We start from the raw sequence: 288,358 nt of genomic DNA on the forward strand, positions 1-288,358 counted from the left end.
AAAAAGGGGTCAGTATGGGAGCTGCCTGCGCCCCAAGTGTGGCCAACATTTATGTTGGCTCTTTTGAGGAAACCCATATCTACAATGAGATGGCACCGTTTTATGAAAATGTTTATTGTTGGTCACGGTTCATAGATGATATTTTTTTCATATGGAAAGGTGAAGAGGACGCCTTAACAGAATTTAGTCAGTGGATCAACGTGTGTGATCCCAACCTCAAGTTCACCATCCACACCAGTAGAAATAAAGTTGAATTTTTAGACATTTGGATTGGCCATAATAACTCTAAACTCGAGATGTCACTGTTCACAAAACCGACAGCTAGGAATACCCTATTACATTATGACAGCTTTCATCCTACCAGTCAGAAACAAGGGATACCCTTTAGTCAATTCCTACGGGTTCGTAGAAATTGCTCCAATATGGGAGATTATGAATACCATGCTAATATCTTACAGCAGAAATTTCTGCTACGAGGATATCCCAAAAAACTGATTAGAGACTCATACAAAAGAGCCAAATACTACAATAGAGTAAGCATGTTTGAGAAACAAAACAAAAAATCGACTTCTTCCATAGCGTGTGTTATCCAACCCTCCAACCTTAATGACAAAATCAGGAAAATAATTTTTGCCAATTGGCACATTCTAAATAGTGACTCTAGTCAAGCACCATTAGAGCGCCCTCTCCTATCCTTTAGGAGAAATCAAAATATTGCGAACAAACTAGTCAGAGCTATTTTACCTAAGAACGAGCCTTTCTGTCAAAAGTCGATATATGGTAATCGACCCATTACAGGCAACCATAAATGTGGCAACTGTAAAGCCTGTCCGAGAGCTATTGTTGGCAACATATTTTCCTGGAATCGTACTGACTTCCAATTATCAGATATGACTAATTGCAAAACAGTCAATTGTATCTATGTAATTAGATGTCCTTGTCCCCTCCTCTATGTAGGAGAAACTGGAAGAGAAGTCAAAATTCGAATTTTGGAGCATATTTCCAACATTCGAAACAGCAAAGAAAGAGCCCCATTGGTCACTCATTGGACACAGCATGGACACAAAATCGAGGACCTCTCTTGGACTGTCTTAGAAAAGATTAAGAATCCTGGACATAAAGAAGATCATAAAATTCGGAAAAAGAGGGAAGTCTTCTGGATTTTTACACTAAATAGCTGTGAAAAGGGATTGAATGAATACACTCCATGGGAAAATGCAATTATATAAGTTCATTCTTTATCATAATTTCCATCTCTATCCCCATTCTGACCAGGGTACTAAACCAGCATAATCAGTTTCATGCTAATAGAGGAAGATTTTGCCTGAAGGTGAGACTTAGTTTTCAATATTATCTTCATTATATATCAGAGTATTCCCAATAGATCGAGCAGAGTTAATAATGTCTATTGTGTCTTGAATTACTCCCTAAGAGCCAGTCTCCATACTTAGTCTATGATAGGATTCTATTTAACATCCATATCTCGGATTAATGAATGGAGTACATATAAGCAGGTTCCTTAAAAATGACCTGCTTAGATATTAAATTTTGGACAAGAGGTATCGAACGATGCATATTTACCATTCGGTTTGTACCGTTCAAATACTCTTACAACATCCCCAATATGGCCGCCATATTAGTCTGCTTATTTATTCACCTTCTCGCGGCCTAGTCAGCAGAGATTACATCTCTGCACGGCCACTTTAAAACGTCTATGATCGGCGGCAGCTGACTTTGTCAGCAGACGCGGGAAGAACAAACATCGCGACCGGTATTTCTTTATCCGAGTCCGTACCTTTTTCTTTATTGTATTTGCGCTTCATCTATTTCATTCTTGCTATCAAGCACAGTATGAACTATAACCAGTAAATGGCTCTATAATACGGTTCTCCCTTTTTCTTTCTTTCTTTTTGCCTATTGTTACTCGCAACAGCTTAAATCATTGCATCCAAGTCCCCATTTTCCGAATTCGTTTGATGTATTGGCAAGATTCTGAGGATACGTATCTACATACAAGGGCTCATTTGGAGCCGAATTTAACAACAGACATCAGCCAATACTCAGGTGAATTGTAGATTATATAAATTATGACAATAATATATATTGACTATATTGTCGATTTATCATTATTATCTATTTATTTATCCATTTACCCATTATGTGGCTCCAGGTATTTATTTAGTCCTTCTTTTTGTGTTATAATAGGCAGCATCATGCCCTACAGTGAAGCAGCTACGGTCAGAAGAATTAATATCCCATAAAAACGTTAGATAAGATTCTTCAAGTAAGGTCTGCTTGTATTAAAATTTATCACTTTGATTACCCTGCATGTACCAAGCTGCATGTTCTCACCAAAAGGGAACTAAGACACAAGGGTAGATGAACATAAGATATTCACCAATGAAGATATACTAATCATCGGTATTTTTCAGGGGCATTTGGTATACATTACAGTAATTAACACCACATGAACTAGTTGTATATGCGTATACTTTATGCTTTATACTTTATTTATATTTTTATATCTTTCTATTAACTGCACTATATAAAATTCACTTTATTCTTTTGGGCACATACTTCTGACAAGACAATATGCCATCTTTGGTTGCTACATACATGTCACGCCTAGTGAGGTGACTACTAAATAACTAGCACGAGAATTTATATAAAATGTTTATATAAATTAATTCTTTTACTAGACTTCTTGACTACATCATCAAAAAGAACACTACAAACCTATAATTAATCTGACCAGAAGATTTGGCTGCGAAGATTCGAGTATCATATATTAGTGCCACTGGGAATGGCCCTGAGGAAGGTTGTTTACTATACCTTATAATACCGAAACGCGCGTAGGCCTTCGGTCCCTACGGTACCATTTGGATAGAATTATGTTCATATTGTTTTCCTAGTTATGTATTAGATTATCAATACTAATATACTTGAATAATTTATATTTGTATATTTTTATCATTCTAAATTATCCCAACCTTATTATTTGGATTAGTTTCTTAATGTGGAGTTTCACTTGTAAATAAGACTCGTCTGTTTATGTACATAATCCAGTGTATACGTGGCATGTTTGTTTTAGGTGCTTTGTATGTATGTTTTTCTTATTTCTCTGATTTAATGTTTATATTTTTTATGATTGTATCATTATGGAATAATAAAATATTTACATTTGTAAAATAAGTGTGTATCAATTATGCAATAAGATTATTTTATTTTGTAACTGAGTACCTAATTGGAGCAACCTGATAATATAAACTCTGAACTGGTCAGTTATATATAGTCAGCATCATTCTAGACCATAGTATTGGTATGTGAAGATGATTGTATCTTCATAGATATTCTAGTAGCTTTCGCAGTAGTTTTTCTCTACTGTGGGAGTAAGGGACCTGTAATGAGTTAAAAACACATATTGATAATGATGCAAAATGCACATATGGACTAGTTCAGGAATTTAACTCAGTCCATTCCTAATCTAGCCAATGGACTGAGGCAATCAGGGCACATTATGCCGATAGAGCCTCACATTAGCCTCATGACACAATCCGCAGGTCTACATGGAGTGGGCACAGTGCCACAGTTGCATAGCCACAATGACTCTTCCACAGCCTGGAGTATGTCTCTGCAGGCTGAGCATACAGAACCTACATGCCACTGACATTTACTTCACTTCCATGCATGATAGTACATCATTCAGCCACCATCAATGTGGCTTGTGGCTTGTTTGGCAACCTGAAGGGTACAGTGAGTCATGACATGCCTTCCAGACAACAGTTTAGCAACATCAGATATTGGGTGAAAGATCTGTGGCACAATACACACTGATTATAAGATCCTCATATGACTCAGACAAGATGCATACACAGTGCATGCTGTCATGCACAGACATGTTGTCTGACATTCACAACCATCATAAACAAAGAAATATCACTGTATGGCAGTAAAGTCTCCTTGCCTAGTTATATGCACCCAACACAAGGAGGATCTAGGGCCTCAGAAAACATCATGCAACACAATGTTAATGTCCACACCATCTAGTACTGCTCTCTAATACCTTTATGTTGTACATCCCATTGATTCCACACAAACTGCAACAGCAGGCCCACAAGAAGTTTAACTGGCACACACGGGCACATTGTAGCCTGTGAGGAGGGAAAGAATGGTGTTGAACAGAGTCAATTGTGTCTATAAGGTACTTGCCTGCTCCTCTGGTGAGCCATAGAGCTAACTATACAGGGGCAGGACCTCGTCCACAAGCCTCTCCAGCTCTTCTGGAGAGAAGGCAGGGGCCCTCTCACCTGATGACCATGGCATTATTGCTCCCAGAGGCGGTACACAGCAGCTGTAGTGGTAGAGGTGTTGCTGGCAGCAGTGTCAGCAGTCAAGTGATTAATTTTGCAAAACACAGTGTACACGTACACCACATATGTGGTCACCACCGCCAATGGCCACAGCCATTGGGGCAGTGACCACCACAGGCAACAACGTTAGCCTATGAATGTGTCCACTGTGGTTGGTACCGCCCACCGCATGGACTGCTTCCGCCGTTGGTCGTTGGTGGTTCTTAATGTCCAGTGGAGTAGGTCAGGCATCCACCATTTTGATGGTTGGAATTGCAGTAAATGGCCCTGTTAAATGCATCACAACAACAAAATCTGTGTGTGATCGTCACAAATATCCAAAATCAGTCTTGTTGTGTAGATCCTCACAACAAGACTGACCAGGGTAGTGTGTCACTGGTCACAGATGGTATATGACAGCGAAGCACTGTCCACCACACTGATGTTTTTTTTCGAGAATACTGTTAAATTTAGAGGGGCAATTGAGTAGCAGATGGTTGAGTGTTGCACAAATCGATGCTATTGACACATGTCTTGTCAACCATGGGAGTCACATTTGACCCTTGTGTAGTTGACAGTTGTGATGCATACTAATTGTAATGTATTTCAAGTCTGAAATGCTTTGTCACATGATTTTGTTGGGATTCATCATGCATGTTGGTGTAGACACAGTTACTAATTCTCCCACTCATGTATTTTCACACATAGGTACCAATGGAGAGGGAAGATGAGACAATCTCCAGTGTACCATCCATTGCCAGACCTTCAAACCATGGAAAAATGGCACATAATTCAACTATGCTGTCTGAATAGACAAATAGTGGATTTATGCCGTCAGTTAGAGCTAGATCTGATGCCTGAAAACATCAATCCAACATGCATTCCACCCATTGTGAGACTCATGGCAGTATTGCACTTCCTGGTCACAGGGTCCTTCCAACATACAGTGGCCATATCTGGTAGTAGGTCCCACACTATGTTGAGTCTTGTGTTGAGAGATTTCCTATCATCAATGTTGAAACACATTGACAGCTATATCATGTTCCCTCAACGCAAGTATTTGGCCAATGTGAAGGCTGACTTCTGTGGTTTTGCCCAGCTCTCACATTGATGGCACACATGTTGCCTTGGTGCCACCGCAGGCCACTGAACAAGTCTATCACAAAAGGGAAAACTTCCATTCAAATCAACATGCAAGTCGTTTATCTGATCTCTAGATCTCAAACATCTGTGCCCATTTCCGTGGATCAGCCCATGATTCCTTCATAATACAGAACAGCACCATACCCCAGCTGATGTCACAACGGCAATCAGAGAGGGCCTGGCTCATTGGTAAGTCACATCTGTCCTAATTGTGTGTGTGCAATGTCAGGTGCTACAATCATGAAGTGAGTGACTCATTACACTTATCTCCTATTCCAAAACCTGGAGTCTCTGCATATCTAAACCATCCTTGGATGACACCGCTGAGGAACCCAGCTACACCAGGGGAAGTTCACTTCTATGAGGCCCATGGAAGAACATGGTGGGCAATGAAGTTTGCTTTTGGGATTCTGAAGGCCAGATTTCACTGTCTGGACAGAACTGGTGGAGTCCTCCTCTGCTCACCTGGGAAAGTGTGTCAGATCACTGTGGAATGCTGCGTGCTCCACAACCTCGCCCTGCAGAGGAATATCCCTTACATCCAGAGGAGGGGAAACCTGCAGTGCAAGTGGGTGGAAATCATGAAATGCCAAATGAAGATGACAGTGGTGAAGAGGATGGTGCTGACTTGCAACAAGATCTCAATGACAGCTTCTTCTCATGAGTATAAGTATGTTATGCAATGTCATGAGTTTGGCTGTATAATGTACTGTAGTTGTGAGAATGTGTGGAGTTCATTATTTGAAATAGTTAGGGATCTGATACTCAGACAAAATTCAGCCAAACACTGATTGATGAGATAGCTTTTGACACATTCCCACCTTGATGATGTTGATTTGTTTGTGGCAGATTTATTGCAATGTTCTTTGTTTTCCAGATGCCTGCTATGTGACTTGTGTCATATGTATGGTTTCTGCTTGTGCTCGTTGTTTTGTTCTTTACCATGACACCTTCATGTGGGCCTTTCAGATGTGTGACATTGGCAGGTATGTGATGCTGTTCAGACATACAAAGTAGGCATGGATTGCTCCAGAGAATGTAGGTCACAGACTTTGTGTGTAGCAGACATGTACCAAGATAGCTTGCACAGTGATAGGATGGAAGTTCATAAGACTCCATTGGACTTGTTACTTGTCCTGTGTGGCCCTGATGCATCATGTGTGTCATTATGTGGTCAGAAAATATGTAGTTGTAGGCCACAATCATGCCAGTTACCCTTCACATTGGCTAAACACTCTTTCTGAATAACCTGTACGTAGCTGTTGATGTCTTTCATCATTGTAGGACAAAGTGCCTGTGCCAAATCACTGACATATGTTTATATCAGACCACCAGATGCATGAGCAGTGGGTTGTTATGGCCCTGTGATCAGAAACTGTTGTACTGCCATCTGTGGGAGTCTTGCATTATATGATGTTGGATCACTTTGGTAGGGTAGGTTATATAGCTCCAGCTGATGACATCAACCACTTCAATATTTAACTGTTCTTCAGGATAACCTCGGAGAAATCCTTTTCTTCCATGGTCTGAAGGTCTGTACCTCACTATATTCATGTACTCTGTGTGACACAAACCTTTATAATTTGCAATGTTTCAGACATCTTGAAAGCATGTGTGCTGAACAGTGGAATTCATTCTTTGACCAGATAATTATATGTTTGTGTTTGTGAGGAATGGTTGTAATCCTGAGATGGACACTGTGTACATGCAACATATCACATCCTTAACAAGTACCTTAGATCATCATCGTATGGTTCACATGGTCTGACATATCTACATGGCAAAATGTGAAATTAGAGACAGACGACAATGAGTTTGTGACAGGTGTATTTATTTCAGTGCACCAACATAAGTAGAATTGGGACAGAAATATGAATAAAACTGAGGTGAAGGGGTCAGTGATGGTGGATGAAATAAATGGAAAAGATGTCACACCGTTGGAAGTCCAAAGTCCAGAGCACTCCTCCCATTGGAAATAGGAGGTGGTCCAGGATCATTCCACAGAGTGAATGTGTGACACACAAAGGAGGACCCTAAGGAAGAGGATTATTGCTGGTAGTGGTGGATGTCTTGCCATCTGCACCTCCTGGATTCTTTGCTTAACATCCCGCTTTTAGGGGGATCAGCTGCTACAGAGGCAGGGGTGTCTGTGGCTGGTTGCTCCCTTGGCAGTGTCTCCCTTCCTGTGGCTGAAATCGATATACATGGCCCGATGTTATTGACCCAAAGGAAAGGGAAGATTGTTTTTTAAAAGACCTGCTCAGGGTTGTGTGAATGTCCCTCAGTACACCTGTTAGGGAGGCCGTGTTTGCATTGTGTGCCTCCATTAGCTGTAGCTGCTTGATTTACCAGAGTTCGGTCAACACCTTGCCCATCATGCCCTGAGACTCCTGATAGACCTCCAAGATGTGGCTGATGGTGTCTGGTGACAGCCGCCCCAGTGACTTCACTCCATTGGCCCACAGCATCCCCCCCACGTAACCTACCCCCATTAGCCTGTGCCCTTGGCATAAGGTACCCTCTCCAACTGGTTCCTGGACCCTCAGTGTCCAGAGTGTTGAGTTAAACCTCAGGCACCAAGACACTGGGCTCGTGTTTGGAGGTAGAGACACAAAGGCCTCCTGGGAGTTGCAGTCAGGTCAATCTCTCTACTACACACACTAGACATATATTTAGTATTACATATCTGTATGCAGACTGCATTTAGGTTTGGCCATACATTTACCTGTTAAGACATACCATGAGTCCTGGGATGATTTTTTGATATTGAAAGACTTGCAGGCACAATTTGGACACATGGCATGTGATGGGCATTGGTAGCTGTGATTTTGGGTCAAACAATATTGACTGACAGTGTTGACACTCAGATACTCTGGGTACTGAATGTTGGTGAGGTACATGAACAAGACAGTGGCAAAAGATGAGCTGTGAGCATGCAGGACATTTCATTTTTGTGACAGTGTTTGTGTTGTGACTTACCAGACTTCACTCCCCCTAGGTATTCTTGTCAAGCCCTCTGGATGTAGGATGGCCACGACCTTCTCCTCCCAGGGAAAGATTCTTAATGGGGCATTAGGAGAGCCACCAGTCTTATTGGTCTCCAGCTGCTGCTAGGAGACCAGGTGTTAGAAATGAGGTCTTGAGTTAGCAGTCAGGTTACCCCCTGTCCAAGCAAGGACCATCACTCTAGTCAGGGTAAGTCACACACAATCCAAATTATCCTGTGCCCACCCTCTGGTAGCTTGGCACTGAGCATTCAGGCTTAACTTAGAAGGCAATGTGTAAAATATTTGTGCAATAAGTCATTCAATATCACAATGAAAACATCACACACATACACCACACAGGTTTAGAAAAATATAGAATATTTATCTGAATAGAGTAATGTCAAAATGATCAAGATTTGATAAATACAAGTTGAAATATCATTTTTGTGATGAAAAGATGAGTTTTGAGTTCTTAAAAAAGTAACAGTGCTCTCTTGCAAGCACAAAGTACCTGGTTTGCGTCAATATTACACGCACAAAGACCACAGAGGAGGAGATGCATTGAAAAAGGTAGGTATGCGTCAGATTTCCGAGCGCACACAGACGATGTCTTGCTTCTTTTGCATGCGGCAAAGAGAATTACGGCGTGAAGGCTTGAATCCTCTTTGCGATGGGGGGTCTTTTGACACCCAGGGACGATACGTGAAAATCCAGGGGGCACAGGACAAAGTCACAGGTACTGCGTCCATCCAGTGAGTGTTGAGTTGGAGTTTCTGTTGCATGGCAGGCGCTGCATCGTGAAGAACCAGAACCTTATGGGCCTGGCGGCGCAGGGTACGCCTGAAATCTCCTTGGATTCACCTGCCTCAACTAACAGAGACACGGGACACTCTGTCAGGCGTAAAAGATCAGATTTTATTAGCTGCAGCTAGTACAGTTGTCCAAGAAGTACACAAGGTATGTTCTCAGGAGACTGCCCCTTTACTTTGTGGCGCACAATCTTATATACCGTATAAAAACCATTTATTAACTACATACACTCCCAGAACACATAGAAAGGAGCCAGTAAGAATAATGTAAAGATAGAACAGAGCCAATAGAAATGTCGGAAAACAAGACAGCACCAATAGAAGGAATTGGAAAACAAAGTATCAAGTGACTTAAGGTTGCCTCCCCTCCAGCTATGTTTGTCACCCCTCCCTTGAACTAATTCATTAACCGATCCACAACGAAGTTGCATGTGGTGCGATAAGTTTGTGTGCGTTTGGAGGACAGTTGTGAAATGAGAGAATACTAGCAAAGGACAGCGAAGGCCAGACGATAAGATAAGATCGGCGGAGAATAGTGTGAGCCTACAGATAGTTGAAACAAGGATTAGAAAACCAGACAGGGATTAGTGTACTCGGTCAGACCTTAATACCAGCCTTGTAAAGATAGAGGCAGAAGGCTGTTTTGAACACCATGTTGCAGAATAAGCAGAAAAGGCAGAATGGACTTCGTTCGCTGTGCTGCCTGAGTGAAGGCAACATAAAATGGCGGCGGGCCACAAAATGGCGGGTCGATACGATCGTATTAAAAATCGAATTTCCTCAGACCCTCCTTTTGCCAGAACTCAGGCAAGATACACAAACTCATGTTAATCTGAGTCGATGTTTATGGCCATGAGGTCATCAAGCTGTTGCTGTACCATCATTTTGATATTCTCTGCTCTTTGTGACTTGGGTTTGGGAATACATGCAGTAGCACATAGGTTGCAGATGGCAGGACCGCAGTGCATACAAAGACAACAAGAGAATATAAAAGCTAAAATTACTCCAAAGAATGTCAATACCTTCCAACCCCATTTGGACAGTAATCCCCAAAACCACTCTGAAAAGGACCAATCTCCTTCGTCCTGATGAATCGACTCGGAGATTATGTGTAACTTAGAGATAGCTTGGTATACTGTCGGAGCGTCATTAGGTATGAAAATACAGCAACTTGATCCGATCAATTTGCATACTCCACCACGGTCCGCAAGAACAAAGTCTAAGGCAACACGGTTCTGCAAGGTCATAAGACGATCAGCCTGTAGTTCAGCTGTAATGTTACTTAAAGCTCCTACAGTGATGTCTATGGTGGTTTCTACAACACGAACCAATTGCCTTATATTTCTGCTGTTGGCCATTGGACCCCAGAAGGGAAGAAATCCTTTGAGGAAATCTCCTCCCTCTTGTCCTGCTGTGTCTTTCGAATCCACAATCCCTCTGCCATATCTATTTTTATGATGGTTCGCAGGAGCGGTGTATGTAGGGGGAAGAAGAAAGGCTATATAACAAGTACCAGAGAAATCAGCTGGCAACCATGTATAAGCCCTATCGTGGCAAACGAAGTATGTACCTTGAGATGGTACTAACGGCAGTGAATTCAGGGCTGAATAAACATATGTATGGGAACATAAACTTTCTCTTTGTCCGGTGTTTGGAGTTCTACCATTTATTTGCAGACAGAAATTTCCTTGTTGGGGTATGACCCGTATCGGAGGAGATTTTCCTTGCTTAACCTTATCATTGAGGCTGGAAATGTAATTAGTTATGTTCCAATTGGTATATGCTTTTCTTTCATCTATGGAAGCTTCACTTTTTTCCATGATTTTAGCCATAGCTACCATTCCCTTTATCAATAAACTATGACTGAAATCTGAACCAACACTATGTGAACTGACAGGTTGTTTAATTTTACTTTGATATGCATTATTGAAAATGACAAAATAAGCCCAAGCGGAACCTTCATAGGAGAATGGAAGAACTAAATATGGCATTCCTTTTTCTACCGTATGTGGTATGAGTCCACACACCCAACAGTCAGTTGTATTGATCACTAACTGATGTTGATGTAACAACTGGACGAAGGAATTGTTAAAGTATTCAGTTCTTCTGATGAGTTCATGCTGGGGAAGAGTGTGAAATAGGTGCGGAGAGATAGTAGAAGAAGATGTAGAGGTAGGAGAAGAGACAACTTTTTGCTGCAGAGTAATAATGATCCAGTTTACAGATGCCAAAAGAATACACGACAATATAATGACGCATAGAGCAATACTACAACGACTACATATTTCTTTACAATTATTCTTTACATTTTTACTTTCTCTTTTATCTAATGTAGCCTCCATCTTTCTAAGTGGATGCTCACGGCAATCTTCCTCAATCACTGTAGTCACGATTATCTACCGTCCTATGACACTGTGAGGTCCTGCAGGCCTATTGCCACTTACTCAGGTCGTAACTAAGACTCCTACCGTGACCCTGCAACCGGGATAGAGTACTACATAGGAGAGAAATTTACAAGTTCTTTGGTCTTGGTCTCAAATTATAGCGTTCCTGTCCAGAGGCAGTCTGGTTTTGAAACAATGTTCCTGGATTTGTCGTGTTCAAGCGACGATGCGATGGTATTGCTTCTTGAAGGATGTCGTCGTCCTCTTTCTCAGAAAGTGTTCCAATTAGACGCGCATCACTGAATGGTACAAATTGCGGAACTTTCTCACTTTCAGAGTCACTGATGCCTCTACGGACCCACTGATCGAAAGGCAAGGGCAAAGGCACTTTCTTGCAGTGCACGGCATGCACCCAGTTTTTCTTTCCTTCGACTTTAACTGCTGTTCTTGTGGTCAAAAGAACCAGACGTGGCTCTCTCCATCTGGGCTCCAAATGTCTCTGTCGTTGGAAATTTTTCGTGCAGACCCAGTCACCTGGTCGGATGGAATGACCTGGGTCTGTGGAAGCCTCTGGTAGAGCACTCTGAACCTGTTGATGAAGAACACGCAATTTAGTTGTAAGGTCATGCAAGTAGTCAATCAACATCGGGTATGGCAAGTCTGAGTATTTCTTAGGGCGAGGAACTCCCCATACATTAGCTGGGCGACCAAATATCACTTCGTAAGGGCTAAGCCCCAAACGAGAGTGTACTGCTGTTCTGGTGGACAGAAGAGCCAATGGTAAAGCATCAGGCCAATTAAGTCCTGTGCTAGCTTGCACCTTAGCAATTTTAAGCTTCAAGGTTCCATTGTAGCATTCTACTAAACCAGCCGACTGTGGGTGATTCGCCGCGTGGAACTTCTGTTTTATGCCAAGACCTGCACAAACTTTTTGCATGACTTGACCCACAAATTCGCTCCCATTGTCACTCCAGACAATGCGCGGCAAACCAAACCTAGGGAAGAATTCTTTCAAAAGTATTTTGGCAGTTGATAAAGCAGTATTGTCCTTCAGAGGGTAGGCTTCTACCCATCTAGAAAAAGCACATACTACCACCAGAACATATTTGAGGTTGTTGCATCGTTCCATGTGAATATAATCGATCTGCAACACCTCAAATGGATATGTTGGAGGAGCAAAATGACCTGCTGGAGTTGGGGTTCCCTTTCCCGGATTGTACATCAAGCAAACAATACAATGTTTTACTACATTATTTGCACACTTTGGGATCCCCTCATTTTGCCACACTGGAGCCAGAAGTTTACATATTCCTTTTGCACTTAGGTGAGCTGGACCATGTGCCATAGTAACTACAGGTAGTACATAAGCATCTGGTAACAGCCAACGTTGATGTTCTGATAATTCAACCCAACATCCCATCTCATCTAACATTCCTGTACTTTCCTTCCACTTTCTCAACTCATTCTCCGTAGCCTCTCCTTGAATTGATTTCACACTCTCTACTGTATCTTCACACATTCCCTTTTCTCTTACGCAGTTTGCGGGACCTGCAACATACATTCGACTTGTGTTGTCTCTGGCTGTCTTTTTCGCTACCTCATCTGCAAATGCATTTCCTCGACCAACATCGTCCACAATCTTTTTGTGTGCACTACACTTCACGATCGCTATCTGAGTAGGCATTGTAAGTGACTCAAGAAGTTCAGTCACTAATTGACCATGTTGTATCTTAGTACCATGGGAAGTAAAGAATCCTCTTTCCTTCCATAAGCGCCCAAAGTTAAACGCTACACCAAAAGCGTATTGGCTATCAGTGTACACGTTTACTCTTTTTCCTTTGGATAACACACACGCTCTAGTTAAGGCTATCAATTCAGCTGCCTGAGCTGAATTATGTCTAATGCGTGCTGTCTCCACAATCGTATGCAAAGTAGTAATAGCGTAGGCTGAAACTGTATCTCCATTCGGGAGCTTGAAACAAGAACCATCTACCCATAGTGTTCCATCTGGATTCACTAATGGCGTGTCTTTTAGGTCAATTCTACCCTTAGTCTCTTCTTCAGTACGGAGAAAACAATCATGCTGTTCAGAGACATCTTTCTCTTCTGGAAGAGGCAACAAAGTAGCTGGATTCAGGGTATTACATCGTTTGATGTGTATGTGACTAGCCAAAAGCGTCAGCTCATATCCGGACAACCGAGCACTCGTAAGATGCTGCGTTTTTGTCCTATTTAGTAAAGTATCCACTGCATGTGGCACCATAACAATGAGAGTATTATCTAGCACTACTCCAGCAGACTGTCGAATAGAAATTGCTGAGAGCGGCACCGGACGGTAAGGAAAAGGCATCAAGATGACATTTTAGAGCTTGACTGTAAATAGAGGGACTTTCACAATAACCTTGAGGTGCGCGTTTAAACCGGAACTTCGGCCTCCGAGGGAAAAACCAAAAATATCTCTACTCTCTTCGGCGATGGGAATACTAAAGAAAGCATTCTTTAGATCAATAACTGAAAACCAAGTCGCTGTAGAAGGTATCATCGTCAACAGAGCAGTGATATCTGGGACTACAGGAAACTGCGGTACGACAATCTTGTTTACCTCCCGAAGATCAATTACAAAACGATAAACAGGAGGCTGAGAAGGATCAGTGCGTTTAAGAACCGGAAGAACAGGACTGTTACATGTATTTCCTCTCGTTTCCTCAACCACACCCTTCTGAATCAAATCATGGACAATTTCCAGAAGTGCTTTCTCACCTTCAGTAGAGATTCTGTATTGCGGAATACGTGTCATTTCAGCATTGGGCTTAAGAGTAACAACATAAGGTGGGATCTCAAGACAACCAACGTCATTCGGACCCGTAGCCCAAAGCGTTTCGGGAAGAGAAAGCAATTCAGGTGGGAATTGATCTTTTGATAAGTACATTGGACTAGTCATTTTCTGTCCTAGAGTGAGGTATACACCAGAAGGTGAACAATATATAGTAGCATGCATTCTTTTTAATAGATCTAAACCCAACAGATTTTCACCACAACCATTCGTCAGAAGAAGCGGAGCTTCTAAATCATAAGGGCCTATTGAAACAGGCAAAGGGCAAGAAACTGGATTGCGAACAGGGGCGCCAGAAAATCCTACAGATACATTCGTTAAGCCAGACAAAGGTGCGCCAGGGAGTTTAGAATGAATGATAGAGCTTCTCATGGCACCAGTATCTAAAAGAAATGGCTCTGAAACACCCATTGTAGTGACATTAACATAAGGTCCATTCTGATCCACTGGAATTGACGTAACCCCCTTACTTTGTCCATGGCTGTCCTATTCAAAATGAAGACTTTCATTCCCTCCTTCAATATACTGATCCTCACTGTAATACTGTGTAGACCTAACATTTTGCTGGTCAAAGTAATTTCCGGAATTTGGAGGAACAAAAGAACGCTGCTCTTGGGTTAACACACCTCGACCTCTACCTCTATTTGCTGACTGAGGACCACCACGACCTCGTGAAGCAGATGTTGCTCCATTACGCTGCAACAATGCCGGACAATTGTTCTTAAAATGACCTTCCTCCCTACAATAAGCACATTGATTGGGACCTAGCAAAGGTCTTGGAATGAATGGTTCAGGCTTTTGATACAACCTCTGAAACTGCGGAGGCTGTTGAAACTGAGGCTGAACATAACGAGGAGGATAAGCCTGTTGCAAGAGAACTTTAGTTTTTAATTCTTTCGTCTTTTTCTCTTGTTTTTCCCTTTCTTCTTTGTCTCTATTTTCATAATATTGTGCAGTAGCCAATATCTGGGCGGAAGAAGAAACTGCCCATGAACTCTCGGAGTCTTTTAGCTTGTGTGATAGTTCAGGAAGCAAGTTATATACGAACTTATCCACAAATAATCGCTGTCCCCCTTCTGTAGCCATATCTTGACCGCTGTGATCAATGAATGTCTCCTCGAATCGGGTAAAGAAATCGGAAACACTTTCATCTTTCTTTTGTTTACATGCTGCTAGCTTATCCCAATTAACTCTCAAAGCAGGCATCATTGTTTTCATTAATGTAATAATCCTACCAGGGAGTTCTGAGATCAAAGCGTCGGGCTTTGCACCACCTACTTGACCTCTATCTGCGGCAATAATAGCGTTCCAATCGCCGCCTAATTCTTGAGCGTGATCCTCTCTACGAATTTTAGCCCATATTGTCTGTGGAACTACATTTCCCATCAACATGTCAATATCTGCTAGATTCATAGTACATGCATCAACTGTTTGCGACAACTCTTTATAGTAACCAGCAGGATTTTTGCGTGAATCTGGTAGTGACTGTTTAAGTGCTAAAACTTCAGACCTTTTCCAGGGGACATGTATCCATATGCGCTGAAAATGCGCAGGAATAGCTGGATTAGCACCTGCTGCTGCAACTTCTTCCTTCCATATTGGAGAAACCTCTCTCATGGGATAGTTTTTCAGTGCTGTCCTAACTGAAGGATCAGAATCAGGAAAAGTCTGTGAGAACAATAGGGATCTGAAAGAAATAAGTGTTCTGACAGCGTTTTCAACCTTAGGACCCACAATAAGTCCTTTGTCAAAGTCAGCCTGAACATCTAACAGATCCTGTGGGACCGAACCCAAATTCATATCCTCCCATTCTTTAGCGAGAGTATCGCACATAACTTTAAAAACATATCTCTGCGTAGGTGCATTCCATTGCAGAAAGGTGGACATAATATCAGACGTACTATATTGGGGACCCTTCTTGATCCATCTACAAGCAAGTGAGTCCAATTTTTCTCGCTCTTCGGAGTCTGGGAATTGACTACGAGACTGTCTTCGAGAAAAAGCTGGAGACACATTTAAAGCTTCAAAGAAAGGTGATAAGAGACCAGGGACAGTATCTGCAAATCGCTTACGCATAGATGGAGAATTTGACATAAGGATAGGGGACAAGGTATTAGGTGAATTAACTAAAGGAGCATTAGGAATTGCCAAAGGAGCAGAAGGCAAAGGAGTTAAAGGCAAAGCTGGCATAGGCAATACTTGAGGAGGCAAATGTGGAAAAGCTGGAGCAGGCGGAAGCACAACTGGCGGCTGAACAGGCTGTAACATCGGGGGTGCATTAGCACCTTGTACATAGGGCGGAGGCAATTTCAATAAGTGGGACATTAAGGGATCTTCCTCAAAATCTTTTCTCTTATCAAGGGAAGAGATAGGCAACGTCGGATAGCATTTATCTATTGTCATTCGATGCTGTCTGTCTGAAATTTCCATTGCATTATCTATTTCATCATCTTTGAATTGCTGAGCAGCCTGTATAATCGTCATTCCCTGTGTTTTCCTATCTCGTTTCGCTTGTTTAATTTCTCTCTGTTTGGCTTCCTTACGCCAAAGGCGAAAAGAGTCAAACATTGCCGGCCGGGCTTTTCTTTTAAATAACGTTGCTTCTAAATTATCTAGCACATCAGTTTCGAAACTACCATTTTCTGGCCATTTTAAAACACCATCTTTCTTTGTATATCGGGTCCATGTTTTATTAAAGGCAATAGGACCAACACCATGTTTAGAATAGAGCTCATATGTGGGAGTTCCAACCGAAGGAATCGGACAGGAGTCCTCAAGCTGGGAGTCCCTATTACAACCAAAGCAACAAAGTTTTCCAAACTTAGTCAGACCAGACATCTCACGATTTTTACTGGCTGTTCACAAACATCAAGGGGGTAAAACTTTCAGTTTACACAGCACAAATGCACTTACCCCTCGGCTTTGGCCACTGCAATGGCCAAATCTAAGGACCTAAGGACAAAACAAAGACCAAAATTTGTGGGCGCGACCCACCAAATACTTAACTTAGGATGTCTTCTTACACCAACAGAGGCCCGTCTATCGTCTCGCTTTACCATACATCATCAAAGAAAGGGCCAAGGCAGGGCGGCAGTCAGGGCAGCAGTCGTCAGTAGCCGTCAGGAAGGAGTAACCGCGCTGAAAAAGACCTTCGGACCACTTCGACATACAGGGGTCGCTTGACGTGGCTCGCGATTCCTCCAGAATTTTCTTGCGGGGTTCCTCACGACCTTCAGGCAGAACCGGTACCGCTGAAGCCGCCCCACGTTGGGCGCCAGTTGAAGAACCAGAACCTTATGGGCCTGGCGGCGCAGGGTACGCCTGAAATCTCCTTGGATTCACCTGCCTCAACTAACAGAGACACGGGACACTCTGTCAGGCGTAAAAGATCAGATTTTATTAGCTGCAGCTAGTACAGTTGTCCAAGAAGTACACAAGGTATGTTCTCAGGAGACTGCCCCTTTACTTTGTGGCGCACAATCTTATATACCGTATAAAAACCATTTATTAACTACATACACTCCCAGAACACATAGAAAGGAGCCAGTAAGAATAATGTAAAGATAGAACAGAGCCAATAGAAATGTCGGAAAACAAGACAGCACCAATAGAAGGAATTGGAAAACAAAGTATCAAGTGACTTAAGGTTGCCTCCCCTCCAGCTGTGTTTGTCACCCCTCCCTTGAACTAATTCATTAACCGATCCACAACGAAGTTGCATGTGGTGCGATAAGTTTGTGTGCGTTTGGAGGACAGTTGTGAAATGAGAGAATACTAGCAAAGGACAGCGAAGGCCAGACGATAAGATAAGATCGGCGGAGAATAGTGTGAGCCTACAGATAGTTGAAACAAGGATTAGAAAACCAGACAGGGATTAGTGTACTCGGTCAGACCTTAATACCAGCCTTGTAAAGATAGAGGCAGAAGGCTGTTTTGAACACCATGTTGCAGAATAAGCAGAAAAGGCAGAATGGACTTCGTTCGCTGTGCTGCCTGAGTGAAGGCAACATAAAATGGCGGCGGGCCACAAAATGGCGGGTCGATACGATCGTATTAAAAATCGAATTTCCTCAATCGGTTCCTCTCATAGGAAGTCGGGCTGCGTCGTTCCAGCTCGGCAATGTGTCGATCCACTGGGCTGTGCGTCGAAGTTCCGGTTGCAACCCTGGCGCAGCATCAATCTTCACTGGGGGAGCTGGGCTGCGTTGTTCCGGTTCAGCGATACAGGGATTTTTTCCCCGCTAAGCAGGCAGTGCATCATTTCCAGCAGGCTGTGCATTGATTATTAGCCACACAAGGAGTTCTTTGCAGAGATGAAGTCTTTTTGGCTCTGAGACTTCAGGAAACAGGAGGCAATCTACATCTAAGCCCTTGGAGAGAGCACTTCTCAGCAGAGCCAGAGGCCAGCAAGGCAGCAGGGCAACAGCAAGGCAGCAGTCCTTTACAGCACAGGAGTCCATGTGTGTCGTTTGGGCAGCCAGGCAGCTTCTCTTGGCAGGTTGCAGGTTCTGGTTCATAGTTTCTTTCCAAGGAATTGTCTGAGTTGGTAGGGTCAGGGATCCAGTTGTGCCTTTGAAGTGGGGGAGACAAGATTCACTTTCAGTTCCATTATGTCTGCCAGGGTCCCAGTAGGGGGTTTGGCAGTCCATTGTGTGAGGACAGGCCACTGTCCTTTGACATGTAAGTGTCATGCCCTCCAACCTCCCAGCCCAGGAATACCTGTTCTGTATGCAGATATGTGCAGGTGTGACTGAGCATCCTGTGTTTGGGGTTTTCTGAGTGAAATGCACAAGGGAGCTGTCAACTAACTCAGCCAGACGTGGATTGCAATACACAGAAGGTTTTAAGTGCAGAGAAATGCTCACTTTCTAAAAGTAGCATTTCTAAAATAGTAATATAAAATCCAACTTCACCAGTCCACAGGATTTTGTATTACCATTCTGGCCATACTAACTATGACCTGTTTATCTCTTTCTAATCAGAATCTACCACTCAAACAGTTTATGAGGGTAGCCTTAGTGTTAGCCTCTGAAAGGAGCAGGCCTCACATCAGTGTAAAATGAATTTAGGAGTTTTACATTACAAGGACATATAGAACACATATGTTCATGTCCTACCGTTTACTTACGTAGCACCCTGCCCTATTGGTTACCCAGGGCCTACCTTAGGGGTGACTTATATGTAGAAAAGGGGTGGTTTAAGGTTTGGCAAGTACTTTTAAATGCCAAGTCGAATTGACAGTGAAACTGCACACACAGGCCCTGCAATGGCAGGCCTGAGACATGGTTAAGGGGCTACTTATGTGGGTGGCACACTATGTGCTCCAGGCCCACTAGTAGCATTTAATATACAGGCCCTGGGCACATGTAGTGCACTTTACTAGGGACTTTTAAGTAAATTCAAAAAGAAAATTGGGTATAAGCCTATGTAACCATGTATTAAGGGATAGAACATATGCACTTTAGCACCCGTTAGCAGTTGTAAAGTCCGCAGAGTCCTTAAACCAGCAAAAACAGTGTCAAAAAGTGGAGATAGGCAGGCAAAAAGTTGAGTGTGACCATCCTAAGGCTGTCAGATCTAACACCAGGGAACAGACCTTTGCCCTGAGGTGGTTCCACCTCTTCCTAATGTCCTCCTTTATGCGCAGGGTGGTGCCTACAGCTTTCACTCTGTCAACAATCCTTTGCCACTTTTCCTTTTTCCTACTAAGAGGAGAGTGCTGGACTTGGGCTCCAAACAATTGTGGCTCTGCTCTTATGATTTCATCCACCTTGACTCTCAACTCATCTTCTGAAAAATGAGGATTTTTGGGGCAGGACATGGTGGAAAATTAAAATGCATGATGGAGTTACCTACAAAAGAAAAGTGATGTGGGGAGTAGATGGAGAAACGTGTGTAAAGGGGTTTAAGGAATAGTGAACAAATAGGGCACCTTATCTCTCTCAGATAATCTCACCTCTTGGCTGCAATGGAGATGCAAAGGATCAAGGCCTCTGAAGGGGTGTGTTTTGCAGGTGTGTCCACTATGCCAGTGTGTGTCAGCTGTGTTGCTTTTTAATTCCTGGACGCGTACCAGAGTGTTCGACCGCCAGTGGTTAACCTCGACAAGGGGAAGACCACAGTGACTGTGTGTTTGTAATATGCTTGGTGGTTGGCTGTGACGCTGATGACGCTGGAGCTCGGACCACCTAGATACTGGACTTTTTTGCTTAGCGGGTGGATGTTCTGCCTGTTTGCATCGTAATACGGCGGTCTGGGGATTACTAGCGTAGAAGTCTTTTTTAGACTGCCGACATGGTGGTCTGATGGTCTGACCACCAAACTCTTAATGAGGCCCTTGGTCTCCCACATTCTGAACGTCTGCTGTCCTAAATATGCAGTCCTAGTATCCTAGTAGGAACTGCATGACACTGCCTTTGTCGTAAATTTTCATAATAGACAGATTAGACCCAGGGCATCTGACAACTTTTCCCAATGAACCAATCAATGCGGTTGACTTTAGTATTGGATTGTCACCATAATCAATACTGACCTACTGAAGTGTGCATGTACTGACAACCATCATGTATGCAGTTATAAAATTAGAAATATGTACACAAATACAATTGGCAAAACAGTAAACAAACCCTGTCAAAAGGACCTCACCAACGATTATGACAGAGAAATTATCTTACCCCCAATTTTTGTCAGGCAGGTCAACCTCATCAAAATCCTTGCTTACTGTGTTAAACTATGAGATTTCATGTAATACTCCAGGCTACAGCCCGTATCAACGTATAGTAACAATCCTGTGTTACGGTCCTAATGACTTTAAAAATGCATAATAAATTGATCAGACCTTTGGCATTGAACTCAAGTTTCCCACTTAACTAATCAGGTGTGTAGTCTTTATCATTGGCTTGTGGCCATAATCAGTTCAAGACTTCTTTGAGTGTAAGCTTTACCACAAGGCAATCATAGATATACAGAAATGAAAATACAGTTCTGTGCAAAATTACTCTTTACAAAAGAAAGTACTATCTCTCTTAAGAGGACTTAACACTGATTTTCACAAAGCATACCTTTCATCCACACAATTCATCAGAGGGAGGAAATCAACACAAATCCCCTGGGGGATTTGTCAAAGTATTCTGAACTGTAGGTAGAAGAATAATGGAAGGATTTTAGAAATCGGTGTTTCTTAATTTCTAAAAGGCTGCAATCCATAGACTCCATTAAAAGATCAGAAAAAGTATGACAGCCCTGTACATGATCAGGCCTAGAAATAATAAATAGCAATTTTTGACCAATAGCAGATGACTGGCCTCATTGAGATACATTACCATTAGCATCACAACAAAATTGCCCCTCTATGTGTTCCTGCTGCCCTTCAACACACTACTATTTACATTTTCATACCTAACCACAATCATTGACTGCCATTGATTAGCATTGAATATATATTTTTACTCGAACACCAAAGGTTAAAGTGCCATTATAGTTAGGTGAAACGTCAGATGAAATGTTACACTTTAACTCCACAAACAAACCACTGAAATTCCCCCATTATAGTTGACTGAAGTAATTTTAACTTGTGCCCCTGCCATGCACAGTGATGTCATCAATGATGTCAATTATGATGTCCCATTAATGTTATCAATGATGACATAGAATATGAAATGCATGATGTAAAATGTGAGGTAATAAGCAGTGCATGGCTAGGGCTTGAGTTATAACTACTTTAGTTAATTGGAACTGTAGAATTTCAGTTTGTCATGCAACATTTTAGATTACATTTTCAACAAAATCTAATGTTACTTTAAGCTGTGTTTTTTTCGTGGACTTTCTCTGTTTTTTAATGTAAAGTAATATATATTAACCATAACTAACTATAACATAATTTTAGCCTTTGTTTTTTTTAGTGCATATCTAGGATTTTTAAACGTAAAGCAATGTTTTATTACCATACCTAACTAGGTCTACCACTGTCAGTCACAGTCTTAGTCTGTGTGGTGCATGGTTGGTAGCAGTGCCTGGTCGAGGCCATGTCCTGTGTATGACTTCCAAGGGATGGTCAGCCCATGCCACCCACAGGCAGGTGAGACCCAATTGCTGTTTTTTTGTGTGCGATGCCACAGTACCCTGGTCCTGCTGTGAAATTATATGGGGGCTGCACTGAGCCAGGCCCTGGCCAGCTTCCATAGGCAGCCAACCACCAGTCGGGCACAGCCTTCAGCCATGCGCAGATTGGGGCCGGCAGCAAGACCTGACTTGTGGCAAGACCCTGCACTGAACTCCAACGGATAGCCACCCCCACCACCCACAGGCGTGCAAGACCCCATTGCTGTTTTTGTTTTTTGTATGGTACTATGGTACTAATAGGAAATGACATGGAGGCTGCACTGAATGTTCTGGTGCTAAAGTGGTAATGCAAAAACAGATGTACACCACATTACAGAAAGCACTCTTTATGAATCAAGATCTATTTATTTTTGTGACAGATTTGGTGTAATTCTATTCAGCAGCTTTTGTTGCATCCCTGTTCAATTTTACTATTGAAAGTTGCATGGGAAAATGCATTTTGCCTAGCCCCCACCCCCTTTTTCTTGGCTTCCGCTTAAAACCGCCACAGTTATTAGCAAACAAAAAATCAATTTCCTATGTAAATCTGTTCCTAACTATAACTACACAGTGCTATTGTTTGCTACTGTGATATATGTATATTGGATATATACACACAAACACACACACACACAAGAACATCTTAGGCTGAAATGTGTAGGTGATTTTGCCACAATAAGAGCCATGTTTACAATATATCTCTGTGAGTGTGCCCTTATTTCCCAGCCAGTATCGTTTGTGAATAGGTCTGCAAGCAGAACAGAGGCTCACAACGGGCAGCACCTTCCTTGGTCACAAAGCTTGACTTGTTAACGGTTGTTGTGGTTCCATATATCTATATATTTATATGTATATATATATATATATATGTATATATATATATATATACACAAACAAAACAAAATCCGAAGCTGAAACACAGCGGTCCTGGCCGGGTTCCGGAAATCCCACAAATGTGCAAAATTTTTCCTTTTGGTTCAAGGAAAGCCAGGACACCTCCAATATGCTGTAAGTTCATAAAAATTTATATGGAAGAAATGAATCTCCCCTCCAACGCGTTTTGGCCGTAGCCTTGATCACGGATGGAGTGGGTGTGCAATATGCATCTTTAAATAAAATTAAACAGAAATAACGGACATTCGTACAAATACCCACACTATTTATCTGACAATAGCAGCCATCTTTAAACATTGTAATCCTACTTGATCTAATGCCATAGTCTCTCAGATATATTCCACTCTCTAAATCAATATTACAATCATCTTCTAAACAAACATTCTTCATATATCTCAAAAACATAGCGGATTTCATATGATAATTAAATAATTAAATCCCACCTTAAACCATTACCTGTTGATCCGATTCATTATATTCAACATACTCGATCAAGCCCCAGTGGGCAAATTCTTAATTCTGAATATAATTTATCTAAATTCTAAGGGGAAACAGCCATACTAAGTGCATTTTGAATCAAAGACAGAATATGTTGAGAGGCCCACTCTTCCTGTTTTATACATATGGCACCCCTAAGCTAGGCCATAAAAAGCCAATAGAGTTGGGTCCACTGTATTTAAAAAGTAGGACATGTGTTTTTAAGTTCTCCTTGTAGTCAAAAACCCCTGAATTCATTTTTCACTATGGTAAGGTCTATATCTCCCATAGGATAACATTGGGTTAATTTATTACATTTAAGAAGTGCTAACTTGTGATTGGGAACAGCTGGAAATTTAATGTTTACTACCACCCAGTGAGACAAAAGGTACCAGGTGTTGGCAGGAGGGGACATCCTGCCTGGACTGCAAGGGGGCAGAGCTCTTTCCTGCCCCATTTACATTACTAAGAGTTACCTCCAGCACACATACACAACGGAACCTGGAGCTTTGATAGGGTAAAGGAAGGATTTGCAAGAATCTAAAGTGGGAGTAGACTAGAAGATTAATTCACTTCAAAACCTGATAGATATAAATATTGGACTCTCAGAGCCACAATTGAGTGCACTCCTAGACTTGCGGAAATCTCTACAGGACTGCTTTTTACTCCAGAAGACTGTCCTGCTGTTTGAGGCCTGCCTTGTTCTTCGGTGGGTTTCCCTTCTACTACCAGAGGACTGTCCTGCTGCTTGAGACCTGCCCTGCTGCTTGAGGCCTGTTTTGTTCTTCAGATGGCTGCTCGGTTACTTGAAGCCTCCTTTGCTACTCGAAGGAAAGAGGACCATCGCCTTGACTTCTAGAGTGACTCCAAAGGCTAGTTTGCTAGCCTCCAGTGTGAGCTTCAGGGACATAAGCTCCAGAGATCCTGAACCCTGCACCTGGCATCTGCTGGAGTGAGACCTTGCCCCTCATGTAGTGCTCCCGTAGATACTGAACCTTTGGACGTGATGTTAGAGATGCTGCTCCTGCCTAACCCTAAAAGTTGGGACTTTTACCAAAAGGTGCCAAAGGACAGAAGTTTGAAATCAGCCTTACTTTGTAGTAGCTTCCACTACATTCTTCTCCACAGCAGCAAATCTTATTCAGCTGGTCCTCCAAGCCAGGTATCCAGCCTTGTGGAGTCTTCTTTGGCTATGGCTTGCAGCTTTGTCCCACTGGAGGTTCTCGACTTTCAAAATGTAATCAAAGTCCAAATGTAAAATCTTCACAAGGATTGATGGCATCAGAATCCCCATTGACGATGACAATCTCCTTGGCCACACCTTCTCCGACTCTGAGCTTTTTCTCACTGTCATTAATGGCTTAACCAAGACCTCAACAAGCGCTGCCCAGTGGAGACAATTCCTGCTCAAACACAGCCTGCCTGTTGAGCTCCATCTTCTTCTGTACTTTTCTTCTAAATTTCTTCTAAACACAAAGGTAAGGCGAGACCGGGCCCAATCCACCTCATGCATCTGAACCCCCCTCCATTGGGGTCAGCCTTAACTTATGACTTTGCTCTGATTTTGTGTGACCAGATAACAGGGGTTGGTACTTTGATCTTTCGGACACTATATTGCACTAAAAGTTTAAAAGTGCTCCATTTCTAGGGATTGAATTCAATTTGGTATAATTTTATTTATTAAGTCATTCTATTACTCTAAATTAGTTTGAGCTTTTTCTTGTGCTGTGTTTTGACCTTATTTGTGTTTGTGTTCTGCATAAATACTTCACAATGTGCCCCTAAGTTAAGCCTGACTGCTCTGTGCCAAGCTACCAGAGGGTTTAGCACAGGTTAATTTAGTGACTTTTGTGGTTCACCCTGGCAAGCAGTGTGGTTGTTGTGTGAGTGGGGCTTCAACCCCTCTGAATCAATAACCCGATTTCTTACAGTTTCTTAAGCCAGTGACAATACAGTACACTCATCCTCAATGTCTTATGACACCTCCAAAACCCAGCTGAAATTCACCACCTGTATGTCTGAAGTCACCGGCTGCAGGAAGACCAACTTTCTGTGACTCAACTCAGACAAAATGGAGGTGGTGCTCTTCCGGAAAGGCACTTCATTCCTGAGTGCAACGTGGTGCCAATTTGAACTAGAACAAACAACCAACCCATCAAACAAAGCCCAGAATCTAGGGATAGTAAATGACAATCAAATTTTGTTGATCAGGCAGAACAACTCTGGTGCCCCTTCCTACTTCTGCATCCTCAAACTGTTAAGAAAAGTCTTCAGATGGCTCACTCTCAATACCCAAAGAACCGCCACATAAACACTGATCACCATCAAGCTGGACTAAGGAATGTACTCTACATCAACATCACCACACAGGTCACCAAACGACTTCAGGTCATTCAGAGTGCCACAACCAGACTCACATTCCCTTCCTCCACTCATATACCCACACATCTCAAAGGCCTTCACTGGGTTGCTGTTCACAACCACACACTCTTCAACCCCCTCACACATGCTTAGAAAGTCCTGCACAATCTAAGGTCTGCATATCTGAACAGCTGCATAAGCTTACACACACTGATAAGAAACTTCAACTCAGCTGGACTGTTGCTTCTCTATGTTCCCTGCATCTGTTGAGCGGGAGCTGGTGGATGCGCTTTCTTGTACCTGACTCCCAAAACCTGTATCAAACGCCCCTGAACATCAGAGCTGCCAGTTCAACCCTAGACTTTCATATACATTAAAAATCTGGCTCTTCAAATAGGCTCGTGTCAAGGATGCATCCTACTTGTTTTGCACCAGGATACTCTCCTGGGTCATAGTCACCATACCAGTAGATATATTATAACATAATATAACATCACATAATAATGGAGAACAATTGACAAAAGTTAATAGTTTATCTAGGTCAAAAAGTTGTCTTTCAGATGTATACATTTTTGTACATTAATAATCTTCAGTGGGGTAAAGCTGGAACTGATAAGAGAGAAGAGCTCCACAACCATTTTTAAAGCCAATTGTATCCTCAGCTCTGAGGTGTTGCCTTATTCAGGGTGGTTCTGGATGTTCAACAATCCTTACGCTTTCAGGAAAATTTAATTGAACACTAGTCCAGATGTTCAACCCTTGTTGGGGCCTGACAACAACTGAAATAGATTGGAGGCGCCATAAAAATATCCAGTTAAAACTGATACCTATGCCTCCTTTGTAAAAACACCAACTCCCTTTGTCCACAGGGCCTTTTTACTCCCCAGACACAGGGGAATAGTTCCACCATCTTAGGCCAAAGAACTCTCAAGATATGGCACACCTGCTGATTATCAATTCAGCTAGAAAAAAGTTCCCTATCTCTAAGATCTGCCATACTCTCAGTGTAATGAACAGAGAATCTAGATTTCATTAAAGACACGGAGGCTAACATTATGCATTAATCTTTTAATTGCCACTTCTGCAGCACCTTTAAAGAACCTTCAAATAAAACAATTCCAAAATAGAATCAGATCGCTGTAGTACATATATAGTTCCCTCCAAGAACTCTGATCCTCTTTTAAATGCAGAAACTTGAAAAGTTGAATCTTCCGATCCTTCTTATATGATTCCTTCATCAATAGACTCCTCTTCATCCTGCTCCATTACGCCTCTAAAATAATAAACAACATTATCAATACCCTACAATGTTTACATTTATTCAATTATTTATGTATTTTTTAATAGCACTGAACAACTATTCATTGCATACAAAATATATACTATCATAACATGCACTTAATGTACTATTATAATAACATTAATAAATAATAATAATACTACTAATAATAATAATAATAATACTAATAATAATAATAATAATAATAATAATAATACATTCCCCCTACTCTTTTTCTCGAATAAACAGGATTTTTTAAAGGGAAGCAGTGGGAGGGATAATGTTAGCCTCCATGTCTTTAATGAAATCTAGATTCTCTGTTCATTACACTTGGAGAATCGCTAGTTCATTACAAGACTGGAGTCTATCATTATACGTGTTGAAAGCTCTTCAACACCGTATTCGCCATGTGTTCTATTGGACTAAATTAATGTTTCACAAAAGTGCCTGAGTTTGACCAGTCAGCAGCTTTTAAAATCTCCTCCAATCTACCACCATAGAAATAAGCCTTACTGGCCATTACACCTCTTACAGAATGTGACCTAAAAAGTTGAATGTCAATACCTGATTGTTCCATAGCCCATTTAACCCATCCTGCTATAGTAGCAGTCGTCACAGCTTTATAAGGCTTTACATACGAGAACAATAACTGCTTTTCTCCATCTTTCCTATATCCCATCAGTCTGTTTTCATATTCATACAATCAATCACACTCAATTTCTTACATTCCTCAAATTTTGGGTAAAATATAGAATCAGACAATGTCTTAGTTCTCTTCCATACTTCAAAATAAACATCGTCTGGTGCAATGATTTTGTCACTTACCTCTAAAGCTTTCACATCACAAACTCTTCTACAAAAAATCAAACAAAGTAAAGTAGCCAGTTTTATTGAAGGCTTTTTCAAATCTAGATCCCTATTTCCAGGTCAAGACTGAAATAATGTTAAAAGTAAATTCACATCCCATAAAGATTCATACCTGGCTCTTAGAGGTCTCATTAATCTCTTTCTTTTAAGGACTCTATAAACAATAGACTTCTTCCTACATTCTTTCCATCCACCAGAACATCACCTGCAGAAATTGCAGATCTGTAGTTTGCTATTCTCTAACTTAACACTTTCTCAGTGTTTGACCAAGAAATTGACACATCAACTAACGGTGCCTCCACAGGATCCAAACACCACTCCATGCACCAACTAGACATTATTCTCCAAATTCCCCTATATCTTTTTGATGTTCCAGGCATCCATGACTCTTGGAATAATTCAGCAGCCCTGCTCAAAAGTTCCTTGAAACATTCAGATCTCCTGATATCTTCCAAATAAGAAGGTTCAGTACCCTGTCTAGGACTAATGGATTTTCCTCTCCTTTGCAACTTTCCAATAACCCTTCTTCTGCTGGAATCAAGTAAGGAATTTGGCATGCTAATTCCCTCACTGACAGAAACCATACTTGTGACACCCAAAACGGCATTACCAATACAATCTGACACTTCTTCGCTCTCACTTTCAACAAAACTCCCTGTATCATTGGAAAAGGCTGAAAGGCATAAGCTCTAATTTCCCTGCATTTCTGTTGAAAAGCATCTACTGCCCAGGCTCCTAGATCTGGAATCCAACTGACATGCTGCTCTATTTGAAAAATCAATCTGCTTGGAAATAGGTCCACTGTCAATGGACCCCAAAATATTGAAATACCAAGGATTCAGCTTCCAATCATTGAACTCATTTAAGTTCCTTAAATTCCAACCTCCTCTTGTATTCATTTGACCTGGAAAATACTCTGATCTTATCATATTTCTGTGCTCCATACAGAAATACCAAAATTACTTTGCTAAATCTGATAGGCCAGGGGATCTGCTCCCCCCCAGATGATTGATGTACGCTACTACTGAAACATTGTCCATTTTCATCAACACAGACTGTACTTCCAAAATCTTCCTGGAACTCTTCGAAGCATACAGACCTGCTGTCAGTTCCAAGCTATTTACATGATTCTCTTTCCCCTCTCCTGACCACATACCTCATATCCATCTTCCTCCAAACAAGCTTTGACAAACTTGCATCTGTTTCCAATCCAAAATCCGGTGCACAACCAAAAATCGCTCAACCATTCCATGCTTCCATGTTTTGCAACCACCAATCCAATACTTGTCCTGCTCCTTATTCAAAACCACCTTGTCTCCATACCACAAACCTTTCCTCAATGCCTCTCTCTTTATTCTTTGTAAGGCACAATAATGCAGAGTTGCTAGAAAATGTGTCTGAATCGACAAAGACAGCAACCCAATCATCCCTGCTAAATCCCTCAAAGAAATCAAAACCTTTTTCAACACCAGTAATATTTTCTTCTGAATCAATATTTTCCTTTCCTATAATTGAAGGACTACCTTCACAGTGTCTACTTTGAACCCTAAAAATTCCATCTTCTGTGCAGGAATCATAATTGATTTCTGTGAATTTATAATGAAACCCAGACTTTGCAATAATTCCTTCACCATTGTCAGCTCTCTCTTCAACTGTTCTATGTCTTGGGGCATACCTAAAATGTTGTCTAATTATACTAGTAACTTTACTCCACTTTCTCTCAAATTAGTCATCACGAGTTTCATCACCTCCGTGAAACACCCTGGGGACAAACCAAAAGGAAGACATAGGAACTGATGAATTGTTTTCCTTCAACAGAAATGCAGAAACCTCTGACTGTCATCCCCCATTGGAATAGTGAAGTATGCATCCTTCAAATCCAACTTCATTAGCCAATCATTCTTTAATAGCGTGTCTCTTAAGCAATGGATTTCTTTCATTTATTGCTTCTGTAACAAAACTTCTACCTCTCCATTTACTTTTGACATTTGATCTTTTGTCATACAGATCCCTCTCTGTTCTCTCTCCTGCCAAGGACATTCCACAATTTATTTTCATAATCCTGGACTGTTTCTAACACCCAAGGATCCTTTGCAATCTTTTCCCATGTTCTCACAATTCTTTTTAACCTTCCTCCAACTTTTTCTTGGAAAGCACCAATTGTAATCTCCGCACTCACCTTGGGTTCCTTGGAATTTTTCTCCTCACCTCAAACCTCTTGTTTGTCCAGTGCGACCACCTCTGCCTCTTGCTGGGTAGAAACCTGATGAGGACTGATAACCTCTACCTTATCCTTTATATTGACTGTCATATTTCCAACCCTCAGCCAGTAGTAAGTCACCCTCTACTGGCCCTTCCAAAAACACCTTTACTGAACACCTTCCTCCTGTTGACTTGAGCTTTGTCTAACACTGTAAAGGTAGTTACATATTTTCCTAAACTCTTAACTAAACCTTCACCAAACAATAAACCTTTGGCCTCCTCGCTAGGTTTTCTATCAGCCATATCACCTAGCTTAGGACTGATCTTCAATAAAACAGCTGCGTTCAGTCATTATTCCAGCATGTTCATCTATCGTTTCGTCATTTTTGCAAATCACTTTTTTCCAAGTGTTTTGTTTTCTTTAATCTTTTACCACCTTTCTTACTCATCTCATCATCCTCTGACAGAGAGAAATATTCCTCACAGGATTCCATCTCTTTTCTCTTTTTCTCTTTAAGAATACCATCTAAGGTATCTTTTAGCTCTCATCTCTTGCTCTTGATAATCTCCTCATTAGCTAGAGCACTTGTAATCTCTATACTACAATCCTGCTCTGGTTCTATATTAAACCTTCAAAATAACTTAAATACCTCTTTTACAAACTACCAAAAAACCCATACATAAATTATTCTCTAAATATATTTACCAAACTGTAAATCTTCCCAAAATGTTGTCTTTCATCCTCATAGCTCAGTTTCTCCCGGCAGTGTGTCTAATCAGAATCTATTTTTTGCAATGTCATTCATTCCCCGTTATTACCACACTCTTTGTATTAATGATAATGTATTTTTCCCAATTCAATATGGCCGCCGAGATCCCATAAGTTCTCGGCAGCAAAATACATAACTAAACATGTACTAATGAGCTCTTTGTTACTTGCTGATGATAAAACACGGAGTCGCGAGCAACGAGACACATGATAAAAGTCTGCCCATGCTTACCTTGCACCGCACGCCGGCACCACAAAGAGCTTGTCTGCCTAAGCCTGCCTGACCGTGAGTAACATTTTGCCTTGCGATGTACTCTCTGGCCTCAGCACAAGCTTTTGTTTCAGCTTTAACCACTAACTGGTGCGATTGATCCAAATCGCTCCCTTGAATGGCAAACAATAAATTAATTACTCTAACTGAAAAACACCATGACAGTTCTCGTCACGAGCGCTTGCCATTCCAGAAAATAACGGATAGCAGCTCTTTCATTTACTATTAAATATATACACCAAAAACATCTTAGCTGACTAGTCTTCTATAAATTAGAAGCTGAGTTAAAATAAACTAAAAACTATAGAATACATTTCAATATTATGGCCCTCATTACAGCCCTGGCAGTCGGTGTTAAAGTGGCGGTAATACGGCAAACAGGCCGGCGGTAAAAAAAATGGGATTACGACCGTGGTGGAAACCCCCAACATAATTAGCACTTTAACACTCCGACCGACACGGCGGTACAAACAAAGAGCGTGGCGGACACCGTTAATAGACAGGCGGAAGACAATGTACCGCCCACCCTATAACAAAACGGCTATCCGCCACCTTTTCCGGGGCGGAACCAACGTGAATAAAAACACGGCGGAAACAGTACAGAGAAGGGAAAACACTCACCGCTCCACATCCCACGAAGAACCAGGAAGCCATGGAGCCAGAACTGCAGATCCTGCCGGCGATGGTCTTCCTGCTCCTCTATCAGGAGCTCCAACGACGGCAGCGACGACCGTGGTGAGTACTGCACTTACAACACAGGGGAGGTGGGAGGGAAAAGAGAGTGACACACACAGGCAACACCAACACCCCCACCCTCATCCACAACACCATACACACAAATACATGCTGCAACATTACATATACACCCCCTAACCCCCCCGGAAGAACGCAAGGACAAAAGGAAATGATTTGAACAATTGTAATAAAAAAAATCCATCAGTCAAAACTCAAAATCAAGTATATACAATTATGTACACCAACTATACAAGTCCGGATAGTGCACCAATCATTGTCCGTGGACCACTGGGTCCAAAATGCATGGGCGAGGCCCACACTAGATACCTGACTCCAAACGGAGAGAACACTGGAGGGGCATCACATAGAAAATATACAGGCACCTCAGGGGGAGGGGGGCACCTCAGCCTTATGAACGCACAATGCCACTGCTCCACGAGGGGGCTGCATGCCCATTGATGTATCCTGGGGAGTGCAAAGCCACAGTCTCTTAAGTCTTTATAGTGGGTGGTTTGCCCTCTGCTGCATCCTGGGGAGTGCAAAGCCACAGTCTTTCAAGTCTTTACAGTGGGTGGTTTGCCCACTGCTGCATCCTGGAGAGTGCAAAGCCACAGTCTCTCAAGTCTTTATCCTGGGGAGTACAAAGCCACAGTCTCTCAAGTCTTTACAGTGGGTGGTTTGCCCACTGCTGCATCCTTGGGAGTGCAAAGCCACAGTCTCTCAAGTGGATAACAGTCTCCACTGGTTCTGGGGGGGGCTTTGTGCCCAGAGTGCTTCATCGTGCCAAGGACTGAGGTAGTGGATGTATCTCTCCACTGGTTCTGGAGGGGGCTTTGTGCCCAGAGTGCTTCATCCTGCCAAGGACTGAGGTAGTGGATGTATCTCTCCACTGGTTCTGGAGGGGGCTTGGTGCCCAGAGTGCTTCCTCCTGCCAAGGACTGAGGTAGTGGATGCCTTTCTCCACTGAAAGTGACGCTTCATGGAAGCTGCCCAGGCTCCTGGAACTCACCACCAGCCTCGGACGACTGACCACTGTGGATGGCAGCCATGTCTGCGGTGGTGCCACTGTCTCAGGATGTCGCGGGCCGCTGGCGGTGCTTGCGGTGGTGTCAGTCGCAGCGGTGCTTTCTGCGGGCTATGTGGTTGGCGGTGCTGTCGGTGGGCTCTGTGGCGGTGGTGCTGGCGGTGGGCTCTGTGGCGGCGGTGCTGGTGGTGTGGTCTGCGGCGGCAGTGCTGGTGGCGGGGTCTGTGGTGGCGGTGCTGGTGGCAGGGTCTGTGACAGCAGTGCTGGCAGCGGGGTCTGTGACAGCGGTACTGGCGGTGGGCTCTGTGACAGCGGTGCTGGCAGCGGGCTCTGTGGCGGTTCAGGTGGCGGTGCAGGTGGCGGTCTTCTCCGCCGTACAGGTTGGCGTCGACGTGGTAAGAAGGTGTGACACTGGTCTCTCAGTCGGTGCCACCATGCCCTCTCCTGACCTGCCCTTCAGTTTCTGGCCCTACCCCACCTTTGATGGTGGCACAGCTGTCTTGCCACTATCCCCTTTCGTTTTCCCTGACCCCTTGGTGGCAGGTGTTTTCTGCTTCTCCCTCCGGGATGTGGGCAACTAGTTTAGCTTGGCAGGTGGCGGAATGTCCTTGCCCTCGCTCCATGGCACACTGGCAGCCCTGATGGTTGGCGCACTCCAATAGCCCGCAGTTGCTGGCACCACTGTGCCTGGAGATATGGTGGCTGAGGTGCTAGGTTGGGACCTGGAAAGCCTGGCCCTAGGGTAAGGACAGGGGGGGGAGGTGTAGGGAAGAGGTCAATATTAGCCAGGAAAAGTTTTTTAGACACACTGGGACGGGTAGATGGAAGGGGTTTGGAAGTGGAGGAAGAGGTAGTGATTGTAGGAGATGTACGTCTGATGAATTTGGGTGAAGGTGCATGGGCCGGAGGCTGTTGTGAGGTGGATGGCTGTTGGGTGGGTATGTGCCTGCGTTTGTGTACTTTGGGAGGAGGGCTCACAGACATACTGGGAGAGGACACAGGGGATGTGTGAATGGTAGTGGGGGTGGTGTGTGCACGTGAGCAGTGTGTGGTGATGGGAGTGCTGGTGATGGAGGTAATGGCTGAGGATGTAGTGCATGCAGGTGTGAGTGGAGACGAGACTGGGAGGGACGAGGGAGACATGGAGGAGGGGGACACAGTGGAGGCAGTTTATATTGGTATGTCTGCATGGGTGTGATGCTTGTGTGAGTGCCTGTGGGATGTGTGGTGCTTATGTTTGCCAGAGCCACTTTTGTGTGTTGAGAAGTGTGCATGCTGGTCTGATGGTGTGCTTGGGATAGGCTGAGGTACCGGGGATTGGTTCTGGGTGGAGGAAGTTGGAGGGGGGAGGCTGGACACAGGGACAATGGCTGCCATCAGTGCTGAGGCCAGAGCCTGAAATGCTCTCTGTTGGGCTGCCTGGCCAGAATGAATGCCCTCCAGGAATGCATTTGTTTGTTGCAAATGCCTCTCAACACCCTGGATGACATTCACAATGGTAGACTGCCCAACAGTGAGGGATGTCAGGAGGTCAATAGCCTCCTCAAAGAGGGCAGCAGGGATGACTGGGGCAGGGCCTAAGGTGCCTGGGATGAAGGAGATGCCCACCCTCCTGAGTGAGCAGGCACGGGACACATGGTGAGGGGCTGCTGGGAGGGCGGTGCTGGTAGGGGGGTGGCGGCTATACCTGTTGATGCGGGGGGCACAGAGGTGCCCACCACCGCAAGGGAGCTCCCTTCAGAGGAGGAGTCACTGTCACTCCTGTCCCCACCGTGGAGCTCCCCTCACCCTCCGTCCCTCTGGTGGCTTCAGACTCCGTTGTTTCGCCCTCCAGGGCCAAGTGGGATGCAGCTTCTTCCTGCTCCGGTGCCAATGCTCCTACGCCTGATGATGCGATTGCACACAAGAACAGGGAGACCACAAAAAGGGGGTAGAGAGACAGAAGAAAGACATGTTCAGTGCATGCAACACCACTACCGTTGGCAGACACTACAGACACAGCAGCCCTCTGCACTATTCCATGCACTTATTGTTCCTAGATTATTCACATGCCCATGGGGTGCAAGGCCTAAGCCCAATTGCTGCATACATGGAAGTCACAGGAGCCTGACTAGGTGTAGATGTCACTAACCACTAGTGGGCTTGGGGTTCCACTGAACCTGCCTCACAAGGGACCTTGCCTACCAAGCTTGCTCTGGCCTAGAGAAACTCACTGCCCACCTCCCCCACCCAGATACCTCATAATGCACGCAGAGTCAGATGAATGTAACTGTACTCACCCCCTTGTGGCTGCTGTGATGCCCTCAAGCGCTCATCCAACTCCGGATATGCCACGGCCAGGATCCGTAAAACCGGGGGGGTCATGGTGCGATGGGCACCCCTTCCACGTTGGGAGGCCATCCCCATCTTTTATGCCAGTGGGTGCTCCGTCTGTGGTGGACCCCCAGGGTCTGGACGTCCTTGACGATGGCACGCCAAATATCCTTCTTCTGGTGGGCGCTGACCTAGAGGAATAGTACAGGGGAAAAGGAAAATCTTTACCCGCCGGGACCGTCATACTCATTGGCCCACGTTCCCACCCTTGCCCTGACGCACATACACTCACCATCCGCTCATGCAGGCCTCAGCCCCCCCCCCCATGTATCTTCCATCCACACCACTCCAAACAGGCATTGCCGATGCAGCATACTCACAGTGTACTCACCTGTTTGTCCGGAGGACCGTACAGTTGTGTGTACTGGGGAGGACCCCATCCACTAGTTTCTCCAACTCCTCTGAAGTGAATGCAGGGGCCCTTTCCCCAGAACCATGAGCCATTGTCGCTTCCAGGCTGAGGTCACAGCAGCACTTGCAGTGTAGGTCCTCTCCTGTTGAAGGTCAGGTATCAAGTGAGTGGACAGACAGAAAATGGCGGTCACGTCTGCGGCGGTGCGTACCCTCACCACCGGCGTACATCGTCATTGGCTTCTGGGACCCATAGGGTCCAATGTTAACCAATGCAGGATTGCTCCGCGGTCTTCGACCGTACAACGCCAGCACAGTTACCTCATATCCCCTTCTCCCACCTTACAGGTCAGGCAGCCCCATTTCAGGGGGCCACATGGCATTAATAATAACTGTGTCACACCTATCTAGGCCTTGCATACACACAGTAACAGGCACATTGCAGATTAATAAATGTGTGCAAATGACATTTTGTGATATCTCAGTTTTGGCTGACTCTCTGCTCGCTGTTCTCGTCCATACAGTAGGGTACGTCCGCTGGGGCTGTTGATGAGATGGCTGCATCCTCTGGTGGACCTCTCGACAATGGAAGAGAGACACGTAATAGTCACCTACAGACTTGATCGTGCAACAATCCATGAACTGTGTGCCCAGTTGGAGCCAGACCTGATGTCAGCTATCCGCCATCCCATAGGGATACCCCCTCTAATGCAGGTCCTGTCAGTACTCCATTTCCTGGCAAGTGGGTCTTTTTAAACAACAGTGGCCATTGCATCAGGGATGTCCCAGCCAATGTTCCCTCTAATTTTTTTCCACTGTGTGCGGCAGTGTGCGGACTCTGTGCACTGCAGCCAAGGATACGTGCGCCAAGAAATTGACCATTCACGCGCGCGCAGCGCATAACTAGCCAAGATCTTTGGCATTAGCCTCTCCATACCACTAAAGCAAAAAAGGGATATCATTGCTCCATGCAATAGGGCATCAAGGCAGTTTTGTGACCTGGTTGCACACCCCAAGGACATGACCTGTTAAGTGCCACCTACACCCCAGTTAGAGAAAACAGAGGAACATTGCCCGCGGCCTTTAAACGCTGTTTTCATTGACTTCAATCCAGATTCAAATATGAGCATTTTCTGCAATAGGAGAGCACGACTATCGCTCTAAAAGGCTTATTTGAGCTGAGAAAATGATAATGCATATAAACAACTATGAAGTATGACAATGATGGAAAAGATTATAACAGCACATTTCCTACTGTTCTGAAGCATTTTCTAGCTCATTAACCATTAATTTTCAACATAAATATCACTTGCTCGCTTGTATGCTAAAGTACGCCAAATGATGTTTAAAACACTCCCCGCGGCATTTAAACGCTGTTTTCATTCACTTCAATCCAGATTCAAATATGAGCATTATCTGCCTTAGGGGAGCACGTATATCGCTCTAAAAGGCTTATTTATTAACATGCGCGCTTGCCGAAGGGGCCTGCGCGATGGGGGGAAGGAAAGGTGCGCGCGTGCTTGCGCGCGCGCCTTACAGGGAACATTGGTCCCAGCCAATGTTCTCTAACGTGCTGTCCAGAGTGTTGTCTGCCCTGCTGAAACACATGCCCAGCTACATCGTTTTCCCTCAGGTGGAGGATTTGCCTACAGTGAAAGGTGGCTTCTATGCCCTGGGACATATCCCCAACATCTTAGGTGCCATTGATGGGACACATGTGGCCTTGGTACCCCCACAAAGGAGTGAACAGGTGTACAGAAACCGGAAGATCTACTATTCGATGAATGTGCAGATGGTGTGTTTGACCGACCACTACATCTCCCATGTGAATGCCAAATTTCCTGGCTCAGTGCATGACGCTCACATTCTGAGAAATAGCAGCATCCCTTATGTGATAGGGCAACTCCAGAGGCACTGTGTGTGGCTAATAGGTGAGGACAAGGACCCTATACAGTGTGAATTGTTGCCTGGGTCTGGGGTTGTCCCTACGGGTTAGTGTGTGTCTAACAGTTGTCCCTTGAAATTTGCAGGTGACTCTGGGTACCCCAACCTGTCATGGCTACTGACCCCAGTGAGGAATCCCAGGACAAGGGCAGAGGAACACTACAATGAGGCACCTGGGCGAACTAGGAGGGTGATCAAACGGACCTTCGGCCTCCTGAAGGCCAGGTTCCGGTGCCTCCATATGACAGGTGCTTCTCTCTACTACTCACCAAAGAAGGTGTGCCAGATCATCGTTGCCTGCTGAATGGTGCACAACCTGGCTTTTCAACGACAGGTGCCTTTTCTGCAGGAGGATGGTCCAGCTGGAGGTCTTGTGGCAGCCGTGGAGCATGTGGACAGTGAAGAAGAGGAGGCAGAAGAAGAGGATATCGTCAACAGAAACAACGTTATCTAGCAATACTTCCAGTGAGACACAGGTAAGAAGATGTCACTGCCTCCCACATCTCATACTATTGTTTGAGCTATCATAGGTCTGTCATTTTCACTCAGTGTATGGACCCTGACTTGTCACTTTGCCTTTCCATTTAACAGATGTGGGTCCCAATTCCTGGCCTCTGCTATATTTCCTCAAGCCCTACAGCTGTGCTTCATCGGTATGTGGACAATTAAATTGACATTGCTATATTCCATAGTTATTGCAATTACACATTTGTGAAAGCACAGACTGACTCCAGATTGTTTTGTGATTGATGTGTGTTTATATCTGTGCAAATAAGTGGAGGGGGTTGTAAAATGGGCAGGGGTGATGGTGGAGGAATGTCCATGGCAGAGTCCTGTCTATTTGTTTCACAGGTGCATTGTCCAAAGGGGCATAGGAAGTGGAGCAATGGCAGTTGAAGGATGAACAAGGTGACAAAGTGGGACAGAAGGGTGCCATTCAGGGGGGTCTCATTTCCTGGCGGGGGTCTTGGCGATGTTCTCTGTCTTGTTCCTGGATCTCAGGGACCGTTTGCGGGGTGGCTCTCCATCTGCAGGGGGTGGGGTGCTGGTGTCGTGGTCCTGTGGCGGTGCCTCCTGTCCACTGGCGCCGGCAGAGGTGGAGGGCTGTTCATCATCCAGGCTAGTGTCAGGGGCCCCTTGTTGTGCCACAGTGTCCCTCCTGGTGTTGACAAGGTCCTGCAGCACCCCTACAATGGTGACCAGGGTGGTGTTAATGGACTTCAGTTCCTCTGTGATCCCCAGATAGTGTTGCTCCTGCAGCCGCTGGGTCTCCTGAAAGTTGGCCAGTACCGTTGCCATCGTCTCCTGGGAATGATGGTACGCTCTCATGATGTTGGAGAGGGCCTCGTGGAGAGTGGGTTCCCTGGGCCTGTCCTCCCCCTGTCACACAGCAGTCCTCCCAGTTCCCCTATTTTCTTGTTCCCATGTCCCCTGAACAGTGTGCCCACTGCCACTGCCCCAGGTCCCTGATTTTCTTGGGGTGGCGGGTTTGCCTAGGTTCCCTGTAGTGGTGGACACACTGCTGATTGACGTGTCCTGGGGACAGAAGGATGGGCCCGCTGCGTGGGTGATGTGGTGTTGTTTCCTGAGGGGGGAGGCTCTGTGGTGGCTTGTGCGAGTGTCAGGGGAACCGAGTGTCCCGAGGTCCCAGATGGGCCGGGCTGGTCATCTTGATCCAGTTGTGCAGAGCTTCTGTCATCACTGTGGGCCTCTTCTGTGGGGGGACTGGATATGTCTGGAACCTCTTATCCGGTGATGTTGGGTAGGGGTCCTGCAAGGGTGTAAAGGCATGATTATTGCATCTGTATGTGCCATCGTGTGCAATGGGTGAGTGACCCTGTACTCCAGTGCTTGCATTCTTGTCTAGGTCCTTGTGTGATATTTGGTTTGGGGTCTGTGTGGGTATCTGTAGTGGACATGCTTTGGTGATGGGTGTCCATGCTTTGGTGTTGCATGCAGGGCTTGGTGTTGGGATGGGTGGGTTGTGATAGTGGGACATATGTGAGGTGTTGGAGTGATGGGGGTGAGGGTGAGGGTGGGGGTATGTGATGGCATGCAGGTAGGGTGGGGGATATAATAGTTAAGAGTTGACTTTCCAGAGTCCATTCCTCCTGCTACTCCTGTGAGGCCCTCAGGATGCAGTATTGCCAAGACTTGCTCCTCCCATGTTGTTAGTTGTGAGGGAGGAGGTGGGGGTCCACCGCCAGTCCTCTGTACTGCAATCTGGTGTCTGGAGACCACGGAACGCACCTTCCCCCGTTGGTCGTTCCACCTCTTCCTGATGTCATCCAGTTTTCTTGGATGCTGTACCACTGCGTTGACCCTGTCGACGATTCTGCGCCATAGCTCCATCTTCCTAGCAATGGAGGTGTGCTACACCTGTGATCGGAATAGCTGTGGCTCGACCCGGACAATTTCCTCCACCATGACCCTGAGCTCCTCCTCAGAGAACCTGGGGTGTCGTTGAGGTGTCATGATGTGGTGTGGGTGATGTGCGAGGTGGTGTGTGTTGTGATGTTTTTGGGGATGTGTTGTTTGAGGTGTGTGGATGTTGTGTGAGAGATGATGTTGTGTGTCTGTGGATGCTAGTGTTGTTTCTGGTGGTGTCTCTCTCTGGCCTTCTTTCGAAATTTTGGTAGTAAGGGTTTGTGGGTGATGTGGGTGTGTGTTTTATATTGGATTGGGTGTGTGGGAGTGGTGTGTGTACGTGTATCAGGTGTGTGTATTTCGAATTGTCCAATGTGGTTGTGTTTTGTAAATGTGTGTGTATTTTGAGCGCAGCGGAGTGTACTGCCAATGGTTTACCGCTGTTGAAAGTCCGCCATCTTGATTCGTGGGTCATGATAGTGTGGGCGTATTCCTGTTGGCGTGACGGTGGAGGTTTTGTTATCGCCAGTTTATCACTGACCTTTGGTGTGGCGGACTTGTGTGGGTGTCTGTATTATGGCGGATTCCGAACTGTGGGTCATAATAGCTGTAGCAGCATTCCGCCGCGCAGCGGTGTGTTGGCGGTCTTCTGCAAGGGGGTAAGCAGCATTTTCCACCAATGTTGTAATGAGGGCCTATATCTTTTAAATTCAACCAAAGTTATAGAAAAGAATATTGCAAGCAATACTAGTTTCAACAGGAGCAGCATTTAAAAGAGGACACGAGTTCTTAGAGGGGACTATTTATGTACTACGGAGTTCTAATTCTAGTTTGGAATTGTTTTATTTGAAGGTTCTTTAAAAGTGCTGCAGGAATGGCAATTAAAAGATTAATACATAATGGTAGCCTCTGGTCTTGTAATGAAATCTAGAAGAAATATGATGACAAACTTGAGAAATGGGTACAAATTAGTACTTAGCAGATAACCACAACAACTAGGAACATAATGCTAGGCCTGGACTCTGTTTCACAGTGGCCTTGGATATTATCTTTACCCCTTATGCTCTTAAAGTGCATTAATTATAATGCAACACATGCCAGTCAATTAGTGGACTAGTGTTCAAGTCTCTTCAGTTTCATTGTCCTGTTCTACACAGTTTCTAGCCCCAACTTAACATGTACTTGACTCCATGTCTTTGTTGAGCCTTAGCCCTAAAAGTATACCCCCTCATCTGAATAATGCCGACCTGAGAACATGTGCCTAGACATTGTTTCATAAGGAAGAGCCGTTGAAAGTGTCTCACCGGTCAGGGAATATAGACAAAATCTGCAGGTGCCTATGATCTATCAGAATAATCTTAGCCCATGAACATCTCCAAAGTTTGCAATCGAACATGATGTTTTTGTGAATTTATCATAGCCTCCAACTCGAGTGCTTACTATGTCTATGGGAGCCAGCCTTAAGTCGACATTCATGGAATAGAATGTGAATATGCCAGTGTGAAGGGAGTAAAAGTTGAGTCTAATGTACCCACCTTCACTGTTATGGAAAAATCACCTGCCAAACAAAGCATAAATTTGGGGTGTGACCAAACCATGCCCCCCTTCCTGTATACAGGTGCTTTTCCAGTGACGATCTGTAAAATATATTGACCCATGTTTATGTAAGGTTTGCATCACCTTAGCTCCATTTATTTTGGTGCTAAAGCAGCACAAACTTAACTCCATATTTACACTTTGATGCTAGACGCGTCTAGTTTCAAAGTTTTGGAGTTAGCACCACTTCTAGGAAGCACCAACTCACCTTGAGTCATTGAGATATAAGGTTGTGAGAAACTGGGGCTGATTGCAGAGGCCCCCTAACTTTTTGCCCCCATTTTCCACTTTATGCTGGTGTTTTCCTGACTCTGATGGTGCCCTGGGTACTGCTAACCAGTCCCAGGGCCTGTGCTCTGTGTAAAATGGATATGCAAATTAGGCTAATTATAATTGGCTAAGTTAACCTACCTATAAGTCCCTAGTATATGGTAGGGCATGTAGGTTTAGGGACCACAGCATAGGTGGTGCACACCTAGGTGCATTGCTGAGGTGCCCAGTGTCATTTTAAAAGCAAGCCTGCCTTGCTGGCTGCTTTTAAATTAAAGTTATATGCAAATTCGACTTTGGAATTAAAGGTACTTCCAAAGTCTTAAACTACCTTATTTTTACATATAAGTCACCCCTAAGGTGTGCCCTATGTGCCCCTAGGGCAGGGTGCCATGTAACTATAAGCAGGGATTTTATAAAAATAGATTTATAAGCCCTGGTGAGGTAAAAACAGCCAAATTCGTTTTTCCCTCATTGAAGTAAATGGCCTTCATAGGCTAGAATGGGCAGACTTTATTTAAAATTTTAAAGTCTCCTTAAGTGTTACATACCAAGAATTTGGTATCAAATTGATTGTTATAATAAATCCCACAACTTCCAGTTGTTGGATTTAATATAACTAGTGCAGGTAAAAAGTTTAGACTTTACCTAAAAAGTTGCCAATTTCAGCTCTGCATTGTTTTTGCTGCTGTGCTCTGATTGGCCAGCCTGCAGCAGCTTCTGCCAGGCTACTTTAATGAGGTGTGAAGTGGCCTGACTTCACACAAAGGAATGTGCTTGGGGGAGAGAATCTCCCCTCAGCAGATGGTGAGGCAGGAAGGGGGAGGGCTGCCAAACTGGTCTTCAAAGGCAGAGAAGGACATCTGGAGCACCCAGCAACACCCCCACATCCTGCAACCCCAGACAGCTAGGTGCCCCCTTGATTAGATTAGGAGAGGGCAGGAGAGGGGTGTGTTTATGATTTTTAGCCACACCAGTGGGTGGGCTCAGCCAGATCTCTCCTCCAAAAATCAGATTCATCCATTTTGGATTTTTAGAGACTATTGCCTTCTGGGATGGATTTTTGCCACACTTCCCAGGAAGTGGTCATCACAGGGGGACGACCCTGTCCCTGATTGGAGGACCAGGGCCCCCCTGCTTTTCACCCAGGAGCAAGGATAAAACTGGCAGACCTGCACCCACGCCTCAGATCCCCACCAAATTTCAAGAAGAAAGAACTACAAGGAGAAGAAGGACTGCCCTGCTGGACCCCTGGCCTGCACCTGGACCCTGCACTCAGAAAGACTGCACCAGCTGCACACTTGGGCTTCACCACAAGAAGGACTTTGCCTGGCTTCAACTGGTTCAAGGAGGGACTCCCTGTTTGCTACAGGTGAAAAATTGCTAACCAGAGTCCCCTGCACCAACTCCTGAAAGAAGCGACCAGCTGACCACTGCCCAGTGGCCAAAAAGGAGTTTGCGCCAGGTGCATTCTGGGAGTTGAAGTCCGCACCCCCAAGGACCATCACAGAACTTCTGGACCCTTGGGGTGAGCTGTGGACCCCAAAAGAACCTTAAAAGAACATCTGGGTGAAGCCCCAGAAGTTTGGAAAAGATTGGAGAATTTTTGAAAAAAAGCTCCATAAAGTGACCGACCCGACGCGGAAATTCTAGCCGGCTTGCCTCAACCGCGACCCGGCCTGACTTCGTGGTTCGTCCCGGTAAAGAAAAACATCCAAAAAAGAGACTAAGTCCGAACGTAAAAAGTTGACCGGGACCTCCCAGCCATCGTATCCGAGAAGGGCTCCATGGACGTCGGATCAAGATCCAGGTTTACCCCGGTCGAAGGATTTTCATCTCGAAAAAACGACTAAGTCCGAAGGTAAAAATCACCACCGAGGAAACCGACTTCGCGTATCCGGACAAGGGCTTCAGGAGGTCGGATTCAACTGGCAGGTTCGTCCCGGTGAAGAAAAACTTCAAAATAAAGACTAAGTCAGAAGGTAACTTTTTAACCGAGGCCTCCCGCGACTTGTAGCCGAGCAGGGCTCCATCGCGGTCGGCCTGAAAGTTTGACTTTGCCCCGGTCCTGGTGCAACCAGATGACCCGATTGGCGCTTTTTGTTTCTAAGCGCTAGAAAATAATAATACTTTAAAAATTCATATCTCCGGTTCCCCTGAACCGATTTTAATCGTTTTTGTGTCATTTTAAAGATAAAAATATAAGCTATTTTTATAAATTGGTTTTGGATTTTTAAACTGTTTCCTGTGTTTTATTTAATTACTGTTTTGTGATATTTGAATGCTTTACACTTTGTCTCCTAAGTTAAGCCTTGACGCTCGATGCCAAGCTACCAAGGGTAGAGCTGGGATTAATTTACTGAGACCTAACTGTACTTATGTGGAGGTTTGTGGCTTGTTGCTAGGTGTAGGTACCTACCTGCCCTACCAATAACCCATTTTCCAACAAAGGTAGACATTCCTTTCCTAAAAATTACGCTAGCTCCCCAGCACCATATTTAACTCCCGGCATAGAAACGTTGCACAGGTGGGAGGCGAACCTAAATAATGGCGCTAAGCTTTATTATTTAATGCCTGTTGATACCAGGCATTAAAGAGCAGGTAGCCCCATTTGCATTGGAAAACACCATGGAATGGGCACAAAGACGCCCACCCTAACCCCCTAGCAATACTACCACCCACACCACAGAGGCACTACTGGAGGAGGGAACCCATCCCAGGTAAGTTGCAGGTAAGCGTGGATATGTGTTTGTGTGCCTTTGGCGGCCCCTTACATGGGACCCCTCGCCTGGGGTGGTGGTAATGACGCCTGTCTATTCTTAGAAAGAAGTAATTGTTTGGCTGTTTGTGCATCAAAAAATGATGTTAGGCTGAGTAGCAGCAGACATTTTGCCGGTAACCAGCCTAACGTCATTTCTAACCCACTAGTGCCATTTCCCCTAATGCCATCCCCCTCCAGCTAGCATCTTTTGTTGTGATGCTTAGCCATTCCTTTGTGCCATTGTGAGTCATTTTATAAATATGCCGCATGCATGGCTTCAAGGAATGGCGTTAGCTGGCGTTAAATAAAATGACGCACAACTACCTTAGTGCAGTTGTGCGCCATTTTTCTTAAATATGGGTCATTGTGCTTTGGCTTGCAGAAATGTTGATGTGCACTACTTTGGATGTAGAAGAACTGTCACTGAGGGGACCATAGAGGTAGTAATCTTGATGGGCCACATGTGTGGACGGAATTCATAGGTCCTGAAAAAAATTGATTTTCCCAAAAGACAGTGTAGAGAATTATTTTATGCAAATTCTGCAAGTGCAATCCATTGTTATCAAGTATTCTGATCATCTATTAAAAATCAACACCAATATTGTCTATGGATTGATATAAATGGTCTCTCTATCGTTTTGCACTTGGTACCTGGTAGACCTAAAATATTTGGGACTGACTCTTCTCATCAGTTGTTTGCTAAAGTGCCCCATTAATTGCATGCCTATGTCAGTGATGATGGTATTCAGAAGGTCAAGTAACATATAGACCTTATGGCTCAAATTTAAGAATAGTGGCGCTGCAGCCAATTCAGCGCCATTTTTCTTGCATCCCTTAGCGCCCCCTACTGCCACCATGTGTGTGCCATTTTTATACATGGTGCACCTTGGTGCAGGGTGGGGACAATAGCATCAAAATTGTTAAGTGCAGAGTGCATGAGGGGCCCATTGAGAACAATGGTATGCCCCCTTTTAACGCCTGCTCTGTGCAGGCATTAAAAATAGCCGCTGAAAATGGCACAATGGAATCTCTTAGATTCCAGTGTGCTGTTTTTGCAGTCCCCCTAACGGGGGAATGCCCCCCTTCCATACATTTTGTCTGGGAGAGGCATAATGTGTCACAAAGGATTACAAAGGGGCACAACTTTATAAATATGGCGCTGTGAATTTGGCCTCTTTGAGCCACATTAGCGTCATAAAAAATGACGCTAGGCCCTCTTAAATCTGGGCCTATATGTGTACGAGGAAGACTTTTAAACTTTTAAAGCAATTTTTTTACAATAAAGTCTGCAGGCAATAGACCATTAAAGGATGTCCCACAGGTTCGCACCCTGTTCTGGTGTTTAGGCTGCAGTAATCAAAGGACGAAAGAAGTGTTTTTGTAAACAACGAAACTGGGCCAAGGGGAACAAAACAACACAAGCAGTTAAATTATGACCAAAGGCATATAAACACACAACCCAAAAGCAACATTAAAATGACAAAAGCTGAATTCAAAGCACTGGGAGAATTAAAGTTTTATAATGCAAATCCTTAGGGGGGCATGAATATAGATGGATGAATGGCAATGCCTCGCAGCATTCAAAGACTAAGGGGCATATTTATACTCCGTTTCCGCTGAATGTGCGTCAAAGATTTTGACGCACATTCGGTGCAAACCGTGCACCATATTTAAACTTTGACGCCCGAGCCCACGGACGTCAAAATCCCGCCGTGTGCGTCATTTTCTGGATGCGGGAAACCGCCTTGCATTAATGACATGCAAGGTAGGCATTCCCATCCAAAAAATGACTCAAACTCAGGAGTGCCTTATTTATGCTACAGCGCAAAAATCCTGGACGGCCGTGAGGCGCAGTCGGGAAATGACGCACAGCCCGATTTGCGTAAAAAAATAATGCCTGGGTCAGGACAGGTGTTAAAATGGGGCAAACACACCTGTATTTAATGAAAACACATAGAAGCAACAGCAGAGTTCCAAAAGGAAGACATGGAGGTGCTTCTCATCCAGCGTGCACACAGATACAGAGCACAGGACCAGCAACAGCAGCTTCCACAACACCAGCAGGGACCCCAAAGGCAACGCCGAAGGCAGGAGAAGATATTCCGCACCAGGACATCCCTTCATGGCCTCAGGGAACATTACATCATCAAGAGGTACAGGTTGAACTGGCAAGCCATTCAGCAGCTGCCAGTGAGCCACAGTTGGCACCCAGCTTGCAGACACCCCGCACCATCCCACCAGAAACCAAGCTGCTAGCTGTACTACACATGTTGGCAAGTGGCTCCTTTCAAACCACTGGCTCCCTGGTTGCTGGGATCTCACAGCCATCATTCTCCGCCTTCCTGACCAAGGTACTAGATGCCATCATCACACTCACACCCCGCCACATCTGCTTCCCCAACACACAGCAGAAGCAGCAGGAGACAAAACAGGGGTTTTACCTCATTAATGGGTTACCACACGTCCTTGGTGCCATTGACTGCACACATGTACGCCTTGTGCCACCTGTTGCAACTGAACATCTATACCGCAACAGGAAGCACACACACTTCATTAATGTGCAGGCCATTGTGGATCACCAGGGATTGATCACCAACATTGTGGCAAAGTATCCTGGGAGTGTACATGATTCATTCATCTTCCGTCACTGCACCATCAATCAACACTTCCAGGATGGACGATATGGAAATGGACTACTTGTTGGAAAGTACAGAAACCTCCTTATATACACACTGCACAGCAACCCTCTAGGACAAACAACACATACACCACGACATCGACATGTGGACAGGAACACACTGAGGTTGTGACACCGCTAGGCATCTGTGATATCCTCACCCATGGGAGACACACCTAGGGATTAAGTACCGTTCCAAATAAAAACTGATGCCACTCCACAGACACAAGGGGAAAATGTAAAACAACACAATGACAAACACCTGGGGCCAACTGGCATTACATCTGCGAAGTTAAAACTTCACTTACACATCAATAACACCCAATCAAACACCCTTCAAATCAATAGGTACTGTGTAAGGGGTGTGGAATGTTATTTGCTGCAGGTCAAACACCATGACACATATAGCATTATGATGACTACAATAAAGGTCACAGGCAATCATTGAGGCCGTTCCAATATCTCACATCACTCCTGCTCTCACATTGCCCACTACCAAGAGGCAAGTGGACTGTGCAAAGAACACATCTTGATGGGACAATATGGAAAGTGCACATTCCTACACATACGCAGTGTGACAAATTAACACACACACAACAGAAGTACTGCCATACGGACCTTCTGAAGCTCATAATGACAACCTCACAACCAAGCTAGCCAGCTGAACTAGACCATGTGCAGTAGTCTAGGTAGACGTTACAACCTGAGTCAACTTGCCAAGGCCAGATAAATAGCTCTGCAGGGAACTTGTCACACATGTGAAATTAGTGTACAGTCAAACGTCAGTGATCACAACCTGTGGAGAGGTTTGGCTAGTTGTCACCTTGCAAAATCTAAGGGTCTCATTGACGGTTGAATTAATCTATTGCATATGTCAAAATGTATAAGATGTCCAGGGTACATAGATGCAAAAGTGTTACCACCACTGTTGATTTGATTCTGTTTATGGAACTATCATCTCACCCCCAGTGAAGACACAGGGACACCTGTATCACAAGTCACAATGCAAGGGAGTACACACAGTACTGCAACTCTCAAAATATACTGCTGACATCCGGTCAGCAGCCAAACACTCATTCAGCTAAGGAAACAACCCAATGCTGATGGTACATCCTAAAAGCCTAGGAATTGACACAATAACACAAACTCAAATGAGTCACAGACAACACAAGAGAACTACTGCCATGCAAGGTGATATTAATGGGGCAAGCTACATCAACATGATCTTAATAATTTTATCTTTCAGCTGATCAGGGGTATGGGATCCAGCCATGGATTATGACCCCATTTGCCAACCCAAGCACTGCAGCAGAGCGTGCCTATATTGAGGCACATAGGAGGACACACACCATAGTCGAGAGGACCTTTGGCATCCTGAAGTCAAGATTCAGGTGCCTCGACATCACTGGAGGCAGCCTCCTATACTCACCAGAAATGGTCTGCAAGATCATTTTAACCTGTGCCATCCTGCACAACATTTGTGTACGAAGGAACATTCTCCTATTAGAACCAGAGCCACAAATGCCTGAAGAGGAGGAAGAGGAGGATGCTGGCCATCAACATGAGGGGGACCAACCTAACACAGATCAGGATTGCGTAGGCGCCACCATATTGTTAACAATTTCTTTTGACTCAACTCACCATCACGACTGTTTTAACATATGTAAATAAACACCTTTAATAATCACTATATCATGGTCTGGGTAATCATTTTCGCATAACATTATCTCTAACTATCAGAATAAGAGTGTAGCCTCACAAAGCATTGCTGATATACCGATCAGGACACAGAAATTTCCAAAGCAGTTGTGATGCGTATGAATCAACAGTCACATTCACACAAACTGTAAATGACATATATCCTGTAAATTTCACCTTTGAAGGGCAATAGCAGAGGAACACACCTATTTCACACATACATGTTGGCAACATGGTTCCTTGCTGCATATGGCACACAACTAAGACACTATCAGTCGATGATGGATCAAAAAGCATCATACATGAGGCAGTGGGTGTGCAATTGCATTAGTAACAGGAATGTATGACCAGACCCTAGACAGAAGTAACTGTTACATCACCTATCTTTGCAAGAACTATGTGTGACTAGAATTCCATAAAAGCAGAAAATAGATAGCACAAGTGCCACAGTTATGACAAGCATTGCACACATGACATTCCATGTACATGTCAGCCCATGTCCTACGTCCTGACACACCCATGTTCCCGGTCTCACCCCACCCGTCTCAAGAGGTCCCTGGAATGGTAATATGTGTACCCAGATAATCCCTTCTCTACACACACCCAGACTCACAATGTTAATCCAGTGTGCTCCACCCTTTAGTATGGTATGCCATAGTCATTGTACTTCTGTCTTCATGGATGTCAGGTTAAATAATGCACTGGCTTGAAGTCTCTAAGCCCTGTTATCACCTGGAGATTGCTTCCCATGTGAAAGGTACTGTTGGCCATTTGAACATGAATCTCACCTACAGGACTTGTGAGAGACTGATGCAGCACACACCTGTGAGTACCTCCATGCAGACCAGCCATTTGAACATGCACTGCCCTCGCAGATGCTTGGAACAGCATAGAAGCTGCCAGTTTATCGATTACACTGTTATGCATTGCCATTAAAATCAGCTGTGAAACACAGCCCTTGGGTTAATGTTTCACCTTCCAAAACACAGGACAAATACAGTTTTCCATTTCAACTGTCTTGTTCCTCCTCTGACCAGTCTAAGTCAGACCTCTGAGTATTTACCTTGTGAAATGTCTGGATCCTGATTGACCCTGCATCCTCTTAGCCTGACTGTCTCCTGTCTCTGCGTTACCCTAAAGGTTCCTTGTGGCTACATTTGTATCATAGTTACTTTCCCAACCCTCACATTCCTCCTGGGGTATTTTGTCAGGTGGGTCTACAATGCTTACTCAAATACATTTTATAGCATTATCTGTTTATTTATCGTACCATTGTTGGGAACTTGTCTCCAAATACCCAAATCATGGCCTATCCCTTGTCTGGGTCTCATGTATGCATGAGGGACAAATTGTGACAGTGTACCATGGCCGTATGCAGGGATTGGTATGGTGCCTCCAGCAGAACCAGCAACGTCAGATAATGTGCATGAAATGTCTACACATGTTAGGACCCTGACAGTCCACACGCTGATTCACATTGATCACAACATATTGATTGGCCATGCGTGGTGAATAGCTGCGAGAATAATCAGCACAGAGGCTATGATGTTCCCAGATGCAGTGGGAATTTTAGAGGCCAACCTGTGTACAAATGTTGTGATGACACCTGCCGGTACAAGAATCCTGAGATATTTTCTTACTCAGCACACCAAGATTGCCCTGTTGAAAGTCTCATAACACGACTGCAGTGACAGGGTAGGACCGTCTCCATGTGGGTGGTTCTCAAATCCTCATTGGCTTTACTTCCATTGATCTGTGAAGGATACTTAGTAGATAGAGGAATAGTCGCCACAGACTCATGACTAGACCTGGACGTAACTGTGACAAGATAGACCCCTAAAAATATACAGGCTAAACATTGGCCCACACACATGAACCAGACACCTCTGTGCATGTGATCACTAGAAATATGTGGCCACGTGCTGCTTGGTCTGCTGGTCCTCCACAGCCACAGGAGAGTTGTGGCTCAGTTATATGACCTCAACTGTGGCGTGACATTACAAATGTGGTTTATCTTTGGCTCTCCGTGTCACAAACACGGTACCCACTTAGTATGTACATGTACCTGACTCATGGTGGGTTCACCAACAAGTGCCTAGGAAGCACTATCCAACATTCCAGGACATGTGATGGCCAAGTTTTGGACCATTGACAAAAACAACCGTCTGCCTTGTATCCAGTGCATGCTTTGTCATTTGTGGTGTTTATGTTACCCAAAATCTAGAGAGTGTACGCAGCAGTCGTTGCTACATGTATGACTAACACATGTCCTCTCTCATTTCCACACTGACTTACATCTGAGGGTTGGACACATTGACTCCACATGCATACAAGCATATTTGCAATAATGCATCTTGTGATGGTCACACAGTGGGTCAACAACAATATTAGTAGCCAAAGCACACACGTTGACCCATAGGCATTGAGTTATTGTACTTATGTGCGTCACCTTGCTATCCTCTCCTGACGCCAAACATGCCCAATTTGTGTAATACATATATGTAGGCCACACGTTTGGCCATCTATTGCGTCAGTCAAGAGTGAAAATCCTGCACATGAAGTAGCGGATCATGGTCCGCAGTAGTATGATGTGTCACATGTGCCCATACACCGTCATGCACAAAGTGGGTGCACTCACCCTATCTCAGTATTGTCACAACTGTAATGTACCATTAAATTGGTAAAATGACCAAACCCAGTTAATGCCAGAAATTTTGCCGCACATGCATCAAAAAATTACGCACATGCATCTAAAAATGACTCTTATGCCCTGAAAAATGATGCATAATGCCCTGAAAGAACCATTGTCCCTGAGCTGTATTTTCCACACTGTACCTCCGAAAATTGGTTACATTGGAAACAATTTTGAACCATATGGATGCGGGGTTAAATCTGCTCCTGTGTGTCAATAAAAAATGACGAGCAGACTGTATGCATCATAATATTTTGACGCATGACAATAAAAATGCACTGCATTTTAGGCAGGAAGTGATGTAATAGGATATCCTGTTTACAGAATAGGTACAGTGGGTGTACTTTCACTTTCACTTTGCAGTCTGTGATATTTCCTGACTGTGTGGCTGTGTCTCGATTTGTCTCTGTGCATTTAGTGATTTTGTCTCCAGTGTGGTCTTTTAATTGTCTTTTAGTGTATACAAACTGTCTGTGGTATTCTGTCTGAGTGTTTTTGTGGTCATTTGTGTTGTCAACCTTTGTCTTTGTTTTGTTGGGAGTCTGTTGTGAGTAGTGGTAGTTTGGGTATAGTTGGGCTGTGTTAGTAGTTTTTTTGAATTTTTCCTGTCCTACTTTCCACCTATTCTCTTTTGTTCCCCTTTATCCCCTATTTCTATTTTTGTACCATTATGTTGGGTAGGCCTCATCTTGGCAGGATGGGAGAGGAGGAGCTGGGTGGGTTCATTTGGCTGGTGTGCCATTTCCTACCCCTGATGATTGAGGCAGGTGGGCGTGTGATCCAGGGGTATCACACTGAGGCACGGAGGCTCTAGTGGACAAAGGTGTTGCATCATCTGCAGATGATATATATCACACCACGAAACGACCACCAGCTGAAGCACCGCTGGGCTGACCTTGTCTCCAGGGAGCAAGATCTGCTGGACCACATGGGGATTGTGATTGGTGGCCCTGTTGGTGAGTACAAATCATGTTAATGTGCACGTTTAAATGCTCTGTAGTGACACTAGCTGATTTTTACAATATCTGCCGGCAATGTTGTTGGGGGTGTGGAATGCTAGTGAAACATACAGGGCCATATTTCTACTTTGTTAAGGACCACAATTGCAAGCTGTTTGGAAGCAAGAGCTCCGCAAACTTACTGAATACATTTGTATTTAGTAAGTTTGCGCTGCCTTTGTGTAAAAAAACAACACAAATCAGGTGCAAAATATGTATAGCTATAGGCCAAAGTTGCCTGTGAGGTATAGACTTTTCCGACACATTACCGTCATTTGTTGACACAACAGCTAGACTAACTTTATAAACACAACAGGAGCCTGAAAATTAGTACAGGCTTCACGTCAATTGATGATAGCAATGTGGCGCTAACATGTGTCTCATGTGTGTTCGGTGAGTGTGTCAGGAAACAGATCATGGAAATCCCAAAAATATTAGGAATTATTGCGCCCCTCCATTCATTTCGGATACATGTCTGATCTGGATTTGGACACATACGTAACAAGTTATAGCTGCGCTCAGCTAACATCTGAGACTGGTATTTGGAGTTTGTAGTGCCACATTTAAATTAGGGATGGCAGGCAAAACGTATGCACATGGGTTCATATCTCTATGGTTGGTGCAACTCATCATAGCTGTGCCACATCAAATGAAGAAACTGATACAAATTGAGGGCTAACAACTGTCCCTGGCCCTCTGTACATTGTACCTGTGTGTCATAAATTGGTCATAGTCACAATGGCTGGTTGACTGGTACTGCAGTCCTCACGGAAAGTGGCTTTGAATGTCTCTCATGGATACACATGATGAGACGAATACACTCCATGGTTTTGTCTGCTCACTAATGAAGGAGCATATTTGCCACCACATGATAGTTAGGGCCACTGCATGTGTGTATCTCTCACTGAAGTCCCTGGGTCTGTACATGTTTGCTGTGGTATGTAGGATGCAGTATCATCATGTTTGAGAGGCTTTACTTTCTGATTTAATCTTACACATAGTATTTGTCTTTTGAATTGTTGTACAGTGCACAGACATTGAGCACATTTCTCCCTTCCATGCCTTACAGGTGGCCCGGCACCCTACACTGTTTGCGAGATGGCTTGATTTGAGGACCCAGACATCGCCAGTAAGTGTTGATATTTCTGTTATGTGTTGTGTTTGCTGGTGATGTGTGATGGACTCCTGTGTGTTGGACACAGCAAGATGTGATGAATGAGTGGAATATCACATTATCACCATCTTTGAGTTGGCCAATCCTTATCGTATTGTCATATTTTGGTATTCTAGGTCAGTCCTGTAGGCACGGCAATGTGAATAGGGATGAATCATGTGGATAAAACTTGATTCAGAAAAAGTAGCAGTGGACCATATTAGTGAATTAGTCAGCCAGTGAGACCCGAATTCTCCCAGAATAGGGATGCCAACGTCTTACCAACAGACTTCTGCTTCCCTATTCACTAATGAACATGTTGAACAGTATGTGAAACTTCCTAGCAGCATGTAGCTCCACATGTAGTGCTACGAGTATATAGCACTTGAGTACAATGGCCTAGGTGTGCATGCAACTCATGGCCAGAGGTGTTCTTGCATCTCTCTGTTTGTTTTAAGTCATGGCTTACTGGTAGTAAATGATGTGGACAAATGTCTGCATTTCCAAACATGAGTGTTGATGGGATTGTCCAAGAGTTAGCTGTCTCCTATTTGGAGATCCTCCTTACCTGAGGTGTGTGTGCTGGGCCAAACACATGTCCAGCTTTCCTAAGCTTCCTGTGTGTCCGTGTTGTTAGAAATTATTAGTTGATTGTCCACCCCCCTCAGACACAGGCGTAGGGTTGTGAATAGTGTACCTAGGATTGATGATACAAGTTTGGTACACAGACATGTAAATCAGTAAAGCACTTGTCTGAACCTAGGATACCTACTCATGATTAACACATGCTTTCTATACTGGCAAGTCCATTTACAACTCGCAGATCTTGTGGCCCTAGATTGCCATCCAGTACAATGACATTTGTTGCCCTGGCAGTGGTGGAGGATGTGCAGCATGATTTTTAGCTGACAACTGGCAGAACTATGATGCCAAAAGCATGCCAGTTGTTACCCATCTTGTAGGGTTTAGATGTGCTATATGTGATAGGACCTTTGTAGGCTGGCTTGCCATGTACTTCCTCAGGGACAATCAATGATCTGTATGGTGATATGTGCTGTTACAAGTACATTAGATGTATTGTCTGATTTACTTCTTGTGCCATTTCACACAATGCAGTACCTAATGTTTGATTTTCTTTTTGTCTTAACAGCTGCAAATATGACTCCCATCCAGGTCAGGGAGTTTCAACGGCGGGCAATGCAATACCGCCACATACTTGATGTTGAATCTGGGTACCGCAACATGGCCCAAAGATATGGCCATGAACGAGCCTCTGGAGCTTAGAGGGCATTTGCACAAGGGGGCCCTTCTGTGTCTACCACAGCCACCACCAGCAGCACCACCACTACCACCCAGGTGGCACCAACAGTAGCTGGGACCTTTGCGGGACCATCAACTGTAACTGCTCCAGGACCAAGCACAGCACCACCTGCAGGGCAGCCTACAGCCATTGCTACAACACGGGCCCATACTTACTTGGCTGGCACCCGGACCACCCCTGCTGCAGCCATTGACCCTGCTGCTTTTGCTCAGATGCAAAGGAAATTGGACCGTGTCCTAAGAAAGATGACTAGACTGCAGCAGGAGGTGGCACAGGTCAACCGGCTGGGGCGTTCCATCAAGAAGTCCCTGAGGAGGGCCGAACTGTAGACATCTAGACGGACATGATTCCCTCCCCTCCCTCCTCTTTCCTGGTTCTTACACTTTGTGGGTTTAGGGGGCTTAGTGTTAGGTTAGTATAGGCAGTTAGTGTAGTTAGTGGTAGTGGGTCGGGTGGGGGTTTCTGTATATTTTTACTGTTTATTTGTTATGTGTGTGGGTGGGTGGGTGATGGGTAATGTTGGGGTTCTTGTGTTTTTCAAAAAAAAAAAAATACAAAAAAATACAAAATAAACAAAATACAAAAAAAATATATAATTGTTTAGTATAAGATAGTATGTGTTTAGGTTAGTATCCGTTGTCCTCCATGTGTCCCATCTCATAAGGGGGGTGGGGGTTGATGTTTAGATCGTTTCATTAAATGTGATAAGTAAGTTTAGCTTAGGTAAGTTAGGGACAGTTTTGGGTAATGAGTAGTTAGAGTAGATTAGGTTGGGTAAGGTCTTTACCCGAGTTTCCACTTCTGTTTTTACTGTTTAATAAATATCTAGGTAACCCTTTACAGTATGTGTTAAATGCTTGTAGATCAGGGCCTTGGCATGAGTGAACAGTGTCTCTTTTGCTGCGTATGTACCAAACAAATCCCAACTGAGCTATAACATTGTCAGCTACCCCAAAGCTACTTAGCTAAGATTCGGCCATTCATTGCAACCACCAATCACGGTTACTATGGATCCCAAAGTGTGGTTATTTCATGATGTATGTTTTCAATGTCACATTCTGTGCTTCCAGATTTGGTATAGGGGACACTGTGTTAAGTCTGACTGCAGTCTGATGTCCAAGGAAATCCTTATAAGGTGAGTAGTAGTAAGGTCTCTTGTAGTATAGTGTACATAACTCACATAGATTATTTGTTACACTGTTCTGCATGGTTACTTATTTGGATGTAAAATCATACACCTCCATTCATGCAGTTTGGTGTGTGTTAGCTTAAATTTGTGGGAAATGTCACATACGTTAGTTTTGAATTGAAGCAACAACTTGAAGGCACTATTTTCTGTCTTTGACATCCCTTGAGGAAGCGTTATTCTGTCCAACACAGCATTATGGTGTATAGTTTGTATTTTCCTCAGGAATAACCCTCAGGAAGGGTAGAGTATGGTACAATCCAGGCCACTGTGCATAGTTATCAGCCCACATTTTTTCAGGACAGTAGTATTGACAATCTATAATAATTGACAGGAGGCAAACTTCACTGATCTACTGCACGGTTGATGTGTCACATTACACAGAGACAAAGTGGTTGTGTAAGTGCTATTTATTGAAAAGTTCTGTAGTGCTATATGTACATTGTCCATGACTGTGAGTCCATTATAGTGACATCTTCCATTGTGATCCTACACAAGTGCAAAAGGACATGTCATTGGACATGCTGGGATGACGTGTCAGAAAGTGCAGAGGGACAGGATTTGCCAATGGGTTAGTGAGAGACAATCACAGGGCAAGCTGACAAGATAAACAGTGGGGTGCAGAACAGTGCTTGAGTACAGTTGTTGCAAGACTGGCATGTTACAAAGCGCAGGACCTTGGTAATAGGTGGCCATGTGGCAGGGACTAGTGCTACTGGGTACTCTTATGTGTGAAGGTGATCTGTTCCTGGTCTTAATCTTCTGATGTGTGTGTTGCCTCCTCTGCCCTTGGTGGTGGTGGTTGTGAAGGGGCAACAAACACCTCAGTGTGTGGAGACGTGGAGTCAAACATCCCAGTAGCTGCTAACTGTGGGGGTCTTAAGGGCCGTACTGCAGCAAGGGGGATCTGCTGGTTCTTAAGAATAGCAGCCACATCACTGTGGTAGGCAGCCAGGTCAGCCCTGAGGGGTTCAATGTTGCATTCGTGCACGCGTTGACAGGATTGCTGTTGTAGGTGTTGGGTCAACTGTATTACGGCTGTGCTGATTTCCTTCAGCCTTTTTTCTACTTCCTGCAAGATAGTTGTTCGCCCTTGCATAGCTGCTGCCTGTTCTTCAGTTGACATCATGCACAAACGCACCCCATCTAGGCTGGCTGCCATAGTTTGCATCCCCACCCGCACCTCCTTGGCCAGCTCCCGCTGTACTCCGACTACAGTTCTCTCAAAGCTGGTGCCAGTGTCGTCAGAGTCCTCAGCTGTATTGGAGCTGGCAGGTCGTACAATAGGGGTTGTCGGTGGGACCTCTGTGATGGCTGCTAGTTCTGTGCTCCTCCTTGTGACTGAAGGTGGGGTCTGGAGGGTTTCACTGACCTCTTGGAGGGTCTGCAGGCTGATGTTTGTCAGCTCGTCATCCATGTCATCAGGGTACTCCTGGACAGGCATATCCGCAGGAGATCCATCGTCCTCTGCAATGAAATACGGTACAATTAGTGTGTCTGTGTTGTGGCATTTGTAATGTGACATGCCTGCCTTGTCATTATTTTCACATTGTGATCTTGGTTCCTGTTCATTGTTCATGTCTTTCAGATTGGCGCTCTCCCAGGTCTATGCCCCACCTGCATGTCACATGTATTGTGGTCAGTTTGTGGACTTGTCAGCATCATCTCCTCTAGGTGCTGGTTCTGGCCAAATAGTGAATTGCCACCTTCTTGTCGTACTCAACCTTCCGTCTACTTCCATTCTCATGGTGAGGCCTTTCACTGGCTGTGGGTGCTCGGATGGCACTAGCACCACACTTAACAATCTGGACCTGCCACAGTCTCTGATCTTTCACATCCACCTATATGTAGTTGAAATGTAGCATATACCATGTATAGCATTGTTATGGCACAATATGGATGTCAGCATTGGTAATGTGTACTGCTGATGTTGGGGAATGTGTGATACATTGGATTGCCCTGATTGTCGTAACAGTGTCCTATTTCCTCCTCTGACTGTGCAGGTGTATTTCTGTGACCAGTTACATGTGTCCTCCCCCTCAATGCTGTTGTCAGAGCAGTATGACATTTGGGATGTTGCATTGTGACCCAGGCACAGGGTGGACCCTGACATATGCAGCATGGGTATGACATTAGTGCTGTGTACCTCCTAATGTTGATGACATTGGCTGATGTTTGCGGCAACTATGGACATTCACATTTGACAGGACTGGAACATTTGTCTTGTTTCAGGGGACTGTTAATGTTGTCATCCTGAACCCTCTAATTTGGGTGTTTTAGATCCATGGGGACGTTACTGCCATTAGCTACTTGACCAGCACACACAGCAGAGGTGGTAGTGTCAATGTTACATTCCACTTGTAGGTATGGCCAGAGATTGTTAATTGGGCCCTAGTTAATGTGGGAGTATAGTGGCTGACGTGTGACGGGATGCCAGTTTGATGTTGTGCCCTTCCCTCCTGGCCTGGCTTTACCTTTGCAACATCCTTGGCATGGCAGCATGCCCCCATGGAAAGGTTGTTGGTGTTGTGTAGTGGTGTGCCCCAGGATTCCTCTGAACGGGCCATGCCCCCGTGCCGTGCCCCTTTACCCATGCCACTCCCTGAATATCATGACTTGCATGCATTGTGTAGTAGGTATTTAGGTATATAGGTGGCAGTTAATATTTGTACATTTTAATTCCCCATGCGACTTACCCTGCATGTGCGTTGTCTCCTGGTGGTCTGCGCGGTCCTGTCCTTGAATCCCTGTGACGATCTCCTCTGGGATGATGGCTGCGACCATCTCCTCCATGTGGTCCAGGGCCTCCTGGTGTGCTGGACTCCCACCTTCAGTCTGCAGTGCTGCCTTCCTGTTCCTGGCCATCTTTTCCTTGTTCCTGCCCTTGCAGTCATGCCAGCGTTTCTTGCACTCGATGACTGTTCTGCGTACTTCTACCACACTGTTAATCTTGTCAACAATTTGTTGCCATATCGCCTCTCTCCTACTGATTGGCAACTTTGAGGTGACAAACAGTTGGTGCTGGTGTTCCGTCACCTCTTTTACGAGAATTTCCTGCTCCTCTGCACTGAAGCGACACTTTCTTTTCTTCTTCTCCCTGTCCTGGGTCTTGTGTGGGTCCTCCTGGCTGGTTCCTGGTCTGTTGTCATCTTCCTGGGGTCTGTGCAAGCATCTGCAATCCATTTTGGCTCTCTTCTGCACAAATTGCTGTTTTTGATGTGAATTTTGACGCAATTGCGTCAAAAAACACCACATATCCAGTTTGCGGTGTCGTAAATCGTCTCACAGTCATTTCTGCCGCATTAACGTAGTTTTCCTTTACGACGTGACGCTGTGGTGTGCGTCAGAGAAAATGACTCAAACCTGTGGTTTGCGTCGCCTTGCGTACATAGCACTTACTTAAACCATTCAATAGATCAGAAAGAAGTAAATATGATTTTATGATCGAGGACTCGCCGAGGGATTCATTAGGATGGAAAACCGGAGCCACGTGACAGGACCTTCAAGCAGCAGAGTTTCTTAGCAGTTAAGGCAGCAAACTTGGCCAGCTGAATATTTAGGGGAGTTTTGTCAGGCTTTAGAGAGGCAATGATGACCCGCTGCCAGTTTTTTCCATTTCCGCTTCTGGCGAGATTTATGTTCCTCAACAGAATCGGGCAGCTGCAGGCGATATGTCGAAGGATACCTCATACAGACCGCAACCTTTGCATGCTACTGATTCCCAGGGCCTGTGCCATTTAGCAAGGCCATTCCACGAGCCTAAGTGCCATAAATGTTACCTTCTAATGTTTTGAATAGGTGCAAGGCAAGTAAGATAAGGGACACCCTAGTTAGAATTTATGACACCCCATGCATACTTAGGTTTGGAAACTTGTCCATATCGGTCTGATAGGAACAACGGCACACAAACTTGTTGATGCATTGCTTGAAGGCAGGTTGGCTTAGGTTGGAGCCCCAGAGCTCTCTCACATTCAAAGAGCTAAGAAAATCCTCAAGATATAACTAGTGAGGTTGTCTTGGGCCGCTAGTGTGAACCTCATCCCACAGTAGGGCCTCTGAGCGTCCTCTTATAGTAAATTTAAGTTTATGACACATGTTTAAAAAAGCTCCAGCTTTGGTTACCCACTGATTGTAAAGTTCCAAGTGGATCTGAGCAGAAGAAGAGGATCTCGGCAGGCAAAAGACAAATTTACATATCTTGTGATGAGTTTGTTAAAAAAAATTCAGTCCCTTCGCAGTAGGATTTTGCTGCCATCTGACAGAGAGGAGATGATTTTAGCCTTAATAATATTTAGGAGGTGGAGAATATAAAATATATTTTCAGTAATTCCTTTGAATGTAGTTGTTTACAAGGTATACAGAAAAACACTTTAATGAACTATAAATATACATTTTTTAAACATATTTACCATTTCCTTATACTTCACTTAAAACTGACACAAGAAGCAGTAGAGTTTTTAAAAAATGAATGTCGAACAACAACTTATTAGGAGGGTCTCACTGTCAATAGGGGCACCTGTTCCACTCTAAACTTTCAAATTTCCTAGTGCATATTGCAGCAACATGGCATTCAGGAGTACCTTACTTTTCCATGAATGTAGAATGTTAGAATTCTAGGTCTTGAAGAGAACGCTGATGAAGCTACAGAAGAATTCCGGGGAATCAACTGAGAGGCTCTTGCTACTGTTGGAAGTCCATGTTTTACTAAGCATATCAGTATAATTTCCTATGTGGATGAGAAACATATTTGTGAATTTATAGAAAGATATTTGAGAATCCCATGTTTCCTGGTAGGCAAACAGTCACTTCATCAACAATGTTAACTCTTTTTTGCATCACCTCTTTATTAGCAACTGAATCCAATGCACATTCTTTACACAGATACATTGCTTGGTATTTCCATACGATACAGATGGTAGCACTACATATCAGCCTGTCAAACATGTAATCTTTAATTTTTCCATTGCCTATTCCATCCAAAACTTTTATAAGCATTACCGGAATTTTCGTTAAGAAGTCCAAGGGTAAAAAAAGAATACAGATTTATTATCGTCAACTAGTGACTTCATATTCTTATCAATACTCTCCATCTACACTATCCCAGCTAATCTTGTCTTGAGCAATGTGACCAACATGTTCATATCTTCTAATTTGTTTGTTTGCTCCCTTCTTCACCTATCTCATGAAAAATGGTCCCTCACATTATAAAGGCTCATCTCTTATTACCATCCCAGCATTTCTAGAAATGCATTACAGATATGATTAAATGTAGGTTTTGGCCATTAATTCTGTACATATGGTCCAGCATCTCTTCCTCATGCATTGTGTAGATGATTCAAAACACTGGTGCCTTAGAAAGCAGATTTGTGCATTTGCTAGTGGTGCTGTAATCACTTTTGACTGTGATAGTTCAGTACCAGCTCTGCATTCATACCTTATGATAAGGCTAGATGAACTGAAAGACAAATGGGGATCTTGAGTGTATTTTGGACTTGACAACATATATAATTCCAGTAGGTTTGTATGGTTGGACAGGGCCAAAGAATGTCTATAGTATTGCATCTTAGTTGTTTACATTTCCAATAATCTGTGTCTGGGAAAAGCTGTAGTTTTAGTGACTAGTGCCATTTGGCAAAGACCCTGAAATAAATTAACCTTAGTGTGGCTTCTCTCATGTATTTATCACTTTTAATGAGTAGAACAGCCTAGTCATCATTGGAGTTTTCCCATTCAAGTAGTCTTTGCCAAAGGATTTTGGCATTTGTCACCAATGCTTGGAACAAATGTTCAATTAGTACGACATATTTGATAGATATCACACCGCCGTTAGATCCCTGTATATTAAGGCTTTATTTCATGTGGCAATCCCATTAGCTATGTTAGTTCTCATCCCAATTATTGTTGTAGGCAATCTTTTAGTTGGTGGTCTTTCCATACACTACATTATTCAAGCCTGAATACCACTTGAGGCTTCGGTGATGTTTTAACTGTTTCTCCTCTAAATTAGTGGACTCCATGCATACGTCTTTCCAGTTTCCATCAAGGATCATTGATCCTCCTACGTAGATGGTTCAGAATATAGACATGATCTAACCCCTGGCCGTTTGGGTATGTGGTTCCAGTTCAGAAATATGGCTCTTCTGTAGGCAGGTGCCATCTTGCCTTTCATGTTACCCCCATTTTTACTTGTGTGTATTTTTGTTTTTGCCTGTGTCACTGGGATCCTGATAGCCAGGACCCCAGTGCTCATAATTTGTGGCCTATATGTGTTCCCTGTGTGATGCCTAACTGTATCACTGAGGCTCTGCTAACCAGAACCTCAGTGTTTATGTTCTCTCTGCTTTTTAAATTGTCACTGCAGGTTAGTGACCATTTACACCAATTCTGATTCTCATACAGGACTGCCACTGCAGCCTGAGTGAATTAACATCCATGTTATTTCACAGCCATTTCACACTGCACTTAAGTAATTTATAAGTCACTTATATGTCTAACCCTCACCTAGTGAAGGTTAGGTGCAAAGTTACTAAGTGTGAGGGCACCCTGGCAATAGCCAAGGTTCCCCCACGTTGTTCAGGGCAATTTCCCCGGACTTTGTGAGTGCAGGGACACCATTACACGTGTGAACTACATATAGGCTAATACCTATGTGTAGCTTCACAATGGTAACTCCGAACATGGCCATGTAACATGTCTAAGATCATGGAATAGTCCCCCCAAGCCAAATATGGTATTGGGGTGCCAATCCCATGCATCCCCGGGGCTCCAGCATGGATCCCGGGTACTGCCAAACTAACTCTCTGGGGTTTTCTCTGCAGCTACCGCTGCTGACAACCCTCAGACAGGTTTCTGCCCTCCTGGGGTCTGGGCAGCGCAGTCCCAGGAAGGCAGAACAAAGGATTTCCTCTGAGAGGGGGTGTTACACCCTCTCCCTTTGGTTATAGGTGTTAAGGGCTGGGAATGAGTAGCCTCCCCCAGCCTCTGGAAATGATTTGAAAGGCAAAAATGGTGCCCTCCTTGCATAAGCCAGTCTACACCGGTTCAGGGAGCCCCCAGACCCTGCTCTGGCACCAAACTGGACAAAGGAAAGGGGAGTGACCACTCCCCTGTCCGTCACCACCCCAGGGGTGGTGCCCAGAGCTCCTCCATTGTGTCCCAGACCCCTGACATCGTGAATGCAGAGGTGTGAGGGCACAATGGAGGCCTCTGAGTGGTCAGTGCCAGCAGGTGACGTCAGAGACCCCTCCTGATAGGCTCTTACCTGGTTAGGTAGCCAATCCTCCTCCGAGGGCTATTTAGGGTCTCTCCTGTGGGTTTCTCATCAGATAACGAATGCAAGAGCTCACCAGGGGTCCTCTGCACTTCTCTCTTTGACTTCTGCCAAGGATCGACTGCTGACTGCTCCAGGACGCCTGCAAAACCGCAAGAAAGTAGCAAGCAGACTACCAGCAACATTGTAGCGCCTAGTCCTGCCAGCTTTCTTGACTGTTTCCTGGTGGTGCATGCTCTGAGGGCTGTTTGCCTTCACCCTGCACTGGAAGCCAAGAAGAAATCTCCCGTGGGTCGACGGAATCTTCCCCCTGCCAATGCAGGCACCAAACTTCTGCATCACCGGTCCTCTGGGTCCCCTCTCATCTTGATGAGCGTGGTCCCTGGAACACAGGAGCTGGATCCAAGTGACCCCGATAGTCCAGTGGTCCTTCTATCCAAATTTGGTGGAGGTAAGTCCTTGCCTCCCCACGCCAGACAGTAATCCTGTGTACTGCGTGATCTGCAGCTGCTACGGCTTCTGTGCACTCTTGCAAGGATTCCTTTGTGAACCGCCTAGCCAAGGTCCCCAGCACTCCGGCCTGCCTTGCTCAACTTGCTGAGTTGACCACCGACTTCGTGGGACCCTCTTTTGTTGTGCTGAGACGACCGCTGTGATCAGATATCTTAAACACCTGTTCAAGTGCTTCTGCGGGTGCTGCCTGCTTCTGCATGGACTGTCTCTATTGCTGAGCGCCCCCTCTGAATCCTCCTCCAAGGGGCGACCTCCTGGTCCTTCTTTGGCCCTGGCAGCATCCATTATCTTCAACTGTGACTCTTGCAGCTAGCAAGGCTTGTTTGCGGTCTTTCTGCATGGAAAAAACTCTGCATCCATCAGCACGCCGTGGGACATCTTCGGACCAAAGGAGAAGTTCCTGGCACCTTCCGTTGTTGCAGAATCTTCGGCTTCTTCCACCCAGAGGCAGCTCTTTTGCACCTTCATCCGGGGTTTAGTGGGCTCCTGCCCCCCCGGACACTTGCTTGACCTTTGGACTTGGTCCCCTTCCTTTACAGGTCCTCAGGTCCAGGAATCCGTCTTCAGTGCTTTGCAGTCAGTTGTTGCCTTTGCAGAATCCCCTATCACGACTTTACTGTCTTTCTGGGGTAGTAGGGTAACTTTACTCCTACTTTTCAGGGTCTTGGGTTGGGTTATCTTGGACACCCTTAGTGTTTTCTTACACTCCCAGCGATCCTCCATACACTACACTAGGCCTGGGGTCCATTCGTGGTTCGCATTCCACTTTTGGAGTATGTGGTTTGTGTTACCCCTAGGCCTATTGTATCCCATTGTGTACTATAGTGGTTGCACTATTTTTCTAACTGTGTACTTACCTGATTTTGGTTTGTGTGTATATTTTGTGTATTTTACTTAACTCTTTAGGGAGTATATCCTCTGAAACACTTTTGGCATATTGTCACTAAAATAAAGTACCTTTATTTTTAGTACCTCTGAGTATTGTGTTTCTTATGATATAGGGGGTCATTACGACCCTGGCGGTCAGTGTTAAAGCGGTGGTAAGACCGCAAACAGGCCGCCGCGGTCATCCGCCACTTCACCATTCCGACCGCCATGGCGGTGAAGACCGCTGGGCTGGAGATTGCGGTCTCCAGCGAGGCGGTCGTCACTAGACCGCCAACGGTATCAGGACTCTGCATACCGCCATGGATTTCGGGTGGTTGGGAACCGCCATGAGATCCATGGCGGTAGGCACTATCAGTGCCAGGGAATTCCTTCCCCCGCTACCCCCCACGAATCCTCCCCCCACACCCCCCACCCCCCTCCACCCCCCTGCCACCCCCCAAAGGTGGCACAACCCCCCTCCCGACCCGACCCCGAACATGCACATATACACACCCCTACACGCACACACCCCCAACATGCACATATACACACCCCTACACGCACACATACACCCCGACAACACATACCCGCACACATACAGACATGCACACCGTCCGACCCGCACACATTTCCCATACACACAGCACCCCCCGCACGCATACACTCTCTCACTCACCCCCTCTACACTCTCACACGCACACCCCCATGCACGCACCAACACACAACACCCCCCCACCCCCTTCCCTAACGGACGATCAACTTACCTTGTCCGCTGATCCTCCGGGAGGGGACGGGATCCATGGGGGCAGCTCCGCCACCAGAAGACCGTCACCAGAACATCGCCACACCGAATCATGGGACGTGATTCAGTGGGCGGTGTTCTGTTGACGTGGCGGTGGAGGTTGAGTAACCTCCACTTTCCCGCCATCCACCAGTATGGCTGCTGGCGGCTTTCCGTACGAAAAAGGACGGCGGCCTGCCAGCGGTCATAATGCGTGGCGCGGAAGACCGCCACCACTGGCGGTCTTCGCAATCAAGAAAAGGATGGCAGGTAGAGATAAATTACATCTTAAGTTATAAGAACAGACCTACATTCTGTTTCAGCTGAGTTTATTTCTTCCTCAAATTTATTTCATACGTTTTTTCAACTAGCCAAAAGAATTTATGGTGGTATCAAACAAATGTGCATTACAAAAATAGCCTAAATATTCACAATATGTTGCTTCACAAAACACCCACAATAGACCGTATCACAAATTTAACAATAAAAACCACCTTACGGTGAAGCCCTATCTATTAAAGTAGTGGTCACTGTTATCACTTCACATGTGGTCCACTTTTATGTGCTAAGGACTGAGCTTTTACATGCCAACAATTACCAACGTATTGTGCATTTCTTTCACACAAACGTGATAAACGTGCAAATCAAGTCTTTACGAAATAGTCCATTATTTGTCAAGCCCAATACACTTGCAATACGAGGAAGTCAACGCGTTTCGGCCTAATAATTTAAGGCCTCATCAGGACTGGAGAAGGGCAATGGAAGTTCTAGAAAAACAATCAAAAAGACAGAAGATACTTACAAAAATCCATACAAACATGTACTTAATAAATAAATAAACAAGGTGTATAATACATGCCTACAGAATATATGTTGTCAAATCAAGCTTATATATAAATGTTAAAAAGCAATGTTAGCTTAATTTAATAATGTCTCCCGCTATACAGACAATCTGGCTATGGTAAGGTAATAAACTCCTATAAGAGTACTCTCAATTCCCATTCACAATATATGTTCAATCTACAATATAGATGCAACATGTCCTTACCTTAGTCGAAAACCCCGTGGGACAAAGATCTTATATCTCTTCTATTAGCTTTAAACGGTGGACCCAGCTGTTTGCACGCGTCCATCCGAAGTCCCAACAGTGCTGTTATTCTCGGTTCTCTACCAAGGCAATAAAAGCTAAAATCAGACCCGTTTTACTATCAAAATCTCCACTCGAAATTACTCCCACTGCGGTCTTCAGCACGGCGGTACCTCGGCGGTCTTGCGAAAAGACCGCCGAGGTCATAATGACCCCCCTAGTGCTATATGATTGATATAAGTGGTATAGTAGGAGCTTTGCATGTCTCCTAGTTCGGGCTAAACTGCTCTGCTATAGCCTAAGCTGCTAGAACACTACTAATCTACTAATAAGGGATAACTGGACCTGGCACAAGGTGTAAGTACCATCAGGTACCCACTAAGAGCCAGGCCAGCCTCCTACATCTTCTAATTGGATCAATGGTATTCTTTGACATAGTTTTCTGTGTATACAATACATCTAGATTTTGAATATCTCCAAATTTGTGTCTTTCCCATACCAGCCACGAAGGGGGGCAAGGATCTCAATGTGCATCAGGAAGTATGACGTTTGTGACAGTGGTGTGCTAAGTTGTAGCCTCACATATCAGGAGGGAGGGGTGCAATCCCCCCTTCTGATTTTGTATGTGCATGTAATTTGCCTGGTCTCCATTGTGCTCTGCCACCATTCCAGGTGTGTGATTTAATGCCCCTCTCAATTTTTGTTAATGCACACCTATGACTAAGAAGCAGAAGACATAGGCCCTCATTACAACCCTGGCATTGGGTGATACAGTGGCGGTAATACCGCCAACAGGCTGGCGGTAAATACCGCCAAATAACGACCATGGCGGAAAGAGCTCAGACAGACAGGCACTTTAACACACCGAATGCCAGGGGGGAATCAACAGTCACCACGGCGGTAGCTGCCTACAGCCAGACGGAAGTCAATTTTCCGCCCACTGTATTAAGACATGCCAATCCGTCACCTTTTCCGGGGCGGTACCAACGACATCAAAAGCTGGTGGAAACACTGCATAGAAGGGAAATGACTCACCTCTGAAGACTCAGGGAAGAACCACGCCGCAATGGAGCCTGAACTGCAAATATTCCCAGTGCTGTTCTACTTCCTGCTCCACCACGAAAACCAACGACGGCGAAGACGACCACGGTGAGTACAGACGCCTAGCATGCCAGGGGGGAATCAACAGGCACCACGGCAGTAGCTGCCTACAGCCAGGCGGAAGTCAATGTTCCGCCCACTGTATTAGGACATGCCAATCCGTCACCTTTTCCGGGGCAGTACCAACGACATCAAAAGCCTGGTGGAAACACTGCATAGAAGGGAAACGACTCACCTCTGGAGACTCAGGGAAGACCCACGCCGCAATGGAGCCTGAACTGCAAATATTCCTAATGCTGTTCTACTTCCTGCTCCACCATGAAACACCAACGACGGCGAAGACGACCACAGTGAATACAGACACCTAGCACAAAGGGGAGGGGGGAGGAAAAACAAAGTAACACACATGCAACACCCCCACCCCCAACACCATACACACAAGCAGATTCAGTAACACAACATATACACCCCGTACCACTCTGGAAAAATGCAAGGACAACACCAATAGATAAAAGTGAGTGTAGTAAGATAAATAGAGTAGTAATTCGTGTGTTAGACCTGACAGCCTTAGGGTTTTCACCCCTAACTTTTTGCCTGCCTCCCTCCCTCCACTTTTTTAATACTGTGGAGACAGGGGTTAAAATGGGGCAAACACACCTGCATTTAATGAAAACACATAGAAGCAACAGCAGAGCTCCAAAAGGAAGACATGGAGGTGCTTCTCATCCAGCGTGCACACAGATACAGAGCACAGGACCAGCAACAGCAGCTTCCACAACACCAGCAGGGACCCCAAAGGCAACGCAGAAGGCAGGAGAAGATATTCCGCACCAGGACATCCCTTCATGGCCTGAGGGAACATGACATCATCCAGAGGTACAGGTTGAACTGGCAAGCCATTCAGCAGCTGCCAGTGAGCCACAGTTGGCACCCAGCTTGCAGACACCCCGCACCATCCCACCAGAAACCAAGCTGCTAGCTGTACTACACATGTTGACAAGTGGCTCCTTTCAAACCACTGGCGCCCTGGTTTTTGGGATCTCACAGCCATCATTCTCCGCCTTCCTGCCCAAGGTACTAGATGCCATCATCACACTCACACCCCGCCACATCTGCTTCCCCAACACACAGCAGAAGCAGCAGGAGACAAAACAGGGGTTTTACCTCATTAATGGGTTACCACACGTCCTTGGTGCCATTGACTGCACACATGTACGCCTTATGCCACCTGTTGCAACTGAACATCTATACCGCAACAGGAAGCACACACACTTCATTAATGTGCAGGCCATTGTGGATCACCAGGGATTGATCACCAACATTGTGGCAAAGTATCCTGGGAGTGTACATGATTCATTCATCTTCCGTCACTGCACCATCAATCAACACTTCCAGGATGGACGATATGGAAATGGACTACTTGTTGGAAAGTACAGAAACCTCCTTATATACACACTGCACAGCAACCCTCTAGGACAAGCAACACATACACCACGACATCGACATGTGGACAGGAACACACTAAGGTTGTGACACCGCTAGACATGTGTGATATCCTCACCCATGGGAGACACACCTAGGGATTAAGTACCGTTCCAAATAAAAACTGATGCCACTCCACAGACACAAGGGGAAAATGTAACACAACACAATGACAAACACCTGGCGCCAACTGGCATTACATCTGCGAAGTTAAAACTTCAATAACACATCAATAACACCCAATCAAACACCCTTCAAATCAATAGGTACTGTGTAAGGGGTGTGGAATGTTATTTGCTGCAGGTCAAACACCATGACACTTATAGCATTATGATGACTACAATAAAGGTCACAGGCAATCATTGAGGCCGTTCCAATATCTCACATCATTCCTGCTCTCACATTGCCCACTACCAAGAGGCAAGTGGACTGTGCAAAGAACACATCTTGATGGTACAATATGGAAAGTGCACATTCCTACACATACGCATTGTGACAAATTAACACACATACAACAGAAGTACTGCCATACGGACCTTCTGAAACTCATAATGACAACCTCACAACCAAGCTAGCCAGCTGAACTAGACCATGTGCAGTAGTCTAGGTAGACGTTACAACCTGAGTCAACTTGCCAAGGCCAGAGAAATAGGTCTGCAGTGAACTTGTCACACATGTGAAATTAGTGTACAGTCAAACGTCAGTGATCACAACGTGTGGAGAGGTTTGGCTAGTTGTCACCTTGCAAAATCTAAGGGTCTCATTGACGGTTGAATTAATCTATTGCATATGTCAAAATGTATAAGATGTCCAGGGTACATAGATGCAAAAGTGTTACCACCACTGTTGATTTGATTCTGTTTATGGAACTATCATCTCACCCCCAGTGAAGACACAGGGACACCTGTATCACAAGTCACAATGCAAGGGAGTACACACAGTACTGCAACTCTCAAAATATACTGCTGACATCCGGTCAGCAGCCAAACACTCATTCAGCTAAGGAAACAACCCAATGCTGATGGTACATCCTAGAAGCCTAGGAATTGACACAATAACACAAACTCAAATGAGTCACAGACAGCACAAGAGAACTACTGCCATGCAAGGTGATATTAATGGGGCAAGCTACATCAACATGATCTCAATCATTTTATCTTTCAGCTGATCAGGGGTATGGGATCCAGCCATGGATTATAACCCCATTTGCCAACCCAAGCACTGCAGCAGAGCGTGCCTATAATGAGGCACATAGGAGGACACACACCATAGTCGAGAGGACCTTTGGCATCCTGAAGTCAAGATTCAGGTGCCTCGACATCACTGGAGGCAGCCTCCTATACTCACCAGAAATGGTCTGCAAGATCATTTTAACCTGTGCCATCCTGCACAACATTTGTGTACGAAGGAACATTCTCCTATTAGAACTAGAGCCAGACATGCCTGAAGAGGAGGATGCTGGCCATCAACATGAGGGGGACCAACCTAACACAGATCAGGATTGCGTAGGCGCCACCATATTGTTAACAATTTCTTTTGACTCAACTCATCATCACGACTGTTTTAACATATGTAAATAAACACCTTTAATAATCACTATATCATGGTTTGGGTAATCATTTTCGCATAACATTATCTCTAACTATCAGAATAAGAGTGTAGCCTCACAAAGCATTGCTGATATACCGATCAGGACACAGAAATTTCCAAAGCAGTTGTGATGCGTATGAATCAACAGTCACATTCACACAAACTGTAAATGACATATATCCTGTAAATTTCACCTTTGAAGGGCAATAGCAGAAGAACACACCTATTTCACACATACATGTTGGCAACATGGTTCCTTGCTGCATATGGCACACAACTAAGACACTATCAGTCGATGATGGAACAAAAAGCATCATACATGAGGCAGTGGATGTGCAATTGCATTAGTAACAGGAATGTATGACCAGACCCTAGAGAGAAGTAACTGTTACATCACCTATCTTTGCAAGAACTATGTGTGACTAGAATTCCATAAAAGCAGAAAATAGATAGCACAAGTGTCACAGTTATGACAAGCATTGCACACATGACATTCCATGTACATGTCAGCCCATGTCCTAAGTCCTGACACACCCATGTTCCCGGTCTCACCCCACCCGTCTCAAGAGGTCCCTGGAATGGTAATATGTGTACCCAGATAATCCCTCCTCTACACACACCCAGACTCACAATGTTAATCCAGTGTGCTTCACCCTTTAGTATGGTATGCCATAGTCATTGTACTTCTGTCTTCATGGATCTCAGGTTAAATAATGCACTGGCGTGAAGTCTCTAAGCCCTGTTATCACCTGTAGATTGCTTCCCATGTGAAAGGTACTGTTGGCCATTTGAACATGAATCTCACCTACAGAACTTGTGAGAGACTGATGCAGCACACACCTGTGAGTACCTCCATGCAGACCAGCCATTTGAACATGCTCTGCCCTTGCAGATGCTTGGAACAGCATAGAAGCTGCCAGTTTATCGATTACACTGTTATGCATTGCCATTAAAATCAGCTGTGAAACACAGCCCTTGGGTTAATGTTTCACCTTCCAAAACACAGGACAAATACAGTTTTCTATTTCAACTGTCTTGTTCCTCCTCTGACCAGTCTAAGTCAGACCTCTGAGTATTTACTTTGTGAAATGTCTGGATCCTGATTGACCCTGCATCCTCTTAGCCTGACTGTCTCCTGTCTCTGCGTTACCCTAAAGGTTCCTTGTGGCTACATTTGTATCATTTCCCAACCCTCACATTCCTCCTGGGGTATTTTGTCAGGTGGGTCTACAATGCTTACTCAAATACATTTTATAGCATTATCTGTTTATTTATCGTACCATTGTTGGGAACTTGTCTCCAAATACCCAAATCATGGCCTATCCCTTGTCTGGGTCTCATGTATGCATGAGGGACAAATTGTGACAGTGTACCATGGCCGTATGCAGGGATTGGGTATGGTGCCTCCAGCAGAACCAGCAACGTCAGATAATGTGCATGAAATGTCTACACATGTTAGGACCCTGACAGTCCACACGCTGATTCACATTGATCACAACATATTGATTGGCCATGCGTGGTGAATAGCTGCGAGAATAATCAGCACAGAGGCTATGATGTTCCCAGATGCAGTGGGAATTTTAGAGGCCAACCTGTGTACAAATGTTGTGATGACACCTGCCGGTACAAGAATCCTGAGATATTTTCTTACTCAGCACACCAAGATTGCCCTGTTGAAAGTCTCATAACACGACTGCAGTGACAGGGTAGGACCGTCTCCATGTGGGTGGTTCTCAAATCCTCATTGGCTTTACTTCCATTGATCTGTGAAGGATACTTAGTAGATAGAGGAATAGTCGCCACAGACTCATGACTAGACCTGGACGTAACTGTGACAAGATAGACCCCTAAAAATATACAGGCTAAACATTGGCCCACACACATGAACCAGACACCTCTGTGCATGTGATCACTAGAAATATGTGGCCACGTGCTGCTTGGTCTGCTGGTCCTCCACAGCCACAGGAGAGTTGTGGCTCAGTTATATGACCTCAACTGTGGCGTGACATTACAAATGTGGTTTATCTTTGGCTCTCCGTGTCACAAACACGGTACCCACTTAGTATGTACATGTACCTGACTCATGGTGGGTTCACCAACAAGTGCCTAGGAAGCACTATCCAACATTCCAGGACATGTGATGGCCAAGTTTTGGACCATTGACAAAAACAACCGTCTGCTATGTATCCAGTGCATGCTTTGTCATTTGTGGTGTTTATGTTACCCAAAATCTAGAAAGTGTACGCAGCAGTTGTTGCTACATGTATGACTAACACATGTCCTCTCTCATTTCCACACTGACTTACATCTGAGGGTTGGACACATTGACTCCACATGCATACAAGCATATTTGCAATAATGCATCTTGTGATGGTCACACAGTGGGTCAACAACAATATTAGTAGCCAAAGCACACACGTTGACCCATAGGCATTGAGTTATTGTACTTATGTGCGTCACCTTGCTATCCTCTCCTGACGCCAAACATGCCCAATTTGTGTAATACATATATGTAGGCCACACGTTTGGCCATCTATTGCGTCAGTCAAGAGTGAAAATCCTGTACATTAAGTAGCGGATCATGGTCCGCAGTAGTATGATGTGTCACATGTGCCCATACACCGTCATGCACAAAGTGGGTGCAATCACCCTATCTCAGTATTGTCACAACTGTAATGTACCATTAAAATGGTAAAATGACCAAACCCAGTTAATGCCAGAAATTTTGCCGCACACGCATCAAAAAATTACGCACATGCATCTATAAATGACTCTTATGCCCTGAAAAATGATGCATAATGCCCTGAAAGAACCATTGTCCCTGAGCTGTATTTTCCACACTGTACCTCCGAAAATTGGTTACGTTGGAAACAATTTTGAACCATATGGATGCGGGGTTAAATCTACTCCTGTGTCTCAATAAAAAATGACGAGCAGACTGTATGCATCATAATATTTTGACGCATGACAATAAAAATGCACTGCATTTTAGGCAGGAAGTGATGTAATAGGATATCCTGTTTACAGAATAGGTACAGTGGGTGTACTTTCACTTTCACTTTGCAGTCTGTGATATTTCCTGACTGTGTGGCTGTGTCTCGATTTGTCTCTGTGCATTTAGTGACTTTGTCTCCAGTGTGGTCTTTTAATTGTCTTTTTGTGTATACAAACTGTCTGTGGTATTCTGTCTGAGTGTTTTTGTGGTCATTTGTGTTGTCAACATTTGTCTTTGTTTTGTTGGGAGTCTGTTGTGGGTAGTGGTAGTTTGGGTATAGTTGGGCTGTGTTAGTAGTTTTTTTAAATTTTTCCTGTCCTATTTTCCACCTATTCTCTTTTGTTCCCCTTTATCCCCTATTTCTATTTTTGTACCATTATGTTGGGTAGGCCTCATCTTGGCAGGATGGGAGAGGAGGAGCTGGGTGGGTTCATTTGGCTGGTGTGCCATTTCCTACCCCTGATGATTGAGGCAGGTGGGCGTGTGATCCAGGGGTATCACACTGAGGCACGGAGGCTCTAGTGGACAAAGGTGTTGCATCATCTGCAAATGATATACATCACACCACGAAACGACCACCAGCTGAAGCACCGCTGGGCTGACCTTGTCTCCAGGGAGCAAGATCTGCTGGACCACCTGGGGATTGTGATTGGTGGCCCTGTTGGTGAGTACAAATCATGTTAATGTGCACGTTTAAATGCTCTGTAGTGACACTAGCTGATTTTTACAATATCTGCCGGCAATGTTGTTGAGCGTGTGGAATGCTAGTGAAACATACAGGGCCATATTTCTACTTTGTTAAGGACCACAATTGCAAGCTGTTTGGAAGCAAGAGCTCTGCAAAATTACTGAATACATTTGTATTTAGTAAGTTTGCGCTGCCTTTGTGTCAAACAACAACACAAATCAGGTGCAAAATATGTATAGCTATAGGCCAAAGTTGCCTGTGAGGTATAGACTTTTCCGACACATTACCGTCATTTGTTGACACAACAGCTAGACTAACTTTATAAACACAGCTTTACTGGTGGGGTGAAAGATTTTTGGGGCTACACAGGCGCTCAAGATCATGAGTAGCAAAAAATCGGGTCAAGTAAACCAACAACCCAAGGAAACAACAGCTAGACTAACTTTATAAACACAACAGGAGCCTGAAAATTAGTGCAGGCTTCACGTCAATTGATGATAGCAATGTGGCGCTAACATGTGTCTCATGTGTGTTCGGTGAGTGTGTCAGGAAACCGATCATGGAAATCCCAAAAATATTAGGAATTATTGCGCCCCTCCATTCATTTCGGATACATGTCTGATCTGGATTTGGACACATACGTAACAAGTTATAGCTGCGCTCAGCTAACATCTGAGACTGGTATTTGGAGTTTGTAGTGCCACATTTAAATTAGGGATGGCAGGCAAAACGTATGCACATGGGTTCATATCTCTATGGTTGGTGCAACTCATCATAGCTCTGCCACATCAAATGAAGAAACTGATACAAATTGAGGGCTAACAACTGTCCCTGGCCCTCTGTACATTGTACCTGTGTGTCATAAATTGGTCATAGTCACAATGGCTGGTTGACTGGTAATGCAGTCCTCACGGAAAGTGGCTTTGAATGTCTCTCATGGATACACATGATGAGACGAATACACTCCATGGTTTTGTCTGCTCACTAATGAAGGAGCATATTTGCCACCACATGATAGTTAGGGCCACTGCATGTGTGTATCTCTCACTGAAGTCCCTGGGTCTGTACATGTTTGCTGTGGTATGTAGGATGCAGTATCATCATGTTTGAGAGGCTTTACTTTCTGATTTAATCTTACACATAGTATTTGTCTTTTGAATTGTTGTACAGTGCACAGACATTGAGCACATTTCTCCCTTCCATGCCTTACAGGTGGCCCGGCACCCTACACTGTTTGCGAGATGGCTTGATTTGAGGACCCAGACATCGCCAGTAAGTGTTGATATTTCTGTTATGTGTTGTGTTTGCTGGTGATGTGTGATGGACTCCTGTGTGTTGGACACATAGCAAGGTGTGATGAATGAGTGGAATATCACATTATCACCATATTTGAGTTGGCCAATCCTTATCGTATTGTCATATTTTGGTATTCTAGGTCAGTCCTGTAGGCACGGCAATGTGAATAGGGATGAATCATGTGGATAAAACTTGATTCAGAAAAAGTAGCAGTGGACCATATTAGTGAATTAGTCAGCCAGTGAGACCTGAATTCTCCCAGAATAGGGATGCCAACGTCTTACCAACAGACTTCTGCTTCCCTATTCACTAATGAACATGTTGAACTGTATGTGAAACTTCCTAGCAGCATGTAGCTCCACATGTAGTGCTACGAGTATATAGCACTTGAGTACAATGGCCTAGGTGTGCATGCAACTCATGGCCAGAGGTGTTCTTGCATCTCTCTGTTTGTTGTAAGTCATGGCTTACTGGTAGTAAATGATGTGGACAAATGTCTGCATTTCCAAACAGGAGTGTTGATGGGATTGTCCAAGAGTTAGCTGTCTCCTATTTGGAGATCCTCCTTACCTGAGGTGTGTGTGCTGGGCCAAACACATGTCCAGCTTTCCTAAGCTTCCTGGGTGTCTGTGTTGTTAGAAATTATTAGTTGATCGTCCACCCCCCTCAGACACAGGCGTAGGGTTGTGAATAGTGTACCTAGGATTGATGATACAAGTTTGGTACACAGACATGTAAATCAGTAAAGCACTTGTCTGAACCTAGTATACCTACTCATGATTAACACATGCTTTCTATACTGGCAAGTCCATTTACAACTCGCAGATCTTGTGGCCCTAGATTGCCATCCAGTACAATTACATTTGTTGCCCTGGCAGTGGTGGAGGATGTGCAGCATGATTTATAGCTGACAACTGGCAGAACTATGATGCCAAAAGCATGCCAGTTGTTACCCATCTTGTACGGTTTGGATGTGCTATATGTCTAGGACCTTTGTAGGCTGGCTTGCCATGTACTTCCTCAGGGACAATCAATGATCTGTATGGTGATATGTGCTGTTACAAGTACATTAGATGTATTGTCTGATTTACTTCTTGTGCCATTTCACACAATGCAGTACCTAATGTTAGATTTTCTTTTTGTCTTAACAGCTGCAAATATGACTCCCATCCAGGTCAGGGAGTTTCAACGGCGGGCAATGCAATACCGCCACATACTTGATGTCGAATCTGGGTACCGCAACATGGCCCAAAGATATGGCCATGAACGAGCCTCTGGAGCTTGGAGGGCATTTGCACAAGGGGGCCCTTCTGTGTCTACCACAGCCACCACCAGCAGCACCACCACTACAACCCAGGTGGCACCAACAGTAGCTGGGACCTTTGCGGGACCATCAACTGCAACTGCTCCAGGACCAAGCACAGCACCACCTGCAGGGCAGCCTACAGCCATTGCTACAACACGGGCCCATACTTACTTGGCTGGCACCCGGACCACCCCTGCTGCAGCCATTGACCCTGCTGCTTTTGCTCAGATGCAAAGGAAATTGGACCGTGTCCTAAGAAAGATGACTAGACTGCAGCAGGAGGTGGCACAGGTCAACCGGCTGGGGCGTTCCATCAAGAAGTCCCTGAGGAGGGCCAAACTGTAGACATCTAGACGGACATGATTCCCTCCCCTCCCTCCTCTTTCCTGTTTCTTACACTTTGTGGGTTTAGGGGGCTTAGTGTTAGGTTAGTATAGGCTGTTAGTTTAGTTAGTGGTAGTGGGTCGGGTGGGGGTTTCTGAATATTTCTACTGTTTATTTTTTATGTGTGTGGGTGGGTGGGTGATGGGTAATATTGGGGTTCTTGTGTTTAAAAAAATAAAAAATAAAAAAATACAAAATAAACAAAATACTAAAAAAAGATATGTTTGTTTAGTATAAGATAGTATGTGTTTAGGTTAGTATCCGTTGTCCTCCATGTGTCCCATCTCATAAGGGGGGTGGGGGTTGATGTTTAGATCGTTTCATTAAATGTGATAAGTAAGTTTAGCTTAGGTTAGTTAGGGACAGTTTTGGGTAATGAGTAGTTAGAGTAGGTTAGGTTGGGTAAGGTCTTTACCCGAGTTTCCACTTCTGTTTTTACTGTTTAATAAATATCTAGGTAACCCTTTACAGTATGTGTAAAATGCTTGTAGATCAGGGCCTTGGCATGAGTGAACAGTGTCTCTTTTGCTGCGTATGTACCAAACAAATCCCAACTGAGCTATAACATTGGCAGCTACCCCAAAGCTACTTAGCTAAGATTCGGCCATTCATTGCAACCACCAATCACGGTTACTATGGATCCCAAAGTGTGGTTATTTCATGATGTATGTTTTCAATGTCACATACTGTGCTTCCAGATTTGGTACAGGGGACACTGTGTTAAGTCTGACTGCAGTCTGATGTCCAAGGAAATCCTTATAAGGTGAGTAGTAGTAAGCTCTCTTGTAGTATAGTGTACATAACTCACATAGATTATTTGTTACACTGTTCTGCATGGTTACTTATTTGGATGTAAAATCATACACCTCCATTCATGCAGTTTGGTGTGTGTTAGCTTAAGTTTGTGGGAAATGTCACATACGTTAGTTTTGAATTGAAGCAACAACTTGAAGGCACTATTTTCTGTCTTTGACATCCCTTGAGGAAGCGTTATTCTGTCCAACACAGCATTATGGTGTATAGTTTGTATTTTCCTCAGGAATAACCCTCAGGAAGGGCAGAGTATGGTACAATCCAGGCCACTGTGCATAGTTATCAGCCCACATTTTTTCAGGACAGTAGTATTGACAATCTATAATAATTGACAGGAGGCAAACTTCACTGATCTACTGCACGGTTGATGTGTCACATTACACAGAGACAAAGTGGTTGTGTAAGTGCTATTTATTGAAACGTTCTGTAGTGCTATATGTACATTGTCCATGACTGTGAGTCCATTATAGTGACATCTTCCATTGTGATCCTACACAAGTGCAAAAGGACATGTCATTGGACATGCTGGGATGACGTGTCAGAAAGTGCAGAGGGACAGGATTTGCCAATGGGTTAGTGAGAGACAATCACAGGGCAAGCTGACAAGATAAACAGTGGGGTGCAGAACAGTGCTTGAGTACGGTTGTTGCAAGATTGGCATGTTACAAAGCGCAGGACCTTGGTAATAGGTGGCCATGTGGCAGGGACTAGTGCTACCGGGTACTCTTACGTGTGAAGGTGATCTGTTCCTGGTCTTAATCTTCTGATGTGTGTGTTGCCTCCTCTGCCCTTGGTGGTGGTGGTTGTGAAGGGGCAACACACACCTCAGTGTGTGGAGACGTGGAGTCAAACATCCCAGTAGCTGCTAACTGTGGGGGTCTTAAGGGCCGTACTGCAGCAAGGAGGATCTGCTGGCTCTTAAGAATAGCAGCCACATCACTGTGGTAGGCCGCCAGGTCGGCCCTGAGGGGTTCAATTGTGCATTCGTGCACGCGTTGACAGGATTGCTGTTGTAGGTGTTGGGTCAACTGTATTACGGCTGTGCTGATTTCCTTCAGCCTTTTTTCTACTTCCTGCAAGATAGTTGTTCGCCCTTGCATAGCTGCTGCCTGTTCTTCAGTTGACATCATGCACAAACGCACCCGCTCTAGGCTGGCTGCCATAGTTTGCATCCCCACCCGCACCTCCTTGGCCAGCTCCCGCTGTACTCCGACTACAGTTCTCTCAAAGCTGGTGCCAGTGTCGTCATAGTCTCAGCTGTATTGGAGCTGGCAGGTCGTACAATATGGGTTGTCGGTGGGTCCTCTGTGATGGCTGCTAGTTCTGTGCTCCTCCTTGTGACTGAAGGTGGGGTCTGGAGGGTTTCACGGACCTCTTGGAGGGTCTGCTGGCTGATGTTTGTGAGCTCGTCATCCATGTCATCAGGGTACTCCTGGACAGGCATATCCGCAGGAGATCCATCGTCCTCTGCAATGAAATACGGTACAATTAGTGTGTCTGTGTTGTGGCATTTGTAATGTGACATGCCTGCCTTGTCATTATTTTCACATTGTGATCTTGGTTCCTGTTAATTGTTCATGTCTTTCAGATTGGCACTCTCCCAGGTCTAACCCCACCTGCATGTCACATGTATTGTGGTCAGTTTGTGGACTTGTCAGCATCATCTCCTCTAGGTGCTGGTTCTGGCCAAATAGTGAATTGCCACCTTCTTGTCCTACTCAACCCTCCGTCTACTTCCATTCTCATGGTGAGGCCTTTCACTGGCTGTGGGTGCTCGGATGGCACTAGCACCACACTTAACAATCTGGACCTGCCACAGTCTCTGATCTTTCACATCCACCTATATGTAGTTGAAATGTAGCATATACCATGTATAGCATTGTTATGGCACAATATGGATGTCAGCATTGGTAATGTGTACTGCTGATGTTGGGGAATGTGTGGTACATTGGATTGCCCTGATTGTCGTAACAGTGTCCTATTTCCTCCTCTGACTGTGCAGGTGTATTTCTGTGACCAGTTACATGTGTCCTCCCCCTCAATGCTGTTGTCAGAGCAGTATGACATTTGGGATGTTGCATTGTGACCCAGGCACAGGGTGGACCCTGACATATGCAGCATGGGTATGACATTAGTGCTGTGTACCTCCTAATGTTGATGACATTGGCTGATGTTTGCGGCAACTATGGACATTCACATTTGACAGGACTGGAACATTTGTCTTGTTTCAGGGGACTGTTAATGTTGTCATCCTGAACCCTCTAATTTGGGTGTTTTAGATCCATGGGGACGTTACTGCCATTAGCTACTTGACCAGCACACACAGCAGAGGTGGTAGTGTCAATGTTACATTCCACTTGTAGGTATGGCCAGAGATTGTTAATTGGGCCCTAGTTAATGTGGGAGTATAGTGGCTGACGTGTGACGGGATGCCAGTTTGATGTTGTACCCTTCCCTCCTGGCCTGGCTTTACCTTTGCAACATCCTTGGCATGGCAGCATGCCCCCATGGAAAGGTTGTTGGTGTTGTGTAGTGGTGTGCCCCAGGTTTCCTCTGAACGGGCCATGCCCCCGTGCCGTGCCCCTTTACCCATGCCACTCCCTGAATATCATGACTTACATGCATTGTGTAGTAGGTATTTAGGTATATAGGTGGCAGTTAATATTTGTACAATTTAATTCCCCATGCGACTTACCCTGCATGTGCGTTGTCTCCTGGTGGTCTGCGCGGTCCTGTCCTTGAATCCCTGTGACGATCTCCTCAGGGATGATGGCTGCGACCATCTCCTCCATGTGGTCCAGGGCCTCCTGGTGTGCTGGACACCCACCTTCAGTCTGCAGTGCTGCCTTCCTGTTCCTTGCCATCTTTTCCTTGTTCCTGCGCTTGCAGTCATGCCAGCGTTTCTTGCACTCGATGACTGTTCTGCGTACTTCTACCACACTGTTAATCTTGTCAACAATTTGTTGCCATATCGCCTCTCTCCTACTGATTGGCAACTTTGAGGTGACAAACAGTTGGTGCTGGTGTTCCGTCACCTCTTTTACCAGAATTTCCTGCTCCTCTGCACTGAAGCGACACTTTCTTTTCTTCTTCTCCCTGTCCTGGGTCTTGTGTGGGTCCTCCTGGCTGGTTCCTGGTCTGTTGTCATCTTCCTGGGGTCTGTGCAAGCATCTGCAATCCATTTTGGCTCTCCACTGCACAAATTGCTGTTTTTGATGTGAATTTTGACGCAATTGCGTAAAAAAACACCACATATCCAGTTTGCGGTGTCGTAAATCGTCTCACAGTCATTTCTGCCGCATTAACGTAGTTTTCCTTTACGACGTGACCCTGTGGTGTGCGTCAGAGAAAATGACTCAAACCTGTGGTTTGCGTCGCCTTGCGTACATAGCACTTACTTAAACCATTCAATAGATCAGAAAGAAGTAAATATGATTTTATGATCGAGGACTCGCCGAGGGATTCATTAGGATGGAAAACCGGAGCCACGTGACAGGACCTTCAAGCAGCAGAGTTTCTTAGCAGTTAAGGCAGCAAACTTGGCGAGCTGAATATTTAGGGCAGTTTTGTCAGGCTTTAGAGAGGCAATGATGACCCGCTGCCAGTTTTTTCCATTTCCGCTTCTGGCGAGATTTATGTTCCTCAACAGAATCGGGCAGCTGCAGGCGATATGTCGAAGGATACCTCATACAGACCACAACCTTTGCATGCTACTGATTCCCAGGGCCTGTGCCATTTAGCAAGGCCATTCCACGAGCCTAAGTGCCATAAATGTTACCTTCTAATGTTTTGAATAGGTGCAAGGCAAGTAAGATAAGGGACACCCTAGTTAGAATTTATGACACCCCATGCATACTTAGGTTTAGAAACTTGTCCATATCGGTCTCATAGGAACAACGGCACACAAACTTGTTGATGCATTGCTTGAAGGCAGGTTGGCTTAGGTTGGAGCCCCAGAGCTCTCTCACATTCAAAGAGCTAAGAAAATCCTCAAGATATAACTAGTGAGGTTGTCTTGGCCCGCTAGTGTGAACCTCATCCCACAGTAGGGCCTCTGAGCGTCCTCTTATAGTAAATTTAAGTTTATGACACATGTTTAAAAAAGCTCCAGCTTTGGTTACCCACTGATTGTAAAGTTCCAAGTGGATCTGAGCAGAAGAAGAGGATCTCGGCAGGCAAAAGACAAATTTACATATCTTGTGATGAGTTTGTTAAAAAAAATTCAGTCCCTTCGCAGTAGGATTTTGCTGCCATCTGACAGAGAGGAGATGATTTTAGCCTTAATAATATTTAGGAGGTGGAGAATATAAAATATATTTTCAGTAATTCCTTTGAATGTAGTTGTTTACAAGGTATACATAAAAAAACTTTAATGAACTATAAATATACATTTTTTAAACATATTTACCATTTCCTTATACTTCACCTAAAACTGACACAAGAAGCTGTAGAGTTTTTAAAAAATGAATGTCCAACAACAAATTATTAGGAGGGTCTCACTGTCAATAGGGGCACCTGTTCCACTCTAAACTTTCAAATTTCCTAGTGCATATTGCAGCAACATGGCATTCAGGAGTGCCTTACTTTTCCATGAATGTAGAATGTTAGAATTCTAGGTCTTGAAGAGAACGCTGATGAAGCTACAGAAGAATTCTGGGGAATCAACTGAGAGGCTCTTGCTACTGTTGGAAGTCCATGTTTTACTAAGCATATCAGTATAATTTCCTATGTGGATGAGAAACATATTTGTGAATTTATAGAAAGATATTTGAGAATCCCATGTTTCCTGGTAGGCAAACAGTCACTTCATCAACAATGTTAACTCTTTTTTGCATCACCTCTTTATTGGCAACTGAATCCAATGCACATTCTTTACACAGATACATTGCTTGGTATTTCCATACGATACAGATGGTAGCACTACATATCAGCCTGTCATGTAATCTTGAATTTTTCCATTGCCTATTCCATCCAAAACTTTAATAAGCATTACAGGAATTTTCGTTAAGAAGTCCAAGGGTAAAAAAAGAATACAGATTTATTATCGTCAACTAGTGACTTCATATTCTTATCAATACTCTCCATCTACACTATCCCAGCTAATCTTGTCTTGAGCAATGTGACCAACATGTTCATATCTTCTAATTTGTTTGTTTGCTCCCTTCTTCACCTATCTCATGAAAAATGGTCCCTCACATTATAAAGGCTCATCTCTTATTACCATCCCAGCATTTCTAGAAATGCATTACAGATATGATTAAATGTAGTTTTTGGCCATTAATTCTGTACATATGGTCCAGCATCTCTTCCTCATGCATTGTGTAGATGATTCAAAACACTGGTGCCTTGGAAAGCAGATTTGTGCATTTGCTAGTGGTGCTGCAATAACTTTTGACTGTGATAGTTCAGTACCAGCTCTGCATTCATACCTTATGATAAAGCTAGATGAACTGAAAGACAAATGGGGATCTTGAGTGTATTTTGGACTTGACAACATATATAATTCCAGTAGGTTTGTATGGTTGGACAGGGCCAAAGAATGTCTATAGTATTGCATCTTAGTTGTTTACATTTCCAATAATCTGTGTCTGGGAAAAGCTGTAGTTTTAGTGACTAGTGCCATTTGGCAAAGACCCTGAAATAAATTAACCTTAGTGTGGCTTCTCTCATGTATTTATCACTTTTAATGAGTAGAACAACCTAGTCATCATTGGAGTTTTCCCATTCAAGTAGTCTTTGCCAAAGGATTTTGGCATTTGTCACCAATGCTTGGAACAAATGTTCAATTAGTACGACATATTTGATAGATATCACACCGCCGTTAGATCCCTGTATATTAAGGCTTTATTTCATGTGGCAATCCCATTAGCTATGTTAGTTCTCATCCCAATTATTGTTGTAGGCAATCTTTTAGTTGGTGGTCTTTCCATACACTACATTATTCAAGCCTGAATTCCACTTGAGGCTTCTGTGATGTTTTAACTGTTTCTCCTCTAAATTAGTGGACTCCATGTATACGTCTTTCCAGTTTCCATCAAGGATCATTGATCCTCCTACGTAGATGGTTCAGAATATAGACATGATCTAACCCCTGGCAGTTTGGGTATGTGGTTCCAGTTGAGAAATATGGCTCTTCTGTAGGCAGGTACCATCTTGCCTTTCATGTTACCCCCATTTTTACTTGTGTGTATTTTTGTTTTTGCCTGTGTCACTGGGATCCTGATAGCCAGGACCCCAGTGCTCATAATTTGTGGCCTATATGTGTTCCCTGTGTGATGCCTAACTGTATCACTGAGGCTCTGCTAACCAGAACCTCAGTGTTTATGCTCTCTCTGCTTTTTAAATTGTCACTGCAGGTTAGTGACCATTTACACCAATTCTGATTCTCACACAGGACTGCCACTGCAGCCTGAGTGAATTAACATCCACGTTATTTCACAGCCATTTCACACTGCACTTAAGTAATTTATAAGTCACTTATATGTCTAACCCTCACCTAGTGAAGGTTAGGTGCAAAGTTACTAAGTGTGAGGGCACCCTGGCAATAGCCAAGGTTCCCCCACATTGTTCAGGGCAATTTCCCCGGACTTTGTGAGTGCAGGGACACCATTGCACGTGTGAACTACATATAGGCTAATACCTATGTGTAGCTTCACAATGGTAACTCCGAACATGGCCATGTAACATGTCTAAGATCATGGAATAGTCCCCCCAAGCCAAATATGGTATTGGGGTGCCAATCCCATGCATCCCCGGGGCTCCAGCATGGACCCCGGGTACTGCCAAACTAGCTCTCTGGGGTTTTCTCTGCAGCTACCGCTGCTGACAACCCTCAGACAGGTTTCTGCCCTCCTGGGGTCTGGGCAGCCCAGTCCCAGGAAGGCAGAACAAAGGATTTCCTCTGAGAGGGGGTGTTACACCCTCTCCCTTTGGTTATAGGTGTTAAGGGCTGGGAATGAGCAGCCTCCCCCAGCCTCTGGAAATGATTTGAAGGGCAAAAATGGTGCCCTCCTTGCATAAGCCAGTCTACACCGGTTCAGGGAGCCCCCAGACCCTGCTCTGGCACCAAACTGGACAAAGGAAAGGGGAGTGACCACTCCCCTGTCCATCACCACCCCAGGGGTGGTGCCCAGAGCTCCTCCATTGTGTCCCAGACCCCTGACATCTTGAATGCAGAGGTGTGTGGGCACAATGGAGGCCTCTGAGTGGTCAGTGCCAGCAGGTGACGTCAGAGACCCCTCCTGATAGGCTCTTACCTGGTTAGGTAGCCAATCCTCCTCCGAGGGCTATTTAGGGTATCTCCTGTGGGTTTCTCATCAGATAACGAATGCAAGAGCTCACCAGAGGTCCTCTGCACTTCTCTCTTTGACTTCTGCCAAGGATCGACTGCTGACTGCTCCAGGACGCCTGCAAAACCGCAACAAAGTAGCAAGCAGACTACCAGCAACATTGTAGCGCCTAGTCCTGCCAGCTTTCTTGACTGTTTCCTGGTGGTGCATGCCCTGAGGGCTGTTTGCCTTCACCCTGCACTGGAAGCCAAGAAGAAATCTCCTGTGGGTCGACGGAATCTTCCCCCTGCCAAATCAGGCACCAAACTTCTGCATCACCGGTCCTCTGGGTCCCCTCTCATCTTGATGAGCGTGGTCCCTGGAACACAGGAGCTGGATCCAAGTGACCCCGATAGTCCAGTGGTCCTTCTATCCAAATTTGGTGGAGGTAAGTCCTTGCCTCCCCACGTCAGAAAGTAATCCTGTGTACTGCGTGATCTGCAGCTGCTACGGCTTCTGTGCACTCTTACAAGGATTCCTTTGTGAACCGCCTAGCCAAGGTCCCCAGCACTCCGGCCTGCCTTGCTCAACTTGCTGAGTTGACCACCGACTTCGTGGGACCCTCTTTTGTTGTGCTGAGACGACCGCTGTGATCAGATATCTTGAGCACCTGTTCAAGTGCTTCTGCGGGTGCTGCCTGCTTCTGCATGGACTGTCTCTATTGCTGAGCGCCCCCTCTGAATCCTCCTCTAAGGGGCGACCTCCTGGTCCTTCTTTGGCCCTGGCAGCATCCATTATCTTCAACTGTGACTCTTGCAGCTAGCAAGGCTTGTTTGCGGTCTTTCTGCATGGAAATCACTCTGCATCCATCAGCACGCCGTGGGACATCTTCGGACCAAAGGAGAAGTTCCTGGCACCTTCCGTTGTTGCAGAATCTTCGGCTTCTTCCACCCAGAGGCAGCCCTTTTGCACCTTCATCCGGGGTTTAGTGGGCTCCTGCCCCCCCTGGACACTTGCGTGACCTTTGGACTTGGTCCCCTTCCTTTACAGGTCCTCAGGTCCAAGAATCCGTCTTCAGTGCTTTGCAGTCAGTTGTTGCCTTTGCAGAATCCCCTATCACGACTTTACTGTCTTTCTGGGGTACTAGGGTAACTTTTCTCCTACTTTTCAGGGTCTTGGGTTGGGTTATCTTGGACACCCTTAGTGTTTTCTTACACTCCCAGCGATTCTCCACACACTACACTAGGCCTGGGGTCCATTCGTGGTTCGCATTCCACTTTTGGAGTATGTGGTTTGTGTTACCCCTAGGCCTATTGTATCCCATTGTGTACTATAGTGGTTGCATTATTTTTCTAACTGTGTACTTACCTGATTTTGGTTTGTGTGTATATTTTGTGTATTTTACTTAACTCTTAAGGGAGTATATCCTCTGAAATACTTTTGGCATATTATCACTAAAATAAAGTACCTTTATTTTTAGTAACTCTGAGTATTGTGTTTCTTATGATATAGGGGGTCATTACGACCCTGGCGGTCAGTGTTAAAGCGGTGGTAAGACCGCAAACAGGCCGCCGCGGTCATCCGTCACTTCACCATTCCGACCGCCATGGCGGTGAAGACCGCTGGGCTGGAGATTGCGGTCTCCAGCGAGGCGGTCGTCACTAGACCGCCAACGGTATCAGGACTCTGCATACCGCCATGGATTTCGGGTGGTTGGGAACCGCCATGAGATCCATGGCGGTAGGCACTATCAGTGCCAGGGAATTCCTTCCCCCGCTACCCCCCACGAATCCTCCCCCCACACCCCCCACCCCCCTGCCACCCCCCAAAGGTGGCACAACCCCCCTCCCCACCCGACCCCGAACATGCACATATACACACCCCTACACGCACACCCCCCCAACATGCACATATACACACCCCTACACGCACACATACACCCCGACAACACATACACGCACACATACAGACATGCACACCGTCCGACCCACACACATTTCCCATACACACAGCACACCCGCACGCATACACTCACTCACTCACCCCCTCTACACTCTCACACGCACACCCCCATGCACGCACCAACACACAACACCCCCCAACCCCCTTCCCTAACGGACGATCAACTTACCTTGTCCGTTGATCCTCCAGGAGGGGACGCGATCCATGGGGGCAGCTCCGCCACCAGAAGACCGTCACCAGAACACCGCCACACCGAATCAGGGGACGTGATTCAGTGGGCGGTGTTCTGTTGACGTGGCGGTGGAGGTTGAGTAACCTCCACTTTCCCGCCATCCACCAGTATGGCTGCTGGCGGCTTTCCGTACGAAAAAGGGCGGCGGCCTGCCAGTGGTCATAATACGTGGCGTGGAAGACCGCCACCACTGGCGGTCTTCAGCACGGCGGTACCTCGGCGGTCTTGCGAAAAGACCGCCGAGGTCATAATGACCCCCCTAGTGCTATATGATTGATATAAGTGGTATAGTAGGAGCTTTGCATGTCTCCTAGTTCGGGCTAAACTGCTCTGCTATAGCTACCTCTATCAGCCTAAGCTGCTAGAACACTACTAATCTACTAATAAGGGATAACTGGACCTGGCACAAGGTGTAAGTACCATCAGGTACCCACTAAGAGCCAGGCCAGCCTCCTACATCTTCTAATTGGATCAATGGTATTCTTTGACATAGTTTTGTGTGTATACAATACATCTAGATTTTGAATATCTCCAAATTTGTGTCTTTCCCATACCAGCCACGAAGGGGGGCAAGGATCTCAATGTGCATCAGGAAGTATGACGTTTGTGACAGTGGTGTGCTAAGTTGTAGCCTCACATATCAGGAGGGAGGGGTGCAATCCCCCCTTCTGATTTTGTATGTGCATGTAATTTGCCTGGTCTCAATTGTGCTCTGCCACCATTCCAGGTGTGTGATTTAATGCCCCTATCAATTTTTGTTAATGCACACCTATGACTAAGAAGCAGAAGACATAGGCCCTCATTACAACCCTGGCATTGGGTGATACAGTGGCGGTAATACCGCCAACAGGCTGGCGGTAAATACCGCCAAATAACGACCATGGCGGAAAGAGCTCAGACAGACAGGCACTTTAACACACCGAATGCCAGGGGGGAATCAACAGTCACCACGGCGGTAGCTGCCTACAGCCAGACGGAAGTCAATGTTCCGCCCACTGTATTAAGACATGCCAATCCGTCACCTTTTCCGGGGCGGTACTAACGACATCAAAAGCTGGTGGAAACACTGCATAGAAGGGAAATGACTCACCTCTGGAGACTCAGGGAAGAACCACGCCGCAATGGAGCCTGAACTGCAAATATTCCCAGTGCTGTTCTACTTTCTGCTCCACCACGAAAACCAACGACGGCGAAGACGACCACGGTGAGTACAGACGCCTAGCATGCCAGGGGGGAATCAACAGGCACCACGGCAGTAGCTGCCTACAGCCAGGCGGAAGTCAATGTTCCGCCCACTGTATTAGGACATGCCAATCAGTCACCTTTTCCGGGGCAGTACCAACGACATCAAAAGCCTGGTGGAAACACTGCATAGAAGGGAAACGACTCACCTCTGGAGACTCAGGGAAGACCCACGCCGCAATGGAGCCTGAACTGCAAATATTCCTAATGCTGTTCTACTTCCTGCTCCACCATGAAACACCAACGACGGCGAAGACGACCACAGTGAATACAGACGCCTAGCACAAAGGGGAGGGGGGAGGAAAAATAAAGTAACACACATGCAACACCCCCACCCCCAACACCATACACACAAGCAGATGCAGTAACACAACATATACACCCCGTACCACTCTGGAAAAATGCAAGGACAACACCAATAGATAAAAGTGAGTGTAGTAAGATAAATAGAGTAGTAATACGTGTGTTAGACCTGACAGCCTTAGGGTGGTCCCCCCTAACTTTTTGCCTGCCTCCCTCCCTCCACTTTTTTAATACTGTGGAGACAGGCGTTAAAATGGGGCAAACACACCTGCATTTAATGAAAACAAATAGAAGCAACAGCAGAGCTCCAAAAGGAAGACATGGAGGTGCTTCTCATCCAGCGTGCACACAGATACAGAGCACAGGACCAGCAACAGCAGCTTCCACAACACCAGCAGGGACCCCAAAGGCAACGCAGAAGGCAGGAGAAGATATTCCGCACCAGGACATCCCTTCATGGCCTGAGGGAACATGACATCATCCAGAGGTACAGGTTGAACTGGCAAGCCATTCAGCAGCTGCCAGTGAGCCACAGTTGGCACCCAGCTTGCAGACACCCCGCACCATCCCACCAGAAACCAAGCTGCTAGCTGTACTACACATGTTGGCAAGTGGCTCCTTTCAAACCACTGGCGCCCTGGTTGCTGGGATCTCACAGCCATCATTCTCCGCCTTCCTGCCCAAGGTACTAGATGCCATCATCACACTCACACCCCGCCACATCTGCTTCCCCAACACACAGCAGAAGCAGCAGGAGACAAAACAGGGGTTTTACCTCATTAATGGGTTACTACACGTCCTTGGTGCCACTGACTGCACACATGTACGCCTTGTACCACCTGTTGCAACTCAACATCTATACCGCAACAGGAAGCACACACACTTCATTAATGTGCAGGCCATTGTGGATCACCAGGGATTGATCACCAACATTGTGGCAAAGTATCCTGGGAGTGTACATGATTCATTCATCTTCCGTCACTGCACCATCAATCAACACTTCCAGGATGGACGATATGGAAATGGACTACTTGTTGGAAAGAACAGAAACCTCCTTATATACACACTGCGCAGCAACCCTCTAGGACAAACAACACATACACCACGACATCGACATGTGGACAGGAACATACTGAGGTTGTGACACCGCTAGACATGTGTGATATCCTCACCCATGGGAGACACACCTAGGGATTAAGTACCGTTCCAAATAAAAACTGATGCCACTCCACAGACACAAGGGGAAAATGTTAAACAACACAATGACAACCACCTGGCGCCAACTGGCATTACATCTGCGAAGTTAAAACTTCAATAACACATCAATAACACCCAATCAAACACCCTTCAAATCAATAGGTACTGTGTAAGGGGTGTGGAATGTTATTTGCTGCAGGTCAAACACCATGACACATATAGCATTATGATGACTACAATAAAGGTCACAGGCAATCATTGAGGCCGTTCCAATATCTCACATCACTCCTGCTCTCACATTGCCCACTACCAAGAGGCAAGTGGACTGTGCAAAGAACACATCTTGATGGGACAATATGGAAAGTGCACATTCCTACACATACGCATTGTGACAAATTAACACACACACAACAGAAGTACTGCCATACGGACCTTCTGAAACTCATAATGACAACCTCACAACCAAGCTAGCCAGCTGAACTAGACCATGTGCAGTAGTCTAGGTAGACGTTACAACCTGAGTCAACTTGCCAAGGCCAGAGAAATAGGTCTGCAGTGAACTTGTCACACATGTGAAATTAGTGTACAGTCAAACGTCAGTGATCACAATGTGTGGAGAGGTTTGGCTAGTTGTCACCTTGCAAAATCTAAGGGTCTCATTGACGGTTGAATTAATCAATTGCATATGTCAAAATGTATAAGATGTCCAGGGTACATAGATGCAAAAGTGTTACCACCACTGTTGATTTGATTCTGTTTATGGAACTATCATCTCACCCCCAGTGAAGACACAGGGACACCTGTATCACAAGTCACAATGCAAGGGAGTACACACAGTACTGCAACTCTCAAAATATACTGCTGACATCCGGTCAGCAGCCAAACACTCATTCAGCTAAGGAAACAACCCAATGCTGATGGTACATCCTAGAAGCCTAGGAATTGACACAATAACACAAACTCAAATGAGTCACAGACAACACAAGAGAACTACTGCCATGCAAGGTGATATTAATGGGGCAAGCTACATCAACATGATCTCAATCATTTTATCTTTCAGCTGATCAGGGGTATGGGATCCAGCCATGGATTATGACCCCATTTGCCAACCCAAGCACTGCAGCAGAGCGTGCCTATAATGAGGCACATAGGAGGACACACACCATAGTCGAGAGGACCTTTGGCATCCTGAAGTCAAGATTCAGGTGCCTCGACATCACTGGAGGCAGCCTCCTATACTCACCAGAAATGGTCTGCAAGATCATTTTAACCTGTGCCATCCTGCACAACATTTGTGTACGAAGGAACATTCTCCTATTAGAACCAGAGCCACAAATGCCTGAAGAGGAGGAAGAGGAGGATGCTGGCCATCAACATGAGGGGGACCAACCTAACACAGATCAGGATTGCGTAGGCGCCACCATATTGTTAACAATTTCTTTTGACTCAACTCACCATCACGACTGTTTTAACATATGTAAATAAACACCTTTAATAATCACTATATCATGGTCTGGGTAATCATTTTCGCATAACATTATCTCTAACTATCAGAATAAGAGTGTAGCCTCACAAAGCATTGCTGATATACCGATCAGGACACAGAAATTTCCAAAGCAGTTGTGATGCGTATGAATCAACAGTCACATTCACACAAACTGTAAATGACATATATCCTGTAAATTTCACCTTTGAAGGGCAATAGCAGAGGAACACACCTATTTCACACATACATGTTGGCAACATGTTTCCTTGCTGCATATGGCACACAACTAAGACACTATCAGTCGATGATGGAACAAAAAGCATCATACATGAGGCAGTGGGTGTGCAATTGCATTAGTAACAGGAATGTATGACCAGACCCTAGACAGAAGTAACTGTTACATCACCTATCTTTGCAAGAACTATGTGTGACTAGAATTCCATAAAAGCAGAAAATAGATAGCACAAGTGCCACAGTTATGACAAGCATTGCACACATGACATTCCATGTACATGTCAGCCCATGTCCTAAGTCCTGACACACCCATGTTCCCGGTCTCACCCCACCCGTCTCAAGAGGTCCCTGGAATGGTAATATGTGTACCCAGATAATCCCTCCTCTACACACTCCCAGACTCACAATGTTAATCCAGTGTGCTTCACCCTTTAGTATGGTATGCCATAGTCATTGTACTTCTGTCTTCATGGATGTCAGGTTAAATAATGCATTGGCTTGAAGTCTCTAAGCCCTGTTATCCCCTGTAGATTGCTTCCCATGTGAAAGGTACTGTTGGCCATTTGAACATGAATCTCACCTACAGGACTTGTGAGAGACTGATGCAGCACACACCTGTGAGTACCTCCATGCAGACCAGCCATTTGAACATGCACTGCCCTTGCAGATGCTTGGAACAGCATAGAAGCTGCTAGTTTATCGATTACACTGTTATGCATTGCCATTAAAATCAGCTGTGAAACACAGCCCTTGGGTTAATGTTTCACCTTCCAAAACACAGGACAAATACAGTTTTCCATTTCAACTGTCTTGTTCCTCCTCTGACCAGTCTAAGTCAGACCTCTGAGTATTTACCTTGTGAAATGTCTGGATCCTGATTGACCCTGCATCCTCTTAGCCTGACTGTCTCCTGTCTCTGAGTTACCCTAAAGGTTCCTTGTGGCTACATTTGTATCATAGTTACTTTCCCAACCCTCACATTCCTCCTGGGGTATTTTGTCAGGTGGGTCTACAATGCTTACTCAAATACATTTTATAGCATTATCTGTTTATTTATCGTACCATTGTTGGGAACTTGTCTCCAAATACCCAAATCATGGCCTATCCCTTGTCTGGGTCTCATGTATGCATGAGGGAGAAATTGTGACAGTGTACCATGGCCGTATGCAGGGATTGGGTATGGTGCCTCCAGCAGAACCAGCAACGTCAGATAATGTGCATGAAATGTCTACACATGTTAGGACCCTGACAGTCCACACGCTGATTCACATTGATCACAACATATTGATTGGCCATGCATGGTGAATAGCTGCGAGAATAATCAGCACAGAGGCTATGATTTTCCCAGATGCAGTGGGAATTTTAGAGGCCAACCTGTGTACAAATGTTGTGATGACACCTGCCGGTACAAGAATCCTGAGCTATTTTCTTACTCAGCACACCAAGATTGCCCTGTTGAAAGTCTCATAACACGACTGCAGTGACAGGGTAGGACCGTCTCCTTGTGGGTGGTTCTCAAATCCTCATTGGCTTTACTTCCATTGATCTCTGAAGGATACTTAGTAGATAGAGGAATAGTCGCCACAGACTCATGACTAGACCTGGACGTAACTGTGACAAGATAGACCCCTAAAAATATACAGGCTAAACATTGGCCCACACACATGAACCAGACACCTCTGTGCATGTGATCACTAGAAATATGTGGCCACGTGCTGCTTGGTCTGCTGGTCCTCCACAGCCACAGGAGAGTTGTGGCTCAGTTATATGACCTCAACTGTGGCGTGACATTACAAATGTGGTTTATCTTTGGCTCTCCGTGTCACAAACACGGTACCCACTTAGTATGTACATGTACCTGACTCATGGTGGGTTCACCAACAAGTGCCTAGGAAGCACTATCCAACATTCCAGGACATGTGATGGCCAAGTTTTGGACCATTGACAAAAACAACCGTCTGCTACGTATCCAGTGCATGCTTTGTCATTTGTGGTGTTTATGTTACCCAAAATCTAGAAAGTGTACGCAGCAGTTGTTGCTACATGTATGACTAACACATGTCCTCTCTCATTTCCACACTGACTTACATCTGAGGGTTGGACACATTGACTCCACATGCATACAAGCATATTTGCAATAATGCATCTTGTGATGGTCACACAGTGGGTCAACAACAATATTAGTAGCCAAAGCACACACGTTGACCCATAGGCATTGAGTTATTGTACTTATGTGCGTCACCTTGCTATCCTCTCCTGACTCCAAACATGCCCAATTTGTGTAATACATATATGTAGGCCACACGTTTGGCCATCTATTGCATCAGTCAAGAGTGAAAATCCTGTACATGAAGTAGCGAATCATGGTCCGCAGTAGTATGATGTGTCACATGTGCCCATACACCGTCATGCACAAAGTGGGAGCAATCACCCTATCTCAGTATTGTCACAACTGTAATGTAACATTAAAATGGTAAAATGACCAAACCCAGTTAATGCCAGAAATTTTGCCGCACATGCATCAAAAAATTACGCACATGCATCTAAAAATGACTCTTATGCCCTGAAAAATGATGCATAATGCCCTGAAAGAACCATTGTCCCTGAGCTGTATTTTCCACACTGTACCTCCGAAAATTGGTTACGTTGGAAACAATTTTGAACCATATGGATGCGGGGTTAAATCTACTCCTGTGTGTCAATAAAAAATGACGAGCAGACTGTATGCATCATAATATTTTGACGCATGACAATAAAAATGCACTGCATTTTAGGCAGGAAGTGATGTAATAGGATATCCTGTTTACAGAATAGGTACAGTGGGTGTACTTTCACTTTCACTTTGCAGTCTGTGATATTTCCTGACTGTGTGGCTGTGTCTCGATTTGTCTCTGTGCATTTAGTGATTTTGTCTCCAGTGTGGTCTTTTAATTGTCTTTTTGTGTATACAAACTGTCTGTGGTATTCTGTCTGAGTGTTTTTGTGGTCATTTGTGTTGTCAACATTTGTCTTTGTTTTGTTGGGAGTCTGTTGTGGGTAGTGGTAGTTTGGGTATAGTTGGGCTGTGTTACTAGTTTTTTTTTATTTTTCCTGTCCTACTTTCCACCTATTTTCTTTTGTTCCCCTTTGTCCCCTATTTCTATTTTTGTACCATTATGTTGGGTAGGCCTCATCTTGGCAGGATGGGAGAGGAGGAGCTGGGTGGGTTCATTTGGCTGGTGTGCCCTTTCCTACCCCTGATGATTGAGGCAGGTGGGCGTGTGATCCAGGGGTATCACACTGAGGCTCTAGTGGACAAAGGTGTTGCATCATCTGCAGATGATATACATCACACCACAAAACGACCACCAGCTGAAGCACCGCTGGGCTGACCTTGTCTCCAGGGAGCAAGATCTGCTGGACCACCTGGGGATTGTGATTGGTGGCCCTGTTGGTGAGTACAAATCATGTTAATGTGCACGTTTAAATGCTCTGTAGTGACACTAGCTGATTTTTACAATATCTGCCGGCAATGTTGTTGAGCGTGTGGAATGCTAGTGAAACATACAGGGCCATATTTCTACTTTGTTAAGGACCACAATTGCAAGCTGTTTGGAAGCAAGAGCTCCGCAAACTTACTGAATACATTTGTATTTAGTAAGTTTGCGCTGCCTTTGTGTCAAACAACAACACAAATCAGGTGCAAAATATGTATAGCTATAGGCCAAAGTTGCCTGTGAGCTATAGACTTTTCCGACACATTACCGTCATTTGTTGACACAACAGCTAGACTAACTTTATAAACACAACCGGAGCCTGAAAATGAGTGCAGGCTTCACGTCAATTGATGATAGCAATGTGGCGCTAACATGTGTCTCATGTGTGTTCGGTGAGTGTGTCAGGAAACCGATCATGGAAATCCCAAAAATATTAGGAATTATTGCGCCCCTCCATTCATTTCGGATACATGTCTGATCTGGATTTGGACACATACGTAACAAGTTATAGCTGCGCTCAGCTAACATCTGAGACTGGTATTTGGAGTTTGTAGTGCCACATTTAAATTAGGGATGGCAGGCAAAACGTATGCACATGGGTTCATATCTCTATGGTTGGTGCAACTCATCATAGCTGTGCCACATCAAATGAAGAAACTGATACAAATTGAGGGCTAACAACTGTCCCTGGCCCTCTGTACATTGTACCTGTGTGTCATAAATTGGTCATAGTCACAATGGCTGGTTGACTGGTAATGCAGTCCTCACGGAAAGTGGCTTTGAATGTCTCTCATGGATACACATGATGAGACGAATACACTCCATGGTTTTGTCTGCTCACTAATGAAGGAGCATATTTGCCACCACATGATAGTTAGGGCCACTGCATGTGTGTATCTCTCACTGAAGTCCCTGGGTCTGTACATGTTTGCTGTGGTATGTAGGATGCAGTATCATCATGTTTGAGAGGCTTTACTTTCTGATTTAAACTTACACATAGTATTTGTCTTTTGAATTGTTGTACAGTGCACAGACATTGAGCACATTTCTCCCTTCCATGCCTTACAGGTGGCTCAGCACCCTACACTGTTTGCGAGATGGCTCGATTTGAGGACCCAGACATCGCCAGTAAGTGTTGATATTTCTGTTATGTGTTGTGTTTGCTGGTGATGTGTGATGGACTCCTGTGTGTTGGACACATAGGAAGGTGTGATGAATGAGTGGAATATCACATTATCACCATCTTTGAGTTGGCCAATCCTTATCGTATTGTCATATTTTGGTATTCTAGGTCAGTCCTGTAGGCACGGCAATGTGAATAGGGATGAATCATGTGGATAAAACTTGATTCAGAAAAAGTAGCAGTGGACCATATTAGTGAATTAGTCAGCCAGTGAGACCCGAATTCTCCCAGAATAGGGATGCCAACGTCTTACCAACAGACTTCTGCTTCCCTATTCACTAATGAACATGTTGAACTGTATGTGAAACTTCCTAGCAGCATGTAGCTCCACATGTAGTGCTACGAGTATATAGCACTTGAGTACAATGGCCTAGGTGTGCATGCAACTCATGGCCAGAGGTGTTCCTGCATCTCTATGTTTGTTGTAAGTCATGGCTTACTGGTAGTAAATGATGTGGACAAATGTCTGCATTTCCAAACATGAGTGTTGATGGGATTGTCCAAGAGTTAGCTGTCTCCTATTTGGAGATCCTCCTTACCTGAGGTGTGTGTGCTGGGCCAAACACATGTCCAGCTTTCCTAAGCTTCCTGGGTGTCTGTGTTGTTAGAAATTATTAGTTGATTGTCCACCCCCCTCAGACACAGGCGTAGGGTTGTGAATAGTGTACCTAGGATTGATGATGCAAGTTTGGTACACAGACATGTAAATCAATAAAGCACTTGTCTGAACCTAGTATACCTACTCATGATTAACACATGCTTTCTATACTGGCAAGTCCATTTACAACTCGCAGATCTTGTGGCCCTAGATTGCCATCCAGTACAATGACATTTGTTGCCCTGGCAGTGGTGGAGGATGTGCAGCATGATTTTTAGCTGACAACTGGCAGAACTATGATGCCAAAAGCATGCCAGTTGTTACCCATCTTGTAGGGTTTGGATGTGCTATATGTGATAGGACCTTTGTAGGCTGGCTTGCCATGTACTTCCTCAGGGACAATCAATGATCTGTATGGTGATATGTGCTGTTACAAGTACATTAGATGGATTGTCTGATTTACTTCTTGTGCCATTTCACACAATGCAGTACCTAATGTTTGATTTTCTTTTTGTCTGAACAGCTGCAAATATGACTCCCATCCAGGTCAGGAAGTTTCAACGGCGGGCAATGCAATACCGCCACATACTTGATGTCGAATCTGGGTACCGCAACATGGCCCAAAGATATGGCCATTCACGAGCCTCTGGAGCTTGGAGGGCATTTGCACAAGGGGGCCCTTCTGTGTCTACCACAGCCACCACCAGCAGCACCACCACTACCACCCAGGTGGCACCAATAGCAGCTGGGACCTTTGCGGGACCATCAACTGCAACTGCTCCAGGACCAAGCACAGCACCACCTGCAGGGCAGCCTACAGCCATTGCTACAACACGGGCCCATACTTACTTGGCTGGCACCCGGACCACCCCTGCTGCAGCCATTGACCCTGCTGCTTTTGCTCAGATGCAAAGGAAATTGGACCGTGTCCTAAGAAAGATGACTAGACTGCAGCAGGAGGTGGCACAGGTCAACTGGCTGGGGCGTTCCATCAAGAAGTCCCTGAGGAGGGCCAAACTGTAGACATCTAGACGGACATGATTCCCTCCCCTCCCTCCTCTTTCCTGGTTCTTACACTTTGTGGGTTTAGGGGGCTTAGTGTTAGGTTAGTAGAGGCTGTTAGTTTAGTTAGTGGTAGTGGGTCGGGTGGGGGTTTCTGAATATTTCTACTGTTTATTTTTTATGTGTGTGGATGGGTGGGTGATGGGTAATGTTGGGGTTCTTGTGTTTAAAAAAAAAAAAAAAAAAAAAAAAATAAACAAAATACAAAAAAAATATATATTTGTTTAGTATAAGATAGTATGTGTTTAGGTTAGTATCCGTTGTCCTCCATGTGTCCCATCTCATAAGGGGGGTGGAGGTTGATGTTTAGATCGTTTCATTAAATGTGATAAGTAAGTTTAGCTTAGGTTAGTTAGGGACAGTTTTGGGTAATGAGTAGTTAGAGTAGGTTAGGTTGGGTAAGGTCTTTACCCGAGTTTCCACTTCTGTTTTTACTGTTTAATAAATATCTAGGTAACCCTTTACAGTATGTGTCAAATGCTTGTAGATCAGGGCCTTGGCATGAGTGAACAGTGTCTCTTTTGCTGCGTATGTACCAAACAAATCCCAACTGAGCTATAACATTGGCAGCTACCCCAAAGCTACTTAGCTAAGATTCGGCCATTCATTGCAACCACCAATCATGGTTACTATGGATCCCAAAGTGTGGTTATTTCATGATGTATGTTTTCAATGTCACATACTGTGCTTCCAGATTTGGTATAGGGGACACTGTGTTAAGTCTGACTGCAGTCTGATGTCCAAGGAAATCCTTATAAGGTGAGTAGTAGTAAGCTCTCTTGTAGTATAGTGTACATAACTCACATAGATTATTTGTTACACTGTTCTGCATGGTTACTTATTTGGATGTAAAATCATACACCTCCATTCATGCAGTTTGGTGTGTGTTAGCTTAAATTTGTGGGAAATGTCACATACGTTAGTTTTGAATTGAAGCAACAACTTGAAGGCACTATTTTCTGTCTTTGACATCCCTTGAGGAAGCGTTATTCTGTCCAACACAGCATTATGGTGTTTAGTTTGTATTTTCCTCAGGAATAACCCTCAGGAAGGGCAGAGTATGGTACAATCCAGGCCACTGTGCATAGTTATCATCCCACATTTTTTCATGACAGTAGTATTGACAATCTATAATAATTGACAGGAGGCAAACTTCACTGATCTACTGCACGGTTGATGTGTCACATTACACAGAGACAAAGTGGTTGTGTAAGTGCTATTTATTGAAAAGTGCTGTAGTGCTATATGTACATTGTCCATGACTGTGAGTCCATTATAGTGACATCTTCCATTGTGATCCTACACAAGTGCAAAAGGACATGTCATTGGACATGCTGGGATGACGTGTCAGAAAGTGCAGAGGGACAGGATTTGCCAATGGGTTAGTGAGAGACAATCACAGGGCAAGCTGACAAGATAAACAGTGGGGTGCAGAACAGTGCTTGAATACGGTTGTTGCAAGACTGGCATGTTACAAAGCGCAGGACCTTGGTAATAGGTGGCCATGTGGCAGGGACTAGTGCTACCGGGTACTCTTACGTGTGAAGGTGATCTGTTCCTGGTCTTAATCTTCTGATGTGTGTGTTGCCTCCTCTGCCCTTGGTGGTGGTGGTTGTGAAGGGGCAACACACACCTCAGTGTGTGGAGACGTGGAGTCAAACATCCCAGTAGCTGCTAACTGTGGGGGTCTTAAGGGCCGTACTGCAGCCAGCAAGGGGGATCTGCTGGTTCTTAAGAATAGCAGCCACATCACTGTAGTAGGCAGCCAGGTCGGCCCTGAGGGGTTCAATGTTGCATTCGTGCACGCGTTGACAGGATTGCTGTTGTAGGTGTTGGGTCAACTGTATTACGGCTGTGCTGATTTCCTTCAGCCTTTTTTCTACTTCCTGCAAGATAGTTGTTCGCCCTTGCATAGCTGCTGCCTGTTCTTCAGTTGACATCATGCACAAACGCACCCCCTCTAGGCTGGCTGCCATAGTTTGCATCCCCACCCGCACCTCCTTGGCCAGCTCCCGCTGTACTCCGACTACAGTTCTCTCAAAGCTGGTGCCAGTGTCGTCAAAGTCCTCAGCTGTATTGGAGCTGGCAGGTCGTACAATAGAGGTTGTCGGTGGGTCCTCTGTGATGGCTGCTAGTTCTGTGCTCCTCCTTGTGACTGAAGGTGGGGTCTGGAGGGTTTCACGGACCTCTTGGAGGGTCTGCTGGCTGATGTTTGTCAGCTCGTCATCCATGTCATCAGGGTACTCCTGGACAGGCATATCCGCAGGAGATCCATCGTCCTCTGCAATGAAATACGGTACAATTAGGGCCTGATTCAGACCCTGGCGGCCGGTGACCGCCAGGGTCACCGGCCACGGGAGCACCGCCGACAGACCGGCGGTGCTCCAAAGGGCAATCTGACCGCGGCGGTTCTGCCGCGGCCAGAAAGGGTAAACCGGCGGTCTCCCGCCGGTTTACCGCCGGTTTACCGCCGGTTTACCGCCGGTTTACCGCTGCCCTTGGAATCCCCCATGGCGGCGCAGCTTGCTGCGCCGCCATGGGGGATTCTGACACCCCCTACCGCCATCCTGTTCCTGGCGGTTCGCCCACCAGGAACAGGATGGCGGTAGGGGGTGCCGCAGGGCCCCTGGGGGCCCCTGCCGTGCCCATGCCAATGGCATGGGCACGGCAGGGGCCCCCGTAAGAGGGCCCCACTGTGTATTTCAGTGTCTGCCTAGCAGACACTGAAATACGCGACGGGTGCAAACTGCACCCGTCGCACATGCCCACTCCGTCGGCTCCATTCGGAGCCGGCTTCCTCGTGGTGAGGGGTTTCCCGCTGGGGTGGCGGGTGGCCTTCTGGCGGTCGCCCGCCAGCCCAGCGGGAAAGCCAGAATGGCCTCCGCGGTCTTTCAACCGCGGAGCGGCCATATGGCGGTTCCCTCCAGGCGGACCCCCTTAGTGTGTCTGTGTTGTGGCATTTGTAATGTGACATGCCTGCCTTGTCATTATTTTCACATTGTGATCTTGGTTCCTGTTAATTGTTCATGTCTTTCAGATTGGCACTCTCCCAGGTCTATGCCCCACCTGCATGTCACATGTATTGTGGTCAGTTTGTGGACTTGTCAGCATCATCTCCTCTAGGTGCTGGTTCTGGCCAAATAGTGAATTGCCACCTTCTTGTCCTACTCAACCCTCCGTCTACTTCCATTCTCATGGTGAGGCCTTTCACTGGCTGTGGGTGCTCGGATGGCACTAGCACCACACTTAACAATCTGGACCTGCCACAGTCTCTGATCTTTCACATCCACCTATATGTAGTTGAAATGTAGCATATACCATGTATAGCATTGTTATGGCACAATATGGATGTCAGCATTGGTAATGTGTACTGCTGATGTTGGGGAATGTGTGGTACATTGGATTGCCCTGATTGTCGTAACAGTGTCCTATTTCCTCCTCTGACTGTGCAGGTGTATTTCTGTGACCAGTTACATGTGTCCTCCCCCTCAATGCTGTTGTCAGAGCAGTATGACATTTGGGATGTTGCATTGTGACCCAGGCACAGGGTGGACCCTGACATATGCAGCATGGGTATGACATTAGTGCTGTGTACCTCCTAATGTTGATGACATTGGCTGATGTTTGCGGCAACTATGGACATTCACATTTGACAGGACTGGAACATTTGTCTTGTTTCAGGGGACTGTTAATGTTGTCATCCTGAACCCTCTAATTTGGGTGTTTTAGATCCATGGGGACGTTACTGCCATTAGCTACTTGACCAGCACACACAGCAGAGGTGGTAGTGTCAATGTTACATTCCACTTGTAGGTATGGCCAGAGATTGTTAATTGGGCCCTAGTTAATGTGGGAGTATAGTGGCTGACGTGTGACGGGATGCCAGTTTGATGTTGTGCCCTTCCCTCCTGGCCTGGCTTTACCTTTGCAACATCCTTGGCATGGCAGCATGCCCCCATGGAAAGGTTGTTGGTGTTGTGTAGTGGTGTGCCCCAGGTTTCCTCTGAACGGGCCATGCCCCCGTGCCGTGCCCCTTTACCCATGCCACTCCCTGAATATCATGACTTACATGCATTGTGTAGTAGGTATTTAGGTATATAGGTGGCAGTTAATATTTGTACATTTTAATTCCCCATGCGACTTACCCTGCATGTGCGTTGTCTCCTGGTGGTCTGCGCGGTCCTGTCCTTGAATCCCTGTGACGATCTCCTCAGGGATGATGGCTGCGACCATCTCCTCCATGTGGTCCAGGGCCTCCTGGTGTGCTGGACTCCCACCTTCAGTCTGCAGTGCTGCCTTCCTATTCCTGGCCATCTTTTCCTTGTTCCTGCGCTTGCAGTCATGCCATCGTTTCTTGCACTCGATGACTGTTATGCGTACTTCTACCACACTGTTAATCTTGTCAACAATTTGTTGCCATATCGCCTCTCTCCTACTGATTGGCAACTTTGAGGTGACAAACAGTTGGTGCTGGTGTTCCGTCACCTCTTTTACCAGAATTTCCTGCTCCTCTGCACTGAAGCGACACTTTCTTTTCTTCTTCTCCCTGTCCTGGGTCTTGTGTGGGTCCTCCTGGCTGGTTCCTGCTCTGTTGTCATCTTCCTGGGGTCTGTGCAAGCATCTGCAATCCATTTTGGCTCTCCTCTGCACAAATTGCTGTTTTTGATGTGAATTTTGACGCAATTGCGTCAAAAAACACCACATATCCAGTTTGCGGTGTCGTAAATCGTCTCACAGTCATTTCTGCCGCATTAACGTAGTTTTCCTTTACGACGTGACGCTGTGGTATGCGTCAGAGAAAATGAGTCACACCTGTGGTTTGCGTCGCCTTGCGTACATAGCACTTACTTAAACCATTCAATAGATCAGAAAGAAGTAAATATGATTTTATGATCGAGGACTCGCCGAGGGATTCATTAGGATGGAAAACCGGAGCCACGTGACAGGACCTTCAAGCAGCAGAGTTTCTTAGCAGTTAAGGCAGCAAACTTGGTCAGCTGAATATTTAGGGTAGTTTTGTCAGGCTTTAGAGAGGCAATGATGACCCGCTGCCAGTTTTTTCCATTTCCGCTTCTGGCAAGATTTATGTTCCTCAACAGAATCGGGCAGCTGCAGGCGATATGTCGAAGGATACCTCATACAGACCGCAACCTTTGCATGCTACTGATTCCCAGGGCCTGTGCCATTTAGCAAGGCCATTCCACGAGCCTAAGTGCCATAAATGTTACCTTCTAATGTTTTGAATAGGTGCAAGGCAAGTAAGATAAGGGACACCCTAGTTAGAATTTATGACACCCCATGCATACTTAGGTTTGGAAACTTGTCCATATCGGTCTGATAGGAACAACGGCACACAAACTTGTTGATGCATTGCTTGAAGGCAGGTTGGCTTAGGTTGGAGCCCCAGAGCTCTCTCACATTCAAAGAGCTAAGAAAATCCTCAAGATATAACTAGTGAGGTTGTCTTGGGCCGCTAGTGTGAACCTCATCCCACAGTAGGGCCTCTGAGCATCCTTTTATAGTAAATTTAAGTTTATGACACATGTTTAAAAAAGCTCCAGCTTTGGTTACCCACTGATTGTAAAGTTCCAAGTGGATCTGAGCAGAAGAAGAGGATCTCGGCAGGCAAAAGACAAATTTACATATCTTGTGATGAGTTTGTTAAAAAAATTACAGTCCCGTCGCAGTAGGATTTTGCTGCCATCTGACAGAGAGGAGATTATTTTAGCCCTAATAATATTTAGTAGGTGGAGAATATAAAATATATTTTCAGTAATTCCTTTGAATGTAGTTGTTTACAAGGTATACAGAAAAACACTTTAATGAACTATAAATATACATTTTTTAAACATATTTACCATTTCCTTATACTTCACTTAAAACTGACACAAGAAGCAGTAGAGTTTTTAAAAAATGAATGTCCAACAACAACTTATTAGGAGGGTCTCACTGTCAATAGGGGCACCTGTTCCACTCTAAACTTTCAAATTTCCTAGTGCATATTGCAGCAACATGGCATTCAGGAGTGCCTTTCTTTTCCATGAATGTAGAATGTTAGAATTCTAGGTCTTGAAGAGAACGCTGATGAAGCTACAGAAGAATTCTGGGGAATCAACTGAGAGGCTCTTGCTACTGTTGAAAGTCCATGTTTTACTAAGCATATCAGTATAATTTCCTATGTGGATGAGAAACATATTTGTGAATTTATAGAAAGATATTTGAGAATCCCATGTTTCCTGGTAGGCAAACAGTCACTTCATCAACAATGTTAACTCTTTTTTGCATCACCTCTTTATTAGCAACTGAATCCAATGCACATTCTTTACACAGATACATTGCTTGGTATTTCCATACGATACAGATGGTAGCACTACATATCAGCCTGTCAAACATGTAATCTTGAATTTTTCCATTGCCTATTCCATCCAAAACTTTAATAAGCATTACAGGAATTTTCGTTAAGAAGTCCAAGGGTAAAAAAAGAATACAGATTTATTATCGTCAACTAGTGACTTCATATTCTTATCAATACTCTCCATCTACACTATCCCAGCTAATCTTGTCTTGAGCAATGTGACCAACATGTTCATATCTTCTAATTTGTTTGTTTGCTCCCTTCTTCACCTATCTCATGAAAAATGGTCCCTCACATTATAAAGGCTCATCTCTTATTACCATCCCAGCATTTCTAGAAATGCATTACAGATATGATTAAATGTAGTTTTTGGCCATTAATTCTGTACATATGGTCCAGCATCTCTTCCTCATGCATTGTGTAGATGATTCAAAACACTGGTGCCTTAGAAAGCAGATTTGTGCATTTGCTAGTGGTGCTGCAATCACTTTTGACTGTGATAGTTCAGTACCAGCTCTGCATTCATACCTTATGATAAGGCTAGATGAACTGAAAGACAAATGGGGATCTTGAGTGTATTTTGGACTTGACAACATATATAATTCCAGTAGGTTTGTATGGTTGGACAGGGCCAAGGAATGTCTCTAGTATTGCATCTTAGTTGTTTACATTTCCAATAATCTGTGTCTGGGAAAAGCTGTAGTTTTAGTGACTAGTGCCATTTGGCAAAGACCCTGAAATAAATTAACCTTAGTGTGTCTTCTCTCATGTATTTATCACTTTTAATGAGTAGAACAGCCTAGTCATCATTGGAGTTTTCCCATTCAAGTAGTCTTTGCCAAAGGATTTTGGCATTTGTCACCATGCTTGGAACAAATGTTCAATTAGTACGACATATTTGATAGATATCACACCGCCATTAGATCCCTGTATATTAAGGCTTTATTTCATGTGGCAATCCCATTAGCTATGTTAGTTCTCATCCCAATTATTGTTGTAGGCAATCTTTTAGTTGGTGGTCTTTCCATACACTACATTATTCAAGCCTGAAATCCACTTGAGGCTTCTGTGATGTTTTAACTGTTTCTCCTCTAAATTAGTGGACTCCATGCATACGTCTTTCCAGTTTCCATCAAGGATCATTGATCCTCCTACGTAGATGGTTCAGAATATAGACATGATCTAACCCCTGGCAGTTTGGGTATGTGGTTCCAGTTGAGAAATATGGCTCTTCTGTAGGCAGGTACCATCTTGCCTTTCATGTTATCCCCATTTTTACTTGTGTGTATTTTTGTTTTTGCCTGTGTCACTGGGATCCTGATAGCCAGGACCCCAGGGCTCATAATTTGTGGCCTATATGTGTTCCCTGTGTGATGCCTAATTGTATCACTGAGGCTCTGCTAACCAGAACCTCAGTGTTTATGCTCTCTCTGCTTTTTAAATTGTCACTGCAGGTTAGTGACCATTTACACCAATTCTGATTCTCACACAGGACTGCCACTGCAGCCTGAGTGAATTAACATCCACGTTATTTCACAGCCATTTCACACTGCACTTAAGTAATTTATAAGTCACTTATATGTCTAACCCTCACCTAGTGAAGGTTAGGTGCAAAGTTACTAAGTGTGAGGGCACCCTGGCAATAGCCAAGGTTCCCCCACATTGTTCAGGGCAATTTCCCCGGACTTTGTGAGTGCAGGGACACCATTACACGTGTGAACTACATATAGGCTAATACCTATGTGTAGCTTCACAATGGTAACTCCGAACATGGCCATGTAACATGTCTAAGATCATGGAATAGTCCCCCCAAGCCAAATATGGTATTGGGGTGCCAATCCCATGCATCCCCGGGGCTCCAGCATGGACCCCGGGTACTGGCAAACTAGCTCTCTGGGGTTTTCTCTGCAGCTACCGCTGCTGACAACCCTCAGACAGGTTTCTGCCCTCTTGGGGTCTGGGCAGCCCAGTCCCAGGAAGGCAGAACAAAGGATTTCTTCTGAGAGGGGGTGTTACACCCTCTCCCTTTGGTTATAGGTGTTAAGGGCTGGGAATGAGTAGCCTCCCCCAGCCTCTGGAAATGATTTGAAGGGCAAAAATGGTGCCCTCCTTGCATAAGCCAGTCTACACCGGTTCAGGGAGCCCCCAGACCCTGCTCTGGCACGAAACTGGACAAAGGAAAGGGGAGTGACCACTCCCCTGTCCATCACCACCCCAGGGGTGGTGCCCAGAGCTCCTCCATTGTGTCCCAGACCCCTGACATCTTGAATGCAGAGGTGTGAGGGCACAATGGAGGCCTCTGAGTGGTCAGTGCCAGCAGGTGACGTCAGAGACCCCTCCTGATAGGCTCTTACCTGGTTAGGTAGCCAATCCTCCTCCGAGGGCTATTTAGGGTCTCTCCTGTGGGTTTCTCATCAGATAACGAATGCAAGAGCTCACCAGAGGTCCTCTGCACTTCTCTCTTTGACTTCTGCCAAGGATCGACCGCTGACTGCTCCAGGACGCCTGCAAAACCGCAACAAAGTAGCAAGCAGACTACCAGCAACATTGTAGCGCCTAGTCCTGCCAGCTTTCTTGACTGTTTCCTGGTGGTGCATGCTCTGAGGGCTGTTTGCCTTCACCCTGCACTGGAAGCCAAGAAGAAATCTCCCGTGGGTCGACGGAATCTTCCCCCTGCCAATGCAGGCACCAAACTTCTGCATCACCGGTCCTCTGGGTCCCCTCTCATCTTGATGAGCGTGGTCCCTGGAACACAGGAGCTGGATCCAAGTGACCCCGATAGTCCAGTGGTCCTTCTATCCAAATTTGGTGGAGGTAAGTCCTTGCCTCCCCACGTCAGAAAGTAATCCTGTGTACTGCGTGATCTGCAGCTGCTACGGCTTCTGTGCACTCTTGCAAGGATTCCTTTGTGAACAGCCTAGCCAAGGTCCCCAGCACTCCGGCCTGCCTTGCTCAACTTGCTGAGTTGACCACCGACTTCGTGGGACCCTCTTTTGTTGTGCTGAGACGACCGCTGTGATCAGATATCTTGAGCACCTGTTCAAGTGCTTCTGCGGGTGCTGCCTGCTTCTGCATGGACTGTCTCTATTGCTGAGCGCCCCCTCTGAATCCTCCTCCAAGGGGCGACCTCCTGGTCCTTTCTTGGCCCTGGCAGCATTCATTATCTTCAACTGTGACTCTTGCAGCTAGCAAGGCTTGTTTGCGGTCTTTCTGCATGGAAAAAACTCTGCATCCATCAGCACGCCGTGGGACATCTTCAGACCAAAGGAGAAGTTCCTGGCACCTTCCGTTGTTGCAGAATCTTCGGCTTCTTCCACCCAGAGGCAGCCCTTTTGCACCTTCATCCGGGGTTTAGTGGGCTCCTGCCCCCCCTGGACACTTGCGTGACCTTTGGACTTGGTCCCCTTCCTTTACAGGTCCTCAGGTCCAGGAATCCGTCTTCAGTGCTTTGCAGTCAGTTGTTGCCTTTGCAGAATCCCCTATCACGACTTTACTGTCTTTCTGGGGTAGTAGGGTAACTTTACTCCTACTTTTCAGGGTCTTGGGTTGGGTTATCTTGGACACCCTTAGTGTTTTCTTACACTCCCAGCGATCCTCCACACACTACACTAGGCCTGGGGTCCATTCGTGGTTCGCATTCCACTTTTGGAGTATGTGGTTTGTGTTACCCCTAGGCCTATTGTATCCCATTGTGTACTATAGTGGTTGCACTATTTTTCTAACTGTGTACTTACCTGATTTTGGTTTGTGTGTATATTTTGTGTATTTTACTTAACTCTTAAGGGAGTATATCCTCTGAAATACTTTTGGCATATTGTCACTAAAATAAAGTACCTTTATTTTTAGTAACTCTGAGTATTGTGTTTCTTATGATATAGGGGATCATTACGACCCTGGCGGTCAGTGTTAAAGCGGTGGTAAGACCGCAAAGAGGCCGCCGCGGTCATCCGCCACTTCACCATTCCGACCGCCATGGCAGTGAAGACCGCTGGGCTGGAGATTGCGGTCTCCAGCCCGGCGGTCGTCTCTAGACCGCCAACGGTATCAGGACTCTGCATACCGCCATGGATTTCGGGTGGTTGGGAACCGCCATGAGATCCATGGCGGTAGGCACTATCAGTGCCAGGGAATTCCTTCCCTCGCTACCCCCCACGAATCCTCCCCCCTCACCCCCCACCCCCTGCCACCCTCAAAGGTGGCACAACCCCCCTCCCCACCCGACCCCGAACATGCACATATACACACCCCTACACGCACACCCCCCAACATGCACATATACACACCCCTACACGCACACATACACCCCGACAACACATACAGACATGCACACCGTCCGACCCGCACACATTTCCCATACACACAGCACCCCCGCACACATACACTCACTCACTCACCCCCTCTACACTCTCACACGCACACCCCCATGCACGCACCAACACACAACACCCCCCCACCCCCTTCCCTAACGGATGATCAACTTACCTTGTCCGTTGATCCTCCGGGAGGGGACGGGATCCGTGGGGGCAGCTCCGCCACCAGAAGACCATCACCAGAACACCGCCACACCGAATCATGGGACGTGATTCAGTGGGCGGTGTTCTGTTGACGTGGCGGTGGAGGTTGAGTAACCTCCACTTTCCCGCCATCCACCAGTATGGCTGCTGGCGGCTTTCCGTACGAAAAAGGACTGCGGCCTGCCAGCGGTCATAATACGTGGGGCGGAAGACCGCCACCACTGGCGGTCTTCAGCACGGCGGTACCTCGGCGGTCTTGCGAAAAGACCGCCGAGGTCACAATGACACCCCTAGTGCTAAATGATTGATATAAGTGGTATAGTAGGAGCTTTGCATGTCTCCTAGTTCGGGCTAAACTGCTCTGCTATAGCTACCTCTATCAGCCTAAGCTGCTAGAACACTACTAATCTACTAATAAGGGATAACTGGACCTGGCACAAGGTGTAAGTACCATCAGGTACCCACTAAGAGCCAGGCCAGCCTCCTACATCTTCTAATTGGATCAAGGTATTCTTTGACATAGTTTTGTGTGTATACAATACATCTAGATTTTGAATATCTCCAAATTTGTGTCTTTCCCATACCAGCCACGAAGGGGGGCAAGGATCTCAATGTGCATCAGGAAGTATGACGTTTGTGACAGTGGTGTGCTAAGTTGTAGCCTCACATATCAGGAGGGAGGGGTGCAATCCCCCCTTCTGATTTTGTATGTGCATGTAATTTGCCTGGTCTCAATTGTGCTCTGCCACCATTCCAGGTGTGTGATTTAATGCCCCTATCAATTTTTGTTAATGCACACCTATGACTAAGAAGCAGAAGACATAGGCCCTCATTACAACCCTGGCATTGGGTGATACAGTGGCGGTAATACCGCCAACAGGCTGGCGGTTAATACCGCCAAATAACGACCATGGCGGAAAGAGCTCAGACAGACAGGCACTTTAACACACCGAATGCCAGGGGGGAATCAACAGTCACCACGGCGGTAGCTGCCTACAGCCAGACGGAAGTCAATGTTCCGCCCACTGTATTAAGACATCCCAATCCGTCACCTTTTCCGGGGCGATACCAACGACATCAAAAGCTGGTGGAAACACTGCATAGAAGGGAAATGACTCACCTCTGGAGACTCAGGGAAGAACCACGCTGCAATGGAGCCTGAACTTCAAATATTCCCAGTGCTGTTCTACTTCGTGCTCCACCACAAAAACCAACGACGGCAAAGACGACCACGGTGAGTACAGACACCTAGCATGCCAGGGGGGAATCAACAGTCACCACGGCGGTAGCTGCCTACAGCCAGGCGGAAGTCAATGTTCCGCCTACTGTATTAGGACATGCCAATCCGTCACCTTTTCCGGGGCAGTACCAACGACATCAAAAGCCTGGTGGAAACACTGCATAGAAGGGAAACGACTCACCTCTGGAGACTCAGGGAAGACCCACGCCGCAATGGAGCCTGAACTGCAAATATTCCTAATGCTGTTCTACTTCCTGCTCCACCATGAAACACCAACGACGGCGAAGACGACCACAGTGAATACAGACGCCTAGCACAAAGGGGAGGGGGGAGGAAAAACAAAGTAACACACATGCAACACCCCCACCCCCAACACCATACACACAAGCAGATGCAGTAACACAACATATACACCCCGTACCACTCTGGAAAAATGCAAGGACAACACCAATAGATAAAAGTGAGTGTAGTAAGATAAATAGAGTAGTAATACGTGTGTTAGACCTGACAGCCTTAGGGTGGTCACCCCTAACTTTTTGCCTGCCTCCCTCCCTCCACTTTTTTAATACTGTTTTTGCTGGTTTTTAGACTCTGTGCACTTTACCACTGCTAACCAGTGCTAAAGTGCATATGCTCTCTCCCTTTAAACATGGTAACATTGGATCATACCCAATTGGACTATTTAATTTACTTATAAGACCCTAGTACTATGCACTATATGTGCCCAGGGCCTGTAGATTAAATGCTACTAGTGGGCCTGCAGCACTGGCTGTGCCACCCACTTAAGTAGCCCCTTAACCTTGTCTCAGGCCTGCCATTGCAAGGCCTGTGTGTGCAGTTTCACTGCCAATTTGACTTGGCATTTAAAAGTACTTGCCACGCCTAAAACCCCCCTTTTTCTCCATATAAGACACCCCTAAGGTATGACCTAGGGAACCCATGGGGCAGGGTGCTGTGTAGGCAAAAGGCAGGACATGTGCCTATGTAGCTTACATGTCCTGGTAGTGTTAAACTCCCAAATTCGTTTTTACACTGCTGTGAGGCCTGCTCCCTTCATAGGCTAACATTGGGGCTGTCCTCATATATTGTTTGAGTGGTAGCTGCTGATCTGAAAGGAGTAGGAAGGTCATATTTAGTATGGCCAGAATGGTGATATAAAATCCTGCTGACTGGTGAAGTTGGATTTAATATTACCAGTTTAGAAATGTCCCTTTTAGAAAGTGAGCAGTTATCTGCACTTAAATCTTTCTGTGCCTTACAATCCACGTCTGGCTAGTTTTAGTTGACAGCTCCTTGTGCATTCACTCAGACACACCCCAAACACAGGATACTCAGCCTCACTTCCATACATCTGCATTTTGAATGGGTCTTCCTGGGCTGGGAGGGTGCAGGGCCTGCTCTCACACAAAGGACTGCCACACCCCTCACTGGGACCCTGTCAGACAGGATTGAAATAAAAGGGGACCTGGTGCACTTCTAAGCCACTCTTTGAAGTCTCCCCCACTTCAAAGGCACATTTGGGTATATAAACAGGGCCTCTGCCCCTTCCAACTCAGACACTTCCTGGAGAAGAAACTTGTAACCAGAACCTGCATCCTCCCAAGAAGAACTGCCTGGCTGCCCAAAGGACTCACCTGACTGCTTTCTGTGATGGACTCCTGCCTTGCTGTTGCCCTGCTGCCTTGCTGCTCCCTGGCTGTGGTGAAGAAGTGCTCTCCAAGGGCTTGGATAGAGCTTGCCTCCTGTTCCCTGAAGTCTCAGGACCAAAAAGACTTCTCTCTTGCAACTGGACTCCTTGTGCAGCAAAATTTCAACGCACAGCTTGCTAAAACCGATGCACAGCCTGCCCCGCAGGGAGAAATTCACTGCACGCCGAACCGGAACCACGCAGCCCGACTTCAGAAGGAGAAGATCGATGCAGCGCTTGCGTTGCGCCCAGAACTTCAACGCACAGCCCACCGGATCGACGCACAGCCGACCTGGGACGATGCGGCCCAACTTCCAGAGGGGAAATGAACGCAGCACCTGCCGTGCAGAAGAAACTTCCACGCAACACCCACCAGAACGACGCAGCACTTGTGACTTCACTCCACAAGCCCAGGATTCCACGCACAGACCCCGGGGTGTCAGAAAACCCTGCAACCCGAAGAGGATCCACGACCGACTGCCAGAAATTGATGCACAGCCGTCCCTGCGCGGAAACTAAACAATGCATAATCGTGTGCCGCCCGAGAAATCAACGCACACCATGCTTCTCCTCCTCTGTGGCCCATTGCAGAGCTTTTTCCCGTGAACCGGGTACCTTGTGCTAAAAGATACTTTTTTGCTTTAAAAAGACCTAAGACACTTTGGTGGTCATTACAACCCTGGCGGTCAGTGTTAAAGCAGCAGTAAAACCGCCAACAGGCCGGCAGAAAAAAAATAATTGAATTACAACCATGGCGGAAACCGCCAACATAGACAGCCACTTTAACACTCCAAACGCCAAGGCGGTACAAACAAACACCGCGGCGGTAACCGCCAACAGACAGGCGGAGGACAATGTACCGCCCACAGAATTACAACAGGCCAATCCGCCACCTTTTCTGGGGCGGATTCACCGCAAACAAAAACACAGTGGAAACAGGACTTGGAAGGGGAAACCAGGGCGCCATGGAACCGGAACTTCAGATTCTTCCAGCCTTTATCTTCCTGCTCCTCTACCAGGAGCACGAATGCCGGCGGCGAAGGCCACAGTGATTACTGCACCTACGACACAGGGGAGGGAAAAAACAGTGACACACACACACTACACGCAACACTCCCACCCCCACCCACGCCAACACACACACTAATACATCATGATACATTACAGTTACACCCCCCCAACTACCCCTGGAAGAATGCAAGGACAAAAGGAAATGAGTCGAATGATTGTAATATATCCAAAGACAGTAATCAAAAATATATACATATATAAAGATATTCACACTATAAACAAATATATACACCAAGAATACAAGTCCAAGGTATTCCACTATCATAGTGCGTGGACCACTGGGCCCAAAAGGCATGGGCGAGGCCCACACTCAGTAGCCGAAAAAGACAGAGAGAACACTGCTCAGATCAGATAGAAATAAAACAGGCACCTCAGGGGGAAGGGAAAGGGGGGCACCTCAGCCGGATGAGTGCACGATGCCGGATCCACGAGGGGGCTTCATGCCCACTGTTCAATCCTAGGGAGTGCAAAGCCACAGTCTCTCAAGTCTCTCCAGTGGGTGGTTTGCCCACTGTTCAATCATGGGGAGTGCAAAGCCACAGTCTCTCAAGTCTCTACAGTGGGTGGTTTGCCCACTGCTGCATCCTGGGGAGTGCAAAGCCACAGTCTCTCAAGTCTCTCCAGTGGGTGGTTTGCCCACTGTTCAATCCTGGGGAGTGCAAAGCCACAGTCTCTCAAGTCTCTCCAGTGGGTGGTTTGCCCACTGTTCAATCCTGGGGGTGCAAAGCCACAGTCTCTCAAGTGGATAACATTCTCCACTGGCTTCTGGAGGGGGCTTTGTGCCCAGTGTGCTTCATCCTGCCAAGGACTGAGGTAGTGGATGTCTTTCTCCACTGGTTCTGGAGGGGGCTTTGTGCCCAGAGTGCTTCATCCTGCCAAGGACTGAGGGAGTGGATGTCTTTCTCCACTGGTCCTGAAGGGGGCTTTGTGCCCAGAGTGCTTCATCCTGCCAAGGACAGAGGTAGTGGATGTCTTTCTCCACTGGTTCTGGAGGGGGCTTTGTGCCCAGAGTGCTTCATCCTGCCAAGGACTGAGGTAGTGGATGTCTTTCTCCACTGGTTCTGGATGGGGCTTTGTGCCCAGAGTGCTTCATCCAGCTTGTGGCAGCCTCAGTAGCGTTGGAATCTTTGGCGCTCACTGGCCTGCAGTGCTGGTGGCAGCGGTGTCCTGGGCAGCGGTGCTGGTGGCGGGGGTGTCCTGGGCAGCAGTGCTGGTGGCGGTGGTGTCCTGGGCAGCGGTGCTGGTGGCAGTGGTGTCCTGGGCAGCGGTGCTGGTGGCGGCGGTGTCCTGGGCAGTGTCCTGGGCAGCGGTGCTGGTGGCGTTGGTGTCCTGGGTAGAGGCGCTGGTGGCGGCGGTGTCCTGGGCAGCGGTGCTGGTGGCGGTGGTGTCCTGGGCAGCGGTGCTGGTGGCGGTCTTGTCCACCGTGCAGATTTTCCCAGACTTGCCGGTTTTACTGTGCCCCTTCCCCACCTTGGATGGTGGCGTAGCTGTCTCCACACTCCCAACTGTACCCCTGGGAGCGGCTTTGGTGGCTGATTTCTTTCCTCTCTCCCGCCGGGCACTGGCCAACTTTTTGTGCTTTACAGGTGGGGGACTGTCCGTGCTCTGGCTCCTTGCCACACTGGCTGCCCTGCTGCCTGGCGCACTCCAGAAGCCGGTTACTACTGGCACCACTGGTCCCGCAGATGATGTGGCTGAGGTGCTGGTTTGGGACCTGGAGAGGCGGGTCCTAGGAGACTGAAGGGGTGGGGGAGGTGAGGGGAAGAGGTCAAGGTTGGACAGGAAAAGCTTGTGGGGAACACTGGGATGGGTAGATGGAGGAGGTTTGGGAGTGGAGGAAGAGGTAGTGGTTGTAGGAGGTGTACGTTTGCTGACTTTGGGTGAAGGTGCATGGGCTGGAGGCTGTCGTGAGGTGGATGGCTGTTGGGTGGGTGTGTGGCTGCATTTGTGTAGTTTGGGAGGAGGGCTCACAGACACACTGGTAGAGGACACAAAGGATGTGTGAATGGTAGTGGGGGTGGTGAGTGCACGTGAGCGGGGTGTGGTGGTGGGTGTGCTGGTGATGGACGTAGTGGCTGAGGATATAGTGCATGCAGGTGTGAGTGGAGATGAGACAGGGAGGGAGGAGGGAGACGTGGAGGAGGGGGACACAGTGGAGGCAGTGGATGTTGGTGTGTCTGCATGTGTATGATGCTTGCGTGAGTGCCTGTGGGATGTGTGGTGCTTATGTTTGCCAGAGCTTACCTTGTGTGTTGAGGTGTGTGCATGCTAGTCTGATGGTGTGCTTGGGATAGGCTGAGGTACAGGGGTTTGTGTCTGGGCGGAGGAAGTTGGAGGGGGGAGGCTAGAGACAGGGACAATGGCTGCCATCAGTGCTGAGGCCAGAGTCTGAAAAGCTCGCTGATGGGCTGCCTGACCAGAATGAATGCCCTCCAGGTATGCATTGGTTTGTTGCAACTGCCTCTCTACACCCTGGATGGCATTCAAAATGGTAGACTGCCCAACAGTGGGGGACCTGAGGAGGTCAATGGCCTCCTCACTGAGGGCAGCAGGGATGACAGGGGCAGGGGCTGAGGTGCCTGGGGCGAAGGAGATACCCACCCTCCTGCGTGAGCGGGCACGGGACACACGCTGAGGGGCTGCTGGGAGGGCGGTGCTGGTAGGGGGGGTGGTGGCTGTACCTGTAGATGCGGGGGTCATAGATGGGCCCGCCACCGCAAGGGAGCTCCCATCAGAGGAGGAGTCTGTATCGCTGGTCTCAGCTCCTGTCCCCGCCGTGGAGCTCCCCTCGCCCTCCGTCCCACTGGTGAATTAAGACTCCGTTGTGTCGCCCTCCAGGGCCATGTGGGATGCAGCTCCCTCCTGCTGCGGAGCCACTGCTCCTCCGCCTGATGATGCTAATGCACACAAGAACAGGGAAACCACAAAAAGGGGGGGTAAGACAGAAGAAAGACATGTTGAGTGCATGCAATACCGCTACAGTTGACGGGCACTACAGACACAGAAGCCCCCTGCACTACGCCGTGCACTTGGAGTTCCCTAATCAATCCCAGGGACACTGGTTACAAGGCTATGCCCGATTGCTGCACACATGGATGTCACAGGAGCCTGACTAGAGGTAGTTGGCACTGTACACAGGTGGGGTGGGGTGCCACAGGGCCTGCATAAAGAAGGGACCTTGCCTACTAAACTCGCCCTGGCCTAGTGGAACCCACAGCCCACCTCCCCCACCCAGACACCTACAATGCGCGCTGAATCGTCAGAATGAGAGTGTACTCACCCCCTTGTGGCTGCTGTGATGCCCTCAAGCGCCCATCCATCTCTGGGCACGCCACCACCAGGATCCTGAATATCAGGGGGGTCATGGTGCGACAGGCACCCCTCCCATGTTGGGAGGCCATCCCCAGCTTGACCTCTGCCATCTTCTTGCTCCAGCGGCGAATGTCCTCCCATTTTTTCCGGCCGTGGGTGCTCCGTCTTTGGTAGACCCCCAGGGTCCGGACTTCCTTGCCGATGGCACGCCAAATGTCCTTCTTCTGGTGGGCGCTGACCTACAGGAATAGTACAGGGAAAATGGAGAAGATATTACCGTCCGCACCGTCACAGTCATTGGCCCGCATCCCTACCCTTTCCATGATGCACATGCACTCATGCACGCCTCATTCTCACCCCCCTATCTTTCATCCACACCACTCCACACAGGCATTGCCCATACAGCATGCTCACAGCGTACTTACCTGTTTGTCTGGAGGACCGTAGAGTAGCGTGTACTGGGGAGGACCCCATCCACTAGTTTGTCCAGCTCCTCCATACTGAAGGCAGGGCCCCTTTCCCCAGACATGCGAGCCATTGTCTCGGAGGAGGAGCTGGACAAGCTGGTGGACGGGTTCCTACCCCTTTATGCCAAGCTATATGGTCGACCAGAGGTGCAGGTGAGTAAGCGGGTTGGGGTGCATGGATGTTTGTGATGGTGGTGGATGCCTGTAAACATTTGTGCACGATTTGTAATTGCACAGCTGTTTAATGCATGACAATCTGCATGAGTGAGGTGCTGTAATGCTGTTTTAAGTGACTGTCCCAGGGGGGATGTATGGCCAGTGGTATCAGATCTGCTTTTTATGACCCCAGTGTTTCTTTCCTGTGTGTCTACTACAGGTCAGTGCCCATCAGAAGAGGGGACTCTGGCACACCATCTCCAGGGAGGTGCAGACCCTGGGGGTCTTCAACCAGCAGAGCACCCACTGAAGGAAGCAGTGGGAAGACCTGCGGCGCTGGGCGAGGAAGACCTGAGAGGCCCAGCTGAGGAAGTCCTCCCAATGAGGAAGGGGTGCCCGTCAGGGCCTGACCCCCCCCAATGCGCCGCATTCTGGCAGTGGCATATCCAGACTTGGTGGGTGCTTGAAGGCTGCACAGAAGACACAAGGGGGTGAGTACCAAGACCATTGTATGCCTCCTTGATGGATGTCTGAGTGTGCTTTAGTACGTATGCTATCAAGTGGCAGGGACTGTGACTGATGTCATTTAGCAAAATGGCCCCCATGGCCAGTTAGAGGATAAAGGGCAGGTCTGCAGTTCTGTGGGTCCTTCTGTAATGTTGGAGATGGCTGTATACCAGGGTTGTGGCCACTAGTCAGTGGCATAGCCATGAGTATACCTGTATGTGCTGCATGTTGGTATATTTGCGGGGTGGGAGTATGTGTGAACCAGATATGTACATCCATTCAGCTATTTACAGATTTCCCTCCTGTTTTGTCTCTATACCCCTGTACTCTTGTGTTGTCTGGGAACATCAGCATCATCTGACGATGGAGCAGTGGCACCGGCGAGTGGAGATGCAGCGGCCCACAGTTCCAAGGAGGCAGAGTCGAGCGACACCAAGGGGACCGGTGGGTTGGAGGGCGAGGGGAGTACCACGGGGGAGGCAACTACCACTGGAGGTAGTGACTCTGATACCTCCTCCGATGGGAGCTCCCTGGTGGTGGCAGACCCTAGTGGGCCCATCCATTCTTTGACATCTTCCGCCACCCCCATACCATCACCGCCCTCCCAGTTGCGCCCCACCCTGTTGCCCGTACCCGCTCACCCAGAAGGGTGGGTGTGTCCTTTGCCCCAGGCATCTCATCCCCTGCCCCAGTCAGCCCTGCTGCCCTCACGGAGGAGGCTATTGACCGCCTGAGGATCATCTCTGTAGGGCAGACAACCATAGTGAATGCCATCCAGGGGCTAGCATCCCAGATGCAGCAGTGCAATGCATACCTGGAAGGCATTCACAGTGCCATGTCTGGCCTAAAGAGATCTTTTCAGGCTCTGGCCTCCTCTTTGATGGCAGCCAGTGTCCCTGGTCTTTCCATCCCCCCTCCAACCACCACTACCCCTTCCAGCACCCGACTCCCTTCACCCATCCCAAGCACACGTTCAGATAGCCATGCTCACACCTCAACACACAGGAAGCACACAGAGAAACACATGCACCACACTTCCTATTACAGGCAAATACACAGCCAACATACAAAGGCACACACAACAACATCCACTTACCCCAGTGTGTCCACCTCTCCTGCCTCCCTGTCTGTCGCCTCTACATGCACACTCACAGGCACTGTACCTTCATTCACTGTTTCTGACCCCATTCCTGCAGTCACCACAACATCAGACATCCAGTCATGCACCCCAGACACCACACCTGCATTCACCACAACGACTCTCAGTACAACTTGCAGCACACTCACCAAACTTGCAGACACCCAGACAACATCCATTTACACTGGCAGCCTGTCTTGTCCCACTATGTCCAACTCCCTCCTCTGATTACACTCAGACGTTCTTAGACACCTACCCAAGACACATCCACCACACCTCAGCATACTGTACAGTCACCTTCATTCACGTCATGCACACCTACACCTGTTACGACCACTCCCTTTACCTCCACTCCCACACCTTCCTCCAGGTCCACCCTGACTGCCCCTAAGAAACTTTTTCTATCCCAAGTAGACCTTTTTTAACCCACTGGCCCACCCCGTCTCGTCCCTAAATGTGCACACCTCCTTGCCCTGTAAACCCCTCCCACGTCCAAGTCCGCCTCAGTCCACTCTTCCTATTCCTGTGCACCTTCTCCTGTGAGCAAGAGGCCCTGTGCTGGCCCAGGACCATCTGCCACCCTCCGGTCCAAGCCCGCTCCCCCACCTTCCAAGGCTAAACCCAAACCCCCTCCACCTCCCAAACGTAAGCCCAAGACCCCACTCCCAGACGTAAGTCCCCACCCCCGCAACCCCCCGCCCCTGTTCCCTGAGGTGCCTGGCTGCCCCATTGATGCCCCTTTATGGTGGAGTACCATGTGCACATGTGGGAGTCAAGCTCGGGCCATTTGGGCCCATCCGCCTGCTTCATATGGACTGGCCAATGGCCTCATTTGGACAATCTATTGCTCCTGGTGCTTTAATAAAGTTTATGTGCCCAGTGTTGGTGTTGGCACACTCTGGATCCGTGGTTCCTCGTTTCATTGTGGGGGGTGTTGTGCACATGTGGGTACTTTGGGCAGGTTGTCTTGGGCTTGTGTCGAGTAAGTACCTCTTGCTCAGGTGTGTGAGGCTTGTGATGTTGTGAGGGGTATGGGTGCGTTGCGGAGTGGGTGGAGGGGGTGGGTATGTAACTGTGCCTTTTCTTCCCTTGTTTAGTAGGTTGCTGTACTTACCGCCGTCGTCTTCGTCGGTGGTCACAGTCATGGAGATATATGGCAAGGAGCAGCACTGGCATGATTGGCAACTCTCTCTCTATGTCTGCTGCGGCGTGTGCGATGGAGTAGGGCCTTTCCATCGGACTGTGGGTGGCCTCTTCCATCGTTGTCGACACTCCTCTGCTGGTGGTGGGTGTTTTTCAGTCTGCCTGTTTTTCATGTGCTTCATTATTTGGCGGCCCAGACCACCTGACTGTTGGCGGTAGTTACTGCCCCCGCTGGCGGTGCAGTCTTTCCCGCCGTGTTCATAATGAGGGCCTTAGTTGCTATCACTATGCAGGAGCACTGTGGATACATGTTATTAATTGTTTCATGTTGTCATCAGCTAGGTTTTCCAACGCTCTGTCACCAGATTTCCTAGATATTTCAAGACTTTTGCTATCCAATGCATGGGACATCCACATAGACTGGCTTTGTCAGCCAATAAGGTCATGGGCAGGGCTTTGCACTTATCTGGGTTAATAGTGTATCCTGAAAAATGTGAAAAAGGATTGTGTCAGCATCATCAGTTTTGGTATTGATGTATTCAGATCAGAGAACAGGAGTAAAATATCATCTGCATATAAAAAGAACCCTAATTGTTCAGTGGGCGTGCCTATAATATTGGTAGATGTACTCATGGCTATTGAAAGGGGATCTAATGTTTGTGCAAAAAGTAGTAGTGAGAGTGGGTAACCTTGCCTACCCACACCTTCTGATATTAAATGCTCTCAGCAAAAACAGACCACAACTGACTTGGACCATGGACTGTCTATGTAGCCATTTGACCTTTGAAATGAAATTACTTCCCAGGCCCATTCTGTCTAGTATCCAGAACTGATACCCCCAGGGGTGGGGGGAGGGCAGTATTAGCAAATGAGTCGTGAAGGAGCATCCTGGGACAAACTCTGCCTGTGTGTCATGTAGTAAGGCCAGATTTATACCCTGCTTGCTTCTTATAAGATCTTGGCTAAGATTTTGATACCCTTGTTAATCTGTGATGTTGGGTGATACCTTCAGTCCATGTGATCTTTGCCTTCCTCTAGAATGAAGATTATTGCATTGTTAGTCACGTGGCCTAATATGCCCATAGTCTCAGTTTCTGGTGCTAAAAGTGATGATACAGTTTTACAGGTCTCTCCTGGGAAACGGTCTCTGTAATAACTACAGGTGGGTTATGAGGCGTCCAGTGTTATTTTGAACCTCAGGGATAGCCATTTGGGACTCCATTTGCATTATATGATAAACCAACAATCGTCCAGCTTTTTCTACTCTCTCATAACGACACAATTGTCATTTCACTTGTGCTTTTTCAGCTGTATTTGCATAAAGCAGTTTCCTCAACCTGTTGTTTTGGTATAACGTTAGATGGATATGTCATATAGTTTGCCACGAGGGCTTTGAATAACTTTTCTAATCTGTTTTGTTCCTCTCTTTATATCCACCTATTGTGCGCATTCGCATTAACAATCCCCTCTATCATGAACGTCAGTTAATCAAAATGCCAGGGGTAGTAGAAGTGACATCACATGCCGTTTGCCCCGATAACATCAAAGGATATAAAATCACACATCCTTCAACCCTGATGTCATTTGTCCATGAATACATCACAATTAGTGACATTACTGACAAAAACTACGATAAATGCAAGAGCAATTAAATATTTAATAACACAAAATGAAATAAAAACAGAAAAAGGAGTAGTTAAGGTTGCCACCTGAACATTACACAGGGAGCAGCAAAGATAAGCTAGGGATAAATCAAAAACCTAGTCAAACCCAAATGTAAAATTCTAGACAATGATTATGTGGAAACCTTAATCTCTGATTAAAACCTGACATGCATAAGTGAAATCTCAAGCGTCCAGGATTAACTATCATATTCCCAGTTACATCCTCAGATGTGCAAGCATGCCCAAATACTGTCTCCAAATACCAGACAATGCCTCAAATGCTCAGACACAACATAACACTTTGACTTGCATCATGCATCAATTTCCTAGTATTGAGGCATTCATCAAGCTATTATATTACATAGCTATTTTAACCTTCCCTACCACTAAGACATTGAGAGGTCTGTTTCTACAGCTTTCTGTTGTATCCCTTTCTCTCTCTTATTAGTTTTTTCCTCCTGATTGCCTACTGAATTGCTTTACATCACCTTTTTTGTTCCATCTCGTGCCTTTTCTTTATCCTACTAGTTCTTCCCCTCTCTATCATTCATTTACTCTACTCTTGTTTTTCTTCCCTTTGCTGTTGTTCATTTCCCTTATTCTTGCTCACTCCCTTTCATTCTTTCCCTATCTTGTACTGTCCTTTGTTTTGTCCCTCTCTTTCTTACTTTACTTCACCATTCCTACTGTCTCTAATTTGTCATGAACTCCTATCTGGGAGAATTATTTGCTGATATGCATTCCCCAATCTCTCAGCCCTGCCATTTCTATCCCTTTCCCAGGTTGCTTGTGACCCTCTACCTGAGTGCAGATGTAACTGTTGAAGAGGGCCCATAAAAGGCACATTTCCACTTGCAACAAAATATAAAAGCAGAGAAAACAACAGAGCAGTAAGACTTTTTTAGAAAATAAGTATGGTGCATGCATCAGGAGTGCAAGCTTCACTCTTGCACACAGAAGGTTCTCCACACCTAGCAACATTCTAAGTTTCATATACACATGAAAACGGAACAATAAGGTTAGGTATTCAGGATTGCCTCATATATATGCATCTGTAGTGCAAGCTTTTCATTTAAACACAGTAGAGATACAGCAGGTACAACAAGGCTGGGACAGTGCAAAAGTTCACCAATTACAGCAGTTTCAGGAGCAACCATGCAGGTTTCTATCACACAGACAAACCAGCACTGCAAGCTTTCCAGAAGCAAGAAGGTACAGTCCAACTGCATTTGTACATGTTTCCTATACAAACAGAAAAGGCACAGCACGAGTGTCAGATTTCCTAACACAAGAAAGAGTCAGCTGATGCAGAAACTGTAAAAGTAAGTATCAGCGCAAGACTCTCTCTCGCTAAACCACAGGCACACCATGAGAAATTAAAGTAAATGATTCTGTCAGATCTCACAAGTACAATATGGACAGCATATCAACTTCACAAAGCCGGCACATCAGAAGAAGTAGGAGAGCAAACCTCCATTGCAAAAGCAGTTACATTAGAGCAGCCATATGTCATAGAACAAGTACAACACTTTGAGGAACAATGTGGACCTCTCTTGCACAATACAGGTTCATTGCAAACAGTAGCAAAGTCTACCTTGCAAAACAGGTCCAGCAGTGGAAGCAGCACAGCTTACCTCACAAAGGAGGTACAGCACAGGAAGCAATCAACATGTCAAGCCTCCCTTGATAAATTAGGGTGGAAAATTAGAAGTAGCCATGCTGGCGGGCAAGGTGCCTGGGCGGCGCTAGCACCTGCACCACCCTGCCAGAAGGACACTGCCAGCCGTATTATGGCCATTCATATGGCATGGCGGTGTCCTGCTGACAGGGCGCTGCTGGCAGCCCTTCCTGCTCCCTGCCGGATGACCTTCTCAAAGAAGGTAAGTCGGGCGTCCATTCAGGGTAGGGGGTGTTTTGTGTGAGTGTGTTGTGTCTGCGTGTGTGTATGAATGTGTGTGTGCGTGTGCGTATGCGTCTGTGAGTGTTGTGGCGTATGCATGGTTAAATGCATGTGAGTGAATGTGTGTGTGAATGTTACAGTGAGTGCATGTCTGCATGTCAGTGTGTGTGTGTGTGTGAGCATGAGTGAGTGAATGCGTGTATGGAAGTGGTGGTGCATGGGTCATCTCTTGCACAATACAGGTTCATTGCAAACAACAGCAAAGTCTACCTTACAAAACAGGTAGAGCACCTGAAGCAGCACAGCTTACCTCACAAAGGAGGTACAGCACAGGAAGCAATCAACATGTCAAGCCTCCCTCAATAAACAGGTTTGTGGCTCAAAGTGCACAAGGGCTGCTTGCCCCCATGTCCTGTGGGGCACCGTTCTGGATATTTATCATTTTGTGTGCTGTTATTTTAAATGCATGCTCATGATGGCAAGAATACAACTATGAGAGACAAAATGAAAAATGTTGTTGACAAATAGCCAGGACTGTCTGAAGATGTCATATGACATGGATGCACTTGACAGCAGTGTTTGTGCAGACAGCAGCTCTGAGACTTGTACAAGGCTTTTATGTTTAAATGTCATGAATATTCTGAAATACCAGACACTGTTACTCTGTAAGTGGCATCAAGTGCCTTTGGAGTACAGGTTTACATTGCTTGGTTATCTAATCAAAATAAAGAGGTACCTGGTGTGGGGAATGAGGTCACACCAAGCACACATATTGCGTGGAGGTTTAGCGAAGTTCTCCACCCAAAGGTACTTTTAGTGGCAACAGAATGCATTTTACAATACATTTTACAAAAGATACAGACATTTTTACCAAGGACATGATCTCACAGTGAACTATGGCCTCCATTGATAGTGCATACCAGCAAGGAGTGTGTTGACAGTATGATGAATAACATTTTGAAATATTTCAGTAACAAAATTAACTACTTCAAACATTGCAAACTGTAGATGAGACCTCCAGAAAAGGATAGGGATTGCATACTGGAGAGCAGGATGGTAGAGGGATCAACGACGTGCCTCAACATCTGTTCAGTGACTGGAGAAGCACATTCTCATTGTCTATGGTCTGACTCCAGCTCCGAGAAAAAGTATTATCCTTTAGCCCAAACACAGAAACACTTTTGTATGGGTATTTGATGGTGGAAGAACAGAGGTGACCACAAAGAAAGATCAAATGATAACTGATGGGTAAGGAACAAGGTGTCCATGAGGGGGAGAATATTTTGTGCAGTTTACTGAGCCAGTTGTATGCACAGCATTTTAATACCCTCCACAAAGTCATGCATATCCTTTAGAGTGTCTGAGGAACTAAGTATCTGAAAAAGTAGCAATGCATTGTAAAAAATTCAGTCTTGGTTGCCATGTGCGACTAACCAACAAATGAGAACCAAGGGTTCTGTAAGTGGCTCCCACAAACTATTCGGTATTACATTGCCCGAGCCTGCAAATAGGCAGCACCCAGGACAGTCCTCCTATGCAGTCTCCACAAGCAGGCTGGCTTTCTGTCTTACAACAGGATCTGTAAGGTGGGTGTGAAAGTGTATTCCTTTATGCTGTCTTCAAGTAAAGTCACATTTCCACATGAAAAGTAAACATTGGTTATTAAGCCAGATAATAGAAGGACCATAGTCATCAAAGTCCTTTCTACAGTCTGTCCACAGCTTTCAAATCAGAGCATTAGGATATTACAATTTTAAGGATATAAGGGTCCAAAATGTACAAGAGAGAATCATGATGGAAGAACCAAGACTAAATCATGAGGGGTGAATGGAGGATGTATTTCTGATCATTCCAGAAGCAGGATAAAGTTAGCATTACTACCAAACAATAAGTAGAGGATTACGGTCCACTAAATGTAGGTTTGAATTTTAGGGGTTAAAAGTTAATTTGCAGTGCTGTGAAATATAAACTCATGCTTTACATCACTGTTTTTAGCTGAAGACTCTTGAGGTCATGCAAAGTATGCCTCCCCTTTAAAGCACATCTTCAAAACACTGTCCTCTTTTTCAGTGCAACTCTCCCCTTTAAAGCATTGGCCTCATTTAAAACAAGCCTTTAACCTAAATAATCTACCTTTGTTGACACTGCTTTTTATACCACTACCTAATTAAGTGCATATCACCTCTTCATGGCACATCTGCGCTGTAAAGCACCCCTCTTTGGTAAAACATCACTTTTTGGCAAAGCACCTCTGCCTTCTAAAGAACCTTTCTGCTACAAAGCAGCTGATTCCTGTAGAACACCTCTGTCATCTAAACCACGTATCTCCTGTAAAGCACACTTCTTCTCTAAAGTACCCCTCTCCTCTAAAGCCCATCACGCCCCTGAGGCACCTCTCGTCTGTGAAGATTCCCTCTCTAAAGCAAGTCTCTCATCTAAAGGATAGCCTCATCACCTCTAGTGCAACCCCATTCCTGTAATGCAGCCTCATCCCGAATAAGTATACCTACTGTAAAGCAGACATTTGAGGCACATCACATTTCCAATAAACAACACAGCTCATTGCTAAAGCACCTCTGTTTCATAAAACACTCATCTCCTATAAGCACATCTCTGCTGTAATCCCACTCGCATAAAGTACACCCACTGTAAATCACACACCTTATGAAGAACATTTCCTGTAAAAAAAATCTCTCTTGTGTAAAGTAGCTGTCTCCTGTAAAGCATCTCTCTTTGGTAAAGCACTTGTCTCCTCTTTCTTGTAAAGAATGCCATTCACCTAAAGTACAATGACTGTAAAGTACACACCTTGTGAATCCCTTTTTCTGTAAACAGGCCCTTTTGTTAAATAGACTTCTCCTGAAAGACACCTATCTTTGGTAAAGGACCTCTCTGTTATAAAGCTGTGTTCCCCTGTAAGCATTTCTCTCCTGCAATGCATCCCACCTTGTAATGTACACGGACTGAGCAGCACACGCCCAGCGAAGCACCTTAACTGTAAATAATCCCTATTGACCTAAAGCATCCCTCTTATGTCAACACATCCATTTAGTAAAGCAGCTTTTTTTAAAAATCTTCTGTCAAACGGTACCCCTCTCCTGTCATAGATCTCTCCACAGTAAAACACATTTCAATAAAAGCACCTCCCTCCAGTGAAGCAAGTTTTCTGTAATACCCTTACCTCCAGTTGAGTGCCTCTGAGGTTTAATCATTTACAGCTATACACGAGGCATACCAGGGAGACTGCCTTAGGCACAAAATGCAGAAGAGAGGTACATCACTAGAGAGGTGTTTTACAGCAGGGAATGGGTTACAGGAGAGTGGTAAATTAAAGGGGAAGTGAAAGGTAAGGAAGTATGCACTTCATAGGACAGGCACTCAACTGGAGGTAAGGGTATTATTTGTATATCGGCTTTGATAATGAATATACATTAAAAGAAAAAGCTTGTTTAGTGTATTTCCCTGCATAATGTTTTTCTTCTGCTTTTGATGCTTTTTTCTTCCTTCACACTCAGAACAGTTCAGAGAAATCATTTAATTAGCACAAGATGTCCTTTGATTAAATAGCAAAACACATTTCAGAGCGGATTTCCTCTATCCTGTGTCCCCACCGCCTTCCCCCACACCTTTTAAGGAGAAAGAAACAATATGTATTCTGCAGGGTGATGTGAGAAGCAAAAGTGTATGATTAAATTTGCTTCATAGGACTACCAGCCAGTTCATTCAATTCCAGTTGTAATGGTAAATAGGCTCAGTTTTTCCTCTTTTTGACTGTATAGAGTCAGTTTTACCTCAAGCTGTTATCTGAGGACTCTATTTCCTTGGTTTCTGAGCCTGGCCTATCTATGGAACCAGAATTACATGTTTTTATAGCTGCAGGCTAAGTGATATGAAATATTCACTTAAAAAAACAAAAGTTACAGGAGAGTTAAATTAGGCTCACATCTCAAAAGTACAAAACCACAGAAATTCAGCTGTTATTTCAAGTAACTATAACTCACACCCCTCTCATGCACAGTTTACTCCTCCATATTGTTACTGACAGTGATGTTATCAGTGATGTAAGAAAAGATGTCATGAGTGCTATATTATCTGGGGTATTTAGTAGGGTATGGTGAGGGTGCACACTATAGTTGTCTTAGGGCACAAGTACTAGTTACTTGAAATAACTCTCACTATAACAGATGAATTTCTATGGTTTTGTATGTCTGAAACATGAGCCTAACTACAACATCCCTGTAACCTTTGTTTTTTTCAAAGTTAATTTCTATGTTTTTTTAATTCTATTTCCTAACCATAACATCCCTCTAACATTTGTTTTTTTCGTGAATTTCAATTGTTTTTTAAACATAAAGTAATTCTAATTACTTTACGTTAATGCAACCACAGCCATGCATAGCCATTGGCTGTGCATGGCAGGAGTTGGCTAAAGGGCCTTATGAAGTGCTTCTTTGTTTGGGGGAGATGTGATCAAATTCCTGTGCTCCACAAACATGTCTCCAAAATCACTGGGAAACTAGCTTGTGGGTCCTTTTATTAAGATGTCCATCTTTTTTGGGAAAATGGGGGAAGACTTTGTATATCACTAATGTATGTGGGGCAGGGCTAAAAGTGCAGAGCTTCTAGGCTATTTTACATACTCGTAGTTTTTAAAAGGGATAACATTATCTCTGGTCTTAGCAGCAGATGACAAGAAAGAACGCACTTGTCACAGTCACTACATGAGATATTGCACTAAAAAAAAGCAGGGATGCAAACACGCCTTCAAATTTTACAGAAAACTTTTCATAGTGCAAACGCAGAGAAAATACACTTGCTTTGCCTTGGCCATGCACTTGAAGTTAGGATAAATAGTACTTTACAGAAGTAGAGCTTCAATTTGGGCACCTTCTTTGTTTTTATCTGTAAATGCTTCTCATTGAAGTTTAACTTCTGTGAAATGAGCTTTGTGCCAGAATGAATCCTGCCCTGCAAATTGATCTACCATAAATACACTGGGCAGGATTAATTTTTTTTTTTTATTTGTCAGGGACCGCAGGGAAGTCTGAATGCCCTAGCGGTGCCAGCTGGCTCCCTGCCTCCTGCGGGAGCTGGCATTGCTCCTCCATGCAGGGAGTTGCTGAATATACAGCTCCCTGCGTGTGAGACCAATACTTTCATCTCTTTCTCAGCCCACATGTCTGCAGGCAGGAAAATAGATGAAAACACTGCTTTCGGCATGTGAGATCATGTTTACAACTCCTGCTTACTGGAAGTGGAGTGTTTGCTTTTGCATGGTGGGAGCTGTCACAGATTCTGCAAAGCAAAAGCAAACAGCTGTCACCAAGGGTGGGGCCTTGGGGTTTGTGGTCCCCAGGGCCATGAATGGCTCCTTTGTTTAGCACAGGCTTGCCACAGGGAGGTGGTGGTTCCCAGTCCCACATATGGCCCTGGAAATGGCTACGCAGGCTCTCTCCTTCATTTAAAATGACTTCCTGGTCCTGGGGAGATGGTGGTCCCAGACCATAGGGGTCCACGGGCCCCCATATCTTTTATTCCTATAAAGCCCTGGGGAGGTGGTTGTTCCCAGGATCCCAGAGGGGGTTCCGTGCACCCCGCATATTTGGCATACCTAGACCCGGGTTGGTGGTGGGCCCCAGGGCCTGGGGGATCTGCATGACCCCCGGAAATTTGGCATGTCTATCCCCAAGGGGGTGGTGGTCCCTTGGGCCTGGGTGGTATGCGTGCCCCCTCTAGGTTTTTTGTATACAGCCCCAGGCAGGTGGTGGTCCCCGGGGCTTTTAAGAGCCCTAGGAGGGGAGTCCCATGCTCTCCCCTTCTTAGGAATTAAATGTGCAATACCCCCAGGACCTTGCCCACCCAGGGGCAAAAATAAAAAAAAGCATGGGAGACAACACCTTTTTTTAAAATTAACTGCAAAATTTGTGAATTTTGCAGTGAATTAAAAGAAAAATGTTTTTTTTAACCTGGTGAGGACCCCTGCAACAAGAATAGGGATTTAGGGTAATCCTACCCTAACCCCTTTAGTTTTTTTTCTTTTATTTTTGAGACTCGGCTGAAGCCAAGTCCTAAAATGGCTGCCAACACTTGGTTGACGTGTTGACAGCCAATCAGATCTCAGCACGAGATCTCCAGTATCATTGGCTCTAGATAGTTATATTTTTTTCCCTTCAATATCTCAAAAAAACTACTGAATGAATTCACCAAATATCAAAAAGCATGCTTTCTGGACCAAAAACTACCTTTCTGCCAAATTTGGTGTACGTCCAACCAGCAGTTCGGGTTGTAGTCGTGTTCAAAATTCCTATGGGAATTAAAATGGGAAACACACATTTTTTAACTTTATTTTTTTCTCAGCCCCCACTTGACGAATCACCCCAAAACTTCCCATGTACAACAAGACCCTTGGGCACACTTCTTTTGGCAAATTTCATAAAGATTTATCAAATGGCGCCAAAGATATAGCCAAGTAAAAAAATGTTTTTCAATGGAAACTAGGGGGGTCATTCAGACCTTGGCGGACGGCGGAGGCCGTCCGCCAAGGTACCGCCGACAAATGTCTGCACCGCGGTCAAAAGACCGCGGCGGCCATTCAAACATTTCCGCTGGGCCGGCGGGCGCTCTCCAAAAGAGCACCCGCCGGCCCAGCGGAAATGCCCCTGCAACGAGGACGCCGGCTCAGAATTGAGCCGGCGTAGTTGCAGGGGTGCGACGGGTGCAGTTGCACCCGTCGCGTATTTCAGTGTCTGCAAAGCAGACACTGAAATACTTTGTGGGGCCCTCTTACGGGGGCCCCTGCAGTGCCCATGCCATTGGCATGGGCATGCCATTGGCATGGGCACTGCAGGGGCCCCCAGGGGCCCCACGGCACCCCCTACCGCCATCCTGTTCATGGCGGGTTTCCCGCCATGAACAGGATGGCGGTAGGGGGTGTCTGAAAACCCATGGCGGCGGAGCGCGCTCCGCCGCCATGGAGGATTCAATGGGGCAGCGGTAAACCGGCGGGAGACCGCCGGTTTACCCTTTCTGACCGCGGCTGGACCGCCGCGGACAGAATGCCCTTGGGAGCACCGCCAGCCTGTTGGCGGTGCTCCCGTGGTCGGTGACCCTGGCGGTCACCGGCCGCCAGGGTCAGAATGACCCCCTAGGTCCTAATGATGGCCTACATGCTTTTCTTCAACACCAGCTCATATTTCCTTTATGCCTAAATACAACTTCCTCCATGTTGATAGTGGTTTATTATATTCATAGTCTATGCGGGTATCTTTTACTTAGGCAATATTATTGGTTTTCATGTATTGTTTATGTCATTGTTTTTCTCCTTTTTTCATTTACATTTACATAGCTACTAGTCTTCTCTAATGAGTACCCCGTCACCCACTGATATCCTTCTATGGCCTGTAAGTAGCTCACCTCTAGGCAGCCTTGTAGCATCCTCCAAGTCAAGGGAGCATGTAAATGACCACTTCACACACAGAGTTCTGAAACAGACATCTTTATTCCTCAGCACACAATCACACACTGCACTCTGATCACATCATAACCATTAATCACCACACCTCCCAGCAAGTTATATAATTCCTCTATTGAGTCTGCCTAGAACTGCAAGGGCCCTACCGCACAGTCTCACAACACTAAATCTTCCACCTTGTTAAATGAAAAGCAAAACAACAGCTGCCTTATATTTCTTCAAAAAGTCATTGAGGGACTCCCACTAGTCAGCCAGGTCAAGTGGTATGAGATAGATGAGATGCACTCTGGTTGTGCACTGGTGGCATCAGTTCTGATGCTTGATCTGGGCTGTTAGGCTAGATTTCCTCATTCATAATCACAGGAGCAGATCAACGTCAAGGTATGTGCTTTAATGTGAAGAGTCCAGTGTGATGGACTGTCCAGGATGATGCACCTTCACCATGTATCCTTTGTACGTCACCACCCTCAAAAGATTGACAGCAAATGGAGTCTCTGTTTTCAGTTTTCGTTTTTGTTTGACCAGGACCCAGTTTCCTTCATTGAAGACTGTTTCCTGAGCTTTTTGACACTAGTCGGCATATGTTTTCACTTTTGTAAAGTGCCTGCGGCACAAACCATATCATCATTCAAAGGTTGGCCCACTGTTCATCTCGGCAGTTTGTTTCCAATGGCTCTTCCAAATAGCAAGGTGGCAGGATTGTCGCCAGTTGTGGAGTGAGGAGTTTAACGATACACACGGAGTGCTTCACACAAGGACTGGTTTAACTTGATTCCCTCCATCAATGCTTGTAGAATTACCTTTTTGAGGGTACCCATGAATCATTCAACTCCATTGGGTTATATGTTGAAACAACGAGTGCTTCAACCACCCATGCCTCAACAACGAGGTTGGAACAACAACCTCGTTTTTATCACTAATGCCTTTATCACGAAAGCCTTAACAACGATTTTTCATTGTAAAGGAATTCCTGGTAAAGGCATTAGTGATCAGCATGCACGGTTCCAGCATGTGTCCCCCCTCACCCCTACCCCTAAAAATTACTGTGACCCCCCACCCCCACAACCATCCCAACCCCCACCCCCAAAATTACCACAACCCCAACCCCCTCCCCTAAAACCTAAAACACCCCAACCCCCAACCCACCCCTAAAACCTAAACCATGACCCCCCTCCCCGCCCCTAAACCCTAATCACCCTGAGCCCCCCACCCGCCCCAAAAACTAAAAATACCCCAAGTCCCCACCCCTCCCCTAAAACATAAAGCACCCCAACCCACCCCTAAAACTTAAACCCTGACCCCCCTCCCCACCCCTAAACCCTAATCACCCGAGCCCCCACCACACCCCCATAAAAACACCCCCAGTCCCAGCCCAACTTACCTCCTCCTTGACCACGTCAACTCCCTTCTTCTCTGCCTTAACCACGCATGTACGAGGTTCACACATGCATGGTTAAGGCCCTAAAACAAGGAAGTCGTGGAAAACGAAAGCGTTGTTTCACTTTCGTCTTCCATGACTTTGTGGTTTAGGACTTGTTTTTCCGGGTGTTTCCCCTCCATTGGCTTGTGGCCACAGAAGCGTACTCTTTTGACTCTTGACATTTAGGCCCTCATTACAACCCTGGTGGTCGGTGGTAAAGCGGCGGTAAAACCGTCAACATGCCAGCGGTAAAAAAAATGGAAGTATGACCACAGCGGAAACCGCCAACATAGACAGCCACTTTTACACTCTGACTGCCACGGCGGTACAAACAAACAGCATGGTGGTCACCGCCAACAGACAGGCGGAAGACAATGTACCACCCACACTATTATGACAGGCCAATCCGCCACCTTTTCCGGGACGGATTCAACGCGAACAAAAACACGGCGGAAACAGGACTTGGAAGGGAAAACACTCACCTCCACACACCCCACGAGGAACCAGGACGCCATGGAGCCTGAACTCCAAATACTCCCTGCGATTGTCTTCCTGCTCCTCTACCAGGAGCACGACCGACGGTGGTGACGACCACGGTGAGTACAGCACCTACGACACAGGGGAGGGGGGAGGGAAAAGAGAGAGACACACACACGCAACACACAACACCCCCACCCCACCCTCACCTACAACAACACACACACTTATACATGCTGAAACATTACATTTAGACCCCCTAACCCCCCCTGGAAGAATGCAAGGACAAAAGGAAATTATTGTAACCATTGTATTCAATAAACATCCATTAGTCAAAATTTAATGTACACTATAAACAAATATGTACACCAAGAATTCAAGTACAGGTACTGCACCTATATAGTCTGTGGACCACTGGGCCCCAAATGCATGGGCGCGGCCCACACAAGAGACGCGATCGAATCGGAGAGAACACTGCAGGGGCATCAGATCGAAATAAAACAGGCACCTCAGGGGGAAGGGAAGGGGGGCACCTCAGCCGGATGAGTGCACAACGCCAGCTCCACGAGGGGGCTCCATGCCCATTGATATATCCTGGGGAGTGCAAAGCCACAATCTCTCAAGTCTCTCCAGTGGGTGAGTTGCCCACTGCTTTATCCTGGGGAGTGCAAAGCCACAGTCTCTCAAGTCTCTCCAGTGGGTGGTTTGCCCACTGCTTTCTCCTGGGGAGTGCAAAGCCACAGTCTCTCAAGTCTCTCCAGTGGGTGGGTTGCCCACTGCTTTATCCTGGGGAGTGCAAAGCCACAGTCTCTCAAGTCTCTCCAGTGGGTGGGTTGCCCACTGCTTTATCCTGGGAAGTGCAAAGCCACAGTCTCACAAGTCTCTCCAGTGGGTGGTTTGCCCACAGCTTTATTCTGGGGAGTGCAAAGCCACAATCTCTCAAGTCTCTCCAGTGGGTGGTTTGCCCACTGCTTTATCCTGAGGAGTGCAAAGCCACAGTCTCTCAAGTGGATAACAGTCTCCACTGGTTCTGGAGGGGGCTTTCTGCCCAGAGTGCTTCATCCTGTCAAGGACTGAGGTAGTGGATGTGATACTCCACTAGTTCTGGAGGGGGCTTTGTGCCCAGAGTGCTTCATCCTGCCAAGGACTGAGGTAGTGGATGCCTTTCTCCACTGGTTCTGGAGGGGGCTTTCTGCCCAGAGTGCTTCATCCTGCCAAGGACTGAGGTAGTGGATGCCTTTCTCCACTGGTTCTGGAGGGGGCTTTGCACCCAGAGTGCTTCATCCTGCCAAGGACTGAGGTAGTGGATACCTTTCTCCACTGGTTCTGGAGGGGGCTTTCTGCCCAGACTGCTTCATCCTGCCAAGGACTGAGGTAGTGGATGCCTTTCTCCACTGGTTCTGGAGGGGGCTTTGTGCCCAGACTGCTTCATCCTGCCAAGGACTGAGGTAGTGGATGCCCTCTCCTCTAAAGCCCATCACGCCCCTGAGGCACCTCTCGTCTGTAAAGATTCCCTCTCTAAAGCAAGTCTCTCATCTAAAGGATAGCCTCATCACCTCTAGTGCAACCCCATTCCTGTAATGCAGCCTCATCCCGAATAAGTATACCTACTGTAAAGCAGACATTTGAGGCACATTTCCAATAAACAACACAGCTCATTGCTAAAGCACCTCTGTTTCATAAAACACTCATCTCCTATAAGCACATCTCTGCTGTAATCCCACTCGCATAAAGTACACCCACTGTAAATCACACACCTTATGAAGAACATTTCCTGTAAAAAAAATCTCTCTTGTGTAAAGTAGCTGTCTCCTGTAAAGCATCTCTCTTTGGTAAAGCACTTGTCTCCTCTTTCTTGTAAAGAATGCCATTCACCTAAAGTACAATGACTGTAAAGTACACACCTTGTGAATCCCTTTTTCTGTAAACAGGCCCTTTTGTTAAATAGACTTCTCCTGAAAGACACCTATCTTTGGTAAAGGACCTCTCTGTTATAAAGCTGTGTTCCCCTGTAAGCATTTCTCTCCTGCAATGCATCCCACCTTGTAATGTACACGGACTGAGCAGCACACGCCCAGCGAAGCACCTTAACTGTAAATAATCCCTATTGACCTAAAGCATCCCTCTTATGTCAACACATCCATTTAGTAAAGCAGCTTTTTTTAAAAATCTTCTGTCAAACGGTACCCCTCTCCTGTCATAGATCTCTCCACAGTAAAACACATTTCAATAAAAGCACCTCCCTCCAGTGAAGCAAGTTTTCTGTAATACCCTTACCTCCAGTTGAGTGCCTCTGAGGTTTAATCATTTACAGCTATACACGAGGCATACCAGGGAGACTGCCTTAGGCACAAAATGCAGAAGAGAGGTACATCACTAGAGAGGTGTTTTACAGCAGGGAATGGGTTACAGGAGAGTGGTAAATTAAAGGGGAAGTGAAAGGTAAGGAAGTATGCACTTCATAGGACAGGCACTCAACTGGAGGTAAGGGTATTATTTGTATATCGGCTTTGATAATGAATATACATTAAAAGAAAAAGCTTGTTTAGTGTATTTCCCTGCATAATGTTTTTCTTCTGCTTTTGATGCTTTTTTCTTCTTTCACACTCAGAACAGTTCAGAGAAATCATTTAATTAGCACAAGATGTCCTTTGATTAAATAGCAAAACACATTGCAGAGCGGATTTCCTCTATCCTGTGTCCCCACCGCCTTCCCCCACACCTTTTAAGGAGAAAGAAACAATATGTATTCTGCAGGGTGATGTGAGAAGCAAAAGTGTATGATTAAATTTGCTTCATAGGACTACCAGCCAGTTCATTCAATTCCAGTTGTAATGGTAAATAGGCTCAGTTTTTCCTCTTTTTGACTGTATAGAGTCAGTTTTACCTCAAGCTGTTATCTGAGGACTCTATTTCCTTGGTTTCTGAGCCTGGCCTATCTATGGAACCAGAATTACATGTTTTTATAGCTGCAGGCTAAGTGATATGAAATATTCACTTAAAAAAACAAAAGTTACAGGAGAGTTAAATTAGGCTCACATCTCAAAAGTACAAAACCACAGAAATTCAGCTGTTATTTCAAGTAACTATAACTCACACCCCTCTCATGCACAGTTTACTCCTCCATATTGTTACTGACAGTGATGTTATCAGTGATGTAAGAAAAGATGTCATGAGTGCTATATTATCTGGGGTATTTAGTAGGGTATGGTGAGGGTGCACACTATAGTTGTCTTAGGGCACAAGTACTAGTTACTTGAAATAACTCTCACTATAACAGATGAATTTCTATGGTTTTGTATGTCTGAAACATGAGCCTAACTACTACATCCCTGTAACCTTTGTTTTTTTCAAAGTTAATTTCTATGTTTTTTTAATTCTATTTCCTAGCCATAACATCCCTCTAACATTTGTTTTTTTCGTGAATTTCAATTGTTTTTTAAACATAAAGTAATTCTAATTACTTTACGTTAATGCAACCACAGCCATGCATAGCCATTGGCTGTGCATGGCAGGAGTTGGCTAAAGGGCCTTATGAAGTGCTTCTTTGTTTGGGGGAGATGTGATAAAATTCCTGTGCTCCACAAACATGTCTCCAAAATCACTGGGAAACTAGCTTGGGGGTCCTTTTATTAAGATGTCCATCTTTTTTGGGAAAATGGGGGAAGACTTTGTATATCACTAATGTATGTGGGGCAGGGCTAAAAGTACAGAGCTTCTAGGCTATTTTACATACTCGTAGTTTTTAAAAGGGATAACATTATCTCTGGTCTTAGCAGCAGATGACAAGAAAGAACGCACTTGTCACAGTCACTACATGAGATATTGCACTAAAAAAAAGCAGGGATGCAAACACGCCTTAAAATTTTACAGAAAACTTTTCATAGTGCAAACGCAGAGAAAATACACTTGCTTTGCCTTGGCCATGCACTTGAAGTTAGGATAAATAGTACTTTACAGAAGTAGAGCTTCAATTTGGGCACCTTCTTTGTTTTTATCTGTAAATGCTTCTCATTGAAGTTTAACTTCTGTGAAATGAGCTTTGTGCCAGAATGAATCCTGCCCTGCAAATTGATCTACCATAAATACACTGGGCAGGATTAATTTTTTTATTTTATTTGTCAGGGACCGCAGGGAAGTCTGAATGCCCTAGCGGTGCCAGCTGGCTCCCTGCCTCCTGCGGGAGCTGGCATTGCTCCTCCATGCAGGGAGTTGCTGAATATACAGCTCCCTGCGTGTGAGACCAATACTTTCATCTCTTTCTCAGCCCACATGTCTGCAGGCAGGAAAATAGATGAAAACACTGCTTTCGGCATGTGAGATCATGTTTACAACTCCTGCTTACTGGAAGTGGAGTGTTTGCTTTTGCATGGTGGGAGCTGTCACAGATTCTGCAAAGCAAAAGCAAACAGCTGTCACCAAGGGTGGGGCCTTGGGGTTTGTGGTCCCCAGGGCCATGAATGGCTCCTTTGTTTAGCACAGGCTTGCCACAGGGAGGTGGTGGTTCCCAGTCCCACATATGGCCCTGGAAATGGCTACGCAGGCTCTCTCCTTCATTTAAAATTACTTCCTGGTCCTGGGGAGATGGTGGTCCCAGACCATAGGGGTCCACGGGCCCCCATATCTTTTATTCCTATAAAGCCCTGGGGAGGTGGTTGTTCCCAGGATCCCAGAGGGGGTTCCGTGCACCCCGCATATTTGGCATACCTAGACCCGGGTTGGTGGTGGGCCCCAGGGCCTGGGGGATCTGCATGACCCCCGGAAATTTGGCATGTCTATCCCCAAGGGGGTGGTGGTCCCTTGGGCCTGGGTAGTATGCGTGCCCCCTCTAGGTTTTTTGTATACAGCCCCAGGCAGGTGGTGGTCCCCGGGGCTTTTAAGAGCCCTAGGAGGGGAGTCCCATGCTCTCCCCTTCTTAGGAATTAAATGTGCAATACCCCCAGGACCTTGCCCACCCAGGGGCAAAAATAAAAAAAAGCATGGGAGACAACACCTTTTTTTAAAATTAACTGCAAAATTTGTGAATTTTGCAGTGAATTAAAAGAAAAATGTTTTTTTTAACCTGGTGAGGACCCCTGCAACAAGAATAGGGATTTAGGGTAATCCTACCCCAACCCCTTTAGTTTTTTTTCTTTTATTTTTGAGACTCGGCTGAAGCCAAGTCCTAAAATGGCTGCCAACACTTGGTTGACGTGTTGACAGCCAATCAGATCTCAGCACGAGATCTCCAGTATCATTGGCTCTAGATAGTTATATTTTTTTCCCTTCAATATCTCAAAAAAACTACTGAATGAATTCACCAAATATCAAAAAGCATGCTTTCTGGACCAAAAACTACCTTTCTGCCAAATTTGGTGTACGTCCAACCAGCAGTTCGGGTTGTAGTCGTGTTCAAAATTCCTATGGGAATTAAAATGGGAAACACACATTTTTTAACTTTATTTTTTTCTCAGCCCCCACTTGACGAATCACCCCAAAACTTCCCATGTACAACAAGACCCTTGGGCACACTTCTTTTGGCAAATTTCATAAAGATTTATCAAATGGCGCCAAAGATATAGCCAAGTAAAAAAAAAATTTCAATGGAAACTAGGGGGGTCATTCAGACCTTGGCGGACGGCGGAGGCCGTCCGCCAAGGTACCGCCGACAAATGTCCGCACCGCGGTCAAAAGACCGCGGCGGCCATTCAAACATTTCCGCTGGGCCGGCGGGCGCTCTCCAAAAGAGCGCCCGCCGGCCCAGCGGAAATGCCCCTGCAACGAGGACGCCGGCTCAGAATTGAGCCGGCGTAGTTGCAGGGGTGCGACGGGTGCAGTTGCACCCGTCGCGTATTTCAGTGTCTGCAAAGCAGACACTGAAATACTTTGTGGGGCCCTCTTACGGGGGCCCCTGCAGTGCCCATGCCATTGGCATGGGCACTGCAGGGGCCCCCAGGGGCCCCACGGCACCCCCTACCGCCATCCTGTTCATGGCGGGTTTCCCGCCATGAACAGGATGGCGGTAGGGGGTGTCTGAATCCCCATGGCGGCGGAGCGCGCTCCGCCGCCATGGAGGATTCAATGGGGCAGCGGTAAACCGGCGGGAGACCGCCGGTTTACCCTTTCTGACTGCGGCTGGACCGCCGCGGTCAGAATGCCCTTGGGAGCACCGCCAGCCTGTTGGCGGTGCTCCCGTGGTCGGTGACCCTGGCGGTCACCGGCCGCCAGGGTCAGAATGACCCCCTAGGTCCTAATGATGGCCTACATGCTTTTCTTCAACACCAGCTCATATTTCCTTTATGCCTAAATACAACTTCCTCCATGTTGATAGTGGTTTATTATATTCATAGTCTATGCGGGTATCTTTTACTTAGGCAATATTATTGGTTTTCATGTATTGTTTATGTCATTGTTTTTCTCCTTTTTTCATTTACATTTACATAGCTACTAGTCTTCTCTAATGAGTACCCCGTCACCCACTGATATCCTTCTATGGCCTGTAATTAGCTCACCTCTAGGCAGCCTTGTAGCATCCTCCAAGTCAAGGGAGCATGTAAATGACCACTTCACACACAGAGTTCTGAAACAGACATCTTTATTCCTCAGCACACAATCACACACTGCACTCTGATCACATCATAACCATTAATCACCACACCTCCCAGCAAGTTACATAATTCCTCTATTGAGTCTGCCTAGAACTGCAAGGGCCCTACCGCACAGTCTCACAACACTAAATCTTCCACCTTGTTAAATGAAAAGCAAAACAACAGCCGCCTTATATTTCTTTAAAAAGTCATTGAGGGACTCCCACTAGTCAGCCAGGTCAAGTGGTATGAGATAGATGAGATGCACTCTGGTTGTGCACTGGTGGCATCAGTTCTGATGCTTGATCTGGGCTGTTAGGCTAGATTTCCTCATTCATAATCACAGGAGCAGATCAACGTCAAGGTATGTGCTTTAATGTGAAGAGTCCAGTGTGATGGACTGTCCAGGATGATGCACCTTCACCATATATCCTTTGTACGTCACCACCCTCAAAAGATTGACAGCAAATGGAGTCTCTGTTTTCAGTTTTCGTTTTTGTTTGACCAGGACCCAGTTTCCTTCATTGAAGACTGTTTCCTGAGCTTTTTGACACTAGTCGGCATATGTTTTCACTTTTGTAAAGTGCCTGCGGCACAAACCATATCATCATTCAAAGGTTGGCCCACTGTTCATCTCGGCAGTTTGTTTCCAATGGCTCTTCCAAATAGCAAGGTGGCAGGATTGTCGCCAGTTGTGGAGTGAGGAGTTTAACGATACACACGGAGTGCTTCACACAAGGACTGGTTTAACTTGATTCCCTCCATCAATGCTTGTAGAATTACCTTTTTGAGGGTACCCATGAATCATTCAACTCCATTGGGTTATATGTTGAAACAACGAGTGCTTCAACCACCCATGCCTCAACAACGAGGTTGGAACAACAACCTCGTTTTTATCACTAATGCCTTTACCACGAAAGCCTTAACAACGATTTTTCATTGTAAAGGAATTCCTGGTAAAGGCATTAGTGATCAGCATGCACGGTTCCAGCATGTGTCCCCCCTCACCCCTACCCCTAAAAATTACTGTGACCCCCCACCCCCACAACCATCCCAACCCCCACCCCCAAAATTACCACAACCCCAACCCCCTCCCCTAAAACCTAAAACACCCCAACCCCCAACCCACCCCTAAAACCTAAACCATGACCCCCCTCCCCGCCCCTAAACCCTAATCACCCTGAGCCCCCCACCCGCCCCAAAAACTAAAAATACCCCAAGTCCCCACCCCTCCCCTAAAACCTAAAGCACCCCAACCCACCCCTAAAACTTAAACCCTGACCCCCCTCCCCACCCCTAAACCCTAATCACCCGAGCCCCCACCACACCCCCATAAAAACACCCCCAGTCCCAGCCCAACTTACCTCCTCCTTGACCACGTCAACTCCCTTCTTCTCTGCCTTAACCACGCATGTACGAGGTTCACACATGCATGGTTAAGGCCCTAAAACAAGGAAGTCGTGGAAAACGAAAGCGTTGTTTCACTTTCGTCTTCCATGACTTTGTGGTTTAGGACTTGTTTTTCCGGGTGTTTCCCCTCCATTGGCTTGTGGCCACAGAAGCGTACTCTTTTGACTCTTGACATTTAGGCCCTCATTACAACCCTGGTGGTCGGTGGTAAAGCGGCGGTAAAACCGTCAACATGCCAGCGGTAAAAAAAATGGAAGTATGACCACAGCGGAAACCGCCAACATAGACAGCCACTTTTACACTCTGACTGCCACGGCGGTACAAACAAACAGCATGGTGGTCACCGCCAACAGACAGGCGGAAGACAATGTACCACCCACACTATTATGACAGGCCAATCCGCCACCTTTTCCGGGACGGATTCAACGCGAACAAAAACACGGCGGAAACAGGACTTGGAAGGGAAAACACTCACCTCCACACACCCCAAGAGGAACCAGGACGCCATGGAGCCTGAACTCCAAATACTCCCTGCGATTGTCTTCCTGCTCCTCTACCAGGAGCACGACCGACGGTGGCGACGACCACGGTGAGTACAGCACCTACGACACAGGGGAGGGGGGAGGGAAAAGAGAGAGACACACACACGCAGCACACAACACCCCCACCCCACCCTCACCTACAACAACACACACACTTATACATGCTGAAACATTACATTTAGACCCCCTAACCCCCCCTGGAAGAATGCAAGGACAAAAGGAAATGATTGTAACCATTGTATTCAATAAACATCCATTAGTCAAAATTTAATGTACACTATAAACAAATATGTACACCAAGAATTCAAGTACAGGTACTGCACCTATATAGTCTGTGGACCACTGGGCCCAAAATGCATGGGCGCGGCCCACACAAGAGACGCGATCGAATCGGAGAGAACACTGCAGGGGCATCAGATCGAAATAAAACAGGCACCTCAGGGGGAAGGGAAGGGGGGCACCTCAGCCGGATGAGTGCACAACGCCAGCTCCACGAGGGGGCTCCATGCCCATTGATATATCCTGGGGAGTGCAAAGCCACAATCTCTCAAGTCTCTCCAGTGGGTGAGTTGCCCACTGCTTTATCCTGGGGAGTGCAAAGCCACAGTCTCTCAAGTCTCTCCAGTGGGTGGTTTGCCCACTGCTTTCTCCTGGGGAGTGCAAAGCCACAGTCTCTCAAGTCTCTCCAGTGGGTGGGTTGCCCACTGCTTTATCCTGGGGAGTGCAAAGCCACAGTCTCTCAAGTCTCTCCAGTGGGTGGGTTGCCCACTGCTTTATCCTGGGAAGTGCAAAGCCACAGTCTCACAAGTCTCTCCAGTGGGTGGTTTGCCCACAGCTTTATTCTGGGGAGTGCAAAGCCACAATCTCTCAAGTCTCTCCAGTGGGTGGTTTGCCCACTGCTTTATCCTGAGGAGTGCAAAGCCACAGTCTCTCAAGTGGATAACAGTCTCCACTGGTTCTGGAGGGGGCTTTCTGCCCAGAGTGCTTCATCCTGTCAAGGACTGAGGTAGTGGATGTGATACTCCACTAGTTCTGGAGGGGGCTTTGTGCCCAGAGTGCTTCATCCTGCCAAGGACTGAGGTAGTGGATGCCTTTCTCCACTGGTTCTGGAGGGGGCTTTCTGCCCAGAGTGCTTCATCCTGCCAAGGACTGAGGTAGTGGATGCCTTTCTCCACTGGTTCTGGAGGGGGCTTTGCACCCAGAGTGCTTCATCCTGCCAAGGACTGAGGTAGTGGATACCTTTCTCCACTGGTTCTGGAGGGGGCTTTCTGCCCAGACTGCTTCATCCTGCCAAGGACTGAGGTAGTGGATGCCTTTCTCCACTGGTTCTGGAGGGGGCTTTGTGCCCAGACTGCTTCATCCTGCCAAGGACTGAGGTAGTGGATGCCTTTCTCCACTGGTTCTGGAGGGGGCTTTGTGCCCAGAGTGCTTCATTCTGACAAGGACTGAGGTAGTGGATGCCTTTCTCCACTGGTTCTGGAGGGGCCTTCTGCCCAGAGAGCTTCATCCTGCCAAGGACTGAGGTAGTGGATGCCTTTCTCCACTGGTTCTGGAGGGGGGTTCTGCCCAGAGTGCTTCATCCTGCCAAGGACTGAGGTAGTGGATGCCTTTCTCCACTGGTTCTGGAGGGGGCCTTCTGCCCAGAGTGCATCATCCTTCCAAGGACTGAGGTAGTGGATGCCTTTCTCCACTGGTTCTGGAGGGGGCTTTCTGCCCAGAGTGCTTCATCCTGCCAAGGACTGAGGTAGTGGATGTGATACTCCACTGATGGTGGGGCAACATGGAAGCTGCCCAGGCCCCTGGAACTGACCACCAGCCATGTACGGATGGCCACTGGGGATGGCAGCCATGTCTGCGGTGGTGCCAATGGCTCAGGTTGTCGCGGGGCCGCTGGCGGGGCTGGTGGTGGTGTCATTAGCAGCGGTGCTTGCGGCGGTCATCGTGGCGGTGGTGCTGGTGGCGGCCTCACTGACTGCGGTGCTGGTGGCTGGCTCACTGACTGCCGTGCTGGTGGCTGGCTCACTGACTGCTGTATTGGTGGCTGGCTCACTGACCGCGGTGCTTGTGGCGGTGTCAGTAATGGCGGTGCTGGTGGCGGGCTCACTGACCGCGGTGCTGGCAGCAGTGTCAGTAGCGGCGGTGCTGGTGGCTGGCTCACTGACTGCGGTGCTGCTGAAGGGCTCTGTATCTGGGCTGCTGGCGGCGGTGTCCTCGGCGGCGGTGCATGTGGCGGTGCTGGTGGCAGTCTTGTCCGCCGTGCAGGTTGGCGGCGACGTTGACTTGCCTTTCTGCTTCAGGCCCTTCCCCATCTTGGATGCTGGCGCAGCTGTCTTGCCACTCCCCACACTTGTCTTGGCTGAGCCCTTGGTGGCAGGTCTTTTGGCCTTCTCCCTCCGGGATGTGGGCAACTTTTTCGGTTTTGGAGGTGGGGGAATGTCCTTGGCCTCGCTGCTCGGGACACTGGCAGAATCTGTTGCTTGACGCACTCCAGAAACCGGGGATTGCTGGCACCACTGTGCCCGGTGATGTGGTGGCTGAGGTGCTGGGTTGGGACCTTGAAAGGCGGGCCCTAGGGGACGGACGGGGAGGAGGTGTAGGGAAGAGGTCAACATTTAAGAGGAAACGTTTTTTTGACACACTGGGATGGGTAGATGGAGGGGGTTTGGGAGTGGAGGAAGATGTAGTGGTTGTAGGAGGTGTTCGTTTGCTGACTTTGGGTGAAGGTGCATGGGCTGGAGGCTGTCATGAGGTGGATGTCTGTTGGGTGGGTGTGTGACTGCGTTTGTGTAGTTTGGGAGGAGGGCTCACAGACACACTTGGAGAGGACACTGGGGATGTGTGAATGGTAGTGGGGGTGGTGAGTGCACATGAGCGGTGTGTGGTGATGGTCATGCTGGTGATGGAGGTAGTGGCTGAAGATGTTGTGCATGCAGGTGTGAGTGGAGACGTGACGGGAGGGAGGAGGGAGACGTGGAGGTGGGGGACACAGTGGAGGTAGTGGATGTTGGTATGTGTGCATGGGTATGATGCTTGTGTGAGTGCTTGTGGGATGTGTGGTGCTTATGTCTGCCAGAGCCAGCCTTGTGTGTTGAGGTGTGTGCATGCTGGTCTGATGGTGTGCTTGGGATAGGCTGAGGTACTGGGGATTGGGTCTGGGTGGAGGAAGTTGGAGGGGGGAGGCTGTACACAGGGATAATGGCTGCCATCAGTGCAGAAGCCAGAGCCTGAAATGCTCGCTGTTGGGCTGCCTGGCCAGAATGAATGCCCTCCAGGTATGCATTTGTCTGTTGCAACTGGCTCTCTACACCCTAGATGGCATTCAGAATGGTAGACTGCCCAACAGTGAGGGATCTCAGGAGGTCAATAGCCTCCTCACTGAGGGCAGCAGGGCTGACTGGGCAGGGCCTGAGGTGCCTGGGGCGAAGGAGATGCCCACCCTCCTAGGTGAGCGGCCACGGGACACACGCTGAGGGGCTGCTGGGAGGGTGGTGCTGGTAGGGGTGGGTGGCGGCTGTACCTGTAGATGCGGTGGGCACAGAGGAAGAGTCGGGGTTGCTGGTCTCAGCTCCTGTCCCTGCGTGGAGCTCCCCTCACCCTCCGTCCCACTGGTGAATTCAGACTCTGTTGTCTGGCCCTCCAGGGCCATGTGGGATGCAGCTCCCTCCTGCTCTTGTGGTACAGCTCCTCCGCCTGATGATGCTAATGCACACAAGAATAGGGAGACCACAAAAAGGGGGGGGAAGAAAGAAGAAAGACATGCTCAGTGCATACAATACAGCTACCGTCGGCGGACACTACAGGCACAGCAGCCCTCTGCACTACGCCATGCACTTGGAGTTCCCTAATTAATCACAGGGACATGGGGTACATGGCCTATGCCCGATTGCTGCACACATGGAAGTCACAGGAGCCTGACTAGGTGTAGATGGCTCTTACCACTGGTGGGGATGGGGTGCCACTTAGCCTGCCTCACAAAGGGTCCTTGCCTACAAAGCTCGCCCTAGCCTAGGGGAACCCACTGCCCACCTCCCCCACCCAGACACCACCAATGCGCGCAGAGTCAGCTGAATGTGATTGTACTCACCCCCTTGTGGCTGCTGTGATGCCCTCAAGCGCCCATCCAACTCCGGATACGCCACCGCCAGGATCTGGAACATCCGGGGGGTCATGGTGCGACGGGCACCCCTCCCACGTTGGGAGGCCATCCCCAGCTGGTCCTCGGCCGTCTTCTTGCTCCAGCGGCGAATGTCCTCCCATCTTTTATGGCAGTGGGTGCTCCGTCTGTGGTGGACCCCCAGGGTCCAGACGTCCTTGGCGATGGCACGCCCAATATCCTTCTTATGGTGGGCACTGACCTAGAGGAATAGTACAGGGGAAAATGTAACACTTTTACCGTCCGGACCGTCAAAGTCATTGTCCCACCTTCCCACCCTTGCCCTGACGCACATACACTCACCGTCCGATTATGCAGGCCTCATCTCCCCCCCTGTATCTTCCATCCACATAACTCCAAACAGGCATTGCCCATACAGCATGCTCACAGTGTACTCACCTGTTTGTCTGGAGGACCGTAGAGTAGCGTGTACTGGGGGAGGACCCCATCCAGTAGTTTATCCAACTCCTCTGATGTGAAGGCAGGGGCCCTTTCCCCAGACACATGAGCCATCGTCGCTTCCAGACTGAGGTCACAGCGGCACTTGCAGTGTAGGTCCTCTCCTGTCGAAGATCAGGTATCAAGTGAGTGAACAGAGAGAAAATGGCGGTCACGTCCACGGCAGTGCATACCGTCACCGCCGGCGTACATCGTCATTGGCTCCTGGGACCCATAGGGCCCAATGTTAACCAATGCAGGATTGCGACGCGGTCTTCGACCGCCTACCGCGACGGTGTAGAACGCCAGGGCAGTTACCTCATATCCCCTTGTCCCACATTACAGGTCAGGCAGCCGCCATTTCAGGTGGCCACATGGCATTATTTTTAAATATGTCACACATATACAGGCCTTGCATATACACAGAGACAGGCACATAGCGTATTGACAAATGTGTGCAATACAATTGTTTTTTACTTACCTCAGTGTTGGCTGACTCTGTGCTCACTGTTCTCATCCATAGGGCACGTCCACTGGGGCAGGTGAGGAGATGGCGGCATCCTCCGGTGTACAGACCACTGGTGGACCTGTCGACAATGGAAGTGCGACATGTAATAGTCACCTACAGGCTAGATCGTGCCACAATCCAGGAACTGTGTTCCCAGTTGGAGCCAGAACTGATGTCAGCTATCCGCCATCCCACAGGAATCCCCCCTCTAGTGCAGGTCCTGTCAGTACTCCATTTCCTGGCAAGTGGGTATTTTCAAACAACAGTGGCCATTGCATCAGGGATGTCCCAGTCTATGTTCTCCAACGTGTTGTCCAGAGTGTTGTCTGCCCTGCTGAAACACATGCGCAGCTACATCGTGTTCCCTCAGGTGGAGGATTTGCTTACAGTGAAAGGTGACTTCTATGCCCTGGGACATATCCCCAACATCATAGGTGCCATTGATGGTACACATGTGGCCTTGGTACCCCCCGCAGGAGTGAACAGGTGTACAGAAACCGGAAGAGCTACCGTTCTATAAATGTGCAGATGGTGTGTTTGGGTGACCAGTACATCTCCCATGTGAACTCCAAGTTTCCAGGCTCAGTGAATGACGCTTACATTCTGTGGAATAGCAGCATCCCTCATGTGATGGGGCAACTCCAGAGGCACCATGTGTGGCTATTAGGTGAGGACATGGACCCTATACTGTGTGAATAGTTGTCTGGGTCTGGGGTTGTCCCTAAATGTTAATGTGTGTCTTACAGTTGTCCCTCGACATTTGCAGGTGACTCTGGGTACCCCAACCTGTCATGGCTACTGACCCCAGTGAGAAATCCCAGGACAAGGGCAGAGGAACGCTACAATGCGGCACATGGGCGAACTAGGAGGATTATTGAAAGAACCTTCGGCCTGCTGAAGGCCAGGTTCAGGTGCCTCCTAACAGGTGTCATAACAGGTGGTTCCCTATGCTACTCACCAAAGAAGGTGTGCCAGATCATCGTGGCCTGCTGTATGCTGCACAACTTGGCTTTGCAACGACAGGTGCCTTTTCTGCAGGAGGATGGTCCAGAAGGAGGTCTTGTGGCAGCTGTGGAGCCTGTGGACAGTGAAGAAGAGGAGGCAGAAGAATAGGACATAGACAACAGAAACACCGTGATCCAGCAATACTTCCAGTGAGACACAGGTGAGAAGACATCACTGCCTCCTACATCTGATAAAATTGTTAGACCTATCATCTGTCTGTCACTTTCACCCAGTGTATGGACCCTGATTTGTCACTTTGCCTTTCAATTTCACAGATGTGGGTCCCACTGTGTGACCTCTGCTATGTTACCTCATGGACTAGAGCTGTGTGACATAGGTATGAAGACATTAGAATGGACATTGGGTTTTTCCTCAGTTATTGCAAATACACAATTGTGAAAGCACAGACTGACTCCAGATTGTTTTGTGATTCAAGATTGCTTATTTAAGTGCAAAATAGTGGAGGGGGTTTTAAAATGGGCAGGGGTGATGGTGGAGGAATGTCCATGGCAGAGTCCAGTCTATTTGTCTCACAGGTGCATTGTCCAAAGGGGCATAGGAAGTGGAGCTAGGGCAGTTTAAGGATGGACAGGGTGACAAAGTGGGACAGAAGGATGACATTCAGGGTGGTCTCATTTCTTGGCGGGGGTCTTGGCATTGTTCTCTGTCTTTGTCCTGGATCTCAGGGACCGCTTGCGGGGTGGTTCTCCATCTGCAGCTGGTGGGGGTGCTGATGTTGTGGTCCTGTGACGGTGCCTCCTGTCCACTAGCGCCGGCAGAGGTGATGGGCAGTTCATCGTCCAGGCTAGTGTCAGGGGCCCCTTGTTGTGCCACAGTGTCCCTCCTGGTGTTCACAAGGTCCTTCAGCACCCCTACAATGGTGCCCAGGGTGGTGTTGATGGACTTCGAGTTCCTCCATGAACCCCAAATACTGTTCCTCCTGCAGCCGCTGGGTCTCCTGAAACTTGGCCAGTATAGTTGCCATCGTCTCCTGGGATGATGTTACGCTCCAATGATGTTGGAGAGGGCCTCGTGGAGAGTGGGTTCCCTGGGCCTGTCCTCCCCCTGTTGCACAGCAGACCTCCCAGTTCCCCGGTTTTCCTGGGCCTCTGTCCCCTGAACCGTGTGCCCACTGCCACTGCCCCCAGGTCCCTGCTGTTCTTGAGGTGGTGGGTTTGCCTGGGGTCCCTGTAGTGGTGGACACACTTCTGCTTGACGTGTCCTGGGGACAGAGGTATGGGCCTGCTGAGTGGGTGCTGTGGTGTTGTTTCCTGAGGTGAGAGGCTCTGTGGTGGCCTGTGACTGTGTCAGGGGAACCAACTGTCCTGAGGTCCGAGATGGGCCGGGCTGGTCATCTAGATCCAGTTGGACAGAGCTGCTGTCATCACTGTGGGCCTCTTCTATGGGGGGAGTGGACATGTCTGGAACCTCCTGTCCGGTGACATTGGGTAGGGGTCCTGCAGGGGTGTAAAGGCATGATTATTGCATCTGTGTGTGCCATGGTGTGCAATGGGTGGGTGACCCTGTACCCCAGTGCTTACATTCTTGTGTAGGACCTTGTGTGATAATTGTTTTGGGGTCTGTGTGGGTATCTATAGTGGACATGCATTGGTGATGGGTGTCCATGCTCTGTTGTTGCATGCAGGGCTTGGTGTTGTGATGTGTGGTTTGTGATAGTGGGACATATGTGAGGAGTTGGAGTGATGGGGGTGAGGGTGAGGGTATATGATAGCATGCAGGTAGGGTGGGGTATATGGTAGTTAAAGATTTGACTTACCAGAGTCCATTCCTCCAGCTACTCCTGCGAGGCCCTCAGGATGCAGTATAGCCAAGACCTGCTCCTCCCATGTTGTTAGTTGTGGGGGAGGAGGTGGGGGTCCGCCGCCAGTCCTCTGAACTGCAATGTGGTGTCTTGAGACCACGGAACGCACCTTCCCCCGTAGGTCATTCCACCTCTTCCTGATGTCATCCCGTGTTCTTGGGTGCTGTCCCACTGCGTTGACCCTGTCCACGATTCTGCGCCATAGCTCCATCTTCCTAGCTCTGGTGGTGTGCTGCACCTGTGAGCCGAATAGCTGTGGCTCTACACGGATGATTTCCTTCACCATGACCCTGAGCTCCTCCTTGAAAACCTGGTGTGTCTTTGTGGTGCCAGGGGGTGGTGTGGGTGATGTGTGAGGTGGTGTGTGTTGTGATGTGTGGGGTAATGTTTAGGGTTGTGTGTTGTTTTGTGCGTGGATGTGTATCAGTGATGGTGTTGTGTGCCTCTGTATGCTGGTGTGGTCTTTGCTTTTCTGTCTCTCTGCTTCTTCCAAATTGTTAATTGTATGAGTTTGTGGGTAATGTGGGTGTGTGTTTTATATTGTATTGGGTGTGTGGGAGTGGTGTGTGTATGTGTATCAGGTGTGTGTATTTCGATTTGTCCAATGTGGTTGTGTTTTGTAAATGTGTGTGTATTTTGAGCGTGGCAGTGTGTACCGACAATGGAATACCGCAGTTGAAAGACCGATGCGTGGATTCGTGGGTCGTGATAGTGTGGGTGTATTCCTGTTGGCGTGGCGGTGGAGGTTTTGTTATCGCCAGTTTATCACTGACCTTTGGTATGGCGGACTTGTGTGGGTGTCCAGATTTTGGCGGATTCCGAGCTGCGGGTTGTAATAGCTGTGGCGGAATTCTGCAGCCGCAGCGGTGTGTTGGTGGTCTTCTTCACAGCGGTAAGCGGGATTTACCGCCAATGTTGTAATGAGGGCCTTATTCTTATTAGAAGTTCCTTCAATTTTTTGCTATTGAATGATGGACCATTGTCAGATTTGAGAATTGCGGGAATACCCCATGCTGCAAAGATGTTGTCCAGTTGCTCGATGACCTTGTCATGGGTTGTTGATGATAACTCCTCTACTAAAAGGAAGGTGTGAATACTCATCAATGACTAACATGAGATTATGTCCATTTCCTAAGGGCCCAACGAAATCAATTGCAACTCTTTCCCATACCTGTGCAGGAAGGTCAGACATTGTCAATGGATGCTGCATCACTTTGGGGAAAAGGCAGTTTTAAAGATGGCACTCTTTGAGTTCCTGCTCAACTCACTCGTCTAAATGCAGGAACCACACTCCGTCTCTTAGGGCTCTTTTGGTGGCTACAATGCTGTGATGTCCTTCGTCGGCTAGTGCGATGACTTGCTTTCTGAGTCTCTCAGGTATGACAATTCTCAAGCCTCTCAATACAACACCTTTTTTGGTTATGGATAGTTCATCTTGTACATGTTATTTAAATTCTACATCATCAGCAAAAAATCAAGTGATTGTCTCCCTTGATTAAGTTGAAATGATGAATTGATGGATAAGCATGTTTTTATCGTCATTAGTAGCCGCAATAATCTGTTCAATGTAATGGACCTCACAGTGAAGTTAATGTACTCATCAGCTGTTTTGGATGTTGCACTGTGATGGTGTTGTGGTCCTCGTGAAAACTAATCAGCAGGGTTCAGATCTTTACCCAGCTTGTGTACAATTGCATAGTTGTACTCTTGCAGCTGCAACCCCCACTTTTCAATGCGACGGCATCTTGGCTTTCGGATTTCCAAAAATAGTGAGCAGCACTTGGTGGTCGGTAATTATAAATGTTTTCTGTATAGAAACACGACATGTTTGCAGCCCCACACTACAGCTAAACTCTCCTTCTCTGGCTGAGATTAAGCACAATCTGTGTCAGACAGGTTTGTTTTGGCGTAGGCCACAATATGCCTCGACGCATTCAGCTAACCATTATGTTGAGCAAGGTTTGCCCCCAGCCCCGCCGGGATCGCATCTGCTGTGATCTCAGTATGTAACTTAGGGTCAAAATAGACCATCATGGTTGCTTTGTCAATTCTATGTTTTGTTCTTTTGAAGAGTTGATCACGTTCAGCACACCACTGTAAAGGGACATTTTGTTTTGTCAAGTCTTTAAATGGGGAACTCACTGTATCAAAGTCACAAATTTACCTTGAGCAATAACTGGCCATGTATAAGAAGGCTCTTAGCATAGTGACATCTTGTGGGGGAGGCAAGTAGCTGACAGTGCTTTCACTTTATGTCGGTCAGGAGTCATTACCCCATCAGAAAATATGTTATGTTATGTTATATTAATTTGTATAGTGCATGGCTGCCCTAAAGCTTTCCAGCGCTTGCGGTAGAGATATCTCTAAGATAGGTGTTAAAGGTCTTTGCACACAGGAGTTAAAACAGCCAGGTCTTTAAGAGACGACGAAAACTTAATTAATCTCTGGTCTGCCGCAGTGAAATGGGGAGTGAATTCCAAAGTTTGGCACCCAGGAAAGCCATGGACTTGCCACCCCACTTGATCTTCTTCGTTCTAGGAATAACTGCTAGGGCTGCAGATGATGACCTGAGGTGTCTACTCGGCTTACAGAAGCTCGCTAAAGAGTACAGGAAGGGAGGGCCCTTTGCATGAAGAGTTCTGTGAAAATAGCAGAGCGTCTTGAACTTAATTAGTTGCTCTAGCGGCAGCCAATGCAAGGACGCAAGGGCAGATTTGGCCGAATGATGTTTAGGCAAGATAAAAAAAAAAAGGGCCGCCGCATTTTGTAGCACCTGGAGTCTTTTTATCACATATTTTGGGGAACCCAGAAACAGGGCATTGCCATAGTCTATGCGGGAACTAATGTGCGCCTGGACTATGAGCCTTTTTGCAAGGAAAGGGAGAATGTTAAAGACTTTCCTCAAAGGCCAACAATACCAACACAGGTGGAAGATGTTTTCTTTGCCTGCACCTCCATTGTCAGGCAGGGGTCTAGCCATACCCCCAGGCTCTTGATCATGTTCTTCGGGGCTGGGAGATCTCCTAAACAATCAAGTATCGGGGCTGCTTGAAGCGTGGGGGAGGGGTGTCCCATTATCATTACCTCCATTTTGTCCCCATTCAGCTTTAGCTTGCTTTCCTCCATCCAGTTGGACACTGCCTGTAATCAGGGACCCAGCTGCGCTGTGAGAGAGTTATGGAAGGGGGAGAAGGATACCATAAGCTGGGTATCATCAGCATATGTTACTAATGACAGCCCACAGGATTCCACTATTCTGGCCAGCGGAATCATATAAACATTAAAAAGTGTGGGGCTGAGAGAGGAACGTAGCGGTACTCCCCATGGACTTTCCAAACTGTCCGATAGAAAAGAGCAATCGAGGACTTGGAAAGCTCTCCCTTCTAAGAATTGTGTAACCATTTATGGGCCTTATCTGAGATTCCAACTTCACTTAGTCTGTGTAGTAGCATCTTGTGATCTACAGTATCAAATGCTGCACTGAGGTCTAATAGGATGACTACAGATGGCATGCCTTGATCCAAAAGTTTCTTGACTACTTCAATCACTCCTATCAGCGCAGATTCAGTGCTGTGGGCTGGCCTAAAGCCCATCTGGGAGGGATGAAGAATGAGGTTTTCCTCGAGGAACTTAGAAAGATGGACATTAATATGTTTCTCAAGGATTTTAACCGCCGTGGGAAGCATGGAGATGGGCCTATAGTTGTTCAGTACCAGCGGATCCAAGGTTTTACTATTGCGTGCTTCCAGTGTAAAGGAAATGCATTGTGAGTCAGGGACAGGTTCAGTAAATCTGTCAGAATGGGAACTACCATATCTTCCCCTTGAAGTAGAATGGGGGGAGGAGCAGGGTCTAAAGGAGATCCGGATTTTAAAGTCCTGAGAAAATTCAGCATGGTTTCTGAGGACAAAGCCGGAAATCTAGATAAACTGGGTGGGTTTGGGATTTGCCCAAGAATTTAAGTTTGGTCTTGAGAAACTCACACTTTACGGTGTTCAGAGCGAGACCTGAATCAGCAAGTAACTGGCACACATGTGTAAGAGCCTTGTCATGTTCCTTTTGTGTTGCCCCAAATTCTAGTATGTTATCACTATAGTTAAAAGCACGTGTGACACACATCTGCCAGCAATGCGTGTGGCTGCTTGGATGGTCTAGGCTTGACGGCGGAGGGTGCCCACATTCTAGGGCTCAGAGAAGCAGAGCCAGGATCACCACCTGGAGCTGGGTCTCCTCAGCAGCACCAGCAGTGGAGCACTTAGCTGCTTCACCACTCTTAGCTGGACCCGTTAGCCAACAGGATCTTCTTCAAAGTCACTGGGAAACAGCTGGTAAATGTGGCAACACAGCAGGGTGGTTGCCTAGGGCTCCAAACACAGTTGAGCCTGGCCGCATAAAAGTAGCCTCCTAGGTTGGGGTGTGATGCAGCTTGTGTGGCTGGTGTTTGCTCCCCCCTGCCCTTGTGTCCCGAACTCAGCATCGGCAGCACTCCTCACCCTTAAATCTGCTTCCTCTGGCTCTGAAATTTTAAAAGAGCTCACAAAGGCCAGCCCAACAACTCCCTGATTCACGACATAAAACCTGCTTGAATCAACTGATAGCATGCTGGTAGCACACAGACCAACGGCAACTGCAAGTTGGACTTCTCATTTGTACTCCTGCCATGGCCAGAACTCAGTTAATTGACATTGTCCGATTTGAATTATACACTTCCCCCTGCCTGGTGGAAAATAAGGTCCCTTGAGTGGCGGACATGCGATCAGGAAAGAGCGGAGTGGCACTGATAAACACAAGGTGCAAACAGAGGTGCCTATATGCATGTAAAAATGACACACTTGAACCCGCCTCTCAAATGGCTCGCAGTCTAAGCAGGGTGCCGGCCTCTGCAAGACTTGTTGGAGCTCAGAAGCCAGAACAACAGATAAACACTTTAAGTAAATTTTATTTTCTGAAGGACCAAATAGACACATTGGGGGTCATTACGACCCTGGCGGACGGCGGAGAAGCGGCAGGTCACCGCCAACAGGCTGGCGGTAAAAAATTTGCAATTATGACCATGGCAGTTACCGCCATGGTCATCCGCCACTTCTCCGTTCCGCCCGGCGGTCGTCACAATACCGCCGGCGTATTATGACTCGGCTGACCAGCATGGATTTCATGGGGTTTGGAACTGCCATGAAATCCATGGCGGTAAGCACTATCAGTGCCAGGGAATTCCATCCCTGGCACTGATAGGGGTCTCCCCCACACCCCACCCCCACCCAGAGTCCTTCCCCTACACCCCCCACCACCCCTGCCACCCACCAAAGGTGGCAGGACCCCCTCCCCACCCCTACCCCCAACATCACATCACTCATACACACCCGACACGCACGCAGGCACCACCAACACACATACACGCACACACACCAACATACATGCCAATAGCCTCACACACAGTCATACACGCACACCCACATTCAGACATACACGCACACATCCATACAGACATACCTACAGACATACACGCACTAATTTCCAAACACCCAACACCCCCGCAAGAATACACGCACGCACACCCCCATGCACCCACACAACACACAACACCCCCCCGCCCCCCTCCCGTAACGGACGATCAACTTACCTGGTCCGTTGATCCTCCGGGAGGGGACGGGATCCATGGGGGCTGCTCCGCCGCCACCACACCGTCAACAGAACACCGCCACACCGAATCACAGGACGTGATTCGATGGGCGGCGTTCTGTTGACGTGGCGGTGGAGGTGGAGCAACCTCCACTTCCCCGCCGCCCGCCAGTATGGCTGCTGGCGGCTCTCTGTCCGAAAAAGGACGGAGGGCTGCCAGCAGTCATAATACGCTGAGCGGAAAACCGCCACCACTGGCGGTCTTCAGCACAGCGGTCCCTCAGCGGTCTTCTCAAAAGACTGCGGAGGTCAAAATGACCCCCATTGTTCTTACATAATAAGGATGCAAGAGGCCTACAAACTCCCTTGCAGCCGCATCCCTCTCCTACAACTTATCAACAATCGACAAGCACCCAATATTACTTTTGGCTACAGAATAAAATATAGCAAAAGAAAAAAAGCACCTTGTCAATGAGAGGAATGTGCAATAACAAGGAAGCAAGAAACAAGCAGCTAACTTTGACAACAGATAATCTCACCACAGTCGTCACAGCAGTGGAAACTCTGGGGTCTGGCCCTATGCAGGCAACCATGGCAACCTCTATGGAAATATTCTTATTTGGTAGCACTGCTCCAAGAAGTAATAACGCCACACCTGCCAATGCCAGTCACCTGGATAAACGGAAGGGTTCCTAATCAATGATGATGTGCAGCATGCTCCTGCACAATCAGCACAATCTATAGAACCCCAGAACTCTCCATCTGAAACAGAGGGTGATGACAGACATCTTCTTGCAAAATTGCATTCTGTCCATACACAACCAGCACCAGTCATAGCATCCCTGATCTCTCCACTTGACCCTGAGGTGATGCTGGATGTGCCCCTGCAAAACTGTCCTTTCCTATTGACCAGTCCTTGAACAAAACAGTGGCAGCCTTCAGCCAGCAAAGGAACAGGTTCCCTCATATTGAAAGGTCATTAATTTTGTCTGCAGAAGCTACTCCTCAAGTTCAGAAATTAAGACTAGCAGCTTCTGACTTAAACAGGCTCCTAAAAGACTCCTACAGGTACCCCTTCACAGCACAGATCAGCTTAGAACTAACTCATATGATGTTTGGAGCCTGTCAACATGACAAAAAGAAGCGTCATGTGACACTTTGTTAGACTTGCTCCAACAACTCATTAACATACTAGGAAAATAAACTTGATCTGCAGGTGGACCTTCTTAGCACTATAGCAATCTACATTACGCCAAATGATTCCAAAATAGGTGCCTTAAACCTGCTGATACAGCGAGTAAAGTCTGAAACAGACCAATTGCCCTTAGCTTGATCATGTGGTCCGGTGATGGACAAACATACATACTTCCCTGCCATCCTAACAATAGCACTGTCAGAAATAAAGCTCCAATTAAATTCAAGATCCTTTAGAAACACATGAATCAACTGGTCAAACTACTACGCTCAGCACTCCAAAGAGGAAGGAACAAATGGTGGCTACAAATGTCATCTTCCCCCAGAGCAATGTCAGTGTCCAGTCCCCACCTAGGACAGATGCACATAGCCTTGTGCAAGTTACCTCTCTCAGCCATTAATATGTTCTCTAGACTGAGTATCTCTCTCAACATGCGACTTCTGAAAAAGTCTGATAGACAGCTATCGATGACTCTGAGGCGTGGGGCTTTTTCATCATTAAAAACACTAGACATGCATTGTATGGTAAGCATGTCAAGTGTTTCAACAAACTCATCCATTATTTCATCAGATTGCTGTCTCACTTGATTGAAAATGTACCTTTCATAATCAACATTTGGCACTGGATTGAACCTGGAACCCAATGCTTGTTTCATCTGCCAGTACAATATTGCATCAGTCTGTGAGATTTTCTTTAGCACTTCTTTCACTCCATCACCGGTAATGTTCTTTAAATACTTAATGATTTTCTTGTCATCTACGTCTTCTAGGGCATCTATGAAGTCATCTAACACCTCAGTCCACACAGTTCATCTGGTGGTGTCGAATGGTGGTGATTGTTTCAGAAACATAGCTGTGTTGTACTTCACTCTATTTTCTACCACAGTTGAGAGCATATACTGTTCAAATGACTGCCGCTGTTCACCTGAACTGTTAACCTCTGCAAGCTCTGGCCATGTGCTCATTGCTTTTCTTGAGGTTAAGTAACTTTTTTTCCCTCGCACTTGATCATTGTTGCATTTAGATTTTTGCAACATACCTGGTTGTCACTGCCTCCGGCATTTCGATTTATATTTATTATGGCTCTGTTACGGTGCATCACAATATTTCTTCTTTCACGCTTACCAACAGATTCTGATGGGCTTTTAAAATGTGCTCCTCTGCAGAGCCTTTCACTTCTTTGAGGGCTGTATATGGGCTGCGGCTGATGGCTTTGACTCCACACACAGCAACTTGAAATTGCTTCTTATCAATTTGGGCAGATGTGGCACACACAAGCAGTTTGCTGTGTCAGTGTAAATTTTGAGGGAGAGCAGTCTTTGTTCTTTGGGGCACGTATTCCCTACATTGTCGGTTGTAGTGCCCTCCCCAGCCCAGGGGCATGTAAATGACCACACCACACACAGAGCTCTGTTACGGACATCTTTAACCCTTAGCACATAATCACACACTTCACTCTTATCACATCATAACCATTAATCACTACAGCCCTAACACCTCCAAGCAAGTTGCATAATTCCTCTATTGAGTCTGCCTAGAACTGCAAGGGTCTTAGTGCACATAGGCCCTCATTATGACATCTGAGGTCTTTTGCCAAGACCGCCGATGCCATGGGCGCCAGAAGACAGTGCTGGCGGTCTTCTTCCTGCCATAATATGGACACTGACAGATTTCCACCACAATTAGGGTGAAAATCCAGCAGTAGCCATGCTGCCAGGCAAGGCGCCTGGGCAGTGCTAGCACCTGCACCGCCCTGCCAGAAGGACACTGCCAGCCGTATTATGTCCATTCATATGGCATGGCGGTGTCCTGCTGGCAGGGTGCTGCTGGCGGCCCTTCCTGTTCCCTGCCGTATGACCTCCTCAAAGAAGGTAAGTCGGGCGTCCACCAGGGTAGGTGGGTGGAGGGTGGGGGCGTTGTGTGTGAGTGTGTGATGCCTGCATGTGTGTGTGAATGTGTGTGTGCATGTGTGTATGCATCTGGGAGTGTTGTGGCATATGCATGGTTAAATGCATGGGAGTGAATGTGTGTGTGAATGTTACTGTGAGTGCATGTCTGCCTGCCAGTGTGTGTGCATGTGAGCATGCGTGAGTGAAAGTGTGAATGTAAGTGGTGGTGCACTGGTCGTCTGTTGCACAATACAGGTTCATTACAAATAACAGCAAAGTCTCCCTTACAAAACAGGTAGAGCAGCTGAAGCAGCACAACTTACCTCACAAAGGAGGTACAGCACAGGTAGCAATCAACATGTCAAGCCTCCATTAATAAACAGGTTCAAAGCTCAATGTGCACAAGGGTTGCTTGCCCCCATATCCTGTGGGGCACTGTTCTGGATATTTATCATTTTGTGTGCTGTTATTTTAAATGCATGCTCCTGATGGCAAGAATAAAACTATTCGAGACAAAATGAAAAGTGCTGTTGACAAACAGCCAGGAATGTCTGAAGATGTCATATGACATGGATGCACTTGAAAGCAGTGTTTGTGCAGACAGCAGCTATGAGGCAAGGCATTTATGTTTAAATGTCATGAATATTCTGAAATCCCAGAAACTGTTACTCTGTAAATGGCATCAAGCACTTTTGGAGTATAGGTTTACATTGCTTGGTTATCTAATCAAAATAAAGAGGTACCTGTTATGGGGAACGAGGTCACACCAAGCGCACATTTTGCGTGGAGGTTTAGCAAAGTTCTCCACCCAAAGGTACTTTTAGAAAAAAGTTGCAACAGAATGCATTTTACAATACATTTTACAAAAGATACAGACATTTTTACCAAGGACATGATCTCACAGTGAACTATGGCCTCCATTGATAGTGGATACCAGCAAGGAGTGTGTTGACAGTATGATGAATAACATTTTGAAATATTCCAATAACAAAATCAACCACTTCAAACATTGCAAACTGTAGATGACCTCCAGAAAAGGAATGGGATTGAATACTGGAGAGCAGGATGGCAGAGGGAACAAAGACATGCCTCAACATCTGTTCAGTGACTGGAGAAGCACATTCTCATTGTCTATGGTCTGACTCCAGCTCCTAGAAAAGGTATTACCCTTAGCCCGAACACAGAAACACTTTTGTATGGGTATTTGGTGGTGGAAGAACAGAGGTGACCACATAGAAAGATCAAATGATAACTGATGGGTAAGGAACAAGGTGTCCATGAGGGGGAGAATATTTTGTGCAGTGTACTACGCCAGTTGTATACACAGCATTTTAATACCCTTCACAAAGTAATGCATATCGTTTAGGGTGTATGAGGAACTATGTATCTGAAAGAGTAGCAATGCATTGTAAAATGTTCAGTCTTGGTTGCCACATCCGACTAATCAACAAATGAGAACCAAGGTGTCTGTAAGTGGCCCACACAAACTATTCGGTATTAAATTGCCCAAGCCTGCAAATAGGCAGCACCCAGGACAGTCCTCCTATGCAGTCTCCACAAGCAGGCTGACTTTCTGTCTTCCAACAGGATCTGTGAGGTGGGTGTGAAAGAGTATTCCTTTATGCTGTCTTCAAGTAAAGTCACATTTCCGCATGAAAGGTAAACATTGGTTATTAAGCCAGGTAATAGAAGGACCATAGTCATCAAAGTCCTTTCTACATTCTTTCCATAGGTTCCAAATCAAAGCATTAGGATATAGCAATTTTAATGATAGAAGGGTCTAGAATGTACAAGAGAGAATCATGGTGGAAGAACCAAGACTAAGGCCTCATTATGAATATGGTGGTCCGTTCCGCTCCGCCGGCGGTGGCGGTAGAAACCGCCAACAGAAGAGCGGGCCGGACCACCAAATTATGAACCAAACGAAAGTCAGGCATCCCGCAAACCACTCACCGCCAGCAGAGGAGTGCCACCGTCGACGGCAGAGTCTGCCCACAGGCCGTCGGAAAGGGCAAACCCACCCATCAAATTATGAACCACCATTCCGCTGCCAGTTCCGGGGCGGGAACGACCGCCACACAAAGCCAGATGGAAATGAACCAAATATAAGGAAACATGCACCGGAGTCCCACAGAACGCACTGCGGCAGCCATGGATAGAGAGCTGCAGATCATGCCAGCCCTGCTCCTTGCCATATACCTCCACAACCGAGACCACTGATGAAGACGACGACGGTAAGTACCGCAACCTACTGAACAAGGGAAGAAAGGGCACATACACATACCCACCCACTCAACCCACCCTGCAACGCCCCCCCCAACCCTTCACAGCAGCACAACCCATACCCCCCACAGCAAGAGGTACTTACCCGACACAAGGCCCATCCAACTTCACCATAGTACATACAAATGCCCCACACCAATAACAAACGAAACAAAAGACCAGGTTTCAACGGCGTGCAGCCCAAACACAGGCCACACAGAAACTTTAATCTGAAGCTCACAGAGCCAAACAGTCTAAACAGGGCCAAAGGCCAGTCCGTATGGTGACAATTGCAATGGGCCACAACGGGCCCAGCCTGACTCCCTCAAGTGCATGGTACTCCTCCTAATGAGGCAACATATGGGCATCCAGGCACCTCACGGAAGGGGTACAGGGGGTGGTGGTGGTGTGGATTTTCTACGGGGTGGGCCTTTGACTTTCGTTGGGAAGGTGGAGGGGGGGTGGGCTTCTCCTTTGAAGGGGGTGGGGGCTGTTTGGATCGGGTGGAGCTAGATGGTCTAGGCTCAGTCCGGGCCTTTTTCTTATCTGGGGAAGGGGCACGGGAATGTGAAGGGCGGACAGGGGTGGGCTGTGATGTGGAAGGAGCGGAAAGGGCAAGGAGGTGGGCCAGTGGGTTGGAAGAGGTCAGCACGGGAGAGGAAATGTTTCTTTGGGCAATTGGGGTGGGCATGGATGAGGGCGTGAGAGTGGAGGCAGAGGGTGTGGATGTATGTGGTGTAGGGGTGGGTGTAGTGGGTGCAGGTGACTGCTCAGTATCCTGTGGTGGATTTCTGATGGGTGGGTGTCTTGGTGCGTTTGTGTGTTTTGGGAGGTGGGGGGTGGACACGGTGGGAGAAGACAGACAGCTAGTGTGGATGTATGTTGTGTGGGTGTCCGCAAGTCTGGTGAGTGTGCTGCATGTGTCAACTACAGTAGAGGTGGTGAGTGCAGGTGTGGTGTATGTGGTGCATGTATGGATGTCTGCTATTGTGGTAAGTGCAGGAAGAGGAGCAGCAACAGTGAGTGAAGGTGCAGTGCATGAGGGTGTGGATGTAGAGGGGACAGACAGGGAAGAGGAAGAGATGGGCACACAAGGGGAAGTGGACGTTGTTGTGTGTGCAGGTGTCCGTTGGCTGTGTGAATGCTTGTGGTGGGAGGTGTGGTGCTTGTGTTTTGAAGTGTGCTTCTTGTGTGTTGATGTGCTTGATTGCATGTCTGAATGTGTGCCTTGGACGGGTGAAGGGAGTGGGGTGCTGGAAGGGGTAGAGGAGGTTGGACGGAATGGCCAGGGAAACTGCCTGCCATCCAAGAGGAGGCCAGAGCCTGAAAAGATCTCTGCAGGGCAGACACAGCACTGTGAATGCCATCCAGATAGGCATTTGTCTGCTACACCTCTGATGCTAGCCCCTGGATGGCATTAACGATGGTTGTCTGCCCTACAGAGATGGCAGGGGAGGAGGTGCCTGGGGTGAAGGAGATGCCCACCTTTCTGGGTGGGCGGGCACGGCCAACTCGTTGGGGAGCAGAAGGGAGGGCAGTGATGGAATGGGGGGGTGGTGGAAGATGTAACGGTAGTGGTGTGTGCACTAGGGTCCGCCACCGCCGGGGAGCCCCCATCGGAGGAGGTCTCAGAGTCACTACCTCCTGTGGTAGTAGCCTCCCCCGTGGAACTCCCCTCACCCTCCCAACCACTGGTCCCCTGGGCATCGGTTGTCTCTACCTCAGAGGATCCGTGGGCCGCTGCCTCCCCACTTGCCGCTGCCTCAGCTCCCTCGCCTGATATTGATGCTGTACCAAACCAACACAAGAGAACAGGGATGGGGAGACAAAACAGGAGAGGCATTTGTAAATAGCTGAATGCAGGTACATAATGGCCACACTTACACCCACCCAGAGGACACACCCAACAGGCAGCACCGTTCACTATGCCCATGGCCATGCCCCTGACTACTGACCAGAATACTGCTCTACACCCATCCCTTGAAATACCTAAGGAGCAGAAGTAGGTGAAACCTGACAGAGACACCCCTTCACCCTTTGGGGACCATAAAGTAAATGGACACCAGTAAAATTCCCTGCCTCTAAGCAGCATGAACCCTAATGCACACCCAGACATCCTTCCAGACTGAAGTATGGTAAATGAGTACTCACCCCCTTGTGACTGCTGTGCAGCATTCAAGCGCACATCAAGGTCTGGGTACGCCACCGCCAGGATCCGTCGCATGAGGGTGGTCAGTGCCCGAGGGCACCCCTTCCACATTGGGAGGATTTCCCTGCTGGGCTTCACTGATCTCTCGCACAAAGCGACTCAGGTCCTCTCACCTCTTTCTACAGTGGGTGCTCTGCCAGTTGTAGACCCCCAATGTCCTTACCTCCTTGGCGATGGCATGCTAATGTGCCCTCTTCTGGTGGGCGCTGACCTAAAAGTGTGACACAGAAATGGAACACAGAGGTCAGGCACTTGCACGATAGGAACAGCTGGCTATTCATCCACTGTGGGATGGACGGTACTCTCAGACATACAGGACAGTCGCACGCAGCATGCCATGCACCATGGCCCATGCAGGCACAGAGGTGCAAGCATATGTGCAATCAACACCATCCATTACACACACACAGTGCCCCCGAAACCCAGACATGTACCTCTGGCCGTCCGTACAGTTTTGCGTACAGGGCAGAACCCCGTCGACTAGCTTCTCCAGTTCCTCCTGGGTGAAGGCCGGGGCCCTTTCCCCTGCAACAGGTGGCACATCCATAGCCAGAGGCAGGCCACAGCAGTACACAGAGTGGAGTACCTGTCCGCACGAGATCAGGGAGTCAAGTGATCAAACGATGACGAACGCGCGTACGTTCCGCGGCGGTGTGCACCGTCACTGCCGGTGGCGATCATGATACGCCAGGATTCCCCATTGGCATCCATGTTAACCAATGGGGGTGCGAACAGTGGTAAACACCGCCTTACGCTGTGACGTCAAAAGCTAGCGGTATGAGGTCACTTCCACAACAAAAGGGCAGATTTACAGTGGGCAGACATTTTTGCCATCACCTACGCATCTAGAATTAATTACTACTCACAATACAGGCCCTACTAGCCATATGAAGCACCTAGTCCTCTGTCCATTCAGTATTGTATCATACATGAAATACTCTGTTCCCTCATTGTGATGTACATGCCTATCTGTCAGGTATCAGTTATTGTAGAGACACCACAATGAACAATGCAGTGCACAAATGATGACAAGTGTGCCTATGTATGTGTCTTCATCACTCCTTTTTGTAACCCCTCGTAGGTACCGACCCTTGTGGCAAGGAAGGGCACCATCGGTGTACAGACCACTGGTGAATATGGGGACCATGGTGGAGCATCAGATCATAATCACTTACAGACTCACACGTACAAATATTCAGGACCTTTGTGCATTACTGGATCCTGCACTAACTCCGGGAAATCGTAATCAGCATGCCATTCCAACTGAAGTGCAGGTGCTCTCTGCACTCCATTTCCTGGCCACGGGCTCATTTCAAGTGACAGTGGGCATGGGTGCTGGTTTTTCACAGCCAATGTTCAGCCAGATACTGACAAGATTTCTGAATGCATTTGTACAACATCTGCAGTCCTATGTGAGGTTTCCCCAAAGTACTGACCTACCTGCCATCAAGTTTGAATTCTATGCCTTTGCCAACGTTCCCCATGTCATAGGTGCCATCGATGGCACCCACATAGCTATCATCCCCGCAAAAGTGACAGGTGTATGAAAACAGAAAGAACTTTCACTCCATGAACATCCAATTGGTAGGTACTGCAGACCAGTACATGTCACATGTGAATGCCATGTTTCCAGGTTCAGTCCATGATTCCTTTGTCTTGAACAGTAGTGTGCCACAGAAGATGGAACAACTACAAGAGGAAAGAGGGTGGATCATAGGTAAGTTTGCCTGTCAGTAACTGACACATTGCAGAAAACCAGCCTGTCTGACTAAGGGTCATACCAAGGACGAGTCTGTATTGCACCAATTTCTAGGTGATTACGGCTATCCAAACTTGTGTTGGCTCCTGACACCAGTGAGGAATCCCAGGACAGATGCAGAGAGGAATTACAATGAGGCCCATGTATGTACTAGGAGGGTAATGGAGCGAACTATAGGTCTCCTGAAGGCTAGATTCCGGTGTCTATGTATCTCTGGGGGTTCCCTGGCCTATGGGCCTGATAAGGTGTGTAGAATGGTGGCCTGCTACATGCTGCATAACGTGACAGTGAGACATTCTATCCCCCTCTTGGAGGTGGAGGGTAATATAGGTCCTGATCAGCTACCTCAGAGAGGTGAGGCAAGTGATGGTGATGATGAGGAAGGGGAAGATGTCAATTCCAGGAACCCAACTGATACAACTGTAGTTCCAGTAACTGTGTGGGACTTAGGCCTGTCATTGGGGTTAGTGACTAATACTGTCAGTCTGCTCTGTCATATAGGGGGGGTTGGTAATGATAGGCGATACATGGCCCACTTCTGCATGGTACTGACTGAAAATATATGCATTTCCTCCTTGCCACCATTTGGGCACACAGGACTCCCATCATGCACAGAATCGACAATAAAGTTGTTCTCTGCCAGTTGCATCCATACTCCACTTTGTTCACAATTTAACACAGGGGACAGTGTTACAGGTGTGAAAAGTGTTTTATTGGTTGAAGTGAGTGAATTGTGCTATTTACAGTGATGGGAAGTCGTAAGGGTGGGGGATCCTCAAGACCAACATGGTGGCAGCCTTGTTGGTCGTATTGATGGGTCCATCTTGTCTAACAGTACTTCATATTGCCTCTTAGCAAAGTGTGGTTGGTGAATGGGTGGGATGGTTGCTTTGCATTTGTTGCAGAGTTAATTGTTGGAGGGGGCCTTGTTCTGAGCTGGGGTTCCAGTGCCATATCTTAGCATGAGGGTCCGTTTGGGCGCCTGCTGTGGAGCTTCATGGGATGACATGGTAGGCCTTTGGGTTTCCTGTGAGGGTAGTTCCTGGGATGTTTCTGCTGCTGGGGTCATCTGATGCTGGTTGTCCGGTGTTGTTGTGGGGGCCTATTGCCCGGTGTGGGTGTCAGACTGGTTTTTGACCAGCTACAGCAGTGCTCCTGCTATGGTGGCCATTGTGGCATTGTGCTCTTTCCACCGTTGGTGTTGTTCCTGCTGCATCCTCTGACTGTGCTCCAGGGTGGACACAATCAGTGCCAACCTGTCTTGGGTATGTTGATAGGCCCCCCAATACCTCGGATAGCACGTCCTGGGCTGCTGCATCCATCCTGTGGCCTGTGTCCCCTGCAAAGGTCTGGCAGTACCACTTGTACTGGGGCCCTCACCTTCCTGTATGTTGGGAGTGGGAGACTGTGGCCTCTGTACCTGTGTTCCACCAGTTTGTGCCCTGGGTACACTGGTGTGGGTACTCCTGCCCTGGGCTCGTGGTCTTGACTGGATGGTAGGGGTGACAGTGGTTTCCTGGTTGGGGCTGCTGCATGGTGAGAGTCCAGGACTGGGTGAGGGGCCTGCCTGCTCATCAGTGTCCAGGGATCCTTCACCAGTGTCCTGTGAGTTGCCTCTGTATCCCTGGGGGCCACTGGCACTCCTTGTCCTGTCCGTTAGGGTTGCATGGGCGGTGGTGCCTGTTGGGGGACATAGACATGTCTGTTACATATGCATGAACTTTGACGTAAACAGGACTGTGCTATTTTATGCTGGTATTACTTTCAGTGGCCTTCCAGGGTGCCTTTGTGAGGTTGACATTGCATTTAGCACCAGTGTGGGGTTGCATTGTTTTGGGGGATGTCGTTCCAATGTGGGTACATGCAGGGGTGGGTGACTGTGCACAGCGGAAGTGTTGTGGGCCTGTTAGTGGGTTTGTGGTCATTCAGGGTGGTGGATGTAGTGGCTGATGCCTGGTTGGGTTGTAGGGCTTGGTGGATGTGGGTGGGGTGGCGTGGTGCATGCATTGCAAGTGTGGTGGATATGGGGTAATTGTAGATGACTTACACAAGTCCATTCCTCCAGTGAGTCCAGTGAGTCCCTCTGGGTGCAGGATGGCCAGTACCTTTTCCTCCCAGTCGGTGTAGTCGGGTGGTGTTGGTGGCGGTCCTTTCCCCGCAGGTCGTTCCATCTCTTTCGGATGTCATCCCTGGTGCATGGATGGTGTCCCACTGCATTGACCCTGTTCACAATGGTCTGCCACAGCTCCATTTTCCTGGCGATGGGTGTGTGCTGCACCTCGACCCCGAAGATTTGTGGCTCTACCTCCAAGATCTCGTCCACCATGGTCCTTAACTCCCTTTCAGTGAAGCGTGGATGTTTGGGGGGGGACATGGTGAGTGTGGTGAATGGTGTTGGGACTGGGTTCTGGATGTGTGTCAGGCGTGTGGGTCATACGCCTATCCAATGTGTGCACTTCTTGCTGTTGAGTCCACTTGCCGCTCCCAATGGTCGTCTGGCCTCTATTGTCCGCCGAGGTGATTTGTGCATCATTATTTGGAGGGTGGGATGTGGGTGTGCTTGGCAGTGGCGGGGTGGGGAGGTCTGGGATTCCCACCAACAGAGTCATGGCTGGAGTGGTGGTCTGGTGATTTTTGGCGGTGTTGGGTTTTTTGTTCATTATATGGCGGGTTTCCATTCACCGCCAACGGCGGGATTCTGTTCACCGCCGACACGGTGGTCGGCGTGCTTTCCCGCTGTGTTTATAATGACCGCCTAAATTGTGAGAGTTAAATGGAGGATGCATTTCTGATCATTCCAAAAGCAGGATAAGCTTAGCATTACTACCAAACAGTAACAAGTGCTTTACAGTATACTGAATGTATGTTTGGATTTTAGGGTTAAACGTTCATTTGCAGTGCTGTGAAATAATCACATGCTTTACATCACTGTTTTTATCTGAAGACTCTTCAGGTCATGCAAAGTATGTCTTCCCTTTAAATCACATCTGCTCCTTTTTAGTGCATTGGCCTAATTTAAAACAAGCCTTTAACGTAAAGAATCTACCTTTTTAGACACTTTGGTTTTTGTATCATTACATACTTCAGTGCACATCACCTCTTCATATCACTTATACGCTCTAAAGCACCCCTCTTTGGTAATGCATCACTCTTTGGCAAAGTACCTCTGCCTTCTGAAGTACCTTTCTGCTACAGAGCAGCTGTTTCCTGTAGAACAACTCTGTTGTCTAAACCACATATGTCCTGTAAAGCACACTTCTGCTCTAAAGTACCCCTCTCCTCTAAAGCCCATCACGTCCCTGAAGCACCTCTCGTCTATAAAGCATCCCTCTCTAAAGCAAGTATCTCATCTAAAGGATTCCCTCTAGTATAGCCTCATCACCTCTAGTGCAACCCTATTCCTGTAATGCAGCCTCATCCTGAATAAGTATACCTACTGTAAAGCAGACATTCGAAGCACCTTTCCTGTAAACAACACCGCTCTTTAGTAAAGCACATCTGTTGTATACAACACTCATCTCCTATAAGCACATCTCTTCTGTAATCCCACTCCCTTAAAGTACACCCACTGTAAATCACACACTTTATGAAGAACATTTCCTGTAAAGAAATCTCTCTTGTGTAAAGTAGCTCTCTCCTGTAAAACATCTCTCTTTGGTAAAGCACTTATCTCGATTAAACATCTCTTTCTTGTAATGGATGCCATTCCCCTAAAGTACAATGACTGTAAAGCACACACCTTATGAAGCCCTTTTCCCTTAAACAGGCCCTTTTGTTCAACAGCCTTCTCCTTATAAGGCACCTATCTTTGGTAAAGGACCTCTCTGTTATAATGCTGTCTTCTCCTGTAAGCATTTCTCTCCTGTAATACATCCCATCTTGTAACGTACACCGACTGTACAGCACGTGCCCTGCGAAGCACCTTTACTATAAGTAATCCCTCTTGACCTAAAGCATCCCTCTTATGTAAACACCTCCGTTTAGTAAAGCAGCTCTTTTTTTAGAAAAAAACTATCTTCTGTCAAAAGGTACCCCTCTCCTGTAATTGATCTCTCCACAGTAAAGCACATTTTAATAAAAGCACCTCTCCCCAGTGAAGCAATCTTTCTCTAATACCCTTAACTCCAGTTGAGTGCCTGTCCTATGAAGTACATTCTTCATTCCCTTCCACGTCCCTTTAATTTACCACTCTCCTATGATCCATCCCCTACTGTAAAACACCTCTCTAGTGATGTACCTCTCTTCTGCATTTTTTTCCTAAGGCAGTCTCCCTGGTATGCCTCAAGTGTATAGCTGTAAATGATTAAACCTCAGAGGTTCCAAGGCACACATGGGTAACATCTTCCAGTGTTCTGTAGATCTGAGATGTCCATACCTAGTATGCCTGTTTATTTACCTGGTTTCCAGTCCGAGACAGTGGTCATTCTCGCTCTGAGTAGTAGGTGTAGGCACACGGGGGAGATACTGGGCAGGTCGAGGCCGACTGCTTTGCTCTCTTGTGTGTCTGTCTCTAAATGGGCTGTACAGAGACAGCTTTTGGTCAGGGTGGGTCTTTTTTCATTAAAAAACAGGTTACAAGACTCCTGCACCCACTGGTAGATTCCTTAGTTGCAACTTTAGTAGCAAATGCACCTGCTCCACGAGGAAGAAACCAGCAGAAGAAGATTTGGAAAGGGAGATGGAAACGGAATTCCTGTGTACATGGTTTTTCAAGTTACATCTTTAGTAGGAAACGTTCCTTTCCTATTTTCATATTGGCTTTGATAATAAATATGCATTAAACGAAAAAGCTTGTTTTGTGTATTTCTCTGCATAATGTTTTTCTACTGCTCCTGATGCTTTTTTCTTCCTTCACACTCAGAACAGTTCAGAGAACTCATTTAATTAGCACAACATGTGCTTTGATTAAATAGAAAAACACATTTCAGAGCGGATTTCCTGTGTCTCCACCTTTAAGGAGAAAGAAACAATATGTATTCTGCAGGGTGATGTGAGAAACAAAAGTGTACGATTTAATTTGCTTTATAGGTCTACCAGCCAGTTCATTCAATTCCGGTTGTAATGGTAAACGGGACTGGTTTTTCCTCTTTTTTGACTGTATAGAGTCAGTTTTACGTCAAGCTGTTATTTGAGTATTCCTTGGTTCCTGAGCCTGACCTCTCCATAGAACCGGCATTATATGTTTTTATGACCTCATGCTAAATTACATGAAATATTCACTTAAAGTTACAGGAACATTATAGTTAGGCTCACATCTCAAAAGTACAAAACCATAGAAATTCAGCTATTATTTTCAGTAACTATAACTAGTTAGGCTCACATCTCAAAAGTACAACACCATAGAAATTCAGCTGTTATTTCAAGTAACTATAACTCACACCCCTCTCATGCACAGTTTTCTCATCAGTATTGTTACTGACAATTATGTTATCAGTGATGTTAGTAAAAATGTCATGAGTGCTGTATTATCTGGGGTATTTAGTAGGGCATGGCGAGGGCGCAAGTTATAGTTGTCTTAGGGCATGAGTTCTAGTTACTTCAAATAACTCATTACAGCAGCCGAATTTCTATGGTTTTGTATGTTTGAAATATAAGCCCAACTATAACATACCTATAACCTTTGTTTTTTTAAAGTAATTTTTTATGTTTTTTAAATTATATTTCCTAACCATAACATCCCTGTAACCTTTGTTTTTTTTCAGAGATTTCTATTTTTTTTAACATAAAGTCATTCTAATTACTTTACGTTAATCCAACCACAGCCACGCACAGCCATTGGCAGTGCATGGCAGGGGTTGGCTAAAGGGTCTTATGAAGTGCTTCTTTGTTTGGTGGAGATGTGATCAAATTCCTGTGCTCCACGAACATGTCTATAAAATCACTGGGAAACAAGCTTGGGGGCTCCTTTTATTAAGATGTCCATCTTCCTTGGAAAATGGGGGAAGACGTTGTATATCACTAATGTATATGGGGCAGGGCCGAAAGTGTGGAGCTTTTAGGCTATTTTACATACTAGTAGTTTTTAAAAGGGGTAACACTATCTGTGGTATCAGCAGCAGGTGACAAGAAAGAACCCATCACAGTCACTACGTGAGATATTGCACTAAAAAAAGCAAGGATGCAAACACAAAAAACGTACAGAAAACTTTTTGCAGTGAAATTCTAGAGAAAATACACTTGCTTTGCCTTGCCCATGCACATGAAGTTCGGATGATTAGTACTTTACAGAAGTAGAGCTTCAATTTGTGCACCTTCTTTGTTTTTATCTGTAAATGCTTCCCATTGAGATTTAACTTCTGTGAAATGAGCTTTGTGCCAGAATGAATCCTGCCCTGATAATTTATCTACCATAAATACGCTGGCAGGATTAATTATTTTTTCTTATTTGTCAGGACCGCGGTGGGAGTCTCAAGGCCCCTGCGGTGCCAGCTGGTTCCCCGCCTCCCGCGGGAGCAGGCATTGCTCCTGCATGCAGGGAATTGCTGAACATACAGCTCCCTGCGTGTGAGACCAATACTTTTATCTCTTTCTCAGCCCGCATGTCTGCAGGCAGGGAAAGAGATGAAAACCCTGCTTCCAGCAAGTGAGTGCATTTTTGACAACTCCTGCTTGGTGGAAGCGGGGTGTGTGCTTTTGCTCGGTGGGAGCTGTCACAGATTCTGCAAAGCAAAAGCAAGCAGCTGTCACCAAGGGTGGGGCCTGGGGGTTTGCGGTCCCTAAGGCCACAAATGGCTCCTTTGTTTAGCATTGGCTTGCCACAGGGAGGTGGTGGTCCACATGGCCGTATAGGCCCCTGGAAAGGGCTGCACAACCCTCTCCTTCATTTAAAATGACTTCCTGGTCCTGGGGAGGGAGTGGCCCCAGGCAATAGGGGTTTGTCGGCCCCCCTATCTTTTATTTCCTATATAGCTCTGGGGAGGTGGTTGTTCCCAGGGTCCCAGAGGGGGTTCTGTGCACCCTGCATATTTGGCATACCTAGCCCTGGGGAGGTGGTGGTCCCCAGGGCCCAGGGTCTGTGCGCCCCCCCCATCTTTTTTTGTGTTTTGCCCTGGGGAGGTGGTGGTCCCCAGGGCCTGGGATATACGCATGACCCCCACAAATTTGGCATAGTTATCCCCAAGGAGGTTGTGGTCCCGAGGCCTGGGGGTATGCGTGCCCCCTCCATCAATCAATCAGTCATTTGTAGAGCGCGGTACTCACCCATTAGGGTCTCAAGGTGCTGCGGGGTAGAGGGGTGGGAGAGGTGCTACTGCTCGAATAGCCAGGTCTTGAGGCGTTTCCTGAAGGTCAGCAGGTCCTGGGTCTGTCGTAGGTGGACGGGGAGGGAGTTCCAGGTCTTGGCGGCGAGGTGGGAGAATGATCTGCCACCGGCTGTAGTTCAGTGGATGCAAGGAACGGTGTCGAGGACAAGGTTGGCAGAGCGGAGTTGACGGTTGGGAGTGTAGAAGGTGAGTCGATCGTTGAGGTAGGCAGGGCTGGCGTTGTGGAGTGCTTTGTGAGCGTGGATGAGGAGTTTGAAGGTGATCCTCTTGTTGACAGGGAGCCAGTGTAAATCTTTCAGGTGGGCTGAGATGTGACTGTGGCGTGGGATGTCGAGGATGAGGCATGCGGAGGCGTTCTGTATACGTTGCAGTTTTTTTTGGAGCTTGGCTGTAGTTCCCGCGTAGAGAGCATTGCCTTAGTCCAGTCTGCTGCTGATGAGGGCCTGGGTGACCGTCCTTCTGGTTTCGGTGGGGATCCACCTGAAGATCTTGTGGAGCATGCGGATGGTGTTGAAGCAGGAAGATGAGACGGCGTTGACTTGCTGGGTCATGGTGAACGATGAGTCGAGGATGAACCCTAAGTTGCGTGCGTGGTTGGTGGGCGTCGGTGGGGTTCCTAGGGTGGCCGGCCACCAGGAGTCATCCCATGCAGAGTGGTTGGAGCCGAAAATGAGGATCTCCGTCTTGTCTGAGTTCAGTTTCAGGCAGCTCCTCTTCATCCAGTTGGCAATAGCCTTTATTCTGTCGTGGGGGTTGGTTTTGGCGGTGGCGGGGTCCTTGGTGAGTGAGAGGATCAGCTGGGTGTCATTGGTGTAGGAGATAATGTTGAGGTTGTGGGATCGGACAATGTTGGCGAGCAGTGCCATGTAGATGTTAAATAGGGTCGGGCTGAGTGAGGATCCTTGGGGAACGCCGCAGATGGACTTGGTTCTGCCGGAGAAGAAGGATGTGATCCAGTCCAGGGCTTTGTGGCGGATCCCTGCGTCGTGGAGGCGTGTGCGAAGGGTGTGGTGGCAGAAGGTGTCAAAGGCAGAAGAGAGGTCTAGGAGTATAAGGGCTGCAGTTTCGCCTTTGTTGAGCATGGTCCTGATGTTGTCGGTTGCAGCGATGAGGGCGGTCTCAGTGCTGTGGTTGCTACGGAAACCGGATTGAGAGGTGTCCAGCGTGTTGTTGTCTTCCAGGAAGTGGGTCAGTTGGCCGTTGATTATCTTCTCGATGACCTTCACCGGGACGGGGAGGAGGGAGATGGGCCGCTAGCTCTTGAGATCTCTCCGGGAAGGTGGCAGTCTCGAAGGAGCTGTTGACGATCATACCGAGTTGGGGGGCGATGATGGGGCTTGCTTTGTTGATGACATGGTGGGGGCAGTGGTCGGAGGGTGAGCCAGAGTGGATGGTGATCATGGTTTTGAGGGTGTCCTCATCGTTGATGTGGGTCCAGGAGAGCAGGAGGTTGATGTGGCTGGCGTCCGGTGCATAGGGGTTTGTGGTGGCCGCGGAAGTCGTGGGGGTCGAGGTGTTGAAGCTGTCTTGAATGTCCGTGATCTTGCGGTGAAAGAAGGTGGAGAGGGAGTCACAGAGGTCTTGCAAAGGAGGGGTGTCATTGGAGCAGGACTTGGGGTTGGCGAGTTCCTTAACGATGTTGAAGAACTCTTTGCTTCCGTGAGCGTTGTTGTCGATGCATTCCTTGTAGAAGGATCTCTTGGTGGTCCGGATTAGCTGGTGGTGCTCGCGGATGGCGATCTTGAGGGCAGTGTGGTTGTTCTCTGTTTGTTCGGGGTGCCACTTCTTCTCGATATTTCGGCACTCCTGCTTGGAGGCCTGAAGGTAGGCGGTGAACCAGATGGCCTTAGTGCTGCTGCGGCTGTTGGAGGGTTTCTTGATTGGGGCGAGGGTGTTGGCATAATCGTCTTTCCATTGTCTGAGGTTGAGGGCAGCTGTGTTGGGGTCGGTGGTGATGGGTGGGGAGCTCGGGCGAGGATGGAGATCAGCTGGTCTTCAGTGATCTTGTTCCAGCTGCGGCTGGGGATCTGTTGTGGGTGGTGGGTTTCTGGAAGGTGAAGTTGGCGCAACTGTGGTCGGTCCAGTGGAGTTCGGTGGCATGGCTGAAGGTGACGTGGCTGCTGGAGGAGAAGACGGGATCGAGCGTGTGGCCGGCAGAGTGGGTGGGCGTTGTGACAAGTTGTTTGAGACCGAGGAGGATGGTGGAGTTACTGTCGTTGGTGTTCTCGAGGTGAAAATTCAGGTCGCCGAGGAGGATGTAGTCTGTAAAGGCAAGGGCGTGGGTGCTGATTATGTTGGCGATGGACTCACTGAACTGTGGCCAGGGGCTGGGGGGTCTGTAGACAAGAGTTCCTCTGAGGGTGGTGTTGGCGTCGATGTGAATCTGGAAATGTAAGTGTTCGGTGGTGTCAAGGACGTCATCGGTGTTGGTCGAGATTATGACGGTGTTCTTGTGGAATGTGGCGATCCCTCCTCCCGATCTGTTAGTGTGGTCTCTGCGGGTGATCTTATAGCCTTCAAGGATGGCTATGGTGATGTCGGGTTCTGAGGAGGGGTTCATCCAGGTTTCGGTGAGGAAGACGACGTCCGGGGATGATGAGGTCCCAGAGTTCGACGGCGTGCTTGTGGATGGAGCGGGTGTTGAGGACGATAGAGCTGAGGTGGTTGTGTTTGGTTCTGGCGTGATGCTTGGGGGCAGGTGAAGCTGCAGTTCCGTGGGAGAGCTTCAGGATGGCTTAGAAGCAGGTGGCAGACCGGCCTGTGTTGAGGGCGTGGATGTCGTTGGCACTGTAGCAGTGTCGGGCGGCATGGGGAACGCGGGGCCAGGGGGTCTGGCACTGGGTACGGTCCATGCACGGTCCAGGCACAGAAGGGGGCAGACAGACTTGCCTCTGGCGTGCCTCCGGCACAGGTGGGTGCCTGTGGGTGGTGGAGGGCCTCGAACTCGCAGCGAGGGCAGGGAATAGGGCACGGACGCAGTCAGGTGGAGCTGCACAGCGTGGGGCGCGAAACCCGACCTTAAATCAGGTCGTGGTCACTCTTTCCACCGTGCAGCGGCTGCCATTAAGAAGGGGAAGTGGGAGGGAGGAGCAGCTGGGAGGCGGGAACGGTGGGTGAATAGGGATGCGAGGGGGGCAGGGCCGCAGGGGACGTAGCGGCGGGAAAGGGCGAGCAGAGAGAACGGCTTAAGAGAAGCTGAAAACAGACAGAATAAGGAGAAAAAAGGCAAAAACGCTAACAGAAAAGGAAAAAGAGGCTGAAAAACAGACATAAAGCAGTAAAAAAGGCACAAAAGAAAGACAGTTAAAAGACAGACACACAATACTTACGGCAACCACTAGACACCAGGGATGAGGCGCAGGCAGGTGCCTGCAGGTGGTGGAGGGCCTCGAACTAGCAGCAGCAGCAAGGGCGGGGTAGAGGGCACGGACACAGTCAGGTGGAGCTGCGCGGCGTGGGGGAGCGAAACCTGACCTTAAATCAGGTCAGGGGTCACTATATTTTTTTGTTTACAGCCCCAGGCAGGTAGTGGTCCCCGGGGCTTTTAAGAGCCTTAGGAGGGGGTCCCACGTTTTCCCCTCCTTAATTATTAAATGTGCAATACCACCAGGACCTTACCCACCCAGGGGCAAAAATTTAAAAAAGCATGGGAGACAACACCTTTTTTTTTTAATTAGCTGCAAAATTTGTGAATTAAAAAAAAAATACTACCTGGTGGGGACCCCTGCAACAAGAGTCGGGATTTAGGGCATTCCTACCCTAACCCCTTTAGTTTGTTTTCTTTTACCTTTGAGACTCGGCTGAAGCCAAGTCATAAAATGTCTGCCAACAATTGGTTGACATGTTGACAGCAGATCAGATCTCAGCACGAGATCTCTGGTATCCATGGCTCTAGATAGTTATATTTCATTTCCCTTTAATATTTTGAAAACTACTCAATAGATACACCAAATATCGAAAAACATGCTTTCTGGACCAAAAACTACCTTTCTGCCAAATTTGGTGTACATCCATCCAGCAGTTTGGGTTGTAGTCATGTTCAAAATTCCTATGGGAATTAAAATGGGAAACATACATTTTTTGATCTTACTTTTTTCTCATTCCCCACTTGAGTGATCACCCCGAAACTTTACCTGTACAGCAAGACTCTTGGGCACACTTCTTTTGGAAAATTTCATAAAGATTCATCAAATGGCGCTAAAGATATAACCAAGTCAGAAGATGTTTTTTCAATGGAAACTAGGTCCTAGCGATAACTACCTGCAGGCATGGGGCAACTATTCCAGTATATCTCATGATGGCCTACATGCTTTTCTTCAACACCAGCTCATATTTCCTTTATGCTTAAATACAACTTCCTCCATGTTCATAGTGGTTTATTATATTCATAGTCTATACAGGTATCTTTCCCTTAGGCAATATCATCAGTTTTCATGTATTGTTTACGTCATAGTTTTTTTCCTTTTTTCATTTACATTTCTACTAGGCTTCTCCAATGAGTACCTCATCACCCACTGGTATCTCTTCTATTGCCTGTAAGTAGCTCTCCTCTTGGCAGCCTTGTAGCATCCTCCCAATCAAGGAATCATGTAAATGACCACGTCACACACAGAGCTCTGTAACAGACATCTTTATTGCTCAGCACACAATCACACACTGCACTCTGATCACATCATAACCATTAATCACCACACCTCCCAGCATGTGACATAATTCCTCTATTAAGTCTGCCTAGAACTGCGTGGGCCCCAGCGCACAGTCTCACAACACTATAATAAGTCATTGAGGCACTCCCACTGGTCAGCCAGGTCAAGTGGTATGAGATAGATGAAATGCACTCTGGTTGTTCACTGGTGGCACCAGTTCTGATGCTTGATCTGGGCTGTAAGGCTGGATTGCCTCATTCATAATTACAGGAAATGATCAACATCAAGGTAGGTGCTTAAATGTGATGAAGTCCAGTGTGATGGACTGTCCAGGATGATGTGCCGTCACCATGTGTTCTCTGTACATTACCACCCTCAAACGATTGACAGCAAATGAAGTCTCTGTTTTCAGTTTTCGTTTTTGTTTCACCAGGACCAGTTTGCTTCATTGAAGACTGTTTTCTGAACTTTTTTACACTGGTCGGCATATGTTTTCACTTTTGTAAAGTGTCTGCAGCACAAACCATATCATCATTCAAAAGTTGGCCCACTGTTCACCTTGGCAGTTTGTTTCGGATGGCTCTCCCAAATAGCAAGGTGGCAGGACTCTCACCAGTTGTGGAGTGAGGAGTTCAACGATACACACAGAGGGCTTCACACAACGACTGGTTTAACTTGATTTCTTTCATCAATGCTTGTTGAATTACCTTTTGAGGGTACCCATGAATCATTCGACTCCATTGGCTTGTGGCCACAGAGGTGTACTCTTTTGATGCTTGTCATTTAGTCTGATTAGAAACTCCTTCAATTCTTTGCTATTGAATGATGGACCATTGTCAGATTAGAGAATAGCGGGAATACCCCATGCTGCAAATATGTCGTCCAGCCGCTCGATGACCTTGTCATGGGTTGTTGATGATAACTTCTCTACTAAAAGGAAAGTGTGAATACTCATCAATGACTACCATGAGATTATGTCCGTTTCCTAAGGGCCCAACGAAATAAATTGCAACTCTTTCCCAAACCTGTGCAGGAAACTCAGACATTGTCAATGGATGCTGCATCACTTTGGGGAAAAAGCAGTTTCAAAGATGGCACTCTTTGAGTTCCTGCTCAACTCACTTGTTTAAATGCAGGAACCACACTCCGTCTCCTAGGGCTCTTTTGGTGGCTACAATGCTGCAATGTCCTTCGTTGTCTAGTTTGATGACTTGCTTTCTGAGTCTCTCAGGTATGACAATTCTCAAGCCTCTCAATACAACACCTTTTTTGGTTATGGATAGTTCATCTTGTAAATGTTATTTAAATTCTACATCATCAGCAAAAAATCAAGTGATTGTCTCCCTCGATTAAGTTGAAATTATGAATAAGAATGTTTTTATAGGCATTAGTAGCCGCAATAATCTGTTCAATGTACTGGACCTCACAATGAAGTTAATGTACTCATCAGCTGTTTTGGATGTTGTACTGTGATGGTGTAGTTGTCCTCGTGAAAACTAATCAGCAGGGTTCAGATCTTTACCCCGCTTGTGTACAATTGCATAGTTGTACTCTTGCAGTTTCAACCCCCACTTTTCAATGCGAGGTGGCATCTTGGCTTTCGGATTTCCAAAAGTAGTGAGCAGCACTTGGTGGTCGGTAATTATAAAGGTTTTCTGTATAGAAACACAACATGTTTGCAGCCCCACACTACAGCTAAACTCTCCTTCTCTGGCTGAGATTAACCACAATCCGTGTCAGACAGGTTTGGATTGGCATAGGCTACAATATGCCTCAGCGCATTCAGCTAACCATTATGTTGAGCAAGGTTTGCCCCCAGCCCCGCCGGGCTCGCATCTACTGTGATCTCAGCATGTAACTTAGGGTCAAAATAGACCATCTCGGTTGCTTTGTCAATTCTATGTTTTGTTCTTTTGAAAAGTTAATCACGTTCAACACACCACTGTAAAGGGACATTTTGTTTTGTCAAGTCTTTTAATGGGGAACTCACTGTATCAAAGTCACAAATATACCTTGAGCAATAACTGGCCATATCTAAGGAGAAAGCATAGTGACATCTTGTGGGGGAGGCAAGTAGCTGATAGTTCTTGCACTTTATGTGGGTCAGGAGTCATTCCCCCATCAGAGAATATGTGCCCAAGCATTTAAGTTTGGTCTTGTGAAACTCACACTTTACTGTATTTGGAGCGAGACCTGAATTAGCAAGTAACTGGCACTCATGTGTAAGAGTCTTGTCATGTTCCTACAAATTCTAGTATGTTATCACTATAATTAAAAGCATGCATGACAGGCTAAATTGTTTGATGTATGACATCCTGAAATATTTCAGCAGCTGATGACACTCCAAAACTCAACCTTTTGTATTTGAACCAACCAACATGAGTCAAGAAAGTAGTGATGTACCTGCAGTTCTCTTCCAACTCGAGCTGATGTTATCCCTTGGTCAGGTCAAGATGGGAGAAGACTTTGGCACTCTTCACTTGCATGATCATGTCTGCTATATGTGGACCATGACGTCGTTCTTGCACACTGCACTGCATTCTACTGCCTTTTTTTAGCACCACCATTATGGGCGAAACCCATGACATAGGACCAGTGGAACACTTAATGTTTCAAAAGCATTTTTAACTGTTTCTCAGCAGCTCCTGCAAGTGAAAAGTGACTCAACGGTGCTGCTGGGCAACAAGGTGAATGCCCGTCATTAATTTGAAGTCACACTTTCATTATCTTAAGCCTTCCTAGGCCATGAAACAATGAGGGAAACTCACTTGCAATTTCAGATTGAGTTCAAAGTTTGTAATTGAGAGATATCAATCCCATGTCCACAGCAGTGGCAAAACTGAGCAGGCATGCACTAGGCAAAGTTCTGTGAAGAACGTTTTGCTTCTGGTTCTGAGATTCCACATGCTTTATGTTGGAGGAAGAGCCGCGATCAGAGTCATGATTGGAGACCAGAGAGACTCTGAGAATACTCGTGATGTCGCCGCTCCTCGCTGTCCCTGAGGGAAGGCTTGAGACAAACTGAGGTGGCTCAAGTGACTGGAGCAGCCTGGCTCCATGGATTGCCCCGGTTGCTGCTGCTGCTTGCCGCCTGATGTCTCCGACTTCAAAACAACGGAGTTGTTCCTGCTACGTGTTTAACCCAACCAATCACCTGACTGCCTACCTCCAGACCACACACCACACATGTGCCAGCAACGTGTCTGGCTGCTCGGATGGTCTAGACTTGCCAGTGGAGGGTGCACACATTCTAGGGCTCAGAGAAGCAGAGCCAGAATCACCATCTGGAGCTGGGTCTCCTCAGCAGCAGGAGCAGGGGAGCACTTAGCTGCTTTGGCACTCTTTGCTGGACCCGTTAGCCAACTGGATCTTCTTGAAAGTCACTGGGAAGCAGATGGTAAGTGCGGCAACATAGCAGGGTTGTTGCCTAGGACTCCACACACAGTTGAGCCTGACCACATGAAAGCAGCCCTGCTAAGTTAGGGTTGTGTTGAAGATTTTGTGGCCGGTGTTTGCTCCCCCCGTTATGTACCCACCTCAGCATCGGCAGCACTCCTCACTCTTAAATCTGCTTCTTCTGGCTCTGAAATTTCAAAAAAGCTCACAAAGGCCATCCCAACAACTCACCGATTCACAACAGAAAACCTGCTTAAATCAACTGATAGCATGCTGGTAGCACACAGACCAATGGCAACTGCAAGTTGGACTTCTCGTTTGTACTCCTACCATGGCCAGAACTCAGTTAATTGACATTGTCTGATTTGAATTAAGCACTTCCCCATGCCTGGTAGAAAATAAAGTCCCTAGAGTGGCGGACATGCGATCAGGAAAGACAGGGGTGGCAGTGATAAACACAAGGTGCAAATAGAGGTGCATATGTGCATGTAAGAATGACACACTTGAGCCCACCTCTCAAATGGCTCGCAGTCTAAGCAGGGTAACGGCCTTCTTTTATCTGCAAGGCTTGTTGGAGCTCAGCAGCCAGAAGAACAGATAAACCCTTTAAGCAAGTTTGATTTTCCGAAGGACCAAATAGACACATTGTTCTCACATAATAAGAATGCAAGAGGCCTACAAAATCCCTTGCAGCCGCATCCCTCTCCTACATCTTTTCAACAATCGACAAGCACCCAAGATGACTAATGGCCACAGAAGACAACAGAGCAAAAGAAAAAGGCACCTTTTAAATGGGAGGAATGGGCAGTAACAAGTAAGGAAGCAAGAAACAAGCAGCTAACTCTGCCAACAGATAATCTCACCCTGGTCGTAACAGCAGTGGAAACTCTGGGGTCTGGCCCTATGCAGACAACTGTGGCAACCTCTATGTAAGTATTCTCAACTGGTAGCACTGCTACAAGAAGTAATAACACCACACCTGCCAATGCCAGTCACCTGGAAAAAAGGAAGGGTTTCCTAATCACTGCTGATGTGCAGCATGCTCCTAAACAATCAGCACCATCTATAGAACCCCGGAACTCTCCACATGAAACTGAGGGTGATGACAGACATCTTCTTACAAAACTGCATTCTGTCCATACACAACCAGCACCAGTCATAGCATCCCTGATCTCTCCACTTGACTTTGAGGGTGATGCTGGATGGCCCCCTGCAAAACTGTCCTTTCCTATTGACCAGTCCTTGAACAAAACAGTGGCAGCTCTCAGCCAGCAAATGAACAGGTCACCTCATCTTGAAAGGTCATTGATCTCTTCTATAGAATCCACTCCTCAAGTCCAGAAATTAAGACCAGCAGCTTCTGGCTTAGACAGGCTCCAAATGGACTCCTACAGTTCCCCCTTCACAGCACAGATCAGCTTAGAACTAACTCATAAGATGTTTGGAGCCTGTCAACACTACAAAAAGAAGGGTCAAGTGACACTTGGGATGCTTTGATAGACTCGCTCCAACAACACATTAACATACCAGGAAAAAAAACTTGATCTTCATAGCACTATAGCAATCTACATTACGCCAAATTATTCCAAAATAGGTCCCTTAAACTTGCTGATACAGTGAGTAAAGTCTGAAACAGACCAATTGCCCTTAGCTTGCTCATGGGGTCCAGTGATAGACAAACTTGCGTGCCTCTGTGCCATCCTAGCCACAGTGCTGTCAGAAATGAAGCTCCAATTAAATTCAAGATCCTTCAGAAACACATGAATCAACTGTTCAAACTACTACGTACGGTCAGCACTCCATAGAGGAAGGAATAAATGGTGGCTACAAATGTCATCCCCCACCAGAGCACTGTAAGTGTCCAGTCCCCAACTAGGACAGATGCACAAAGCCTTGGGCAAGTTACCGCTCTCAGCCATTACTATTTTCTCTAGACTGAGTATCTCTCTCAACATGCGACTTCTGAAAAAGTCTAATAGACAGCAATCAATGACTCTGAGGCGTATGGCTTCTTCATCATTAAAAACACTAGACATGCATTGTATGGTAAGCACATCAAGTGTTTCAACAAACTCATCCATTATTTCACCAGATTGCTGTTTCGCTTGATTGAAAATGTACTTTTCATAATCAACATTCGGCACGGGATTGAACCTGGAACCTGATGCTTGTTTCATCTGACAGTACGATATTGCATCAGTCTGTGAGATTTTCTTAATTTTCTTTAAATACTTAATGATTTTCTTGTCATCTACTTCTTAAAGGGCATTGATGAAGTAATCTAATGCCTCACTCTACACAGTTCATCTGGTGGTGTCAAATGGTGGTGATTGTTTCAGAAACATAGCTGTGTCGTACTTCACTCTATTTTCTATCACAGTTGAGAGCATATACTTTTCAGATGACTGCCACTGTTCACCTGGACTGTTAACCTGTGCAAGCTCTGGCCATGCGCTCATTGTCTTTCTTGATGTTAAGTAACTTTTTTTTCCTCGCACTTGATCATTGTTGCATTTAGATTTTTGCACCACACCTGGTTGTCAATGCCTTCAGCATTTTGATTTATATCGATGATGGCTCGTGTTACGGTGCATCGCAATATTTCTTCTTTCACGCTTACCAACAGATTCTGATGGGCTTTTTAAATGTGCTCCTCTACAGGGCCTTTCACTTCTTTGAGGGCTGTATATGGGCTGCGGCTGATGGCTTTGACTCCACACACAGCAACTTCAAATTGCTTTTTATCAATTTGGGCACATGTGGCACACACAAGCAGTTAGCTGCGTCATTGTAAATTTTGAGGGAGACCAGTCTTTGTTCTTTGGGGCACGTATCCCCTGCTTTGCCAGTTGTAGTGTCCTTCCCAGCCCAGGAGCATGTAAATGACCACACCACACACAGAGCTCTGTTACGGACATCTTTAACCGTTAGCACATGATCACACACTTCAGTCTTATCACATCATAACCATTAATCACTACAGCCCTAACACCTCCCAGCAAGTTGCATAATTCCTCTATTGAGTCTGCCTAGAACTACAGGAAGTGCTGGCCGTCTTCTGCCATCCATAATATGGACACTGCCGGATTTCCGCAACAATTAGGGTGGAAATCCGGCAGTAGCCATGCTGTCGGGTGAGGCACCTGGGCGGTGCTACCACGTGCACAACCCTGCCAGAAGGACACCACCAGCAATATTATGGCCATTCACATGGCCTGCAGGTGTCCTGCTTGCAGGGCGCTGCTGGCAGTAGCAATGCCCCTTCCTGTTCTCTGCAGATGACCTCCTCAAAGAAGGTAAGTCGGGCGTCCGTCAGGGTAGTGGGGTGGAGGGTGGGGGGTATGATGTCTGCGTGTGTATGAATGCGTGTGTGAGTGTTGTGGCATATGCATGGTAGTATGCATGTGAGTGAATGTGTGTGTGAGTGTTACCGTGAGTGCATGTCTGCATGTCAGTTTGTATGCCTGTGACCATGTGTGAGTGAATGCACATATGGACGAGTGTGAGTGAATGTGTGTATGGAAGTGGTGGTACATGGGTGCATACGCCATGCATGTGGGTGTGTGTGTGTGCATGATTGCGGGGAAGGGGTGGGGGAGTTTGAGGGGCTCAGAAGGGCACTGTATTTCCATGGGGGGTGGGGGTTGGGTGCCTTGATTCCAGGGGAGATGGGGGTGGGGGGTGCTGTGATTCTAGGGGGGGTGGGTTAGTTAGGTGATTGTTGGGGGGTTGGGGGAGCCTTCTACCAGTGACAGGGAAGGAATTTCTTGTCACCCATAGTCCTACTGCCATGGTTTTCATTTTGGTGGTACCACAGCGAAAACCATGGCAGTAGGCCAGCTCATTATACCACTGGCGGTCATGTGTGGACGGCCGGGTCAGAGATGCACATCTCTGGCCCGGCGATTCATACCGCCAAGGTGGTATGAGTGGTGATGTGGTGGGTTGGCTTTGGCCACTCGCCACACTCATAATGTGGCAGTATACACCGCCAGCCTGTTAGCGGTGATACAGCTACATTAACCCCGGTGGTCAAAAGACCACCAGGGTTAAAATGAGGGTCATAGTCTCACCACACTACACAGGTCAGCCTTGTGAATAAGCAAGCTTGGTTGAATTAATATTTGAATACCAGTGACGGTCTGTACTTTTAGCAGGTGGCGCAGTAAGGGCACAAACACACATATACACCCACAAAACTCACAAATATTCAAGTATGCACATACAAAACATTAAAAATAAAATCATACTTATCTGCGCAGCTCTGCCTGGAAGATCCCAGGAGGATCGAACTTCTGCCTTCCTGCATTGGCTGACCTAAGGTCACCAGCGGAGGAAAGGCAGCAGACCCAAGCCTAGGAGGTCCCAGGAGGTTTGGGACTTCTACCTTCCTCATTGGTTAACCTTAGCCAATGAGGGAAGGCAGCAGCCCCACACTCATCACAGAGTGGGATTGGGTCAGTGAGAGTGCTGATCCCACCCCACTTTGTGACCAGATGTCAGTGATTGACACTCGGCAATGGGCAATTCAGGGCTTTGTACTGAAGTGCCCAAGTCTGAGTCAATCAGTGACACTCCCCCTCATAATGAGGTGCTTTCCAGGCTGAAGATGTCACTCCCACTGTCTATCTCCTGTTGCCTGACCTGAAAATAAAGAGTGTTTTCAGGCTGACCTTTGCTCAGCCTGACTGAGATTCTTTATAGTGGGCAAAAGGTGAGGGGACGTGGCCCCTCAGCCCATTAGGATTAGCCATGGCTGATAAATACCAAAATTGAGTGTATATAAGAGACAAACGTGTGTGTTTTCAGAACTCATAACCTGATGTTTAGATTAAAAAAATAGTTGAATTTCTAAAATATATTCAAATCTTATATTTGAGAGATATTTCACATGAGATTCAGTAGACATATTACTAATATCAATGCCTTGGTGATAGCGGAATTGCAGTTATCCATGTAAACAGATTTGAAACTGACAAACCTTTTTTTATGTTGCAACTGCAACCATGCCTGACACACTGAGGTGATCACTGCTAGTAATTTTACATATGGTGGCTGTTAGATCTGACAGCCTTAGGGTGGTCACCCCTAACTTTTTGCCTGCCTCCCTCCACTTGCCAAGTTTGGGCTGACTCCTGAGAAGTAGCGTCAGAGATTTAGGGACAGCACCTAACTCTCCACTCAAACTTGGTTAGACTGTTTTGATTTCTCAAATAAGGCACTGAATGGATGGGTACGGGGCAGCAAAGTAAATGATTACACCGGATTATATAATTTGATTCTGAGAGAGCATATGCTCATAATTTGTTTTACAGAGTTGTGCCAGCACTTAGTAGACAGTAAGCCGACTGATCCTAGGAAGCTTGCTGAGGAGGTGGACCGCTAGACTAGCACCCACAAAGGTGGTCAGGGTTCCCAACAGAAGAAAGAGGGGGGAGAAACTTAAGAATAAGGAGTTCTCAAAAGGCCCCCAAAACAATTCCCAGAGGGGTGGGGTTACCCAGTCCCAGCCTGAGTCTGAAAAGAGGCCAGGAATATTTTATAAGAACAAAGGGAAGTTCATCCCCAAATGCTTAGAGTGCTTCAACCATGGACACTCTAAGGGCAACTCCCAGTGCCCCAAGAGGGCACAGCCCTCCACTGGAGGGCAGACACCCAGGTTGGCTAGTGTAGCGCTTGGGGGGAGACAGCCCCAGTTAGTTTTGGGGAGCAGATAGAGATGTCACTAGTATCCCTCGGAGATAAGGAAATGGTGCCAAAAGCCCACATGCCTGCAAATTCTTCCAAGAATAGGCAGTGGGTCACCATTGATGGGCAAAGGGTGGAGGCTCTGCATAACACAGGAGCCAGACAGGGGTCAGCTGGTGTCAGCAGAGCAAATCATCCCTAATACATTCCACCAGGTCATAGTCACTGACAATGGCGAGAGTCACCTACAGGTGGCTCTGGTTCCCTTTGACTGGGGGGGTCTCTGGTACTCTAAAAGTAGCTGTGACTCCTGCCTTGCCTGTAGATTGCCTGTTAGGCAATGATCTTGAGCACACTGCCTGGAAGGAGGTAGATCCCACCTGGAGATGTTAGTTTTGCCTGAGTGAGTCTGCATGACCACAAGGTCCATGGCTGCCCGGGAAGGGAGTCAATGGTGTCTGGAGCCTGGAACAATGGCACAGACAGATGCACAGAGGAAGGGCAAGGGGCAAGGGAAACCAGCCCCAGATATTCCCACGGTGGTGGACGGGGTCCCTAAGTCAACTGGGGAGGACATTACCGACCGGGGTAACCTGCCTGAACTTTCTGGCTGGCAGGTAGAGGGTGGGCCAACCAGGGAGGAATTCTGCAAAGCCCAGAAGGAGTGCCCCACTCTTAAGGGTCTGAGGCAACAGGCCTCAGCCCAAGCAGCAGATGAATCCTCTGGCAATCACCACATCTATTGGAAGAATGATCTCCTCTACAGTGAGCCTAAGGTACCGGCCGCTGGGGCAGCATGTGTGTCCCCAGTGTTACTGGGCCTTCCTACTGGGCCTGGCTCACGACATCCCCCTGGCAGGGCATTTGGGCCAAGACAAGACCTTTGCCAGGCTTGTCACCTACTTCCATTGGCTTAGAATGCAGGTAGCCTCAGATAGCTTCTGTAGGGCCTGTCCCACCTGCCAGGCTAGTGATCCCACTCCCCGTAATTGGGACCCCCTTTGAAAGGGAGGGCATCAACATCATTGGTCCCTTGCATCCCAAAACTGCCTTAGGCAACAGGTTTATCCTGGTTTTGGTGGACCATGCCACCCGCTATCCAGAGGCAATCCCTCTAAGGACAGTGACTGCACCGGTGGTGACAAGAGCTCTGATGGGAATATTTACCCATGTGGGGTTCCCAAAGGAGGTTGTGTCTGACAGAGGCACAAACTTCATGTCAGCGTACATGAAGTCCATGTGGGATGAGTGTGGGTTAACCTACCGGTTTACCACCATTTTCCATCCTCAATCCAATGGGCTTGTTGAGAGATTCAACAAAGCCCTAAAAGGCATGATCACTGGCCTACCTGAGGCCATGAGGCGTAAGTGGGCCATCCTCTTGCCATGCCTTCTCTTTGCTTATAGGGAGGTGCCCAGAAAGGGGTGGGGTTCAGCCCCTTTGAACTTCTCTATGGTCACCCTGTCAGGGGACCACTAAGCAAAGTAAAGGAGGGATGGGAGAAAGCTCCCAAGAAACCTCCCCAGGATGTGGTCAATTACATGCTGGGCCTCCGCAATCAGACACAGCGCTTCTGGAAGCAGGCCAAGTGCAACCTCGAGGCCAGTCAAGAGGTGATGAAGGAGTGGGATGACCGGAAGGCCACTCTGGTTGAATTCTCACCTGGTGACAAAGTGTGGGTGATGGAGCCAGTAGAGCTCTCCAGGACCGCTGGAAAGCCCATTTGAAGTTAAGGAGCGGAACGCGGAGGCCACTTACCTAGTGGACCTCAAGACCCCAAGACACCCCCTAAGGGTTCTCCACCACAACCGACTGAAGCCTCATTTTGAGAGGTCTGAAATCAGTATGCTCCTTGTGACAGATGAGGGCATGGAAGAGGAAAGTGAGCCTCTCCCCGACCTCCTCTTTGCCAAGGAAGGTGATGGGTCAGTGGAGGGTGTTAATCTCTCTGACTCCCTGACTCTAGATCAGAGGGGAGACTGCTGCTAAGAGTTGTTGGAGCAGTTCTCTTCCCTGTTCTCCCTCACTCCTGGACCCACACAATTGTGTGTCCAGGACATTGACACAGGAGACAGTTCACCTGTGAAGAATACAATTTACAGGGTGCCAGACAAAGTGAGGTCCAGTATCGAGGATGAAGTTTCCAAGATGCTGGCTCTTGGGGTGATAGAGAAGTCCAGTGGTCCCTGTTTCAGCCCAGTGTTGTTGGTTGCCAAGGCTGCTGCTCCCGGTGCTCCTGGTGCCAAGCCAGAGCTTAAGTTCTGTGTGGGCTACCAGGGTCTCAAATCTGTCACCAAGACAGATGCTCACTCCCTCCCCAGAGCTGATGAGCTCGTAGACAGGCTCAGCGCCGCCAAGTTCCTTAGTACCTTTGACCTCACGTTAGGGTACTGGCAGATCGCCTTGACTAAAGGGGCTCAAGAGAGATCTGCTTTCTCCACTCCTGAGGGCCATTACCAGTTCAGAGTAAAGCCCTTTGGATTGAAAAATGCCCCCGCTACCTTCCAACAGTTGGTTAACGGGGTCCTAACTGGCAAGGATGCCTTCTGCGCAGCCTACCTAGACGACATAGCTGTCTATGGATCCAGCTGGGGGGAACACCTGCTCCACCTCAAGGAGGTGCTTCAGGCCCTGCAACAGGCCTGCCTGACCATCAAGGCCAGTAAGTGCCAGATTGGGCAGGGTTCCGTGGTATACTTGGGACACCTACTAGGTGGTGGCAAGGTACAGCCCCACCAGGCCAAGATTGAAACTATCATGGCCTGGCAACTGCCTAGAACCCAAACTAAGGTAAGGGCCTTCTTGGGCCTCACTGGTTATTACCATAGGTTTGTCAAGGGCTATAGAACCATTATGTCACCCTTGACAGAACTCACATCCAAAAAGCAATCTAGGTTGGTGAATTGGACAGAGGCTTGTCAGAAAGCCTTTGACTTTATGAAGGAAGCCATGGGCACAGCCCCCGTGCTCAAGGCACCTGACTACTCCCAGGAATTTATTGTGCAGACAGACGCTTCAGAGCATGGCATAGGGGCTGTTCTAGCACAGCTAAATGAGGAGGGCCAAGACCAACCAGTAGTCTTTATTAGCAGAAGACTATTACCACAGGAACAGAGGTGGAGTGCTATTGAGATAGAAGCATTTGCTGTGGTCTGGGCACTGAAGAAGCTGAGACCATACCTGTTTGGGACTCACTTCCGGGTTCAGACAGACCACAGGCCCCTCAGATGGCTCACCCAGATGAGGGGTGAGAATCCTAAACTTTTGAGGTGGTCCATTTCCCTACAGGGGATGGACTTTACGGTGGAACATCACCCGGGGATTGACCACCCCAACGCTGATGGTCTCTTCAGATACTTCTGCCTTAGAGATGAGAGCTCCCAGGAGGTTGGGTAGAGCTCCCCACTTTCAGCTGGGGGGGACACATGCTAGACCTGACAGCCTTAGGGTGGTCACCCCTAACTTTTTCTCTGCCTCCCTACAGTTTTTGGACACTGTTTTTGCTGGCTTTAGGACTCTGGGCACTTTACCACTGCTAACCAGTGCTAAAGTGCATATGCTCTCTCCCTTAAAACATGGTGACATTGGTTAATACCAAATTGGCTTATTTAATCTTCTTATAAGACCCCAGTAAAGTACACTACATATGCCCACAGCCTGTAGATTGAATGCTACTAGTCATCCTGAAGCACTGATTGTGCCACCCACATCAGTAGACACTTATCCATGCTTCAGGCCTACCATTGCAAGGCCTGTGTGTGCAGTTTCACTGCCACTTCGACTTGGCATTTAAAAGTACTTGCCAAGCCTTAAACTCCCCTTTTTCTACAAATAAGTCACACCTAAGGTAGGCCCTAGGTATCCCATAGGGCAGGGTGCTATGTAGCTAAAAGGCAGGACATGTACCTGTGCAGTTTACACATCCTGGTAGTGTAAAACTCCTAAATTCATTTTTACACTACTGTGAGGCCTGCTCCTAGGGGAACATTAGGGCTACCCTCATATACTGTTTGAGTGGTAGATTCTGATCTGAAAGGAGTAACACGGTCATATTTTGTATGGCCAGAATGGTGATACAAATGCTGCTGACTGGTGAAGTTGGATTTGATATTACTATTTTAGAAATGCGACTTTTTGAAAGTGAGCATTTCTCTGCACTTAAATCCTTCCAATCCACGTCTGGCTGGGTTAGTTGACAGCTCCCTTGTGCATTCCACTCAGACAAACCCTAAACACAGGATGCTCAGTCACACTTGCACACATCTGCATATTGAATGGGTCTTCCTGGGCTGGGAGGGTGGACGGCCATGACACTTACATGTCAAAGGACAGTAGATTGCCCTCACACAAAGTACTGCCACACCCACTACTGGGACCCTGGCAGACAAGGTGGAACTGAACGGGGACCTTGTGCACTTCTAAGCCACTCTTTGAAGTCTCCCTCACTTCAAAGGCACATTTGGGTATTGAAGCAGGGTGTCAGACCCTACTAACTCAGACAATTCTGAGGTAGACACTTCTACTTCACAGACACTTCCCGGAGAAGAACCCCTGAACCAGAACCTGCAACCTGCCAATAAGAGCTGCCTGGCTACCCAAAGGACTCACCTGGACTGCTTTTCTGAGAAGGACTGCTGCCTTGCTGTTGCCCTGCTGCCTTGCTGCCCTCTGGCTGTGCTGAGAAGTGCTCTCCAAGGGCTTGGAAAGAGCTTGCCTCCTGATCCCTGCAGTCTCAGGATCAAAAAGACTTCTTTCCAGCAAAAGAACTCCTTGTTTGGCGAAAATCAACGCACAGCCTGCAAGAAACGACGCACAGCCTGCACCGCGTGAGAAAATAACCGCACACTGAGCCAGAATGATGCAGCCCGACTTTGCAAGGAGAAGATTGCAGCGCCAGCGCCAGGGTTGCGGCCGGAAATTCGATGCACGGCCCACTGGATCAACGCAAAGTCGAGCAGGAGTGACGCTGTCCGACTTCCTGAGAGGTTCCGACACCGCATCTGCCATGCAGCAGAAATGTCCATGCATCACCCCCCCGGATCGACTCAGCCCCTGTCACTTCATCCTGCACTTAAATCTTTCTGTGCCTTACAATCCATGTCTGGCTAGGTTTAGTTGACAGCTCCCTTTTGCATTCACTCAGACAGCCCCAAACACAGAATGCTCAGTCACACTTGCACACATCTGCATATTGAATGGGTCTTCCTGGGCTGGCAGGGTGTAGGGCCTGACACTTACATGTAAAAGGACAGTAGCCTGCCCTCACACAAAGGACTGCCACACCCCCTACTGGGACCCTGGCAGACAGGATGGAACTGAAAGGGGACCCTGTACACTTCCAAGCCACTCTTTGAAGTCTCCCCATTTCAAAGGCACATTTGGGTATTTAAGCAGGGTCTCTGACCCTACCAAATCAGACACTTCTGGACAAGATACCACTGGAGAAGAATCCCTGAACCAGAATCTGCAACCTGCCAAGAGGAACTGCATGGTGGCCCAAAGGACTCACCTTAATGCTTTTCTGAAAAGGACTGCTGATCTGCTGTTGCCCTGCTGTCTTGCTGCCTTGCTGCCCTCTGCTGAGAAGTGCTCTCCAAGGGCTTGGATAGAGCTTGCCTCCTGATCCCTGAAGTCTCAGGACCAAAAAGACTTCATTCCTGCAAAAGAACTCCTTGTGCTGCGAAAATCAATGCACAGCCTGCAAGAAACGATGCACAGCCTGCATCGCGGTGAGAAATCACCGCACACCGAACAGGAATGACGCAGCCTGACTTTGCAAGGAGAAGATCGACGCAGCGCAAGTGTTGCGACTGGAAATTCGACACACGGCCCACTGGATCGACGCAAAGCCGAGCCAGAGCGACACAGCCTGATTTCCTGAGAAGATCCGATGCTGCATCTGCTGTGGAGCAGAAATGTCCATGCATCACCCCCTGGATCGACGCAGCCCCTGTGACTTCATCCTGCATGCCCAGGATTTCGACGCATCATTCCCAGTCTCCACACCGGAAATCAACGCAAAGCCTGCCTTGCATGAAAACTCAATGGTGCATTGTCAGTCTGAGCCAGAAAAATCGACGCACACATCCATGTTTTCCACGCATCTCCTCCTCTGCAGTCCCTTGCGGAGAATTTGAATGCAAACCAGGTACTTTGTGCTTGCAAGAGACACTTGTTGCTTTTTAAAAGACTAAAGACACTTCATATCATTTTTACAGTGATATTTCAATGTATACTTATTGCATCTTGATCGTTTTGACCTGCATCTTACCGGATGAATATTACATATTTTTCTAAACACTGTGTGGTGTATATTTGTGGTGTTCCACTGTGTTATTGTATGATTTATTGCACAAATACTTTACACATTGCCTTCTAAGTTAAGCCTGACTGCTCAGTGCCAAGCTACCAGAGGTTGGGCACAGGATAATTTGGACTGTGTGTGAGTTATCCTGACTAGAGTGAGGGTCCTTGCTTGGACAGGGGGTAACCTGACTGCCAAACAAAGACCCAATTTCTAACAGTGGCCACTAATATAATCTTGCCTGATCTGGTCACTAATACAACCACAATAATATTAATAGCTCAGAACAATTTTCTTTGAACATAAGTAGCTCTTACTATAGAAAAGGTTGGCAACCCCTGATATGTGCAAATATTTAGAACAACAGTGCACACACTATACTTGTGTCTCTAGGTTTAGCTAGAACCTGTCAGACCTCAGAAAAAACATGCATTTCCCATTAACTCATTTGACTCTCTGTGAGCACATCTCCCTGCACCTTGATCTGTCTTCCTCCCTGTGAATTTCTGTAGCAATTTTATCCAGCCTATCCTTATAGAATCTTCATCTCCCTGTCTATCCATGATTGGTCATCCCTTGCGATGTAGTTATAGTCACCATGTGACTTGAGAAACAGGTCCGTGCTGTGGTGATGCTGTGTTCTTGGCTTTTGAAGTGAGGAAGTCTATGTAATTTTCATAGTCAACTGGATTCAAGAATTCTGTCATCTTGTAAGCTACTGGTATATTCATATTCACCAGTTCCGGAAGGCCAACATTATTATCCAAATTAATAAGGCATTGTCTGAGGGCTAAGACTTTCATTTTTGTGATGTTTATATCGGTATGGACTGTCTGCTTTACCCAAAAGGGCTGTTATTCTTTTTAGTTAAAGTAATATTTCCTTTACATGTGGTGTCATAGAACACATGGAAGGATGGGACAGATCCTATTCAATCGAGCTGATCATCTGAGGTATATTCTATGTGCTCTCTGGAACTCTAACGGTTTTTGCAAATTGGATATGAAGTAAGCATGGCAAGATGTATGTTAAGAAGTTGATCACATCCTCCTTTTTTCCTTTCTGTGACCCTGTATGTTCTTACATTATCCTGCAGAGATTGCTGTCCAAAACTGTGTTTGTGCCTCATGTTCCATAGTTCTTGCTTCCAGTCTAGTTATCTCTCTAAAAGGTTCTTTACTACTGTCAGAATTGTCTCTGCCAATTCTGTGTGTGTGTTGAAGGCTAACATGTCTGCTCTCTTTCATTTAACCTCAGACAACAATTCAGTACTTTTATGCTTCATATTTCCAATGTCTGAGCTCATGGAGAAGATCTCCTTCAATATTGTTTCTAGACTTATATTGGGCATTTTTGTCAAAGGCATGTGCAGTGCTTGCTTGTTACCTGAAAGTGTCTTTGAAAAAATAACTGTCTTGCTGGTGGTCAGCAAGCAAGTAAATTGGTCAGTTCTGACTCTCTTGAGGTGACGGAAGTCTGCATACCATAGTTAATTATAGGACAATGCTTCATATGGTCATGTATCTTCAGATTACTAGAGCTGCATACTTCAACACTGTCATAAGTATACCACCTCCATATTCATTGAAATTTGTGTTTGTTATTCACTAGTATAACCTGAAGGATATGTGTCTCAAAGTTTTCTCTGTTGAATAGAGCCCTATCATGCTCTTGTCTTGGGTCTTATAAATGGAAGTTTGTGGCAGCCATTTAATACTTTTTCACCAAGCACATGGTATCCCTGCAGGTACAGTCATATTCATGCCTTAGGCCCCGAGCTCCATACACAACAGGATTTGTGCTGCTATTGTATTGAGCAGGTATCAGTAGCTCTGAAAAGTAGGAGTGATCATGTCTGTAGATCTTGTGTTTGGTTAATGCTTCTCACTCTCAGGCAACTGAGAGCTGGGCCCAAATTACTCTTTTTTGAAAAACGCTTTCAGGGACTGACTGCCAAAATATTTTTAGAAAAAAGGAAAGAGTCCTTTGCAATAGCAAGTGATTCTCAGAGAGGATCATGACAGCACCTAAAAGTAGATGCCTTGAAGCCAAGCAGAAACTACTTCAGTCCAATATCCTACACAACATGGAAGAAAGGCAGAAAGAAAATTACACCTCCACCCTTTGGAAACAGGTAGGCCAGGCTAATTATTGTTTTGTCTCACCCATCACCTAGGTAATGTGAATGCCTTGTGAGCACATGACTTTTGACCAAAGAGTGTAGGTAACCTGGGCATAGTCACAGTTCCCACAAGGTGCACAAATGTGAAGGCCAATCTCTTTTAGCCTATCACTTCGCAGTATGCATTAGTTCCTGCCAATACTCCCTCACCGCTATTTGCAAATACAGTCTTGTTGGACCTGGCCCTTTTTGCAGGGTTTCCGACAGATTTTTGCCTTCTGTTGCTGACCCTGCTTTTGTTGGCATTAAGACTGTGTGTACTTTACCACTGCTAAACAATTCTAAAGTGCTTTGCTCTCTCCGCCAAGCATGGTAAAATTAGCTTAACACCTAATTGCCAGATTTAATTTGCTTGTTAGTCTCTTGTTAATGATACTGCATGTACCCAGGGTATGTAACCTAGATGCTTCTATTGGCCTGCAGCACTCATTATGCCACCCAACTGAATTAGCCTTTCAAAACATGTCTTTGGCCTGTCACTGCAGCTTGTAGTCCAGTTTTAAAATACCTCTCAACCTTCCAAAATAAACCTTTTGCCACACCTAAAAGCTGTTTTTAATACTTGTAATTCACCCCTAAGGCAGACAGGTTGCCTTGTATTTAAAAAGTAGGACATGCTGGTTTAAGTTTTACATGTCCTAGGAGAGAAAAACTCTGAAAGTAGTTTTTTACAACTGTAGGACCTATCTCTCCTCTTAACATGGGGCTACCTTATTACATTTAATAAATAATACCTTTTCATAGGAAACATATAGCAATATGCTGTTTATCCTCAAACTAAATGTGATTTAAAATCCTCTTTAATGGTAAAGTTGGATTTTAAGTCACAGTTCTGAAAATGACACTTTTAGAAACTTTGCATATTCTTGTCTCTGCTGTTAGGGTTTATATATCTCTGCCAGAAATTAGACAAATGGGACTGTGTGTAGTCAGGGTGAGCCATCCTGCCTAGTGGCTATGGGCAGAGATGTACCTAGCCCAACTTACATTCCAAAGACCTTTGCAGCAGCACACACAAAGGAACCTGACTTTAGTATTTTGTCACCTTAGACTTCTTGGAGCCTTGACAGGGCAAGGAAAGAAATCTCCAGAGACAGGTGTTGGGGTACTATGGGAAATCCACCAACCTCAAAGGCTGGCACCAGGTTTAGATATTTGAACTCCAGAGTTACTCGTCCGTACACTTCTAGACCTGTTGACAGTACAGAAGGACTGCCCTGCTTCCAGATGACTGTCCTGTAGCTTGGTGACTGTCTTGACCCCCACAGGGCTGCCCCACTGCTTGTTGATTGCCCTGGTCTCTGACCAGGAAAACTGGACATGCTCCTTTCATCCCAAGCTACCTGAGTGACTCCAAGGGTCAGTTGGCTGACTGTCCTGCCTGAGCTACGCGGACACAACAAGGTCCAGAGATCCCCCTGCAACTGCCCGGCTGACCAGATGCACTGGAACTGTCTGAACCTGCAACTGAACCTTCCTGAGCCCTACCAGCCACTTCTGGAGTGAGTCCCTCTTCTCCAACAGGTGCCTCCTCAGGTACTTAACCCAAGCCTGGCACCAGAGGGTACTCCTCCCTCCCTCTAATCTGGCATGAAGTGACACAAAGCCTCACAAAGCCTTGTCGCACAGCTGCAAGCTTCATCAGAACAGACGTTGAATGATGCAAAACCTCACCGCACAGCTGAAAGCTTCATCATACCCGATGATGAGTGATGCACAGCGACTGCAAATCCTTGCCATGCACCTGCAAGCTTCATCGGAACTGACTATGAGCAACGCAAAGCCCTGCAAATCCTTTCCGCAGAGCTCAAAGGCTCATCAGAACCAGTGCATTGCAATGCAACACCACACAGACCTCACATCAAGGACATAAGGTATTGCTCCTAACAGGCCAAACTTGGTCATGTGCCTGACCTGCATTCCATTGCAGTCAGCCTGAACTTGTGGCTTTTTGTCCCAGTCCATCATGGCCAGATACCCACAAGGTGCTTTTTGCTTTTTGGAGCTAAATTTACCTAAACCTTTAAAATTCAATATCTCTGGTTCTAATGATTGGATTGTTTTCCTTCTGGTATCATTTTTATTTAATAAAATGTATTTTATTTTAATTGGTTTGGGGTTTTTATTGTGTTGTGTTTTCACCTTATTACTCTTTATGTGCTACATAAATACGTTGCCCTTTGATGCTAAGTTAAATCGGACTCCTTTGTGCCAAGCTACCAGAGGGTTAAGCACAGGTCAATTTAATGACTTGTGTGGTTCACCCTGACAAGGATCGTAGTTGTTGCTGAGTGGGGCTTTCACTCCCTTAAACCATTAACCCAGTTTCTTACAAGTCCCTTCTCATAAACATTTCTTTGTTAAAAGTACCATATATGGACTTCTCTGCAATAGGGTCTGTACTCCAGCAACTGATGTTTCCATTCTCGCAGGACTGGGTGGTGACACAAAGGCCGTTAGGGGTCTACCTCTTTATTTTAGCAATGTGAAGACACATGCCAGCCTGCAGTTTAAAAAAGAGGAATCTAAGTGAAGTGGAAATGATACAGTGTCCCCATAAGGTTCGGTACGGCTAACTGAAGTTTACCCTTGCTCAGCAAAACCTTCGAAAGCAATAGGAAAAAAAAACAGAGGTTTAAAGGCGTGTGATTTGCTTATACTCACCCACCTTGTGAGATGTGTTGAAAAGATATAGGGTACGAGGTACCTGCCTAATGAATGGGTCACCCTTGTGGATCACAACTGTGGCTGAGTGCTCTAATCTTTTGTTCGTTCTCAATGTGTATATAACAGCTATCTGTGTTTTTCTGACATGTTCCTCATTTCTTGACAATTACACACCTGTGTACTTATAGGCTCGCCACTACTCATGACATGACTACACGCAATTATTTGGGTGAGTATATCGTCGAAGATGGCCATTAATCTCAAAGAGTCCAGGCAGCACGGTAAATAGAATTTATTGTGCTGAGTGCTTTAAATTTTAGAATCCTCAAACTTTATCCTAATACAATCCCTTGAAAAAAAAAAAAACTGTAATTTATTGTTTTTTTTTTTTACTTGTATTTTTTTTAAAGAACATTAATAAGAAAAATGTTTGTTTTAAAACTGAGTTAATCAGTGGTCAAATTTGATCCTCTGCTTTCCCATCGTCTACAGCCTTGCGATAGCTCTTGCGCCATTTAAAACTTTCTCAAATACAATTAAAAATATCTCCCACACCCGCTAATATACTTCACATCTTTTACTTTCCCATTTTCGTTTCTTTCACTTAAACATTTTTTTGTCCTCATCTACAAAGCTATTACTATTCATCCTTTTAAACACTATCTAGAAACTTAATAAATGCCTTATTAAAAAGGACTTATCAGAGAACAGGTTAAAACCTCTGCTTCCTTATTGTATATACATCTAGTAATATGGTCTAGATGAAATCATCATCTAGGCCTATTAATAGACCAATACAACCGGAGATACCATTGTTTTTCATTCCCCTTTTAGGATTGTTTCACCTAGTATGTAGGATCCCTTTAATATCCACGAATATGTTTTCTTTCATGTGTGTGACCATTGATGTTTTTATATTCCTATTCCTCAGGGCAATTAAATGCTCTCTCCACCTTTCCTTTAATTAACAGTGTGGTGCAGCCTACATATTGTGAGGCACATGGACAAATGGGAAGATAGATGCAGTTTGTAGTGTTGCAATTAATAAATGAAGGAGTCCTGTAGCCACTGGTCTTTTTAAAGTATTGAAACTCATGTTAATTGTAAGTCACATATTTACAAAAAAATGCAATTACTGCATATGTAACAACATTACGGTGATCAAGTAACTAATTCAATTTGATTTGTATTCCCCTATTCCTTAGAGCATATTTAATCGTGTCACTTGGGCTAAGCAAATTCTTTAAAAATGGAATCCATTTATATGTGATTAATCATTTAGCTGTAATGTCTTTACTCAGATTAACCTCTAACGCGCTTTTTCAAACTTTTAGAGATGAAATCATTATCTGTAGAGTTTCTGGTGATAAATCTGATACTGCCAGACGCGGTTGTGTTTATTCGGGGTTCATCTTTCAACACCTGCAACCAAGAAAATCTCCTCATCTTGTGTTTAGCATTCCACGGGACTTTGTGGTCAATCCCCTTTCTTCAAATGTGATGTATGTGGCTTTCTGTTCTTCCTCATACTCATTTTCTGTAATGCAGCTCCTTTCAGCCCTTATCAGTTCCCATTGGTGATATTTTCATTCTGTCTACTTAGTTGTCCCTATTCTGCATGCAGGACGTTATTAACCTTTGTTGTTTTTTTTTAATAAACTTTTGATAATAACACTTTGTTTATCACTTACAGCTCTAAATCTAAAAAGACAGTATTCTTAAGGTTATACTCTGGACTTAATTTCACATTATAGGCTTCATTATTAACATATTCATGATATATGCGCACTCACCTGGTTCTGACCGTGGAGACCATGCTGGACCTCCTATCTCCCCGCAGGGCAGCTAATGAACAATGAACCACAACACTTAAATCATACTCTCATGCTCTTGAGGGAAGGGGGGTGGGCAAAAACAAGAAAAAATCGACTCACATCATTGGCTCTGCTCTGCTGCCTTATAATGCTGCATAGGAGGGTCTGTACTCCCTGGACCTTTTAGAGTTGATGCAGGTGTGGTGAACTTGTAACAACAAGAACAGTTGTGTACCAAATGATCTCGCGGTATAGCGCTTAAACAGATATTTACAATAATATCACTTACAGGCTTCATCCCAAATAATGCTTGAGAGTAAGTACACTTTAAAAGTAAGTTGGAGTTTCTGGCACTCCTGAGAATGTTTTAGCATACAATGTTCAGTTCAAACTCCATTGCACAGATCATACGCTCTAAAGTCTTTCTCTGTTGTTAACACAAAACTGGTCAAGAAATATGGACGTGGAGAACTGCAGTTCTGATGCAATTAAAGTTTGAAGCACCCAGGAGTTAAAGTGTCCAGAGCGCTGAGACTTTTAGAAATATACAATCAAATAATGTTACATTTCTAAGAACAGGTTTTTTACTTTCAAAGAACTCAGGCCCTCACTACAACCCTGGCGGTTGGTGATAAAGTGGCGGTAATACCGCCAATAGGCTGGTGGTAAATACTCCAAAATTATGACCATGGCAGAAACAGCTCAGGCAGGCAGCCACTTTAACACACTGACCGCCAGGGCGGAATCGACAGGCACCATGGCGGTAACCTCCTACAGCCAGGTGGAAGCCAATGTTCCACCCACTGTATTAAGACGCAGGAAACCTCCACCTTTTCTGGGGCGGTACCAACAACATCAAAAGCCTGGCAGAAACAGATCTCAGAGGTCAAAGGACTCACCTGTGGAGACTCAGGGAAGGACCACGATACCATGGAGCCCGAGCTGCACATATTCCCAATGTTGATTTAATTACCGCTCTACTACAAACACCAACGACGGTGAAGACAACCACGGTGAGTGCAGCTGCCTGGGACACAGGGGGGCAAACTGAGAGTCACACACGCAACACGCAACACCCGCACCCCCAACGCCATACACACAAGCAGATGCAGTAACATAACATATTTACCCCGGACCCCTCAGGAATAATGCAAGGACAAGTGAGTGTAATAAGATAAAAATAAAAGTAGCAATACGTGCATCCAAATCAAAAAGTATATACGTATTTATAAATGAAAGGACACTGCCCAGCCCTTAATGTTTGTAGGCCACAGGGCCACATTACAAAGGCCAAGGCCACACTTCACTCCTGCAACAACACGGAGAGAACACTGCAGGGACATCAGGTCGAAAACAGGCAGGCACCTCAGGGGGATGGGGAACGGGGGGCACCTCAGCCGGCTGATGAAACAACACCACTGGTCCTGGAGGGGGAAACATGCCCTGTTCTCTGTCCTGGGGAGTGCAAGGCCACAGTCCCTCAAGTGGGTGACTTGCCCACTGGCTCTAGAGGGGGCAGCATGCCCTGTACTTTGTCCTGGGGAGTGCAAGGCCACAGTCTCTCAAGTGAGTGATTTGCCCACTGGCTCTGGAGGGGGCATTGTGCCCTGTGATCTTCATCCTAGGGAGGATGAGGTAAGTGGATGGCTTCTCCACGGGTTCTGGAGGGGGCATCGTGCCCAGTGAGCTTCATCCTGGGGAGGATGGGGTGAGTGGATGGCTTCTCCACTGGTTCTGGAGGGGGAATCGTGCCCAGTGAGCTTCATCCTGGGGAGGAAGGGGTGAGTGGATGGCTTCTCCACTGCTTCTGGACGGAGCATTGTGCCCTGTGATGCAGATTTTGGGGAGTGCAAGGTCACAGTCTCTCAGCTGGGTGTCATACCCACAGGATTTGCAAGGCACAGGCCGCACAACAGCCCATGGAGGCAGGTGTACAGAATGTCTGCCGGTGGTGATGGCTGTTCGTTGGTGGCAGTGCTGCTGCTGGTAGTGGTGGGGGAAGGCTCCAGTCCATCCCCTGCAGCCTCGGACGGCTGCCCACTGGTGCTGCTGGCGGAGCTGGTGGTGATGGTGGGGGGAGGCTCCATCTCATCCCCTGCAGCCTCAGACAGCTGACCACCGGTGCTGCTGGCGAAGCTGGTGGTGGTAGTGGTTGGTGAGGCTCTAGCCCATCCCCTGCAGCCTCAGACGGCTGCCCACCGGGGATGCTGGCAGAGTTGGTGGTGGTAGTGGTGGGGCAGGCTCCAGTCTATCCCCTGCAGCCTCAGACTGCTGCCCACCGGTGCTGCTGGTGGTGGCAGTGATGGGGGGAGGTTCCAGTCCATCCCCTGCAGCCTTGAACGGCTGTGCACCAGTGCTGCTGGCGGAGCTGGTGGTGGTTGTGGGGGAGGAGGCTCCTGCCCATCCCCTGCAGCCTCAGACGGCTGCCCATCAGTGCTGCTGGCGAAGCTGGTGGTGGTTGTGGGGTGGGAGGCTCCAGGCCATCCCCTGCAGCCTTGAACGGCTGCCCACCAATGCTGCTGGCAGACTTGGTAGTGGTGGGGGAGACTCCACCCCATCCCCTGCAGCCTCAGAAGCTGCCCACCGGTGCTGTTGGTGGAGCTGGTGGTGGTAGTGGTGGGGGGAGGCTCCAGCCCATCCCCTGCAGCCTCGGACGGCTGCCCACTGATGCTGCTGGCAGAGCCGATGGTGGTGCTGGTGTAGGTGCTACTGCTGGAGCTGGTGGTGGTGGTGTGGGGAGGCTCCAGCCCATCACCTGGTTGGTGGTGTGGGCTCCGACAGAGACCCAGCACCAGGCCCCTTGTCCTTACTGCCTGCTGGTTCAGGCCCCTTGCCCTTCCTGCCAGCAGCTGGGGATAGCTCCTTGCGGCAGGAGCTGGGGGTGGCTCCTTGCTCCTTTTGAAAGCAGCTGGGGGTGGCTCCTTGCTCCTTTTGGCAGCAGCTGGGGGTGGCTCCTTGCCCTTCCTTCCTGCAGATGGGGCTGGCTTCTTGCCCTTTCTTGAAGCACTTGGGGCAGGCACCCTTTCCGTCTGGCTGGCTGGTGGCCGGGATCCTTTCCCACCTGGAGTTGCTGGGGACATTACTGTGCCCCTGGACTGGGTGGCTGAGGTGGTTGCCTGGGTTCTGACCACCCTGGCCTGACGTGAAGGACAGGGGGAGGTGGGGTAGGGAAAAGGTCAACGGTGGAGAGGAAAAGCTTCTCTGGGACATTGGGGCGGGAAGAGGGAGAAGGTCTGGGAGTGGAGGAAGAGGGATTGGTTGTAGGAGGTGTCTGTCTCCTGCGTTTGGGTGCAGGTACATGGGCTGGATGCTGTTGTGAGGTGGATGGCTGTTGGGTGTCTGAGTGCTTGCGTTTGTGTACTTTGGGAGGAAGGGGCACAGACACAGTGGGAGAGGACACAGGGGATGTGTGCCTGGATGTGGGTGTGGTGTCTGCCAGTGAAGTGTGTGTTCTGATAGGTGTAGTGGTGATGGGGGTAGTGGATGAGGATGTAGTGCATGCAGGCGTGAATGTAGACAGAACTGGAAGGGAGGTGGAGGATGAGGAGGAGACGCCACAGTGGAGGCAGTGGATGTTGGTATGTCTGCATCTGGATGGTGTTTGTGTGAGTGCCTGTGGGATGAAGTGTGGTGCTTGTATTTGCCATGTCCACTCTTGTGTGTTGTCCTGTTTGCATGCTCGTCTGCCTGTGTGCTTGGGATAGGTTGGGGTTGAGGGGAATGGGACTGGGAAGAGGAAGTTGGAGGGGGGAAGGTTGAAGCAGGGACAATGGCTGCCACCAGAGAGGAGGCCAGAGCTTGGATTGATCTCTGTTGGGCCGCCAAGCTAGTGTGAATACCCTCCAGAAATGCATTGGACTGTTGCATTTGGGCTGCCAGCCCCTGGATGGCATTCACAATGGCTGACTGCCCAACAGAGATGGATCGCAGGAGGTCAATAGCCTCCTCACTCAGGGCAGCAGGGCTAATTGGGGCAGGACTTGAGGTGCCTGGGGGAAGGAGATGCCCACCCTCTGGGGCTGCTGGGAGGGCGGTGCTGGTACGGGGGTGGCAGCTGTACCTGTATCTGGGGTGGTCACAGAGGTGTCCGCCACCACCAGGGAGCTTCCATCGGAGGAGGTATCCGTGTCTGAACTGTCCCCTCCCATCTCCGCTGCTGTGCTCCCCTGACCCTCCATCGTAACTGGTGCCCTCAGCGGCAGTGGACTCTGCCTCCTGGGTCCTGTGGGATGCAGCTCCCTCCATCGCCAGAGCCTCTGCTCCTCTGCCAGATGATGCTAATGGACATAAGGACAGGAGGACAAAAACAAAAAGGGGGAGGAGGAGACAAAGGATACACTTGGTCAATAGCAGTACCAACACCACCGTTGGCGTACACCATACACTCACACACAGGGAACTGCCCTACGCACTAGGCAATGCACTACAAGTTAAAATGCTAGTCACCAGGCCATTGGTAGGGACAGATGCAGCATACCTGGGACCCACACACCCCTGCCCAGTAGTGAATGCTTACAAGCTAGGTTGGACAAATTTCACATCATAACCCTGACCAACATGGGACCTACTCTGCAATGTCAGGCCTGGCCTAGGGGCACCCAGAATTACACATCCCCCAACCGGATACCACTCCACCAGGCATAAGTAGCAACGAAGGGTACTGTACTCACCCCCTTGTTGCTGCTGTGATGCCCCCAAGCGCCCATCCAGCTCCGGATAGGCCACCGCCAGTATGCGGGCCATCAGGGGGGTCAGGGTTCGACGGGCACCCCTTCCTCGTTGGGAGGCCATCCTCAGCTGGGCCTCAGCCGTCTTCCATGCCCAGCATCTCTGGTCCTCCCACCATTTGCAACAGTAGGTGCTCTGCCAGCCGTAGACCCCCAGGGTCCGCACGTCCTTAGTGATGGCATGCCATAGACCCTTCTTTTGATGGGTGCTGACCTGCAGAGGAAATAGACACAGGGAAAGGTATTAGTCCAACCGTCCTGCCTGTTACACTCATGGCCCACCATGCCCTTTACCATGCCCATTAGCACGGACATGCCCCAGCATCCATGCTGCATGCTGCCCAGGACCCATCCACAATCCCCCACTACACAAGGCCTTCACAGAAAGCACTCCATGCATTCATGCCCCATGCATCGTGCTAACAGTGTACTCACCTGTTGGTCTGGAGGTCCATACAGCAGTCGGTACTGGGGTAAGACCCCATCCACCAGCCTCTCCAACTCCGCAGAGGTGAAGGCAAGGGCCCTTTCACCAGTAACACGAGCCATGGTAGGATCCAGACACAGGTCACAGCAGCACATGCAGTGTAGGTCCTCTCCTGTTGAATCTCAAGTTGCAAGTGAGTGAACATATAGAAAATGGTGGTGACATCCGCGGTGGTGCATACCGTCACTGCCGACGTACATCACCATTGGCCACTGTACCCCGTAGGGCCCAATGATAACCAATGAGGAGTTGCACAGCAGTTCCCGACCGCCTTCCGCAACGGCGCACAACATCCACAGAATTACCTCATTTCCACTTGTCCCCCCATACAGGAGGATGCCATTTCAGCAGGCCATGGATCCTTACTGCATCACAATTCACATTTTCACATTCTGGCCATATGCCATCAAAATATTGTAACAATCACAATATGCATTGTACCGTAGTGGTTACAATGTACAGATAATGACCAGCTATTCACTCTTTTTCCCCATAGATGAATAGGAGATGGAGACATCCCCCTGTGTACAGACCCCTTGTGGACTTTGAAACAAAGGAGGACTGGCACATTATCCTCACCTACAGACTTGACAGGGCCACAATCACAGAGCTGTGTGCCCATTGCAGCCTGACCTGATATCTGCTATCCGTCACCACACTGGGATCCCCCCTTCTTGTCCCAGTGCTATCAGTGCTCCATTTTTTGGCAACAGGTTATTTCCAAGTGACAGTGGGCTTGGCAGCAGGAATGTCACAGCCAATGTTCTCAATAGTGCTGACCCGAGTGTTGGGTGCCCTGAATAAACCCATGTGCAGCTACATTGTTTTCCCCCAGGTGGATGATTTGGCCACAGAGAAGGCTGACTTCTATGCAATGGGACTTATTTCCAACATCATGGGTGCAACTGATGGGACACATATTGCATTTGCCCCCCCCCCCCGGCGAAATGAACAGGTCTTCAGGAATCAAAAAAGTTATCACTCGATGAATGTGCAGATGGTGTGTTTGGCAGACCAGTACATCTCCCATGTCAATGCTAAGTATCCTGGGTTGCTGTATGATATTTTTATCCTGAGGAATAGCAGCATCCCAAATGTGATGGCCCAACTCCAGAGGCATAGGGTGTGGCTAATAGGTGAGCCCTGGTTCCCACCCAGTTGATGTTGATGTATGGGTATAGTGTGGGACATAAGGGTTAGTGTGTGGCTAACAGTACCTCCGTATTTGCAGGTGACTCAGGTTACCCAAACCTACCATGGCTACCGACCCCTTTGAGGAATTCCAGTACAAGAGCTGAGGAACGTTACAATGAGGCACATGGGTGAACAAGAGGGATTATTGAACATAACTTCGGCCTCCTGAAGGCAAGGTTTCGGTGCCTCCATCTAACAGGTGGATCCCTGTGCTACTCACCCGAGAATGTCTACCAGATAATTGTGGCATGCTGCATGTTGCACAACCTTGCCTTGAGACGCCATGTGACTTTTCTGCAGGAGGAGGCTGGAGATGGCCGTGTGGCAGCAGTGGACCCTTGGACAGTGAAGATAAGGAGGCAGAGGATGAGGATGAGGACAACAGAAGTGCAGTCATTTGTCAATACTTCCAATGACACACAGGTAAGACAGTGTTAGTTCACATTTCATTGACAGTTTGATGTGTGGCATTGTCACTGTGAATTCCTGCTTCTATGCTCACTCACTGTACCCATTTGCATCTCTTTTTGCAGATGTTGGTGCACCACTATTGCTCCTGGTGTATTCACTGCAGCCAACTACAGGTCTTTACAATGTATACATTACTGTACAGCTGAATTGAATTGTTAAAGCAAGTTAATTGAATAAACACATAAATCGTTTGACATACTCCATACTTGTATTTTTTCAAAGTGTGTTTATTGCAGTGCTCTGACGAAAAGGGGGAAGTGCTATGGGCTGGGGTGATGATGGAGGAAAGTCCAGGTTAGAGTCAGTCTATTTGTAGCTCAGGCGCATTGTCCAAGGGGGCATAGGAAGGGGAGCAATGGCATTTAAAGTTGGACAGGGTGACAGAGCGGGGCACAAGGGTGACAATCAGGAGAGTCTCATTTCATGCGGAGGTCTTCGCAATATTCTCTGGCTTCTGCCTAGATCTCAGGGAACGTTTGCGGGGTGGTTTTCCTTTTGCAGGGGGAGAGGTGCTGGTGGCCTTTTGGTCCTGTGGTGGGGCCTCCTGTCCTCTAGCGGAAGTGGAGATGGAGGGCTGTTCAGTAGTCTGGCTAGTGGCAGGGGCCCGCTGGTGTGCCACTGCCTCTCTCATACTGTTGGCCATTTCTGCCAGCACCCCTGCAATGGAGACCAAGGTGGTGTTAATGGACTTCAAGTACTCCCTGATCCCCAGGTACTATCCCTCTTGCAGCCGCATGTTCTCCTGCATCTTGTCCAGGATCTGGCCCAGCATATCCTGGGAATGTTGGTATGCTTCCAGGATCGCAGTGAGTGCCTCCTGGAGAGTCGGTTCCGTGGGCCTGTCCTCCCCCTGGTGCACAGCAGTCCTCCCAGCTTCCCTGTTGTCCTGTGCCTCTGTCCCCTGAACCGTGTGTCTACTGCCACTGACCACAGGTCCCTGATTGTCCTGGGTTTATGGGGTGCCCTGGGGTCCCTGTAGTGGTGGACACACTGCTGATTGACGTGTCCTGGGGACAGAGGTATGGGCCCGCTGGGTGGGTGCTATGGTGGTGTTTCCTGAGGGGGGAGGCTCTGTGGTGGTGTGAGACTGTGCCTGGGTAACCGACTGTCCGGAGGTCCCTGATGGACCAGGTTGGTCATCCAGATCCATGCGAGCGGAGCTGCTGTCATCACTGTGGGCCTCTTCTGTGGGGGTACTGGATGTTGCTGGCACCTCTTCTCCGGTGACATTGGCAGGGATACCTGTGGGGATGTATATGCAGTGTTATTGTTTCTGTGTGTGACATCATGTGCATGGGTGGGTTGCCCTCTATGGTTGTTATTGCCCTGGCAGCTTTGCCTTGTGTGAGTTGTTATTTGCTGGGCTAGCTGATTGTCTCTAGTGTGCATGCTTTAGTGATTGGTGTCCATGCAGGGCTGTGAGTGGTTTCCATGCATTGGTGGTGCATGTAGGACTTGGAATTGGGATGAGTGGGTTGTGATGGTGGGGTGTGTAGAAAGTGGTGGAGTGATGAGGGTGAGGGTAAGGTTGGGGGTATGTGGTGGCATGCAGGTAGGGGGGTGATAGTAGTATAGAGTTGACTTACCAGAGTCCAGTCCTCCTCCTACTCCTGCTAGGCCCTCAGGATGTATGATTGCCAAGACTTGCTCCTCCGATGTTGTTAGTTGTGGGGAGGAGGTAGGGGGTCCATCGCCAGTCCTCTGTACTGTGAGCTGGTGTCTTGCTGCAAAGGAACACACCTTCCCCCGTAGGTCGTTCCACCTCTTCCTGATGTCATCCCTTGTTCTGGGGTGCTGTCCCATGGCGTTGACCTTGTCCATGACTCTCAGCCATAGCTCCATCTTCCTAGTAATGGACATCAGCTGCACCTGTGATCCAAATTGCTGTGGCTCCACCAGGATGATTTCCTCCACCATGACCCTCAGCTCCTCCTCTGAGAACCTGGAGTGTCTTTGTGGTACCATGGGTGTAATGTGTGTGATGTGTGTGAGGGTGTGTGGGGTGATGTGTTGGGGTGTATGCTGTGAGGTGCATGGATGGTATATGGATGATGGTGTTATGTGGCCCTGATTCAGTGGGTGCTCCTGGCATGTCTCTCTCTCAGTTGTAAATTGTAGTGGTAAAGGGTTGTGGGTAGTGTAGGTGTGTGTTTTATAGTGTTGTGGGTGTGTGGGTGTGGTGTGTGTATGTGTGTCAGGTGTGTGTAGTTTGAATTGTCCAATGTGGTGTTGTTTTGTTAGGTTGTGTGTATTTTGAGCTCAGCTGTATGGACCACCAAGGGTTTACCGCGGTTGAATGTCCGCCGTGGTGATTTGTGGGTCATAATGCTGTGGGCGTATTTCTGTTGGCGTAACGGTGTGGGTTTTGGTACCGACATTTTATCACTGACCTTTAGGCTGGCGGACTTATGTGTGTGTCTGTATAGTGCCAGATTTCTATGTGTGGGTCATAATATGCGTAGCAGTATACCGACGCTGTCGGGTATGTTGGAGGCAGTCAGCATGATGGTAAGCAGCACTTACCGCCAATGTCATAACGAGGGCCTAAGTAATCTTAAAGGGAAAGCAGTTGCACTAGCAGTGCGGATAAGGTTCTACAAAGTACATTGACTCCATAAATGCACAGTGTTCATCTGTTCTTCTCGCTGGTAATAAAGGCAGTGAAGGTCAGAAAACAAAACTAAGAATTCAAGGGCTTTTCCTGTCTTATCTTCCACAGTTGTACGGGCTGCCAGAAGTGCTGCTCTGTGCACCTCAGCATGGGGTGAGAAAACGTAACACAATTAACGCTGTATTCAGCAGCTTTAACATCTCTTGTATTGCAAAAAAAGGGAGCACACTGCCTCACTCTCCAACAAAATGTTGGCCCCAATGCATCTTGGTAAATGCAGTCAGATTCGTTTCACATTAACAAAAGTAATCAAAGTCTTTCACCTTAGTAGGTGCAGCAAGTGCTGTGTATCTCTGGACACGTGTTTCTGGGTTTTGCCCGTCATCAGCAGAGAGCAGCATATTTTGTGGGGTTGCTTGAAATGCCACCAAACGTCTTCTCAGATTTATGTACCACTCTGGTGCGCAGGTGCCTCACCAAGGCTCGTCAGCCCGTTAGCTCAAGGGAGCCGTCATTCGACACAGTGCAAAAAAAAGGGAGCACACTGCCTCACACTCCAGCAAAAAGTTGGCCCCAATGCAAGGCAGTGTGCTCCCTTTTTCTTTTTGTATGTCTAAATGACGGCTCCCGTGAGCCTCTTGCTGACGAGCACTAGCAATACACCTGTGCACCTACTGAGTGGTACAAAAAAGCTGTGAAGACATTTGGCGGCATTTCAAGCGACCCCTTCAGTTACATACGCTCTCTGCTGATGACGGCCGAAAGCCAGAAACACGTGTCCCGAGATACGGCACTCGCTGCACCTACCTTAGGTGAAGAACTTTCTACAGTGATACGGCACTTGCTGCACCTACTTAGGGTGAATAATTATTTGAAAAATTCTCACTATTTATATTTAAATGACTGCATTTACCATGATGCCTTGGGGCTATTTTCGGCTTGAATGCAAGGCAGTGTGCTCCCTTTTTCTTTTTGGATCTCTTGTATTGCATTTGGTGTTCACTAATATAGCAGATATCACGTAACAGACATACTGGAAAGTTATTTCAATTTCCATGATTAGTGTTGTACACCCATCCACTACACAACAACAGACACAAACTGGCCGAATTTAGTACAAACAGTATTACAAGGTCCAAAGACCAAATTATCTCATGTAAATGAAAACTCAGAAATCACTGTTAATAAGATAATTTGAATATCAGAATACTGAACTCATAACTTACTGCTTGTGAACAGAAACACCATGTCAAGGCACCAACCACTTTGTCATCCATTCACACACCTTTCATGCACCACACACAAGGCCATTCACGTCACCAGCTGTATTAACATCACAATACTCACATCAATGGAGAACCAAACAAGCAAGCTGATACACAGACACGCTCCCTGCTACCTTACCTGACAAAGGTCACAGAAAAGATGATAAACAAATGCCTAGCCACCCACATTCACTGACAACCACCTCCTAGTCACCACACAATTTGGATCCAAATCCAAACACAGTGTAGAGACCGCTCTTATCATTGCCAAGAACAGCATCCAGATGATCAACAGCAGAGGTGACCCTGCAGCCATCATCCTACTGGATTTCTCTGCAGACTTCAACACCATCTCCTATCCCATCCTTATCCAACAATTGCCCAAAGCTGTCACACAAGATCCCACATTTCGCTCAGTTTGCTCCTTTCCGGCAGACCACACTCAGGGGCATATTTATGAGCCCTGTGAACTGCTGGAGCATCACTTTTTTTGATGCTCCTGCAATGCAGAATACAAAATCATATATATGGGGCCTTGCAAACCACACTGCAAGGCTTTTAATAGCCTCATAGATTTGGAGTAAGGCAAGGCAGTGCAAGTCGCTACCTTGCCTTATTCTGCTTCAAGGAGGCTTTCCATTGGCATTGTAGTGGGTTTTCCTATGCAACACCTATGGATTTTGACACATTTCAAGATTTACGAGTGTCTGTAAAAGGTGTCCCTTTCTGTACAAAAACAATGCTGCCGACAACAGAGGCCACCTTACACCATGCGTTAGCACTTGGCAGCTGAAACGATGCCACTAATCAAATACAAGAGCAACCCAGAATGTCCGTGTGAACCTTGGTATAATTACAAAAAAATACATATCACGTGAAACTCATTTACAGTCAATTTAAATATTATAGTGGAAAAATCTTGCTACTGGTTAACTCTTGCAAAAAAGTCTTAAATGAAGACAAAAAACATCAGTACAGAATCTGTAAAAAATACTCCACTGAATCCAGTACCAACACATTTGTGAAAAATGTGTTTTTGAATGGTTTGAAAGCTGTATCCACAAATAATGGTGAAACATTTTTATAAGCATACTTTACGAAAATAAACAAAGAGTGATAGTTGAAACAAGTGATCCCCAAGTCAAAAAGAGACACCAGACCATAAAGCAATAAAAAAATAAACAAATTGCTTATAGTTCTGTGATCTTTGGTGTATCACACAAAGGTGGTCATTCTGACCTCGGCGGTAAAAGGCGCCTACCGCCGGTCAGAAATCCTCCATAATTCCGCCGCGGTCGCGGTAACCCGCCACGGTCATTCTGACCCGCAGCAGCCAAACCTCCGAAAATCCGACAGCCACAACAGACCGCCAGACCAGCGGTCGGCGGAAAAGTGGAGGTGACCAAACCTCCACCGTCACGCCAACAGAAATACGCCCATGCCATTACGACCCACGAATCCACGCGGTGGTCTTTCAAACGCGGTTTTCCATTGGCGGTACACACCGCCGCGGTCAGAATACACACAAACGAACAAAACTCAGCCACATTGGCCGATTTGAATTCCACACACCTGATACACATACACACACCACTCCCACACACACAATACAATATAAAACACACACCCACATCACCCACAAACCCCTTTGACCAAAATCCGAAAAGAAGCACTGAGAGACACATCAGCGATCACAGAATACCATCACACAGAGGCACACTACACCATCACCCACACAATATCCACACACAAAACAACACACACCACCACACTCAACACACTTAACTACACATACTCCACCCCACCCATCATACACACCACTCCATGGCACCCCAAAGACACCCCCGCTTCTCAGACGAAGAACTCAGGGTCATGGTGGAGGAAATCGTTCGGGTAGAGCCCCAGCTCTTCGGCACACAGATCCAATACACCAGCATTGCACGGAGGACGGAGCTATGGCAGAGGATTGTCGACAGGGTCAACGCTGTGGGACAGCACCCCAGAAATCGGGAAGACATCAGGAAGCGATGGAACGACCTACGGGGGAAGGTGCGTTCCATGGTATCCAGGCACAACATCGCCGTGCAGAAGACTGGCGGAGGACCCCCACCTCAACCCCCACAATTTACAACATGGGAGGAGGAAGTCTTGAACATCCTGCATCCTGACGGCCTCGCAGGAGTCGGCGGAGGAATGGATTCTGGTAAGTTGAAGCTTCACTACTGCTTCCCCCCCACCTGCATGCCAAATCATATCCCAACCCTCACCCCCATCCTCGAACCCCACCCTCACCCCCACCCCCATCCTCACCCCCACCCTCACCCCCACCACCATCCTCACCCCCACCACCATCCTCACCCCCACCCCCAGCACACCTATTCCCTGCCAATGTCTCACCATCACAACCCACACATCCCAAAACCTAGGCCTGCATGCGTCCACTAAGCATGGACACCCATCACCAAAGCATGCCCAATGCATATACACATCCCCCCCACAAGCCACCCTCACCAAAGCCCCCACACACGAATGCCAGCACTTGGGGACACGGGAACCCACAGATACACCCATATGCCACACATTGAAACTATAACCATACCTCTATACCCCTGCAGGACCCGACCGTCAACACACCGCCACGGAGGGCCCAGAATTCTCCACACCCCCCACCCAAGAGGCCGTCAGCGATGACAGCAGCTCTGTCGACCTGGACACTGATGACCAGCCCGGACCATCGGGGACCTCTGGACAGTCGGTTCCCCTCACACAGGCACAGGCCACTACAGACCCAAACCCCTCTGGGAACACCAGCACAGCTCCCACCCAGCGGGCCCATGCCTCTGTCTCCAGGGCGCGTCAATCTGCGGTGTGTCTACCACTACAGGGCACCCAGGATAACCCACCACCCCAACAACAACAGGGACCTGGGGGCAGTGGTAGTGGGAACACCGGCCAGGGGGCAGAGGCCCAGGGAAACAGGGCAACTCGGAGGGCAGCTGTGCGACAGGGGGGGGACGGGCCCAGGGAACCCACTCTCCACGAGGCCCTCACCACCATCATGGGAGCATACAACCGCTCCCAGGAGACGATGGCGACGGTACTGGCCCGGTTCCAGGAGATCCAGGTACTGCAGGAGGAACACTATCGGGGGTAAAGGGAGGACATCAGAGCCCTCACCTCCACCCTGGTTACCATGGTAGGGCTGCTGCGGGAACTCATCAACACCAGGACGGACACTCAACAACAACAAAGGGCCCCTGCCACTAGCCTGGACCAAGAACAGCCAACCACCTCCGCCGGCGCTAGTGGACAGGAGGCCCCCGCACAACAGCAGCCCACCAGACCCCCACCTCCTGCAGGAGAAGAACCACCCCGCAAGAGGGCCCTGAGATCTCGCAAGAAGACAGAGTAGGATGTCAAGACCCCCGCCAGCAAAGGATACCACCTGATGTCATCCCACTGTCCCACATTGTCACCCTGTCCATCCTTGAACTGCCCATGCTCCATCTCTCCACAGGCCTATGGACAATGCACCTGTGTGACTGTTACTCTGGACTCTGCCATGGACATTCCTTCACCATAGCCCCCACCCACTTGAAACCACCCATCCCATTTTGAGTACTGAAATAAACACCTATTTTGCACAAAACTATCTGGAGTCTGGCTGTGATTTCAATATATTGTAATTGACATGACAGTGCAAATATGTCCTTGTACATAGTGAAGTCAACAAACAGCTGCCACAAAGCTGTAGTCCATGGGGAAACGAAGCACAGGACTCGTAGTGGGGACCCCAGATCTGAAATAGGGAGGGAAAAGCCACAACTCAGTCATCATACACTGGGGCAAATAGACAGGCAGCAGAGATGCTGGAGAGTAGTTTACATTAACAAAATTATGTTTGAATTGTTACCTGTGTCCTATTGGAAGTACTGTGCAATGATTCTGTCCCTGTTGTCTGTTTCAGCCCCGTCGTCTTCCTCCTCTTCACTCTCCACAGGTTCCACAGCTGCCACAACACCACCATCTGGACCATCCTCCTGCAGGAAAGGCACCTGGCGGCGCAAAGCCAGGTTGTGAAGCATGCAGCAGGCCACGATGATGTGACACACCTTCTTAGGTGAGTACATTAGGGATCCACCTGTCATATGCAGGCACCGAAACCTGGCCTTTAGGAGGCCGAAGGTGCGTTCGATCACCCTCCTAGTACGCCCATGGGCCTCATTGTACCGTTCCTCTGCCCTGGTCCGGGGATTCCTTACTGGGGTCAGTAGCCACGACAGGTTGGGGTACCCAGAGTCCCCCAATAGCCATACACGGTGTCTCTCTAGCTGTTCCATCACGTAAGGGATGCTGCTATTCCTTAGGATGTAGGCATCATGCACTGACCCTGGGAATTTGGCATTTACATGCGAGATGTACTGGTCAGCCAAACACACCACCTGGATGTTCATGGAATGGTAACTTTTTCTGTTCCTGTACACCTGCTCCCTGTCTCTTGGGGGAACCAAAGCCACATGGGTCCCATCAATGGCACCAATGACGTTGGGAATATGTCCAAGGGCATAGAAATCACCCTTCACTGCAGCCAATTCGCCCACCTCAGGGAAAAGGATGTAGCTCCTCATGTATTTCATCAGGGCCGACAACACTCTGGATAACACCTTCGAAAACATGGGCTGAGACATCCCAGAAGCAATTCCCACTGTTGTCTGAAATGACCCACTTGCCAAGAAGTGGAGTACTGACAGGACCTGCACCAGAGGGGGAATCCCTGTGGGTTGGCGGATGGGGGACATCAGGTCGGGCTCCAGCTGGGCACACAGTTCATGTATAGTGGCACGGTCAAGCCGGTAGGTCAGGATAATGTGGCGTGCTTCCATTGTCGACAGGTCCACCAGCGGCCTGTACACGGGAGGATTCATCCGTCTCCTCGCCAAACCCAGCGGACGGTGCCTAGGAAGGACAACATGGAGCACACAGTCAAGCAACCCACAGGTACGTACTCACAGCTTGCACAGTAAACGATTCTCTATGCAGTGAATGGCGTGTCTGAGTGGCTATGCAAGGCCTAGGCCTGTGTGACGCAATTGAAATTGAGCCATGTGGACCCTCGAAATGGCGGCTGCCTGACCTGTGAAGTGTGACAATGGGATGTGAGGTCAATGCGCTGGCGTGGCACACCGCGGCGGTCGGCGGTCGAAGACCGCGGCGCGAAGCCGCATTGGTTAACATTGAAGTCTATGGGTTTCAGGAGCCAATGGCGAAGGGCGCCAGCGGTGGCGGTACGCACCGCCGCGGTACGCACCGCCGCGGACGTGACCGCCATTTTCTATCTACTTATTCACTTGCGACTTGAACTTTCACAGGAGAGGACCTATACTGCAAGTGTTGCTGTGACCTCGGTCTGGAAGGGACAATGGCTGCTGCGCCTGGGGAAAGGGCCCCTGCCTTCACTGGAGAAGAGTTGGAGAAACTTGTGGATGGGGTCCTCCCCCAGTATGCGCTACTCTACGGTCCTCCAGACCAACAAGTGAGTTTAATTCAATATGGATTTGGGGCCACTGGCTGGCTTGGGGGCCTGGCGGGGGGCCTGGCGGGGATGGGGGGCATGTTGGGCCTGGCGGGGGGCATGGCGGGGGGCCTGGCGGGGATGGGGGGCATGTTGGGCCTGGCGGGGGCATGGCGGGGGGCCTGGCGGGGATGGGGGGCATGTGGGGCCTGGCGGGGGGCATGGCGGGGGGCCTGGCGGGGATGGGGGGCATGTTGGGCCTGGCAGGGGGCATGGCGGGGGGCCTGGCGGGGATGGGGGGCATGTTGGGCCTGGCGGGGGGCCTGGCGGGGGGCCTGGCGGGGATGGGGGGCATGTTGGGCCTGGCAGGGGGCCTGGCGGGGGGCCTGGCGGGGATGGGGGGCATGTTGGGCCTGGCGGGGGGCCTGGCGGGGGTCCTGGCGGGGATGGGGGGCGTTGGGCCACTGGCAACGAAAATGCAGACAAACTTGAACGTGGTATTTCTCCCTCCCTGTACGTGTCACATAGGTCCGCGCCCATGAGAAGATCGGGATTTGGCGTGCCATCGCCAAGGAAGTCCGGACCCTGGGGGTCCACCATCGACGGGGCACCCACTGCCGCAAGAGGTGGGAGGACTTCCGCCGCGGGACCAAGAAGACTGCCGAGTCTCTGCTGGGGATGGCCTCCCAACGTAGACGGGGTGCCTGCCGTCAACTGACCCCCCTGATGTTCCGGATCCTGGCGGTGGCCTACCCTGATTTGGATGGGCGCGTGAGGGCAGCACAGCAGACACAAGGGGGTGAGTACAAGCATAATCTACTCTGTTGTCGCGCAGTGGAGGTGTCTGGGTGGGGGAGGAGGGCTGTGGGTCCCCCTAGGCCAGGGCGATATCTGTAGGCTGGGCACCCCCGTAAGCCCCTGTGTCCCCAGCCACCACCCTCAGTAGTGTGCCAGTACAGCCATCCCTGGGCAGTGTCATCCATGGGTGCAGTTGTCAACTCTAGGCGTGTAGGGCATGTTCCACGGAATGCGTAGCGGACCCCAAGTGCGCAACTTAGTGCAGGGGGCATCTGTGTCTGTCATGTCCGCTAACTGTACCGGTGATCCATGTCCTCAAAATCTCTTTATTTCTCTCTCCCCCCCCTTTTTGTTTGTCTTTCTGTGCTTGTGTGCATCAGCATCATCAGGCGGAGGAGAAGTGGCATCGGGGCAGGAGGGAGCTGCATCTCACATGGCCCAGGAGGGCCATGCCACAGAGTCTGACTGGACCAGTGAGACAGAGGGCGAGGGGAGCTCCACAACGGGGATGACTGGACCCTGCAGCGACACGGACACGTCCTCGGAAGGGAGCTCCCTTGCGGGGGTGGCACCATCCGTGCCCCCCGCCATTACAGGTACAGCCGCCACCCAGCGCACCATCTCCGCCCTCCCAGCAGCCCCTCAGCATTCGCCCCGTGCCCGCTCTGCCAGGAAGCCGGGCATCTCCTTCGCCCCAGGCACCTCAGGCCCTGCCCCTGTTACCCCCGCTGCCCTCAGTGAGGAGGTCATTGACCTCCTCCGAACGCTCATTGTTGGGCAGACTACCCTTTTGAATGCCATCCAGGGGGTGGAGAGGGAGGTTCATCGCAGCAATGCGTACCTGGAGGGCATTCATTCGGGTCAGGCTGCCCATCAGCGATCGTTCCAGGCTCTGGCCTCAGCACTGACGGCAGCCATTGTCCCTGTCTCCTGCCTCCCTCTACTAACTCCCTCCTCCCAGTCTCCTGTTCCTCTGCCTGTCCCACCCACACCATCAGACCAGCCTGCACACACCTCAACACCCAAGAGCAGCTCATCCAAACATAAGCACCACAGATCACGCAGACATTCACACAAGCAACATTCCGATGCAGACATGCCAACAGTCACTACCACCTCTGTGAACCCCACCTCCTCGTCTCCCTCCTCCCTCCCTGTGACGTCTACACTCACACCTTCATTCAACTCACCATCAGCCAGTGTTTCCATCACCAGCACACCCTCCAGTACAGTCCGCACACGTGCAGTCACCACCCCCACTGCCATTTACACGTCCCCTGTGTCCTCTCCCACTGTGTCTGTCACCCCCTCTTCCACACCACACAAACGCAGCCACCCACCCACCCAACAGCCATCCACCTCACGACAGCCTCCCGCTCCTGCACCTGCACCCAAAGACAGCAAACTTGTCTCGCCTACAACCACATCCTCTCCCTCCACTCCCATACCCACTGTACCTACCACTATCCATTGTCCCAGGAAAATCTATCTCTCTACTGCTACCTTCTTTCCTGACCCTGAGCCCCCCCCTCCTTCTCGTCGGGGTAAGAAGAGCACCTCAGCCACCACCAGCCCTGCAGCCCCCTTGACAAGGGTGCAGGGGTATTGGAGCCCACCAGCTGCAGGTCTGGATCTTCAGCCAGCAGCAAGGGGACAGCCAGCCCACCCCCTGGGAAGAGGAGCAGAAGGCGGAAGGGCCGCCGCCGGAGCCCGGGTTCTATATCCCCCCAGGACACTAGCCAGCCACTGTCAACAGCCACAGCTCCAAAGGGAGGAAAGGGCCACAGACTCCCGACTAAGGAGGGCAAGGGCAGCAAGGCGGAGAAGACAGGCAGCAGGCCTGCTGCCCATGGAGGACCCGTCACAGCTGCCCAGGAGGAGCCCGCAACCCCCATAGCCGCTGCCCAGGGAGGAACCGGCACAGTTGCCCCGGGAGAGCCCACCACCCCCATAGCCGCTGCCCAGGGAGGACCCAGCCCAGCTGGCCAGGAGGGCCCCACCACCCACAGCCCAGGTGGGCATTGAAGGAGCACCATCCCCGCTGCCCAGGAGGGCACCACCAGGCAATGAGCAGTTGGCCATAGAATGGCCGCCGTCTCCAGCACCGCTCTGCTGGGGACCGCCGTCTCAAGAACCGCTGAACTGGGCCCTTCAAGGCAAGAACCGCTGAACTGGGCCCCGCCGTCTCCAGCACCGCTCCGCTGGGGACCGCCGTCTCAAGAACCGCTGAACTGGGCCCCGCCGTCTCCAGCACCGCTCCGCTGGGGACCGCCGTCTCAAGAACCGCTGAACTGGGCCCTTCAAGGCAAGAACCGCTGAACTGGGCCCGCCGTCTCCAGCACCGCTCCGCTGGGGACCGCTGTCTCAAGAACCGCTGAACTGGGCCCCGCCGTCTCCAGCACCGCTCCGCTGGGGCCCGCCGTCTCAAGAACCGCTGAACTGGGCCCTTCAAGGCAAGAACCGCTGAACTGGGCCCCGCCGTCTCCAGCACCGCTCCGCTGGGGACCGCCGTCTCAAGAACCGCTGAACTGGGCCCCGCCGTCTCCAGCACCGCTCCGCTGGGGACCGCCGTCTCAAGAACCGCTGAACTGGGCCCTTCAAGGCAAGAACCGCTGAACTGGGCCCTTCCAGGCAGGAACCGCTGGCCCTTTGGCAGACGTGGCAGGGCAGGATCTGTCTCGGGCAGGGCTGCAGGATGTCCTCTGGCCAACATGCCTCCTCCAGTGGCAGTGGAGTCTGTTATGGACTGTTTGGACTGTGGCTTTGCACTCCCCAGGATGGCCCAGTGGGCAGGCCACCCACTGTATGGACTGTTTGGACTGTGGCTTTGCACTCCCCAGGATGGCCCAGTGGGCAGGCCACCCACTGTATGGACTGTTTGGACTGTGGCTTTGCTCTCCCCAGGATGGCCCAGTGGGCAGGCCACCCACTGTATGGACTGTTTGGACTGTGGCTTTGCTCTCCCCAGGATGGCCCAGTGGGCAGGCCACCCACTGTATGGACTGTTTGGACTGTGGCTTTGCTCTCCCCAGGATGGCCCAGTGGGCAGGCCACCCACTGTATGGACTGTATGGACTGTGGCTTTGCTCTCCCCAGGATGGCCCAGTGGGCAGGCCACCCACTGTATGGACTGTATGGACTGTGGCTTTGCTCTCCCCAGGATGGGCCAGTGGTCATGGAGTCCCCTCGTGGATCTGGCGTCGTGTACTCAAGTGGCTGAGGTGCCCCCCCTTCCCTTCCCCCTGAGGTGCCTGTCCTTTTTTCTTTCTGATGCCCCTGCAGTGTTCTCTCCGTGGAGTTCTTGTCGTGGGACTGGGCCTTGCCCCTTTGCTCAGGACCCCTGTGGTCCACGGACAGTGGTTGGACTACATTTAGTAGATGTATATATTTTGTACATAGTTTATTTATTTATTGGGATTACTGCTGTCCATTTTTCAATATATCTGCCCGTTTAAGATCTCTTCTTTTGGTCTTTTCATTATTTCGGAGGGGGGGGTTTGTGGGTTGTGACAGTGATCTGTGGGAATGCATTGATGTGTGTGTTGTAGTGGGTGTGGGTGGGTGGGTGTGTGCCGGTAATCTTTTCCCTCCCCTGTGTCGTAGGTGCAGTACTCACCGATGTCTTCCGCGCCGCCGGGCGTGCTCCTGGTACAGGAGCAGGTATAGGAGTGCGGGGATGACCTGCAACTCGGGTTCCATACTGCCGGAATCTCGCGTGGAGTATGTGGAGGTGAGCGTTTTCCCGTTCGTAGTCTGTTTCCGCCGTGTTTTTATCGGCGGTGCTCCCGCCCCGGAAAAGGTGGCGGATTGGTGGGTCGTGATAGGGTGGGCGGTACATTGTCTGCCGCCTGGCTGTTGGCGGGGACCGCCGCGCTGTTTATTTGTTCCGCCGTGGCGGGCGGAGTGTTAATGCGCCGGGCTGTGTTGGCGGTTCCCGCCAGGATCAGAATTGCATATTTTGGCCCGCCGGCCTGTTGGCGGGTTGGCCGCCGCTTTATCACCGACCGCCAGGGTCAGAATGAGGGCCAAAGACAGACTCGTATTAAGTCATGAAGTATGCTTTTCAATACATTGATTGATAATTCAAAACATAATCGAAGAGGTGTTGTCAACCCTTATGCTGGATTCTAGGATCTCACCAGGACAAAAAAATACCTGGGTAATGGTGAAATGTTGGAATTATTAAAGAAAGCTTCACCTGGATGTCAAATATTGGTATCACTTTCTGACCCACTATGGTCCTTTGTCACCCTAACATAAGAGTTGGGTAGACTGGCAGCATCTTCCTACAGTGGAGAACTCTTTATTTTCTTAATTCTGCAGTCTGGAAATGAGGCCAGCACAAGGAGAAAGGACAGAAATGCATCATATTGCATAAACACAGTGTATTCTTGCCCTTTCACCTTTGCTTAGGGCGGCTTAGCAAGGTGACTTGCTGAGCTGCCCTATGGCAAATCCCCCCAAAATTGGCCCTCAGGCGGACAGCTTGGCCCCCTTCATCTCAATGCTGTGAACCTCATCTGCAGAATTCCATAGGGATCCTCACTCAATCTCACTCAGTTCAATGCCTAAACAGGGGTGTTGCCTTGGTGGGGGGGCTACACCCCACTGATAAATGATTTTTTTACAAACAGTTGGGTACAGATGCTTTCAGCCGGGTATGGTGAGATGTCTGCCGGATTTCACCAGGATTTTTTAAATACACTCAGACAAAAACGCATTCACACTCTCTCTCATTTTTTAAAGTCATTAAAAATATTGATAATTTTGCAAAATATTCTGTTTTCCCTTACTTAGTATACCTACCAATCCACATTCCTGTCTCTTTCCACTGCCCCTTAGGCCCCTCACATGCACCCTGCTTGTCTTATAATGTATTTAAACATTATATGCCAGCCTGATTGTTGGAAAGTCTGAAGCTCATCCCAGTCTTACTGACCAAGATACGCCCCTGTGCCTAAATGACCCCGCTCACCAGTATCATTCATGCCCACTGATTCAACACCCAGATCATAGTCTCCCTCAAACACTCTGACCAATTTTGTCACTTGTATGACTAAAGTCACCAAATAGATGAAAACCAAGTCCCTCAAGCTCAACACAGACAAGAGATAAGTAGTAATCTTTAACACAGCCACCTCTCTATGGGATTCCACCTAGTGCCCTGCCGAACTCACACTCCTCCCAGCAATCGATTCAAAGAACTTCAGAATAGTAATCGACCAACCAAGTGATTGCAGTCTCAATCTCCTGCTGTCACACACTCAGGATGCCCAAGAAAACTTTAAATGGCCCCCCACCAATACTCACAGACCCGTTACCCAGGCCCTTCTCACCAGAAAGATGTACTATGACAAATGCAGTCTATGTTGGATTCAACGCTCAACTGACCAGAAGACTCCAGACCATACAAAGCTCAAAGGCCAGGTTCACTTTTAACCTTCTACTCTGTACTCACCTCACACCACACCTTAAAAAGCTCCTTCCAATTCCCAAATGAGCACTCTTCAAACTCCTCATGCACACATACAAAGTCTTACACAACATTAGCCCCACATACCTCAACCATTGCATACATTTACACAAACCAACCAGACACCTCCCCTAATCCAGACACCTACTAGCACCCATACGCAGAACCAGATTTGGCAATTGTGCCTTCTCCCACCTCTCTCTTAAATCCTGGAATGACTTGCCCTGGCAAATTAGAATCTCCTCCTCAGTTCTGGCACTGCCCCTTTAGTATAACGTAACTTAACAATACCATAAACATAACATCATAACAATGCTCTTGACATAACATAACAATACCTTAAGCATAATGTAACATAACAATACCATAAACATAACATAGCAATATCGTGACAATACCATAAACATAACATAGGCAACACATTTAAAAGTCCATCACATTAATGTGCCCACAGGACTGAAACAACAATCACAATGCCACTCACCCAATTGTCAACCAACTTACATACATTAACATCTCCAGCAAACCACTACACACATACTGCAAGCCAACAGACACACAACCATCACTACAAACATTTTTCCAGCCAAAAGCCATGTAACAACCATGACACACATACCACCAGTACACATCTGCCACTACACATATTCCAGCAGCCTATGTGATTAGTGGTGGGTGCGATGATCTCTGTGTCATGCCCACCTTCACCATTTGGCTTGTATCTACATGAGAACCCTATGTAAACAAACCCAGGCTAATCTTTAACTATTTCTTAGCATCTGAGTCACCCGGAATCCTAACGCACACTGTGCAGATCCAAACTGAACCTTTACTGAGACCACACCATTGTAGCCTGCTATGGGTCAGGAAGACTTGCCTTTCATGCACTTGTATCACACACTGTGCTAAATCCAACTACTACCCCCCAGCAACCAGGAAAGCAGGAGTAAATTACTGGAAGGTCCCCAGAACACCCACTTAGAATAAAAGAAGAGAATTGGAAAACCCAGAGATGACTGCAAGAAACCAATGGTGGATTTCTGAAGAAGAAGACCTGTGGAAAGAGGGGACCAAGTCAGAAGACACAGCTGGGTCCGAGGGGGGGCAGGAGCCCCTACCCACCAAGCTATGGATTGCAGGAGTTGGCTGACAGTGAGGATGAACAGTCAGCACTGGAGCCCTGGAGTCAGAGCTGAGTTCGTGGAGGATACAGGTGATGTCCCACGCCGGAAGGAAGATTGCAGTCAGATTTGCATGTCTGGATTCCACCAAAAAGCCTTGGCACAGGCAAAACTTGCAGTTGGCGGAAAGTGGTGCTGCCGGGGACCAACTGGGCCCAGGAGGACTCAACCCGGGAGAGGAAGTCAGAAGGGGGCCCTTAGCATCATAGAAAGCCCACAGAAGCACAGGCAGCACATACAGGAGTTCCACAGGACTGGGACACAGAAGGCACAAATGGAGCCCTATGAATAGGAGTCCCACATCGCAGGAGAGTCACTCAGGGAGATGTGCGTCACAGGAAGGAGTGCTGTGGGCTGGAGCTACACAAAGACTGAAGACCCCTTGGAAGAAGTGCCAACCAGACTTGGCAGCTGCAAAAGACACAGTGCATGGGGCTACTGTCCTGTGTGGGAAGGCAAGGGCTTACCCCTACCCAAGTTGGACAGCTGGTAGAATGGACTATCTGGACCACTTCTGACTACCACCCGTGTTGCAGAATCCATGCAGCTCAGCAGGAGAGGGGACCCACACGTTTGCATATTTGAACAGAAAATGCAGCGGGTTCAGAATAGAGGATAGACGATACAGTACAGATTAGAATTTTCTCTGTTGCTCATCTTGCTAAAATATATGACTTTCAAATGCTTACGGATTGCACTGCCTCTAAAGATTGAAGACCTTGTTATGGAAGCATAGAATTGGATTTGTGACATTCTAGGGACCTTGGGGAAAATTTGGAGGAATTTCAGAGCTTTTTTGCATTGTTGGATATATGATATAAATTGGAATAAAAATGAGCCTTGAAAAAGTCCTGAGATAGAACAAAACACGTGCCGGCTGAAGCTTACATCGATTGGCTGAGAATTTATTGTTTCAAAATGTTTAAGACACACAATTGTTTTTGGATATAAATTGGATGAGATTTGAGATGTTTTTTTAAGTGTTTATATTTGTTATAGAGTATGTACTTATGAATGTGTATATCTGTAAATAAAATATGATATACATGTCATAATTTGTATTTACTAAGTGGTTGGGACTTTAATATCTCTTCAAATATACACCCATAAGTTCAGTTGTTGATTTTTTTTTATGCATTCCCTTGTATATCTGCATATCTGATTTACTGATCTAGTTTCATGTAAAAATGACCTGCTAATATAATATATTTAGTATCTGAAGTACGGTGTGCTCCACTATAATTTTTTTGTTTTGAGGGGACCCACACAGCCAGTTATCATTGCTTCTGGTCCATGCAGATACAGGGGAGTGACTCCTCCACTCCAAGGGAAATTCCTTCTTCTTTCCAGTGCAGACTGAAGACCGGCTTTGGAAATAGGTGTGAAGGGCCTGGGAGGAGTAGCCTCTCCTGGCCTCTGGAAATGCTTTGAAGGGCACAGATGGTGTCCTCCTTGCATAAGCCAGTTTACACCAGTTCAGGGATCCCCCCCAGCCCTGCTCTGGTGCGAAACTGGACAAAGGAAAGGGGAGTGACCACTCCCCTGACCAGCACCTCCCAGGGAAGGTGCTCAGAGCTCCTCCAGTGTGTCCCAGACCTCTGCCATCTTGGATGCAGAGGTGTGAGGGCACAATGGACAGCTCTGAGTGGCCAGTGCCAGCAGGTGACGTCAGAGACCCCTCCTGATAGTTGCTTATCTTTCTGTAGCCAATCCTCCTCTAAGGGCTACTTAGGGTCTCTCCTGTGGGTATCTCACCAGATAATGAATGCAAGAGCTCACCAGAGTTCCTCTGCACTTCCCTCTTCAATGTCTGCCAAGGATCGACCACTGACTGCTCCAGGACGCCTGCAAAACCGCAACAAAGTAGCAAGAAGACTACCAGCAACATTGTAGCGCCTCATCCTGCTGGCTTTCTTGACTGTTTCATGGTGGTGCATGCTCTGAGGGCTGTCTGCCTTCACCCTGCACTGGAAGCCAAGAACAAATCTCCCGTCAGAATCTTCCCCCTGCCAACGCAGGCACCAAACTTCTGCATCACTGGTCATCTGGGTCCCCCACATCCTGACGAGCATGGTCCCTGGAACACAGGAGCTGGGTCCAAGTGTCCCCAACAGTCCAGTGGCCATTCTGTCCAAATTTGGTGGAGGTAAGTCCTTGCCTCCTCACGCCAGACAGTAATCCTGTGTACTGTGTGAACTGCAGCTGCTCGGGCTTCTGTGCCCTTTTGCAAGACTTCCTTTGTGCACAGCCTAGCCAAGGTCCCCAGCACTCTGTCCTGCATTGCCCAACTCGCTGAGTTGGACTCCGACATCTTGGGACCTTCTTTTGTTGTGCTGAGTTGACCATCATCCTCAGATCTTCTGAACGCCTGTTCAGGTGCTTCTGCAGGTGCTGCCTGCTTCTGCATGGGCTCTCTGTATTGCTGAGCGCCCCCTCTGTCTTCTCCTCCAAGGGGCGACCTTCTGGTCCTTCTTGGGCCGTGGCAGCACCCAAAACCTTCAACCGTGACTCTTGCAGCTAGCAAGGCTTGTTTGCGGTCTTTCTGCGTGAAAACAACTCTGCATCTACCAGCACGCTGTGGGACATCTGCTGACCAAGAGAAACGTTCCTGGCACCTTCCGTTGTTGCAGAATCTTTGGCTTCTTCCACCCAGAGGCAGCCCTTTTGCACCTTCATCCGGGGTTTAGTGGGCTCCTGCCCCCCCTGGACACTTGCGTGACTCTTGGACTTGGTCTCCTTCCTTTGCAGGTCCTCAGATCCAGGAATCCATCTTCAGTGCTTTGCAGTCAGTTGTTGTCCTTGCAGAATCCCATATCTCGACTTTACTGTCTTTCTGGGGTAGCAGGGTAACTTTGCTCCTACTTTTCAGGGTCTTGGGGTGGGGTATCTTGGACACCCTTAGTGTTTTCTTATACCCCAGTGACCCTCTACACACTACACTAGGCCTGGGGTCCATTCGTGGTTTGCATTCCACTTTTGGAGTATATGGTTTGTGTTGCCCCAAGGCCTATGTTTCCCTATTGCATTCTATTGTGTTCTACAGTGTTTGCACTACTTTTCTAACTGTTTACTTACCTGATTTTGGTTGTGTGTATATTTTGTGTATACTACTAACCTCCTAAGGGAGTATACCTTCTGAGATACTTTTGGCATATTGTCACCTTTATTTTTAGTAACTCTGAGTATTATGTTTTCTTATGATATAGTACTAAGTGATATAAGTGGTATAGTAGGAGCTTTGCATGCCTCCTAGTTCAGCCTAAGCTGCTCTGCTATAGCTACCTCTATCAGCCTAAGCTGCTAGAACACCTCTAATCTACTAATAAGGGATAACTGGACCTGACACAAGGTGTAAGTACCACTAGGTACCCACTATAAGCCAGGACAGCCTCCTACAATGTGCCCTTCAAAGCATACCAGTGGCTTGGGGAGGCTACCCTACCCAAGCCATGTAACACCTGTTTCCTATGGAAGAGGGTGTAACACCCCTCCCCAAAGGAATTATTTGTTCTGCCTTCCTGGGCTTGAGCTGCTCAAGCAACAGGAGTGCACAAACCTGTCTGTAAGGTGGCAGCAGCTGGGGCTGTCTAAAAAACCTAGAAGGCTGTAGGAGCAATGCTGGGGGTCCTCTAAGGAGCCCCCAGAGTGCATGGAATCACATAACCAATACTTGCAAAAGTATTAGGGTATGATTCCAACATGTTTGATACGAAACATGATTATGTTCAGAGTTACCATTATGTAGCTGGCAATAGGTAGTGACCCACTAGATTACCAGAGGACATGAATATGGGGAGGAAATTAAGAAAGAACTTTCTCTAAATGTCAGTGTTCTCACACTAGTGCCCATATTTATAATTGTAGATGCAAAACTGCGCCAACGCAGTTTTGAGTCAAAACGTTTAATGCCAGCTAACGCCATTTCTTTGAACCACCCGGGTGTCACATTTATACTTTTACGCTCCGTGGCGCAAACCACAGGTTAGAGTCATTTTTTTTTACTCACCATAGTGCCAAGTCGTAAAGAAAAACAACCTTAACGTGGCAAAAATGACTTTAATCTGGTTTACGATGTCACAAACAAGATACGCACCTTTTTTGCCGCAATAGCATCAAAAAGCGGCTCAAACACAGCAAAATGTGCAATTAGCCCCAAAATGGATTCCAGAAGCCATGAGAGACCCCATGAAGATTACAACCGACCAGGAACCGACAAGGAGGACCCAGACAAGACCCAGGAGATGGAGAAGAAGAAAAGGAAGTGCCGGATCAGTGCAGAGGAGCATAAAATACTGATGAAAGAGGTGACGGAACACCAGCATCAACTTTTTGTCACCTCTAAATTGCCAATTGGGAAGGGACAGGCAATTTGGCAACAAATTGTTGAGAAGATCAACAGTTTGGCAGAAGTACGGAGAACAGTCACTGAGTGCAAGAAACGCTGGCATGACTGCAAGCGCAGGGCCAAGGAAAAGATGGCAAGGAACAGGGAGGCAGCACTGCAGACTGGAGGTGGGAGTCCAGCACCACAGGAGGCCCTGGACCACATGGAGGAGATGGTGGCAGCCGTCATCCCTGAGGAGATCGTCACAGGGATTCACGGACAGGACAGCGCAGACTACCAGGAAACAACACAGATGAAGGGTAAGTTCCATAGGGGACAAAAATGTCTAAATGTTAACTGTAAACGGGGGGTTACATACCCTCTTACACAATGCATGTCAGCCATGATAATCAGGAAGTGGAAAGGGTAAAGGGGCACGGGTGCATGGGCTGTGCAGGGGAAACCTGGGGCACAGCACAACACTACACCAACCACATTTGCATGGGGGTACTCTGCCATGCCAAGGATGTTGGAAAGGCAAAGCCAGTCCAGGAGGATAGGGTGAAACGTAAAACTGGCCTGCTGTCACAAGAAAGTTGGTATTGTCGCTACATGAACCAAGGCTCAATTTCCAGTGTCAGGCCATATCCGCAAGCGGTCTTTACCGTTGACAACAGTTGCCACTACCACCTGTGCTGTGTGTGCAGGTCAAGAAGCTAATGGCAGTTATGTGCCCATGGATCAAACACACCCAAAATACAGGGTTCAGGATGGCAACGTTATCAATCCCCTGTAATTACTTACAATGTGCGAATCCTGTCAAATGCTCATGTCTATAGATGCTATAAACATCAGGTACTGTTACTTACATTATGAGGTACACAGCAGTAATGTCATACCCATGCTGCACATTTCAGGGTCTACCCTGTGCCTGTGTTACAATAGCTGCAATGCCACCATGGAACATCTCAAGTGTCATTGTGCTAAGACAACAGCATTGAGGGGGAGGACATATGTGCCTAGCTAGTGAAACACACCTGCACAGTCATAAGAGGAAATGGAACACTGCTAGGACCATCAGTGCAATCCAATGTAGCACACATTCCCCAACATCAGCAGTACACACTACCAATGCTGACACCTGTATCGTGCCAGGCCAATGCTATACCTAGTATATGCTAGGTCTAACAAAGGTGGATGTGAAATATATGAGACTGGGTCAGTTCCATATTGTTAAGTGTGGTGCAAGTGCCATCAGAACACCATGATAATGGAAGTAGACGGAGGGTTGAGTAGTACAAGAAGGTGGCAACATACAATTTGGACAAAACTTACACCTAGAGGATGTGACATGCAGGTGGGGCATAGGCCTCGGAGACTGCTAATCTTAATGACAGGAACAATGAACAGGAACCAAGATCACAATGTGCAACTAATAGGAAGTCAGGAACGTCACATTACAATTGCCACAACACAGACACACTAATTGTACAATATCTCATTGCAGAGGGCGATGGCGCTCCTGGGGAGATGCCTGTCCGGGACTTCCCTGATGACATGGATGACGAGCTGACAAACATTAGCCAGCAGACCCTCCAAGAGGTCCTTGGAACCCTCCAGATCCCACCTTCAGTCGCAAGGAGGAGCACAGAAGTAGCAGCCATCAGAGAGGACCCACCCACCACCCCAATAGTATGACCTGCCAGCTCCAACCCAGATGAGGACTCTGAGGACACTGGTACCACCTTTGAGAGGACTGTAGTTGTAGTACAGCGGAAGCTGGCCAAGGAGGTGCGGGTGGGGATGCAAAATATGGCAGCCAGCCTTGAGGGGATGCGTTTGTGCATGATGTCATGTGCAGAACAGTCATCAGCCTTGCAAGCGCTAACATCCATCCAGCAAGGACTACAACAAAGTGTAAGGGAATTCACCACTGCAGTAAGGGAGTTGCCACAACACCTGGCACCCCAAACCTTTCACTGCATGCACAAATGCAATCATGACCCCCCTCAGGGCTGACCTGGCTGCCTACCACAGTGATGTAGCTGCTATACTCAAGAACCAGCAGCTCCTCCTTGCTGCACCAATGCCCTTAATAGCCCCACAGTTGGCATCTACCGGGATTTCTGACTCCATGTCTTCAAACACTGAAGTGTGTGTTTCCCCTTCAAACCCACCACCATGAAGGGCAGAGAAGACGACACACACATCAGAAGCTAAAGACGTGGAACAGATCACCTTCACCCGTAGGAGTACCTGGTAGCACAAGTCCATGCCACATGGGCACTGATATCCTAGGTCCTGTGCTTGTTAACATGCCAGTCTTGGAACAGCTGCTCACATGCACTATTCTCCAGCACACTGTTTACCTTGACACTATGCTCTGTGATTGTCTCTCCCGTCCTCATTGGCAATTCATGTTCCTCTGCAATCTATGACACTTCACCCCAGCATGTCCAATGACATGTCCCATTGCACTTCTGTAGCACTACAATAGAAGGCGACACACTAATTGACTCACAATTCTGGACTATGTAATAATTGCACTACAACACTTTCAAATAAATAGCACTTACACAACCACTTTGTCTCTGTGTAATGTGACACAGAAACTGTTTAGGAGATTAGTGATGTATGTCACATGTCAATGGCCACTGAATGTAAATACAACTGCGTAGAAAGATTGTGGGCTGATAACTGCACTGAGGTCTGGATTGTATCATCATCTGCACTTCCTGAGGCTTATTTCTGAAGTAAATTGAAAACTAACTGTATAATGCTGCGTTGGACTGAAAAAGTGTGCTTCAAGGTATGTATAAGCTGAAAATCAATGTGTCCAAAATTCCCTTCAAGACAATTTTTATGTATGTGACATATGACTATAAACTTTAATCACACATACACACACCATACAGCAGGAATGGATGTGTATGAGTGTATGGACAATTATGTAACCTGGGAGTACAATGTAAGAAATGATAGGTGTGAGTTATGATTACAATACTACATAAGATTATAACATCATTCAACTTTTCAGGGTTCACATGAACATCAGGCTGCAGGCAGACGTACCACAGTGCCCAAGATTCCAAATCTAGTCTCAAACGATGACAGATTTAAAAACAGATCCAAACTTCACAACACATTGGGAACCATAGTACCCTTAAGTGGTGGGTACAATGGATGGCAGATGCATTGAGAAGTAGCTTTGGTGTAGCTGCCAATGTGACTGCACATTAGGAATTATGAATAACCATGTCAATAATGGGATTCGGATGCAGGATGGTACACAAATGCAAATACTAAATTTACACTGTTCACCCATGCCAAGGCCCTGATCCCCAAGCATATGACACATACTGTAAAGGAGTACCTAAATATTTATTTAACAGTAAAAAAAGATAATAAAACTAGGAGAAACACCTTAACTAACCTAACCTATCCTAACTACACATTACCCATAACTGGCCTTAACTACCCTAATCTAAACTTACCTATCACATTTAACAAAACGCTCTAAACATCAACCTTCCAACCCCCTTATATGACGGACACATGTTGGACAACATATACTAACCTAAACACACACTATCTTATCCTAAACAAATATATATTTTTTTGGTATTTATTTTTATATATTTTTTTGTTTTTTTTAATACACACAAACCACAACATCATCCATCACCCACCAACAAAAAAACACATGTAAAAATATAACCCTCTCCACCCCAACCCTCTTATACTAACTAAACTAACAGCCGACTCTAACCTAACACTAAGCCCCCTAAACCCACTAAATATAAGAACTAGGAAAGAGAATGGAGGGGAGGGAATCATGGCTGAGGGTCCAAAAGTCACAAATCTGCCCTGTGCAGGATCTTCTTTATACCCCACAGTCTCCTGCTAATGCGGGACGCCTCCTGCTGCAGCCTGTCCATTCTGTGCAACATCCGTTGAATGTCACGTCTCATAGCTTAGAATTTGGCATTGCCTATCACGGCTGCTGGGGTTGTCCGTGTGCCACTAGTGGATGGTACTGCTGGTGCCGGTGCTGTGCTTGGAGGGGGAGGTGCAGGAGCTGCTCTCTGTGGGCCTGGAGCTGATGAGGTTGACGGACCTGCAACAGTGGCTGTCATCCTTTGTGCGACTGTGGTCTAAGCTGTTGTGCTGGTGGTGGAGGCTGTTGTGGGCAAGGATGGTCCCCCTTGGGCAAATGCCCTCCAGACACCTGTGACTCTCTCATGGCGATAACACCGTGCCATATTGCGGAACCCAGACTCCACAAATATGTGGCTGTAACGCATCGCTCGCCTCTGGAATTCCCTGATCTCATGGGCATTCATGTTGGCAGCTGTAAAAATGGAGAAAGAAAAAACATTAGTGACATCATTGTGTGATACATCTACAGATGATATTCTAACACTTCCTCAAAATTATCTTAAACAGTCCAAATCACAGTACAGATCATAGAATGTCCCTGAGGAAGGACAGGCCAACGCAGCCTACACATCTACTATCTAACAGCACAGCAATGCTCAAAAAGGTGTGTACCTACTTAAATGATCTGTGCATCATTGTACTGCCATTAGTCAGATAACAAATGCTGCAAGTACACATGTGACAGGCCAACTAATCACTATCTTCTGGATGACAATCAAGGCCCACAAGATCAGTGATTTGTAAATGGAATTTCCTGGACGGTATGCAGTTGCTAATCTGAGGGGGTATCCTACGTTGGAACAAATGAATGTTGGAATTACATGTCTGTCTTCTACACTGGGATCCTCATACCAATGTACACATATTCCATAACCCTAACCCTGTGCCTCAGAGGGTGATGGACATGGAACACATACTTTCAAACATCAAGGACAGCCAGGAAGCTATAGACAGCTGTCCATGGGTTTTGTCAGTCTACCACAGGTAAGGAGGGCTGCCAACTAGGATTGACTCAAAGATTTGACAATCACATCCACATTTATATTCCTAATTGCATACAATTGTCAACATCATTTTATCTCACAAATACCTTTCCAAAAACAAGCACATAGATGCAAGCACCCATCTGGGCTTGAGCTGCATGCACACCTATGACATTCTACTCAAGTGCCGCATAAACGTAGCACGACATGTGGAGATAGATGTTGCTAGGAAGTCAAACATACAGTCCTACATGTACATTAGTTAACAGGGAGGCTCAAGTCTATGGGTAATACTTCGGCATCACTGGTCTGTGTGAATCAGGGTATGACTTGCTGACTAAATCATGAAAATGGCCACCTCCAAATTTATCATTGGCATAAATGTAGCAACAAATATCACCCTGTTCACCTGCGCATTCATATAGCGCAGCACTAGAATCCCGAAACATGACTCTCTGCCACTGACTGTCCAACTCAAACATGGAACAAAATGTCAAACTCCAGGCAAGTCACATATCAGATCATGTGCCAGCACATCATACCTTGCAATGTGTCCAACACACAGGAGTCAATCACACAGCAGCTACAAACACAATGCAGAACTAACATATCAACACTTACTGGATATGTCTGGGTCCGCAAATCGAGCCACTTCTCCAATTGTGTAGGGGGCTGGTCCACCTGTAAAACATGGAAGGGTGAAATGTGCTCAATGTCTGTTCACTGTACAAAACTTGGAACAACAAATCACTGTGTGAGACATTTTATATGATAGAGCAGCACTTCAGGCATGTAGACACCCCAACAGACATACTACTGCAAACATGTATTGACCCTGTCACTCCAGTGAGTGATAGACACACATATGCACACATGCACTGGCCCTAACAATCATGTGGTGCCAAACATGATTACTCAGTTTTGTGCAAAATTATTTCTAGAGGGTACACCATTTCTTCATTTGTTTTTATGAGAGACATGCAAAGCCACATCCTGGGGCACTGCAATACCAATCACTCAGGTAATGTGGCTTGTGCATCAAGGGACAATGAGTTACTGTGTAATGCTCATGTGGGTTGGGTTTAGTTCAGGAATTATTGTGCTTTCTATGGTCCATTATATGTGTGCCTATGTTGTATGTAGGTTACATATGCCCCACATTGCCAGCGTACCCAGAGCTGTATATGACCCCTAAGACACCATGATGGCAGGGATCCTGTGTGTTACTTGATGATAATGTTACGCTAAACATGGATTGACCATTTATCTAAATCAAAACAACAAAGAAATATATAATGACAGTGTCTAATTTGATCACCCGTGTAAGGAAATGCCTCCTTGGCATGGTTGCCCCCTGACTTTTTGCCTTTGCTGATGCTATGTTTACAATTGAAAGTGTGCTGAGGCCTGCTAACCAGGCCCCAGCACCAGTGTTCTTTCCCTAACCTGTACTTTTGTATCCACAATTGGCAGACCCTGGCATCCAGATAAGTCCCTTGTAACTGGTACTTCTAGTACCAAGGGCCCTGATGCCAAGGAAGGTCTCTAAGGGCTGCAGCATGTCTTATGCCACCCTGGAGACCTCTCACTCTGCACAGACACACTGCTTGCCAGCTTGTGTGTGCTAGTGAGGACAAAACGAGTAAGTCGACATGGCACTCCCCTCAGGGTGCCATGCCAGCCTCTCACTGCCTATGCAGTATAGGTAAGACACCCCTCTAGCAGGCCTTACAGCCCTAAGGCAGGGTGCACTATACCATAGGTGAGGGTACCAGTGCATGAGCATGGTACCCCTACAGTGTCTAAATAAAACCTTAGACATTGTAAGTGCAGGGTAGCCATAAGAGTATATGGTCTGGGAGTCTGTCAAACACGAACTCCACAGCACCATAATGGCTACACTGAAAACTGGGAAGTTTGGTATCAAACTTCTCAGCACAATAAATGCACACTGATGCCAGTGTACATTTTATTGTAAAATACACCACAGAGGGCACCTTAGAGGTGCCCCCTGAAACTTAACCGACTATCTGTGTAGGCTGACTAGTTTTAGCAGCCTGCCACAAACCGAGACATGTTGCTGGCCCCATGGGGAGAGTGCCTTTGTCACTCTGAGGCCAGTAACAAAGCCTGCACTGGGTGGAGATGCTAACACCTCTCCCAGGCAGGAATTGTCACACCTGGCGGTGAGCCTCAAAGGCTCACCTCCTTTGTGCCAACCCAGCAGGACACTCCAGCTAGTGGAGTTGCCCGCCCCCTCCGGCCAGGCCCCACTTTTGGCGGCAAGGCCGGAGAAAATAATGAGAATAACAAGGAGGAGTCACTGGCCAGTCAGGACAGCCCCTAAGGTGTCCTGAGCTGAGGTGACTCTAACTTTTAGAAATCCTCCATCTTGCAGATGGAGGATTCCCCCAATAGGGTTAGGATTGTGACCCCCTCCCCTTGGGAGGAGGCACAAAGAGGGTGTACCCACCCTCAGGGCTAGTAGCCATTGGCTACTAACCCCCCAGACCTAAACACGCCCTTAAATTTAGTATTTAAGGGCTACCCTGAACCCTAGAAAATTAGATTCCTGCAACAAGAAGAAGGACTGCCCAGCTGAAAACCCCTGCAGCGGAAGACCAGAAGACGACAACTGCCTTGGCTCCAGAAACTCACCGGCCTGTCTCCTGCCTTCCAAAGATCCTGCTCCAGCGACGCCTTCCGAAGGGACCAGCGACCTCGACATCCTCTGAGGACTGCCCCTGCTTCGAAAAGACAAGAAACTCCCGAGGACAGCGGACCTGCTCCAAGAAAAGCTGCAACTTTGTTTCCAGCGGCTTTAAAGAACCCTGCAAGCTCCCCGCAAAAGGCGTGAGACTTGCAACACTGCACCCGGCGACCCCGACTCGGCTGGTGGCGATCCAACACCTCAGGAGGGACCCCAGGACTACTCTAAGACTGTGAGTACAAAAACCTGTCCCCCCTGAGCCCCCACAGCGCCGCCTGCAGAGGGAATCCCGAGGCTTCCCCTGACCGCGACTCTTTGAACCTAAAGTCCCGACACCTGGGAGAGACCCTGCACCCGCAGCCCCCAGGACCTGAAGGACCGGACTTTCACTGGAGGAGTGACCCCCAGGAGTCCCTCTCCCTTGCCCAAGTGGAGGTTTCCCCGAGGAACCCCCCCCTTGCCTGCCTGCAGCGCTGAAGAGATCCCTAGATCTCCCATTGACTTCCATTACAAACCCGACGCTTGTTTCGACACTGCACCCGGCCGCCCCCGCGCTGCTGAGGGTGAAATTTCTGTGTGGACTTGTGTCCCCCCCGGTGCCCTACAAAACCCCCCTGGTCTGCCCTCCGAAGACGCGGGTACTTACCGGCAAGCAGACCGGAACCGGGGCACCCCCTTCTCTCCATTCTAGCCTATGTGTTTTGGGCACCACTTTGAACTCTGCACCTGACCGGCCCTGAGCTGCTGGTGTGGTGACTTTGGGGTTGCTCTGAACCCCCAACGGTGGGCTACCTTGGACCAAGAACTGAACCCTGTAAGTGTCTTACTTACCTGGTAAAACTAACAAATACTTACCTCCCCTAGGAACTGTGAAAATTGCACTAAGTGTCCACTTTTTAAACAGCTATTTGTCAAATACTTGAAAAGTATACATGCAATTTTGATGATTTGAAGTTCCTAAAGTACTTACTTGCAATACCTTTCGAATGAGCTATTACATGTAGAATTTGAACCTGTGGTTCTTAAAATAAACTAAGAAAAGATATTTTTCTATACAAAAACCTATTGGCTGGATTTGTCTCTGAGTGTGTGTACCTCATTTATTGTCTATGTGTATGTACAACAAATGCTTAACACTACTCCTTGGATAAGCCTACTGCTCGACCACACTACCACAAAATAGAGCATTAGTATTATCTATTTTTACCACTATTTTACCTCTAAGGGGAACCCTTGGACTCTGTGCATGCTATTCCTTACTTTGAAATAGCACATACAGAGCCAACTTCCTACATTGGTGGATCAGCGGTGGGGTACAAGACTTTGCATTTGCTGGACTACTCAGCCAATACCTGATCACACGACAAATTCCAAAATTGTCATTAGAAGTTGATTTTTGCAATTTGAAAAGTTTTCTAAATTCTTAAAAGACCTGCTAGGGCCTTGTGTTAGATCCTGATTAGCATTTCTTTTAGAGTTTAAAAGTTTGTTAAAAGTTTGAATTAGATTCTAGAACCAGTTTTAGTTTCTTAAAAAGTATTCCAACTTTTAGAAGCATAATGTCTAGCACAGATGTGAATGTGGTGGAACTCGACACCACACCTTACCTCCATCTACAGATGAGAGAGCTAAGGTCACTCTGTAAACTAAAGAAAATAGCAATGGGCCCCAAACCTACCAAAGTACAGCTCCAGGAGCTTTTGGCAGAGTTTGAAAAGGCCAACCCCTCTGAGGATGGCAACTCAGAGGATGAAGATAGTGACTTGGAGGGAAATTCCCCCCCTCCAGTCCTACTTAGGGAGAGCAGGGCTTCTCAAGCCCTGACTCCACAAATAATAGTCAGAGATGCTGGTTCCCTCACAGGAGGGACCAACAACTCTGAAATCACTGAGGATAACTCCAGTGAAGAGGACATCCAGTTAGCCAGGATGGCCAAAAGATTGGCTTTGGAAAGACAGATCCTGGCCATAGAGAGGGAAAGACAAGAGATGGGCCTAGGACCCATCAATGGTGGCAGCAACATAAATAGGGTCAGAGATTCTCCTGACATGTTGAAAATCCCCAAAGGGATTGTAACTAAATATGAAGATGGTGATGACATCACCAAATGGTTCACAGCTTTTGAGAGGGCTTGTGTAACCAGAAAAGTGAACAGATCTCACTGGGGTGCTCTCCTTTGGGAAATGTTCACAGGAAAGTGTAGGGATAGACTCCTCACACTCTCTGGACAAGATGCAGAATCTTATGACCTCATGAAGGGTACCCTGATTGAGGGCTTTGGATTCTCCACTGAGGAGTACAGGATTAGGTTCAGGGGGGCTCAAAAATCCTCGAGCCAGACCTGGGTTGACTTTGTTGACTACTCAGTGAAAACACTAGATGGTTGGATTCAAGGCAGTGGTGTAAGTAATTATGATGGGCTGTACAATTTATTTGTGAAAGAACACCTGTTAAGTAATTGTTTCAATGATAAACTGCATCAGCATCTGGTAGACCTAGGACCAATTTCTCCCCAAGAATTGGGAAAGAAGGCGGACCATTGGGTCAAGACAAGGGTGTCCAAGACTTCAACAGGGGGTGACCAAAAGAAAGGGGTCACAAAGACTCCCCAGCAGAAGGGTGATGAGACAACCAAAACTAAAAATAGTAAAGAGTCTTCTACAGGCCCCCAAAAACCTGCACAGGAGGGTGGGCCCAGAGCCTCTTCACAAAACAATGGGTACAAGGGTAAAAACTTTGATCCCAAAAAGGCCTGGTGTCATAGCTGTAAACAGCATGGACACCAAACTGGAGACAAGGCCTGTCCCAAGAAAGGTTCCACTCCAAACTCCCATCCAGGTAACACTGGTATGGCTAGTCTCCAAGTGGGATCAACAGTGTGCCCAGAGCAAATCAGGGTCCACACTGAAGCTACTCTAGTTTCTGAGGGTGGGGTGGATTTAGCCACACTAGCTGTCTGGCCGCCTAACATGCAAAAATACAGACAGCAACTCTTAATTAATGGGACTAGAATAGAGGGCCTGAGGGATACAGGTGCCAGTGTCACCATGGTGACAGAGAAACTGGTTTCCCCTGGCCAATACCTGACTGGAAAAACTTACACAGTCACCAACGCTGACAATCAGAGAAAAGTACATCCCATGGCAATGGTTACTTTAGAATGGGGAGGGGTCAATGGCCTGAAACAGGTGGTGGTCTCCTCAAATATCCCAGTGGACTGTCTGCTTGGAAATGACCTGGAGTCCTCAGCATGGGCTGAGGTAGAACTAAAAACCCATGCAGCAATGCTGGGTATCCCTGAACTGGTGTGTGTGAAAACAAGAGCACAATGCAAGGCACAGGGTGAAAAAGTAGAGCTGGAGTCTGGAAAAATGGCCCAACCTACCAAGAGAACAGGAAAGTCAGTTGGGAAACCAACTGCAACACAGCAAAAGAAAGGGAACCTCTCTTCTCAGGAAGAAGTTCTGCCCTCTGAGGGAACTGAGCCTTTGGAACTTGAACCTTATCAGGTTGAGCTCTTAGGCCCAGGGGGACCCTCAAGGGAAGAGCTGTGTAAGGGACAAGAAACCTGTCCCTCTCTTGAAGGCCTTAGGCAGCAAGCTGCTGAAGAGTCCAAAGGCAAGAAAAATGGAACACATAGGGTCTATTGGGAAGATGGGCTCCTGTACACTGAGGCCAGAGACCCCAAACCTGGTGCCACTAGGAGAGTGGTAGTGCCTCAGCTGTTCAGAGAGTTCATCCTAACATTGGCCCATGACATTCCCCTTGCTGGACATTTGGGACAAACCAAGACGTGGGAGAGGTTAGTCAACCACTTCTACTGGCCCAATATGTCCAACATGGTTAAGGAGTTTTGCCTCTCCTGCCCCACCTGTCAAGCCAGTGGTAAGACAGGTGGGCATCCAAAGGCCCCCCTCATTCCACTTCCTGTGGTGGGGGTGCCCTTTGAAAGAGTGGGTGTGGACATAGTTGGTCCACTGGAACCTCCCACAGCCTCAGGAAATATGTATATCCTGGTAGTAGTGGATCATGCTACCAGGTATCCTGAAGCTATTCCCCTTAGGTCGACTACTGCCCCTGCAGTAGCCAAGGCCCTCATTGGTATCTTTACCAGAGTGGGTTTCCCTAAGGAGGTGGTGTCTGACAGAGGTACCAACTTCATGTCAGCATACCTAAAGCACATGTGGAATGAGTGTGGAGTGACTTATAAATTCACTACACCTTACCATCCACAAACTAATGGCTTAGTTGAGAGATTCAACAAGACATTAAAGGGCATGATCATGGGGCTCCCAGAAAAACTCAAAAGGAGATGGGATGTCCTCCTGCCATGTCTGCTTTTCGCTTACAGGGAGGTACCACAGAAGGGAGTAGGGTTCTCACCCTTTGAACTTCTGTTTGGTCATCCTGTAAGGGGACCACTTGCCCTTGTTAAAGAAGGCTGGGAGAGACCTCTCCATGAGCCTAAACAGGACATAGTGGACTATGTACTTGGCCTTCGCTCTAGAATGGCAGAGTACATGGAAAAGGCAACCAAAAACCTTGAGGCCAGCCAACAACTCCAGAAGTTTTGGTATGACCAAAAGGCTGCACTGGTTGAGTTCCAACCAGGGCAGAAAGTCTGGGTTCTGGAGCCTGTGGCTCCCAGGGCACTCCAGGACAAATGGAGTGGCCCTTACCCAGTACTAGAGAGGAAGAGTCAGGTCACCTACTTGGTGGACCTGGGCACAAGCAGGAGCCCCAAAAGGGTGATCCATGTAAACCGCCTTAAGCTCTTCCACGACAGGGCTGATGTCAATCTGTTGATGGTAACAGATGAGGATCAGGAGGCAGAGAGTGAACCTCTCCCTGATCTTCTGTCATCAGACCCAAAAGATGGTACAGCAGATGGAGTGATCTACTCAGACACCCTCTCTGGCCAACAGCAAGCTGATTGTAGGAGAGTCCTACAACAGTTTCCTGAACTCTTCTCCTTAACCCCTGGTCAGACACACCTGTGTACCCATGATGTGGACACAGGAGACAGCATGCCTGTCAAGAACAAAATCTTTAGACAGTCTGACCATGTTAAGGAAAGCATCAAGGTGGAAGTCCACAAGATGCTGGAATTGGGAGTCATTGAGCGCTCTGACAGCCCCTGGGCTAGCCCAGTGGTCTTAGTCCCCAAACCTCACACCACAGATGGAAAGAAAGAGATGAGGTTTTGTGTGGACTACAGAGGGCTCAATTCTGTCACCAAGACAGATGCTCATCCAATTCCAAGAGCTGATGAGCTCATTGATAAATTAGGTGCTGCCAAATTTCTAAGTACCTTTGACTTAACAGCAGGGTACTGGCAAATAAAAATGGCACCTGGAGCAAAAGAAAAGACAGCATTCTCCACACCTGATGGGCATTATCAGTTTACTGTTATGCCCTTTGGTTTAAAGAATGCCCCTGCCACCTTCCAAAGGTTGGTGAATCAAGTCCTTGCTGGCTTGGAGTCCTTTAGCACAGCTTATCTTGATGATATTGCTGTCTTTAGCTCCACCTGGCAGGATCACCTGGTCCACCTGAGGAAGGTTTTGAAGGCTCTGCAATCTGCAGGCCTCTCTATCAAGGCATCCAAATGCCAGATAGGGCAGGGAACTGTGGTTTACTTGGGACACCTTGTAGGTGGAGGCCAAGTTCAACCACTCCAACCCAAGATCCAGACTATTCTGGACTGGGTAGCTCCAAAAACCCAGACTCAAGTCAGGGCATTCCTTGGCTTGACTGGGTACTACAGGAGGTTTGTGAAGGGGTATGGATCCATTGTGACAGCCCTCACTGAGCTCACCTCCAAGAAAATGCCCAAGAAAGTGAACTGGACTGTGGACTGCCAACAGGCCTTTGACACCCTGAAACAGGCAATGTGCTCAGCACCAGTTCTCAAAGCTCCAGATTATTCTAAGCAGTTCATTGTGCAGACTGATGCCTCTGAACATGGGATAGGGGCAGTTTTGTCCCAAACCAATGATGATGGCCTTGACCAACCTGTTGCTTTCATTAGCAGGAGGTTACTCCCCAGGGAGCAGCGTTGGAGTGCCATTGAGAGGGAGGCCTTTGCTGTGGTTTGGTCCCTGAAGAAGCTGAGACCATACCTCTTTGGGACTCACTTCCTAGTTCAAACTGACCACAGACCTCTCAAATGGCTGATGCAAATGAAAGGTGAAAATCCTAAACTGTTGAGGTGGTCCATCTCCCTACAGGGAATGGACTTTATAGTGGAACACAGACCTGGGACTGCCCATGCCAATGCAGATGGCCTTTCCAGGTTCTTCCACTTAGAAAATGAAGACTCTCTTGGGAAAGGTTAGTCTCATCCTCTTTCGTTTGGGGGGGGGTTGTGTAAGGAAATGCCTCCTTGGCATGGTTGCCCCCTGACTTTTTGCCTTTGCTGATGCTATGTTTACAATTGAAAGTGTGCTGAGGCCTGCTAACCAGGCCCCAGCACCAGTGTTCTTTCCCTAACCTGTACTTTTGTATCCACAATTGGCAGACCCTGGCATCCAGATAAGTCCCTTGTAACTGGTACTTCTAGTACCAAGGGCCCTGATGCCAAGGAAGGTCTCTAAGGGCTGCAGCATGTCTTATGCCACCCTGGAGACCTCTCACTCTGCACAGACACACTGCTTGCCAGCTTGTGTGTGCTAGTGAGGACAAAACGAGTAAGTCGACATGGCACTCCCCTCAGGGTGCCATGCCAGCCTCTCACTGCCTATGCAGTATAGGTAAGACACCCCTCTAGCAGGCCTTACAGCCCTAAGGCAGGGTGCACTATACCATAGGTGAGGGTACCAGTGCATGAGCATGGTACCCCTACAGTGTCTAAATAAAACCTTAGACATTGTAAGTGCAGGGTAGCCATAAGAGTATATGGTCTGGGAGTCTGTCAAACACGAACTCCACAGCACCATAATGGCTACACTGAAAACTGGGAAGTTTGGTATCAAACTTCTCAGCACAATAAATGCACACTGATGCCAGTGTACATTTTATTGTAAAATACACCACAGAGGGCACCTTAGAGGTGCCCCCTGAAACTTAACCGACTATCTGTGTAGGCTGACTAGTTTTAGCAGCCTGCCACAAACCGAGACATGTTGCTGGCCCCATGGGGAGAGTGCCTTTGTCACTCTGAGGCCAGTAACAAAGCCTGCACTGGGTGGAGATGCTAACACCTCTCCCAGGCAGGAATTGTCACACCTGGCGGTGAGCCTCAAAGGCTCACCTCCTTTGTGCCAACCCAGCAGGACACTCCAGCTAGTGGAGTTGCCCGCCCCCTCCGGCCAGGCCCCACTTTTGGCGGCAAGGCCGGAGAAAATAATGAGAATAACAAGGAGGAGTCACTGGCCAGTCAGGACAGCCCCTAAGGTGTCCTGAGCTGAGGTGACTCTAACTTTTAGAAATCCTCCATCTTGCAGATGGAGGATTCCCCCAATAGGGTTAGGATTGTGACCCCCTCCCCTTGGGAGGAGGCACAAAGAGGGTGTACCCACCCTCAGGGCTAGTAGCCATTGGCTACTAACCCCCCAGACCTAAACACGCCCTTAAATTTAGTATTTAAGGGCTACCCTGAACCCTAGAAAATTAGATTCCTGCAACAAGAAGAAGGACTGCCCAGCTGAAAACCCCTGCAGCGGAAGACCAGAAGACGACAACTGCCTTGGCTCCAGAAACTCACCGGCCTGTCTCCTGCCTTCCAAAGATCCTGCTCCAGCGACGCCTTCCGAAGGGACCAGCGACCTCGACATCCTCTGAGGACTGCCCCTGCTTCGAAAAGACAAGAAACTCCCGAGGACAGCGGACCTGCTCCAAGAAAAGCTGCAACTTTGTTTCCAGCGGCTTTAAAGAACCCTGCAAGCTCCCCGCAAAAGGCGTGAGACTTGCAACACTGCACCCGGCGACCCCGACTCGGCTGGTGGCGATCCAACACCTCAGGAGGGACCCCAGGACTACTCTAAGACTGTGAGTACAAAAACCTGTCCCCCCTGAGCCCCCACAGCGCCGCCTGCAGAGGGAATCCCGAGGCTTCCCCTGACCGCGACTCTTTGAACCTAAAGTCCCGACACCTGGGAGAGACCCTGCACCCGCAGCCCCCAGGACCTGAAGGACCGGACTTTCACTGGAGGAGTGACCCCCAGGAGTCCCTCTCCCTTGCCCAAGTGGAGGTTTCCCCGAGGAACCCCCCCCTTGCCTGCCTGCAGCGCTGAAGAGATCCCTAGATCTCCCATTGACTTCCATTACAAACCCGACGCTTGTTTCGACACTGCACCCGGCCGCCCCCGCGCTGCTGAGGGTGAAATTTCTGTGTGGACTTGTGTCCCCCCCGGTGCCCTACAAAACCCCCCTGGTCTGCCCTCCGAAGACGCGGGTACTTACCGGCAAGCAGACCGGAACCGGGGCACCCCCTTCTCTCCATTCTAGCCTATGTGTTTTGGGCACCACTTTGAACTCTGCACCTGACCGGCCCTGAGCTGCTGGTGTGGTGACTTTGGGGTTGCTCTGAACCCCCAACGGTGGGCTACCTTGGACCAAGAACTGAACCCTGTAAGTGTCTTACTTACCTGGTAAAACTAACAAATACTTACCTCCCCTAGGAACTGTGAAAATTGCACTAAGTGTCCACTTTTTAAACAGCTATTTGTCAAATACTTGAAAAGTATACATGCAATTTTGATGATTTGAAGTTCCTAAAGTACTTACTTGCAATACCTTTCGAATGAGCTATTACATGTAGAATTTGAACCTGTGGTTCTTAAAATAAACTAAGAAAAGATATTTTTCTATACAAAAACCTATTGGCTGGATTTGTCTCTGAGTGTGTGTACCTCATTTATTGTCTATGTGTATGTACAACAAATGCTTAACACTACTCCTTGGATAAGCCTACTGCTCGACCACACTACCACAAAATAGAGCATTAGTATTATCTATTTTTACCACTATTTTACCTCTAAGGGGAACCCTTGGACTCTGTGCATGCTATTCCTTACTTTGAAATAGCACATACAGAGCCAACTTCCTACAACCCGTGACAGAATGCATGGGCACAGGTGTAGTCATTGCTCCTGAAATGTGTTACTCAGGGCCTTGTGTATCTATATCAAGTATTGTGGATCACAGTTAGCCACATTCATCATCTTACATTTGCCAAGTTGGGTGAGCAGTGGTTATACAACGAACTGACACTGTCCCCTAATTGAAACATGGTTTAGCAAATATCCTACTGTGGCAATCTTGATGAGGTAGGTCTCAATTTGTATGCACCTTGGGAAAGGCAGCAGTCACAGGAATGCTGGTCAGCTGATCTTAGCATACACCCATGTCTGTGATAGCCTTCATACTGAGAAGTTAACAATTGTACATATGCTACACTAGATCAGCAGGGGTGTGCCAAACGTAAACTAGCAAACTATTTTGTCACTTTAAATGTATGATGGAAGCAGTCAGGGGTCCCTTGCACAACATCATGCAAATAAATAATTTGTTAACATGCATTCACAAAGTTTAGGGATCCCATCATGACCCATCAACTTATGAAAATTGCTTGGCTATAAAGTGACACAGATGGCAAATGCATCAGCTCTGTACCAGCAATTGTGCCCAAGGGGAAAATAAAACACACAGGAACAATGAACATAGGGCCAAATCTTTTTTTTATGTGTAGCATTTGCTTCATGTTTTTATGCTACAGCTATGGAAAGTAGCACCAAACATTTATATATTACCAAGTGTGCATTTCTTTGGCATCCATAATTAATTTAAATGCTGCACAACCAAGTCTAAATATCAGCCTAAGATATTACCAAAGGTGAGGAAGATCTTTGTACGTATGGCCATGAATACAGTTCAGACATGTATTCAAAATAATTGGGGACTACATTAATTCTTTGCATTAGCATGGGAAATATATCTCATTCCTGGTACACTCACAGGCCCTGAATAATACATTTGTTTGTGCCGCATTACCATCATCTATTGATGTCAAAGCATCACTAATTTACAAGATCAAGTTGTGTTTTGTAAGTTTGTGCAGCTTTTGCTTCAACAAATGACGGTAATGCGTAGCAAATATTGTATAAATAAGGGCCACTGTATGTTCAACTTGCATTCCATATGTCCACCTACATTGCATGCAGCATGTCACCAAATCTGCTACTGTCACTACAGAGCATTTTACTGTACACATTAGTCTGATTTGTACTCACCAACAGGGCCACCAAACACCACACCCAGGTGGTCCAGCAGGTCTTGCTCTCTGGCCACAAGGTCAGCCCAGTGATGTTTGAGTTGGTGGTCATTGCGCTGGCTGTTGAACACTCTCTTTAGGTGGAACAGCACCTTGGACCACCTAAGCCTCCTCACCTCGGTGTGATACCCCTGTTTCACCCTACTACCAGCCTCTAACATCAGGGGGAGAAAGTGGCACACCAGCCAAATGAAAGCCCCCAGCTCCTCCTCACCCATTCTCCCCAGACGTGGCCTGCCCAACATTACGAAAAATAATAGGGATAGGAAAGTGAAAAGAGGAAAATACAGGGAAAGGAGGTATGAAAATGAAACTTAAAGAACCCACAAACAGCCCAACAATACCCCAACTAACAATACCCACTACACACTCCCAACAGTACAAAGACAACATTTGACACCAAAAATGACAAAAACACACTTAACCTGATTTACTGAAACAATTACAAAAACAACAGATGACAATTGAAATGGCACACAGGAGACAAAAGCACAATTTGGACAGACACAAGCATAGCCACACAGTCTAGAAGAATCACAGACTGCAAAGTGAAAGTGAAAGTACACCCACTGTACCATTTCTGTAAACAGGATATCCTAGTACATCACTTCCTGTCTCAAATGCGGTGCGTTTTTATTATGATGCGTGTAGTTTTATGACGCTTATGGGCTTTGTGTCAATATTTTTTTATGCATATGCTTAAAAATTCCCGCGCATTCAGAGATCAATATATTTTTCATGGATAACCCATTTCATGGGGTACAGTGTTGGAATTAACGCTAGGGTCCAATCGATGTATAATGGCTGTGAGTGTCATTTTTTAACCTCGTTTGTGTCATTTTTCTACTTTTTAACATACATGAAAGCTATAACTATACAAAGATAGGCAGTTAGGGCCTGCTGTGTGTGTTCTAGTGTTTGGGCACATGTGGCAGACCACACTACTGTGGACCATAATACTCATTTTGTTGTGCTGGATTAGCACTTTTTAACTGACGCAACAGCAACCCAAACATTTGGAATTAAAATTGGTATTCCCTAGTTTGAGCAGGTGGTGCATCAATAGAGGATAGAAAGGCTACGCAACTTAAAAAATTTACTCATGGCCTGTGTGTTTATGTCTGTGAATTGGCTATTTCAATTGTTGTTGGGCCTCTGCGTGAACGTCACAAGACTTGTTTTGCATAATGTGCTTGTATGCATGTGTTGTAATTGTGGATAACCATCAAATGCCAATCATTGAGGTACATCACTCATGATATGTATTTGTCATATCTGTTGCGTCTTATGCTGTGTGAACTTCCCTGACAAAACATCTCCCATGACAAACTATACACAGGACAGATAGAGGATGGTTGATAATGGCAATGTTACAAGGGTAAGTAATCACATGTGATGGAATGTTGGATACCACTTCATGGTCACTGCTGTGTATACTACCCATGAGTTAGGCATTTGAACATGCTAGGTAGGTACAGTGTTTGTGACACAGAGTCCCAACTCCAATCCCCCCCCCAAAAATGGTACACCACTGTTTGAGTCATGTAAATGACGTATGTTTCTCCTGTGGCTGTGGAGGACCAGCAGACCATGCTGCATGTGTTCACTTATTTCCAGTGGTTCAGTGCTCAAAGGTGTCCAGTTCAAGTGTGTGGCCATGTGTACCCTGTGTCAGTATTGACCTCCATGTTGTCACAGTTACGTGCAGGTCTGGTCATGAGTCTGTGGAGCCATTCCCTGAATTAACAGAGTATCCTTCAAAGCAGATTTGACCTAAAGCCAAAGAACAACTAACGACACACATGGGGATAGTCCAGCTATGGCACTGCAGAACTTTAAAAAGGCAGACGACATGGCAACGTTGGTGTACTTAAAAACTTTATGGATCAGTAATAGGAAACAGGCAGGTTTCATCACAACATTTGTACACAGGGTTGCCTCTAAAATTCCCACTGCAACAGGGACCATCAGTGCCTCTGTGCTGATTAATGTCACAGCTAGTCATCATGCAAGCACCATCAAAAGGTGGTGGCAGAAGTGAATCTGTGTATGGACCGTCAGGGCACAAACATGTTTTGTCCTTACATACACATTAGCAACCCTTGTCTGTTTTGCTGGAGGCACCGTACCGAATCCATGCATAGAGCCATAGCACACTGTCACTGTTTGACACTAATGAGTACATGCAAAATCAGACAAGGGATGGTGCTGGATTAGGCAATTTGAATACATGTCCCAGAACAGAATATGATAAGGAAACTGATTAAACTATACTGTATATTTGAGGATTCATTGTAGACCTACCAGACACAATACCCCATGAGGAAAGAGAGGGCATGGAAAGCAACTATGAGACAAATGTAGCCACAGGGACCCTCTATGGTTAACGCAAAGACAGGAATCAGTCAGGCTAACTGGATGCAGGCTCTCTCAGGAACTAACATGAACATTGCAAATAGACAGTGAGCAGACTCGGACTGGGAAAAGCTGGTACAACACTGTGGGAACTAAAAACTGTTTTTGTGCTGTGTTCTGCAGCGTTACACAATCCCCCAAGGGCTCTGTTACACAAGTGAGTTGTATACCAATGCACAACAAGCAGATTCAGGAAATGGCAGCTTCTAAGCAGTTCCAGGCAGCAACAATGGCAGGGCAGGTTCAAAAGGCTGGTCTGTATGGAAGTGCTCACAGGTGTGTGCAGCTTCAGTGTCTCACAAGTCCTGGAGTTGAGAATCAAGTTCAAAGGGCCAACTGGACCTTTCACATGCATGGGAAGCAATGGACAGCTGATTACAGGTCCTACCGACTATCAGGCAGTGCATTATCGGACCTGAAGTCCATGAAGACTGATGAACTATGACTATGACTATGACATGCCATACTGAAGAGGGAAGCACACAGGAGTCAGAATGGGAGTCTGGGTGTGTGTAGATGAAGGTTATCAGGGTACAGATAGTCCATGTACAGGGCCCCCTAGAGAAGGGTGGGCAGAGACTGAAATCATGGCAGTGGCAGGACTTATTACCTGGTATGGACTGCGCAGGGCATGTCTTGTGAGCAATGCTTGTCATACCTGGGGCACCCGTGCTATCCATTTTCTGCTTAGATGGACTCTATGTCACACATGCTCTTTGCAAAGATAGCTGATGTCACACTTACTGCTGTCAAGGGTCTGGTCATACATTCCTGTTACCAATGCAATAGCACATCCACTGCCTCATGAATGGAACACTTTTTTACCTTATGATTGATGTTGTCTCAGTTTTGTGTCATGTGCTGCAATGGACCATGTTGGCAACATGGATGTGTTTCATAGATGTGTTCCTCTGATATTGCCCTTCACATGTGAAATAGACATGATATATGTCATTTACACTGTGTGATGTTGGCTGTACATTCATCCCCATCAAATGTGATGTGGATTTTTCAGTATCCTAATCTGTATTTCTGCAATGCTCCATGAGGCTAAACTCTGATTAAGATTCCTAGGGATCATGTGATGCATAAAAATTACCCAGAGCATGATTCAGTGATGACGTTAGGTGTTTAATGACATATGATAACAAAGTGGTGATGGTGACTATAGTTAGAAGAAGTTTTGTACAATGTGTTGTCTCCGACACAATCCTGCTGCAGTGGTTGGATGGTCCCCATCATTTTAACAAACAGCATCCTCCTCTTCCTCCTCTTCAGGCATTTGTGGGTCTGGTTCATAGAGGGGACTGTTCCTCCTCACACAATTGTAGTGCAGGATGGCACAGGTCAAATTGATTTTGCAGACCATTTCAGGTGAATATAGGAGACTGCCTCCGGTGATGTCGAGGCACCGGAATCTGGACTTCAGGATGCTAAATGTCCTCTCTACTATGGTGCGTGTCCTCCGATGTGCCTCATTAAAGGCACGCTCAGATGCTGTGCTTGGGTTGGAAAAATGGGGTCATGATCCATGGCTGGATCCCATAACCCTGATCAGCTGAAAGAAAAAATGAGTGTAAATATTTGGATGTTGGTTGCACCTTAATTATCACTTTGCATGGCAGTTGTTACCTTGTGTCGTCTGTGTCTCATCTGTGTTTGTGTTATTGTGTGGGATCCTTGGCTTCTAGGATGTTCTTTCTGCATTGAGTTGTTTAATTATCAAAACTGGTGTTTGGCTGATTGACCTGCTATCAGCGGTATATTTTTCAACTTGCAGCTCATTGTGTATCTCCCATGCATTATGTCATTTGAGAGAAGTGTGCATGTGCCTTCACTGGAGGTGACATGATGCTTCCACACACACAATCGATTCCACTATGGTGGTAACACGGTTGCACTATATGACCTGAACATCCCATCCAATTCAACATATGTAATAGCATGTGAAAACAACAGTGAGGCCCTTTCATTTGGCTAGGTGACAATGTACAACACATCTCCATAAGTTGGCAGCACTGAAGTGTTCACAATTGACAATGCACAAATATCCCATGTGTGACAAGTTTTAGGCAAACATATCTGTGTGCCCTCATCGAGTTGGCTCATGTGCAAACGTGTACCTACAGTACTGAAACTGCTCCAGGTAAACTGTCCAACTTAGTTGTGGGGGGGAAGGTTTAAGTGTCAGAAGGTCCATGTGGCTGTACATCTGTTTTGTATATGTGTAATTGTCTCAATCCATATGTGTAGCAGTGTGCACTTTGCAATATTGTCACATCAATATGTTCTTAGCACAGTCCGCTTCCTTATTGATAATGGGCAATGTCACCCCAGGAGTGATGTGAGATGTTGGTACTGCCTCAATGATTCCATGTCACCTTCATTAGAGTCAGCATCATCATACTATGGGGGTGATTCTAAGCTTGGCGGGCGGCGGTAGCCGCCCGCCAAGCGGGAACCGCCAGAAGACCGTACCGCGGTCAAAAGACTGCGGCGGTCATTCTGGGTTTCGCACTGGGCTGGCGGGCGACCGCCGAAAGTCCGCCCGCCAGCCCAGCGGGAAACACCCTTCCCACGAGGACGCCAGCTCAGAATGGAGCCGGCAGAGTGGGAAGGTGCGACGGGTGCAGTTGCACCCGTCGCGAATTTCAGTGTCTGCAAAGCAGACACTGAAATTCTTCGTGGGGCCCTCTTACGGGGGCCCCTGCAGTGCCCATGCCATTGGCATGGGCACTGCAGGGGCCCCCAGGGGCCCCGCGGCACCCCCTACCGCCATCCTGTTCCTGGCGGGAGACCCGCCAGGAACAGGATGGCGGTAGGGGGTGTCAGAATCCCCATGGCGGCGGAGCGCGCTCCGCCGCCATGGAGGATTCTCAAGGGCAGCGGGAAGTCGGCGGTACACCGCCGACTTTCCGTTTCTGGCCGCGGCTTAACCGCCACGGTCAGAATGCCCAGCGGTGCACCGCCAGCCTGTTGGCGGTGCTACTGCCGACCTCCGCCATGGCGGTAATTACCGCCAGGGTCAGAATGACCCCCTATGTGTCTCATGGTGTTTGGCCTACAACGAAACACATTACACACCCCTTACAAAGTACGTATTGCTTGGAAGGGTGTGTGATTGAGTGTTACTGATGTGATATTGGAAGATTCATCTTCCAAGTTATACTGCCAGTTAAGGCCATGTCATTGTCACTGTGTGGTTTTAAATTGGTCCCTGTGGTTCTGGAGTGGCTTCTGTTGTTATTTGCATCTGTCATTTGTCCATAGGTGTGTATCCCATTGGGTCAGGATATCAAACATGACTACCAGTGTCACAACCTCAGTGTCTTCCTGGCCATGTGTCAATGTAGTGGTATATGTGTTGTGTGTCCTACAGGGTTGCTGTGCAGTGTGTATATAACTAGGTTTCTGTACTTACCTACAAGTAGGCCATTTCCATATCGTCCATCCTGGAAGTGTTGATTGATGGTGCTGTGGCAGAAGATGAATGAATCATGTACACTCCCAGGATACTTTGCCATGATGTTGGTGAACAATCCCTGGTGATCCACATTGGTCTACACACTGATGGAGTGTGTGTGCTTCCTGTTGCGGTAAAGATGCTCGGTTGCAGCAGGTGGCACAATCCATACATGTGTGCAGTCAATGGCACCAAACATGTATGGGAAGCCATTGATTAGGTAGAAGCCCTGTTTGGTCTCCTGCTGCTTCTGCTGTGTGTTGGGGAACCTGATGTGGCGAGGTGTGAGGGAGATGATGGCATCCAGTACCTTGGGAAAGAAGACAGGGAATGAGGGCTGTGAGATCCTGGCAACCAGGTCACCAGTGGTTTGAAAAGAGCCACTTGCCAACATGGGGGGGGACTGCTAGCAGCTTGGTCTCTGGGGGAATGATGTGGGGTGTCTGCAAGCTGGGTGCCAACTGTGGCTCAATGTGGCCCAGCAGCTGCTGTGTGGCTTGCCAGTTTAGTCTGTATCTCTGGATGATGTCATGTTCCATCAGGCCCTGAAGGGTTGTCCTGGTCCGGAATATCCTCTCCTGCCTTCGGCGTTGCCTTGGGGGTCCTTGTGGTGGAAGCTGCTGCTGTTGCTCCTGTGCTCTGCGTCTTCGTGTATGTTGGATGAATAGCACATCCATGTCTTCCTTCTGGAGCTCTGATGTTGCTTCTGTGGGTTTTCTTTAAGTACTGGTGTGTTTGCCCCATTTGAACTTTAACACCAGCCCTGACCCAGGTGTTAATTTTTGACGCAAATTGGGATGTGTGCCATTTTCCGCCTCCCAGCCGTGCGGCATCTTTGCGTGTTTAAGTAATTTTTTGGATGGGAACGCCTATCTTGCATCTCATTAATGCAAGGCTGTTTCACTCATCCAGAAAATTACGCACACTGAGATATTTTGACGTTAGCAGGGTCTATAGTCACAGTATAAATATGGTGTTAGTTTTGCACCGAATTTGCGTAAACAAAATGATGCAAATCCAGCGCAAGCATAGTATAAATATGGGCCTAGGTGAGGAAAGTAGCAATAGCTTTGCAAAGCACAGCTTACGCGAAGGCCTATAAGGTTTGAATTTGGTGATGACTAAACATGGCATTATTTGGTGAGCAGGGAACAATGGCTTTCAATTGTACATTAGAGCGAATTGGTAACCAGACGAAGGCAGCAATAATATAGGATAAAATATCATCCACTGATGATGAATATTTATTTATTAGTTAATTAAAACCATAAAATATTCCTTCAACATAAAATTAAGCAAAACATTATGAGTTGAATAAAACATTAATAGTGCAAAAAAACAAGAGATAATTAATACATTGTGCCGGTTAGCCCCACTTAACTATGATTACTAGTATAGGACTTAATCACAGGGTTAGTTAGGAATGTGACTACATTAACTAACTGACCTTCCTCTTTCCAATCTGTTTATTCATAGTAGGCAGATTTCGTATTCTGTGGTGAAGTGGTTTTAGCACCCCTGGCGTGGTTCCTGTCCTCTAATTTGTTTTTGGCTGAACAAATTATGGAAATGCAAATTTCCAGCAAATTGAACAAGCCCGATATTCAGTATGGTGTTTCTTGAGTTAAGTGTTTCAATTAGAGCCTGTCTGCATGATCTAACCCCTAATTCATTTAGTTCTTTCTTCAGTGTTTGTCTTCTTTCAATGGTAAAGATGGACAAATGCAGAACACGTGCACTAGGTTTTCTACCACCTGATGACATAGACAGCATTCCTGGTTGTCTACTTGCGGCCCCTTCTTCCATTTTTGGCATGAGGTCTAGCATTGGCACATCACCTAGCCTTAGCTTTAGAAAGCGTTGTTTAACCCCTTAGCTGCTGGGCCTTTCCCCCCCCCAGTGCTGAGCCCTTTTTTGGCTATTTGGGGTAGTTCGCGCTTAGGGCTTCATAACTTTTTGTCCACATAAGCTAGCCACGCCAAATTTGCGTCCTTTTTTCCCAACATCCTAGGGATTCTAATGGTACCCAGAGTTGGTGGTTTCCCCTGGAGGAGACCAAGAAAATAGCCAAAATACAGTGAATTTTTTTTTTCTCCAAAAAAATGGGAAAAAAGGGCTTCCAAAGAAGGCTTGTGGTTTTTTCCCTGAAAATGCCATCAACAAAGGGTTTCTGGTGCTGAAATCACTATCTTCCCACCTTTCAGGAACGGACAGACTTGAATCAGAAAACCAAATTTTTCAACACAAATTTGGCATTTTACTGGGACATACCCCATTTCTATTATATTTGGTGCTTTCAGCCTCCTTCCAGTTAGTGACAGGAATGGGTGTGAAACCAATGCTGGATCCCGGAATGCTAAACATTTCTGAAAACTAGACACAATTCTGAATTCAGCAAGGGGTCATTTGTGTAGATCCTACAAGGTTTTCCTACAGAAAATAACAGCTGAAATAAAAAAATATTGAAATTGAGCTGAAAACAACAGCCAATTTTCTTTATGTTTTACTCTGTAACTTTTTCCTGCGATGTCAGATTTCTGAAAGCAATATACCGTTTCGTCTGCTGGACTCTTCTGGTTGCGGGGACATAAAGGGCTTGTAGGTTCATCAAGAACCCTAGGTACCCAGACTCAATAAATGAGCTGCACCCTGCAGTTGGTTTTCATTCTATACTGGGTATACAGCAATTCATTTGCTGAAATATGAAGAGTGAAAAAGAGGTATCAAGAAAACCTTTGCATTTCCAAAATGGGATCAAGATAAGGTTTTGAGGAGCAGTGGTTATTTGCACATCGCTGAATTCCGAGGTGCCCATACTAGCATGTGAATTGCAGGGCATTTCTCAAATAGACGTCTTTTTTACACACTCTCTTATATTTGGAAGGAAAAAATGTAGAGAAAGATAAGGGGCAATAACACTTGTTTTGCTATTCTATGTTCCCCCAAGTCTCCCGATAAAAATGATACCTCACTTGTGTGGGTAGGCCTAGTGCCCGCGACAGGAAATGCCCCAAAACACAACATGGACACATCCTATTTTTTTTATAGAAAACACAGCTGTTTTTTCCAAAGTGCCTACCTGTAGATTTTGGCCTCTAGCTCAGCCGGCACATAGGGAAACCTACCAAACCTGTGCATTTCTGAAAACTAGAAACCTAGGGGAATCCAAGGAGGGGTGACTTGCGGGGCTCGGACCAGGTTCTGTTACCCAGAATCCTTTGCAAACCTCAAAAAGTGGCTAAATAAACAAGTTTTCCTAACATTTCGGTGACAGAAAGTTCTGGAATCTGAGAGGAGCCTCAAATTTCCTTCCACCCAGCGTTCCCCCAAGTCTCCCGATAAAAATGATACCTCACTTGTGTGGGTAGGCCTAGCGCCCGCGACAGGAAACGCCCCAAAGCGCAACGTGGACACATCCAAATTTTTGGAAGAAAACAGAGGTGTTTTTTGAGAAGTGCCTACCTGTAGATTTTGGCCTCTAGCTCAGCCGGCACCTAGGGAAACCTACCGAACCTGTGCATTTCTGAAAACTAGAGACCTAGGGGAATCCAAGGAGGGGTGACTTGCGGGGCTCGGACCAGGTTCTGTTACCCAGACTCCTTTGCAAACCTCAAAAAGTGGCTAAAAAAACAAGTTTTCCTCACATTTCGGTGACAGAAAGTTCTGGAATCTGAGAGGAGCCACAAATTTCCTTCCACCCGGCGTTCCCCCAAGTCTCCCGATAAAAATGATACCTCATTTGTGTGGGTAGGCCTAGCGCCTGCGACAGGAAACGCCCCAAAGCGCAACGTGGACACATCCAAATTTTGGGAAGAAAACAGAGGTGTTTTTTGAGAAGTGCCTACCTGTAGATTTTGGCCTCTAGCTCAGCCGGCACCTAGGGAAACCTACCAAACCTGTGCATTTCTGAAAACTAGAGGCCTAGGGGAATCCAAGGAGGGGTGATGTGGGGCTCGGGCCAGGTTCTGTTACCCAGAATCCTTTGCAAACCTCAAGAAGTGGCTAAAAAAACAAGTTTTCCTCACATTTCGGTGACAGAAAGTTCTGGAATCTGAGAGGAGCCACAAATTTCCTTCCACCCGGCGTTCCCCCAAGTCTCCCGATAAAAATGATACCTCACTTGTGTGGGTAGGCCTAGCGCCTGCGACAGGAATCGCCCCAAAGCGCAACGTGGACACATCCACATTTTTGGAAGAAAACAGAGGTGTTTTTTGCGAAGTGCCTACCTGTAGATTTTGGCCTCTAGCTCAGCCGGCACCTAGGGAAACCTACCAAACCTGTGCATTTCTGAAAACTAGAGACTTAGGGGAATCCAAGGAGGGGTGACTTGCGGGGCTCAGACCAGGTTCTGTTACCCAGAATCCTTTGCAAACCTCAAAAAGTGGCTAAAAAAACAAGTTTTCTTCACATTTCGGTGACAGAAAGTTCTGGAATCTGAGAGGAGCCTCAAATTTCCTTCCACCCAGCGTTCCCCCAAGTCTCCCGATAAAAATGATACCTCACTTGTGTGGGTAGGCCTAGCGCCCGCGACAGGAAATGGCCCAAAACACAACGTGGACACATCAAATTTTTTCATAGAAAACAGTGCCTACCTGTGGATTTTGGCCTCTAGCTCAGCCGGCACCTGGGGAAACCTAGCAAACCAGCACATTTTTAAAAACTAGAAACCCAGGGGAATCCAAGATGAGGTGACTTGTGGGGCTCGGACCAGGTTCTGTTACCCAGAATCCTTTGCAAACCTCAAAATGTGGCTAAAATAACACGTTTTCCCCACATTTCGGTGACAGAAAGTTCTGGAATCTGAGAGGAGCCACAAATTTCCTACCACCCAGCGTTCCCCCAAGTCTCTCGATAAATATGATACCTCACTTGTGTGGTTAGGCCTGGTGCCTGCGACAGGAATAGATCACACAACGGTCAATGTTGGTCCTTACGTGAGGCAGCTGTTGACCCTGGGGTGATCCATTCCTGACACAAGCACTAGGTGTAGGCACTCAAGTGGGGTAGTGTTTTTATCAGGACAGGTGAGGAGTCACTGGGTGGTAGGAATGTTGTGGATCCCAGCATATTCCTGTAGTTTGTGTGACAGAAATGCGAGAAAAATTGAGTTTTTTTTCAACATTTCAGCTTTGCAGGGTATTCTGGGTAAGAAAACTTTGGGGAATCCACACAAGTCACACCTCTGTGGACTCCCCCAAATGTCTAGTTTCCAGAAATGTTTGGGTTTAGTGTGTTTCTCTATATGGCCGCCGAATCCAGGACCAAAAACACAGGTGCCTGCCTTACAAAACCAGTTTGTTTTTCCATAGACAATTTTGATGTCTCCACAATATGATTTGGGTGGTGGAATTTGGGGCTGAACTAAATTGGGGAGCTCCCAAGAGAGCACTCTCTCTCTGCTTGCCGCCGCATTCACCTGCTCTCTGGGTTGGCCTAACCCACTATTACCCAGTTGCACAAACAGCTTGCGAAGGGACAGCAGGACTGTCCTCATCACCTCCCTCATAATGTACTGGAAGAGGATTTTTCGAATGGGACTCCTCTGACTGAAAAATCACTCCCAGAGTCTGCGCCATTGTCCTATCCCTCAGATGCTGTCTCAGTATCTGATGTCTCAGTCTCTGATCCTATGTCAGAGCGGTCCTCTATAACCCGAGTGCAGGCAGCAGTCATCAATCAAGATGCCATCTCTGCTATTGGCTAAACTGTTGCTCTAAAACACTAGCCTACGTAGACAGTCACAAAATCGATGGTGTGTGTGAGATACGTGCAACAGTAGAGGCCACCTTACCTGCGCTTCTTCCCTCAATCAGCACGTACTTTCAAGACACTCAAAAAACACCTTGTCACATACCATTCGTCACAGTCTTTAGCACCTCCTGCGCCCAGTCCAACAATCATTATTGGTGCTCCCACTCCCTCCTCCTCGGATTCCCTCATTACCACCCAGCAAAAGTGCCCTTCATCTCTCCATAGACTTTACTAATGTACTCAGCTATTTACATAAAATACAGATGTGCTCTTTGCAGTAGGCATATAAACCTTCTGCGCTTCTTTATGGCACTAAAACTGCCAGTAGACAAGTCGGACCCTTTTCCCCCCAGGGAAACCACACACATATTGACAAAAGTGATATATATATGACAGCCAACCACCTGAAACTCAACTCAAGCAAAACCGAAATAATCCTCTTTGGCCCACACAAAAACACCTGGGACCCCCCATGGTGGCCCACTACGCTAGGCCCTGCACCCACCCCCGCCAACCACGCACGCAACCTCAGCATCATCCTAGACTCCTCCCTCTCGATGACCCAAAAAATCAACGCTCTTACCTCCTCATGCTTCAACAAACTCCGTATACTGAAAAACATTCAAATGGATCCCCACAGAGACCAGAAAAACTGTCACTCACGCACTCATCAGCAGCAGGCTTGATTACGGAAACGCCATTGACGCCGGCACCACTCTAAAACTCAAGCGCAAACTACACGCATCCAGAACTCAGCAGCACGACTCATCCTCGACCTCCGCCGACACAAACACATCTCTCCACACCTCAAATCCCTCCACTGGCTCCCCATTGACAAAAGGATCACCTTCAAGATCCTCATCCTCGCACACAAATCACTCCACAACACAGGCCCTGCCTACCTCAACGAGAGTCACCTTCCACACCCCCACACGAAACGTCCGCTCAGCTGACCTCTCTCTCGCCTCTGTCCCCCGCATCAAACACACCACCACGGGGCAGATCCTTCTCCTACCTTGCACCCAAAACCTGGAACGCCCTCACAACCCACCTTCGCAAGACCCAAAACCTACTTCTTTTCAGGAAGGGCCTCAAAACCTGGCTTTTCGAACAGTGAACCTCCCAGCCCCTTTCCCTCCCCCCGTCCCCCCGCAGTGCCTTGAGACCCTCACAGGTGAGGAGCGCGCTTTATAAATCTCTTTGATATAGATCTATCTCTCTCTATATATATATATATATATATATATATATATATATATATATATATATATATATATCTACATAGATATATCTATAGATATATCCATGTACCTAGATATATCTATCTACATAGATATATTTAGATCTATATATACATATTTTTTTTTTTAGTTGTTGTATGGTTTCCTTGGGGGCCAAAATGGCCCCCAGGGAAACCCTACAACATCTAAAAAAAAATATTGCCCCCACAGGGGGTCACCCTGCCCACGGGCGACCCCCTGTCATTTCATTTTTTTTTTTTTTTTTAAATCCCCTGGGGGGGGGCACCTACCTTTTTTTTTTTTTAGAAAATTATGCCGGGGGGGCCGCCCCCCCAAAGTGAAATCCCTGGTGTCTAGTGGTGTTTCCTGGCCCCCGATCGCAGCTGTGCTGCGATCGGGGGCCAGGAAACAGTTTCAGAAGGCCTCGTAAGCCTACCTACTGCTGCTTTCCTCCTACGAATAGGCTGTGGTATGTGTGTATGATTTCGATAGATCAATTGTGCTCTGTTTTTTGGATTTCCATAGGGGCCTTGGTATGTGAGGTCAATAACAAAGCTCTCCCAAACCGTTGTCAAACTTGCAGGGTCCATTGCCATAGATTCTAGCCTCGACAGAGCCTCTTCTGCTTGACTTTTAATGGAGTTGGATGACCATTTCAATAGTTTAAGGTTTTCAGTGCCGATCACTCCTTTCAGGGAAACCACTTCCTCTGGCTTATGCAGTGAGGATCGGATCATAATTGCCTGCGGTTTATGGTGGCTTTCTACACGGTCCACAATTCTAAAGTCCTTCACCAGCGTATACAGTGCAGGATTTACCAGGGTTTAGTCTAAATATAAAACATTTTTCAGGAGGATCTTTTCCATGCTGGTGGGATGTCAGTTGGATACTGACCATTTAGCACAAAGAGGCCTACAGACTCACATATGTATGAACTTCTACCCTAACTTATCTTTCTTACTCTTCACTGGGAGAGTTTGTCCAGGCATCGCTGCTACTGTTTAAATGTGATCCATGGAATAGATAGAGGTTAAAATCACCCGAAATTAGCCAATGTGCCGAGTATATTGTACTTTTTATAAACGGCAGATGCTTTAGCAGGTTTTTAACTTTAACTAATTTCTTTTTTGGATGAATTTATATGTTGACTAAAATCAGTGGTTCTTGTATATTATTTCCCCAACTGTCTACCCTGACTAGTTGGAACAGTAGATTTTTCTCATTAACCCCTGAATACTTGTGCTTACATAAATTGCTAGGCCTTCCTTTGCCTTACCAGATCTGCTTGTTTTCGTGGGCTGTTTAAGAAATTCTGTGTATCCAATAAGGGCTATTGAGTCCTTAGCCCAGGATTCCTGTATCAATATTATGTCAAATGAGATAAAGAATTGGATTATTGCTGGGTCCTCCAATTTTCCCTGTAGGCCACCTATACTCCATTAGCAGATGTTTAATACCCCTTGTAGAAGTTGTTCCTTTACTATTCTGCTCCTGTAGATAATGCCAGTGGTAACCATCTCCAATCAGACTGAGATTTTCGGCTTGATTCTAGTCTCTTTCTCCCTTCGTTCTTCCATATTTGAACTATAAAAGGGGACTAAGCTGCTACCCTTTCACTAGGGGGTTTGCTTAGATTAGTGGCAGCGTGTACAAAACTGACCATACACCCTTGGACTTGTTGGAATGTTGATTTTGTAATAATGGGTATGGATATCTCTCACCTTGATAAATGACCACCTCAATACCCTAGGCTCTCAAGAGGCTCTTCCTCTAGATGTCATCCGTGGACACGTTAGAGGTCTGGAAGTGCTTTTATACATTTTAAAATGGTGGAGTGATTGAGAACATCTGTGGGGGATCTTGAGGTGCATTCCGGGATCCAAAGCAGCTGATGGTTCAACTCATGGCTGCTTGTCCATATTTGAATTGGCCATTGTGTAGCAGATTGTTAATTTCTCCTGCTACTTGCTTTGGTCAAAGTTAATGGGCTAGATTCTGTTGGTGTATTATTTTTTGGCCTTATGCTCTGCTGACCCCTTGAGGGACTTGCTCTTTTGTTCATGTGGTCGCTAACTACTATGGATGGATGATGCTTTGGCTGAGTCCTTTTTATTGGGCTAATGAAATCTGGGTTGAGGGCATTCTTTATTACTGCATTTGAACTGACATTTTAATTGACATGGGAAGTACTATCGACATTTTGACTTCCACTTAAGGCCTTGTCCTCCGTATTTAATTCTATGGAGGTAATCTCAGTGTCCTTTGTGGTGGTTAGACAGTGCTGACTTCCTGCCCTTTCTTGCACGTTTTCGTTCTCTTTTTTTACATTTTTCCGGGTTGTGGGATTCTCAAGATTCCCAGACTTGTTGGCAGCTAGCGAAAGTGCTGGTGCCTCCAAGACCTCCATACTGTGGTTTGCCGTTGTATTACTTTCTGCAGAGTCCTTTTTATTTGCAGCCTGTCAAGGATAAGGCCACTTGGGAGGTATGAAGCCTGCCCTCCGATTTCTCCATGGGGAGAGCGGATGCCAGCATAGTAGCGTAAGATTATGGTCTTGCTCTGTTCTTATTCTAATCTTCTAATTCTAATTCTTATTTGTTCAGGACTGCTCTCCAATTGCTAGGCTGGGCACCAAATATTAGTGACTGTTGGATAAATCTCTCTGATTATGCATTTGCCTATGATTATCACGGCATTTTTATATTCTTGCTTCCCAAGAAAGTTGAGATAGAAGTGAAATCAGGAGGGCGAGCTGGACTCCCTAGACACTCCACCAGACTACTTCTCCAGGGGGGCTGCATCTCACACCTTTTCGATAGCCAACTACAGCTATCATGCTTGCTTCACCTGACCACTCAATGCCAGTCCACTGTGATATGTGTATTTCATAATTTTGGGTTGAGCGTCTCTGCACATGCAAATGAACCATTCTCCGACAGGTTGGACTTCTAACACTCCCATTTACTGGAGCATAATTCAGTACTAAAGGAGAGAGAAATACCAGCCAGTTCTCCTTTTCTCCTAAAAGGGTGCATGTTTCATTTTGGGGGCTTAAATGATCTACATGGTGGCACATTAGTAATAAAAAGGTAACATGACAGAATCAGCATGGGTCCTGGCCCCTGATGGTTCAATACTCCAAAAAATAAGTCACACACGCAAATTAAACTTGGCATGTCCAGAGTTATTTTACAGTGCTCCGCAGTATTAGGAAATGTGCCTCCTTATCCATCTTAGGTTTGTTGATCACCTTCCAAAAAATGTGCCTGAATTGCTATTACCAGTTCTGAGTCTTTGCAAACAATGGCAGCAGAGGTAGAGGAGTTAAAATTAGAAAAATTGTATAAACTATAAAATGGCTCTTCCTGACCACTTGACAGTAAGAAGATTCCTAATAACCGGAGGCATAATCTCATTAGTGGTCAGAAGTACACCACTATGTACCAGTTGTGTATTCTCTTACTGGACTAAAAAAGAAGCTGCAAAATAACATGGCTATCCACAAAATGTGCAATAATGGGTCCTCCAGTGTGGTATGGTGCATACATATTCAATGACATGTGGTTACAATCAATAGAATATCCACAGCACAAATGCCTCACCCACAAAGAGTTGATTCCACATAGGAGAGACTATAGAGAAATACAGAAGGAGAAAGTAGTGACATATTGAAAATTAAGATATTAAATCCCATTCTGGGCAAGTTGAAAGACCACCACTATGCATGACAAGCCCTCTATGCTGTGTTTGATCTTAAAATTAATATAGGAAAAGTATGGTGCCTCACCTGTATAGGCCTACACATATGGCTGTTTAGCCTTTTGAGGATATTAAGGGACTCCAATGCCCCTACCTCTCCAGTAACCATTTTAAGAATCCTTTGAACTCACTGCATGAATTATATCCTAGGAGGATTATGTTTAGCAGCATGTTTTAGATTTACTCACGTCCAGTTTGTCTCTGCAAGTATTGTGACTATTCTGTCTACTTTAAACCATGTTGCTCAACCAGTCAACTGTTGTGCAACATATAAAAAAAAACATTTACAAATGCAATAGAGTCCGTACAGGCAAAACTTAATTGCTTTGCCAATGCTTGTTTACATACCTTCTGTCACTCGTACCTAGATTCTCAATACTGAAGGAATCTTTGGGTTTCATAAACACCATATCACCACTCACTTATTCGTATTTTCAAAATTATCAACTTAAAAAAGATGTAGAGACACCTGGCACCAAATTTGAGCAACATTTGAGGGAGTGAAAGTGCAAATAGCACAACCGGCCCTTGTGGTGCAGGGATAATTTTGGGGACTCTGTTCATCCCAGGGGGCCGTTACCACTTACCGCTATCCAGAACCCTCCGCGGATTTCACATGATACATAAAAATAGCACCATCGCTGAATCGCAGTGTTTTTTTTTTTTGCCAAATCTGTGACATGTTAAATCTTGTGATTTACAATAGCACACAACACATTATTGTTGCCGATTGTTTTCAGGGTGCTGCAGGCTGTATACAGCAGCCCACCATGCAGTTCTGGGAGGGCGTGGAGAACCCAAGCAGAAAAGAGACTCACTAAAAAATCCAAGCCTCCTACCCAAACAAGAGGGCTGGAGCCACTTTGGAACACATAATGGAAAGTGTTCCAAAGGAGTGTCAGCCATCTTCTATGCTTATCTGGAGGATAGATTATGTGATGAAGGTGCTAGAGAATCTGACCACAAAACTGGGGAATTGGGTTTGAGCCTCGTTGGAGGCTCAACATCCAGTGATTCTCCGCACATCAGTAAAATTCTCTGTAATGAACTGGTGCCTGTGCAAAGTGCTCCGATACCTATGGGTCAAGTTTGCGCTATGTATAACTGTGAAAAAATAAATAGATTTAAAAAAAAGAATGAACAGCGGGAGGGGGTCATTTAAAAAGACAAAGGATTGTGTAAAACAACAGTGTGGTGACAAAATGATAAAAAAGTACCTCAGGAACCATGCAGCCAGTGGAGAGACACTGGGGCCAGCCACTCACTGCCAACCAGAAAGGGTATTTGGGCCAAGATCCAGGGAACAGAAGCCAATGCCGGGAAAGAGAGGAAGTGCAGCCTGATGACGTCAAAAGCGGCTAATGACCAGTGAAAAGCAAGAAAAGAAGAATGTCGGGGAAGCCTACCAATGGTAAGTAATATGTGGTCTGGGGCAGGTAGTAATTCCCTTTTAAGATTTTTTTTTAACTCAAAAGACTCAGGCCCTCATCACAACATTGGTGGTATTGACCGCCTACCGCCACGGCGACAGCAGCCAACATACCGTCGCCGTGGCTACCAGACGCCCACCCTCATTATGACCGTTGACGGAATTCCGCCAGAAGGCTGGTGGAATACTGTTGATGGTCATGGTAGCGGATGGCGGTAAGGTAGCGCTGCTGTCAGCAGCAGTGCCACACCAGCAAAGCACCGCCAACCGTATCATGAGCAATGAGCTGGCAGACGCCGGAACAAACAAATAACAATAACAAAGAAGCTTTTTGATGTCACTCCATGTATCAATCTATGTCCCTCTATCTCTTGCTGTTGTGTTTGCTGTCACTACGAAGGAAGATCAGGAAGCTCATCCTCTCTCGCTCTCCTTTCTATTCCTAATACATATGTTTTTTGTTTAGCTTCCATTTAGCCCTTTATTTCTTTGCCTCTTCTAACCCTCTATCAGATTTCACCACGAGACACAAAAAGAGTCAGGAAACCCACAACAAGAAGGAGGTGCGGAACGGCGTAGTGGAGACTGTAACCATGGAGGACAATAAATTCCAAGGTTGGGTCTGATACATGCTGTCCCAGACACCTGACGACCAGGACTTGACTGCCAGGTCAGTGAGGATCAGGCACTACAAGGACCTAGCGGATGTAAAGGTTGTGTCTAGCAATCTTTTTTTGTTTGGACTATTCCGCTTGATGCTCTCAGTTGGCACCTGTACTTCTGTTCTCTTACCTTTGTTTTGTATCCGTTTAACAGTTACCACCGTTTCCTTCCTACCTCCTTCCTGTATTAACCCTTGCTTTTTTGTTTTTGTCATGAGCTGATTAATTATTTCTGACTCTACTGTAGTTTTTGCTATGGGCTCCTGACTCCTCCTACAATTTGCTTCACTATTTGGAAGATGCTTTTGTACCTTGATATGGAATTACCCTTTTGGGCTTTGGCAAGTAGGACTCAACCTTCCAAGAGAGAAGTGTTCATTTGATCTGCAGTTTTGGGTAGGTTTCCTGGTTTGTCTGGTGGCTACTTACTTCAACACTGACTCACACACCAGGCAAGCCATCCACACTTCTGACCATATACTTACCTATCAAACAGCTCTGTACAGGTACTCAGATACTGTTTCTGTTTTACCTTCCTGACAGGGAGCCGTAGCACACCTTTGAAACTCTGTGCCACCCTGTACCTAAGACAGCCCAGTCCAGGTCTTCTAACAACCATCCAGCAGGAATTGAGTTTTTGCTGTCTCTTTCTCTCTCAATCCTTACACCAGCTTCCTCTAAGTTAAAATAGGTGTTCCCTCCTCTTCTTGATACTAATACAGGCAGTGGAACCATCTCTAAAAGGATAAAATGAGATTAGCTTTGCTCTCCATCAAGCCACATGGCAAGGGTTTGTCACCAATTCCTTCATCATTGTTTGTATTCGCCTTTTCCTCTCTTCACCATGAAGTCATTGTACTTTAAATTAGTCTCATCATTATCTTTATCATTCCCTCAATTCTTTGTTATTTTCACTTTGCTGTGTGGTCCTCTGCCCCTCTCCCATGTACACCATCACCACTCAGTGCTACTTTAAGTTCCTTATCCACACAACTATCACACTGCCCTACTGGTAAGCACAAAACTATCTCAATCCATTTTTTAAAACAGAAAATGTATTGCCATTTTAGATGTTTTCATTACAGGCGCTGTATATTAGCAATAACAATTGTCATTTCTTTGTAATGTAATAAATGCAAATATTGTGATATTAAGTTTCACGGTGAGATCCATGTAAACGCAGTGCCCCACCAAAAATAAAATGATATTTTTGAAGTCCCCAGTGCATAACTGTGAGAAATTTGTCCAATTGTATGGTTCTTAGTTGTGAATTAAGTGTTGAACATGGAACGAGGGAACAAAGGTGAAAGGGAGGAACCTTGGTCTTGGATTGGACAGAAATGATGTGACTGGGTTGGTAATGCATCCTTGGAAGGGGGAGCAGTTGAGAAGGCTGGACAGATTTACTTCATACGGAACTGATTTGCTTTGCTTGAGGAGGTGCTTGGCAGAAGTATCTGTAGCACCTACAGTTGGTAGGCTTCTGGGACAGAGCATTCATCATCACTGACACCTTCAGTTTCACCAGAAGCATGTCCCAAGTCCCGGCTATGGAGCGTCTACAGAAGCCTCTGGTCTCCTCTCTGTGTACAGCTTTGCTTTCAGCCCCAGCCTATCTAATAAGGGTGTGGTGTCATGTTGCCAGAGAGGAAAGGAACATAGGGCCAGATGTAGGAACATTCTGAATTGTGACCTGCAAATTGCGAGTCAGAGCGACTCGCAATTTGCGAGTCGCAATTCAGAATGTTGGATGGTGTCCCTGACACCATCTGTGATTCGCAAGGTGGTAGCAAAGGCCTACCTCATGAATGTTCATGAGGTGGGTCGCAATTTGCGACCCCCTTGCGAATGGCGGTCCTAACAGGGATGGTGGTCTGCTGCAGACAGCAGACCACCATGTCTGTGACTGCTTTTGAATAAAGCAGTTTTTTTTTTGTAATGCAGCCCGTTTTCCTTAAAGGAAAATGAGATGCATTACAAAAACGAAAAATGAAAAGTTTTCGTTTCATTTTTTCAGAGCAGGCAGTGGTCCACAGGACCACTGCCTGCTCTGAAACAATGTTTGCAGTGCCATTCTCAACATGGAAGGAGTCCCATGGGGACCCCTTCCCTTTTGCGAATGGGTTACCACCCATTTCAAAAGGGTGCAAACTGCGATTGGTTTGCGACCGCGTTCGTGGTCACAAAGCGACCGCTTTCGTGGTCACAAAGCAATCCTGCATTGCACTGCAACTCGCAATTAGGAAAGGAACACCCTTTCCTAATTGTGACTCGCAAACCCATTTTGCGATTCGGTAACCAGGTTACCGAATCGCAAAAATGAGGTTTGTGCATTGCAAAGTGCTTTTTGCACGTCGCAAACACCGAAATTCGCTGTTTGCGACGTGCAAAAAACTTTGTACATCTGGCCCTTAACCTTCTAACATGTGGACATAGTGTGTTTCACAATGAGAAGGGTGAAGTAAGCAAGTTGTTAGTAACCTTATTCTTCTTGGACCGTTTGCAGAAACCAAGTGCAACTGATACCCAATCATGGCGGATGGAATTAACTGTGATGGTGGACATAAGGTCTATTATTTAAAATCCAGTAGGGTCCCAAAGAAGGGCATTGCCAGTGCATGTGTCAGAATCTGCTGTTACTACAAAGCAGTGGGGACAAGTGGCGGCTGTCTGCGCAAACCATTTGTTGAAGCTGTGGAAGAGGGGTTTACCTTATGAAGGGTGAAGTACTGTATCAATTTGACTTGAACAGTTTGGGAAACTGAGGGCTGGAAAGCAATGGCCTGTCACCATTCACCAGGAAGTACCTTGCCTGCTTCTGTTTCCTGCTTCTCCGGTAGAGGTGATTATGAAAGAGAGCAGTGGAAAAGCAGAGATTTTTAAAACTAAGTGATATGTCTATGACCGATTCCTATTGTGTAATTGAGGCTGGCTAGGCAAACAAGACCGCTGAGATGCGGATGATGGTATGAAGGGGTTGAATGAAGGACTGCAACTCTGGCCTGTATATGGACCCGCATAAACAATTGGCCCCTATGAAGTTCACACCTAGCTCATCAAATGGAGGTGGTGGCACCTTTCAAATAGATCGCCCTGGGTCTTACGAATTGAGGTACACTGGTGATTTAGGTTCCTTTGCCCAAGGGGACTACTTGACCTAGGGAGGCCCAGAAGGGGAATGGCTGGGACACATGGAGTCACCTGTTAGGTAAGGCGTATTGCATGCAAATAGCACCATAACACAAACTGGAGGAGGAGAGGATGAGAGTAGAATCAATGGATGTTTGTGGTCATGAGATCTATTATTTAATCTGTTCAATGTGTATCCAGGCATGTCTCATAAAGGGGGAGACCTGAAAGCCATCTGCTGAGCTAACATAGTAGGGCATGAAGTTCATTTAACTCAAAGTGGGGGAGCAGACCCCCCCTTCTTCGGTTGGAAGGCAGAACTTGGTGAGGGTGACTCTAGGCCTCCTGGTATACCAAATGAGTTTCCCCTAAGAGCTTGCTTAGAGCTTGTTGGAAGGATGATTAGTAAATAAATAAAATAATATAAAAGGTCAGGCAGAGACACCATTTTTGAAAGTGCAATGCTTTATATAGGGGAAAGGGGCATAGTCCTCAAAAATGCCACCTAAGAAGTGAGGACCATCATCACCCAACTCAGATTGCCAACAAGCAGGTCTCTGTTGTTAGGATGGATTCTGAGCCACAGATAGCAAATGGCTACTCCCTCCCAACAAAGGGGGCTCCATCCCAGTTGTATTCTTTCCTTTAGGGGATCAGCATCAGTAGGAAGATAAAGAATGTCTCACACTTTACATGGAGGCCAGAGGAGGCGGCGAAGTGTGTAAATGGTTGGGGTGTCTCAGAATTGCTGCCTTTGAAGGCCCTGAGATATATAAGGAGGTCATCATTATAAAGGAAAGTTGATTGATTACCCTTAGGGAGAGGGATATCCCAAACTGCCCCACCTGCCCTCACCGGCTCTGCCCATGGCTAAGAAAAAAAGCAAGGGAGAAACAGGCAACCTCACCTTGCCCTCTCAAAGGAGGGAGATGTGAGTTTAAACACCTAAAACTCAATGGATGGATTCAAGGAAAGTGCATGGCTAAGTAGAATGGCCAGGCTCCTCAAAAAGGTAACCCCAGAGCAAGGTGCCAAAGGCCTTTCAATATCAAGGCTAAGATTTGCAGATCTCGGCCAAGATGGAGGGGCAGCTTTCAAGAGCCCCTAAAAGTGTCTGATGTTTAGCAAAGTGTTCCAATGGAAAATTAATCAGTTTTGGTGCGGATGAATTAGTTATTGGCAAAATGCAGGAGGCCAGAACTGTTCCCAAAATTCCTTAATTGGAGCATAAAATGCAGATAGGCCAATACGAGAATGGGGGAGCCCTAAGTTAAGAAGGAGGACCAGGATGGCTTCCATAATTGAATGACAGAGGCCTCCTTCTTCCAATGCCATTTTGTAGAGTTTACTGAAGTATTCAAAAAGTAATGGATGGAATGATTGAAATAATCTCAGCCACTGATAATTATTTGGGTCGCATCCCAGTCCATTGTTATTAATCAAGATGGAACCTGTCCTGGGTTGTTTGTATTCCGGTTCAGGTGACGACCTGGCCACGCAGTTTGAGCTGGACTGTTCCCATTGGAGCAAGGTCAAGACTTATTTGCATATGTCTGGGTCCAAGCTGAGGTGGCATGGTGTCCATAATAATGATGGATTGGGATGTAGCCCAAGTAATTACCAGTGGCTGAGATTCATTCAATCATTCCATCCATCACTTTTTTGTATGCTTCAATGTGATGCCCCAAATGATATAGGAATGCCCAGGTGTGGATCCAATGCACTCTGTACCACAGGAACCAAGCTATATTTGGCTGATGAGTTCTTATAGGGGTGAAAGCAGTCTTGGTTTTCTTGAGTTCCAGCTAATGGAGGATTTGGCCTAGCAATTTATGCTCGACTGGACCCTGCAGCAGGGTCACAACTAGTTTGTATATGGCTGGGTCTAAATTGAGGTGGTATGATGAGCAGAATAATGATGGACTGGGATGTGGTCCAGAGTTATTAACAGTGGCTGAGATTAATACAAGCATTCCATCTATCACTTTTCTGCACACATCAATATGATGCTGTGATTGGGATGGTGGTGCCAAGACCTGGTCCAATGCACACTGCAACCAAGCTATCCCTGGCTGATGAGCCCATAATAAGCGCAAAACCTGTCCTGTGTTGCTTGTGTTCTGGCTCATGGAGGAGAGTCAAAACTAATTTGCATATGGCTGGATCCAGACTGAGGTGGCATGGTGTGTAAAATAACAATAGCCTGAGATGTATTTCCAAGTTGTTACCAGTCACTGAGGTTAATTCTAACCTTCCAGCCATCACTTTTCTTTGTACTTCGTAGAGTTTAGCCAGACTGGGGAAAAGAAGATCTGGGAACGCCTCATGGAAATCCATTGGAAATGGATCAGTTCCTGGCATCTTGCCAGCTGTAAGATTATCATTGGCTGCCTTGATCACTTTAGGCATTGTTGGGGCATTCATTTCTTCTCTCTTGTGGGGGTGGGAGGGCTTGGGGCAAGGGCAGATCTTGGAGGAAATCTGCAATCTGGGGTGAAGAGTTGCCAGATGATTCACTGTACAGACAACTATAATAATCTTGAAAACTGAGGAGGATATCCCTTTGTGCAAAAACCTGGGTATCTGGCTGGATCCTAAGCTCAGTGATTGGAACTTGCCAGGTGTCGTGGGTAGTCGGCCAAGCCAGCAATCTTCCTGCCTTGTTCCCCTTTGGATGTGTATGGAGGTTCTTGAATGGGATAGACACAAGAGCTTTTCCTAGCAGGTAGACCTCAAGGGTGCGACCAGGGTGTAGCACTGTTCACAGGCTAGGGTCATCAATGATCATCTGCTTTACTCTGTTGGTAGTCTCTTCAGCATTGGGGAAGTTGTTCTTAAGTTTCTTACAAATACTTGAGATCCGTGTATTTAATGACAATGGATGACCACTTTAAGGGCTTCTCACTCGTTGGAACGAGATGTGGTGGAATAGTCGCTAACCTCAAACTATTCTTGGATACAGGACATGGAAAAAACCCAGAATGGAGGATCTTCAATGGAAGTGCCCTGCAAGTGCTAAGTAGGAAAGTGAGGAAAAGCCTTGCCCGTTGGAGGGAATTTGTTAGAAGCCTGTAATCAGATATAGATCTGCCAATGTGATCTGATGTTGAGAACTTTAAGCAAAGACGTGTTGAGCATAGGAATCTGTTCAGGTGCACATACAGGTCATGTGGGGGGAGTAGTAGGATTCCAGCTGATGCTTGGAGTTATGTTGCATCACACATCCACCAAGGACCAATAGTGAAGCCAATTGTTTGGTAGTGGGGGTAGTGGAGGATAGGATCTGTCTAGAAAGGTGTCCAATACTGCAACAAAAGTGCTGCTCAGCACCTAGGGGAAATGGGCCGATGCAGCAAGGAAGCTCACAAGTTGTGCAACGATTGCAGGCTGGTCAAAGTTCTGGGTAGATACTGCCCAACAGTAGAGGAAGTCCATCTAATTTACCTTCGACTATGACAATTGAAGTCTATGATCATGGAAATCATAGATAATAGTACCCCTGCTCTGATCCAGATGAATGTGCTTTGTGTAAAGGCAGAGTAGTAAGTGGAGAAAATTTGTTCTTGGCACCGTTTTTGCAGTTGGGGTTCCTTGAATGTCTCCTAGAGGAATGTAATTTGCCCCCTCCCGTAGAGTCTACTAGTCAAATGCATCTCGTGAATATTACAAGATATTAGGGTGTATGAGACAGATTTTGGTGGAAGCAATGTATATGAAGGGAGATAACTGTCCTAATCAACTGCACTGGGGGAAGTTGAGCTGGCTCATGACTGCTTATTGCTTATGATAGCTACTAGTGCTGATGGGGGCCCTTAAGGAGCAGGAACTAGACCAAGGAGATAGTGAAGAATGGGAAGGTTCTGAAACAGAACTGGGTAGCAAGCAAACATTACAAAGGTAAGGAATCCATAACACACACACCCAATGAGTTTTAGGAGGGTTTTTGGTCTTGGGTCAGAATTTTAGCGAAGGAGTTTGTAATTTGAAGTTCAGGGAGGCAAGCCCCCACTTAGGTCCACAATGTTGCCAGGGGCATTATGACACACTGCCCGCCCCCTAGGTGGAGCCAAATTTGGTTTAGGTTATTCTGCCCCCCTTGGGGGCAGATCGGCCTATTTTTATTAGGCTGATCTGTCCCCAAGGGGGGCAGAAACCACTAGGCACCAGGGATTTTTTTGTGCCAATTTCATGCAAGGGGAGCGACCCCTTATGCAAGCATTGTTCCCCTGGGGGCATATTTATCTTAGGCCATTTCTGCTCCCCTTAGGGGCAGATCGGCCTATTTCTATTAGGACAATCTGCCCTCGAGGGAGCAGAAACCCACTTAGGACCAGGGATTAGTGTGTGTGTGTGTATGTGTGTGCTTTGTTTTGGGGGGGGGGGGGTCCCTTGGACAAGGGTCACTCCCCATGGGGGCACATTACTGTTGGCAATATCTGCCCCCTTTCTGGGCAGATCAGCCTATTTTAGGAAGGCCCTTCTGCCTCCAGGGGAGGCAGAAAACCCACAAGAGACCAGGGAAGATATATTTTTCAAAAGAAGAGGTTGGGGTATGGCCATACCCCCACCCCAAATAAATGGGGCCCTGGGAGTGATCGTGATGTGTATGCCATTTGTGCTGTTGGTGAGGTGATTGACCTTGTGCTCCCTTTCTCCCCCCTCTCTCCTTCTGTCATCCTGTCCATGTGTGCATTAGCATAATCTGGTGAAGGAGCAGGGGCACCGGTGAGTGAGGGAGCTGCAACCCATGGGACTCAGACGGCAGGGTCCACCAAGGCCGAGGGGCCCAGTGTGTTAGAGAGCAAGGGGGTCCACGGTGGAGACTGAAGCTGATAAAACTGACTCTGATTCCACCTCCAATGGAAGCTCCCTGGTGGTGGTGGACCCCTATGAGACCACCCAGCTACGTTATCTTCCGCAACCCCCTGTACAGCTCTGCCTTCCCAGTAGTCCCCCACTCAGTTGCCTGTCCCCATTCACTGAGGAGGGTGGGCATCTCCTTCGCCCCAGGCACCTCAGTCCCTGCCCAAGTAAGCCCTGCTACCCTCAGTGAGGAGGTTATTGATCTCCTGAGATCTATCTCTGTAGGGCAGTCAACCAAAGTGAACGCCATCCAGGGGCTGGCATCCCAGAGGCAGCAATGCAATGCCTTCCTGGAGGGCATTCACAGTGGCTTGGTGGCCCTACAGAGATCGTTTCAGGTTCTGGCCTCCTCTCTGACAGCAGCCAGTGTCCCTGTTTCTTCCGTCCCCCCTCCAACTACCTCTTCCAAATCCCTGTCTACTCTCCCCCAACCCATTCCATGTGCATATTCTGACAAGCATGCACCCAAAACAACAGACAGGACTTGCACAGACAAACAAAGGAAGCACACTCCACTCCACAAGCACACACACACAGCCAACACACATATGCACATACAACAACAGCCACGACCTCCACTGTCTCCCCATCCTCCTTCTCCCTCACAATCACATCAGCACTCACAACTGCATGCACTGCATCAACACTCTCAGATCCTGCCACCTGTACAGCCTTGCCTACAGTCACCACAACAGCAGACCCGCAGACATGCACCCCATACACCACATGGGCAGTCACCACCACTACCATCCCCACCTCATGGAGCACACCCATCTCACTTGCAGACACCATCACAACATACATCCACATGTCCTGTTTGTCCTCCCCCACCCTGTCTGCCCCCTCTAAAGAGACATTAAGGTTTCCACTCAGACACCCAACAGCCATCCACCTCACATGCGCACACTGTCCATGCACTTGCACCCAAGTCCAGCACACCTCCTCCTCCAACTACTCCCTCTACCTCCACTCACATTCCTCCTCCCACAACCTGCCCCATTTGTCCTAAGAAGCTTTTCTTTTCTCGCTTTGACCTCTTCCCTCCCCTACCACCAACCTGTTCTGCCCTCAACAGAAAAGTCAGACCCCCGCAGCTTAGTACCTCCAGCTCCAAATCGACTCCTGTTCCTCCCCCTAAGAATAATCCTGCCACTAAGGTGAAGAAGGGTGGCACTCCTGCCCCCTGTCCCAAGACCACTCCTCTGCCCCAAGAAGGGCAAGGACCTGCCCCTCCCAAACCCAATCCCAAGGACCCCACTCCCAAGAAGAACCCCACACCCCCTGAGGTGCCTGCCTACTATCTCCATGTTGCCCCTGCCCAGTGGCATGACAGGGCTGTCAGGAGTCAAGTTGGGCATTGGACATTACCCTGTGGCCATTGATGACTTTGGAATGACCAATGGCCCTTTTTGTACATATTTTTATTTATATTTCTCACTTTTTGCAATTGATGTTGCTTTTACCACCAAATTACAGTGATTGGACAACAGGTATGTGTCCTTGCTTTCTTTCCTCCTGGGTTATGTTGATGTAGGATTTCTCTGGAGATGGTTCTGGGTGTGTGGCATGTGTATTTGGTGTGTGTTATGTGTGTGTGTGTGTTACTCTCCCCTCCCTCCCTTGTGTGCTAGGTTGCTGTACTCACCGTCGTCATCTTCGTCAGCGTTGGTGCTCCTGGATGGCCATTGCATAGTACAGCATCAGGAAGACTTCCAGTTCTGTTTCACATGACTCTTCTGTGTCCATGGGGGTGACTGTCTTCTTTTTTATGATGTGTTTCCGCCAGGTTCTTGGTGGCGTTGCAACCACCCTGGAAATCCTGACGGTCTGCTATGTCATAATATGGTGGGTGGATCCTTGTCTTCTGCGAGCCTGAAGTGGACTACGGCCGTAGTCAGCGGTCGTACCACACTGGTGGTTGGAGTGTTATATTGGCTGTCTATGGGAGGGATCACCACCATGGTCATAGTTTGGAGGTCATTACCCCGAGCCTGGCAACGGTACTACCACCATGCCTGGCGTGGCGGTCACCTGGCCGCCACTGTCATAATGACAACTTAAGAGTCTTAATCCTTAGAAATCAGTGAGAATGCTGCGCACAAAATTACCTGGGTAACATCAAAATAAAGCTGCATGGGCAGGGGTGCGTCGAAAACGGCTAGAGATGTAGTGATTTCTCACCCCAAACAAGAACATGAGTCAGTCCTCCTTTGGTCGGGTTGGCGTGTGTCATTTCTTCTCTTCTGCAAGAGAGTGATGCATCGATCTGGACAGCACCTCAGGTCCGGGCAGGCTTTGCGTTGATTTTCAGTTCTTCACCTCTCAAGGACCCAGGGACTAGAGAGGGCACCACTTGGCAGGGAAGGAGTCTCAGCAGAGAGTCCAGGCAATGGCAGGGGAAGTCTTTGATGGTCCTGAGACTTCAACAACAGGAGGCAGGCTCAGTTCAAGCCCTTGGTGATTCTTCTCAAGCAGGAATGCGTAATATTGTCCAGTCTTTGGCGGTCATTCTGACCCTGGCGGTCATGGACCGCCAGGGCCTATGGACCGCGGGAGCACCGCCAACAGGCTGGCGGTGCTCCCAAGGCTATTCTGACCGCGCCGGTACAGCCGCGGTCAGAAACGGAAAACCGGCGGTGTACCGCCGGTTTTCCGCTGCCCTGGGGAATCCTCCATGGCGGCGCAGCTTGCTGCGCTGCCATGGGGATTCCGACCCCCATACCGCCATCCTGTTCCTGGCGGTTTTGGCCGCCAGGAACAGGATGGCGGTATGGGGTGTCGTGGGGCCCCTGGGGGCCCCTGCAGTGCCCATGCCAATGGCATGGGCACTGCAGGGGCCCCCGTAACAGGGCCCCACCATGATTTTCAGTGTCTGCCATGCAGACACTGAAAATCGCGACGGGTGCAACTGCACCCGTCGCACCCCTTCCACTCCGCCGGCTCCATTCGGAGCCGGCATCCTTGTGGAAGGGTGTTTCCCGCTGGGCTGGCGGGCAGCCTTCTGGCGGTCGCCCGCCAGCCCAGCGGGAAACCCAGAATACCCGCGGCGGTCTTGTGACCGCGCAGCGGTATTCTGGCGGCTCCCGCCGGCCCTGCGGATACCGCGGCCGGCGGGAGTCAGAATGACCCCCTTTGTCTCCTGTCACAGGCAGAAGCAGCAACTGCAGGATAGCCCAACAAAACACAGTCCCAGGCAGGGGCAGCACTTCCCCTCAGCTCTTCAGCTCTTCTCCTTGGCAGAGGTTCCTCTTGATTCCAGAAGTGATCTAATTTTCAGGGGTTTTGGGTGCTCTTCTTATACCCCTTTCTGCCTTTGAAGTAGGCCTACTTCAAAGGGAAGTCTCTGTTGTTTTTTAGATCCTACCTGGCCCAGGCCAGGCCCCAGACTCACACCAGGGCGCTGGAGACTGCATTGTGTGAGGGCAGGCACAGCCCTTTCAGGTGTAAGTGAACACTCCTCCTCCCCCTTCACCCCAGATGCTCCATTAGGAAATGTAGGCTACACCCCAGCTCCCTTTTGTGTCACTGTCTAGAGGAGAGGTGCAAATAGCCCCACTGTCAAACTGACCCAGATATGGAATCCACAAACAAGCAGAGTCACAGAATGGTTTAAGCAAAACAAAATACCTACTCTCAAAAAGTGGCATTTTCAAACATACTTTCTCAAAACCAACTTTATCAAAAGATGTATTTTTAAATTGTGAGTTCAGAAACCCGAACCTCCACATGTCTATCTGCTCCCAAAGGGAATCTGCACTTTAATAATATTTAAAGGCAGCCGTCATGTTAACCTATGAGAGAGATAGGCCTTGCAACATTGAAAAACGAATTGGGCAGTATTTTACTGTCAGGACATATAAAACACATTAGTATATGTCCTACCTGAAACACACAGCGCACCCTGCCCATCGGGTTACGTAGGGCCTACCTTAGGGGTATCTTACATGTCACAAAAAGGTCAAGTTTAGGCCTGTCAAGTGGGTACACTTGCCAAGTTGAATTGGCAGTTTAAACTTCACTCACAGACACTGCAGTAGCAGGTCTGTGCCATGTTTATAGGGATACTAATGTGGGTGGTACAACCAGTGCTTCATGCCCTCTAGTAGCATTTGATTTACAAGCCCTGGGCACCTCTAGGGCACTGTAATAGAGTCTTAATAGTAAATCAAATATGACAATCATGGATAAGCCAAGCAACAATACACTACACGGAGAGCATATGCACTTTAGCATTGGTTAGCAGTGGTAAAGTGCCCAGAGTACTAAAGCCAACAAAAAAAGTCAGAAAATATAGGAAGAAGGAGGCAAAAAGATTGGAGATGACCCTGCAAAAGGGAAAAAGTCCAACACAGACCACTACTTTGGGGGTGGTAAGGAGTGGTGAACGTATACCTTACCCTACACTCCTGCCACAGAGACTTCATATAAATAGATATGAAGTTGGTACCTCATTCAGATACCACTTCCTTGGGAACCCCATGCAGGTAAAAACTCCCATCAATGCATGACCACCACAGGGGAAGTGATTGAATTCAGAGGAATGGCTTCTGGGTACCGGGTGGCATGGTCCACCAAGTCCAAGATGAACATGTTGCCCATGGCTGTCTTGGGATCCAGAGCCCCCACAATATTAATACCGGCCCTTTCAAAGGGGGTACTAACTACTGGAAAAGGTTGGAGGGGAGCCTTACATTTCCCCACACTCTTGCCACTTGGCTGACAACTCTGGCAAGACCTGCAATGAACATCTGAGTGCCTGTGCATTAGGGGCCAGTAAAAGTGGGTAACAAGCCATTCAAAGGTCTTGTCCTGCCCCAAATGTCCAGCTAAAGGCACATCATGAGCCAAACCCAACAGGAAGGCTCTGAAGCACTGGGGTACCACCAGCACACAGGCTGATCCAGGGTCAGCAACTTTAGGCTCACTATACAGGAGGCCATCCTCCCAATAAATCCTTGTCAGCTGTCTGATCTGCAGCCTGCTTCCACAAACCCACTAGAGTAAGGCATGTCCTTTGTGCCTCACAGAAGGCCTACCTGGTGGACCGCCCCTTCCTGCTGCCACTGTGACAGCTCAGGGACCTCCCACAGCTTGGCCACTTGTTCCCCTGTAGGTTCTGGGGTGTCACCCTCAGGCTATGCCTCCTTCCTGACTGTGGGAACTTCTGGGACCGGTTTCTCACACCCCTTGCCCTTTCTCTTTTTGGTGGTCTCCTGGGCCACTGTTTCAGGCTCCAGGGGCTTCTGCCCACCCTAACAAGCTGCCATTGACCTGGTGGATACGCATTCCCACCCAGGCAGACACAACATCTTCAAGTGTGACCTGTGTTCCACCTCGTTCCAAGGGGAATCCTCCAGGTCATTGCCATGCAAACAATCCACAGGCATGGTTGGACTCACAGCTACCTTCAAGAAACCTGTGACCCCCCTCATTCAAAGGGAACCTGCGCCACTCTGCTGCCTGGACTCTCTGAGTTGTCGACTGCAATTACTTAGTGAAGTACACAGGGATCAATCTGCTCTTCAGACAACAGGTGACTCCTCACTGTAGTCACACTGGCGCCTGTGTCTCTCAGAACTTCCACCCTCTGTCCATTAATGGTTACCCACTGCCTGTACTTTTTAGTGTTTTCAGGCACTACGGTTCTCTTGAACATCTCACTGTCCCCTAGTGAGACAAGGGTCATCTCAGCTGGCTCCCACCCACCTGGAACCAACTCCTCCCCAAGCGCTACACTAGCCAAACACTGGGACTGAACGCCAGTGGGTGCTGGTGTACTCTTGGGGCATTTGGGGTCCCCTATCACATGACCCAGCTGGTCACTTGCATAGCACTTTCGTGGGGCACCCCATTCCAGAGGTTTCCCTTTGGAGAACCATGGCTTCTTTTCACTGGGGGGCTGAGAATCCTTACCCTGGGAACTAGGTGGGAGCCCTTTATAGAACTCCCCCTCTTTACCCTTACACCGCCCCCTTTCTTCTGAGAGGGACCCTGCCCACCCTTGGCCTGGTCTCCCCTATACCTCTTCTGGACCCTGGTGCTCTCCCAGCGGTCCACTTTCTGCACACACTTCCTGGGGTCAGTCTGCTTGCTGTCAATTAGGTGCTGCAGCAGCTCTGGAAAACATTAACTGTACAAGTGCTCCCAAGCAACTAAATTGTAAATCCCCTCATACATTGTCACATTACTTCCCTTCACCCAACCATCCAGTGACCTGCAAAAAGAATCAAAACATTCCAACCATGTTTGGGATTCCTTTTTCTTATAGGACCTAAACTTGTCCTTATACTGCTCAAGGGTGAGACCATACCTTTTGAGTAGGGTATCCTTCATGATAGAGTAGGTGAGCCCCTAAGGATCCCCTAAGGATTTTGGAGTATCCCTCCCCTCTACCTCAAAGTGCTTTCCACAGACCCGCCCCTCAATGAGCTTCAGGGACCAGATTCATATGGAGAGCAGACTCATACCCCTTGAACCACAAGAATATGTCATCCACCATTTAGTAATCCTTCACAAGGTCTTTAGGAATGTGTACCCTCCTCTCAGGCTGCACTGTGATATTGATGCCACCATCCCTATTGGACTGGCTCCTCTGATCCAGCTCCCTCAAGCTAAGCTCATGAGCCAGCAGTATCTTCTTCTCCTCTATGGCCTTCCTCCTTTCTTCCTTCTGCCTTTGCATTCTAAACGTTTCCATCTCCAGCTGGTGAGCCCTCTCTGCCTGTCTGTCCTGTAACTCTTTAGGAGTCATACCCTTGGATGACACACTGTTACCTGCCCTGGAGACTCTCTTCCTGGATATAACAGGCCTACCCACTATACCACTGTGTATGGATTGCACCTCCTCACGCTCAGACTCCTCTGTGTGCCACTCAGCTTCCTTGGCTGCCACCCAGGCCCTCAGTGCCTTTTGCAGCTCCTTCTTCCTGGTGGAGCCCTCAATGGGACAGGCAAGATTTTTGCAGAACTGCCTCAACTGAGCAACTGTATAGCTCTCTAGTTGCCCTAAGCCAAAAGCAGATGCATCGCCAGATTGAGACATGATGAAGAATCAACAACAGTGCAAGTTCCAAGGCAGAAAAAGAGTTCTCAATGAAGTTCAAAAGTCAATTAAAGATTAGCAAAAATATGGAAGTAGGAAAAAAACAATCCGAATGGGAAAAAGAAAACGCAAGCTGTATGTGGTCATGTAATGGTCTGCAATGAAAACAGTAGTGTACCCTTAATCACTGTATGTCAAGTACAAATACAAGTCCAATCCTCACCGCTATCACCAATGTTAGAAATGGGGTCTGGTTGGCAGTCAGGTTATCCTCTGGCCAATCAAGGACCCTCACTCTAGTCAGGGTAAAGGGGAATCATCCTCAGTTAACCTCTGCTCAACCCTTGGTAGCTTGGCACAAGCAGGCAGGCTTAACCTCAGAAGCGATGTGTAAAGTATTTACTGTTTTAGAAAAATAAATAATATTCATCTAAACAAAACAAGATCAAAACGACAAAAATCCAACATACACAAGTCAAGATATGAATTTTTAAAAGACTAAGGCCCTCATTATGACATTGGCGGTGTAATGACTGCCACTGTTAAAGTGGTGGTGATACCGCCAACAGGCTGGCGGTAATTACCACCAAATTATGACCGTGGGGGTGATACCTTCCATAGACAGCCAACGTACCACACCAACCGCCAAGGCGTTAACGCCACCGACCGTGGCGGTAGCCACCTACAGCTAGGCGGTAGACAAGGTAGCGCCCACCATATTATGACATAACACACCGCCAGGATTTCCGTGGCATTAGCAACGCCATCAAAAGCCTGACGGAAACACATTATAGAAAAGGAAAGACTGAGCTTCAGAAACACAGAGGACTCCGCGGCCGCCATGGAAACGGAACTTCAAGCCTTCCCGATGCTCTACCACGCCATGGCCATGCAGGAGCACCAACGCCGACGAAGACCACAATGGTGAGTACAGCTGCCTAGTACACAAAGGAGGGAGGGAGGAAAAGGAGAGTGACACACACATGCACAACACACACCACACACACAACCAGCTGGACAGTACATCAACAGTTACAGTACACATATTTGTAGTACAACCACTGTAATTTGCTGCCAACAGCCACCATAAATAAATAAATAACTATATACACGTCAATGTACAGAGTGGGCCAATGGCCAGTCTAAAGTACTAAAGGGCCACATGGCCACAGGGCATCGCCCAAACCCGACCTTGGCTCCTGACATCATCTGGACTCCACTGTTCAGGGGCATCATGTTGGAAATTGGCAGACACCTCAGGGAGAAAGGGGGGTTGGGGGCTCCTCAGCTGGAGTGGGTATTATGCCCACTGGTTCTGGAGGTGAGTCTTAGGCCACTAGTTCTGGAGGGGGCTTACGGCCCACAATTTCTAGAGGGGGCTTCCTGCCCACAGTCTCTGGAGGGGGCTTCATGACCCTCAGTCTCTAGAGGGGGCTCCTTGTCCACTAGTTCTGGAGGCGGCTCCTTGACCACTGGTTCTGGAGGGTGCTCCTTGCCTACTGTTCCTGGAGGGGAGTATTTGGCCACTCTCCCTGGAGGGGAGTATTAGGCAACTGGTTCTGGAGCGGAGCTACATGTCCTCTGGTGGTGGAGGGGTATCCTTGCCCTCAGGTGGTGGATGGGGATCCTTGCCCTCAGGTGGTGGATGGGGACCCTTGGGCTCACTCCTGTGAGGGGCCCTCTTGGCCTTTGTTATGTGACTTGTGTACTTGCCTCCAGGTTTAGAAGGTGCCTCCACTGACCCCATCCTCTGTCTCTAAGGTTCCGCCACCATAGACCTCTGTCTTGAGGCAGCAGTGTGTCCTTGATGGGAGGGGCTGCCGTCCCACTCGAGGGCCCCTTAGTGCTAGTAGCAGATTTTTGGGTGGGAGCAGTGTCAGACTGGTTGGCTGAGGTGCTGGGCTGGGTGGTTGGGACCTAGCACTTACAAGCAGGACGGGGGAGGGGTAGGGAAGAGGTCAAGATGGGCAAGGAAAACCTTGTTAGGGACTTTGGGGTGGGATGTGGGAGGAGAGATGGGAGTGGAGGTGGAAGGAATGATAGTAGGAGGAGTAGGTGTGCTGGAATTGGGTGAAGGTGCATAGACAGTGTGAGTTTTGGAGGTGGATCGTGGGGTGTGAGTGAGATCGTTTTTGTTTCTTTGGAGGGGCAGACAGGGTGGGTGATGACAAACAGGACATGTGTATGGATGTTGTGGTGATGTCTGAAAGTGAGGTGGGTGTGCTGCATGAGGTAGTGATGGTGGTGGTGACTGCGCGTGTGGTGTGTGGGGTACATGTCTGCGGGTCTGCTCTTGTGGTGACTGTGGCAAGGGTGTACAGGTGGCAGGGTCTGGGACTGCTGATGCAGTGCATGCAGGTGTGAGTGCGGATGTGACTGTGAGGGAGGAAGAGGGGGAGACAGTGGAGTCAGTGGATGTTGTTATGTGTGCATCTGTCTGTTGTTTGTGTGAGTGCTTGTGGCTTGAAGTGTGGTGCCTGTGTTTGTTCTTGCCAGTCTTGTGTGATGTTTTGTGTACATGCTTGTCTGTATGAGTGTATGGGATGGGTTGTGGTTGAGGATACTGGAACTGGGAAGTGGTAGTTGGAGGGGGGACGGTAGGATCAGGGACAATGCCTGCAATCAGAGAGGAGGCCAGAAACGATCTCTGAAGGGCCGCCAAGCCACCCTGAATGCCCACCAGGAAGGCATTGCATTGCTGCAACTGGGATGCCAGCCCCTGGGTGGCATTTAGTGTGGTTGACTGCCCCACAGAGATGGCTCTCAGGAGGTCAATAGCCTCCTCATTGAGGCAGCAGGGTTGACTGGGGCAGGGCCTGAGGTGCCTGGGGTGAAGGAGATGCCCACTCTACTGGGTGAGCGGGTACGGGAAACTCGGTGGGGGGCTACTGAGGTGGCCGTGCTGGTACAGTGTGGCTGCTGTTCCTGTAGCTGGGGTGGTTCTAGAGGTGACAGCCACTACCAGGGAGCTCCCATCGGAGGAGGTTTCAGAGTCAGTGTTGTCAGCTCCTGACCCCGCCATGGTGCTCCCCTCGCCCTCCGTCTACTGGTGCCTTTGGCATTGGTGGACTCTGCCTCCTGGGTCCTCTGGGCTGCAGCTCCCTCACTCGACAGTGCCCCTGATCCTTGGCCAGATAATGCTAATGTACATATGGACAGGATAACAGAAGAAAATAGAGGGGAGAAGAACGAAAGGGAGCACCGGGTCAGTTACAGCACCAACACCACAGATGGCATACACATCACCATCACACACAGGGGCCAAGAATGAGCAGTATGCACCACTCTGGCATACCATTGGCTAGTACCACAACAGGTAAGAGCAAAACTCTGCCAACTGCACCCCTTGTGGGACCTACTAAGCCCTGTCTGACATGGAAAGCCACCTAGCTGGCTATCCAGATTTTGCCATTCACCAAAAATCCCTGAGCTGGACCACGCAGCAATGTTTAGTCTGACATAAAGGAGCATCCACTGACTAAAACCATCCACCAGAATCTCATGCCAAGCAACAAAGATGGTTGTCACACACACTAGACTTACCCCCTTGTGGCTGCTGTGATGCCCTCAAGTGCCCATCCAGCTCTGGATAGGCCACCGCCAGTATGCAGGCCATCAGGGAGGTCATGTTCCGACGGGAACCCCTTCCCCGTTGGGAGGCCATCCCCAGCTGGGCCTCCACGGTCTTCCAGGCCCAGCATCGCAAGTCCTCCCACCGTTTTCTGCAGTGGGTGCTCTGTCGGCTATAAACACTCAGGGTCCACACCTCCTTGGTGATGGTACGTCACAAACCATTCTTCTAATGTGCCCTGACTTGTAGGGAAAACACAAACAGAGGGACACCATGAATCCGAATATCCAGCCTGTCACACATATGGTGTTAATACATCATTTGCCCCTCAAATGGCACACACATCACCCAGAGCGCTGCATGTACTCTACCACCAGCCATACTCCCCACCCAAATGACACACTACCAACACTCACACAAATCTCCATGCAGCCTTGTTGCATGCAACGTCCCCAAGGTGTACTCACCTGTTGGTCTAGATGCCCATATAGCTGTCCATACATGGTTAGGACCCTATCCACCTGGTTATCTAACTCCTCCAAAGTGAAGGCTGGGGCCCTTTCTCCTGTCGCACAGGCCATGGCAGGTTCCAAACACAGGTCACAGCAGCACACGCTGTGGAGGTGCTGTCCTGTGGAAAGTCAGGAATCAAGTGAGGTTATATTAAGAAAATGGCAGTCACATCCGCGGCTGTGTACACCATCATTGCCGGCGATGATCCTCATTGGATACTGTACTCCATAGAGCCCCATGTTAGCCAATGAGGAATTGCACGGCAGTGCAGACCGCCTTATGCCATGATGCCTAGAGCTGGCAAAGTGAAGTCACTTCCACCTGTCCCCACATACAGGACAAGCTGTTGCCATTTTATAGTGCTGGCACACAATTTTAGAGTAAAAACAGTGTCATTGGTGTTGATTGTACATACATAGCCATTTCCAGTGTCTAGCTACATACATGCTCTATGTCCACTGAGCTACATACATGCTCTATGTACACTGAAGTTATGGATCCATTTTTCATGCTGTCACTCCCTTCTCACTCTTCTGTCCATTAGGTACCTGCCACTTCAGAGGGATAGGAAGAGGAGGCAAGCCCCCATGTACAGACCCCTTGTGGACTTGGCTACACTGGAGGACAGGCACATAATACTCACCTATAGACTGGACAGGGCCACAGTCTCAGAGCTGTGTGTTCAATTGGAGCCTGATTTGATATCTGCTATCCGTCATCCCACTGGGATCCCCCCTCTTGTGCAGGTCCTATCGCTGCTCCATTTCCTGGCAACAGGCTCTTTCCAAGTGACATTGGGCTTGAATGCATGACTGTCACAGCCAATTTTCTCAGTAGTGCTGGCAAGGGTTTTGACTGCGTTCGTCAAACAAATGAGCAGCTACATCGCTTTCCCCCAAGTAGAAGATTTGGCCACTGTGAAGGCGGGATTCTATGCAATGGGACATATTCCACATATTGGGGCCGTTGATGGAACACATATAGGATTTGTCCCCCCTGGGCCAATGAACAGGTGTACAGGAATAGGAAGAGTTTCCACTCACTCAATGTCCAGATTGTGTGCCTTGCTGACCAGTACATCTCCCACGTCACTGCCAAGTGTCCCGGGTCAGTGAAGACGCCTTCATCCTGAGGAGTAGCAGCGTACCACACCTGATGGCACAACTACAGAGGCACAGAATGTGGCTTATAGGTGAACCTGAGTCCCCACCCAATGTATGTCATTGTATGCCTTCAGGAGTCATGCCCCATGCCATTGTGCAGGTCCATTGTTTGTCCGTCACTTCTTGCAGGTGCCTCTGGCTACCCAAACCTGTCCTGGCTCTTGACCCCTATAAGGAATCTGAGGACAGGGGCTGAGTTTAGGTACAATGATGCTCATGGGCATACCAGGAGGATTATAGAAAGACCCTCCGGTCTCCTGAAGGCCAGGTTCAGGTGCCTGCATATGACAGGTGGATCCCTCTACTATTCCCCCGACAAGGTCTGCCAGATAGTTGACATGTGCCCTATCTGCATGAGGAAGAGGGTGAAAATGCTTCTGTGGCAGCAGTGGACACTGAGGACAGTGAGGAGGAGGAGGAAGAGGATGAGGATGTGGACACCAGGACATCAGTTATGCAGCAGTACTTCCAATGACACACAGGTAAGACAGTAGAACAGACCGTTTCTCTAATTAATTATTCTTCTGTGTGGCTGTAGCATGATGGCAGTCACTTCCTTAGCATCCCAACTGACTGTCACCTATGCCTTCCCATTTTGCAGAAGTTGGTGTGGTTACAACTGTGTACTGATGTGATGATTGCAAACTGCTAGAGGCCATTTGTTGGATGGAATCACAAAGTACAGGACAATTGCACAGGATGATACAATTCAACACATTGCACATTTCTGTCAGATAAAGCACTATTGCTCCAGTTGTGTTCAAGGGTGTTTATTGAAGTGAAAATTATGAAGGGATAGTACAATGGAATGGGGTGATGGTAGAGAAAGTCCAGTGTAGTGGGTCAGTCTGTTTGTAGTACAGGTCCAGTGTCCAAAGGGCCATAGGAAGGGGAGCAATGGTAGTTCAAAGTGGACAGGGTGACACAGTGGAACAAAAGGGGGACATTCCTGGGGGGCTTATTTCCTGGTGGTGGTCTTGGTCTTGGCAAGTGTCTCTGGTGACTGCCTGGGTCACAGGGAACATTTTTGTGGTGGTTCACCTTCTGTAGAGGGAGGGGTGCTAGTGACCTGCGGGTCCTGTGGCAGGGCCTCCTGTCCACTAACTGCAGCAAATGTGGAGGGCTGGTCAGTTGACTGGCTAGTGGAAAGGGCCCGCTGGTGTGATGTGTACTCACTCATGATGTTGGCCATATCACCCAGCACCCCTGCTATGAAGCCCATGGTGGTGTTCAGGGCCTGCAATTATTTCTTGATCTCCTGGTGGTGTTTCTCCTGCAGCCCCTGGTTCTCCTGCATGATGTCTATTACCTGACCCATCTTTTCCTGGGATTGTTGGTAAGCCCCAGGACATTAGAGAGTGCCTCCTGGACAGTCAGTTCCCTGGGCCTGTCCTGCCCCTGGGCCGGAGAGTTCATCCAGATCCAGAACTCCAGAGTTGCTGTCATTACTGGGGGCATCTTCTGGTGGGGTATTGGGTAGCCGTGGCACCTCCTCGCCACTGAGATTGCCTGGGGCACCTGTGGGGATGTAAGTGGTGTATCATGCTAAATGTCTGTGACATATTCTGCATCCCTAGCTTCCCCTATATTGTTGCTGTTTCCCTGCTACCTTTCTTTGTGTAATGTGATGTATTGTGGGATTGTTAGTTCTCCATTCTGTGCATGCATTGGTGGTGGGTGAATATGCAGGGCTGGGAGGGACGTGCATGCAGTGGGTATGGCATGCCAGGCTGGGCATTTAGATCAGTTAATTGTAGTGGTGTGGGATGGAGTGGAGTGATGGGTGTCTGGGTGAGGGTTGTATGTGTTGTACAGAGGGTGTCGAGTATTGTGGTGGGTGTGGGGTGCTTGTCCGACGAATGGGTGGTTGTGGTGTCTGTGTGTAGTTGTCTGTGATTTGTGTGGCTAGCTATTACCGTTTTTTTGTGTTAGCAAAGGATTGTGGGTAATGTGGGTGTGTGTTTTATAGTATTGTTGGTGTGTGGGTGTGGTGTGTGTATTAGTGTCAGGTGTGTGTTTTTGGTATTGGCCAATGTGGTGTTGTTTTATATTTGGGTGGCCATTATGACCGCGCCGGGGTGTACCGCCAATGATTCACTGCCGTTGAATGTCCACTGTGGTGGTTCATGGGTCATAATGTGGAGGGCGTTGTTTTATTGGCGTAACAGTATGGGTGTTAGTGCCGACAGTTTAACACTTACCTTTGGTATGTTGGCGGCTGTCACTGCTGTGGTAAGTGGGATTTACCACCAATGTCATAATGAGGGCCTAAGAGTCGTAGGCCCTCATTATGACATTGGTGGTAAATGCTGCCTACCACTGTGGTGACAACCGCCAACATACCGCCAAAGCAGCTACCATCTGTCTGCCATATTATGAGCACTGCCTGACTTCTGCCACAATAAGGGTGGAAATCCAGCAGTGCTCATGGTGGTGGATGGTAGTAAGCTGGCGCTGCTAACACCAGCACCGCCAGAGGGACTCCCCCAGCCATATTTTGATCTGAAATACGGCCTGGTGGTGTTCTTCCGGCGGGGAGCTGCTGGCGGTGGCAGTGCCCCTTCCCGTTCCCTGCCAGACAACCTCCTCGCCGGGCAAGGTAAGTTGGGCATCCGACAGGGGAGGGGCTGGTAAAGGGAGGGATGTTGTGTGTGTGTGTGTGAGTGTGTGCATTAGTGTGTGCGTGTGTGTATGAATGCATCTGTGAGTATTGTGGTGTATGCATGGTTGTATGCGTGTGAGTGAATGCGTGTAAGAATAGTGAAGTGAGTGCATGTCTGAATGTCAGTGTGATTGTGTGTAAGAATGTGTGTGAGTATGTCTGGAAGTATGTGTGTATGAATGTGTGTATGCCAGTGTGTGTATGAATGTGTGTATGCCAGTGTAAATGAATGGGTGTATGTGTGATGTGTGTAGATTTCTGTGTGCATGTATCCTGGGAGGGGAGGTGGGGGGTGAAGGGTGCTGTGACTGTAGTGGGGGTGGAGAGAGGTGTGATGTGTGCATATGTGACTGTGGGGTCAGTTGTGTGGTGTGTGCATGTCTGCAGGTGTGTGTGTGTTTGCGGGTGTGTGCATCTATGGGGGTGGGGGCTGTGTGAATGTATTGGAGGGGAGTAGGGGAGTGTGAATGTATCAGATGGGGCGGGGTGAGTGAGTGGATCGGATGGGGTTAGTTTGTGTATCAGGGTGGTTGAGGGGGTGAGTTTGGATGGAGGGAGTGTCAGGTGAGTCTTAGGGGGAGGGGGAGGAATTCCCTGTCACCGGTAGAGCCTACCACCAGGGTTTTCGTGGTGCTAAGCCATGGTGGGAGGCCGGATCATAATAATACTATGTTGGTCGCCGGGCTGGAGATAGACATCTCCAGCCCGGTGGCTCATACCGCCATGGCGGTATGAGTGGATAAGTGACAGGTTGACTGCAGCCTGTTGGCGGTAGTACTGCCACATTAACCTGATGGTCAGAAGACTGCCAGGGTCATAATGAGGGCCGTAATCCTTAAAAAACAGTGAGAACGCTGTTAGCGCACAGAAGTACCCGGGTAGCATCAAAATAAAGCTGCACGGGCGAGTGTTCATCAAAAAAGGCTAGCAATGTGTTGATATCTCACCCACAAGCGAGAACGTGCGTTGTTCCTCCTTTGGTCGAGTCAGCTTGAGTCATTTCTTCTTTCCCACAAGAGAGTGATGTGTCGATCCAGACGGGCACCTCGGGTCCGGGCAGCATTTGCATTCATTTTCTGCGGCCATCGATGTTGCATTAAAATCCGGTCACACTGTGTCAAGAAACCGCACTGCATGGGGGTTTGTGTTGTTAACAGCAGCCGCTGCGTGTGTTGCCTCCGCGATGCCAGTGGATCGTCAATTTTAGCCTCAAGGCCGGAGGCACAGCGTTTATCAGCTGCGAGGCGGGTGGTGTGTCAAAAGTTTCCACGCACAGCGGTCTTTGCGTGAATTTTCAGTTCATATCTGCAAGCTTCACCTCTCAGTGGCCCAGGGACTGGATAGGGTTCCACTTGGCAGGGCAGGAGTCTCAGGAGAGAATTCAGGTGCTGGCAGGGGAAGTTTTTGATGGCCCTGAGACTTCAACAACAGGAGGCAAGCTCAGTTCAAGCCCTTGGCGATTCTTCTCAAGCAGGAATGCACAACAAAGTCCAGTCTTTGTCGCCTTTCACAGGCAGAAGCAGAAACTGCAGGATAGCTGACCAAAGCACAGTCACAGAGAGGGGCGACACTTCTCCTTCAGCTCTTCAGCTGTTCTCCTGG

The sequence above is a fragment of the Pleurodeles waltl genome, chromosome 1_2 (assembly GCF_031143425.1).
Source record: "Pleurodeles waltl isolate 20211129_DDA chromosome 1_2, aPleWal1.hap1.20221129, whole genome shotgun sequence".
NCBI lineage: Eukaryota > Metazoa > Chordata > Amphibia > Caudata > Salamandridae > Pleurodeles > Pleurodeles waltl.